Source organism: Anomalospiza imberbis, chromosome 2 (genome assembly GCF_031753505.1).
Source record: "Anomalospiza imberbis isolate Cuckoo-Finch-1a 21T00152 chromosome 2, ASM3175350v1, whole genome shotgun sequence".
Taxonomy (NCBI): Eukaryota; Metazoa; Chordata; class Aves; order Passeriformes; family Viduidae; genus Anomalospiza; species Anomalospiza imberbis.
Window position 1 is genome coordinate 87592268 of NC_089682.1, and position 288358 is coordinate 87880625.

General features: G+C 41.0%; 7 protein-coding genes across 23 annotated transcripts; 3 read left to right on the forward strand and 4 right to left on the reverse strand.

Annotated features, from left to right (window-relative positions):
• Positions 1-6454: 6454 nt before the first annotated feature.
• On the reverse strand, positions 6455-69698 carry NAA16 (N-alpha-acetyltransferase 16, NatA auxiliary subunit). 3 transcript variants are annotated; one of them, XM_068182250.1, is made up of 20 exons: positions 69502-69698; positions 57340-57424; positions 54986-55090; positions 54252-54409; positions 53030-53164; positions 46897-47050; positions 45236-45355; positions 43001-43096; positions 39409-39515; positions 18719-18791; positions 18308-18477; positions 17789-17941; positions 15827-15955; positions 15134-15347; positions 13177-13370; positions 12334-12442; positions 11739-11837; positions 11022-11165; positions 8495-8592; positions 6455-8236 (listed from the first exon to the last, which is right to left on the reverse strand). In XM_068182250.1, the coding sequence occupies exons 1-20, from the start codon at positions 69553-69555 to the stop codon at positions 8036-8038; spliced, it is 2598 nt and encodes an 865-aa protein (XP_068038351.1). In that variant the 5' UTR covers positions 69556-69698; the 3' UTR covers positions 6455-8035. The 3 variants fall into 3 exon arrangements, 2 of the variants coding, with proteins under 2 accessions (XP_068038351.1, XP_068038349.1); XM_068182248.1 differs by having other exon boundaries at positions 15827-15951; positions 17785-17941; XR_010996559.1 differs by lacking the exons at positions 6455-8236; positions 8495-8592; positions 11022-11165; ... (5 more) ...; positions 17789-17941; positions 18308-18477 and adding an exon at positions 29228-29399.
• MTRF1 (mitochondrial translation release factor 1) lies at positions 69382-91198 on the forward strand. Of its 5 annotated transcripts, none has more exons than XM_068182259.1 (10): positions 69382-69519; positions 76598-77056; positions 79567-79658; positions 80490-80571; positions 80781-80888; positions 80977-81149; positions 82300-82417; positions 83544-83680; positions 85398-85496; positions 87110-91198. In XM_068182259.1, exons 2-10 carry the CDS (start codon positions 76621-76623, stop codon positions 87227-87229), a joined length of 1365 nt encoding a protein of 454 aa, XP_068038360.1. In that variant the 5' UTR covers positions 69382-69519; positions 76598-76620; the 3' UTR covers positions 87230-91198. The 5 variants fall into 5 exon arrangements, with proteins under 5 accessions (XP_068038360.1, XP_068038361.1, XP_068038358.1 ...); XM_068182260.1 differs by having other exon boundaries at positions 69445-69577; XM_068182257.1 differs by lacking the exon at positions 69382-69519 and adding an exon at positions 69925-70251.
• Positions 90556-113734, reverse strand: WBP4 (WW domain binding protein 4). Of its 6 annotated transcripts, none has more exons than XM_068182263.1 (10): positions 113600-113734; positions 107174-107246; positions 105703-105765; positions 105480-105603; positions 104461-104673; positions 103625-103680; positions 100672-100738; positions 98523-98662; positions 97260-97492; positions 90556-95500 (listed from the first exon to the last, which is right to left on the reverse strand). In XM_068182263.1, coding segments are annotated over exons 1-10 (1179 nt in total). In that variant the 5' UTR covers positions 113602-113734; the 3' UTR covers positions 90556-95292. The 6 variants fall into 6 exon arrangements, with proteins under 6 accessions (XP_068038364.1, XP_068038363.1, XP_068038366.1 ...); XM_068182262.1 differs by lacking the exon at positions 113600-113734 and adding an exon at positions 112925-112944; XM_068182265.1 differs by lacking the exon at positions 105703-105765.
• On the forward strand, positions 113717-201736 carry ELF1 (E74 like ETS transcription factor 1). Of its 5 annotated transcripts, none has more exons than XM_068182252.1 (9): positions 113717-113851; positions 163143-163452; positions 172034-172208; positions 180641-180748; positions 181329-181493; positions 186324-186407; positions 189426-189618; positions 190695-191162; positions 200054-201736. In XM_068182252.1, exons 2-9 carry the CDS (start codon positions 163381-163383, stop codon positions 200667-200669), a joined length of 1881 nt encoding a protein of 626 aa, XP_068038353.1. In that variant the 5' UTR covers positions 113717-113851; positions 163143-163380; the 3' UTR covers positions 200670-201736. The 5 variants fall into 5 exon arrangements, with proteins under 5 accessions (XP_068038353.1, XP_068038355.1, XP_068038352.1 ...); XM_068182254.1 differs by lacking the exon at positions 113717-113851 and adding an exon at positions 135004-135118; XM_068182251.1 differs by lacking the exon at positions 113717-113851 and adding an exon at positions 135105-135230.
• Positions 201737-204633: 2897 nt separating this feature from the next.
• On the forward strand, positions 204634-230283 carry SUGT1 (SGT1 homolog, MIS12 kinetochore complex assembly cochaperone). The gene is made up of 13 exons (XM_068182274.1): positions 204634-204765; positions 204842-204887; positions 208300-208390; positions 209071-209140; positions 209455-209525; positions 213638-213691; positions 215395-215411; positions 216371-216405; positions 216823-216919; positions 217898-218005; positions 227537-227627; positions 228974-229155; positions 229754-230283. The coding sequence occupies exons 1-13, from the start codon at positions 204722-204724 to the stop codon at positions 229853-229855; spliced, it is 1008 nt and encodes a 335-aa protein (XP_068038375.1). The 5' UTR covers positions 204634-204721; the 3' UTR covers positions 229856-230283.
• A 5125-nt stretch (positions 230284-235408) lies between these two features.
• CNMD (chondromodulin) lies at positions 235409-249410 on the reverse strand. Of its 2 annotated transcripts, none has more exons than XM_068182273.1 (7): positions 249264-249410; positions 248876-249010; positions 246390-246530; positions 243271-243384; positions 240499-240652; positions 239119-239321; positions 235409-236769 (listed from the first exon to the last, which is right to left on the reverse strand). In XM_068182273.1, exons 1-7 carry the CDS (start codon positions 249333-249335, stop codon positions 236557-236559), a joined length of 1032 nt encoding a protein of 343 aa, XP_068038374.1. In that variant the 5' UTR covers positions 249336-249410; the 3' UTR covers positions 235409-236556. The 2 variants fall into 2 exon arrangements, with proteins under 2 accessions (XP_068038374.1, XP_068038373.1); XM_068182272.1 differs by having other exon boundaries at positions 235409-236772.
• A 21075-nt stretch (positions 249411-270485) lies between these two features.
• PCDH8 (protocadherin 8) lies at positions 270486-274780 on the reverse strand. The gene is made up of 3 exons (XM_068182269.1): positions 272322-274780; positions 271973-272183; positions 270486-271513 (listed from the first exon to the last, which is right to left on the reverse strand). Exons 1-3 carry the CDS (start codon positions 274731-274733, stop codon positions 271140-271142), a joined length of 2997 nt encoding a protein of 998 aa, XP_068038370.1. The 5' UTR covers positions 274734-274780; the 3' UTR covers positions 270486-271139.
• Between the last annotated feature and the right edge of the window lie 13578 nt (positions 274781-288358).

Here is a 288358-nt window from a genome sequence, read left to right on the forward strand (position 1 = left end):
TGAAAAATACCTGACACACAAACCATATTGGAAGCAAATTTAAAGCCTTGTGAAGCAAAGCATATAAGGGAAGTCTTATGTATTAAAACAATAAGATATCTCTCCTAATTTGTCACCTCCATTAGTAAAATAAAAGGTAGCAAATTTTTCTGGTAGATATACTTCACATCAGTGCTATTTGCTGTGACTAAAAATTACACATTTTATGATTTTTCTGTTGTATTTCACACAGTCATACACACAGAGCCTGCTTGGCTCAGTCATCTGTTACTTCCTATCCAACAATGTTTGTGGACTCTGTGTTTCTAGAGCCTTAAATCTTGCCAGGAAATAGAGATTCTAAATAGATGCAATTAATAACTACCACGATAATAAAAATTACTTGTGGCCAAAACACCTAGCCAAAAAGATACTGATTGCATCTAAAGGTATAAAAACACTTCTTGCCAAACAATTAAAATTAGATTTTCCTGGAAACGTTGAATACCCTCTGGGTTTTGTGGTGTTTTTCTGGTTTGTTTTTAAAAATGTACATGGGTTTCCATTTTGTTGTTTCGACTTGTCCTTGTATTATTAAACCAATATTTTGAGTTTTCCATGGTGTATTGCACCAATCTCAAGGAAACTTATATAGCCACAAGAACAGGGGAAGTTAGGAATGGCAGAGGGTGCTGGGTGTTGTTCCTATCCATCCCACTGAAGCAAGCTACCAAAACAAGCTGAAAAAATCTAGACTTACACTCCCTCCCATGCTCTGTTGGCTGGAAGGCAGTAGGAGGCAAAGGGAGAAGCCAAGACTGCTTGTTTGCTGAAGGCATGTGGCTGCAGAGGTTAGAACAGGAGAGGAGCTCTTTAATTATTTGTTTTGCAGTAGTGGCAGTCATAGACCAGGACCCCATTGAGTCAGTCACCATACAAAAGTGGAATAAAGCAGTAATCCTTGAGCTTTGGCTAGCCAGTAATTCACGCCCCTTTACGGGACGGGGATTTGCATGTTTATGGTTGGGAAATAACAATGTTTGAGTCCATTGGAGCCTCTCCTGTTACCAGTGCACAGGGGATTGTGTAGATGGGAAGAAAAGAATCAGTGTTACAGCCAGTGACCATGTATTGCATCCAGCCCTTTCCTCTGAGTGAGGCAACTGCACTTCATTTTAGGAATAATTATTGAGCCGTGGGTATTTTCCCCATTTTTCTCAGTTTCAAATCATTTTTGTGACAAGCCATAGCAGAATCCTGTTCTCTTCAGAAATGGAAGTTAAGTAAACCATGCTCTAATTCTCCTAGCCAGAGGGAGGATCTGCGACAGCAACTTCTTCCATATGCCCATATTCTGTTTTCAACTCTTATTTCATAAATAACAGGCTTTCAGAATTGCTCACTCCTTACTGCCCAGCTCTACTAGTTGCACGTCTACATCAGAGGACTTGCATCCAAAACTAGAGCTCAGAGCATTTACACAAGAGGGAGGCAGTTTAAAAAAATACAAGAACATGAAACACCACTGAAAAGCAGAGGCTTTGCCACTGTAGACACTTAAAAACCACAGCTCTGCACATCCAGATTTATCCTGCCATGGCACTGAGAAACATTTGTATTGTGCCATTGTATCCAGGGTTGCTTGGGCTGTAGGTCTTCCTGAAAGCAAATTCAAGGAGCACACACCTACTCAACGCTTACACAGCAGGGTGCCACACTTGGCACTTGACACAGATGTGAGTTTCTCCTTTATTAGAGCAAGATTACAAGCCTTCAGTGAGTAGCAGGAGACAATAGAGGAAAAGAGGTGGTGACCAGAGACAGAAATAGCTTATGTTTTTTGGAGGATCTCTGCAGCCAATTTATATCATGGTAGGCCATGTACCTGGCCAAACCAGCACGGCCACTGCCCACTGTGGCCCTCGCTCCTCAGGGCTTCTGTCAACATGGTCGATGCTCACGAGAGGGTGTCTAATAATAAAGCGCCAAATGCAGCGACAACTTTCTTCTGATCAGTTATTTGCTGCTGCCAGTTCCACAATGCCCCTGCCCCCCAAGCCTAGCTCCTCTGAGATGGCTAGGATTGTGAGAGGTTACCTGTGAAACATGGTAGGGAGAGCCAGGCATGGTCATAAGAAACCCAGAAGGATCACAATTTCTTCGAGAAAAAATATACGTCCTAAGATGGAAGGTGATTGAGAGCAATTTGTACCTTTCTTGAATGGAAGGTCATGTACAAAATAGCCTGACACACACCTATGTGTGGACTGCTCATCAAATGCCTGATTAGCCATTGCTGTCTTTTCACTGTCGATCCATCTGTAATTGGTAGACAGCCAACCCACATTTGCCAGGTAAGGTTTGTGCTAAGCTGTTGACTTGAATCTGTTCACAGAAGCAAACAGCAAGTGCCAGAGCCTGAAGTGGAGAGAGAGAGACTGAAGAAATACAGTGGGGAGAACATAAAAAGCTTTTAGCAACATATTGTCAGATAAGCTCAGGAAATCTCATCGATATGTCTTTCAGCACAATTGGTTATAGTCTAGGTGGCACTTCAGTAGCAAAAAGAAAATCAGCCTTGCAGATCTCAGTACCGCAATAACTATTTTTAGATATCAGCATCCTGAGGTGCCGATAGCTTTGCACTGGATGTAGGTATGCCCCTATATACAACAGAGCTCTCCAGCCTTCTGATTTTTTATTAATCCATTGCCTATTAAACCAGAAAGACTTCAGTGAAGGTGTAAGCTCCCAAAGAGAAGACGGACTACACCTATTGATATCACTACAGGGCTGTGGGTTTTCATTTCCTGTCCCCTGGAGAATCACCTTATGGGTCCCTCAGCATTCACAAATAACACAGCTGAGGGTCATGGTCCTGAGCCGTGCAGGAACAGCAAGGGACTGCTGACATTCCTATACCACTTTGGGGATGGATTCTCTGCAATGCCTGAGCTAATCATCAGTGCACAGCTCACCACCTGGAGTAGTCCTCCAACCCCTGAGCAAACAAATCATGCTCTCTCTTACAGATCCCAAAAAAATTTATTCATGGCAAATCTAATGGCTTCATCCCAGTGGTCTGAATTTCCCTGGACGGGTATTTAGGCAGGCAGGGAATGTGTTACTAACAGAAAAGTTCCTCCGCCTTCAGGAACTCTCAGAGATCACTTTAAATACAATCAAATCCATGGATTAGCTAACATTTGATTAAATGTCTCCAGTGACAATTAACAGACTCCTTTGGTGCTTGATGCCTTTTGTGGATTCCTGGATGTCTCTTGCACTACTGTTTACAGAGCCTGGCCTCAGGCAGGTATAGTTTGCTTGCATTTACAGATAGGCTTTATGACAGTTTACTACCTGTGGAATAAACCCTTGTCTCAAACTAGGAGTTCTCTGTGCTAGGCATTGTATGGGGAAGAGGAAGACAGTTCCTGCTGTGGTCTTTGCTTGCTCCCTTCCGTGTTGCTTTAAATATGAGCATTTATCATATGAAATCAGTCCTAAAACTACCATTATTAGTTCTTCCATCTTACTTCATACCTGAAATATATCTAGAAACCTCTCAAACCCTGAGCCTCCTCCTAAGTGCTAACAGCACGTTCTCAAATACTTTGTCTAGACTTGAAGTATGTTCAAGGAGCAAGGTCCAAGTGGGGAACAGACAACATGCTTAGTTCACAAAAAATTAACTGGAATGAAGGCTAATCTTCAAGGCTGACACGTTCTGCCTCTCTTCAACAGCCTGAAGGCAGGAATGGAGTAGAGTGAAACTTTTGCACAGGACATGGGATTTTCCAAAAAAGCCAATCTGATCATCTGTGGGCTCAAACATATTTTCCCAGAGTATCTGTTCTCTAATGCTTTGAAATAAGTCCAACCAACTGCACTCTTGAGATCCCCACATCAATGCCTACAGGGTTATACAAACACGAGTCTAATTCAGATTTTTAGGCACACATAGAACAACAACCTATCTCCAATGCCTGAAAGGAGGAAAAAATATAAGCATTTTCCTACACTCTTACTACAAACATCTGCAAGACTCCAGCGTTTTATTACTACGAAAATATTCTGGATGCAAGGCTGCCCTCTAGTGGAAAATCCACGGACTTTTCATTAGGAGCTCCAGTTGAGGCAGTGAAACACAAATGCCATAAGTACAGATAATGTTGCTGTTGAAACAGCAAGTGGCAAGTGCATTCACACATGCCAACGCCATTATGCTTCAGCCTTCTGTGTCACACTTAGCGCTTGACCTCTTCCTAGACGCTACAGCTGCAGAGATGCGAGAAACTGCCCTTTTCCCCTTAACTGCCAAGGCAGGACTAAACGTTTGCTATCTATATACGTATCATGTCAGGATTTTCCATTAGGGCCTGGGTTTTGGAACAAGCTTATTTTCTATGATGAGAAGTTTGTCCGCCGTGGGGTACGTCTGCCTGCCTGTGGGAACAGGAGAAGGAAAGAGGGCATATTGTGTGAGATGGCAGGACCCTATGTGAGATTAGATGCCGAGTCAATGAGATCTCTTGACATTTATGCCGTCAACAAAATTATTTGGCTGGTGCAGGGATCAGGAAAAAAGGATTTTAGAAAAGCCACTACAAAACAAAAGGTATTCAAAGATCCAGAAAACAAGACAGGTAAGTAAATAAGTGTACTGTAATTAATAGCAATCATAATCAAGGCATCTATAGCTTAACATCCAGACCGTGAAGGAAATCTGAAGGTGTTGCTAAGAGTGGTAAAGAGCAAATGAAGCCTAATTAACCTTTATAGCAAGAGACCACAGAATACTTCACACAGTCATAGGGTTGCAGAACATCTGCTGGGAGTGGGCAGCAAACCTAAGGTCAAGTCAGAATTGTGCCCAAGCCTTGTTGCACGCATATCCCAGTGGTGTTAGTCCTGCATCATCATTATGTATTCAGGAAGTACTGCTGCTACTCCGGTTGTTCTCAGCTCCTCCTTACATGGTTTCACAGACGCTGTGGAAGGGCACAGCCACATCCAATCCAGACTGAAATGCCAAGCCAGACAGGCAGCTTCCTGCACCAGAGGTGCAACATTTTTGACACCCTGCTAGTCAGTGTGGATAAATCCCAAGCCATGATAGCTCACAGTCTTGGCACAGTGTCCCAAGCAGCAGCAGCCCCCGCACTGCAAAAGAAGAGGAGCTGCCCTGCTTCAGACCACTGATACCACACTTACCCTGCATTGGGTTCTGGCCATTGCCTGATGAACTCATTAATCATCAGAAATCAGAGCAGTCAAAACATAAAACATCTCTATCAGTTCAGCAAGCTCAATTTAGCTTGTGTCTCTGAACGATCTAATGCTGCCAGGCTTGTTTAGATAAACGAGGTCCTGCATTCTGCCAACAGCCTTGTGCTACATTTGCTTATTTTCCTTCTTTCTGCCTGGACACCTTAAGGTAGCAGCAGGTAGTCAGGGTACACACCATGCCCTGCCCATCTGCAACAAAGATGAAGTTTGCAAGAGATCAGATTGCCAAGCATTTGTTATCCCAAGAAGTTCACACCTGCAATGACAGCCCTGAGGAAAACTCAGCAGGCTGCAATGCCTCCAGCAGTTCTAAGAGAAAACCAAACCACTGCATGACAGAAGATTCAATTTCCAGAATTCTTGTAAGTTCCTACAACTCTTAGCCTAGATATCAAAACTATTAATCTACATTATCAAGGAATCCACTGCTGAAGGGGTACCCTGGGTGTTTTTGCTCAAGTCTGACTTCAAGTGTCAAGCTAAACAGCACAGGACTGGATAAGCAGTCCTATCTAGAGCCTTCTTTTGAAGGCATGAATTAAATCTCTAGCAAGAGAAGTGTTATCACTAAAAAAAAAGAAGACACTGTATCACTTCCTGTCTTCACCATATGCTGCTAATACTGCAGTGGTTCTCAGGTGCACTGAGCCAAAACAATCCCATTATGTTCCACCTTTCCCTGCCTGAGACATCTTTGAGCAAGTTGTTCCACAGCAAATGGCACATGGTGAATTCTTAAGACAAAACCACATCACCACTTCTCAGGGTAGTGCGTTACTATCACAGAATCACAGAATGGTCTGGGTTGGAAGGGGCCTGAAACACTGTCTGGTTCCAATCCCCCTATCAAGGGCAGGGACACCTTCTCTTAGACCAGGTTGCTCAGAACTCCATCCAACCTGGCCTGGAACACTGCCAGGGATGGGGCATCCACAGCTTCTCCGAACAACCTGTGCAAGTGTCTCAGCGCCCTCACAGGAAAGAATTTCTCCCTGTTATCTGATCTAAACCTACCTGACTGCAGTCTGAAGCCATTACTATTTATAGATACACATCTCAATCTGCTAAATAGTAATTTTTTTCTTAACTACTTACAGAGTTAATGTTAAACCAGCAAATGTTGCAACTCAATAGAAAAAAAAATATGTCCATAAATATGCAAAAATTCCAAACCAAAGGCAAATGTGTACAAAATAATTTATTACAGCATAACATTTGTTGGCAATATTTTACAGTGAACTTTTCATTCAACAATTTTTAAATCTAAACAGATGACACACAAAGGAGAATTTTAATTAGAACAGTTTATTTGTCTTAATAAAATCCCCTCTTTATGAACTGGTATTTGCCTTGAGGGGCTAGTTAATATTACTGAAATTATTTACATTGCAGTGAAATAAAAACAAACCGAGATTGAATAATTCCATTACAGTTTCCAGAAATTTTCTGTACAAGCCACAGTATAATTATGTTTTGATAGCAGTTCATATAGAATGTAAAGCTGTCATGTGATACGTAGCCATTTTGTCTAGCAATGCTATGCTTTAAATAGGTATATTAGATTTAAACTTCCATTTTGATGTGTTGTATATTTAATAGTTAATGCACCAGAATATAAAGTAAGAAAAAGGTTCATTATGATTTGTAGTCACCCTCTTTGTGCTCCCTTAAACAGTTTTAAAATGTAAAACATATTTCTCTGATTTTGCCTTGCAGCACCTACAGCAACAGCATTTAGGCAGGAGAAATTCTGGAGTATTGGCCATAATACTTAAGTAGACAACTAAGACTTTTAATGGAGGCAATACAGCACACCCACCAGTGATTTTTTTATGATGCAGAGAAAAACTGTATTCTCCATTACTGTACCTTCTGCACTTGCACAAAATTGGAGCAGCTTTTTTTCATCATAAGCGTCAATAGGTGAACAGATGGGGAGAAACCAAAGGAAGAAGAGGAAAAGGGGAGATGGAACAAAGGACAAACAACAGTATTCACTGTTTTCTCAGGGAATTGCTTCAGGATATTAAAACTTTAAAATGTTAAACTGACTATAAAATTAAGGAAACAACAGCTATGGAACACAAGGTAGAGGGAATAGTTTTCAAAAAGCCTTAGATATTTGTTGGTTTAGGTTTTTCTACACAAACCTAATCTTCGTATCTGTCAACACCGGTTCCATATAAGACACACACCTGACAAAAACATGCAACCCCCCCAATGCTTTCATTGTTGCTGTGCTTCAAAAGAAACCAAACTGACCAAAGATTAAAAAAGAAATCCAACCAAAATAACCCAGAGAAAAAACCCTAAAGAACAGTAAAGACAAAGAGGGCAATTCAAGCAGCACTTCAGTCTTAATCTGCTAAAAATTCTCAAATGATAATTTATTAACAAGATATGTTCACATATATCTGCATATGTAACAACACTTAAGTGAAAGCAGTCTTTAATATCCATATTATTGTGAGGGAGGGCTGATGAATTATTAAAAGACTTAAACCTGTACAAGTATAAACATGAAAAATGCTGATTGAAGATGTTTACATAAATATTGGCAGTTTTCATTGGGAGGGAAAAAAATCCTAATAGCATACTCCATTTAACTATGCAAATATTTTGTTTTAGATACCTGTTAAAGATACTAAAATACAACCTGGAAAAGTAACCCTGATCTGTATCCAGCCAGCATGTAATGAGAGTCAGTTTCATATACATGTGTGTATGTAGGTATACACACACACAGGAGCTTGCACACACCACTTCAGATTTCATTGGACAGCAAATCATGGTTAATGGCCGTGTGGTTCACAGATGCAATGCTGCTGTTGTCTTCATTTGTGGCAGGCATGAAGGCAGATGTAAAAGGAAACAGTTTATGACATGCTGCTTGATATTCTTCACATTGAGCATGGCAGCTTCCAAAACTGCCATCAAGCAACGCCTCAAAAACCTTTGTTAATGTCTAAAGAAACAAAAGCATCAGTTAATAAATGCAATTAACAACTGTTTTGTTTTTAAGGGCACACTGTTAAACAATACTAGTCTCAGCAAACAGGTTTCTCTGTTGGTATTTACGCATCTTTTACTCACAGGAAAAATTTGAAACCTTGTTCTTACAAGTAATCATTTATCATGGTAAATGAAGCATGCACATTATCCTGCATTAAATTATACACTATTCAAGATCCCACATGGTGGCTTTATATACTGTATCTTTTACCTTCACATTTTTGTCTCTCATGTTTTTATCCAATCTAGTTGCAACAGCAATTGCTTTTTCTTGTCTTGATTTGTCCAGGAAATACATCATCTTTGCACCTTATCACAAGACAAAACCCACAATGTTTAGTTTTCCTAAATGCCATACCACATATACAGACACAGAACCTGAAAACTTACACATGAATGTGAATTAGACTTCTTACAAGTTTTAATAAACTGTATCTTCCTCCCTGATTTGTAACTAGAAACTAATGAAACTAAATCCATTTTGAAATTTATTAGAAGCATAAGGATTGAACAATACAGGAGACCCATTCCTGCAAAAGTGACATGCCTCACCTGACTGACAGGTCTTCAGTAGAGAAAAATATCACAAAGTACATTGATGACAAGCCCTTCAAATCAGCAGGCTAAATGAAATCCATCCAACAAATGCAGGAGCAAGTAATTTTCAAGAGACACACTGAATTCTCTTTAGAAGTACTGGAGCTAAGTGAACAACAGTTACTAAACAACTGTGGAACATGGCCCAGTAAAAGTTCAGGCAGAACACATGGCAGAACACAAGGCCATGGCTGCTCACCTGGAGCTAAGGACACAGCTCAGGTACAAGGAAAGTGCAGCACAAGTTTGGTGCTTTGCCTGGACCAGACTACACTGGTGGAAAGGAAAACACTGCGTCATGGAACTACACAGCTTCTCAGACCACAAACAGCTTACCAAAACCAGTCTGGGCATCTCTGCAAAATTCTGCTCCTTGTAGCTACCTTAATCTAACATATCATCTTAATGAATGTCCTGGCAATTCACGCACTTTCCTTTACCCAAGTATGAAGTCCAAGACCATCCCACTATGTAGTCTACTGCAAAACCCAAAAAGCTTAATCATTTTACTGGAAAAGTTAAAACTCCACATTCTGGACATTTTGACTGTCTTTTGGTTTTGCTCAACTCATTTCCCCAATTATTAGTTTTCCCAATTAAATAAAGTTTCCTAGTTTTTACTGTTTTTTATAGGTTTAAGAAAATAAATTGCTAGACTCAATGCAGAGCCATTATTGCTCAAAACACTTATGTTAGCCTAGTCACTCTTGCTTAAAGTTAGGGAGGCTATGGTATAGAAATTGGAAAGAGGGAAGAAATCTGCTTACACTTTTTAATAGTAATTTTAAGCTGAGAAAGCACTTGTTTGTGCTCTCAGACTTAGGGTTTAGGTCTTTCAGATCTTCACATCTCCAAACTTTAATTAAAGATAACTGTTCAAGAAACTTAAAAATTATACAGTAGGTAAGTCAATTGCCTCAAACCTGTTCCAGCATAAACAGAAGACTGACTCACAGCTGAAGTCCTAAAGCTACCAAAAACCTACCCAGTGACTGTAGTGTTTTCCATAACACTGGAGGATGAGAAACTAAGACCTGTAAGCAGCCAGTGAGATGCTCAACAGTTACAAGAGGGGAAGAACACATCTCTAAGAATTAGGAGCAATTGACTGCTGAGATATTTGTACTTGACTTCCCAAATCTTGAGCCTGCTCGCTAAAAAGGGGTGTAAGTATTTCTCTAAAAATGCTATCCTGAAACACAGATCTTATAAAAGCCAATGGAATTTTGTGGTATTCTACCTAACCTTCCTTTAAGAGCAATGCTCTGAAGCTACCTTCTTCCAGTTATTCTGGACAGACCCTGGGTAACTTTAAAAGACTGGGTGAAGTTAGCACTAAGTACTTGAAGTGCCTGATAAAACTACACTTACTTTTGTTTCTTAACTGCTGGAAATGCATTGTTTTCTCTACCAGCTTATCAAGTCACATCAATATTCCAAAACTTTCTGTAATTATTCAGTTTCAATTTCCTTTGACTTAGCTCCAGCAACTACTTGTAGCTCTTCTATACAAACAGTGTCTGAGTGTCATATTTCAACATTTTCACTGCTGACCATGAAGCAGAAAAGCAAAGGCTGCATAACAAGTTCATCATGGTACTTTTATTGATGCTGTTGCTACATGATAAAGTTATGAGTAGGAACAGAGACATTCCAGCTGAAAAGAAAACAGGGAAAAGCACTTGCTAATGGATATGGGATTTTGTTTTATATTTTCTAATAATTAAAAAAAAAGCTAACAGGAAGGATGACAGTGCTTCAAAACTTGAGTATCTACAGTGGTTTGACTGCACTTTTTGAAGCTAAGGAGCAAATTTCTTATTCCTCTAATAAAAAAGTGAAATAGATTTTTTAAAATGGTACAAGCAGAGAGAAATGCCCCCCAACACCCTTCTCCCTACATAAACATGCAATTTTACATCTCATTAGAATTTATGTATGAATTAACAGAATGGTTTGGATTTGAAGGAATCTTAAAAATCATCTAGTTCCACATGACCTGCCATTCCCAGGGTCACATTACAGTGGACCAGGATGCCCTAAGCCCCATCCAACCTGGACTTGAAGACTGCAGATAAAGATTCTGGATTTACCTCACTTAAATCATCTCCTTTTCAAGAGCATGAAAAAGTAAGACAAACCTGACAGTTGGTGCTGAATGGAGGTAGCATTGTGTTTGAGAAATTCTTCATTAAAACTCTCCAAGTTTTTATTAACAAAGATTTTCTGCATTTCTTGAGTTAGGACCTTGCTCACAATTTCTGGGAGGTTACTATGGTCAGACACTAGAAGAAGGAAGGTAGGGGGAGAGAAACAAAAAAAGCCATTTAAACAACTGTAGAAAACACTGAAACCACACGCATCACTGCTAAAAGTCCCAGTTTTAAAATTCGTGCACAGAAACACAAATCTCAGATCAAAATGTGTCAACACAAACATTGCTGGTGCATTTACAGAGGAAACATTCATAAAGGGTGCTCTGTCATGTAAACTTTCTATTACAAGTTCACCATGCAAATTGTTTCAGTCAGAAACATTCTCCTGAATCTGCCACTTATTTTCTGAAATCTTAAGGTTTTCCAGGTTCCTCAGAACACTCACTTTTCTGGGAAATCTAGCCAAAATGAGTTTTTTGGTCCACCTGGTGGATTAATGGAGGAAGGTATAATACATGCACAGTACACTGGGGAGCACAGCCTATGTTTTCTTTGGTATTGCCACGAAAAAAACCTATTTGTTTTTATTTTTCTTTTTATCAGTTTGTGCTTCAAGAGTATACATTACAAAAATATGTAATTATGTCCTTGCAAAATTTAACTTTTTGTATCTTTATAATTTCATATTTCCTACACACATACCAGCTTTAGAGAATTTAATCAAGCACTCATGTAGCCATGGGTTATTCCTGTTGATAGCAAAAGCTCTTTTGACAGACTGTAACATTAACAGAAACTTTCCTGTAGGAAGGAGAAAAAAAATATTAGGAAATCAAGATTAAGAATATAGAACATTTTCTCTTCATTATTAATTACTGCTTTCTTTAGTAAATCTAATACAAATACTAGAAACATCAGTTTCTATACAGAATTAGAAACAAAGCTTATTTTCCCATTCAAATTGCTTAATAAAACAGTGCTGCTCCAACTCTGGCTACACTGCACACATGTTACCACCTATTTAGCTTTGGTCTCCTCTAGATAATTAAAGATCACACCACAAATACCATTCCACAGTATTTAAGAGTATATACCACAACGTAATCTGCTCTTAGGGCTTTTTTTTTGTTTAAGGACGACTAAACAAAAACGCTATTTACTCTATTATTATTGGATATGATTCACACCTCAGCTCCATTCAGTTAAGTATTCCAGATCATTTTCCACTACACTTGGATAACACAGGCTGAAGGACTAAAATTTTGTAGAGCAAAAATAAAATTAAGCAGTACTTTACCTTTTCTAAAGTATATTTCAAATGCTAGTAAGTGTGTTTCTATATCATCTCCAATAAGATTCTTAAGTGGTATAAGGAACTTAATGGCTTCTTCTAATGGATTTTCGACCTGTTTTAATAAAAGAACAGTGAAAATTATGGCTTAAAATAAATGACAAAATCCACCAACAGTTTCTGTTATTCAAACCATTTAAATAATCAAAGGTCAAAGGTGAACTGAAGCTAGCTTTCTGAATTAAACTGCACCATAACATTTTTATTTAAATAGCAAGATTTTTAAAAGTGTTTATTCATCATTTCATGTTGACAAGGACAGCATCATTGCTAACTCTGGCACTGCTTGTGCACTCAGTGCTGTGTAATTCAGCATTTAGAAAACTATTAAATGCAACCACCTTAGACAACAAGCTTTAGGTTTACTGTGATAATGGAGGTAGTTCATTGTGCATAGCAAAATATTGGCTCATGCCTTCAAACTTTGCAAATTGCAATAACTTCTGTTACTTTTCCGTCTATTCACTGTATGAAAAGCAGATTTCTTCAGGCAAAACACATATTTTTGTTCAGTATCTATTTTGATGAAGTATGACCTACTGTTTGGGAAAAAAACTGAAATCTAAAGAAAGTAACAATATTAATGTAGAACTCAGATTTATTGAGGAAAAATACTTCTCTTTAGTATAAAAAGAGATGGACTACAAAAAAGTACCTCTGAAAGCAAAAATGATTTTATAAAAACACCTTGATTCTTGATTTTATAAAAACACCTATATATGATAGCAAACCCGTATTATAGTTTTTTTATGATAATCATTAGAGTTTAACAAGAAAGACCATGCTAACCCTTTCCAGTTTTTCAGGAACCAGCTCTTCCCTGGGTCCACTAGTTTCCTCCTCCTCTTCATCTCTCTTTTTCTTTTGATTTTTTTGCTGTCGTTCTCTTTCTGCATGCTTTCTTTCTTCTTCAAGTTTTGCTTTCTTCTGTGCTCTTCTTTGCTTACTGAGCATTTTCTTCAATTCTTTGGCAGAGAGATTTTCTACAGGTTAAAATAACAGACAGCATAAAGAATTTAATTCAAAATCTTGTTTCTCTCCAACAACTCAAGTCATTATGCTTCTCTCCTTCTCAATATGGCAAACTTGTAAGTGATTTCCATAACTACCAACAGTCACCAGAGTATCACCACTCCACAGGTCAACACTGCTGCTGGATTACTATTCACAGCCTAACAACACTTGATCTTGCATATTTTCTCTTACATGGCTGTTGCAGAAACCTCAGTGATTTCAAAGGTTACCTACATAAAGTTGTTACATCAGTCATAGGTTTAACCTTAGAAAATGAGCAATGGTAATACTAAGCGCTCATGTTGACTGTAGCTCAGCTTGCTTCTAATGCCATCTAGAAATCCAGATGGATTTACACTCCATCTGAAAACATGATAAACTTCCTATTTTTCATTAAAGTGTCTGACGAATATACAGCCATGATAACTGCACTGATTTCATGCAAATGCCATGGGATAACTAAATGGAAATTATCAGTTTAGCCAGAATAACACTGCAGCTTCCAGTCTTGTTTACTGTGGTGTTTCACTGAGACAGGATTTTTGCTAAATGTGGCAAGGCACAGAAAAATGGGCTCCCAAGGGACTAACACATCTTTTTTGTGGCTATGGCAGCATGACCTCCCCGCTTGGGTCATCCCTATTCTGACGCAGGGATACAAGTGTTCTTTTTACCCCATCCACACAGTGCTGCCTTCTCCCACATATAAACCTACTGCATCCCAATGAGCAGCAGGCAAATGAAGTAACATGACTTCTTAGACACCACCCACCTTTATGATACATTGCTATTCTCTGTGACAGATCCTCTGCCACAAACTAAACTTACATTATATACAGAAACAAATTAAAATTGGAGAGAAAAAAGGTGCAAGTTCAAGTATTCACACATGCCTCTTCATTCTTTATAAGCAGGTATAGAAAAACTTATTCCCTTCACAATAAAGGTAAGATTTTATTTGCAATATTAAGTGGCATTTTTAGCTTAGCTTCCTTTTTCCCCCACGTCAAATATTTTTCCCTTTGCAAAAAGCCAGAAATTAATTTCACTGCTTTAGTCAACAGCCACTGCAACGCTGACAGTAACTGCAATTCCACAAAGGATAAGCAACTATTTATCCTAAAATAAAAAAAAAAAATTAATAATCTGCCATTGAATCCTCAGATTTCCAAACTACACCCCACTGGCTTCCTAAGAACGTCTGTTGTCCATTTAATACTAGTTTTAAATAATATTCTAAATGTATTAATATTGCTAACACATATACCCATTTATTCTTTGGTCCTTTTTGGTCTTTTGGTCTTTTACGTTGTGTGAAAAGTGGTAAAACTTAATGCAGTAGTAACTAGTATTGCAATGTAATGAATTAAATACATGAGATCAAAATCAAATTCTTGTAATTCAGACTGCTTTTCCACAAAATCTATTAATTGCTCCATAATTCATTACTTAATATTTATCTAATGGCTGAACTGAATCTGATTTTAATGTTCTAAAATGTCACTCCTCCCCAAGTACTCCAAAACTATAGCTAGATTTATTCATGTTCTAGTTCTACAAAGTAATGGGATATGAACAGAGCAAACTGTAGTCTGTTACCTAGGATCTCTTTTCAGTTACTGCAACAGAAAAGAGGAAAAACTTCTGTTCTATTTACTCTGTAACACATAACTTACTTAGCTTAAGCTTTTACATGCGTCAGACATATGAGCCTTCATTAAAGTGTAGATACCTGAATTCACTTCTTGCTCTTTGCTTTCATTGGTAAGAGGATTATCATGGAGCTTCAAGTAAATTTCAATTGCTGATCGAGCAGCCTTGAAGTAGAAGGCATGTTTCCTGAGCACATCTTCTAATCTCAGAAGGTCTACATAGGCACGGAGAGTCATCTTTCTCATGCAGTACGTGTGGAAGTCAAATTGATCATCTGTTATCTCAAAAAAATGCTTAAAAAAAAAACCACACTCATTTACTCATCCTTTACTTTCTCTACTTTTTATTAGATATAGGTGAATAAAGTTACAATTGATATTATTTACAGACAATGTTTAACAGGTATAGACATATCCTTACAATACTGACTGTTCAAGAGAAGCTATTGGTTGGGAAAAATCTCAGTTAACAAAGGTTATAATGTGATTATTCAAAGACTAAAGTCAGCATAAGTTAATGTAGGAATAGATGCATAGAAGATATGGTATTTTATACTGAAACCTTTTCACTTCAGTAATAGTCTTTCATATAATAGCTAGAGAAGACATCTGTTACAAAAAATCATCAAGTATTAACCTGCTGTTAAAAGTCATTATACTAGAAGTTTTATATGCTTCTAGCATACAAAACTGTGCTAATTACATCAGCAAATATCTTCATTTGCATATGAGAAATACCAGGGAAGCAGTGGGTGGTGTTTGCACCTACTTACCCTTTCTACTTCATGACATTTTTTCAAGGCATCACCGTACTTCCCTAGCCTTTGATAAGCCGCGGCACATTCCGTCTGGAACCACATACACTGCATCTCGTTAAGGTTCTCCATAGCAGAAGTTCCTTCCTGAAATAAGAGTCATCATCAGGTTTTGCTATTGTAATTTACCAGCTGCGTCTTTCAACTGTGGCTGCTTTCAGGCTGTTAGGAGCAAACAATCAATCCTTCAACGTACTTGGAATACAACAGGAAATGAACACCCAGTGACTCGTGATACGCCATGCTCCTCCAGATAGAAAGTAATGGATTGAAATTATTAAAAAAACCCAATTATTCGAAGATTAATGTCTCAACAGGTTTTAAGATTAACTCATGCTTGTACACACAGTCTCACTTCTACAATTTGGGGACACAAAACATTATTTAAAAATATTCCTTGAGTTCAGCAAACAATTTTAGCTGTTTTTTCCTCATCAAGTAAGTGGCATCCACCAATATATTCACTGCTTTATCATGCAGTATGAGCAATTACACATTTCTTAGAACTTGTTTGCCTAAATAATTGAAGTTAGATTTATACATGATATTCTGACAAGAAAAAAAAAATCCTAGGGTTGAGACTTTATAATAGTTGTAATGCTCTAGACTAAGCGAACTGGAAAACATCCCATATATCATTAATATTAGCCATTAGGTTTTCAAAAGAGTCTTTATAGCAGAAAAAAGACCCAGTTATATTCAACATTTACTGTTACTGAGGATGATATCCTGTCTTTCCAGATGTCTATGATAAAATTCTTTCTTACTTTAACATTTCTAACATGCAAACATGACGAGTTTTAGTAATCAAATTTTCAATCATTCCTAGAAATACCTAGCAAGCTTGAATCCAATTTCAAGTGTTACCACATCTAGAATTTAAAAGAATGAAGGAGCCTAATTTATGTGTTCCAGGATATCCCACAAAGTAGTCATCATGTTTAGTTCCATAAATTATATGAAAATCTGATATTTATGAATCCAAATTTTGTCCAATGTCAAAAAAATAGAATTTAAAGTGCTTATCCCATCTTTTAGGGATAGACTCTGTTTTAACACAATTTTTGTGCGTAATACTAGCTTAAAGGAATGAAATGTTCAAGTGTAAATTAATTTATGTTAATACTAAATCATAATGAGTATAGTACACATTCCTGTGCAACTAGATCAGATGGTACCAAAGGGGAAACAACAAGGTATCCATCAGATGCATTTCAAAAGTTGTATTTTGAAGTATGGCAATAAAAAATACTCCTGGACAACTACCCTTGAGCAATCATTTTTTCCAGTATTTAGTGGGTCTAGACACCTGAATTACTGCTTCTATCTCTGGGGCCCCCAGCACAAGAGGGGCATGGGTCAGTCAGAACAGATTCCGAGAAAGGCCATGAGAAATCAAAAGACAGAGAGTTGAGGTTCAGCCTGGAGAAGAAGACCTTACAGCAGCCTGCCAGTATATGAAGGAAGTTCAGAAGACAGAAAGGAAGAGACTTTCCACCAGGATCAGCAGCAACATCAACAGGAGCAAAAGATTTGAACTAAAAGAGGGCAGCTTTAAACTGGATACAAGGAAAAAAATCTTTACTGTGAGGAGCATGTGGCAATATGCTGGATTGTAGTTGCCCAGGAAAGCTGTGGATGCCCTCTCCCTGCAAGTGTTCAAGACTGGGATGGATGCAGCTTTGAGCAACCTGAGATAGCCAAAGATGTCCATATCCATGGCAGTGGCACTGGATTATTCCATCTTTAAAAGGCCCTTTCCAATACAAACTGTTCTATGATTCTGTGTAGTTCCTTACCATCAGGCATAGGAACATTATAATAAAACTAGATATCAATAAAAGATATTTGATCAAAAGTTAGGAGTGAAAAACTACCAGAGGCAAGCAAAACACCTCTTAATCAAAGCAATATACTTGCCCTTGTGAATTTAGAGCACATCTCCTCTGCATCCTTCACCATATTTGCTCGCAGCATGTATTTAGCACATTTAGAATTGATAAATCTGTCTGCTGTATCCAAAGACTGTGCTTCATCCATCCATTTGGCAGCTTCCTTGATGTTACCTACATGCTGTTAGGGAGAAATGAAATAGTTAACTTTCAGTAGAGGCCTGCTATAGACCATCTCCTGAAATCTGTATTTGTTACTGGTATTTCTCCATCAGAACCAAAAGCCAGTGTTATTCTCACTCCTCCCACTCCCAGATTTTTTTCACAATTACAATTCGCTGTAATTTGTGACTGGCTTTGCAAAACCCAAACAAAAGGGTTTTCATTTCCTTCCTAACAAAACAGTGCCCAAAAAGAAACCCGCATGAAAACTGATGCCCATAACAGCTGTTAACTGAAATACTACCCACACATTCACACCAGAGTGATGGGTCGATATTTTTTTTTAATACACTAGGTACTTCACGTGTCCAAATTCCCCTTTTACCTTGTAAATTTTTGCTTTTAAATAGAATAGCTCTATTAATGTTGGAGTGCTTGCAATTGCAGCATTAATGTAATCCAAGGCCAAAGAACACTGGCCAAGTTTGTCAAAGTGCTGTGCCAGGAAATACCGAACCCAAAGCAGTGTTGTTGGGGGCTCTTTCTCTCCATTTTCTGCAACAAAATGGGAAAGGTTACAATAACCAGTAAAGCTGAAGACTGCATTTGAAAAATGAACACAAAAACAAAGCTTGGCAAATTCAGCAAATATTTATCGTAATGAATTTTTTTTACTGGAAAATATAGTAACTATTTTTTTGTAAAAAGTATCAGTTCTTTGCAAAAAGTTCTTGATAACTTCCATGAACAGTATTAGTAGTTACAGGGTAATTAATGTAAGACCATAGAAACTTACCACATGTACTAAAAAGGTCACAAGTTTTCAAAGAAGCTTCATAACCAGTAACAAGTTCCTGTATTGTAGAAACCTAGATATAAAAAACAGTATGTGCTTAAGTTTTGCTTTACTCTCATTTTAACAGAAACAAATACACTGAAAAGAATACTTGAGCAAATTAGAGAAACTATACAAAAACAACTACTTAATTTGGGGAAAAAAATGGATGTATCTTCACATAGTTTACTTCACCTTTTGTAGGTATTTTAATCACCCATTTTAACTAGTGATGCGGCAGGGAAACGGATTGATCTCAGGCAGCAGAAAGTATTCAAGTGCATATGATTAGTATCTTATGTAAAAATTCCAAAGTCTAACTTAATCTATGCTATTCATTTTTAAGCATTGAAACTGAGCAAATTAAAAGAAAGGTGTTTTGAAAAAGACCAAGCATGAACTTCCCATAACAATGACAAAACAGACACTTCTGTGGCTTTTTGGCAGGTTGATCCGTACTATTAATGATTTTGGTTTTGTTTGAAAGGTATTGTTGCCTAGAATGCAGGTTCCATCTTTTGACAAAAATCTATACACTGACTGACTGAAGGACAATACTTCCTGAAATCAGACCTTGTCAACAATATTGGGTTTTCATTCCTAGGTTTAAGACTCAAAACTCATCCAAGCAGTTTTTAACTCGCACTATACAGGTCAGACATTCACAGTAAGTACAAATGTTAGGATCTGTGCATTTCATGACAACTATTCCAATTCCAGGTCCATGGCTCAAAAACACCACTTAGTATTTCTGAACATTTTATGAAGTGCTCAACCTGTTTTGTATCTTCATTAGAAATATGTCTGCCGTATCCAGCAAATAACCAATGAGCCTCTTTAGGGAGCAAGAACAATATTACAGTAAAAATATGATCTATGTATATATGCCCAAAACACAGAAGGGACTTAAAAACAAGACCTGACAGTAAGCACAGCAGGATAATGGCTATATTCACCATCAGGTGAAATCTCAGAATAGTAAAAACCTAAAACTTCAATGGTTAAAAGAAAGATGATCCTATATTTAAAAAGCTGATTGACAGAGTAAAATAGAATTGTAGGGAGACAGCAAAATTTAAAAAAGCACAAATTGACAATGCATGCATTCACTTCAAGATACACTTTGGGAGAGAAGGGAGAAGAGAATAAACCTTGTTCCAGAAGAGCAAAATATACAGTTTGAAGGATATCGCTTTATTTAACCTAATTCAGCACAATAGGCAAAAATGGTTTCAAAGAGAGCAGAGAAAGTGACATGCCCAAGTCACACACACAGCCACTGTAAATATCTCAAAAGTGTAATAAAATGTATAAACACATACATTCTGGAAAGCTCTGGGCAAATCTCATAAGAAATGAGTTTCAGTAGCAAAATCTCATAAAATATAATAAAATGTTACTGGACTTCAAAATAACTACAAAGAGATAAGGAATGTGAAGAAGTCACAAGTAAGTGGATGAAGGCAAACAAATACATTTAGTTGCTCTCTGGCCTGCCTCAGACATCTGTTCACTGGAAGAAATCAACACCCTCAGAAAATATCTGAAGATTCTTTTCTCTAAAAAAAAGGTTAAAAGCAGAAACATCTGCTTCAGGTAGCAGGGTTGCAGTATGTATACGTAACTGTGTGTTATTTCCTTGCTGATTTTCACCACAATTTCCAAGTATTCCCAAAGTTATCCTCATCTGGCTGCCACTAACCTCATTATCAATGAATGGTGCGTAAAGGGAGAAAGACTGCTTCATTTCTTGAATAAGTACACCCCACCACCAAATTCTCCATATAAATGTTTAAATTACTGCACACTTGGGAGTACAGCTTCACATCTGGACAAAGATCAAGCCACCACCAAAAAGAATGGCATCACCGTCCCTGATCCACACGTGCTTTGGCTGAGTGCTAGTGACTGTATCCAGGGTTACAAGTGATTTCCTCCCTGTTCCACCTCAGTGCAACAATGCCCAATTGCTCATTCCATCAGCAGGCAATGGCAGTGGGCAGACCTGGGACATCCTTGTATGAGGGTCTTCAATCAGCTGACATTAACAGTGAAATAAAATACTCTGAATCTTGAGGAGATGCAGAATACCAAGATGTGATCTGTTGTAAAATATACCAAGTTCTTCCAAATTCAGAAGTCTGCAGTGGTTTTGGCTTTTGCAGCTCAAGAAAATACACTGTAATTGTCATTCTGGAAGCTACTATGAACAATACATTTGGAAACAAGTATTCAGTGAAAGCAACAGCTAAGAAAATGCAAACGGAGTAGCTGGATTATTGCAGACATGCTCAATGAAAATGGCAGTATCTTTCTCCCTTACTTTTTACGCTTATGCTTCAGTCTCTTGCTAGTAATTTAGGAAAATAATTCCAGGTAGGTGTGGCACTTCAGGGAGCAAATGATCTGGAAATATGAACCATAAGTTCTGTATCCATATTAATTGCAAATTAAATTGCAAAATCTTTCTCTTGAATTTGTATTATCTGTATTCTAGAGTTATCACTGCCATCTTAAAGGCAATAATATTTCACTATTTGTAAAAGCCACAGCATTCATCATAATTTTATAATTTCCAAAAATTGAGCAGAGGTATCTGGAAACACCATGATACTGATCACAAGCTAATTTCAAATAGAATTATTCTAGGAAACCAATGTGTTTGTTCTCTTGCCCTTGAGCTAAGAAAGTTTAAGGTATCACAAAAGTATAGCTGAAGTCATCAACAAATCTCTCATTTCATTACAAAAAGACTGAATTGATTCCTGGAGTCACCAGTTTCAGAAGCCTCTTAATCAAAATTCAAGCTTTAAACCTTTTCACAGGTCACTATCTACACCTTCCATTCATTATGGAGAACAATGAGCTGAGCAGAGGAATCTTAGAAGGAGGAAATGGGCTTTGGCCTTCTCATTTGCACAAACAAATGAAGTGCTCATTTTTCCTCCTATACCCTAAAGATTGAAATTGTACATGCTCGCAAACCATTATATATTCTTGCCAACTGTAGTAATCCTGAAAGTTAAAAAAAATCTTCCACACTTGGTGGAAGATCAACCAAAGACTCCACAAAGGTGGCAATGCTTCCATTCCTGTGCAGTTTATTTCCATTGGAAAGGACAATTTTGTAAGTAAACTTTGAGTAAACATCTTAAAATGAATGGTTTGAGAAATGCAAACAGACTGCAATAAATATAATGCACATACACCTTAATTTCTTGTAAAATTATAAGTAACAAGAATCCAATTGACTTAAATCCCAACTCTGAAATACCCTTTTCTGTGAGCACTAGTTTGTAATTACCTGATTACACCAAGATATGTTTTGTGTTCTCTTTTGTAAGGGACAGCCTAAGGGACTGTTTTCCAGGTAAACAGGTGATGACCAGAATTCTTGTACCATCTTTTATAGCTATCACAGTGGCACCTATAGGCCAGTCATGAAATCAAAATCTGTGCTAAATGTGATGCCATATACAAAATAACTCCTGCTACAGAAATTTTTCTTTAGACAAAAAGAGGCCTATCAAAGGTAAAAACAAAAGACAGGAACTACAGTAGCTTAAATTTTAGCTTGATTTTTTTTTCTATATTCCATGTTATTACATGGAATTAAGTTGAATGAAATGACAAATGTGAGGTGAAATACATAATGGAAGACAAACTCAACAGTCCACTACCACAAAGCAAGGATGCAAATTTTTCAAGTAAAAGGCTTAAATTCTCTGGCTTATTTATGGAAACAAAATAACTAGATTCCTTATCCTATTAAAACTATAATAGACTTCTATTTCAATGACAACCTTCCAAATACCAATACAGCATTTCCTTCAATGAAACAATTGCAAAAAGAGGAATTGAATTATTGTAATGTACTATGAAGTGGTTAGACTTAAGCTGTGTCAATAGTAATTTTTTTAAAGAATTCAGTTTGTTAATTTATCAGTTACAAACACTTCATTTAAGTATTTTTGTTTTCAGTTGCTCCTTTTAGAATTCCCTAAGAAGTTACTAGCACTTCCAGCACAAACACAAGTCAAAAGCTACCATATAAAGGCAGTTTGGGAAGCAATCCACGTGTTGACATTTGGCACAGGTTTGAGTCCCCATCTTTTTATTTCCTGAGGATACATTTCGTATGATCTGCTCTGTTCTCAAAGGCAAATGACCAAAAAGGAAACTTTGAATACTGGTACTGAGATGTACACACAATAACCCCCTGCAACGTTTTAGGCTGGGGATGGTGTGGCTGGACAGTGCCCAGGCAGAAAGGGACCTGGGGATGCTGGTCAACAACCAGCTGAACATGAGCCAGCAGTGTGCCCTGGTGGCCAAGGCCAACAGCATCCTTGCCTGTATCAGGAATAGTGTGGCCAGCAGGAGCAGGGAGGTCATTCTTCTGCTGTACTCTGCGCTGGTGAGGCTGCACGTTGAGTGCTGTGTCCAGTTCTGGGCCCCTCAGTTTAGGAAGGACATGGAGACACTGGAGTGTGTCCAGAGGAGAGCAATGAGGCTGGTGAGGGGCTTGGAACACAAGCCCTATGAGGAATGACTGAGGGAGCTGGGGGTGTTTAGCCTCTAGAAAAGGAAACTCAGAGGTGACCTTATCACTCTCTTCCTGAAAGGTGGCTGAAGTCAGGTGGGTCTTTCTTCAGGCAGCAACTGACAGAACAAGAAGACCGCCTTAAGCTGCGCCAAGGGAAATATAGGTCGGCTATTAGGAAAAGTCTTTTACAGAACGGGTGATAAAGTGCTGGAATGGTCTGCCTGGGGAGGTGGTAAAATCTCCATCCCTGGATGTGTTTAAAAAAAGACTGGATATGGCACTCCGTGCCATGGTTTAATTGAGGTGTTGGGGCATGAGTTGGACTTGATGATCTTGAAGGTCTCTTCCAACCTAGTGTGTGTTCTGTGTGTTAAGGAAAGTCACTTTATTCTCTTTCAAGCACAGTCCACTGCAGCCTACTCCTATAAACAGCAAACAGTCTCTCTAAGAAGACGATGCTGCTGTCTCAGAAAACAGTTTCACCTTAGTGTCAAGTCTACAAGCTTCCTAAATGTCAGTATCCAATATTGTAGTGTAATATTGTACCTTGATCTTCTAGCAGAATTCAATGCATTCCATAAGTTTGCAACCCCCTTAAACTGGAGACTCTTCCATGTCAGAAAACTTTGGCTAATCCTTCTCATAACCTCCTAAAAAGGGCTAGAGGAGAAAAACTAGACAAGTTTTTCAGCAGGTGACCTACCAATGCTTCTCTTAAGCAACTTCTGGGTACTTATTTGGTAGTAATTAGAGCAGATAAGTACTGGAAAAATAAAAATGTCACCTACTCGGGTTCACCTGTCTCACAAAGCTCCTGATCAAAAATATAAGAGAAAGATGATACAGAAGAATCATTCTACATTCAAAAGCCATCTAGTATCAGACTGGAAAAAACAGTGAAAGTCTGGGTGCTTCTTATTCCCTACCTATGCAACAGAACTCAATCCTGAAGTACATCAACCTTCAGTTGCAGGAAAAAGACCTGTCACTTTCAGGAATCAAAACTGCCTTGGTATTACTGAGCAGGTATCTTCCAAATAGTTAGCAGCCTGAAAGTTGAAACACTATATTTTGGTACAAGGATCAGATGTATTCTCTATTGAGCAGGCCCTTCATTTCACAGACCATTTACATGGAGCATTACTTTCTGAATTTCAATACACAGCCAATTTTAAAGACAACTGTAGCACTTTCCTGAGAAGGGCAATGGTTTGCTGCCAAACTTTTTTTCCTCCTTCAAAAGAAGGGAGTAATTTCACAAGAATATAATCTTATATTGATAAAGCACTTCTACTGTTCTAGCAAAAGGACATCTAATGCAGAAAAGCCCGGAAAAGAGAGGGAAAACAACTGGGAGGAACTTGCTTATCCTCCACAGGAGGAAGGTATTCTGTGCTGTAAAATAAGCAGGACGATTCCTAAAACAGATGTTCTCTAATCTGGAATCTGACAATCTCACTCAGATGGCAGGCAGCTTCTTATGATTCAAAGTGTTGATATGGGTGGTCTTCACCACTGAGAAGATGGATTTTTCAGGTGGTTCTGAAGCTCTGGAGCAGGAGAAGGAATGCAGAAACCAACCTGCAAAGGCAGTATTTCATCATGTTGCATTTTCACTTAAGGCAAAACAATGCACACAAGGGAAAAAAAGAGCATGTGTTCTTGCCCTTCAAGGAAAGGTTATGTCATCTGTCCTTGAAAGTTGAGATTGAATGACATTTCCGCTTAAGTAGAGAATTCTCCACAGAAGCATCTTTCCTTAAGAAAACTTGTTTCTTGCCAATAATGCATGGTGCTGACAACATTGGTCCTGCCAGGCACAGAAACTGATCCCAAAGCAGCGCTTGCTTTATCATCAGCAAACATCTCTGAATCAATTTAGTAGTTATTTTTGAAAAACCAACTCCTCAGATGCAAAAACTCCACTTGAACAGCAGAAAAATAAGTCTCAAAGCTGAATCAATCGATCCCTAGATTTACATCTCAAAGTAAAAATGAATTTTTCCAGTATCTCCCTACACTGGCTTTGCTAGTAGTAGCGCTGAAAGTGAAAGCTTTCTGGTTCCACAAGAATAGTGTTCTTTATTGAGGAATATGGAGTTTTGTTGAGTCTGTGACACTGCTTTTCCAGCCCAGCAGAATCCATTAAATTAATGCCTATTTGAGAAATTGAAAAATAGCTGCACTTACCAAAATATCTAAACCACCTGTATCTAGGTATCTCCATATTGACAGATTGAGATATTTAGAAACCATTTGCAAATGGCTTTGCTACAGAGTATCCAAAGGAAACTGCTGTTGTACAACTTCAAAATTGTCAGTCCTCATCATCTAGGAAAAATGAGATACCTAGAGACTGAATGATAAACAGCCTTTTAACAGCAGTTCAGTGTTATCCTTGCGCCAGAAAACCATGTTGACATTAACAGAAAGTCCTTGTGACCAAATTAGGAATATCTTTCACAATACAAAGAAATATCTAGTGTATGCCCTGAGGCAATACTCTAAATGCCTCTTGGGAAATGGAGAAGCAACAATAAAAACAGTCCACAAGGGTCCTATGTCAATACTTGAAGTCTTTGCTACAACAAGATTTTATCTAAGAGAGTAATAAGAAGGTGTATGAAGAGGTATCAGTACCACATCATGCAGAAGTGGTATCAATACACCCTGAGTAACACTAATGTGCTTAGTACCAAATAAATTAAAACTGAAAAAACATAATGCAGTTGCTAGCTCAGTGTTCTGGAGAAGGTTTTTGATGATAACATTTTGAACCAGGTTTGCAGCTGGTCTATGGCACACAGTTAACACCAAACCAAGCCCTTGAGCTTTCTCCAGTATCAGTCCATTTCTGAGACAGTGCTAATAATTCACACACACACACAAAGCCAGCCAACACAATAGAGCTGAAAGCTAAACCCACAAAAAAATGAAGATTCCCACTATAATAAACTGGTTCCTTGTTCTTTTTTGATTCTATGGTTTCCACACCATTCTAAACTGAACCTCCCCCAGAAACAGCTTAGCACTAGAAAAAGCTCTGACACAATGACAGCACAAACAAGAATGTCTCCTGCTGCTCACAGAGACACTTTCATAGTCTCCCTGGAAAAGGTTACTTGATTGCTTGTGATGGATGAGCCCAGCATACAGCCTGGCAGGGAACTTGTACTCCCTTTTTGAGAAGGGTCTCTGGAAACACTGTGATGGAGGATCCCAGGTTCAGACTCAGTTAAGCTCTGCCCATATGGCAAATCTGCAATCTGAAGTTCCCATCCTTACAAATGCTGATGCTCAGATGTGAATTTTCAGGCCTGTAGAAATACTTCAGAATGGTAGCAGAGGCACACTTCTGATAATCTCTATCTAGCATGGCCCCATCACATTATTAATGGTATTTCAGTCCAAGGCACTTTGACCATACCTTTCTGGATGGAAAAGGGAAGTTCCAAATAAAGAAGCTGCCAATAGACTCAAAAAGAAAAAAAACTCATAAATTCCTTAACTACATGGGGGTGAAAGGGGCAGGAGGAAAGGGCAGCTACACTTTTCCTAAAGTGTTTAACTACAGCCTAATGAAGACAAGAACATCTTCATCTATAGCCAAGAGGCAACTGGCATAAATTGAGATCTACTTTTTATCCAGACAAAGAATAAAACATGCCAAACACACAAGCCAGTGTGCTCTGCACAAAAGGTCTGACTTCACGCTTTCCCAATGTGATCTACACAGGAAGGTGTTCACAGATAGCCACCTAAAACGTTGCATTTCCTATGACTTACAAGTCTATATAAATTAATATCTAAGGTCACAGCATCTATAAGCTTAGACAGTTTAGAGAAGAACCAAAAAATTCTTCAACAAGGCTCAGACTGGTTGATTTTGATTTTTTTCTGTAAGCAACATTTCTCCATTATTTAAAAAATGTCCCATCTACCTGCTTTCAAACATAAAATATTAACATTCAGATTTATCAGTGTAAAAAGTAAAAGGTGTAGGGTATGCAAATGACTGAATATTTCAAATTTCAGTCACGGCAGCTATACACTAACTTACTTGCAACTGCTTCCTTTGTCTCACTTGAAAAGTTTCTGCTCCACAACTTTTTATATAGCAGACACAGATTTCCCTCATCCAATGTGCTATGAACAAGCCCCAGAAAATATTCAAATTAATTATTCCAATTGTGAAAGCCTAGTCAGGCTCATACAGACAACTTCCATTGCTTGTACATTAGGCTAACATCTGAATGCAATTAAAAAAAGTCACAATCAAAAAATATTCTACAACCTTCACACCATGAAAATCAAACCAGAAACACAGGACAAGCAGCCTTTTACTTAACACAAGTCACCTTAAATTTCTTGTTTATCTTTGACATATACAGTATCAAGGATGCAGCTTTACTGTTTTGTGTAACACCCAATGAAATAGTTGCTTTAAAACTAACAGCAATTCACATGTAGGTACATCCCTATTTTTAAATTTATTCAACTGAGCCATCAATACTCCCTTCTGCTTCCCTAAGAAAACCATTTTTAAATGTGTGCATATGCTTATGTAACACAGGGAAAGACAAAAATACATAAACTGCAGTAGAACACACATCTTCTGGTATCCTGGTGAGTCACCAACTTCAGCATTTCTCAGAGTGCGGTGGTTAAGCAGACATTTACTCTCGGCAATTTTGCCACAGGGCTACCAGCTTGTAAGGACTGACTAACCATAAAGCAGTAATTTTGCACTACCATATTTAAAATCATTGGTGCCCATTGCTGCTAGCACTGCTAACAGCTAATCTTGAAATAAAACAAGTGATACTTTTTCCAGTGTCAATAGCACAAATGAACACACAGGCTGTCTGAAACACCGAACTCCAGAAGAAAAAAAAATCCTCCATTTATCTAAGAGAGTCCAGTTTGCATTTGTCATTCAAAATTAACTTGTAACAGCTATTCTGTATGCTTGCTCTGGTGAAGCAACGTGCCCTTAAAAATAATGCTAGGTACAAGCATAATCAATTGGAAAATTTATAGCAGCTGTAGTACAATACAAATACAAACTCAGAGCACATCAATACTCTAGCCAGGATGACACTGGCTAAATGACATCACACAACTCATTTAATGAGAATCTGGTTTTCTGAAAACTTTTGGACAGGTCTGGGGACTGCACTAAAGAAAGAAAATAATTTCACATGAGCAAAACATCAGTCGGAGAAATCATGAGCTGAGATACCTAGAGCATTTCTTGTTAGCCTCCAAACAGTTTAATCCCAATATAGATCAAACTAAAAAAGCTCTCCTGATAAAATAGTTCATAAATCAACTGCTACACCTGTCAGCTCCTAGCTCACGTTACCTCACAGACCTAACTGTCAGCCATCAGCATGTTTTACACTCCCCATTCTCACTGCAGAGTGGAAGCATTGTATCCTTGCTGTACCTACAATGACATTTCCAAGCCTGCTCCTTCCTCTACTTATTTTAAAATATTTCCTTACTCCTCCTTATGATCCAGCAGCACAATACAAATGTGGTCTTTCACTATGAATGTACCAGTTGCCAGCCAGATCCCGGGTAAGTCCACTTACCAGATCACCCCTTCTGGAATTTTAACTCAAAGACACTACTTCCTGAACACTTGAAATGATGGAGCCAGTATGAACAAAGGGCTGTCCTTGGTTAATCTTTCAGAATGATTTCTTCTTAAAATGCAGAGTTTCCTAACAGAACTAATGGTTTTTCCTTAAGTAATCCACCAATAATCTGCAGAGAACACACCTAACTAAAAAATAAATGAATAAAAATCAACCAACAGTGGCAACTTGATTTATATTGCTTTAGCTTTCCACATTAAGGAAGAAATATGCCTTCTTTCCAGAAAGGTTAAAGAAAGATCTTCACTGAAGACAGCCTACCTTCCTGTGTAGACAGTCTTACACCTTTTTTTGAGACTGTTGTTTCTGATGTTTCTTCCAGCCAGACATTTTCTCTCATCCAGTACTTCCTCACAGTCTCCATGATTTTAGATACTCAGAAAAAGGGCACATGTGCACTAATGTCGAGCTTCAATGGAATCAACCAATGCACCTGCAACACAATCGACGTAAACCTTGATGTTGACTAATTGAAGATCTTCACTCTTTGGATTTTTTATCTCATGGATACAGAGACCAGCATGTATGGGGAACCAAAGAGGACTTCTGAGCATTGATCAAGTACAAAGAGAATTTTCTGGGGAAGAGGTGAGGGTAGCACTTCAAGATCCATTTCTTGTGAGGAAGAGTAACAAATGAGGCTCTTTACAGATATTTCTAATACAGCTGGACTGTAGCTTATAGAATGTGAAAATTACTTTATTTCATGAAATTGCTTACACTTCAGGTTACTAGCTTCCAGCAGAAACATTTGGCCAAGAGCCACAGTTATATTCACCCTGGGCAGTAACTTCGCATAAACAACAAAACTCATAATAATAAAGTGGCACTCCTAAATCCTAGTTTTTGCTTCTCAAACATACAAAGCCTACAGCTTAATCCTGACATAAGAATTATACCAACTACGCAAATTTTGTTCAAGCAGAAAGCTATCAGTAGGATAAATGTCATTTAGTCCAGTACTCTTGCTAATTAGAAGCTAAAAAAAAACTGATAAAAAGATTTTAAAATCCTCCATGTTATACAGTAGGCTTTTTAAATTTAAAGTTTCACATAAATCAAGAAAACTCAGGAAAAATGGCTATACTTTGCTGATATCAATATTTTTATAATAACAAACTTCAGATACTACAGCACAAAGCAAAGTATAAAAGCTAGGAAACCACTTGTAGCATAAAAGAAAAGCCCAGCAGCTAGATAGTAAATCTCTTTGCCTGCACAAGAGACTAAGACACCCATAGCACAGTACTTAAATTTACACACAGACTATATTGTGTTGAGACATCTTCCTTGTAAACGTTCCATGTTTCTCAGCATATAAAAACCCCCATATATACAGTCACGTTTCAAAACCTTTCATTCACACAGTAGTAGTTTAGGTGATTATTCCAAAAAGTCTCAACAAATGATGAAAATTAAATTCTTCATACCATTACAGAAATATCAACTATAAGTAAAAATCCTCTGCTTTCCTCTACAACTTTGTAATGTTACTTAAAACACAGCTTTTAAAAATATAAATATAGTAGTTATCTTGTTAATAAAACCCCCAAAACACAACCACGTGCGTTTCTTTATGTTGGATGAAGTTTTTTTATTATAGCCTCCCTGCTATCCTCCCATGTATCTCTCCTGCATAGAATTAGTTCACTGTAATTAGCCACCTACTATTCTTACTACATAGTCTTTGGTTAAAAGTCACAAAGACCAGAAATTCACTTTAAAATACATGTTACCTCCAAGTATGTTTATGAATTGATGATGCAAAAAACTTAGTATTTTATGGCAAGATCAAGAATATCAAGTGAATAAATCTCTAATGGCAATATGAGAACTACATGTCTTAAATGTTCTTAAGAAACTACTTTTTTTCAGAATTAACTACAATTCTTCAAAACACACTATCATAATTGGCCCCACTACGCACAAGCACCTCCCAGATTTTTTTTTTAAGTCATGTCTGTGGACCTTGCAAATTAGGACAGCTAGTATTCTTTTCTTTTTTTCACATCTTTAATCCATGCATCTTTTCAAATTTGGCTTTGCAGAAACACTTTGCTGAGCAACTCCACTTTTAGCTTATTAGCACAACATACAAAGAAAAAGACTGAGTACAAATTTAAAGCTGTACAGACTTAGACACTGGCACCCAAGCACTTGCACTGTTCTTTCAGCAAATATGGCAGGGTGGAACACACAATTGGGAATGTGAACTACTCAGTCTGCAAGTCAGGGCTCTTAGAGAATCCACTCTGAATTGCCATGAGACTCATAAATCAGCTCCCTAAGAGCATAATCTGCTGGAGTCCTATAAATTATGTGTCTTTTATTCCCCCCTTCAAAAAACACTGTATAGAAAGAGCAAGAACTTTTCTGGAGCAGAATTTCTATATATTAAAACTCCAAGATGAGGATGACAGCTCATGGGACTTGTGTTATCACTCCCATAAAATAAGCTATTTTTTGAGCTAAAGGCCATTTTCTCTTTAAACATATGGCATTGTAGTTGCCACTGTAGATCACAGTAAGGCACCAGGTACTGGGAATAGCAAATATAGGTGACTGAATCAGTTATTAAAAAGTGAAGTCCTGATCTCTAAAGCACAGCACCTCATTTATAACCTCCATACAACATCTGTCAAGCCTCAGACAACCGCACCACTGAGCATCTCCCAACAGCTGTGCACTTACACAGTACATCAAGGGTAGGGGCAACAGCAACCTGCTCCCACCAGTGCCACACCAACAGTCCCTGCTGCATAATGTTACAACACCAGCAGGTTTGCCAGAAGAAACTGACTCCATCAGCAGAAACCTACTCAAAGTGAATATGAGCTATCTGACCTGAGAAATTAATCTGGATGCAATTATTTATTAGACTTTTATTAGTATTTTGTCCTCCACTTTTCTTTCATCATCTAGATGGGGGCAAACTCATCTTTAGTGAGCATCTACATCAACAGCCTGGCCAAATGATTGCTGATTTCTAAGCTAGAAGTATTTTTTACACAGCTCTTTTTCTTTAATTGAGACTACAAGCAGATGATGAATGACAAAATACCAAATGTACAACACTTTCTATTAGAATTTGCACTGTGAAATTTTGCAGAAATAAAGACAGATAGCATATGTGCCACTTTGAGAGCTCCAAAATCAAGGCTGATGAAGGACCAAATGGAAACAATCATATGTGATCTGCAGATCACGTCCTCAGCCTAACCCCACTGCACTCTTTATTAAACAACCTGTTCTTTGGCCTACCTTGAAGCATCGGTTTCATCACATGCTTCATGTGACCTGTGGTGAACCATGCATTTACTCACATTTAACACAAACCTAATGTGGGTCTGCAGTTACTCAGCTGTGTTTTGAAGTTAATCCATTTCTAAAAGGCAGATTCTGTGACAAGTTTTTTTCCCTTTGTGAATAACCTGAAGCAAGAAACTCTAGGAAGTGATTAGGGCTCTGCTGGCAAATGGATATACAAATCACAACTGGAGATTCCAAATTACAGTATATGGATTAGGGATTTCAGTGCTTCTGTATACAGCCATTCATGCATATCAGCATGTCAGTCTTGACTGTGCCTCTGCACTGTTTACTGTAGTGTCTCAGTGCTGTCATTTACTTACATAAAATGCACTTGCCCTGGCACTGCAGTAGCAGTTCAGACAAGCTTGCCTGTTGGCAAGTAAACAGCAACAAGCTGGTCCTGGACTTGTGAAACACAGTAAGAATATTAAGAATCCTGAAGGTTTGAAGAGACCTCTACAGACTGCCTAGTCTAACTGCTTGTTACAGAACAGGGAAAGCTGAAGCAGACTATTCCAGGCCCTGATCAGTCACATTTTGACCACCTCCAAGAAGGCAACTTCACTTTCTCTCAACAACCTGTCCCTATGTTTGACAACCTCTATGACAATTTTGTCTTTTCTTTTGCTCAAATATTCTCCTGTATTTTAATTCATGTATATAATACCTTGTCTCTGAGCACCAATGAGAAGCATCTGCCTTGTCTTTTTTCATTCCTGCCTTCAGTCAGTTACATACACAACATTCCATCTAAGCCTTCTCTTTTGCCAGGCTGAACTAAGTCACTACACAAGCATGTTCCCCACTACTGGCCCCAGTGTTACCTACTTGGGGACACCAGCTGGAGTTCATGCAGCAGATGACAACACTAAGCCTGGCAGTTCAGTTTTCACTACAAATTACTGTCTACTAAGATGTACTTCAACATGTTGTCTGTGTTATCACAGATGGTGCCAAAAGCCTTGCTAATACACAGGATCAGCTGCTGTCCCCTTGTATGCTGAGATAGTAATTTTGTTACAGAAGGCTATTAAGTTAATCAGGCATGAATTCCCCATCACAAATCCATCCTACCTACTGTCCTTTGGTAATGGTTTCCAGGATTATTTGCCTTATCAGCTTCACAAAGATTGAGATCAACCTCACTGGCTTATAACTCCTCAGATCCTCCTTTTTGTACTTGAAAACAGGAGACATTCACTCTCCTCCAGACCTTAGCAAATTCCACCCATCATGATGATCTCTCAAAGACTGAGTAGAAGTACAATTACATTGTCTAACTCTGCTAAGAGTTGAAGATGCATCCCAATCAAGTTTCATGTGCATATCCAGTATGTTTAGACATTCTGTCCTCCAGTACCAAGATGCATGTATTTAAGAAAGCAATTAAAGTGACACCCACATACCCTTAAAAATCACAAAAGTGATGTACGTTCTCTGCTGCCTTGATATACCAAATCTGATACTTCATCAGCAACTCTTAGAAGACTACTGGAAGATTTACCAGAAGTGTTGAGCTTGAAATGAGAATCTTGTTAGAAAAGATGACAAAAAACAATATCATGGAAGGTACTGTGAATTTTACTAGATTCTGTCTCATGAAGAAGTGTGAAGTTGTATTTTTATTTGTTTGCTATATTTTTAGCATAACAGCAAAGTTGTCAATTTAGTCACCGACAATTGCTATCTTCTGCTTCTCCTTGATACGTAACAGGAATTGACTCTTGTACATGTAAAAGAATAAACACAGCTATCATCAAGACAGCATTACATGCACCAGCTAGGCATCAGCTGAGCAATGCACTGCTGTTGTGTTGTATGCAATTACAGAATGTATGCAGGTGCCTTGAGTCTCCTAATTTAAAAAGTGTCCTATCAGAGGAGCAAAAGTGTCCAAGAAGATGAAAAGATAAATATCACCATATCCAGTGTTTGTCTTGGTGCTAGCAGATATGAAGATGCCAGTTGAGAAGGTAAAAGAAACTTAAGTACCTGCTTGGGACAGGTATTCCTCCCAGGAAGATGAGGCATGTGCTGTATCTACCAATTAAAGTCATAGATGCAATACATGAAGAGTAAAGTTTAAACTGCAGATTTAGTATCAACACCACCATGATGTTGTTTATCACAGAGTGTTTTGCCTTTACAGGTAACTCTTACCCCAGAATTTTTCCATTTTATGACAGAAATTATCCAAATGAAGTTAATATGGGGTGAAAAGGTCTGAGAAACAAACAAACATGGAATGAACTTTGAGAGTTTTGTAGAGCAGTAAGACATTCACAGTGTTCTCTCAGGAAGTCTTAAACAATAGCCAGAACCAAGAATGTGTTTCAAGGGGAACTGTACAAACAGGCAAAGGCTGGTATTTGAGAAGTTGACCCAACCCAAGATTAGGTGAGAAAAATTAATATCAAGCTCAGAATGCAAGTTCTTTAACACTAGTAACCTGTAGAGGAAGTTTTCAGCTCATGTTCAGATCAGCCATTTCCTTTCTCATAGGTGAATAGAATCTGGTGCACTGCTTTTTACATTTGTGAATTTTGCCTTTATGTAGCCAGACTAATTTACATTACTTCATTATAACCAAGGGTTTTCACATTTAGAAAGCCTCAGGTTGCCATATAATGAATAGAAGGAAAGCATAGCTAATTTCTTCACAGCATACAGTGGCTACTTCAAGAATCATCTGAAACAAACTGGTAGTGATGAACATTATACTTCAAGTATTTTTTTAAACACAAAGGCATCAAGACAGTGTTCCATCAAATGATTTCTCTAATATTTTGCAGATAAAAAGTGATCTATGACTGAGTATCAGCAATGATGTGCCACCGAACACAGTCTATATTGTATAAACTTCCTTTGAATGAGACACTGGAAAACAGTGTAAGACTGAGTCCCGCAGTCTCTATCATCCTCCAATTGACCTTGCCTTCAGTTGGAAAGACATGGAATCTGGCAGTGTACCAGTGTAGCAAGTCAGGAAGTGATTAGTGTGTGCCTTTGGTATCTACAGACAGGGAGCAAAGTAACAATTATCACTTGAGAAATAACTTGAACTCTTTACATCTTAACTCCTTTTACTCCTTTCTCATGCACATAACATGTACAAAATCAATTGCCAATATTACAAAAAAAATAAGCTGACATTGACTCAAATGGCCTTTATCGTACTGTTCATCCTGCAATTCAATGCCCCTCTCCTTATTCCAATATTAGAGTAATTTTATGCTACAGCGTGGTATAGAACTAGACTCAGAATACTGAACAGCTGGCAAAATTTTTTAAAGTATTTTTATATTTTTTGTATTTTATATTATTTGAAGTATTTTTATAATCAAAAGTTCTATCCACAGCACAAGACATTGATCAAGTTAAAATGACAGTACAGTTTCTAGGCAAAATACAACTGATAGCTTCTTTTCTTATGGCTTCTCACCCTTCAGCCTGAACTACTTATGTCTCCTCCAGTCCAGGTGGTTTGACAAAGAAGAAGAAACAGTGAAAAAGCAAACCAGTTCACGTGCTACTTTATTGCAGTAGCATAGCAGCACAAAACCTGAAGAAATCACAACCTCATCTGACGAGCTTTGAAGGATGAAACCATGTCTTGTATAACTCCCTTCTAAAACTATGGAGCAAAACTTAAGTCAGATCACTGACTTGCAGCCAGTAATGGACCACAAAGTCTGAAACTGGCCCTTGCTGCAAAAGCATGTACATTGCTTTACAGCAAAGCCAGCTTAATGCCTTCTACGCATAAGGTTCTGTAGTTCTTTTAAAGTCTGCTTTAACACAATCACCAGTGGGTTAGCAACTCCCTCCTAAGAGGTAACAGTACTGCTGGGGGTGATGAAATCCAGCACCACTTGTCCCAAGTTTCACCTCACCATCTCTGTTACTTTCTCAAGCATCCAAGTTTCACAGTTACCAAATCTTGAAGTTTTCTTTTCAACCCAATTGTGCAGTCAAATATAAGCTTCTGCACATCACAAAATGAACACAAGGCCAACACACATGTAATTTTTTTCTGCTCCAGAATTACATGAAAAGGCATAGATTGCATAATGCAATATGAAGCATATTTTAAGTCATTAGAAATTTATATATTAAGGAATTATTTACCTCAAAACAAGTCATTGAGTATACACAGAGCTTTGTTGCTTTTTGCCAGTCTTTCTTTAGTGAACATATTTCAGATTCTCATGTATTTGTTTGCTGAAAGTTTCTTCCAGCAATAACCTTAAGATTATTTTTTAATGAAACAAACAGCTTTACATTTCTCCTCCTTACAGCACCCTTCTGAGATTTCACCCAAAAGATCTTAAACAGTTCTACTTGCACTGTGAAGGAAGATTAAAACCACCTTTCCTACTTAATCAAAGTAAGGCTCATTCTTTTATGAAATGATGAAGAGCAAGCTGTAATACACACCCTTCATTACACTAATATTTGCACACATACATAAACAAATTCCAATTCAGTAGCTGAAAAATAACAAGCCATGCACCCGGTTGGCATTGCAGTGATTTCAGTTTTATTTTTGAGGGGGCATTCATTCCAGAAGCAGCTGAATTCTTTCCAGAAGCAGCTGGGAAAGCTTCCTCAATGTTAGTTTCATAGACACAAAGTGCTCATGTAATAGATACCTTGGGAAGAAGCCTACCTAGCACAGCCAAAAAGCTGAGTACCATCTTACAGCAATTAGATAATAAATAACATTATCCTGAACACATCCGACAAATGTTTGTCTTCTATACAACCACCCTTTTCTCCTTGCTATTCATTAAAGGTCACAGACCCACCTGGAGCTCCAGAAAGAAAGAACTTTCTAGGCTTAAATACCAACTCTTTCATCGAGTCTTTGTATCTATGCCACTTCAAAATCCAACCACAGCTGACTGCACCAAACTGCATTTGTTTCCAAAGAAACCCTTTCTGCCCAACTGGTGGAGAAATCAGAATTTTGCTAGGTATTTTCTAGAAGGCATAACAATACTGACTACAATCCTCTTTCAGTCAAACCATACAAGTAATTTATGTGAGAAGCTAGTATTAAGCCCCAACTTAGACACATTAGATACCAAAACTGAATATTTTCCTGAAAGATACAGCACACATTAGTTTATCACAATTTTCTGCCCTCAACCACTAAATTTTAGTAATTCTAAAATTAACTGTCAGGGACTAAAAGTTTCTCTTAGTTTCAAAGATTCTTCTGTCACACTAGCTATAGGTAAACCCAAACCAAGTGAAATGTAGAAGACAGCCTGCTTTGGTAAGGAAATTTAAAATATGACAAAAATGCTTTTGCAGAAGTCAGCAGCACAAAGAAATCCCAAGCACATTTGGAAAAGGTGAAGCTCTTGATTTTAATTAATTTTTAAGATTAAGCTGGCAGTTTTGAGCAGCACTGATTTGGTATAATGAAGATGACTACCATAAAGGAACCTTTCTGTTTATTAAGTTTATTAATAAGTGCTAGAAATCTTTTCAGATGCCAAATGAGTTTATATGTATATTTCAACATCCAAATTCTTCACATTTCAAATAGCTGAGGTTAGACTTCCCTAACATTGACTGTGCTTCTATCTAGATACCCTGTGTGCCACAATGTAAAAAATTTCAATTCCATTTTGTTTACATTGATAAGTGTGCATTAGCAATAGGCACTGTAGAAAAGCCAGTACTACACAAGTATCTTGTTTTCAGCTGGGATAGAATTAATTTGCTTCTTAGTAGCCAGTACAGTGCTGTGTTTGGAACTTATAGCATGAGTACAATGCTGGTAAGACACTGATGTTTCAGTTGTTTCTGAGGTGTGCTGACACTGAGGTGAGGACTGTTCAGGTTCCTATGGTCTGTGAGGCAGCAGGGGCACAAGAAGCCAAGAAGGAGCAGGGCCAGGACAGATGACCTGAAGTAGCCAAAAGGATATTCCATACCATACAGTATCATGGCCAGTATATATATGAGAAGAGTTGGCTGTGAGCATTCAATCACTACTCAGGGATGGGCAGGGCACTGGTCAGCGAATGGAGAGAAACTGTTCCGTGCATCATTTGTTTCTCTTGAATTTTATTCTTCCCTCTCCCCTTTTCATTACAATTATTAGTATTATTATAGTTTATTTGGATTCAACATTAAAGTGTCCTTATCTCAACCCACAAGGTTTAGGTGTTTCTGATTCTACTCCCCCATCAGGCAGGGTGGAGTGAGCAAGCAGCTGCATGGTACGTAAGTTGCCAGTTGATGTTAACTTACAACACGATACCAGAATTTACTAAAATTATGTCAACCATGGAAAAAGTAGAGATTACAGAAGTGTACTGAAAATTTCTTTTTAGAACACTAGCAAAGAAACTCTTCGAAAGAAGAAAAATTTTAGTCCAAAGAAAGGAGTAGTCACTTCTGGTTGAAAAGCTGCATCGTGTATTTAGGGTTTCTTCAGATACAAACCCCTCTTTTTACCTAGTCATGAATGGATTAGAATACCTATAACGTTTGTAGCAAAGATCTGAAGAGATGTATCTGAAGAGACTGATCTTAATTATTCTGTTTCCTACACACTTTAGTAACATGCTTTTGTTCAAAAAATTTTTTTTTGGTATACCTTGCTGTCAAGTTTGGAAGGATGAATTACATTTGAAACAACAGTTCTTTTGTGACACAATTACACCAAAACAGAGTTTAGAAGTACAAAAATTATACACTGAAGTTTCAGCAAAAGACTGAAAAAGGAAACAAACTTTTGTGGTAAATACTAATGTATTCATGCAATTCAGAATTGTACATAGAACAATAGCCACCTGTTATTTTAAAAGCCCTACTTCTGGTGACATCATAAACCATAAGTTGAAAGAATTCTGTAACACTTGCACTCAAAGCACAGAAAGTTAATGATAATCTTTGATTTTTCAAGAACCTCAGTGCACTCTGCACCAATCTGACTTCAAGAATTTTGACATCAAGTGATCATTCACATATGACAAAATAGCACATTAGGGAAAAAATGTTCAACAACTCTAATTGGTAGTTTACAGGGAAAGCTACAAGAACTCTTAGATAGTCTATTAGCAATTCAATACAGAAGACTTCATTAAAACCAAATAAATACTAAATTTTACCTTTTCTGGATTGTAATATAAAGATTTCAAAGTGGTAAACAAGGGTGGGCAGCCTTTACTGAAGTTAACCCTCAGGAACTTATCCGTTAGTTCTCTAAATTTTTCACCTAGGAACAAAAGTGTGTTTGGTTATATGTCAGTGATTTCAAGTGTTATATAAATATACGCACTAACTGCTGTGCAACTCTGGATAACAGAGGAACTGAAAAACTGCAATTGAGGGCTTTAGTCTTTTCTGTTATTAATAAGACACAAATATGCTCCAGATCTAAAAAAAAAAAATCAGAGTAAAATGCTTAAGTTGATAGTGTTTAGGAGTCTGCTGGCAGACATGGTAATAGTCCTGAAACATGTAGTCTAATAGAAAGAGAAAATATTAAGTGCTGACTACAGAGGATGTAGCAAAAGCTGTTTAAACACTGAAAACACCCTATAATATTAAGAATAGCAATGGAGATTTTGCAAAATCATTGGAGGTTTTTATGAGTAAGTCATACAAATATGTCTCAGGAGTAGTGCAGTTATAAAGTATCCTGATTTGAGGAAGAAGGATGGATGAAATTAATCCTCTGCTACTCTTCTAGTCCTATTTTTATTAGTAGGACATGACTTGTGATATGATTGTTTCTGGAATTAGAAACAAGAATTATTGTTTCAGAAACAAGCTCCATATCAGAATCACCTGTATCAAAATATACTTTAGGAAGCTAAAAATCTGATCCAATTATATTTTCACTTAAAAATTACAATACTTGCAGTAGGTGCTACCTTTCTGAGAAATGCTGTTTAAAAAAAAAAAAAAAAAAAAAAAAAAAAAAAGCAGTACTTCGAACAGAAGACAACCAGCCAGGAAAAGAGCTGGTTTTCATTGCTTTTTCCTATGATGAAAGTGATTGTTTACAGCTGGGGTGAAGGGGGAGGCAGTCCTGGAGGGAGTGATTGTTGTTGTTTGGTTGGGTTTTTTCTATTATTTTTATTGACTTTGTTTGCTTTGCATAAGGATGAACTTTTCCCACACTTCAGTGCCTCCTCTGTTGTGGACTTCTCTAACATTCTCAACAAGGAAGTACCACACTTCATGTAATACTAAGATTCACCCATAAAACTGACCAAACTGTTGAAATAAACTTAACTTCAATAAGAACACATTAAAATTTTATTAACAGCATTTTTTTAGATATTCAGAAAATGCAGACACTACTGCTTTGTATACAACATTTTCATTTACTTCTATCAATTCTCAATTGTCCTAGACTTACTGTTATCAGCAGTGTTGCTAATAAATACTGAGACTAATGAAAGTCACTTTGCTGTACTAAATCAAACTGCTGTATATAGAAACTCTTACTACCTGTGGATGGGGATCCATAACTGGACTGTAAGCACATGCTTTATTACAGATGGATTAATTAAAATGTGTTGTCTCACAGTACAGAAACTCCCTTATATAAAGAAAAAAATCCATCTCAGTTTCTCCTGTTGAATTCTTCTAATTTATTATCTTGCTGGAAGAATCACAATTTAGAATTTATGAAAGCAAGATTCAAGTGTCCACTAAATACCTATTTGCTTGCAGCAAACAACAGTTTTAAAACAAAGTCAAAAAGAAAGGCACACAGCTGGGCACCCACCTATGAGAAGAAGCAGAGTTGCAATTTAGTCTGAGGCACACACCTTACCACAAGAGCATAAACAAATATAAAAATGCATGCACGCACACTTGATCAGTAAAATTGATGGTGGCAGCCTCCCAGCATAAAGGTGCTTTCCAGCTTGATCAAGGAGCTGATTTGTTTCAAATACAAGGTTAGGATTCAATGAACAGCAAGGTATTGACAAGAACTTGCCCTTTTAGCATAAGCCTGGATTTTAGAGTATTTTAATTTTTAAGAGCAATTTAATTCTGAATCAAACAGTGACAGCTGTAACTGGTCAGTGACCACACTGGAACAGTAACTGCATTTAACCAGAAATTCTATCCTCTTGAAACTTGCCAACATTTTTCTGCAAAGATGTTCCTTTCTACACCTTCACATTCTCACTATCAAATTTCAACCAAAAGAAATTCTTGTCTCCTGTACTTGTAAACACAGAAAATCATTTAGTAAATAGATTAAGCTATACGGGATCAAAAACAGTTTTACACATTCATGCCTGATAGGCTAAATAATAAGTTAGCAGAAAAAAATTTTAATTTTGGAAAATTCTTATTTGTTATAAAATGCTACAGAAAGTAGCCAAGAGATTTTTCTTGTCCAATCTAATAATGGATTTTGCTTTCATTTACCCTATTGTTACAGCATGAGCAACTAATTCTTGTTACTATACATATTTCTACTTAAGCAAACATAAGCTGTGAAACTACACTGTCAGGTGTAAGGCCACCTAGAGCAAAACACACAGTGAAATGAAGTCAACAGCAAAACACACTATTAATAAAGATATAGGAAAGTGTTTTGCAGGTTATTTTGTTTGCTGTGTTACCATAACAATTTTATTACATTAAAAAAACCCATTACTCATCACACAACTTTTCAAAACTAGCTGAAATGCCTTAAAATTTGCCCCTGTATCTTCAAACAAACTGAAGGATATAGGATGATAAAAGGCACAAGTGGCAACTTGTTATGAAGCAGTTATAATCTTTTAATTTTACGCAGGAAATGTGTATGCACATTCAGGCACATGGGAAACCACTAGGGGAGTGGACTAGATGCTCTGGAACATTTATAGGTACCAACAATGTGGTGCGCAGCAAATGAGCTAAACTAAAAACTAACCTGAAAAGTTTAAAAGCATGAGGAGGTTATGTTGGGAATTTACAATTGATCTCAAGCTTATGTACTTGATATCTAGCTTATGTATTTCCAAAAGTCTTCTACTGGAATTTCAGCAGCTAGACACTAACTATATATTTTTATGGCATTTACCATTTCATTTAGTCTCCTTCCTTCCATTTTAGAAGAGCTCAGCTTTGTATTTCAACAAGTATGTACACATTTTCTTTCCAAAACTGAGCGTATTTGTGCACTGTATTTCAAAACAAATTTTGAAACAGCAAAGTCACAAAGAACTTTGCTATAAAATGAAATAATTTGGGCTACATTACACTGCAGATATTTTTGTTCCTTTTCTTATCAAATTAGCAACACAAAGGTAGTTTTTGTTGTCAAATTAAGTTCTAATGGCTCTACAAGAAAGTAGGTGTACATTTTTATAGCAAAAGTATGCATATAACGCATTGAATTAAAGTATACTATACCCTACATTTTAACTCATGATTCTTAACTTGCAGAAAAATTATGTATAGAAATTCCTGCAATCTACATATCATTCTATACTGTAGTTTTATCAACACAAATATTACATAGCTCATATAATCATACCTGAATGTATGAAGCTTTTCTATCAACTCCTAAAACATAAAAGAATTATGTCTAATCCAAGAGAAATGCATACATTTGATTTGTCTACCTGTTCAAGTAGGTAGTAAATGCACAAGTAGGTATTAAATAGACATTAAACAGCCTGATGAAAACTGCAGAAAAAAATAGGAAAAAAACTATTACAGAACAGATATGCAACTTGTTACCTGAAACAAAGTTTAAAGGTAATCTTCTAGGTGAAACTGCTCTGGGATGTCTTTTACTAACTTCTTCATATATCTGAAGCCTCTCTTCTAAAGTGCCTATTATCAGCAAATACAATAGATATAAGTAACAGACATAAAAACCTATTCTTTTACATGTCTTTAAATGTTGAGAATTAATTGAGCTAGACTTCTTATGTGGATTTGGAACAATTTAAACATTTCATGTTATTTTTTCCAGTTAATCGTAAACAAAAACTGTACTGAGAACACATTGTATATACAATAGACAACTACCAGCATTAATCACTCTAAGGATAAACTGTAAACAGGACTATTACCTTGCACATTCAATCACACAGAGCTGGAGTTTGGTTTCTTTCAGTTACATGTCCTTCAGACCCATTCACACATTGTATTACATTCATAGCTTCAATTAACCCTTTTTTCACTAGGCATTCATTTCAGACACACTTAAAGCATTCAGAGAAACGTTGCATTTCTAAACCACAGGTACACAGATAGCGCACTATACAAGTACACCTCTATTATAGGTCCTCTGGTGACAGCAAAACCAGGGTACAATACTGCCAGTAAGTACTGAGCACCAAAACTCTTTATACCTTAATGTTTAGCAAAAATAAAGCTACTTGAAGATTTTCTGCCCACTCCTCCCCTTTCCCCCATAATATGCTTTGGAGCTCCAATGTGGTTAGAACTTAAATAACACTAATCTTTTGCTTTAAAATGCCATTTTTAATGTAAATAAAATCGATTTTGCTTAAATATTTAATTCAAACAATTTAAAACTGAATGTACAGATCGAGGCTACAATTCATATGTATTAAATATATCTGTTTTCCTTTCATAAGAAAAACAGGTTATCTTGTCACTGAGCTCAGATGTTGGGGAAGGGGGGGGAATCTATTACCCAGTGTCTCCAACAGATGTAGAGTTATAAAAGTAATACTAAAATATTGTTTGGACTGGAACTAAAGCATATAAAAGCCCTAATTGAAGTCACAAGTTGGAGCTCCAGAACTTACCATGGGGGAGGAAATAGTCCTAAGACCACCTAAAAAATAAAGTAGCATTATTAGTTTTATAGAATTAGTACAGTTTTAGTCTACATAGGATTTTAATATGTCAAAAACTACAGGACTGGTTCTTTGTTAAAAGCTACATGCTTCTGTCACCATATTTGTTGTATCAGAGAGAATAACTGAGTTCCTGGGTAGCTTGATTTCTGAGACAATAACCATGCGATTCAACTCTATGGATACACCAGGAAAACCACTGAAAGGGCAACACTACACTCTGAATATATGTAACAAATTAAATAATTTTCATTACCCAATTACTAGCTGTATTCTCAGAGCTCATGAGACCTAATGGTAAAATCTCCTAGGAGAAAGTTGGTTGAGAAGTGTAATGCGGCTACAACATCTACAAATAATATAATTGTGAGCTTATGATTTATGATGTCATCAGAGTAATTCCAATAAGCCTTCATTAATTAGTGAAAAATTAAGTGCAAAGAAACCATTCCTGTGTAAATGTAAACACTCTGGAAAGTTATCACTGCAAAAGACTTAACATAGCATAAATAGTTGCAATATTGTACTTTTGAAAAATAAGCTATTTTTTCTGGAAAAACACGATAGCAGAAATGTGAGCTGGATGTTACTCCAATGAGTAACAAAGGTTTTAACACATTTATCACCTTTACCTTCTAAAGGGCCAGCTTAAAAACAAACAGAAAAAAAAAGGTTTTTTTTTTTTTCAGATGGTCTGTCTTAAAAGGCCATCCTAAATAGATACTTGATTATTTCCTACATGCCCCTAGAAAGAGATACCATCTAAACAAGTTTCAAAATTACAATTTTATGTTGTGGCATATGATAGCAGTCTGATAATCCACTACTAGACAGGAATTAATAGCCATTTGGTTTGTAAGTTCATATGTGGCAAAGCAATGCTCTTCATATAAGCATCTTAGTAAATGCCACCCTTAATTCCAAGAAGATAAATATTTGGTGTTGGTATTTTCAAGTATACAAGTTTTTCAGTGAACATTTTAAAAATGAAAGAACATACTACATAACATTCAAAATCAGGAGGTACATAATTTTCTGCCAAGTAGAACTTTCTAATCTAAAGCAGTACCATATCAAACAGGAGTTCTAAGTGTATCTTATATCATACATATTTTCACTGTATCTGTGTAGCTTAACTTACTGGGTTGTAGGGCCTTTTCCAAGCCTTCATAATAATACCAGTTTTCTGCATTACGCTCAATTAACTCTTTGTATACTTCACCAGCTTCTTTCAGCCTTCCTAACTTGAGTAACATCTCTCCTAGAAACAACACAGGACACAACTATGAATTACATCAGAAAACACTTGTGAGTAAAGTTTACAATACTAGATATATAAAACTGTTCTTAAGCATACACAGATTTTTAAAAAGAGACCTTATTTTCCCAAAGGCATTTGCAGTTTGTTACAAATGCCAGTTGAAGCTACCACATATAGGGCTCAGAACATTCATCACTTGTGAAAACAAAGACTCCCTGAATGTCTGTATCTGAGTATTTAAAATAGCTATTGGGAATATCAAATAAACAAGCAACTCCTCCTTCCAGGACTTCATCACACAACTAGATCAGATTTATCAAGCTGTTTACTCAAGCATATTTTTTGTATCAACTAATCAGTTTTAAACTCATTAAATCACACTGGTTTGCTACTAAGTAAATTGCTATACCAGGTCTAGCTTGAAGGGAATTAATTTTCTTCACAGCAGCTCATGCTGGGCTGTATTTTGGGATTTGTGACTAAATGTTGGACTAAATGTTGATAAATACACCAACATTTCCACCACTGCTAAGTAGTACTTGTAGACCATCACGGCTTTGTCTTTTTACTTTTTGGCAGAGTCCCTGCTCTGCCACCCAGCAAGTAGACCAGGATGAATAATAAGGCAGGAGTGGACACAACCTGGACAGCTGATCCAAACTGGCCAAAGAGGTATTTTATGCTGTTCAGTTTCATACTAAGCAATAAAAAATAAGGAGGAGTGTTGGGGCAGGTAGCCATTGCCTGGAGACTAGCTGAGCATCAGTCTGTGGGAAGTATACAAGGACTGCAGAAGTCAAGGAACTGGGTTTGATTTTCCTTCCTTCCTTTTTCCATCACTCAAGCTATTTTCATCTTAATGCACAAGTTCTTTTCCTTTTGTTCTTCCTATTCTCTCCTGATTTGACAAGAGAGGCTGGGTGAAGTGCGTGGGCAGCTGTGTGAGGCTTACCCCACTGGTCTGGGTCAGCCCACCACAAGTGTGCAAGGAATAGCTGAAGAACGCGTGCCATTAGTCACACATATTCAGAATTCAGTATTAGCACTTCAAATCCACAAAACTTAGAGTTTTTAACCAAAAAAGTCAACTTCAGTATTCATTTCAGTACATAAGTGCATTAGGAAGCTTGAAAAGGAAACAAGAACTTGATACTTCAGTCAAAAAAAAAGAAAAATTTGTGTTTCTTCTTCAAACAGTATTCTTTATGAAGTTCTTTTTCGCAAGATTAAAACTGGGTTATAATCGTTCTGATTTATGGAAAGCTACTCTAGTGTACCAACATAATCTCTGAGATTTCCTCTATTCCTGCGTCAACCCAAGACAGATTACCTGCATCCACTACCAACTTTGGTAGGAAAAGTTATTTACTTGTGTACAAAATTGTAAATCTGTTAGTGCCAGTTTTCCTATAGTAATTGTTACAAATAAATTAAAGACTTTACATGCTGTATTTTCTTCCTTTCACTGCTTTATCGTGTCTGAAAGCTATTATCAAAAATTTCTAACAATACTGGGTAAGGGAAGAATAAAAGTTACTTACCTTTGATTTCTTCTACTATTAATTTATCACATATTTGCTTTTCATATGTCTCTATATGTTCTAAAGACTCCTGAAAAAGATCTGCCTCTCTCATCACTTGATTCTGATATAAAATCAGCTCACTATATTCATAATCTATTTTATTAGGAGGAACCTGGGGGGGAAAGAAAACAGTTTATCAGTTAACATTTACCTGTACCTCAAATGTATGCAGTATTACAGAATAAAAGATTTAAGCTATGGAACATAACCAGGTCTGTTTATATACCCCATCTAAACATTCAAAATGTAAAACTACCATTACTCACAATCAAATCAAATTAATTTAAGGATATCCATTGTAGTTAACATTTTAGAAGAAATCCTTTATTTCTTTTTTCTATCACTGTGGCAAACTAATTAAAAACTGAATTATATGAGACAAAGCAAAGATCTACATATATTTTCTTTCTGAAGCACTTATGCACTCCACAACTATTATGACATAAGTTCTACAGCACATGGCTGGGGTGTAACAGCATGATTTCCAGTATACCAGACTTCTGGATCAAACTATTTCCAAGACAAATGACTCATCTATGGCTTGACAACTGGATTTTTTCAGATAGGAAACTTACACTATTTCTCTCTAACCAAGTGTTCTCTGTACTAAACTTCAATCCCCCAGAAAATACAGTGCACAAGCATACAGAGCTTTTCAAGCAACAGAATTATTTTTAGGTCTGCCTGCAGTTGCAAACCTAAGACTTTCTAGAGGCTACAGTACAACTAGTGACTCATCCACCTTGCAGTGCTACAACAGCCAAGGAAGCAGGGTGACATTGAAAATTATTCCTTTCAGAGATAACTCCCTAAGGCGGATTTAGGCAATGAAAAGTCTTGCCAGAATTATAGTAGTTCTTTTCACACTAAATGCTCTTCACTAATATATAAAACACTACTCCAATTGCAAGAATGTTAGAGAGCAAATGCAATCTCCAGAAAATGCCCAGGAGATCAATAAAACTATATGAAATGTACTGTCCCAACAGAAATCGTGAGAGAGACTTATACTCTAACATGATTTTTTACATAATAAAAGATGAGAAGCAGTTGAGTTTCACCAATGTTAATGATATTTTTTCCTGTGACACTACATACTTTGTTTCCTCCTGAGCAACCAACACTTCAAAGTCACATCGGTCACTAAACAGTTTACTATTATTTTCTGTTCCCTAAAAAAGCTTTTCCTTGGTCTTTAAAGAGACAAATTACTTAATAAGAAAAAACAACGCAAACAACCAAAACATTACACTGGCTGAAAGGAACTTTCTTATTAAGAATACTGTCCTAAACCACTACTTCCAGCCCTTCCTGAAGCACAAACTGATTCCATAGAATTTAACATACGTGATTACATCCTCTTCAGATTTTGAGAGCCAACTTTTACGGTATTGCTTGACACTTTTAGAAATATTTACTTTTATATATAAGTGGTCTGAAAGATAGTATAACTAAATAAAATACTGTAAAGATGTGTGTATCTGATAATGAACATCACTATGAAAATAATATCATTCAAGTACATTTTAAGCAGCTAATACAGTATAGCAAATGATCACTAATGGAACAATGGATCACAATGGAACCTTACACAAACTAGTCAGCAAGTAGCATGAAATTCTATACACTTCTCAAAGTAGCTCACTTATCTACAGCTCCACTTCCATTTCCACCTTTGCTCAATTTTTAGTCTGTATCACCCACTAGAAATCACTAATAAAAAACATTGTTACCACGGAAGCATTTCTCACAGGATGGACTCATGGAACAGGGGTTGAGCATTGTTTATCCTTCCTGCAATACCATGGAACCAAACTGTAGAGCACCAATATAGTTCTTTCTCCTTCACCTCCTCCTAAAAATATCTTTTCCTCCAACACAATACACATATCTAAGTTCAACTTCCACAAGTAGCACAGCTTTTTTGGCACATCATTAATCGATTTTAGGCCTTTGAAACACAGACTACCCAAAAACCCATAAAAATATATACACAATACACAAACAGATATCAATTGACCTCCTCGTGGCTGTTTTGGCTCAGCAGGATAACAAAACAAAACAAAAAAAAAACCACAAAAAAACCCACCAAGAAAACCCACAACAATTACAAAAAACCCCAAAAATCCAACAAAAAAAATTATTCTTACACAGAGTAAATCCACCAGAAAGATCCGGCACTTACTATCACTCCATTTGAAAAGTACTTTTAAAAGTAATTTAAAATTACTTTTTAAAGTAATTTTTAAAAAGCCTGTTTTCAAAGATACTTTGGCAACTCATCAATTTCATGAATCTGCAATTCATCAGAAGGCAAGCAGTTAACAACCCCAGTAGTTAATCTGAATAATCAGACTGTTTTATAAAGAATAAGATACTCTATAAAGACAATGTCCACACCAATGTTATTGCTGCTCAATACATCTTTACTCCTCCCTCCCCCTAGAAGAGTTATGATTCTTCCACAGGAGATGTCCAACTTTCTCCTGAACTCAATTCTGCTGTTTCAGAATAAATTTTTTCCTCTCCTCCTGGACCAAAGAAGGATCAGCTTCTCACCACAGGTCCCCTAACAACTGTCACTGAAAGAATGTGACAAGATGCAGCCAAAACATACCTAAGAGCAGACCCCCAAAACTCCAGAGGTTTTCTGTCCATATCTGTATTTGTGGGCCTGATGTGAAAATTAGGAATAAAATAAAAAATTAAGAATAAAAAATTGTTCTGGAAAAGAAGGAAAAATGGGACATACAACAGTAAAACAAATTGCATAGTTGTTTTACACCTTGGTTCCCAAAATTTTAATTCTAAACCGACTCTTCGATAATTTTGACTTAATTTGGGACAGCACAAGCTGTTACATTTCCTGCAGTGTTGTCTACCTTTAACCTCACAACCTGTTTTTGACAGAAATATTGTGCATCTGGCTAATTTACAGCTTTCAGATGACAGGCAACATTGATCTTAATACACCAAGAGAAAATTCACCATTTCCAGTGATAACTTAGCCACTAGAATAAAACTGTCAAGGACAGAAAGCAATTTATCACTTTAATTTGTTGATCAACTTCCTGACAATCCTCAACTTCCTATTCCTTCCTTTATTTTCCCTTCTAAGCCAGCTTCCTAGCTATTACTCTTCCCAAAATCAGCATACAGTTTCTATTAAAATCACCTAGGCTTTTTTTCTGTTTACATTAAACAAAAACTCTCTGCCCTTCAGACAGCTTTGTCTGTAGTCATCTCATCTTGCCATACTATTCTTTTCGTTTTCTTTTTTTGACAACAGGCTCATAAGTAAGTCTTGATCTCTCAGTAAGGAGTACTTTATGGATAAAATCCCTGCTTGTCTGAACTAAGAGGGTATTTTACTTTTCACCCATAAGCTTGCCCTGAGGGACAGTTTTACAGTAAACTAAGTCAGACTAACTGCAGCCGGCATCAACAAAGGAAGCTCACTTCCCTCCATTATTCCCCTTCCTCTCTCCCCTCTCACCTTAATTATTCAGTTCAGCCAATCAATCCTTCCAAAGAGTGATTATCTTTCCAGCACTCAGGCTTCCTGAACCAACCCTCCACAAGTCAGCCAGTGCTGCACAAGGCAGTGGTGTGAGCACACAGGAAAAACTCAGGTTGCTGGTTTTGGCAACAACTTGTAGCTAGATTAGCTGCATTATTTCGTAATACTGCATCTTCAGACATTCATCTACAATCACTAAAATGATGGGGTTTTTTTGTTTGTTTGTTTGGTTTTTTTTTTTAAGTTTTACTGCTTGGTCTTGGTTACTTGCATTCATATCTGAAAGGACAGAGCTGCCTGAGTAATTCAAGTAAATCCTACACTACTATTATTTCTCAATTATTATGACAGCAGTGTTTTATGCAACACGTTACATTTCTTTCTCAATTCATTAACATGAATGGTAGACAGTATCAGGCCTAATACAGATTGCCATAAAACTCCTCAAGAACATCCATTTGTTGAAGAGTCCAGCTCATGAGTCATTTGGAAACCCTTCAGTCTTTTAATCCTCCTTTTAAACTCTTCTAAAACCACTCTTCTATTGCAGTCATATGCAATAGTCTGTAAAGTCCATCACAGAAATTCATCTATCAAGTTGAGTGTATACAAACTACAGGCCAAGAGGGGAGATTTGGGAAGGAAAATAAGCAAGATGCGTATCTCCTTAAAGATCCATGCAATATCCTGAACTTAATTATTTTAACTGCAGGACTAAAAAATCCAGACACCACAAAACCAGTACATTTAGGGAATATTGTGGAAGAACCAACACATCGCAAAATTGAGCTGTTGAGTTTGCCTGGGCTCTCCTGACTGTTCAGGACCCAACACACTGATTCTCTCTTCCAGTGTCTGGGGTTCCACCTGGGCCTGCACTCATCAGGGAGCTAGCACAACAAAGCACAAGACTATTTTCAAAAGACATGCAACTAATGTGTTCATACATATTTTTAGTGTTTTGGAGGAGAAAAGATGATATATCTGCTTAAGTATCTCTAACAATCCCAAAAAAAAAAAAAAGAGGACAGGCTTGATGGGACTAATTTCCTATAAAACTATGCTGTCCAACATTTGTAACATATTTCTGTCCTTCAATGCTTAAGCAGCTTTTCCACCACTTGCTTCTGACTGACATGATGCTAATCAACAGTTAAACCAGCTCATTGTACAAGTACAAGCCATCTTCCTATTTATGCAAATTTCCCAAATAGCTCCAGCTTTATGAAAATGGCATCAGTGCTTGCGCTCATCTTAGGATTGTCTTTGTTTTAGGGTGAGATTTGAGGTGGTGGTAACTTGCACAGCAGACTCAACCAATACAATGCATTCATCTACAGTATTTAAATCTGGCTTAGTCACTAGACTGCACAGTGAATCATGACAGCCCTCAAACAACCGTATTTACACACAACCTTTTAGAAAAGACAACAACACTAACAGCATCGCATCCATTCTCTCCAAGGGGCCAACACCACTACTAAGCTCTCTTAGTCCTTGAAGAACCTCAGTTTCTTATGCAATATTTGCTGGTTTTCCACCTAATATATATTCTTTCTTTCTAACTCGAACAGTCATTTTGACACCAAATTCAGACTGGGCGCTGCTGACTCATTTGAGAATGACAACTTTTTGGTTGTCAAACAATCCCATAAGATGACCCAATTTTGATTAAAACTTGTTATTTTCAGTTTTTACTTAATGCTGAAGTTACAGTTCTTTTGAAATATCAAGAAAGAAAACACCCAGCTTACAACATCCTTTTTTTGACCATGATATGTGATCAAGACAAACACTGGTCTCTCCTAGCCATGTATTTCCTTTCTTACACTTAATCCCATATATAACAACTCGGAAAGGATATGAGATTTTTGTTTTTAAAACACAGTCTACAGTCAGGTAATATCTTAATATTTTTACACAGTACTTCCAAGATGCCTTCTCAGTTGAATGTTCCTTTTTCTTTCCACACTGCAGAATAATCAACATATCCACTCTGTTCTGTTAATTTAGACTTTATAGCTTTGCATTACCACTAACAGAACAAGAGAATAGTCTCTCTCAAAAAAAGGTTCTACTCAGTGATTTTAGGATTGTACCCTTTGATTTACTCAGGTCTCACCAACACCAAGTCTGATCAAAGAATTTTCAGCAACACGTTCATGTTAGTCTGTAACCAAGCATTGATTTTAAGTGTACTATATACAGATGCATACAAACCATTGACAATATTTCATTCTTTGTAGAGATGTAATGGCATCCAGACTATGGCAGGAGAAAGGGCAAATGAGCACATCCAAAATATTAAAGTATTTTCTGTAGTTTCACCTACTGTAAAGGGGCAGGATCATCACAGGTTTTCTCTAGCTACAAGTCTCACAAACATTAAGTTACTCCACATGAGACTACTCTTATACCTTCAACCCTAATAGCTTATTTCTCAAAGCAGAAAGCTCCACAAGTAACAAATTTATTCTTAATTCATAATTGATTTATATTTCCAAAGAATTAGTTCCTCAGATCCTATCCCTTATACACAAAGGGCTCTCTTTCCAGACCAGGAAATCTTACCTGCTGGGTTTTCCTAAACTCTTCAAGTAATTTTAAGGCCATATCATAATCTTTTAGTAAGTGGTATGCAATGGCATATCCAATCCAGGAAGCACGTTGTGTAGGGCGCAGTTGAAGCAGCTGGTATCTTGTCTCCTTCAGTAAAAGAAATGCAATTTTAAAAGAAGAATTTTTAACCAGAGTTAAAAATGTATACACATGTATCATGAATTAACACCAAGACAGCTAATATGTTAAAAGAACTTTTAAAAGCCCTAGGCAACCTTTGAAATTCTAACAGCTTAGTGAAAACCAGCACATTTCTGTTTGATAAATTTGGAGGTTACTTTCTAAACACACAAGTCATGGAACAAAGCATAAGATCTCTTTGTGGAGACACAGAAGGTGTCATTTCCAAGAGCACCTCCTAAGGCCCTAAATTATTTCCAAAGATAGAGTTCTGAAATCTCAGAAAGCCCTTTCCACCAGGAAACAGGAGCTCACTGCTCCTGAAAAGAGTGGCATTCACTCTCATAGGCACAAGGTCCTCACACACCACTGCAACACTTCTCAGAACTTCTCCCCGAGTCAAATCATATCCTTTGGTCAATGATTCTATTTTCCCTTTGCATTAGCAAATTCAAGGGAATTAACATCCTTAGTAAGGAGACCAACTAATGCGAAGCCCACAGTCCAGTGCTCTATTTCATATGAAACAGATTAATCAGTTCAGCAATTTTCAAACTACTCACTGTTTTTGGACAAATTTTAAGGTTTCATTTATAATAATAACCATCACTGGGATTCCAGAATCAGTAATCAGTCATAATGGGGCAAGTTACCCACATACTAACAAGAAATGTGATAGTGTATTTCTTACTAAAAACACCTTCAGCATTTGCACCCAAAACACAGTTTGCAGGGCTCACAATTGCTTGGTAAGTACTTGCTAATTTAAGTACTGTCCCTTTTCCTTACCATTTCAGTAAAAAATGAGTTAAGAACTATTTTTACAAAGTGACTAGTGAATCCAATTGCACAGAACAAATATTTCTAGTTCTGCTCTCAACCTTATATAGAGCTTTACCGCAGTATCTTTTCCTGCTTTCCTAAACAATAGCTGAAATTATTTTTGAAACAGATAAAGAGTAGCAATAGAAATACTACCAATAAAAGGCTTCGCAGTGGAATAGAACAAGAGAAGTCTAGCAGCAATGAGTAGAAATTCAAAGAGAATACTTACTCTATATCCTTCTAAATCCCTCATCTGAATCTGTAAGAGAGAGAGATCTCTCAAAATCTGTAGGTTGTCTTTATCTAGTTTGAGTGCATTCCGGTAACACTTGATGGCTTCATCATATTTCTTATCTGAACGCTGCAGAAGACCATAGACATGCCAACCTAATGCAAGTTAAGGAAGATACATTTACAGTTTTCACAAAGTAACTGCAGTGCACTTGTATTACAGGCCAAACAACTTGACATCTTCCTTGAAGATCAGTACCTTTACAAATGAAGATGGATTGCTGCAGCCAGACTTTACTAACACATTGTAAAATATTAAATTCTTCCAAATTTTTTTAAATGACATGCTACTGCTTAAGTTACATTCAGAAACCCCTGAACACTGTTACACAAATTAAATTATCCAAACTCCACCAGACTGTAAGAGTTAGTCACAGATTGATTGCTTAAAATATGCTAAAACAATTACAGTAGGAATACTTACTCATAGAAGTGTTTCATTCTAACAATGGAATTCATGTACGATTTCTAGTTTTCCTCACTTGCCTATCCATAACCTCAATTAGACTCCAGCTTTTACAGCATGGAAAAAAAAAGAACTCCACTTGATTCACTGATGAAAGGGAAACACCATTTTGTGCATCAGAAGTCTTTGTCACAATCTCAGCATTCTAGATTTCCATCAACAGCGTGCCATAGCAAAATGATCAGGTTTTGTACTACAAAGGATACACACGTGACTCTTCACATCATTACGAAGTCCTTTACGAACAAATTCATACGCTTCCTCCTTCTTCCCTAAGCAGTTCAAGGTCAGTCCTTTCATCGCAAGTGTCTCTGTAAGAAGTATCAGATACTTATGTTTCTGACTTCCCATATGTCAGCTTCACAGTGCAGATATCTTTTGAAGTTGTTACACAGTGAAGTCCCCCATTAAAAAATAAGTTTACATCACGATAGCAGCCTAGCACAGCTGAAGACTATTACATGGATCATTTCCTTTCTTGAAACTGGTCTTAAAAAGATCACTTGTAGAGCACCATGCAGATATAATGAAAACTGACAACACAAACTTTTATTAATTAAAAAATACACTTAGCTGGCTCTGAGGGAGTTAACAATAAGCTAAAGCAAATTTAGAGAGCTCCTCAACCTGTATTAAAGTTCTTGATGCAAAGACCAAGGGGGAAAAAAGGCTGTGTTCACCACAAGAAACAAATCTCTGTCCCAGTCCATTCCCCTGTTACAGACTTCTTACAAAGCATTAGTTAAGGGAAGCATATTTACTGCTACCATATTAGGAGACCTCAATGCAGTAACATTTTAATCAACATTCTGAGAGGCAGAGGATTTCACACAGTATGTTGGTATGACTACTGCTCTCCCTCTTCCCCCATTATTCAACGCATACAGTAGACAAGCAAGTTGCATGTAATGCATCCACTATGCTTGAAAACTGTTCCAGATTCATATTTCCGTGCTTTTGTTAAATAAGAGGCCACTTGTTTTGGTCCCTGCCAGAAGATCAGTCACCATTTTCATCATAATGCTCTGGTTTTCCTGCAACTACAACCTCTTCCCCAGTATTAACAGCAACAGATTGTGCTCTCAAGTTCAGCTGTAACAGCAGTTTGAAGTTTTATTGATAGACCCATTTAACACTTTTTCTGTAGAGTACACCTATAAGTGAATGATGACCCAAAATTAGTCAAAGTCTTTTTTTCTTGGTTATTTTTTAGCTGTCCTACATCCACACTGTAACAACAGAGAAAGGCAGAATGATACCTTTCAAATAATATAAGACATTTTAAGAAGAATATCCATACTGTGGGAAAGGGAGTAAACTAATCCTGCCTTCCCACACCAGGGAGATAACTTCCCAGCCACATCGATCCATTTGTTTTGCCACCTTCTCACTAAACTTTTGAAATTCCTTTTCTCTTAGGCTAAGTGTGACAAGTGCAGCTTTCCATCAGATCATCTCACTGGCTACATTCTGCCTCAGCTGTCCATTCCAGGCTTTACTCCCAAGCTTCAAAGCCATTAATGGCTCAAAGCCATATAGTATGTGTATTGCCAAGGCAGCTAGCTATCCTGGAAAAGTTTAAGATGCAGCAAGAGCAGAAAAGACAGATCTGTACACAGAGACATTATAAAAACAGAAGTGCTAGTAGAGACAAATGCATTAGGTCAGAGCTGAACAAACGACTCTAGCTTTGAAGCAACAAAAAAACTACTTTTATCTCTAGGGAAGTAATGAAGACAAAGAAACAGCAGACATGAATGGAAACACAAAAAGGATTAGTCAAACATTTTGACAAGATTTGACAACATCAAGTAGGAAAATAATTTTGCTGACAGAGTACATGCACACTCAGTGTTAGGTTGCTTCAACAGTAAAAACAAGCAAAAAAACCACTGTATCAGAAGGAAAGTGTCTGAATAATGTAAGAGAAACCTGTAATACAGTAAGACTAGAGTATCCTATTGAGGATGTAAATAGAATTTAACAGATGTAAATAGAAGCAATATTCTGCTGCCCTGTTTTCTACAATATTTATCAGAGCAGGATTACCAGATTCTGTCTTCAGCTTCAAGTATTAACAGCAACAGTATTACATTTAACTCTGCTCCCTTTAAGCAGCAACTTGGTATGCTGTATAGAAAATTTAAGACTATGAACTTGACAAAAAACCCTCCAGATTTTAAATTTATTGGCAGAACATGTTCATATAATATTCAAAAAAAGGCTGGGCTTGCTTTAAATAGGAATGTAAGAAAAACCCACACTAGCATTCTGACCCAGAAACCTAGAAAGGCAAGTTGGAAACTTCACGGAAGTGTTGCTTCCACCATGTATTTTCATCTTCAACATTTCAGTGCACAGGAGTGTTTGACTGAGGCAAAGTGGAAACCTGATCTGAATGCACAAAGACTGAAAATCCAGAGTAATTATTCAGTCACAACAACAGAATCACATTCCACAACAAGCTCGTTTCTTTCTCAATAGTATGATATAGACTAATAAAACATTTAAGCTCTTGACAGGAGACAAAAAAAAAAAAAAATCTTGAATCTGCAGTTACCTCCATGTTCAGCAAATTTTGGGTTAGAAAGGATCATCTTGCAGAACTTGAGTCCATTTTTGTACTGTTTTTGTTCGTAACATTTCTGTAAAAGACATGAAATATAATCATTGAAATGCATTTAAAACCACAGAACCTTAACATACTATTACAAATGTAGTCACTCATCCAGCAAGGTGTGGTGATCAGATCACTAACAAACTCTAGGCAAATATACCTATTCATATTAAATTGCTTCTTCTCAGCATTCAGAACATGTAACAAATACTCTACCTTATGGTCTACTTTTTTATTAAAAAATTAATTCCTTTTCAACAGAAATAGGAAAGGGAAGTAACAATATCTACCTCAATTCAGACCTTCTTAAAATAGAAATCAGAGTTAGAAATCTTGACTCAACAGAACTTTTGAGGAGAATTAATCTCAGAGTCTAGACACTCCTTTCAAAATCCCATTTCCCTGGCCTAGTGACTTGCCAGAACAAGACATCTCAAGACAGAAGACTTTCCTAGTTGCCAATACAGACTTTTGGAAAGAAGTAGGATAGACTTATTATAACCTCAGAAATTGATAAAGAGGTATCAGAGAGGTATTGGGGTGGGAGAATTTACCTGGGTATTAAAAGAATAAAACATCTAATTTCTACCTGTAATAGTACAGCTAAGGGCTACTTATAGATTTAGTTAAAATACAATTCACTTAATTACTAGGTAAACTGGCAAACTATATAGTTCAACTGTGGGAACATATGGAAGAAACAAAATGTGAACATGGGTCCCTTTTCTTCTTTAGGAAGATAGTACCTAAATCACTAAGGTTTTGGTAATTTAAATCAACTACTGATCACTACAGTGGATCACTAAAACAAATCTGTTTAAACCAGTTAAAGGCATGCTTGTGTCAGTAAGCATGAAAGTGATTTAAGGTCATTTAAGCTTTTTAACGATAGGAAAACCACCAAACCAGGCTTAACTCAGCTCCAGTTTTAGTTAATAAGGAGTATTGTCCTGTTGTAATTTAGACAGTTATTCTCAGGAGAAGATATGTCATTTCAGTTATGCGCTTGAGTGCTTTAGCAGTCTCTCATGGATCATTCCCACTCCATCAATCTTCCAGGACAAAGGCAAAATCTGTGTTAAATTAATATGGAGATAGTAATTCCTTGGCTATCAGAACAGATTATCCCATTACTTCACAGGGTGAAAACAATATAGAAACATACCTATGCTCACTTTGGGGCAATTGGCTAAGGCAGCAAAACAAGGGTCCGCCCCCAGTCTGTGAGGAAGGGCTTAACTGCAGATAGTTTTTCGATTCTTGCTGCCTGAAACTCAAGACACTTGCAGCTAACCAAGACTAAGTGCAGATTAAATCATAGAATAATTTAGGTCAGCAGGAACCCTTGGAGGTCACCAAAACCAACTCTCAAAACAAAAGAGTTAACCTTGATACTAGATCAGGTTGAACTGCCTGACTGACTTCTGCCAGGATGGCCAGAGAAGCCAACAGTTGGGAATTCACATTTAAACAACAGCAACAGAAAAGTTCTGAATGTTTGTTTGGCTTTTTTTTTTTTTTTTTTAACTGAGAACTAGTTTCATCATCTTTTACCAGAAACAACCTAGGCTGTGGCAAAACTTGGAATCCCCTCTAGGGGAAGGTGAAATTCTCCTATTCATCAACTTTCTTTGTAAACTTACGAGGCTTTGTACCTTTTTTAAGGAATCCTAGGAAAATACGAACAATGTGCTATGTATGCTTTCTAAACTTATTCAAGTATGCCTAAAAAAGTAGCAATAGCAAACATTCATTCACAGTTCTACAACTCTTGCAATGTTGAGTGAAACCCCAAGTATACAGCAGTGCTTAACCAGAAGCTATTTGAGACAAGTGTGCACTTAAAATAGATTAACTACTGGACAAAATCTGATCCATTACCCTTGTTCTGACATTTTTATTCTATAGAGTTCAATTTCAGGCCTAGAATGAGAACTGAAGATTATTAGAGATAAATGTGATTTTTGGAGGACAGACAAGATCACATTTTCTAAAGTCCAACAGATGAATGGGAGAGAAATATTAATGCACTCCATATTGAGAGGAAATATAAGTTCAATATTCAGTTTTTTGGCTTGCTGACAAGATAACCAGCATCCTTAGTTTAGGTTGAGAGAAGACCTAAGATGTCCAAGTACAAACTTTAATCCAGTACTGCTAAGTCCACCAGTAAACCATGTCCCTAAGTGTCACATCTACACATCTTTTAAATATCTCTAGGGTTGGTGATCCAACCCCTTCCCTCGGCAGCCTCTTCCAACGCTGGACAACCCTTCCAAGTGAAGAAATTTTTCCTCATATCAAATTTAAACCTCCCCTGGTACAACTTGAGGCCATTTCCTCCTAATCTGAAGCTTCTAGGAGAAAAGACCAACTCCTGTGTTACTACAGCCTCATTTCAGGTAGTTGTAGCACAGATGGACATTTCATAGTTGGGAAGCCTGATGTCTCAATACGTGTTCTTTTTTACTTTACTAGAACCTGTCCCACTGCATTAAGTCTTTGGTTCACTAAAAGCACAAGTTAAAAAAAAAAATAAAACCACAACAACTCAGTAAATTAACTGTCTTATCTGTAGTGCTTATTGTGATGCTCCCCATCACCCCTTTATGGCAATCATTGCCTGCTAAAGCTAAAATCAAATCATGAATGTTTACACACTTAAACCTCAAAGGGAAATTGTGACAAGACTAAAACGTTATTCAGAACTTCTGCTATTCAGAGCAAGATGTTCCTGGAAGGATGCTACCTCGTCTAGCAAAAGTCTCACTTATTCCCTTGTTTAACACTTATAATCTGCTTGTAGACTACCATACCAATCTAGATACCATTTTGTGTACATTCGCGTAACGCGTAAGTATCAAGTGCCTCTACACAGATGTCAAATTGGCACTGAATCTGAGAAGTAATTGTAAAGGTAAAAAAACCTACTAACAAGGATGTAACAATGAAAAACAAGAAAAGACTTGATTCCAGTATTACAATTCTTTGCTGCATCTACTTAGCAAAATGCCATTCATAAATTCTATTATTTTTGTATGATGCCATTTTTTTAAAAGAACTAAAACCCCTTACACTACTAAATATAAACAGAATCAAAGATTTGAATCACTAGTATTACTTGTAAAACAGAAGGATTTCATATATCGTTACTCAATCATGTGTGTCATTTATATCTTACTTATGTTTAACTATTTACAACATCAGGTTAGAGAAGGGATGATTTTACAAACTGCATCTCCCTAGACATAGCATCTGCTGCTTTGAAAAAGGCCCTACATTGAGAGAACAGCTACATTTTTCACATACATAGTTTAATACACAGGCAATGTTATGGGTGAAGAACATCCCATTATCTCAGACATTAACACTCACTTCCAAGAAATCATCTTAACAAAAAGATAAACTCAACTGGTGACTCCAAGAGACTGCAGCTGCAGCAACCAATGCCCTTCCTCACTCCATGGCCCCAGTGCCTCTGAAGGTATTCAAGTGATGTATTTCACAGAGCATTTTTATGTGAAGACTAGATGAAGAGTAGTATCACATTCAAAGACTGAGGACAGCTATTGCATCAAACCAAATAGTGTCAAATACAGCAATCAGACTTCCCTGATCAGCTTGACAGTCTGTGACTGTAACAAAGCTGCACTAAAGTTCAATCCAAATTGTACACTGACCCGTCTGATGGTGAGCTTGTGTAAAGAAGGCTTGTAAGAAAGGTGGGCACAACTTTTTAGTAGGGCCTATTGCGATAGGCTAAGGGGTGATGTTTCTATCCTAAAAGATCAATTCAGACTAGACATAAGGAAGACATTTTTTATGTTTATAGTGGTGAAACACTGGAATATGTTGCCTACAGAGGTGATAGATGACCCCTTCCTGGAAACAGTCAAGGAGTTCTGAGCCACCAGATCTAGCCGAAAATGTCACTCTTAATGGCAGGGGGTTGGACTACATGGCCTTTAAAAGTCCCTCCCAACCCAAACTGCTCTGTAATTCTATGTGCATTTTTTTAACAACACTGCAATTTAAAAACTGATTCTGCTGTCTCTTGGTAAGAATTTATTAAACACAAAATCAAAACCATTACCAACATTTTAACATTATTCTCCAATCCTACTTGTACAGCACACATTCTGTTGAGACAGGTCTGCAAATCAATAGGCTGCCTTGCCAGAAGCATGATGGAGCATAAGAACCACCAAAAAGAAAAATAAGCACTTCAAACCAATTAAACAATTTTAACATAACTGCATAAATACAGCTTCAAGTTTTATTAGGAGAACAAAGGAGAGAAACATTAGGCTGGAAAAGACCTCTATAATTGCCAAGTCCAGCTGTCATGTTCTCATTGAACCATGTTCCCAAGTGCCATATTTACATGCCTTTGTAAATACTCCCAGGGTTGGTGACTCAATCACTTCCTTGGGCAGCATGTTCCAGTACTTAACCACCCTTTCAGCATGGAAATTTTTCCTCATATCCAATCTAAACCTCCCCTGATGCAACCTGAGGCCATTTCTTCTTGTCCTGTGGCTTGTTACCTGGGAGAAAATACTGACTCCCACATCACTATCACCTCCTTTCAGGCAGTTGTAGCAAGTGGTAAGGTCTCCCTTGAGCCTCCTTTTCTCCAGGCTAAACAACCACAGCTCCCTCGGCCACTCCTCAATAAGACTTCTTTAAGACATCATTTGTTTTAGTCTTCCCTGCTACTATACTTCCATATAATCCTGCCTGCAGACCTCTCAGCACTCAACAGTTTCAACATTCTTCTTGCCAGGTAGTGTCTTGGCTCTTGCTGCCAGGATTTTGGTGTAGAACTCAGGGAGGATTTTGGCAACACCTAGGATTCATTAAAAGAAAAATTACTCATGTTTTCAATGCTCTCTAACAATGATGGCAGTGCTGCTTAAAGAAGGAAACCAAGGACTAAATGTAGAACATCAGAGCCTAGGGAAAAAGGACAAGGCTTACACATCAAGCCTCATGGAAATATTGGAAGTCAGCTATGCTGGAAATCTCTCCCAGTCACAATGGTGATCAAGTTCAGTAGTAAAAAACCCTCAGAGTTATCAATGACACAGATTCTGATCAGCACCTTTTCCTAGGAGCTATCTGAAAGTACTTTGGGGCTGATCAAATTACTGATACACATTTCTGACCAAAACTAGGCACAACCAATACAGGAACATTAGCACGCTGTCAGTATTCTTAATTGGCATTTAATACTTGGACCTTTTAAAAAGCCTTGTTTTACTGCACATCTATAAAACAATGTCATCAGCATAAAACAGGCAATCTATTTCCTACAGCAGCTGACAAAATTAGTTGTCTAAATATCTTATATTTAGGCAACACTCAGTAGTTACTGCTTCTAAGCTAATAAATGATTATTAAATTATTCACCAGTTTGATAGCAAGGTCTGTCCATCTTGTTTGAAGGAGTTCAGCATCTGTGTTGGAAATGCTCCTCATTACAAACTATATGGATATTTGCAATACTGATACATGAAAAGAAAGCATCATGATACCACTGAAATTCAGAGACAGACTAGAAACCTCTCCATGAGGTTTTCCAAACAGCATCCCTCTCTCCACACTGACTTCAATTCACCAATGTTTTAGAGAATGAAAAAAAAAGTATCAGCTGGAAGGAGCTTCGGGTCATGAAGGCCAAGAAAGCCCTGTCTCAAACATCTTAAACTTCTAGTCCCAGGGCAACCATTCCAGAGTATCAACATATTTTTCTACCCATTCTCCATACCCTACCAGGATTTTTTATATGCATGGACACCCCATGTCTGCTATCACTCTGCTGGTAAGAGCAGTTAACCTCATCGTCTGGAATAAAAAGAGGAAGACAACCTAGATACATTCTCACTTGCTTTGACTGTCAAAATGGACAGGCCACATCATTCTTCCCCAGACCTGGGGACTTAGCAATGCAGAACAGTGCTGAGTCAGAACACAGACAATGGTGTACAACAGAACAAGCAGCCAGCACTACATGGTGGCAACATTTTGATCAATGTATTAATGCCACAGTAATATCTAAGCTTTCACTATCATGATACTCTGTACACAACAGCATTTTTGTCCCTTAATCAGATTTTCACAATTATTCAAGTTCAAATCATCAGAAGACACAAATCTTGGTACATAATGCAGCTGGTAGTAACAGTTGTAATCACTGCTGTTTGTATTCTTTATTACTGGCAGAATAAAATTTATATTGTATTTATTATGGGAATGAATATGTAGGATAAAAGAATGTTTTTCCACCATTTATTGTCATAGACCTCTTTAAAAGCCCTATAAACTACACCTCTTTTTAAAGGGGAAGCTATTATCAATAAGCTTGCCTTGAATTAAGACCTAGCGTAATTTCATGCTGTGCACACACACTCAATACAATTTGAATTCCTAGAACATCCTTTGCTGAAAAAGGGCAGAAATTATAAAACAGAGTAGAAAGAGCTCTTGCTGACAAGTACTTTGCATTTGTAACTTCCACACTGCTTGACTTAATACAGTTCTCTCCTATTTATGAACACGTGTGTGCTCCTGCAAAGCAAAAACCGTAACAGCAACACTAGAAATGAGACAGACATTTTCCAGTAATTTTCAATCTGCACTTTGTGCAGAAGTACTGAAGAGCCCAATCTGCCCCATCTCCTGGGATGAATTGCAATTTGCTTAGCAAGAACTCAGACTAAGCAGGTGGCTCCACAACCTAGTGGAACTGCATCTGAGAGCAGTTACGTAAATAAACCATGAACACCAGCACTGTTTTGTGGGATCTGATACCATACACAGTAAAATAAACATCAGGCTTTAAAAGTTCCAAATTTTTTTAGGCATCTTCAAGCAAGTTTAAGACAATTACTAACACAAGGTTTCAACATTAATTTAATCTCGACATTCCATACTTAACAACACAGTGATTCGGCCAAAAATCACATGAATCACAGCAGATCAGACAGAGCGAAGATCAGACACACCTGGTACAGGCCACTGGAGGCAAGATACAAGGGCTGGATGCAGAGAGAGGCTAATGAGTAAGACAAGTTCTACTGCAGTTCTCACCAGAATGTTCTCAGCCTCCAGTTATTTGTGCCTCACCAACACTACAAGCAAAAGGGTTTATCTTCACTCACAAAAAGAGTAAGAAGGGTCTCCACCACACACACCTCAAAGTGTCCAAACCCTTTTATATGGTGAATACATCATGCAGCAAAGGCTTCCACAGTAAAACCACCTTTTTGTTAACAACTTTTTGTTTGGAACCTGCTACTTTGCAGCCATCGTTTCTACCAAAATCTAAATTAATCATAATAGCTTGAAGATCGGCAAGTACCTACTTAACTTCTGAATCTTCTGTTAAGTTCTTTCTCCCTCTAGAAGGTAATTTCATACTCCTCCTTCTGAGGAGGCCTGGGGGAGGAACCAAGAGAAAGAGCAAAGAACACTGCACATGTAAACTTGCACTGTACTTGGGCAGTGGCATAACAGCCTATTTCTTTTCCCAGGATTCACCAGTTTTTAGTGTATAGGGGAAATTGTCTCAATAAAACTTCAAATACCACTAAAAATCTGAAATCTTGGGGCAATCCATCCCATAGCCCATATGAGGTCTGTATTAAATTAGGATTTCCAAGTCTTACATTCATCTACAACCAATTTTACTTGTTATGACTCAACTTGCTCCAAAAACATGGACGAATTTGCTCCAAAAACATGGAAGCTTTCAGGTGGCCTTCACTTTTTGTGCCATAAATAGTTCAGAACTGCAATTTTCTTGCTATTCAGTGCTTGTTCTGTTCCATATAAACAGCCAAATAAGAAAAAGTTCCAGCATAAAATACAATGGGACTTAACTCTGAAAAATTAACATTTTTTAAAAGAAAAGTATAAATAAAAGTCCAGAATCAAGAAACAACACACAGCATTCCATAGAAGCCTGCTTTCAGAGTCTTGCATGATGACCTTCACAAACTCAGTTTGAAAAACTAAACCAAGAATATCTATTTGGGATAAAGTCTTCTCCAAATGAGACTCTCTCAAATCGCTGACAAATGTGAAGTGCGACTATCCCTTATGAAAGTCTTACTGACTATTACCATTAGCCTGGCATCTATCCTCCACAATTCCGTTATTTCAGTAGTTTGCAGCTGGCCAGGCACCCTCACCACCTTGTTTGAAAGTCCGTATGGAAGGTATCGCTTACACTCTTCCTAGGCTGCCTGTCCTCAGCAGCACAAGCAAAAACCACACCAAGAATCAGTCTTAAGTTACATCAGAAGATTTTAAGTGACTGTTCCAAACTCCTGTCTTTAAAAGGAAGGGATGTTTAATGTCAGAGACTTCAAACTTCCACTGCTCCAGTGGTGGATTAATAATGGCTACCTCAGCTACAGACCATCTCATTTGGGAGGCTCTCATTAGCATAACAACTTCCCAATTATTGACTTTAATAGTTCATTACTCCCCCACATCATTCCCAGGAGACTGACTAGTTGCATGCTTATAAACCATTATTATTTCATTAAATATTTTTTAAAAAGCTTTCAGAGTTCTATGGATAAGAATTAATTAAATTCTACAAGCACCTGTATATATATATTTTATCAAAGACTAAATCTCTTAAGGTTATTGAAGAAGTTGGAGAACATAAAGAACATTACAGAGAAGTTGAACAAGTCCTCAGAAAGGGCATTTTAAGTAATTCCTAACATTTCATTACCCTGAAAAATGGAAAATGCATGCCTGAATGAACTGAGCAGCAACAACCCACTGCTGTAAGGCTATATACTTCCAGACTTTTTGTGTCTTATTAGTTGAAGTCAGCTGCAATTATTAAAGCAGCAAACCTTATTTTAGGCGACAGCAATATGAGGAATTTGCTAAGAAACCAAAGGATTAGTCAGTTACAGGCATGATCCTATCCATAGTTCTATTAAACATGAAACAAACATCAGACAATACCTTACACTGCATGAGCCTGGGCTCACACCAATACATACTAGAAGACAGTAAGTATTTACTGAAAACAAAAACAACTTGGCAAGTGAGCCATGAAAGCATGACAAGAAGCCCAAGGCTTTCCTCTAAAACCTACTAGACTACTTACAAAGATTACTGCCACGCCCTGTCCAGACAGAGCTGATTTGATTCCATAAAGCCAATGTTTAAGACTAACTCTGAGACAGTTTGTAGTATGGATTCTTGGGTGAAGGGAAAAAAAAAAATCAAAGCTGCTTAAACTGAAGCATACTCTGAAGGCAAGTTTACAGCTCAATTGTAAATACACAAATAGAAGATCAGGCTAAGCTTACTAGAAGTAAACACCAAATAGATGATACCAAACTTCAACCTTAACAAAAAGCCTAAGTTACCATAAGTATGCTTATTTTAGATAGCATCTGCCTCATTTACTTAAAAAGTCACCTAAGCTGAAGACTAACTTTAATTGGCAAGAAACACACAAGCACTCCTATATTAATTCTTATTTATGATGCTTTCCTCCTTCCATATTCAAATACTTCATCCATGCCTTCTGTGAGGCTGTGAAGTGAAGAGCTTGAAGCTGCTCAGTCCCTTACTCCCAAACAATATCACACCTGTAAGCACCAACAGGTCTTCCAGGGGAAGAGCCTCTAGACTGAGAAAGTGTCTGCAGAACAGTGACAGTATGGCCTAAGAAACAAAACAGAACTGGAAGACAGAATAGAGCAAGAAAGGAGCTTTAGCACTACCTTACAGTAGTCCTGATCAACTAGGACTACTACCTATGCTACAATTGCTATTCCTTCCCTAATCACCTGCTAGCTTTAAGTCAGCTTGCTCAAGCACTGCCAAGCATGCAATCACACAAATTGATGTGGTTTAAAGACCATTTACTCAGCTTCTCAGCTTACACTGATCTCCAAGAGGCCACACTAGCCAGGGCAGCTCTGACAGCTTTGCTGTTACTTGGCCATGTTGCTCAGAACATTGATAACCTGTCTCATATGTTACATCCACACACCAAGTCCCTGTGAAGGATGTCTCATGATCTCCAAATGAGTTTTCGCTTTCTCAACTGCTAATTCTATGCAGTGTGTTCATAAAAATACTAAAGTCTTAATATACGAGTATAATTTCCTTGCATCTGTTCCAAGTAATTAAATCACTACATGCTTGTAGGGTCTTATTATGCAGCCTCCCACTTAATCCCTGTCCCCAGTTTTGGAAATTATTGGGAATGCTATGAGCATTTAAAAAATTCTAGCAGTGCCTAAGTAAGCAAAAGCTGGTTTGATTAAAAAGCCTTTAGCACCACAAGCTACACTATTAAACAAAAATACTCTGAGACATATCAAGCAACCAAAGGGTTCCATTTGTAGTATGCCGACATTAGTATTCCAGAAAGAAGTGCACCATGAAAGAATCAGAGCCAGTCAGAAAACAAAATTTAAGAAATAAGTTTCAAGAAGTGACACTATATGAAGAGACAAGCCAGTAATTTTGTGATCAACACTTTAGGAACTGCAACAGGCAGCTACAACTGGCAGCAACTGCAACTACACAGCACCAGTTAAAGGCTTCTGAAAGTTTTAGAACGCAAGTAAATTTCTGCATGAACTTCACTGAAGTTTTATGTATCTCACCTCCTTGCCTAAGCATGATTTCCAACAGTTTTATCCACTGTTTAATATTAAAAAAACACTGTCTAAAATATGATCTCTAGTAAAGCCATTCTATAATCCAATCAAAAAAACTTTAGAAATGGCTGCTACTGTCAACTTGTCTGCTGCTAGTAAGAATAATCACTTAACTGTTCTAATATTAGTCACTTATTTTTAGCCGAGAGAAAGAGGAGTGCTAGAATGACTTACTAAGATGCATACCATAAGCATGCAGTAAGCAACAAATCACCATTAAGAACCAGTAATTTTTTTTAAAACCTGTATACTACACAAAGCAGCCAAAAGAAAACAGCTCTGAAGAACCTGCTGAAACAAACCAGCTCCATACAGAGCACAGGAGCTTAGTGACACTGTTTGAGCTCAGCTTCCTGAAGCCCAAATGTCTACTTCTGAACCACTACTGTGGTTCTGAAGCACTGAAACTACCTAAGCAATTCAAAGAGAACTAAAGAAATTTGCGCCTGCCAGCAGGATTACTTAGCGTGCTGCACAGACGTCCTCTGCCTGCCGAGCGGTAAACTGAAACAAAACACCTCAATTTTGTTGAGGCTGGAACTCCATTACGATCACACTGACAAGCTCATGAAAAGGGGAGTGTGGTGTTTTCTTGTCTCGGGGGGGGGGGCGGAGTGGGGTTTTTTATTTCTATGAAGTGTTAGCATGATAAAGTATAGTGATTGAGTTAAAAACTCACAGCTAAAGTGAGCTCCTTCTTCAAAGTTATCTCGCAAACACTAAACGTCCTTTGCACCGCTAAGTCTCAAAGAGCGGAATTTGCCCAGCACAAAGAAGTTGAGACAAGTCCTCCAAAGTAGGCATAGAAGCGGGATACTTCATTCCACCACACGTCTTCAACTACACTCAAAACTGCTGAGCGAGCGAACTACTTTTAACCCGGTCCCTACACCAAAACTGACGCTCTCGCTGGAAATGAAGTGCAGATAGGAATCAACCGAGCAACAGCAAATCCTGCTACACTCGCACGGTGCTTCGAGGTCTTCTCCTTCCGCGCTGCGCGGGGAGGGGAGCGGCGGCGCAGCCCCGGCTCGCCCCGCAGTCCCCGCGGCGGGCGGGAGGAAGGCGCTCGGCGGCCCGGGGGGGCTGCCTGGCTCCCTCCCTCCTTCCCGCCCTCCCCCGGCCGCCAACACGAGCAGGGGTGGCTCGCCCGGCCTGCTCGGTGGGCCCCAGACAAAGGAAGGAAGGAAGCGAGGACGAACCGGGGCGAGGAGGCGACGGCAGCCCGGCTCCCCCCGGCGAGCGCGGCCGCCGCATCCGTGTGCGCTCAGCCGGGGCCAACTCCGGCGGCGGCTGAAGTGACCCGGAGGGCACAGAGCGAGGCCGGCGAGCCAGAGGGAAGAAGAGGGAGAAGCGGCGGCGGGAGGAGGAGAGAGGAGCGGGGCCGGTGGCTCACCAGGATCCGCTTGAAGAGGTTGCTCTCCTTGGGCGGCAGCGGCACGGACGGCATGGCGCGGGCGGCCCTGGGACAGGCACGGCTGGCGGGGGTGGGGGCGGCCCGGGAGGGGCGGCTGTCGGTACGAGGGACGGGAGGAGGGGGGAACGCCGGGGAGGAAAAGCCCGAACTCGGCGGGGCGGCGGCGGCGGCACTTTAACTCATAGCCCTGCGCCGCCCGCCCTCCCCGCCGGCTCCCCCGGGCCCCTCTGCGCAGCTGCCGGGGCGCCTCGCCGCCCGCCTGACGCTGCAAAATGGCCGCCGGGGGCCCCTTGGCGCAGGCGCAGCGCCGCTCCCCCTCACAGACGCCCCTTCCGCCCGCCCGGCCCCGGGGCAGGGAGTGAGGATTCCCTCCGTGATTCCCTGTGCGATTCCCGGAGTGGCAGCTGAAGTGCTCCGCTCCCGGCGCTCAAACGGCCGCTTCGGAGAGCCAGGCTGCCGGCAAGCCTGCGAGGGAGGCGGCCTTGGGAAGGAGCGCGGCCTCTGTCGGCGGCGGGGCTCGGAGAGGCTCTGCGGGCTTGCAGTGCCCTGGCTGGTATTTAAGGAAACAACAGCAAACTTGGCAGCCAAGCTTCGAGCAAGCAGGGACGGCCCCCGTCGCATTAAGGCATTTTCAGCACTTGGTTATGTAAAACTTCCCGACACCATGGTGCGTCCATAGAACCGCGGCGTTTTTTCATCGCTTGGCTCCTTCACCGAAGGAGGTCTAAGGTCTTTTATTTTTTTTCTTGTTTTTACCAAAAATCATTCTTAAAAACAAAACCTAACCAAAACCACCAAAAACCAGAAACGCTAAAACTACATGGCCTAGGGCATTACTTAGAAGGAAAATTGGTTAAACTGTCAGGGTTACAACCAATTAAAAAAGACGTCCTATAGGGAAAATAAACTAGAAAATAAAATTGACTGCAATTCAGATGTCTGTTTACATAATTAACCTTTAAAAATATTAATTATATTCTGGCATTTATTTCGAAGTATCTTAGTTCTGTAATGATATGGTTACCCTCCTACAGTCGCAGATGATGAACATGATAGATATCGCCAGGTAAAGCAAGTGTGTGTGAAACAGTAACTCACAAGAGCCAACTACAAAGTCTGTGTACCTAATATATGTTGTTTGGTACTCGGTAAGCAGATGGCTGTGAGACTAAAGATCCCCAGCAGCGTGTCCTTGACTTGACACGAGCTTTGCTGAAGCTGATGACATGATAGCTGCTTTCCTTTCTGGCTAACAGAGGGAACAAGAGAGTAGACAATTTCTTGGAAGAGAGTAACCTGCATGTCAGCCTAATAACTTGAAAAAAAGGGGGTATGTTTAGGAAGCTTCCTGAGATGAAAATAGCAAAGATGAGAACATAAAGTATATGCCTTATAGTTCTTTATAGCTCAGCCATCAGCTTATGGATGCTTTTAGTGAATGGTTCTTGGTTTCTGTAATGTTTTGTTAATCTGTCTAGATGTATGGTCTGTCATAAGGAATATCTCTATTGTGTTTATTTCTCACTTTTTTGTTCTGGCATGCTTTTAATGATGTCAGTCAGCAGGGTCACTGATCACAGTATGTGTGTTTTACACACGCAGTACCCAATTCACTGTTCTTTCTGCTATATGCTGCAGTAGTGCTGCATTGGGTATCCGATTGTTACAAAGCAGGAGTATTACTGTGAGGGATGGCAGCCTTGGCTTTGCCCTGCAGCATCATTTTCAGAGCCTGTTTGTACCATGGAATATCTTCAGCACTTCTAACAACTAGCTGAAGCCTCGACTCTATGAACCCTAGTTTCTGTCTTGGCAAAAGACATTATTATGCCTCTGGTTGGGTTGAATGAAAAACCGATGCATCATGGAGAATGGTCAGACAAATACTGTGCTAGGTGGACCTTTGATCTAAAGCAATAAGGCTGTTTTTGATAGCTAAAGGTCTCTGTTTCCCCGATAGTCCAAACAATGGAAAGAATGCTGTCTGAAAGTAGGCAAATTGCAAATAAAAGGCAGGGGTTCAGTTTGCATCTAGATGTGTCCATATTAAAAGTCTGTTAAAAGCAGCAAGAAAAGGAAAGCAGGGAGGCAATAAAAGAAACATTTGTAGGCTAGCTGGGAGAGAATAAACAAAGAAATGAGCTTTGTGGGAAGGCAGAGCTCCAACTGAAAGTGAGGTTTGGGAGCGTAGTCAAGAAAACTTCTTGTCATTTAATCCCACTGTGCTGGGCAAAACAAAGCTCTCTCTACAGGCTTTGTTATTAAACAGGACTGTAGTCAAGATGCGTGTGATTCTGTCACCATTTTTTCCTTCAAAAAGAAAGATTTCAGAAGCCTGAGCTGTTTGGGCTGAAAGGGGGGAACAATATTGAAGTGTTACATACATACATACATACATTGTAACAAGTTTGTTATTTTTGCGGTGTGTGTCACTTTGCTCCTGTGGAAGTTGCGGGGAGACGTTCACACACCACTAAACCCAGTTAGGGCCCCCTGGGTGAAGAAGGGCCCCTGTGTGGGCATGGACCTGCCTTCAAGCCAAGCATGTTGCAAGACCTGGAGCCTGTTCTGTCTGATGAACCATCCCTTTACCTCCAGTTTCTAAATTGGCAGGTTAATAGTGCCAGGTTTTAAAGTACAGGACCACCATATCTATCCCGAAGCCCCAGAGCCCAGCTGTCTTCCTGCTGTCACTCTTGCCTTCTGCACCCAATGTCACTGTGGACTGCTGAGGAAGGTGGTGGCACCCTGCCCCAAATAGCCCATGCCCCATAACCCCTTATGCTCACCAGCTCCATCAGCAGCTGCTGCTTCAGCCATACAGGTTTTAAAGCATCTAAATAAACTGTGAGAGGGTTAGAAGCAGATTTCACATTCATACTCAGTTCCCATACTGCAGTCTAAAAGCACAGGGTAGACTCAGGGAAAGAGTGTATCTTACATGTTTTGAGTATGAGATGCATGGACAGGTCCTGCGGTGGATGGTCCCTGGCAGCCCTGCTAGCTGCACAGAGTCCAGCCCTTGTCTTGGCTGTGTTGCCCTGCGTGCTTTGCTGCCTGGTAGGGAGGGAGAAGGACTTTGTTACAGTCTCTATTTCCACACTTAAGTTAAAACATTCACCCACAAGGCATAATAAAGACTGAATATGATCATGTTTAATCAGAGGATTTAATGCAAGAACTATTACTGGCTGGAGTAGAAGCTGGTTTGATTTTCCTTGGCCTACCTTCTTCTTTTAAAACCAATTTTGGAGCATGAGGTCTACTAGCAGTTTCAGGTTATTAGGTTCTTAGTTGTCCTTCCAGAGAAGACCTTCCCAATACTTTTAAGTATCAAATTGCATATTCAGAGTACCAATGCAAGTACAATTTTATTATTTCAATGAGCCCCAGAAGTCATAGTGGAAGCAGGGTGAGGTACAACGGGAATGGTGTGTGGCTGATGGCATCTCTAATGGCACCTCAGTGTGGGCTCAGGCCTGGGGAAGATTTCACGGAGCTTTTTCCTGTGGCCCTTCCTGTGGACCAGCTCCGGGGTGGGTCCTGTTCTCTGGAAGTGGTTTTCCATCTGTCTGCCTTGCCTCCAGTACCCACAGGTAGAGCAGAGCCAGAACCTGTCGTCAGGCCTGAACAAGCGGTTAGTTGTCATTCAGATGCTGAGCTTTGATCCAAATCCTACCCATTGATTGGTTCCATATTCAGTCTTTTGGAATATTTACCACACCAAATCCCAGTGGTGTTTTACATGCCAAATACAAAAGTTTTACCTTTTTCCTTTCCTTTTTTTTTTTTTTTTTAATTTTGTAGAATGACAGTAGCTGGGAAGAAAGGTATTTTAGTGTTACAGGTCTAAAAAAACCATTACTGAAGTATTTTTAAAATTTTAATTAGGGAGGTAATGGTAGAATGTTTAATAATAGTTTTTAAAATATCCACATACATAGTATGTTTTAAAACATACTTTTTGAGGAAGCTGCAGCTAACTAGCAGAGTCATAAGCAGAATGGTAATTTTTATTAATATTTTGTTTGCCTTTAGTACAATAGTAATAATTCATTTTAAATAGAATTGAATAGTGAGCTCTGACACAAAGTGGAGCTTTCTGTTATTTTATTCGGATGTCTCTGAAATTAATCTTTTACTACGCGGATTCGAAAGGCGGACGCTGTCTTTGCCGCCGGCGTGGCTCAGGCGCTGCCGCGCGGTGCCGATGCCGGTGCCGGTGCCGGCGGGGGCACGGGAAGCGCGTTGTCCCGCAGGCATGCTGGGATGGGAGTGCGCCCGCTGCACTTCCCGTGTGCCGTGGGCCCGCGGGCCGCGCCGGGATCCGCGCGGCGTCCGGGCGTGCGCACGGTGAGTGCCGGGGCCCCGCCGGGTACCGGGGCCCCGCCGGGTGCCGGGCAGCGCCGGGTGCCGGAGCCCCGCCGGGTACCGGGGCCCCGCCGGGTGCCGGGCAGCGCCGGGTGCCGGGGCCCCGCCGGGTACCGGGGCCCCGCCGGGTGCCGGAGCCCCGCCGGGTACCGGGACCCCGCCGGGTGCCGGGGCCCCGCCGGGTGCCGGGCAGCGCCGGGTGCCGGGCAGCGCCGGGTGCCGGGGCCCCGCCGGGTGCCGGGCAGCGCCGCCCCCGCCCCGCCGGTGCTCCTGCCTCTTCTGCCCGCTCCTGCCTATCCCTGCCCCGTGAGCCCCGCAGCGGGGCCGGGCTGCCGGGCTCCTGCTGTCGGGGGCTTTGCCCGTGGTGGGAGGCAGAGGTGTATGGGAGGTGCTCCGGGGGCTCGAGCTGTTCCTGATCCAGTCGGCGAGCATTGCAATGCCTCCTCCTGCCGTGCACCTGCGAATTCGTATGTACCCGAGTGCTGCTGCATGGCGCCGGTCGCACCTTTGGTTGTTAGAAATGCATTTTGTAACCTCTGAAAGAGTTCGCAACATCGAGAACTCTTTCCTGTCTTGAAATTATTTTTAATTTTATTATTTTAATTGGACAATTACAGTTGCCACTTTCGCTTACTGGTTTTTGATTTGTGGTGTGCACGAGGTAGTTCTAATCACATTTAAAAGTTATTAAAATCCAGTTTGGAGATCATTTATTAGGTCATCTAATGCTTATAGCTCTGTAAAACTTATATGTCTGTTTATTATTATGCAAATAAGGTGTGACAGCCCCACTCTGAGAAGGAGATACTTTTCTTATTTAACATAGCAAAAATATTTTGAAACTTCTCACTTCCTTGAAGGTCTGTGTCATTTCATTACGTTTTTTTGTTTGTGTTTTTTGTTGTTGTTGTTGTTGTTTTTCTGTTTGTTTTAAACCCAAGAATTTTATTTCTGAGAGCTCAGGCAAAGCAACACAGCAAATTTGTTATTATTTGAGTACATTGCTTCTTAACTACACCAGTAAAAGTTAGCTAGATGGTTATAATTAATGTGTTTAATGAATTGATTAAAATAAAATATAACATTAATCTTTTGAAATTAAGTTAATGATGGTTAGCACTTAGCCAAACAACAATGGGCCATGCCGATCTGGAGCAAGTCCATATTCATCAGCAGAATTAAGTCTTTTGAAATTGAGTCCACTCATGCCTAAATCCAGGATCATAGATGATGAGCCTGATTTGTGCCTATTGCTGTGTTCCTGGTGAAGGGAACAGGATCCCTCTGCTGCAGCTGGTTTTAGTCACTATAGCAATCCAGGAGGACTATAATTTGCTTTCTGTATATTGAAGCAGTCTTGAAGCTGCTGCTGTGGATTCAATAGCACCTGCTGGCTGGGGAATCTGGGGAGGGTACAGAAGTAGAATAAAGGTCCTTGCCTCCTTCTGTAGGTAGTAAAACAAGCACTCAGACAAGATGCAGTACTTCTGGTTCTTCTGCATATTGCTCTTTCTTCATTGTGGACAAATGGATGAAAGTAAATAGGTGAGAATAATGGGTGAGATGAACAGTTAGAGTGTCACAGTAATTTGTTAGTAAAATGCATGAAGATGCACAGAAGGTCTTGTCACTGAAGAGTAAAAAGCAATTGTGTCAGGAAACTGAAACGTGTTCCCAGGTGATCTTGTTGCAAAAAGGTTCATGCTCTTATTTCCTCAGAATCCACTTTTTTGTAAAAATCAGTGGGATTGGCAGGGTTACTAGGAATGCTTCTTTGTATGTTAAACCTTTTCTGTGTGAGGAGCCCTAGAATAAGTGTGATCTCAGTGTACTCTTCTGGTAGAGCCTTGCGCTCCAATATAAAATTTTAGAGCACGGTAGTAATTCATAATGTAGTTTGCAATGTTGATGATATAAAATGAAGAGGAAATGATCTTTCATAGAGCAGCAGTAATGCTAAGGGGAGCCTGGGTAATAAAACTGTAGGCGAAACTCCTCAGAAAAATACAGGAGTTGTATTTCAGAGTACCTGCTTCTTACTCACTTTTTGGATGAAAAATATTATGTTGGTTAAATGTAAATATATCACAGTAAGGAGTATACAGGGGATATAAAGCGCGTAAAGCAGTTCTCCTGTCTTCTTCATATATGAGTGAGTGATTTTTTTTTTAAGTGCATTGTAGTCCTGTTGACCGATCTGTTGTGTGGTCATCTACTAATGTCCTTCTTTTACGGTAGTGGATATAATTTGTCACATAATTCTGGACATTTCTTACATTCTCTGTATAGAATTCTTTACCTCTAGTATTGATTTGTCTTCTCAGCAACATTTTTCTTTCATCAATAAGGCATTAAATGGTTGGATCTTTGCGATGACACATATGGCAAAATGAAGCATTTGTCTGTAAAGCCTCATCCACAGGAGCTTTTCAGTAGTATAAATAAACTGTTTGAGGAGGGGAGAGAAAAGACTTTTTCCAACCCTCAGTCAGTACAGTGGTAGTGATAAGAGCTTCTGGTTTAAACTGGGACTAAAACAGGAATAGTTTTGTCCATGACAGTTGCATTTGTGTTGGTGTAATCAAACCAGGTTATGGGCTTGATACCATCCTTGTGTTCATTTGTTGTGTTTTTTTTTTTAATATAATGTTTTCTTTTTCTAGATAACAACACTGGCCAATGTACTGTGAACTTTTAATTTCAGGTGGTGGAAAAATAAGAAACAAAATGAAACCTTTCCAAAAGGTCTGTCTTTTCAAGAGCTTGCTTGCCAATTGCTGCTGTCACAGCCAACTTGACAGCTGTCTTCTCCTTCCTGTTGCAAAGAAGATAGGCTGCCTGGTGGGACTGCACAGCCATGGATTCTGGAGGCCAAAGCCTTTATTGGACACAGCTAGATTCACCCTGTCTTTTAACAGTTGGCACAGGAAAAACCATCAGGATTCTCAAGCTTTGTGGAAGCATGAGGCTGTGCAGAAGTATCTGGAGTCTCTCAGCAAGGAATACCAGCAGGTTAGTCATCAGTTAAGTGCACACTCATTAAATGACGTTGAGCAAAGAACCCTGAGGAGAAGATGTGCCGATCTGTCCCCCATTGCAGCTGCGTTTCAAGAAATCAAAGAGGCTGAAAGAGAAGTTCAGGAGTTAGAAGCGATGTGCACAGGTAAAGGAAAACACATCTACTTGCTTGCTTCAGAACAGCAGCTGTGCTTGTGATAAATTTCACTGTCCAGCCTTTGAGGAAAGCTTGTTAGTAAGTTCAGCCAGCCCTGGAACACTCCCTGGTCGTCCCTTCTCCCGGGGGCTTGTGTGCTGCAAGGGCTTTCTGCATCCAGCCACATCCTTCTGTTTTTCATCTCAACTCACTTGAATTTGAGGTCTTAATATGGTAATTTTGGGAGAGTAGGGATTGTTTGGAACCTCAGAGATATCCATCTAACGGAAATAGTTGGGAAGTGTTCATTTTGAGGTTATTTTTTGGTTGAACTGAGAGCAGTTTGAAAGGAAAAAAAAAATTAGTGAGGCTAAAACCTTTGATAGATGCAGACCTCAGCCGTGTTATTTAAAATGGCATTCCACCTGACCAGTTCAGTGATATTTATTGAGCAAATGACATGAACTTTCATTAGGCTCTGAGTTGTCAGCTTCCAATTTAAATGGCAAAAGCTAATATTTTTTTGAAAATATTTGGGGAGTCCTTTAAGGAATAAAAAATGATGGTTGTTTAAGAAGCTGCTGTTTTTCAGTAGTCTGGTACAGTAGAAGCTGTGGTAAAAAAGAATTAAAACTCATAACTGGTTTTTGTACCATTTAGGAATAAGAAAGTACAGAGGGAATAAATAAAAGAATTTACAAAATAAGTAATGGTGCAACATTTGGCGAAAAGCCCCAGCATTGTTACAAGTGTGAGGAGGTGCACACAGTAGGAAGGCAAAAAATGGCATCCATTCTGCTACCATGGTAAGTATTAAGCCAAGAGAGGGAAACACTGACCTGAAGAGAAGGGGGTTTGCATTAAAGCAGTGAAGGAGGAGAAAATTAAAGGACAGGAGAAATCAGTGCCCAGCAGTGTAAATGGAGGAGGACAAAAGTTGATGGTGCTTTTCAGAGAGAGAGAGACAAGGGGTGTGGACAAAACAGTAAGAGACATACTGAAATAAAGATGTAAATGTAACTTATTTAGACTGGTAGAAAGCATTTGTATATTTTAGTTTTAGAAATGCATAGATGTTTGTGCTTTTGGCAAAAAAAGGTTATTTAAACTATTTTAATCCTCAACCCTCTCTAATTCTTTCAGTGGAGAAAAGAGGAGTACAAGTGAAGGTGACAAGATACAAAAATTTAATGCTGAAAAATAAATGCTCTTGAAATAATTAAAAAGTATTAAGAAAACTCTGGAAAATTAATATTTCAACTTAGAAAGGCTGTTTTTGGATCAAAGTAATATAATGAAGAATTTTCCTAATTCCATAAATTATGATGTGGAGGGATGGCATGAATTCTAGCTGAAAGAAGAAAAAAGAATGGTAAAAAATTACAACCAATAAATGAATTAAATAGAGCCAAATTATTCTGTCTGTACCATTTATTATGTGGCCAAGATGTCCCCTTCATTTGGCTGTTCACTGTTTTCCACTTAGCTCTCTAACTGACCCTCTTCTCTCTAGTACCTGAATTCCTGATAATTGATGTAGGATTTTATATTTGCAACACTCAGTGAAGCAGAAAGATATTTCCCAGTTTCCCTCTGGTGCTGAGAGTCGCGAGATAGGTTAAGTGAATTCTGTTTGGAAGGGAGGTAGCAATGGGATACCAATCCTTTGAACCTTAAGCTCATTGGTCACCACCAGATCATCTCTCAGTGCTGTTGACAGTAATTAATTTGATACTGTTTATCTAACTGATCAATAAACATACTTTTTGGACCAGCTAGAAGCGATTGAGAGTCCAGTTTTATGCTGCATCTGAGACAAACCTATGGTTTCCATGCTGGCTACAAGGCAGAAGATTTTCACCTCTTTGTTGCTTTGTTCCCTCATTCTTATTCCCAGCTGCTCAAAGCTGGCTTCAGCCATTCCCTCCTCATTTGTGTTGGTAATTGTCCCGTTGTAATTTAAATCTAGTTCAACTTGGCATGGTGAAAATGTGCACTTACTCAACCAGACTTGCTTTTTCATTTCAGTGAGTTGAATTGTTCACTTTCTGGTGAGTAGAAAAGTGGAAAGAAAGATGAAAAGGAGAGGGGGTTCCCTGTTTCAGCAGTGACAGGTTTTCCATTTGACTCCAACTGTCTTCCAAGTTTTTACTTAGTGTATAATCTATTGCTAAGTGATCAGCATTTTTTGTTCATGTAAGCTGGAGCCTCCATAGCAGAAGAGGCTTGGAGCTTCTGTGAGCTTTACTTGAGAATGTGTTGTAGTTTGTTAGTAAGCTCTAAAATGGGGGAAGGAGCAGTCTAATCACAGGTAAAATATCTGCTGCTCCTTCTAGCACACGTGGAAATATGATCATTGAGTTAGCAAAGTGCATCCTAGCTTGGGCTGCTCTTATTTGAGTATCTCATGCTGGCAAAACATTACTAGCTTTTCTGTGCTGCAGTGCATGTCTTTGGACAGCTGTGTTATAATTTGCTCTAGGTGAGATTGGCTAACATCTGCTCCTGTTTGAATTTAGAACTAGACAGCAGAGATGAGAAACAACTTCTAGAGCTTGCCTTAGAAGAGAAGGAAAGCCTGGATAAAAAAATGAACATGTTTTGCAGAAAGGTGAGCCTGAGGTAAAATTTTACAGCTTTGTAAATAAAGATGTCAGAAAACCCTTCCTCTGTGATCTTACCAATAGATTCTGACACTTGAGTTTAATGAAACAGAAGTCCAGCTTCTGTATTCTCCCTGAAAAGAAGTGGCAACATTAATTACTAATAAGCTTCTTAGTGACAATTGTGTCTTAGTACATGGTTGAGTGATTTCTCTTGCTTGCTTGTCTGTCTGCAAATGCTGAAGGGGATTAAAAAAGTGGTGAGTCTGTGCTACTAAGGTTTGACATAACATCCTAGTAACTGTTTGTGGCAGTGGAGCATGCACTCTTGAAGGATTTCTGATTGGAACTTTCAGTCCTTCATTTTCTCTTCAGTTGACAGCATCCCATGAGTGGGGAAAATAAAAGCAAAGAAGTTGAAACAATTCAGTGGAGACCACAGTGTTTGGGCTCATTTCTATACTTGGACTGAAATAATATGAAATGTGACTTTCTGAAAAATAAGATTAATGTAAAAACTGGCTAGGTTATCTAATAACTTTGTCTTCATAGGTAGCTGGGAGTGGTGTGGTTGACCTGTGGTGTGCACCTGACTTGGCAGGACCAGATTTTCAGCTAGCTTTCATGTGGATGCACTAGCATCTTGCATTTCCATACTGACTGCGCTGAGTTGCAATGGTCATTGGACAGTTTTTAGTCCTATTTAACTAGCTTGCCAAAGGAAGTCAGTGGTTGTGTGTGCTCAGGCTGTGGCAATTCTGAAGTCTGGCTGTAAATTTGATTAACAGAAGATCCAGGGTCATGACGGAGATAATGGCATTCTTTGGTTTTTTTTTCAGCTTTTCCAGCTTCTAGTGCCAAAGGAAAAATATGATAGAAGTCCTGTCATATTAGAAGTGACAGCTGGCAGAACAACTGGAGGTCAGCAAAGCCCCTACAGTGAAGATTACTTCCAACCTCCATCCAACTCCATTAAACCTCTTATGGGTTATTCTTAATGCTTTTTTATACTTTACTGGCATAAAGTAATACTTTCTAAAGATAAGTATTAACCTGCCTAATGACTGGAGTTAGAGTTGCAGATAAATCTAAAAACTGCTGTTTATGTGTTAATGCTTTTTAATTTTTAGGGGACATCTGCCAACAGTTCACTAAAGAAATGTTTGACATGTACCAGAGCTATGCCGACTACAAACATTGGACCTTTGACATCGTGAACTATACGCCAGCTGAGATAGGTACAGCAGTTCTTCAGAGGTTCCAAGACAATGGAATTGAAAGCAGTGTTTCTCTGCTGTATTTGTCACACGCTATTTGTCTCTCCAGGAGGCTTGCATCATGCTGCTGCTCATATTTCAGGAGAGAATGTCTACAGGCATCTGAAATATGAAGGAGGGACTCACCGAGTCCAGCGAATCCCTGAGACAGGCTTGTCATCAAGAATGCAGCGTATTCACACTGGGACAATGTCAGTCATTGTCCTCCCTCAGCCAGAGGAGGTAAGCTGTTCATTGGTTTGGTAAGGTGGTGCTGAACCCCTGCTCACCCATTTTGGCTTTGGAGTAGGTGTTATTTAAAACCATGTTACTGTTTTGGGGATTTCACTGATAACCAAGTGCTTTGTGCAAGTCCCAGCAAATGAACCACAAGTGCTCTGACTCTGGGAGGTGATAGTCCTTGGCTCTGTACCTTACAAGGATAAATGGATCATCAGAAGCAACTTTGCAGAGATTTGCAGTTGCCTGAAATGGCATGTGAGTGAGTGATCATTTAATTAAGTGTTCCAGGCCCAACACTGACGAGGCTCACTGCTATGAGTAGGCCAATTTTAAATTACATCAGGTACTAAGACACAGAATATATCCAAGAAAATACTCAGTGTTGCATAGTAATGTGATTCTGTACATGCTTTTGATTTTTTTTTGTTTAATGTAAATCAAGGACAGTCTCCTTTGAATGTGAATGAGTGTGTTGGCTAGTCTGTCTGAGATGTCACTGATACCGACAGTTCTCACTTAGACCACCAATTTACACAAAAAATAAACAAAACCAGATTCTGTAGGCTTTTCCTGCACCTTCTCCTACTTCTTCGTAATACTTTCCTTGCAACATTGATGAGATCTGAATGTTCTTTTCCCATCCACTGAGCTCAAACTATGGTCCAGCTCATCATGGACTCCTATTTCCAGTGTGGCAATCCTTACTTGAATGGATCTGGATATACCTATTTTCTCCTCAGATGATTCTAAGTACTGTTGCAATAATCATTCAGGCTTGACTCATAAACAAGATCCTTGCACTGCTATTTAGAAGTGGTTTTTAAATATTTGCTTATTTCTTAGCCTCTCTGCCAAAGCTAGTGGTTTTGCAAAGCAGTGATTGTGTTTTGTTTGATGAACACACACATACCTTGTTTTGTGAAGGACCTGGAGTAAGAGTTTGAAAAACTAAGTGAAATCTTTAAGACATCATTTGCTTTTCAGAGATATTTGACACTGGATTTTTAAAATTATACTGCTTATAACTGTTACTTAGGAACAGTTGTAAAGGAGCAATTTTTTGAGAAGTGATTTCTTATTAATGCTGAGTGTCACTGATGTCCAAATATTTTTAGAATGAGCAGGAAGCAGTAATTTTCTTTGATTCTAGGTTGATGTTAAAGTGGATCCCAAAGATTTGCGTATAGATACATTCAGAGCCAAAGGAGCAGGAGGGCAACACGTTAACAAAACTGATAGTGCTGTGAGGATTGTGCACCTTCCTACAGGTAAATCTGGCTGTACTTTGCACTTCTAATTACACTGAATCTGTATCTTGAAAAGGAAGCTTGTGATCCTGCAGGTTGTCTCTTTCAGGGCTGGGCCTTATACCAAGAAAGGAGAAGTAGCCCCTTCTGGTTCTGTCCCTCTTGTAGCCAGGCAGTGTGAGAAAGGGGCTGTGTACCAGGGGCACAATGATTATGCCAGTTCTGTCTTCAGAGGGAGTGTTTCATGAATACACTGTCTTTCAAGGATGAAAGAACAAATGGAGGGTGACAGGGATGGGGTAGAAAATGTAAATAATTTGCACTGTGTGCTCTGTACCTTCAGCAGTAGCAAGGGCATGCTTAGCCTAGCTTGAATCTGTATAGTTACATGACTGATTAAAAAGAAGGCTTGAAGATCTTCATTCAATACTAGATAATGCTATCATATGTTGGATAGAAAGGAAAATGTATATTGATGGGAAGGTACTGTGTACACTGGACCATTCTGTCTTTTTTGGGATTTGTTTTATTGAGCTTCTCTCTGTAAGATACAGAATCACTTTAGACATGGGAAATTGACCTGAAAACAGCTATTCCCTATATGCCTTTTTCATTCAGAAATCAAATGAGAAGTTACGCATTTCTTTTCAAGACCTAAAGGTCTTATCTCGTTTTTCATAATTTAGTTCAAGACTCTCCAGTGTTGATTAGGCACCCCTTTCTCCTAGAATAATGAATTTTCCAGTCTCCAAGACCTTAACTGGGCTAAGATTTTAAAAACTTGTGTTACACTCTTTTAAACATCCTCTTGTGGACTGTGGACTCAAATTACGTTTTTAACATATGACAGTAATTGGAGTGAACCCAGTTACTAGAGGCAATATCAGAAACTTGTTTGCTTCATGAAATTTTAAAATATCCCTGACTTTTCTACTTTTCTGTAGCACAGAACAAAGCCCCCCTGGTGCAGCTGTGACAAGTTAAAATGCACTAATGGTTCTGGCCTTTGTGTTAAAATGACTTTTTATCCTACAGCTGAAAGGCCCTACAAACCAGCACTCCAGTAGGTTTCATTTGACTAATGTGTTAGAATTAATTCAGCTTGTTTGTTCTTTGTTCTAATGGGCTCTTGGATGCCTCTGTGAAGGACTGGCAGTTGAGTGCCAGCAGGAGCGGTCACAGCAGCTGAACAAGGAGATAGCTCTGCGGATGCTGAGAGCTAAGCTGTACCAGCAGGTCCTTGAAAAGCAGCTCAGTCAAGAGCAGAGCGCCAGGAAGCTGCAGGTGAGGCAAGCGGTGCCTCAGATCTGGAGAGGGTGTTGTGTTGTGTTGTGTTGTGTTGTGTTGTGTTGTGTTGTGTTGTAGGTTTGTTTCTGATCTCTCTGGGTGGTGGTGACAGAGCAAGTGAGAGTGTGTCACTAAACTAGGGGTGCTTACAAGGGAGGAAAATCTTGTACTTCAAAATGGTAAGTCTGCCTTTACTTACCCCAGTGTAATGTTATTGTAGACGTCTCAGGCAATGAAAAGAGACATCAACTGTGGCTGGAAAGAAGGGTCAACAGACTGGCTGAAATTTTTCAAAAGGGAAAATTCAACATGTGTACTGAATGCCCCCGTTAAGGCCAGAGTTACACAGATGAAGCATCAGTAGAAAGTTACATTCAAAGAAAACTACAGAGTGGAGTAGTTTTCCAGTAGCTCTGCAGTTCTCAGAAGTTTCTAAAGGAGAGTATTTTAAGGCCATACAGAGGTTTTGAGAGAAACAAGTAAATGACAACTGCCACTATGCAATTAAGTAGCAGTTTATTTGATACAGTTTAGGTAACCTTTTGAGGAAGAAACAGCTTCTGGAAGAGTTAGGTCAAGTTGGGCTGCAAAGTGTGCTTTCCTCTCGAAATGTCCTGTCATTGTTTTCCCATTCTTTGAGTATATTCCCATTTGTGGTTCAAACTTCAGCAGTGGTCTATTTGAATAAAAATGCTTCAGAATGAGAGAATTTCTCAGTACTCCAGATTTTCCAGCCCAGCTATTTAGTCACTTATTTCAGGTTGCATTTAAGTGTATTGTCCCTGCAGATTATTAACTCCAACAGTGTAAGCAGTGAGTGTCCCAGACTGAAAACAGTGAGCCATTTATCTTTTGATATCAATTTCAGTTTGAGAGCCTTCAAAGATGCATAAAGGATTAATATTTATATTTATATTTATATTTATATTTATATTTATATTTATATTTATATTTATTTATATACATTTATATGACTAGTGTGGAAAATCAGGCAAAAGTGAATTAACTTTCCTAGTGTTTCAGAATTTATTCAAGAAATTCCATGTTCTAAAATACACATGTTGAGTGCAGATGAAATTTTCACCAAAGGCCACTGAAACAGACACCTTTTTACTTCTCTGAGCATTTTTTAGCATTTAAGTCTCCATTTTAGTGGAGACCACAGTATTTAGTGAAGTGTTTAATCCCAACAGTGCTACATTTGGGTTTCTGCTTAAAGTTAAAATTGCTGTTTGCACTCTCACACTTCACCACTAGAGGGTAACTTAACTTCTTACTCTTAATCTACGTCTCTTTTGGTGCTAATTTCCAACAGCCACACATTGACTGTGCTGCTTCCATTATTAATGGAGCCTAATTTCATTATTTTGTGTGGAAGATACAAACCCCCCTCCCCCCCAGTAAACCCCACTTGTGTCTTTTATGAAGTAAGGACTTCCGTACCTTACACGACCTTTGAGAGTTATGTGGTTCTTTCAGCTAGAGAGCTAGAACAGAAATGTGCTGGAGGATATAAAAACTTGGTCTGTGATACAGAATCACAGTTCAGTAATGCCACAATATTTTTAAAAATCCCATGTGCCAAGCCAGTGACCATTAGGTTGGTAGTTGGAACAGGCTGATACATTACAGTTTATTTTAAGCATCCTGTTCTAGAGAAGTATTTGGTTTTTTTAAAACACAACAGATTTTGTTTTTTCCTGCTTTGCTGCAGTTGGGAACAAGAGCCCAGTCAGAGAGAATTCGTACTTACAACTTCACCCAGGACAGAGTGACTGACCACAGGATCTCATATGATGCACGCAATATTAAGGTAAAGGCTCCTTATGAGGGTATTTAGATACTCACATTTACCATTTAAAAGAAGAAATTACCTTAGTGAGTACAACTTAAGATATAGATATCTATGTGTAAAGAAAGTAACCAGTTGTGCTCTGACAGAACACTGGATTTAGAAAGTTTAAACTTTCTTTCCTGCCTTCTTGTAGTCTTAGAGATTACTGGCACAGGCTGTAGCTCACTGGCCTACTTCTCTGTATGTTTTTGTCCTACTATGTGAGTGGAAGGTGACCCAGCATGTAGTCCTCAATGAGATCCATGAGTCCTTTGGCCAAACTGGGCAACTGACATTTGAGATTCTTGAAGCATAGTACATCCAAACCACAAACCTGACAGGAAGGACTTTTTATTTTTGTTAGGCCATTTTTTCCTCTTCCTAATGCTGGAGTAAAGAATGGGAAAAACTTTTATGTTGCATCACAGGCCACAGTTAAAAGAAACTGAAATAGAATGTGTTCATTTTAAGATTATCTGAGATCTTGTTTCTGAGTAAATGTCTGCATATGGCTTGAATCTTACTGATTGTTCAACCTGGAAAAGAGAAAGCTTTGGGGTGACCTAATTGCAGCCTTCCAGTAGTCAAAGGGGGCCTACAAGAAAGAGGGAGATTTTTACAAGAGCATGTAGTGGCAGGACAAGGGGGAATGGCTTCAAACTAAACTAGGGTATATTTAGATTAGATATTAAGAAAAATTTCTTTACTGTGAGGGTGGAGAGACTAGAGCAGGTTGCCCAGTGAAGTTGTGGATGCCTCATCTCTGGAAATGTTCAAGGCCAATTTGGAGGGACTTTGAGCAGCCTGGTCTAGTGAAAGGTGTCCCTGTCCATGGCAGGAGGGGCTGGAACTGGATGATCTTTACTGTACCTTCCAAGCCAATCTATGATTCTGTTCATTGGGTTTTTTTACAATTGGAAAAAAACCCTAATAATGTTTTTTTTTCTATTAAATTTATGAAAAACAAAGTTTAGGGTGATCCCTCTATATTTTGGCTTAGGTATCCAGTTTGCTGTAAGTGCTGTTGCATAAGGAGGAGCATTTATCAAACTGTACCCACAGGTGTCCCGGGTAACTCCAGAGAATGCAGGGCATACTGAATTTGGAATGGTTCACAGTTAATGGAGTGCAGAATACCATGGCAGAGAAAATAGTTCCATGATTGCATAAAAGTGGCTTTTGTTAGCCAGTTACTTAGTGTTTGCATCTTTCTTGAGTGAAACTGGAACCATAAACTGCCTGATAAAAGTTAGTTGAGCTTTGCTTGCAAAACAGACTCTTGCCATGGACAACAGTATTTGAATGAGGTTCTTAAACCCTTGATTGTTCTTGCAGGGAATTTTCATGTAGGTGCATGGGTTACATGAAAGTAGGGCATTAGCTGCTTTTGTTGCCAGAATCCATGTGCCTAGCAGGAAGGCAGCTGATGTCCTGCTGCTGTCCACCACTGCTGCTTTCTCATGGGAGGGACTTGCAAGGATGAGCAAGTGGAGGGACTGCAGGCAAAATGCATTTCAGGGGTTTGAGTACTTGGTGTTTCAGAATAATGTTGAAGCACGGTCAGTAATGCTTTTGTCTGCTTTTTTTCATAGGAAATTCTAAGTGGGAAAGAAGCACTGGATAAGCTCATCAACAGACTATTGGAGTTTGCAGAGATAGAGGCTGTCACCCGGTATCTAGAAAATTTGCAGTCTTTAGAAGGAGGAGGCTGAAGACTTCAAGTAAAATTAAAACTGAATTGTTGTGTTTGGTAGCTGAATAAAATAGGTGTGTTTCTTAGATGATTAAAACCTATTTCTCTGTTTTTCAATGTGTGATATTATTCTTTTTGTATCTTGGTGCAAGTGGGTTGAGTTTATTTGCAGCAGCCCTGGCAGAAAAGCATCAGCTTGGAGTTCTGTGTGCACTTCCTCCTGTCTTGGCAGCTGGTCTTTGGTAAGCTGATCCTTCCTCTCGACAGTATTGAAGCTGGAAAGGCACAGAATTGTGGTGGTGGAGCAGAATAAATACCGCATAGTGCACTTTTTGTTTGGTGGTGGGAGATGTTTCTCTCCAGGTGAAAGAAACTGAGCTCCCCTAACATAGTATAGAACCTGGCCTCATGAATACTATTTATTTTTTATCACTTACTGTGTGAGCTTCCTAAATTAAATCCCTTAGAATTAACTTTGTAATATGATGCTTTATTTTTTTAGAGTAAATATACAAAAGCAAAGGGAGTGAAAGGGTCAGAATGTTAAAAGAGAAGCCTGTTAAATTTCTTCCAGGCACTCTTGGGTCAGCTGGTGGTGGGACTGGCCCATGTGCTGCAGTGGTGTGTAGAAGTACCTGCTCTAGTTTTCAATTAAGTTTATGAGGTATCAGGCAGCTCTCTGCCTCCTGGCAGAGAAAACGAGTTCATACTGCAGATGCATTTCAACAAACCAGGTAGCTCTGGAATTCAGCTCCTGTCTTTGGGAATGCCTGCCTTTGCCTGTCCTTGAGGGGATCCAGATGTCTGCAGGGCACACTCGGCTTTGACAGGACTCGTGCTGATGTTTTGCCCTGCATGTGTGCGGTGCTGCAGGCACTCCTTGTATGCCTGACTCAGGAATGCTTCGTGCTCAGGGTGACACAAAGATTGATGCTCTGCTCAGCTGCTGCTCAGCTGGGTTCACTTGCCAGATCATAGCATTTTCTTTTCATCCTGCTCGTCCCAGGTTCTGCTGGAAAGCTGCTCTGCACTGTCTTTTGCACGAGAAGAACCGGTTCATTGTTGCAATTTAAATTATGCATTGTGGTTGATTTTTATTTGCATATTTGTTTTGTAATCAGGAATGATGCAGTGTGAGGAAATGTTCTTCTAAAGGGTGTAGTTTTTGTTACGGTACATAGAGCAACAATTATAACATTATTCATCTATATTAAGAAAAATAGAATTTGTAACAAAGAAAGCAGGAAAATTATACTCAGTTCCTTCATTCTGCAATTATTTTCCCATTCTTTTGTGTGTTCTTATCAGCAAGCTTTGACAATTTCTCTCTTGATTCCAGCACTTTAATTACAAAAGCTTTGGGGCTTTGGTTGGGTTGGTTGGTTGTTCTTTTTTTTTAATTGGTAGCTCTGCAAGTCAATAAGAAAACTTTTTACTGTGCAATTCAGGATTTATTTGGACTTTGACTTCTTTCAGTAAGCAGTCCAGAAAAAGAACCCCCCAGAAAGACCTGCAACTGAGCGTATACTTCTTGGAGTGCCAACAGACTGGCAATAACTAATATGATCAGCTGTAATAGGAGAATATCCAGCTAACATGGTTATCCAGTTACCATGCTCACTTTCATTATGCAGTTAAATGCACCAATTAATTTTATTAATTATATCTCTCAAACATTTCTAAGTTTCTCTTAAAAACTTATTTTAAAAAAATTAAACAGTAAGATTCCACTTCCAAGATTAGTTAGTGTCTATGAAGTTCTTTACTATGAAAAATTATTGAAACACTTAAAAATATGAGCCTCATTTATTTTACTGGAAGAAAGAGAGTGATATTTCTGCAGGACCTTATGGATATTTGTGATTGATTAATTTTCTGTAGCCCTTTTTTGTTGATGGTTTTGTGCAGAGTGATGAAAAGAGGGAAAGCAGACAGCAGCTCCCCTCTTTACTAAGTTTTAGATGTCCTAAATATTGAAATTTAGAAGCTGAGCTCCTTCTGCCAGCCTGGCCCAGGAGATGCTGAAGGGTCTTTGTCCTAAGATTTTCCTGCAAATGCATATACATGTGTATGTCAGCAAAATACAGCTATGACATTTGGGATAGAGTAGAAACACTTCTGCTGGAGGCCACTGCCTGCAATGCTCTGCTTTACTAAAACCAGATATATTTGCTTCTCCTCATTGAGAACATGTTATTTGAAATAGTCTTCTCCAAACTTAGAATAAAATATGGCTTCAAGTAAGCTCTTCCACCCCAGCCTTTCTGTGGGATGTAAGAGCTAAGAGCTGAGAGATTGTATTTGACCATGGCCTGGCACTTATCCTCAAGAAAGGTGTGTGCAAAATAACACTGCTATTTCTGAGGTGTTTTCAGGATGAAATATTTCAGCTTGGGCTTTTTGGTTCCTACAATCAATTGGGACTTTCAGCAGCAAAATCAATAGCAGGAAAAATTACAGTAGCAAAGCACAGGGAGGAAAAGGGAAAACAGTTTCTTGGGAAGAAACAAACAGCACAACAGAGCAAGAGGACGTTCCTCTGCTCAAAACTGCCTCCTCCTGCAGGTTTCCTTGTCAAATAGTGTTACAGCAAGCATAAACTACTTGTGTTCCCTTCAGCACTGCCTGGGGACCTTACCTACAGACATCACATCACGTCACAGCTCATGCAAGGCACCAGCTTCACCACTCTGCAGATCCTGCTGATTGATAGGGAATGCAGTTCCTGGATCTCTTTCATTTCTCTGCTGAGGTCTCACGCAGCAGTGTCTCACTCAGCCAGCAGAGAAGCCAGACAAAAGCTGTGTGTGCCTGGAAGCAGCAGCCCTTCCATGGCAGCGCAGAGATGGATGTTCACCCTCTGCAAAAGGAGGGCAGCCTGGGTACCTCGCCTCGATTGCTTTCATTGAGTCACTGAGTGTGTATCTGACCCTCAGGGCACTGCCCATGGTTCCTAAGGCCAGAAAATATATGTAATATTGAATCACGGTTATAATCAAAAAAGCTCATATATTCAGCTTTATTTTGAGTGTTCCTAACAGTAACTGCAACAAATCTTAACCTGAACTCAGTTAAACATTTTTAAATATAAAATTTAAAACCACAGTTTTTGTTACTCGATGCACAGAATAAACCAATTTCCAGTTACTGTTTAAGGTGCTACAGGAAGGTACACGAGTATTCTGTTGGTAGCCACAAAATAAAAATATTTATTTTTAAGAAGCATTTCCATATTTACAGATCTATTTTAGTTTATATTTACCCCAGGCTCCATTTTGAACAGAATCTGCACCCCTAAATCTCCCATGTTGCACTAAACCCCCTGAACAGATGCATGACGGTACAGATTGTTCAAATGAAAGCTTTATTCAGTATTTTAATATAAATTCCACTTCAAGAGCTTGCAATATTTTGTAATTGCATCTGAGAAGAGAAACCAGCTGTTTAACTTTGTAGACATTACTTATAAACTAAAAAAACCACTTTTCAATCACCCCGAGCAAGCCATTAAAATACATTGTCTCCAGTCCATGGTCTGTAAAACACTGTCTGCTGGTTTTTAACAGGCTGTTTACGGTTTTACAGGTAAAATCAAATCTGCTTTTGGGAATCCTGGGAATTCTCCAAATTCTCCAGGAACCTCTGAAATCTGGCTCTCTGGGAATCCTCTTGGGCAAAACTAGCCTTTTTGAGATGATAATTTGCAACACTTCTTGCTTTGTATGGAAACTTCTATTCAAGTTCTATCCTGAAACATTTCACAAACTAAACCTGTTAATCACACAAATGGTTAGCACAAATTCTAAGTTAAATAATTTAGCAGTTAGAAGGTAGGGGCACTTAAGAGGTAGATAGAAGAGAGACTGAAGAGGTCTGGGTGAAAAAACAGCCAAGGGTTGCCACAGCTGATAGAAGGAGGTATAAAGACAGCTTTTGTACCAACAAGCAAAAGGATCTAAGGCCTGCAAACCCTGTACGAGGAATGGAATCTGTCTTGGGAAAAGGAATTATCAAGGAAATCAAAAGAGCACATATAAAGTCTTGAAATAGCTTGTGTGTTGCTGGAAAACAGACAGGGTTCTTCAGGGCACAGTGCAAACAGGCAGCAGAATCGCTCCTGGGAGCTGGGACCTGGACACACAGTGGATACAGAAGAACATGAAACTTTCTGGAAATCTCAGCAGAGCAGGGGAAAAGGTGAAGGGGACAACAGAAACACAGCACAGTGGTGACAGAGATTTGCATATCTGGGAATACTGGAGGAGGACAATTTGAGGAAGACAGCAATAATAAGGAAAGTACTAAAAAATGGCAGAAACAACAAAACAAATCAAAGAAACAAAGCAGTGTGAAATAGTTTTTTACTCCCTTTCTGAGATGACAAAATTTGCACTGAAATAAAATTTCTTCTAGGGAAGAAAGAAGAAAAAGGAGAAATATTTATACATGCACAAGTTAGTGAATTTAACTCAGATCCATGTCATGATCTCCCCAGCCCTCACACTTCTAAAACTGAATATTGGAACTGGATGATGCTGCAGGCACAGGTTTTATCTATGAGGGGCAAACAAAACTTTACCCTACTAGGAAAGTGTGAATTTCAATCTACAAATCCCCAGGTGAATGATTAAAATGTATTTTAGCCTAAATTTTAGCCTAAACAAGGATTATTCTATAACATGCATAAAACTGAGCAGTCTCCACACAGCTCCTGGCATACCAAATGCCCAACAAAATAATTTTTCTTTTTTCTGTATATGCAATATATTTGCTTCTAAAAGGATCACAAACTTCAGGCAGGCCCTGCTGTAAAGACACACACAAGTCTTATGCTCTGAAGCTGCCTTTCTAAGCAGACAAGGTGGATGAAAACATGAGGCAAGGTAAGAAAAATACAGAGCAGTGAATTGACTGACTCAAAACCACACAGAAGAAATCATCATCAGAAATTGCAATGACTCCCCCCTGCTCTCTGGCTCTCCTCATATTGCTCATGATGTCTATGACATCATATAAAACCAATGGTGTAGTCAAGGTGCTTGCAATAAAAACAGGCAAGCAGATAAAAACACTCTATCTGATAAAAAATAGATCAGCCAGAAAAGACAGCACTTGGCTGAAACAGTAAAAGGAACATTCCTTCATCCAAAGCCAGTGCAGCCCAAAGAAGGGTTAGCAGATGAGGGATGTAACTGTGGCAATACCTAGAGGACTCCTATAGCAAATTCCAAAAGCAGAAGAGTTTGCAGGGAGGTAGGACAGAAGGGAGGGAGATCTGTGCAAAACAGATGTCATGGAAAAGCAATGTCTGCCTTAAATCTCACACAAGACAGTATTTTTGTGTAGAGCAGAAAATATTTGGTTTAGATACACAGTAAGGAAATTGAATGACAGCATGGTGCAAAATTAAACAATAGTTTAGGATATATCAAAACTCAACTGGCCCTTTTTATAACTTACACTTAAGAACAAAGAATTAACTGGTCTAACTGTCAGAGGTAGTGGAGAGCAAAGTGCTGTATTTCCTTGTGAAATGCAGGCTTTAAAGGTCACATCAGCTAAAACCACACGTATGGTATTTAAACTAACTTTACTAGCTGCAAGCAAAGAAAACTTTTAATCTCTTTTCCTAATGTTCTGTTTTGTCTATTTAATACATTACAAAGACCTTTGGCTCATATTACTAACAGCAGCTCCACAAGGAAACAAGTTTTGAACACTCATTTTCAGATGTCTTTAAACATCTGCTCAAGAGATTTAGTTACAGGTATCTTAAATTGCTGCCTGTAACCACTTCAAAGTGACAAAGTATTTTAAGAAAAGATGCTAATATTTTGGGAACCTCACTAAAAGAGGAAAGCTATCCTCAGAGGATACTGAAAGTGGAGCCTACAAGAAAACCCTATACTATTTGATAAAACTGCACTAATAAACAAAAACAACTTTTCAGATATAATAATGAAATGCATATACTTTAGGCTTGGAGTAACAGAAGGAGGATGAGTACAGCAGTACAAAAAATGTCTAAGAAAATAAAGAATTGTTCTTGAAAGGAAAGCATGACCAGCTGGTAACTCAGCAGCTGGCAAAAGCAAAGGAGCAGAAAGAATGAGATGTAGTGGTAAGTCACTGGTAAAGGTGCATGGCAGACAGCACGTGAGGTCATGTGAAAAGCAAATGAGGTTTAGGGAAGTATCAAGAGTTACTTTCAGTATGCTAAGTATTGGTGACACCATGCATAGCCTTAATCGAGGTGAACCAGCCCAGGGAAATCCATCTAGGCAAGTGTATTCCAGGCAGACACAGGCTGCAATAGGTGAAGAGAAGCACTGGTGGGACACTGAAGATCCTGTCACACAAGGATGCTGTTTGTGATTTCAAAGAGAGAAGATGAGATGGATTCAAGGTGAAGGAAAGCTACTTAGCTCAAGGGCAGGACTTGTGTAAATTGGAAGAGTAAACTGGCCACAAAGACAGGAAAACTTCAAGTTAGAGCAGTCTCCCAGAGTAATGCGCAAGTGAGAACAAACCCTAAAAAATCTGATTAAGAAACCCTCTCCTGGGAGTACATGTTGTACATTCCTGCATCTCAGACTTTGAAGCATCCTGCACGTGACCTGCATCTCTAAAAAATAATCCAGGGTCAGATATTACAGTAAACTTTCAAATTTATCAGAACAAACATCAGCCAAAATACACCAACCCTGAGGAAGCCAAGAAAACACATGGGATTAAATACAATAATTAATTCTCTTCTAAATAGAGCAAAAGTCACAGAATAGAAAAAAAGAACTTCCACTGTAATACAGAATAAACCAGATTCCCTGTCCTGCACTCCTTTCTCAATTGAGCCAACAGATTAATAGCTGTTTTCTCAAAGAAATTCAAGCTCAGCACTTACCAACTCTATTTTGCTGGACTCCTGACAACTGCCTTAGCTGCATTCCTTTTTTTTTGACTGAGACTCTCCTGAACAAAACACTGTGAGCTTTAAGAATAGAGACATAGTTTTTAACAGATTCATTATTTAGACCTTTCTGGTTCACTGTTTGATGGCTAGAGAAGCAATGAGTGCAGCTTTATTCTGACACAGACAATGAATCCTGGTGATGCTAAATGCAGACTAATCCGGCCAAGTGGGACAATCCTTAAGAAAACATCCAAGTCATCTTGGACTCTACAGCCATCAGCTCTGCTGATCTTTTGCAGGGCTGAGTCCCTAAAGTATTTTTTCATTAAAATATCAGGCAAGTGGTTTTTTGCTAGGAAATAGACAAAAAGAAAACAAGACTAAAAAAGAAAACTTGGTAAGTTAAAGGAAGGAAAAATTCAAGTAGACAACAATAAAGCAGGAGACAGGAAGACATCACAGAAACGTCTACTGCAACACGGGTGGCTCTGGTGCTGTTAGTACAAATTAGGATTCATCAGGGTTAAATCTGCAGAGGTTTAATACATTTACCATGCACATACAAAATAATTTTTCAGAACATCATTTGGAATGGGTGGCACTGATGTGACTAACTCTTCTAAAAACAGCTTCTAAATGATCAGTTTCAAATGCTGGCAGTCTCACCACCCACTCTTTTGCAAGTGATCAGACGAAGGTTAGTAAGCACAATATTTTACTTGTTAGTGGAGAAACTACGCCACATAAACAATCTTGGGGGATGATTTTACTCTCTAGTATATACTATTGATCCAGTTCCTCTATGAAAATAAAAGGTCTGCTTCATTTTTGTCAGATTAAGGATTACTGCATTCTCACATACTTAGAAAAGGAGTAAAAAACCTTATGAAATGTATTTAAAACAGCATACACAGAGCAAATAGAACTCGGATGGCATGGTTACAATAAAGAATAGGTGTATTTACAATATTGCTGCATAAGTAATTTAACACAAACTTCCATTTCAAAACCAATCACATCAAAATAAAATAAAAAAATATTAAACTCATGTATGTTTTATTACCTATAAATCCTTAACTTCTATCCAACACTTTCTTTATAAAAGCCTGTTTAAAATATTAAACTTTTGATTCACTCTATCTTAAACAGAATCTAAAATGATTTTTAAAGTATTACTGATCACTTAGTCTTTGTCTTAAGTTTCTAGATTTTCCATTTTCAAATTTCCTTTTCTTAAATGTTGGCACCCCTTCTGTCAGGTCTCCAAGGGAGGTGACTGTCTTCTCTTTAAATATGACTGTTTCCTCTTCTGGATCCTCTAGCACTGGGGGTGCTACATTGTCACTCTCTGTACTTGGAAGCTCCAGGTCCACTTTTTCACTGGGAGAAGAAAGGAAAATGTAAAAGGGTTAATCTACATGGAGAAAGCAACATGGTGTACTGCAGACAGCAACAGCTATTTTTATTTGACAAAAGAGCTTTGAGCTAGAGCTTTGAGCAGTCTTCTAGTTATCATCATGACAGGCCTCAAGAAAAAACACCCATGTTCTTTGTTTCTTCTGCGTAGGCTGCCATAAAAAGTAACAAACGAATACCTCATTCTGTACAGAACTTATAGCATGGCCCAAGCACTCATTGTGTCAAAAGTCCTGCAAGAGATAACAGGGCTGTATGTCTGTAAATTTAAGAATATTGGAAGACAGTAGACAGTGAGTAGTAGCAGTAGTTCACTGCCAGAACACCATTGAGTTTTTTGCCTCAAGTGTCCATCCAGAAGGACTGCATGGCAGTACAGAGATCCAGCTTGCCAAATCAGACAGTGACCCTAAGCTGGGAGAGGTGGCTTCAGAGGGCAGGATATCAGCCAATACTGATCCAAGCAAATCAAAGACAACAACTGAAAATGACCTATTAGTTTTAAAGGGTCAGCAGCAAAATACTGTGTTTCACAAGGATAACCCATGGCACAAACATATGACAAAGAAGAAGAACCCAAGAGCTGGCAGAAAGTTACCTAAATCACAGGTGTTGCACCAGCACAACACTGCTGCAGAGATATTGGCCAATCCACACAAGAATACTTTTGCTACTAGCCTGATGTCACCTTGTGTACTACACCCAGTCTGACGTTCCATGCTTCTAGGAAGACACGGATCTGGCTCAAGCATCCAAACAAGAGCCACAAATGTGGCAAGTCAAGAAAATGCAATTGTTGCAGCATCCCAAAAGTGTAAATTTTCTGGAAGTGGTTGGCACTGTGCCTAGATTGAATTTAAAGTAAATAATGAACAACTGCATTTGTCTCATTGACACGTGTGCTCATCTCCAGCCTGTCTGTTAAAGTATAGACTGATCTATCAGGTTCAGTGGCTGAATGCACTTTTTACTACACAGTGCTTTCCCAAACTCCAAAAGAATTTTTCAGCTCAGCAGTCAAGGAGAAGTTTAGCTGGTGCAATTCAGGAGATGTTATCTGAACGTTATCATCTCCAAGAAGTGCATCAGTGCTAAATTTAGTATGAGCACTGTAGGAGGTCTATCTGCTCAATAATGTTGGAGAATGGAGAAAGTATAAGGCAAAAGACTCTTCATTCTCCAAAACCTATTTTTGCCAGACTCCTTGAGGGACCCACAAGAAGAAGCTAACAATAAAAGAGCATACTTCACAAGGAAGAAACAAAAGATTCACCACCGACATTATGCAGAAAAACAACCCTTCTGATCAGACGCGCTTCATGAACACATCTGCAGTTTACTGGTCTGACATGGGGGGAAGAGAGAGAGAGAGATCATAGGAACTCCTGGGGCAACTGAATCAGATTGTTGAAGGAGATGATGTAAGGAACGTAAGCTTAGAGTAACATAGCTTTGAAACCCAGCCTCTGAAAAAACAGTGCATGACTATGATTCTTAAATCACTTCAATTTACTCTGTACTTAGGGTGAACTTCTTCACAAAACCCAAAACACCACCTCTGTCTGCGATGAGAGTTATTACTTAAAATAATCATTGTGAAAAGAATTGTATTTAGGCAACATTTCCAATCACAGTTGTGCTAATTCTGCCACAATTCAGAGGAAAAAAAGCTTCAGTTCCTGCAAACAACATTATGAAAAAAGGATGGTAAAAAGATACTCACCCTGCTTCTTCTTGTTCTTCTTCTTCCCCTACTTCCTTAAGTGCTTTCCATTTTCCATAAGGGTTGGTCTTGTTAGATCCATCACTAGAGGTTTCTTGGGAAGCTGATGTACTCTCCTCTTTATCCATAGTTTCTTCTGACTTAACTTCTCGCCATTTCCCATAAGGGCTTAACTTTTTAGCTTTGGGAGATTTTTTCCCTTCCTCTGATTCTCCACCATTATCTCCTTTCCTCTAAAGAGGAAAAAACCCATCTTAAGCAAAAAAGCCTAAATAAAAACATAATGTAGCTTTATTTTACATGTTTTATTTGCTACTATTATTATCAACTTATTATCTACTATTCATGCTTTTCAGCCAAGAGTAACTTGAAGCAATAAATTCACATTGCGATATAAATCTACAAATTTTTCTTCTTGAGCTTTATAGATGAAAACAAACCTTAAATGTTACAATAAATTAAAGCAGGAAAAGCCCATCTACCAATGCTGAAGTTAACAAACTTACAAATTCACTTGAAAACAAAGCTTAGCATACCTTAAAATAAAGAGGAAAAATTTCATATGCAACTTTCTCTACATGCAGATGCACACACTTATTGCTAACAGCTGGTAGCAGTTTCTAATGATGCACAGTGATACAAAAGTATGTGTTTTACAATTAACACCTGTCTAGGAATACATTTTATATTTAAACTGTCTCTGTATGTTCTGAATTACCAGCTCCAGGGAAACCACCTAACCCGACCAGAGACATTATCACACGTTTTATCTCAAGCTTTAAATTTATGTTTGAAATATATAATTTATGCAGATTTTGTACTATGTGCTATGTTTTTTCTCAATTTAGTAAGAAAACTACAACCATGCCATTTTCAGTCCAAAGCATTCCCTGAAGGTCTATTGGCAGTAACATTTACCAATGAAAGGTTGAAATCATCCTCATACTGAAATCCAAACCATTTTGTGGATTATTTCAGAGAGATGACAGTAACCTTTCTCAGAGAACATCACATGTCTTGTAGAATTCAAGGTACTTCTGGTGTGTTGAAGGAAAGATCATGCTTTTTATTCTGGAAGAGTGCCACTAACGAGCCAAATAATTGAATAAAGATTCATTTTATTAAGAAGTGCAAAATTTTACTTTCAGTCACATGTTTTAATCTCATTTCAGTAAGTACAACCTAACAAAAAATCATAAAAGATTCAGTTATAATTTTCTAGTATAAGATCATGTATACAAAATAAATCTGAAGAAAACTTACCTTGAAGTTTGTTTCTGAACTCTCTGCTTCATTCTCACTGTCTTCTGAGTCTGATTCAGATGTTGTTTCTGCAGGCTTGTCACATTGACCCTTCTCATTTGAAGATGAAACAAAACCATCCGGTTTCTCCCATGTGGATACTGTCCAAGACATTCGAACAACTACATTATTTATGCTTCTTGTTTTGATCGGTTATTGCTTCGACAACATAACCTTTCAGAAGCAGTGCTGCCTTATGCAAAAATACAGCAAATAATGTAGCAAAAAGCTTTTGCCTTTGTTTGGTACATTTGTTTTAATAACCATAATCAGAAAGATAACATTTCTTCCCAGCAGAGACACAGTCAGGACAGCTGAGTTCACTGTTGATAAAGCTTGTTTTAATTAGCTCTTACAAAAACCATCACACACAGCAAACTGTGACCCACAAGACTGTGGTCCCTCTCATCCTTACACAGGACAGAGAAATAAATGAATTGCCCTGTACATGTGCCTATTTGATTTGAGCTGTTCACTGATTACAAGGACAGGATAAAGTAAAGAATGATAACTGCAAGCTTCAGGTCTCCAGGCAGCTAAACTCTTTTCTAGTGCTACTTTTCTTAGTAATATTAGGTCTCTAATTAAAAGAGCTCTCAAGCAAACAAGGAAATACAAACATCAATCTGAAAAACATGGAAGTACATACACAATATGTACATGCACATATATCCACATTTTCAATTTAGAAGTAGTATTCCAGTAAATATACTGAGAAGAATTACTCAAATAAAAGTTGACTCAATGCTCTTAAAACTGGTTTTAGTAAAAATACGGCAGAAGTACGCCAACTTTTAGTCTACAATTTTATATAAGCGTTCAGATATTAAAAAACCATACTCTTTCTCCTAACTGCAAACAACACAGCATGTAAGTGCCTAGATGTATCTTGAAGAAGTAAAGATGTAAGAAACTGGCAATGACTAACTTTGCATGAACACCACAGTCTATTAAGGGTACTGTTGTCACCTGGCTTCAGATTAGTAACTGAGCAAGTCCACTTTCCCAGGTACCACATAAAGAGTGGAGGAGGTGCAACCTCCCAGACTCATAGCACCAAGCCTGGAGCCATCAGGCCCCTAAGTTACATGTCTGACATGAGACACTTATATCTATTTATATCAGTTAAAATTTTGTCTTGTTGTCAGAGGATGGGATTACTGTTAAGGGAACAGAGAAGTAATTTTCAAGTACTCCCAAGACACCCACTTAAAGCTATATAAAAACAAGGGATCAATTTGAAATCTCAAAAGCCAAAATTCTGCCAAATGTGATGATTAGAAACATATTCTTCACAAGTGTCATATGTCCATGAAGTACTTAAAATACAGCAAACATAGGCAAAAATGCATCTGAACTTGAAAGGCAATGTTTAAAAATAACCAACACCTCCTTTCCCTTTCAAAAGAAATTGCAAATCCTTTGGGCATGGGAGTGGCCCAGTGAAAAACTGAAAGGTTTTGGATTGGTTTTATTGGTTGGGTATTTTGTTTTTATTTTGGGTTTTTTTTCCTATTCTTGGCATCATTAGCAATGCCACTTCATACCCAACTGCAGAAGGAAAACTCATAGTCAGCAAAAAAGCCACTTGCTCTCCAGAGAGGCATCATTGAACTTAAAATGATTCAAATAGATTTCGAAAACAGATGCTATTCTGAGGGAGTTACCACAAAATTCCCCATGTAGGGAGAAAAAAGTGGAAAATAAGTAGGAGGTAAGATTCTGGACTTTCTCATCAATGCTATGTCTGCAAGAGGAAAAGCTGAGGAGATTCTTAGTCAGTTCTACGTGCCCATCAACACGAAATCCTACCTCCTTCTAATTTCCAAATTGTAATTTCAATATATATGTAGTAAAGATTAATGCCTAGTTTAGAATTACAAGCTGAATGTCCAAAAAAACCTCTGAAGCAAAAATGTAGGCACACTGATAATGCAGCCAGAAAGCCAGTGCTGACTTAAGTAACTATTTTATTTCAACTAAGCCAGCAGCTTAAAAAATACAAAACTTAGTAAAAAATGCAGCTAATTTGCAAAAAAAAAAAAAAAAAGAGGTTTTTCTGAAAACCCTCTCTCCCGATGCAGAGTGTAACTGGAAAGAAAATACTTACCTCCAGTTTGTGTGTTATAGTAATAGGTATGACCATCTTCCGTGATGCCTTCCACCCACTCTGCTCCCTAGGAAAAAGATACAGGAGCTCATGAAAAGAGGTTTTCAGGATCAGCCAATGCATCACTTATGAGTATATTCAACCCCTGAATAATTTTTGTCTGTGATCATCTTACTGGTTTTAAAGCTTGAATCCCTAACGTTGTTAGAAAGTATTCCCTTTGACTCCAATGAGATGGAATTCTGTAACTTAAAATACTGCAAATGCACCTACACAATTATTTCTCAAACAGTGGATAATTAGTACGAGGCTGCATAATAAGTGTTGCCACACTGTTTACATTTTCATATAGGCCATTATTTTACATGTTTGGGTTTTCTCAATGTATTCACCCCTGAGGCTGTTAATTTCTTATTTGTGTCATTGTCTTTAGTGGAGGTTTCTGAAAAAATTATCTGGGAGACTTAGGTCTTTGTGAGGGCTACAGAAAACTAGTACAAATAAATTTTATCACAAATTAAATATACACAAACAAATAAAAATTTATCCCAAAATAGAACATTAGAACAAAAGAGAACATTACAACAAATAATTACAGAATCAAACTTTGTATGCCAACAATTTTACTTCTTTACTAAAGCACCAATTTCAACAATCTTTGCACTTTTCCACTTTTTCCCCTATTGGTTAATAGGGGCATTCTTTTCCCCTATTGATTAATAAATAAATATGAAATGTGGCTGAACTTGCTGGTATATCTTTGTGGATATGTAATTTTTTTCTTCAGAATCAGCTACAGCTATATAATCAGTCATTACACATACCCTAACATCTTCCTTAAGAAACCAGTTTTCATCCCCTCTTACACACACAACTACTTCCCTGCTTCTTAAGTACCAATACTGCCAGCTCTGTGTTGGGCAACTTCACCATACGTTATTTTGGTATTAATAAATGCGTGTGTGTATACAGAGATACACAGACAGGCTTTTGCACACCTCTACATTTGCTTAATACTCTTGTTAAAACTTTGGGGTTTTTTTAATAAAAGCACAATACAGTCACAAGCTAAAGTTCTTGCACCCACTCTTTAAACACAAAAAAATTGTACTGATAGGTCCAGAGCACGCAAAGGCATGAAAACCTTCAGAATCACGCTTTCTCGAGGTTTTGCCCTCAGAAGTTTTAGTGTGTTGGTTTTGACAAAAGGAACAAAAGGAAAGTTTATTTTAAGGATAAAGAGGCTAAAAAACATACAACCCATTTCTTTTTTTTAAGAAGTAGATCCTGAGCATTTGTAGACCTGTTGGTTAGAGGTTTTCAGCCAGTATCTGACACTAGCCACACTGAGTGTGACATAAATGCCAAGAAGCACACTGTCAGTCTAACTGGTTATAGACAGCCTTTAACATTCCCCTTCATGTCCTCCCCACCTCTTACCAAGTCGGAGCAAAACCTAACATGTTGGAAAACCAGGAGGGCTCCTGGCACGATGTATTGCAAGCATGCCCTTTAATTTCTGGGCAGTGAGTCCTTGCTAGAGATCTGGAATGTTCCCAATATCCTTAGCTCAGACTAAATAAGGGAGCAATCAAATGCTTGTTTTTAGCGATAGCGAAAATAACTCAAGACAGGACGAAGTCACTGAGCAGGGTGAGGGAGGAATGGCAAAATACAGCTGTGTGGTGTTAGAGATACTGGGGGCTGAAGGTGTGTGCTTCTGATATGGCTAGGATGAACTAACTTCAAATTGATGCCAAGAAGGGAGTGCCTTCTTGCCCCCAATCTGCTTTGCCCACATTGGCATTTTTTCTGATTATTCAGAATCAGAAATTGCTGATAGCAATGAAATAAGTCTCCAAAGCACTAACCTAAACTCTGATGCCTTCACTGCCTGAACTAGGTCACTGTCAGGGTAAATATGTACCAAGGACCATACAAGATTAGTTTCAGGACCACATCTTTCGGTGGAAGGCTACAGTAAGACTGACTTTACATATTGCAATGCTATGCATTGACTGGAAAGATAAAGTGGAGTGCTGATTATCAAGCTGTGCAAAACCACAGGACAGGGAATCAGAAAGCCAGAGTAGCATGCAATGTAATGATACAGAGCTACAGAATGTCAAGCACTCTGAAAACACCAGGTTCTTTTTGAACGCTAGTGTAAAATCCAATATCGGCAAACCCAACAAAACTGACATCAAACTAAAGGGTATTATATGACACCTATCTTGAAAACAGGGAAACGTAACATCACAGGAGTGTTGGAAAAATCCTGGTTTTAATGCTGTGAAGCACAAAAATCCTGGAGTGGGAAGTGTCATGGGAAAGCCTATTAATAATAATAAGAAATTTTTCTGCCTTTGGACTATTCTGCAAGTTTTTCTGTGCCTCAAATAAGGAAAATTAAGTAATGTACTAAATTACTCATTCCGATGAATAATTGTTTGCATATAGGTTCCATGATTGAAAGAAACCTAGTAAGAACACAATTTATTATGTAACTGTATCATAAAACAAACATAAAAAAATGGGCATTCTTTTTTTTCAACTACTACAATGCAGTCTCAGTGTTGCCTTAGATAAAGGAAGCTTAACTACTTCAACTGTGTAATATTTAATTTTTATAATTACATTTCATTCAAAAAAGGTTTAACAGAATTTATTCAGAATTTCCCAAAAGCTTTCCATTTTATGGGTTGAAGCATAAAGTAAGTATATTCTGCAGGAATCCAACCATCACTAATTACTTCTCTTCCCTTGACAGAGAAATTAGCCAAATAGTATTTCTATAGTAAAACTGCGGTTTATCATAAAAGATTCTACATATTCAAATTATATTTTCCTAACTTTAAAGGGCAAAAAAATCACCTTCCTCAGACAACTTGCAAATTGTTTAGATTATTTAAGTGTTCACAAGGACAAAGAAAACTATTAATAATTTGATTACCGTTTGTGAATTTTGAGAGTTGCCTTGGAATCCTTTAGGTTTCTCCCACTGTGATTCTTAAAAAATAAAAGCATATTTCACATCATTCAATTTCATTTATATTTAATAATCTTTACTAAAAACAGATCTAAAGGATATGACACTGCTGCATGCACACATATAAACAAATTATATAAATACATATACACCACTCTGGAATTTAAATAATCCTTGACCAAACTACGGTATGAACAATAAACCACAGTATCATAATTACAGCTGGCTTTACTGGAGCTAACAACCCTCCAGACTCTATTACTATACCTGATGCAGAAATACAGGATTTTTGGTTAAAAAAAAAAAAAGAAATGATGAAAGAATACAGTAAATACTAATGTCAATCCTTCAATTTATAAGAAACAGTTTGTAACGTTCTCATTAATCATAAAAGAGGGTTGCTTTTATATTCTAAAGTAAATCACAACATGCAGCTCCTCAAGAGAAGTCAGTTAGATAAATCCTGTAAATGTGGAAAGACACAATGAGTTTATTTCACATTCCTGATCACAAAGCTTCTTCAGGAGGAACACGGCTATCTTTGTGTACTTAACCCCTGGCAGGCTAAACATTTCCAGAAACTGTGGAATTACTTTATTCTTCCATTAGTAATCAACAGTAAAAAGAGTCTGAAATTCTGGATACCCAAGTCTCAAATGTTAAATACCAAAAGTCCATCTAATTGTTCACATTTTAATTAACAGCATACTACTGAAAGAGAAGTAAAAAAAAAATGCAGATAGTATTTTCTCAGTTATATTCAGTAATTATATCTGCACTTGCTCCTCAGTAGCTTTTACCTCCAGTTTTTGTGTTGTAGTAGTACGTATAGCCTTCGGGAGATAATCCTTGCACCCACTCCTTCGTTTCAATTTTTGGTGGCATCGAGGCATCCTGAGGTGTCTTTTTTTTCTTTTCTTTCTTTTCCTTCTTCTCTTTCTTTTCTTTCTTTCCTTTAGTTTCCACTGTGATACTCTGCATTTTACTCTGTGTTGAACTGGACCCTACATCATCTTAGAGAAAAAAAAATCCTTTAAAAAAAGACTACTATTCTGAACTTAAATATTAGTCACTCTTGCACAACAGAAAATAGGAAACATTGTTCTTATGAGTATTTTCACTAATGAGTGAAAATCCTTAGTATTATACTCCTAGCAGGTGCACTTAAAAGACTATATTAAAAGAATCTTGCTTTGTATCACTATTATAGCATCATAAAAACGTCCAAATTTAAACTGATGGGTAACAAAGAGAAACATCTTAAGGACCAATGAGCTCTAACTAAACAACTAAAGAGAAACTAAAAGAGTTATGAAAAAGACAGCTGCTGTAAGAGCCTGAAACTACAAACTTGTTTTTAAAGGATAATATGTCTTCAATGTCCAGAACAAAGATACTTGCTGTGCTGCAAGCTGACTAGGAGATTCTCATCTCCACTGTTTCACACCAGTGGGAACCTAGCCTTTCCTACTCATGGGAACTTTTGCCTCCAACTGGCAAAAGTGAAACATAAAATTAATCAAAGGAAGCTGCACTGCTGATTCAAAGCACCTATTACAGCCTAACTTTCTGTTAACACATTGTTTCATTTTTCTACTCTAAATTTGATTGTTCCATGGATCAGGGGATACCATAGCTATGAATAGTCTGTACTGCAACTTCTACTACTGGCAATTTGCAAACTCCTTTTTTTTTTTTTTACGTGAGCAACAGTCCTGGAGGCCTTCTCTCTCACTCCTAAACCAAATTTAAGACAAAACTTTCCTAGTCAATATTCTTTCAATTCTGTCTTTAATCTTCTGGCAGCTATATGAACTACCTGGCTTAATTCCAAGCCTTTTCATATCCTCTTGATATGCTTTCATTGCAGCCTCCTCCATTGCTGCAAATTCTTTTGACATGTTTTCTTCTTCTTTTGCCTTTTCCAAGCTCTTCTTCTTAATCTAAAACAAAACAAAAAACCCCCATAGAATAAATTAAACCAATCTGATAATGAAAAAGAGTAAAAATAAACATTTGTGCAATTAAGATATTTGAGTTACCTCACTAATTCTCTTTGCCACATTTTCTTTATGATTCTTTCCTCTTTCATGAAACTCAATGCTCTTCAAAGTAAGAAAAAAAACCAAGAAAAGTAATATGTATTATACAATTTTAAAACAGTTAATTTTAGTTACTTTAAATTTAGTTGGACTAATTTAAGTTGAACAAGGCTGAATGTAACCTGTTCTCAGAAGACTTACAGCAAACACTACAGCTCTAAAATGGCTATAGGAATACAGAACACTGAGAAATATTCAACAGAGAAATTATAAAATCTTGTAGCATATTTAGAAGATTCTTTTTTTTTCCAAATAATACTGCTCAGCACACGTTAGAGGCAATTAACAGGGAATCTGGGTTCCCTCTTCATGCTATCCTTCCACATATCATCACAATTATTTTTGTCCCTGTTCTCATGCAAACTTTCAAAAACCATATGGGTTATTTAGTGTTCCAAGTATGAGCTACTGCCCTTAATTACATTATGCTGCACTTCAGAAATATCTCATTAATTTAAACCAGACTGCAGGTTCAAAAATCTGAAAAAAGAGAGAGAGAATGAGGAGAAGTGGGAGAGTTGGATAACTAAGGAAAACAGAACAGTCTGCAAGCCAAAAAGCTGCCAGAAAGACTGACATCAGTAGGAGCCAGAAGGAGTTCAGAAGCTCAGGTACAACAGTGGTAGTCCTCATGTGGTTCTCACATAAAAACATCTGTGCTCATTTGGGTGTTCAGATGTTAGATGCCTAAGCCTGACCTTTGCACAAACTGGTGTGCAGAGGATGCACATCCCGGAATGACTCATCCAGTTTAGAGACAGACTTTATAAATTGCTCAAATCCCTCCCTTGACACGTATTTCTCTTCACTTACTCCAGGAAGATACCTGCAGTTGACGTGAGCTAATTAGGTATCTTACTGTAAGCCAGAGGAAGCTCAGCTCTAGGAGTACCTCTAGAATCCAGTCAGGAATGCAAAACCTACTGCTAAGGAAGACACCAATGTGTCTAGTAGTCTGCAAAAGGCATCTGCAAGTCTGAAACACCTTTCTGTAACCCAGTAATCCTTCTGTGGGCTGTGTGAAATGAAAGAAACCAGCTTTAAGAGCTCAGAGCACTGGCTGTACTGTGCCTACCACATACAAACAGTACAGATGCCAGGTTTTGCTTTCTACTTGCACATGAAAGCAAAGGACAGGTGCAGACAGTTTCAAGACAGACCAAATGTTAAGTTAAAGAACTTGAAGAATAAGCAGGGTCAGATATTTAGTCCCTATCTGTACTGCCAAGGAGAACAGCAGACACCATCTTGTATGTGGGTATCTGGTTCTGACGTAATATATTTTAAACACCACAGGTATTACAAAGGCATTTTTATAGAACAAATTTCATGCATCAACAGACTAGTATCAAAAAGTGATGTTTAAAGCCTGTAATTTAAATAATGGACATAATATGGTAGACCATCGTACAGGTCTGTTGTCTGCTATCCAGCACTTGCAGTAATCGCAGAATTTTTTAGGCTGAGATTTCCAGTAATCGGCCCTGGGGAAAGAAAAAAAAAGATGTATAATCTGAAGCAATAACCAAAGCCACAGGTTTTCATACATATGTATATATCTCTTCAGAAACTAAATTTAATCTTCATTGGGTGATTAAATACTAAGAGTTTGGTTTTCTTTTTTTTTTTTAAACCAAGTCTACCAAGAATAGTTGTATTAACAACTGTGTCTCACAAGGCACAGTTCAGTATTGGGATTTTGACCATCTGACCTTCAAAACCTGCAGAATTTTTACAATTGAGCCAGTGCTGTAAGAACCAGAAATACGAGACAAAGCAAGCCAGAGATAAACAAGCAGCTCTAGATACCCCATTTAAACATGGAAAGGTCAGAAAAATGCAACTTGCGCTGTTTTTCATAAAAATGCTGGATACTGTACACAGTGAACTCAGCAACACAAAGGTGCAGTTCTGGACAACACTGAGCTACTGTGGGGAGTGAATCCCAGACCAGATTCTGACCTGTGGGGCCACATACACAGCAGTAAATTGTTTGGTTGTTTCAGTGTAAAAAAGTGGGAATTTCTGACCCATGTGATTAGATAAGTGAGGAAAATTGGGGAAAACTCGTCAGAGCTGAAAAGTTAGTATATCAAAGTATTTAACAATAAAACCAACAACCTCCAATGGCTGTTTCTTCATCAAAAACCGCTTTCTAATGCCAGATGAGACTTGTGTAGAAGCAATTCTATTTCTCATTGGCTTGCAGCAACAGACACAATGCTTTGGTTCACCAGAACACATTTGAACAACAGACTTCTATATTAAGTTAAAATGACAAAGAATGAGGGACAAAATTAAAAAAAAAATCACAATTACACTGATAACATCAGAAAAATTGAATCTTGGCCTTTTGCCTGAAGACCACTGTACAAAGTTCAAGGACAATACGTCCTGATATTCTTATTCAATAAAACCAAAACTTCTTCCATGCACAACAATAGCACCCTCAATCCTTATGATACATGTGAGCAGATCTTTAAGTACAGAAACAGATCAGTTCATCTCAACTCCTAGAATTGAAGCAGGTATCAAAATACACTCTCCTATCAGTGCTTCACACAAAAATACAATTGCCAAGAGGCTATGATAATTTGAAAGTCTAAGTACAAAGGATGTACTCTGCAAAAATACATCAACCTATAAGGAATAGCATGGTTAGCAATGCACAACTTTTCAAGCAATTTCCTGGAAATCTAGAAAGAAGCAACTGGGCTTTCCCTGATTTAAACAGAAATCCACTCATCCCTAAATGGTGTACTTTAGAATTGTGTGATTACTCAGTCACACATTTAATTAAAAGGGGTTTTTTTGAGACTTATACCCAAATATACTGGGGCAAAGCCGGAGAAATCTAATGCTCTGGCTGGAAAACCAGCTGAGTGGGAGGGAGAAATTCAAAACTCAGAAATACCTCAAGATCCTTTTTCCTGCTTGAGCTATAAATTGTCTCTAAACCCTTTGACATAATCTACAATAAATTTCCAGCTAAATGCATGCCATTCCTATGGCAATGGACCAATTTTGACAGAAAACATAAACTGTAAAAAAAGCCTCACTGCATATTTTGGATGTGCAAGAACCTCTGCCTTCTTCCAAGTTTAACCTAAGACAGGAGGATCTTTCTCTTCAACAGAATCAAATGTAAGTGCTAAAATTAAGACTGTACAGCTGCACCCACCACAAGTCAAGACCTGAGAATTTGACAAGCCATATTTTCACAGCTCTATTTTACACCGATTTCTTTCCTAAATGCTGCTGGCCACCACATATGTTGCAAACCATTGTACCAATACAAAGAGTACTCCCTCTCAAGAAGCTGAGGGCACACCTGTGGCTTCAGTACAAATTCACATCTTGATAAAAGTCTTGTTTCCTCTGCTATTGGTTTTCATAAAAACACTCTCTCTACTGTTACCTATAAAATAAATGTAAATGGTAGTGTGCACAACTATCCTAAGAACCTTAAATCCTGAATTTCATGATTAATGAAATGAATTGTGTAACTTATGATCTCAATTCTGTGGCTTATGAGCATAAATCTTATGTACTAAATAATTCTCTTAAAGATTTTCTACTTGAGTTTATACCACTGGTAAAAAAAGAGCAAGCTCAGCTGAAACCTCCATTGAATAAGACCTGCCACTGTAACAACATCAGAACCTGCAAAGTTACAGTGGTGCTGCAATGAGAGCAAACCTAAGAGGAACATTGCTGGAAAGGAGGAAATGAAATCCCACTTTACTGAGATGCTACAAGTTCTTCATGGCCTCCAGTCACAATTCAGATCCATGACAATTTTTTAAGTCTGTGATTGTTTTATCAATCTGACAAATGCAGGCTTGAGAGTAAAGTAGTACAAAGGTTTTTATTTTTGAATAATTGTGTACAAATAATGAGAAACAGCTATTTTATAAAACATTGCAGTCAAAATAGCTTTTAAGAGTCCTTGTCTTCTATCAGAAGTTGAGGTTGATTCTTGTTTTCAGCTCTACAGCTGGGCCAGCCTCCTAAGGATTAGGAAGTTGGCCAGCACTAGTACAACTCCCTTTTAGTAAAAGGAGGAGAGTCTGGAGTACAGGAGACAGTCTAGAGTACATCACGTCTGCCTTGTCCAGGTTTGCAGGGTTGAGGTTTAGCACCGCACACATTTCGCCAGGCGTGGCTCCCAAAAGGGAGCTTGGTGACACCGACCCAGAGAGGGGTGCCAGTTTTACTGTGAAGCCTGACTTTCCCGAGCCGGCTGAGCAAGCTGACTTTGTAGCCTGTTACCAGGGAACAGGGCAGCCCCAACAGAGATGGGCACTGAACAAGCTCTGGGCAAACTGCTGTAGACCCATTCAGACTTGGAAATCCCACACTAACTCACAACTAATTTGTGTCTCCCTGAGAACAGTGATCATCTTTCAACTTTTACTGGTCATACTACTCAGAAGAAGGATGTACAACATTTTAGGGGGATAAAGGAAAAGGAAGGAAAAGGAGGAAATGAACATCAAGCTGGTTTTTTTGAAACGCATGAGATGACAAAGTCTTGGCTGCAAACAGCAGAGTGCAAAATGATCAATGTTAAAAACATTTACAGATTTCTGAAACTAATGGAAAACATCAGAGTGAACAAGAAGACAAGAAAGAACAAGTAGCAACTCTGTATTAACAATGCCTGTTATTTGCCATTCCAAAAGATATGAAAATGATGAAACTCAGAGAGAAAGCATTGAAACTCAAGTATTCATACTCTGTACAACGCATTTCTTGAGCCAGGAGAATCACACAGCCTACGATTCAGTGACCGGTTATGCATCCCAGCATAGGAACCACGTGTTTGGGAGTATGCAAAATGGTCAGATTCAGAAGTAACTTGCAGAGTAACTCAAGTACTAGAGTCCAGGGCTCCAAACCCTCAGCCTGCAGGCTGCTTCTCCTCACAAGTTACTGTATCATTAAAGTTTCAACAGGTGGTGCAAACAGATTTCCTTATACAGGGAATCTTAAAAACCCTCATAAAGTAGCTACCTTGAGCTGAGACAGCTTTGTCAAACTTTATGTGGAGATTGGGCTGGAGGATTTTGCTCCTACCATGTAATGAAATCAAGGGGGGAAGAGAAACAACTGGTTTAGGTGGTTCTGAACACAATGAAAAAGAATTTTACTGTATAAACAAAATCTGGAAGCATTTGCTTTGAATAGCTCTGTTCTAAAATATCTGACTGGAAATCTGGCAGGGATGCAGGGGGATGTATCTGTCCAAATCAGAAGCCCTCAGGGGTAAAAAACAGAATACACGGGCTCAGCAGTCTTCTTTGGTTTGAGTATCTACAACCTCCAAACACTTTAGAAGAATATAACATCTTACAGCTTTCTGCAAGTTTGAGCACTAAGGAGCAACTATGTGCATCATCGCCTTGAATACACATTTGTGAGTAAGATTCAAGTTCTTGAGTACACAAGCAAATTAATTCAGGGAAGATATTGTGGCTGTTCTATAACAGCCACTCAAAAGGACAGAATCTGTTATTTCTGAACACTATTTGAAATACTGAGTACTTCTGAACAAAAGTAACACTTCTGTAATGGAAAGAAGTAGAAAAAAACCAGAAGAAAAAAGAAGAATTCCATGTATTTCACAACAGATCCTCCTCCACATGGGAAGCTGTTCCAGAACACCTAATTCTCATTCAAATATCCCAGTATTGGTGAGACCTAAAATTGCAATGCTAAGATTGGCAGAGAAGAAGATCAAAAATGTTTTCTTGTACTGTGAAGTAGGTCCCAGTGCCATGGCCCCTAATTACTCACACTCCCCAATAATTCACGGCAACTCTGTTCAATCATAGTGTACTAATTGTACCCTAAAAATTCTTCTTAGTTAAATACCCTTAACTTTATTTTTTAAAGGCATTTAAAAATAAGGCAAGGAAAAGACTATCCCTGGCACTGCAAGTACATGGGACTGTCCTGCCTAACCCCAGTTTAGGGGTTAGAATTAGAAATTAGAAAACCTATTGGCTTTCTAATAGGTCACACAACATATGTTTACCCATGGGCTCCTCCAGAGCAGGACTGGATGAGAGTTTCATCCACATGAAACATGGCAGTTCTCTGAAGGGCTTTGCTCTTCTGACCCTCAAGTCACATACACTTTTTGCAACCTCTTGGTAAATTCTAATTCAAGACCCAAATGTCTGCTTCTTTTTATCATTATATTAGACCCCTGTGAACTACATACAAATTACAATATCCAATGGAAAATAGAGTCTGCAGAAGCTGCTCAGCCTGACCTGTATTCACATGAATCTGCTTTGCTAGACCTCTTTTCAAAACTGTAAATTACAGAATCACAGACTCATTTAGGTTGGAAAAATCCTTTAAGATCATTGAGTCCAACCCTTCGCCCAGCACTGCGAAATCCACCACTAAACCGTGTCCCTAAGTGACACATCTATGCGTCTTTGAACTACCTCCAGGGATGGTGACTCAACCACTTCCAATGCCACAAATACTTTAAACATACAAGAATGCACAAAGATATCAGAGAAAGCAGCCTTCTGCATGTATGGAGCTGCAGTTCTCTAGGTCAGCTCCTCTAACTTCAGTTGTCTAAATAGTGAGGTAGAGTTGTCTCAGCTCTCCCTGTCAAGAGATGGAAACTGTCATCTCAAAACCAGCACTCTTTGCATCCAAAAGAGACACCTGAGAAGCATACTGAACTCCTTAGGTGCGTGTTTCATCTTTATACAGGGAACCTAAAGTGAACTGTCTGAGTCAGCTTTCCAAAGTTAAATATCTGAAGTCAGGACTATCTCCTGAAAGCAGAGGTCTGCTGCTGTAGATGCAGAAGAAGGATATGGGCTGTCAGGAAGAATGTGATAAGAATTATAAGAGAGGAAAAAAACAGCAACATAAATTGGGTCAGGAATCTGTTCAGGTATAATTTTAGCAATAACTAAAATTAAGAACACTGCTGTACCTAGTACCAGTCTGCAAGGCAGGCTCACACAGCTCACCATCAAGTACTGCCCCACAGACAGACCTCGAGAGAAATTTCTCTAGAGAAATTTTTGACCAGGTCAAGATTCTTTTTTTCAGCAGGGAAATTAGGATATTTTGAAAAGTAACAGAAACAAGCAGATAGATATACCATTCTATATGCTACTCCCACCTCATAAAGACAGCAGCTTGGATTTTTACACATCCCCCTCCTCAAAATGTGGTCAGGTATTAACACAAACTTCCTAACTAAAGGCTTCAAGCGGGTAGTGATGGCCAGATAAAACCAAGGCACAGACTATTTTACTCCTCACGCCTTGCCCAGAACCAAAGGCGGCCGCAAGGTGGGGGGACCTGGAAGAGGGGGGGAAGGAGGGAGGCCAGGGAGGACGGAGAGAGGGGCAGGAGGGAGTGCAGGGAAGAGGGAGGGAGAGAGAGAGCGAGGGTGAGAAAGGGTACAGAGAGGGGGTGCAGGGTGAGAATCCACGGGCCCCGTCCCTCGCAGCCCTCCCCGCCCCGCCGCCGAGTGCCCCGCCGGCGGGAGGCGAAGCTGCCCGGCCTGTGTTGGGGCGATAAGAGCAAGACAGCGCAGCAGAAGCAAACAACCTGAAAGAGAGCGGCAGTTCGGACGGGCGCAGAGGAACCGGAGCGACAGTGAAACACCTCCCTCAGCGGGGCGGGGGTCGCCGGCCACAGCCGGGGCACGGCCGCAGCCCCACTGGCCCCGACCTCCCCACGGCCTGCAGGGGCCCGGCCCGGCCCCCGCACCACACGCCAGCAGCCCTGCCCGACCCCGGCTCGCAGGGCGGGCGGCTGCGCCCGCTCCCTCCCGGCCCCCGGCACTCACATCGCCGCTCCCTCAGCAGCTCGCCGCGCCGCTGCCCTGCGCTCCCCTCCGCTCGCCGCGCCGCTGGGGTGGGATGGGGCGGCGCCGGGAGAGGGAGGGAGCGCGACGACGGGAGCCGGGAGGGCTCAAGCCGCGCTCTCCTCCCCGCCCTTCTCCACCTCCTGCCCTCTCCCGCTCCTCCTCCCTCGCCCCCGAGGAGGCGAGCGCTCAGCGGGAGCCGCCCGGACAGGGAGAAGGAGCCGCGACCGCTCGGTGAGTGCCGCCCGCCACCCGCGTCCCGCGCTCGGGGGCACCGGGAGGCTCAGCCGCCTCCCCTACGGTGGGGAGAGACACCGCGGGCCACGGGTTCGAGCCCCACCGCCGGCAGCGCCCCGTGCCGTGCAGTCCCTGCCCCGCGGCACCCACGGGAGATGAAAGGTGTGGGTAGAAGGGCGGTGACAGGGTACGAAGGGGCTGGGGAGGCGGCGGGCCCTGGCCGGGCGGCGGAGCGCGCCCTGGGGCGGCGGCCAGCGGAGCCCCGTCCCGCCGGACGCCGCTGCCAACTTTCTGGGAGTTCGGCGGCGCGTGTGTCGGGAGGGCTCCTGCTGCGTACCGACTTCATCTCCTCCCTCTCCCCACTGCCCCCGGCGCCGCCGCCCTGCCCTCCCTCTGTCCCTGCCTGCCTCCCTCCCGGCCGCCCGCCTCTCCTGCCGTCGTGGGGCAGCCGCGGGAGAAGGGGGGGCCAGGGCCGGCGCCGTCCCGGGGCGGGGTGGGGACAGGGACGATACGGTCACACTCGGGCGTCCCCGGCACATTGGCCCCGGATCGCCTCCTCCGCTGCTTCCCCCACAAGTAAAACTCACCCCGGGCTGGTGTTCCACGGCACACGCTCGCCCCCCACCCCCACCTTCGCCCAGGCCTGTGTGACTGATCTCCCCACGGTTCTGCGAAAAAAGTCGTGTTAATTCACCGGCTGCGGCTGGCAGCCTGTTTGCTACAGTCACGCACAGGGGTGGAGGAGAAGCCTGCGGAGTGAGTCATGGCTGTAAGAGGCCCTCCGGTTGTTTATGGCAAAAACAAGGAGGTGGCTCATTCAACATGTGGGAAATACGGGGAGTAAGAGTTGCTTCGATCCATCCTACAAGGACAGGGCAGTGGCACCTGTATCTAGTACCCCCCGCCCCAGCTCGCTGTCGAGCTGGCTGAGAAAGGAGGTGGGGAGGTTGCCTTTTCCTCTCACAAGGAGGACTTGTGGTCAGACTGTCATAGGAGTTTTGCATTTGTCAGCATTTCCATTATAAGTGTACGTATAATGTACATTTCCATTATAAGTGTACTTTGTCTGCAGGAGTTTTGCATTTGTCAGCATTTCCATTATAAGTGTACTTTTTATGTAGTTCGCAACATGGCTATAAGTATATGCCCTGGGTTGAAATTTGGTTGATGGCTTCTTCTCCATCTAAGCAACTTTTGAAATTATTCTGCTTAGACGCTAAGTGGAAATCCATGGAAAATACTGGCTTTTTATATTTCTTTCAACTTTAAAGTTCAGCTGCTTACAAGCAAGGACTCATTTACAGCTGTTAGTCCAAAAAAATTCCTTCCCCCTTGAGTTTGTTAAATTGGGGGAGGGTTTAAAGGCTTTACCTCAGTAGGCATTGGTCATTAACTGGTGCAGCAGAGACTCCGAAGACTCTTACAGGGTCCCTGTTACCTCGAGTGAGGGCACCCACATAGAGAAGGGACATGGGACACTGTGTGTCCGCACAGCTCTAATCCCCGAGTGCCAGGGCAGTTCCAGTGCCTCAGCCCCGTGGATAAGAAGCTGCTGTTAAAATCAAGGCAGAATACGTTAACTTCCCTCTGTGGGGTTTAATTTTTTAAAATTTTTTCTTCACCGTGTCAGTTCAATTGCTGCTTCTGAGACAGGGAACAAGCGCAGTATTTAGGAGCTTTCGTTTTGTGTACCTCTGTACACGCACTGGGTCCCGTGAAACATGCCTGCCACCCAGTGGATGTCGCTGATCTCTATGTATTCTATACATTTACATTTACATTCTAAACATAAAGGTTTTTGCCCGTGGTCTGTTGGGTTTTCTGGGAGCCTGGCCTGGGATCTGCTTTGCACTTATGCTAAACTTAACCATCTGGAACATAAATGAGTGTCTGTTTGGTCTCTGTGTACAGAAGATGTTTTGCAGGTCTAAGCACGTTAGAAATACAAGCCTTGAGTGTCAGAATTGCTGATTCAGTGTCCATAGTTTTTTGCTTTAATATATCTTAGTTTCCTGTATTAAAAATATGTGGATAACAGTATCCTTTATCTTACAGATTACTGTAGTGATGAGAAGCATATAGGAACCTGAGAGAAAAGAAATAATTTCCTCTGTGATTTGGAAGTATTTGATGATGCTCTAGAGAGCAAGGGCAAAAGGAGGAGTTTGTGTGTTAATTATAGCAAAGCTTCAGTGGGAAAAAATGTGACCAAGTCGGTTGCAAACACAGATTTATCTAATAGAGATTGATGCATATGAGCACTAGGAGACATTTTTAGTTAACGTAGACCATTTACTTCTAATAATTTCTAAATTCTGCTTTGCTTATCATACTTTTAATACTGCATTTTGTAAGTAATTTCCAATATTTTCTTTCCCTTAGGAAAAGTGCCAAAAAGCAGATAGGCAGCCTAGGGTAGCATATTTGTGTTACTGTTCTTCATCAACTGGATTTGTAAGGTAACTGCTGTCAGAGCCCCCTGCTGAGGGTAACCAGTGGTGGTAGATCATGCCTGTGGTCTGTGTTGCTGTACTTGCTTATAATTACTTGTGTTGTCTGATCACCATGAGGAGCTGAGAAGAAGATGGATGTGGCCTAGCAAGCACCTACTGAAAATGCACACAATGCAGTTTGGTTTTGGACATTTGACCAAATGCAGGTGGACTTTTCATGGGGTCAGCAAAAGGGGGACCTCCAAAAGGGCTCCACCCCTCATTCAGATCTGTCATCAGAAGATGGAAGAGCATTAAAGCCTTTCAGGTTTCCAGATGCGTATTGCCATTGGGAGACAGCATTTTCCCTCATTTTCTTCTGAAAACAGCCCAAGTATTTTGGCTGAGTTCTTCTAATCCCAGTCTGCCTCTTTCTGCACCCATCACTCAGAGGTAGCTTCTACAGCACATGGAACAGAATTTAGCCTGAGGCAGACATTCAGCTTGGAAAATTTCAACCCAAGGAGTCAAAGTCTGGCCAAGTTACAAGCAGCTGGAAGCAGCATCTTGCATTGGAAGTGTTCAGCAGCTGCCTAATAGGCAATGCTACGAGCTTCACCAATCCCGTGTATACATTTATTTACATGGAAATATGCTGCTGAGTTACAATGTTATTTGATTGGTTACCTGGTCTACTAATTGTCCTTTTGGGGTTTTTTTGGGTTTTTTTTTCCTTACTAGAGAAAGGAACCTAAACATCTTTGGTTAATGCTATGAATGATTTTCCTTACTCACATTATTCATTGTTTTCCTGCCTGAAAAATTGAAAACTTTAAAATGGAGCCTCTGAAGTAAATGACAAGCCAGGCCTTACTTGTTCTGAATATTTCAAAATGACTTAATGATTGCTAAAGACCACTTTACAGAAGAACTAAAGCAAATTGCTTCCCAGCATTTTGAATTGTAAAAAACCCACATCTCCCAAATTCCTAAGCTATTCATCAACTGCTCTATTGTAGCAGACTCACCCTATATTGTGCCCCAGATATATCTATTAAGTTTGCAGTGAAGTGTGAGTTTAAAACAATTGTGCCATGGAGTCACTGTGGAATAAATACCACAAACATTGGCAAAGTTGCTTCATAAATCTTTCTTAGTTTGGAGAGGAACTTAGGCGTGCCTTTCTTCTATGAGAGTGCAGCTGTTTCTTGTAAGGTTCCCTGGGGGCTGGATCTTGGTGTAAGGCTGGTTAATATCAATATATTCACAGCTTTTGTGATGATATCGCATCATTACCAGCATATTATGTGCAGGTTTGTGCACGTGGGGAACAAGTTACTAGTACACCATATTCCAAATAATTTTTTTTTAATTGTCAGCATCCATCAGAAGGCATTTTTCATGCAGCCACATACAAAGGAACCAGGATTGTGGTTACACCAGCACGACAGGGGACTGTCCTCAAACTGGTAATTTATTGAAAGAAGGCTCAAGAATTTGTGCGGAGAATCGTCTCAACAGGAGTTTTCATTGCAATGCTGCAACTGAAGTGTGGTCCTTGGCTATGCAGCAATATAAATATTGCACAGAAATAGGAAAGTACATGGCATTAGTAAGATCACAGGAATTCCATGTCTGGTTTTGCTGCTCACATGTGAGGAAGGATGTGAAATATTAATAAGAGCACAGGGACCAAAATGATCCAGGGTTTGGAGACCAGGTGTCACAATTGCAGGTTGTACATCTGAGGAAGGATATGGTGCCTGTATACATACATGTGTGTAAGGAAAATACATGATATTTCCTGGACCATCCAGTGTCTGAGAGATGAAGTTAGGCATGTTGTACTTTGAACTAATAAGTAGCAACGAGGGCAGTAAAGGATTGTAGTGGATTTGCAGTTGCTGAGAGTGTTTAAAGTCGTGGGGGTTTTCTTCTTAAAGGTGTGCTTTCACTTGCTTTGGTGGAGGATGTTTCCAGTGTGTGTAGAATGGGGAAGGACTGTACTCCAATCACCTGCATTTTTCCCTAGACTGAAAAAACAGGATTACTTGCAGTGCTTTCTGTGTATAGTAGCACATATGGCTACCTTGACAAGATTACAATAAAATGCCATACTTTAGAATTCGGCTGGTTTTCTCTTGGATCAGGAGGACAATTTTTTTCTCAGTGCCTAATTTGACTTCTGGGAGTGTTAAATAATTATTGTGTACTTCCCTCTAGAGTAACACCACATCTGGTGGCAGCTGGTGACAGGATATCAGATCCTCGCTTTACACAGTCCCCTCCTATTCCCAGGTTGGTGTATCATCATTCTTTGTTCAGGATACTGTCAGTTATATTCAGGGATGAAATTTTTTTTTTCTGCCTTTAGATAGGCAAGGAGATTGCTCAGTGTTTGGAAGTCAGCTGCTTACTGCTCTCCCCTTAACCATCTCTCTGTCCTTCGGGCATTCCTCTCCTGCAGCCACATCTGCTGCAAGCAGACAGAGGCAGGCAATGTGCACATGGCCTGGCAGCAGAACACACCTGGCAGTCACTAAAACAACAGAGGGTATGTCAGTGAAATCGTTTTGTAACCTGAAAAATGACTGACTGCCCGAATCAAGTTAAAGCATTACCTGCAACGCTTCTTTTCAAGCAGCTTCACAATAAACCTGAAGGTTTAATTTAGCCTGGGAATTGAACTTGAGCATAGATAGCTAAGAGATATAATTCCATAGTCCATTCTTTTTGATATAACAAACAGTTATATTTTTTCCTCTGGCAGCTGAACTAGGACAAATAGACACTAAAGCACTGGATTATTTCTTTCTGTTAAAAATGTATTTTATTGTATGTACTCTAGTGTATATGGTATCAAAAATCTGATGTTCAGTCTTTTACAGTGGTTTTGGTTTGGCTTTTTCATTCACACTTTAATATATCCTATGAAAGTTTTAAGGTAATAAAACATTTTCTATATAGGATGAGTTTACTGGAAGTTTTCTTGTTGAGAGCAACTCAAACTTGAAGAGACAAAGTTCTTGTAAGTTGCTATCTTTAGACTTGAAAGCATGTATATATGAATGTTTCCACTGACTTGGAAATATTCAAGCACTCCTCTCAAACATGATTTTCAAATACACTTTCCTCATCTGCCCTGTTGAGGTGTTCGTGTTTGAGAAGATATTGACAGCACAGCCTTCAAGGGTTTGGCCCTGTTGCTATGTTCATTGGAGTTAATAATAATGTACTATTGATTTCTAGGACATGCAGGAGCCAACTTAATAACAAAAGTACAAATCAGATTGGATACTTTCAATTTTAAAGAGCTCCTGTTAGGCTATTTAATAAATTTCTTCTCAGAAAATCGCAGAATCGGGGAACAATACATTTGGCATTCTATTTTGGTGTTTCAGTACTTGAGTGAAACTTGTGTTAGTATAAGATGATAATGAGTGTTGCCACATTGTGTCTGTTTTGAAAGTGCAGTCTTGGGTTGTAGTTTTCCACTTTGTGACATCTTACTGTGTTTGTAATATTTAGTGAGTTTCATTCCCTTCCTGTTTGTGAGGTGAAACAATGTTTGAGGCTGAGATTAAAATTGTCAGAATTGTTAAGTGTCCATCTCAGAGGCATATCAAATTTGAACATAATGCTGTTAAATAATTGAGCTATAAAGCTGACTGTATGCTTAACAGCACACACTTACACGTGTAGGATAATTTTGCATCCTGAATTAACTAATACTAGAAATAGTAGTAGGACTGTGTAATCTGTCAGGTTTGATTTTCCACCTCACCACAGCCAAGTGTCACTATAATCAGAATAGTCAAGAGTTAGGTGTTTTTATGGAAAGCATTACTCTGTACCTGTTGTGCAAACTTCCCATTTGGTCCCTAATCCAGCAGACCTGTGGCCAGTGAAGATGTAATTTTGCCCACTCTCCAGAATTTAACTTCTTTCTTTTATTTGTATATGTGTACAGAAATCTTTTTTTGTTGTTTAAAACCTAGTACTAACACCCACGTGTCTACTCTAGGCAGTGGATATCCTGGGGTTTTTTTCCTCCATGAATACAATAGTGACATTAAGCAGATACATTGTCTGGAGTTCCTAGCGATACAGGCGTCAACAAAATTTAATGAGGTCTTTCAGCTTGCTTGACCTTGTTCTGTGACTCATTTGTGTGTCATAGATTCAGGTAGAAAGCCAAGCACTCTCCAAGTCCTGGCAGAAGGTTGCTCACACGGTATCTGCTGCTGCAGCTTCTGTTTCAGCATCTGTTGCTGCCCAGAGGCTCTGCCACTGTGCCATTTCCAGCAGCTTGCATGTCAGCCTGTGTTGGAAGATTCTGGGGTGTGTTTGGGCTCTTCAGAGAGGGGGCATGAGCTGGTGGTGGAGCAGTGGAAAAGCTGTAGGATTCTGCAACTTGCTGCAGACCTTCAAAGACCTTTTCCAGGCAAGGGGGTATTGAACAGCATTCTGGTATCTGTTCTCTGTTCTTTCATTCTGTTAAAAGGGAAAGTTCTGGGAGAAATTGAAAGGTCTGTTGTTTTTAAGGTCCACTGTTGATCAAGAGAATTACAGCAAATATGTTTGTTTTAAGGGAAACTGAGGGTGGACTTTGTCACCAGTTTACTGAAGAGGTGAAAAGGTTATGCCATCCTGTGTCATGGGATTTGGTATTTTTTTAAGATAAATGACAAGGGAAGTGGTATTGTGGGTAGGAGGACAGCAACACTGGTCAGAAAAAGGGGGTGACAGTACTTAATGTTCACGTACTGCCATAGGAACACTGACTGATCCAACTTTGTCGTTGTTGAATCCAACATCCAGTTATGTTTTGATAATAATGTGTTGTCTAAGGAACAATGAAACTCTAGAGCATAGTCCATAGCTGTGATGTCTGCTTGTCTTTTGCATCAGTCATCCCCCCCACCCCTGGCAGCTGGTCCCTCATCTTCTGCATGCATTTACTGTCCCTGATCTGCCAGCTGAAAATAGGAACCCTTCTGTTTCTGCCAAAATTATTTTGCTTAACTTACCTGGTTAAAACAGTAGATTTATTTCCCTCAAAATGTACTGGGGAGCCTAGGTGGCAAAGCTGAGGCAGGTTCTGCTAACTATGCTGAGAAACTGATGGGAGAAGAGTTAAGGAAATCAGTGGTGTTTTAGTGGAGATATTGGAAATGAGATGTATCCACAGAATCTAGAACTGTAAGCCTTTCTTCAACCTTGTGCTGGCAGACCTGTGCCAGCATTTTACTTTATTGTTTTCCTCTGGTAGAGGGGAATTATGCCTGCATGTAGTTTTGGGCAGAGAATAGGTCCCCCAGCACCTGCTTACTTCTACTGAGCTGAGCTCTTTTCTTGTGTGTTTGGATTTTCATGTGCTCTGTGCCACTGTCTTCAACTGGATGCTTTTTCAAGTGAAACCTTCATCTTAAGCCATCCAAAACAAACCTCTAGGGTTTTTTTTCAGGTTTTCTTAGTTGACCTAATTTTGTGGGTTAATAGATTTGGTCTGAAAGATTTTATAAAAAGTTTACTAAGAATTTTTCAAATTCAGTTTTCAAATGCTAATATTATCATGTAGCAAAACTTGGCAACCATTACAGGTATAATATTTTAATTAATGAACAAACTTGTTTCTGATCATAAGTATACTACAGCCATGATTGTGAGAGACAGAAATACACTTTTATATTCTTTGCAAATGACCATTCCTGAATTTTTTCCAGGACACATCTATTATGTTAAATTGTTCTCATGTCCTTAAGATTAAGTATAGCAATATACTTCTATCGTTATTGTACTCTTTTGGGAGGGGAGGGGGTGATTGTATCCCTGTGTACCTCATTTGAGGTGAATTATTGCAAATGGATTACCTAAAGTCTGATGTAGCTGCTTGCTTTGCCTCTGGATGTACATTTTAGGGCAGTCTAAAGCAGAGGTCTGATATAACAGATTTTCAGGACAGCATGTTTTCAGGATGTTGTTGGCATAAAAGGTCTTCATGTGTTTTCTGCAAGAAAACTATTATGTTAACCTTTGTAGATGTTGTGTTTTGTCCCTCTGAAATAAAAACTGAATCAGAAATGGGAGTTTATAGTCTCTGTTTTATTGTTGTGTGTGACTAGCAGCTGAAAGGTCAAGTCATACATGAGACTGTTACTGTACAAGTCTTTCATTGTGTTTACCAGGTAGATGGGGTTTTATCTTCTTTTCTCAAATCTGTACACATTAGTCAAAGAAAACTACTAATTTCATGTTTTCCTGAAGGGAAAAAAAAGGTATTTTTAGAGAGAATGCCTTTCCTGTGGAGAATTACTGCAAAATACTGTGTACTTCTTCACATACTTTGAGATTCAGACTAGGTTTCAGATCTCATGTCTTTGTCTCAACACCTATCAAGAATATTACTTTTAAAAAAAATCTTTAATCCCCTATGTCTCCTGGATTCACACTTTCCTTGTTTCAGATTGACATCGAAATGTAGCAACATTAAATACAGTTAGACCCTGTAGTTTGTTGGAGTTTCTGGTTTGTGATGTGGTAGATAACCATATCAACTCTCCCAGTCTTTTATTTGGAGTTGGAACATGTATGTTCAGATACAGGTTTCTATTCAGTGGATGTTATTAGCAGAGTGAGCAGTAATCTTGCTATACACGTTTCAATGGGCAAAGTACTTGTGCAGGTGTCATTTAAGGGAGAACATGCTTAATTGTGGTTCTTTTGCCTAGCACTGTGATCACGTTTGCAGGATGACTGCTTTTTTGCAGAGCAACCTATCCTAAATGGGAAGTATTAGGGAAACCACAGAATTTGGATACTGTGTTAAAGAAACTGGAGGACAGATGAGAGAAGGTGGACTTATGAATGCTGTCACTGGTTCTTTGTTGTTTGTGTGCTCCCACTTTCTTACCTAGTTACATTTTCAAATCATGGCTTTCAGTTTGTTACTGAACTGGAGACAAGTAAAAATAAAAATTCTGAAAGTTTTTGTTTTGGTTTTTTTTCACCATTCTGAGGAGGAATCCCTTTTTTGGGATTACTTGTTTCATCTGCCAGAAAAGTATTACTTACCATCTCCAGATAAGCAGGGAGGAAATGACAATTATATGTGGATTCTGACTGGAACATGATCAGAGCTTGGATGGCTTAAAAGAAGATGTCTCCATACTTTTGCTCTGGAGTGCCACCACAATCAAATTTTCCTATCTTTATTACAAAATGTATTTGAATGTTCATTTATATGCCTGAAGAATAGGGAATAGAGCTGGGAAATAAAGAAAATAAGGTAAAACAAATTGGAAAGGGAAGGAAGCAGAAAAAGGCTATCCAAACTAGTTTTCTCTTTCTAACTGTAAGAACATGAGCCAGGGAAATGAGACACAGAAGAAATTTAATAATCCCAATGGTAAAGTTGTGATAATTCCTATTGAATAACTGGGAGCTAGATCAGTGCTTGCAGAAGAATGTTGAGTTTAATTGATTACCTGTACTGAGAAATTTACATCCCTCTCATCTAGCTTAGTGTGTGGATATTTGTTTACTGAAGGATTTTTTGTGTCCTTTTTAAGAACAAAGTGTTACTTTTTGCTAAATGTGAGAAAAATGGACTGTCTGAATGCTGCTACCAAATAACATTGAAGACCGGTTACCTATAATTACAGCTTAAATTTCTTTCCCCTTGACTCCTGAACATAGTAGTTCATAGAACATGGATGTAGTTTTGAGGAGATTAAGAGCATGAAGCGTGGACAAGCAGTTTTTTTGCCTAATTAATGATCAGATTTTCTAAGTGAATGGTAGCCATCAGTGAAGCACCAGAGCTTTCCCAGTTGGATATGACCAAGTGTTCAAACTCAGGATCTTCCAATTCCTTTTAGACAGTCTGGACTTACTTTGCTGTGCTTTACAAATGAGGACGAAGGTACAGAAAGCCTCAGGCAGTTCTGTGGGGAATCAGGTGTGGTTGTTAGCCTGGAATTGGTGCCAGTGATCAGATCTGAGGGGAAAGTAATGGGGAAAGTGAGGCAAAAAAGGCCCGATCAGGAATGTGGAGAAAAAGAGTATGTGAATTAGCAGCCTGCCACCAGCTTTGTACTATCACAGTAGTGATATTTGTTCTTTTTTTCCCCAGAGGATTTAAACTCTGCACTGTTGGTGTTTAATAAAGGTGAAAATAAATGGATGGCAAGGAGATATCTTTTGCGGGCTTTGCTTGCATGGCTAGTAGAAGTGTATTTCTGCTCTGCTTGGAGTCAGAGGGATAGTGTGGATGAGCAGGTGTTCAAAGTCAGGCTGGGTGGGGCTTTGAGCAACCTGATCTAGTGCAAGTCCCTATCCATGGTGAATAGGGTGGACTAGATGATCTTTGAAGGTCCCTTGCAATTCAAATTACTCTATGATTCTGTGATGTTGATGGCAGAGAGGAGCTTTTTAGTAAAACAAAATGTCAGTGGCCCTGTGGAGAAGGACTTGGGCGTTCTTGTGGATGAAAAGCTGGACACGAGCCAACTAGTGCGTGCTTGCAGCCCAGAAGGCTGATCACATCCTGGGCTGCAGCAAAATCAGCGTGGCCAGCGGGGTGAGGAGCGATTCTTCACCCCTGGGAGATCCCAGCTGGATTGCTGCATCCAGATCTGGCATCCTCAGCAAAAAAAAAGACAATGACCTGTTGGAGCAGCTCCTGAGGAGGGCCATGAAGATGATCAGGTGGCTGGGGCACCTCTCCTACAAAGTCAGGCTGGGAGATCCTGGGAAAGAGAAGGCTCCAAGGAGATTTTATCATGACTTACAGAAAGGAGGGATAGGGACTTTGTATGTCAGATAGTGACAAGAGGCAGTGATTTTAAACTAAAAGTAGGCCAACACAACTACTAAATATTGTTATACACTGTTTTCCCCGTTCCTCTGTTTTGCTTTGTCTGTGTAGATAAACAGCTTTTTGCTGCATTAACTCTGACCTGCAGATCCTCAGGTCAGGTCTTCAACCTACTCCTTTCTGCCTACAAGCATGAACTGTTTCCTGGGCATTGTACCTGTTGATTTGTACCCAAAGGAGGGTACTCTCTCCTCTGTTTTCTCTCTATATGCTCTCCAGCTGCCATTTCACCACAAAAACGCAAATCTGCATTTTCTGATGATGCAGGTAGCATTTTTCCTGTGTGGTGAATTTTCCAATGTGTTGTATAATTTTGTTTCATAAATCCTGTACCTCTAAATCTGACTTTTGCTGGATTGGTGCACAAATAATATACTTGGGTACCTTTGAAAACATTCACTGGATAATGTCATATACTTGAGTAGAAAAGGGAAATTTAGTATGTTTTAGTATATTTAGGAAAATTTGTATATTTTCAGAAAATTAAGTAGAAATAATGCACCTATCACTGTTACAATCACCTGGAACCACAACCCTGAGACAGATTGTCTAGGATCTTCTGGGGAAGCAGCAGCCGTCTACATGCAAGTAAGGATTAGCAATAAAATAATTAAAGGGTGCTTGTTTAGGGTAGAGGAGTTCATTTTCTCATGAAACAGAGTAGCAGGAAGTAAGCTGCTGCTAGCTTATGCAAAGCAGCAAAGGATCATATCATAAAACCAACAGGCCTCAGGATGAGAGCAATTAATGGAAAAAAAACCCAAAAAAGTAATTTTCTTTACTCTTTCTCCTTCATCAGTGAGATAATTGACTACTGTCTTAAAAAAGGTTGTTTTAATTATTTTTATTCTGAATATTAAAATTAAAATTAGTTTGCTATTACTCTTCAGTTACACAGGAAGACTTCTGTGCTCTCAGTCACAAATGGTATATTCTTGTCTGTTATGCAAAGCTGGAAAGCATTTCTAATGAGTCTTGCCAAAAATGGGGAACATTAAAAGGAAAAGTTCAAGAAATAAAATTAGTTACAGAGAAGCAGTAGATGAAACACTCTGAATTTAGGCTACTGTGCTAGAATGTGAGCACACTTGTTCCTTGATGGTGGAGTTAGTTGAAATCACTCAATTCTATTGGGGTGTTTTTCAGAGCACACATATCTTTAAAGCTGATGGACCTTCAATAAATGCAGGACAAAATGGATTCTAAGTTTAAACATATATATTGAAATGCTAATGAGACAAAATTAGACTGAAATAATAAATATAAATTATATATAGTACTTTGAATGTAGCATTGAGACTACTAAACCTTTATGACAGGTTATTTGGGGAGAATATTGAGCTGCTTCCATTAATAACAGAATGACCTCTGTTAGTAGAAAGCAGGAGGAAAATCACATGTGGGAAACTGTGCCTGCCATAATGTCTCCTTGTTCTCTTAGCCTCTGCTTCCCAGTTTTGGTTTCAGGGCTCCCTAGACCACAGAATCAAGAAAAATGATTCCTGGGAGGCTTTTGGAAAACACATCATAGTAGCAGTAATTCTCTCTGGAGCTGAACCTCCGTGCCTGTTTAGGATATGTCTGACTGCTGTACCTTGTTTTTATGGGCAAGTGATAATAGCAGAGATGATGGTTTGGTTTCTTGGACTGATCCACAGGATCTCAGTCCTCCAGGATTTGCTGGTAGGACTGCTTGCCTGGCTGAGGATGAGCATAGAGATGGAAACTGTTGTTTTTGTGACTTGAAGTGTAGCTGAGAGATAAAAATGTTGGCCTTCTAGCAGCCAGTTCCCCTTCCCAGCAGCGCTGAGCTCCTCAATACCCCTCCTTTTTGTGTCCTGCAGTCTTTATTTTTTACCCTCTCTTCTCCATGATTTGTGTATTCACCAATTGGTTAATGTAGCATGTATTTGGATAGTTAAGCCTGCTACTAAAAATATTATTTCCTGAACAAGCAAGTAACCAGGTTGCATTTCTAGCTAACTGTTCTTTAATAGCCAGGTCTCAGCCTGACTGAGTTGCAATGGAAAATTGATTCATTCACATGAGCTTACTTTTTTCATAATTTATTTTCTGTCTCCTGCCTCTCCAAGTTACCACTTTTATCTTTCTCCATTAATTAGAGCAACTGGAAGAGCAGTAATAAACACACTTTCCTTTCCTTTGTGTTCACATCCTGAGCAGTGCAGAAATGCCCTGCTGAATTCTTGTAAGCATCTAAAATATTTGTGGAACTCTATCTCAACATTTTTCTAAAAATGATGTTTATCTGGATTTCCTTTAATTCCATGAATTTGGTCTGCATCCACACAGGGAGTCAGTACAAGTGTGTGTGAGGTAGCCAGTGTGGCCTGCATAAGGCGATGGGATTGAAAGGATAAAAGAAATTGGAATAGAAGTAAACATTTTTCATCTGACGGGAGCAGTAGAAAAACTTACAGCAACCACCCTGACGCGTGCATCTGTCGGGTGCTCTTTTTGTTATCGTCTAAAATACAAATGTGGATAAATAATTCCCTGGTACTTCTTTAAGACATCAAGAGTAATTTCCTGTAGTGCAGATGGTGTTCTGGGACTGTGCAGCCTCTGAAACCTAACTCTCTGGTCTTTAAAAGAAAATTAATTAAAAAAAAAAAAAAAACAAAAACACGCACACACACACAAAAAAAAAAAAAAAAAAAAAAACTAGGCAGCTGCAGAAATGCAGCCTTGGGTCCAGAACTGTCTAACTAAGGGCGGTGCCTAGCTGTTCTTCCTCAGGAGAGGGTTTGATGGAGAACATGGTGATTCCTCCCCCTCTGCTCCCGCCTTGTAAAGAGGCCAAACAATAACAGCAATACTGACACCACTGTGCTGTAACTTTGGCATGTGTGTGTGCACTAGTGTCTGGGTGTACCAAATACTTTGTCTGTGATTAATAGCATTCCTTGCATAGAGACTTCTGAAAATCTCAGCTTCATTCTTGATTTTTATACTGATAAATACAGACATTAAAAAAATCCACTGTGAACCCTGTTTTGGTTTTTTTTTTCTTCTTCCCAGTATGTGTTTATTATTCATGAATGTGTTGCAACACCCAGAATGTAATGAGTGACTCACAGAATGAGCGGAGGAAAAAAATACAGTTACAACTTTTTTATGAGATTTTTTTTAGCCAACTACAAAGTGTCCACACTTGAGAAACCACTGTTGGACTATATAAAATTTGCCCAGTCCTAGGTTTTATGTTCCTTCTGGATGTATTTGCAACATAGTGTCACTTAGTATATATTTCTGTTCATTCACATCCCTGATTTTTTTCTTTCTTGTATCAGGGATTACAACATTCGGACATCAAAAAGAAAAATTACAGAACAACATGTTTACAAATAGTTCTGGATTTTGTGTTTGTGTGTGTAAGAAAGGAAAAGAGCAAAGGCCAAGTTTACCACTACTGGTATAGTAACATCTCTAATGGTTTCAGGATAAGCTAGTATTCTTCAAAAACTATCCTTGCAAGGATTCCGGGGCAAATACAACCATCCTGTTAATGCAGCATAGCTCTGAAAGAGTATAACAGTGGCGGATCTGAAGCTTGTGGGATGACGTTGGGTGAGCTGTTCTACTTCAAGAATCAAAACTGACTTTCTTTCTGGAAAGATTGGTTCTTATCCTTGGAAAGTCTAGACTTTTCTTTCATTGATATGTTTTTGAATTTTATCAGTATTTATAAATTTTTCTTTGTGTCTTGTACCTCCTTAGCTTTGTATCTTTCTTGCACAATAGTGGGAAATCCATATTTGCTTAAAACCTTTGAGTGCAAATCTGTAGAGATAGATAGGCACCCTAATACTTGTCTTTCAAACCAGCTGTACCAGTAAGTGATCATTTCATCTGTAAAGTTAAGGATCTAGCATAATCTTACTGTGGGTCAGGATTGTACAGATTTGTATTTTATTAAAGTATATTTTAAAGGAATTTTCAGGGCTGATACACATACTGTGTAAGAATTTGGAATAAAGCCATGATATTGCTATGCCCTTGTTGATTCTCTTCAGATATTCAGTAATTCAGTAACAAAAATGAGTTCATTTTGGCTTTGTTTTTTGCAAGTATGTTGTATTGAGGTGTTCTGTATATAAAATAGTGTTACCTTTACAATGCAAAACTATACTTGGGCCTTAATTAGAATTATACTATTTTCTGCCTTGCTTCAGAAACAGGTTGTGCCTTTTCAAACAGTAAGCTCTTCTAGACTTAAAAAAAAAGTAAAACCAGATAGAGTTAGCTCTTTGTTGGTGTAAAATGCATTCCTCTGTCCATTTCCTTCTGATTAGTTGCCTTGTTTCTTGTAGGGTGTGTGCTGGAACAGATTCTGCAGATGGCATTCAGAGATGTAAGGAAAGCTGGCCTTTTTGTGGATCAGTTTAGTGACTCTGAATGAAGAACTGGAAATTAGCAAGTTATAAGTGAGTTGGATTTTAGGATGCCAAAGCTTTAACTGTCTGAGTGTGCTTACCAACAACATTAGGTGATGCACGGCGATTTCTCATTTTTCTCCTGGGAAAACTCAGTAGTAGTGCATTGTATTTTGAAAATATTTGTAGATCATGGTTTAATTCTTTTTGTTTCATGATTTTTGTGGGGTCTAAAGGTCGCTGAGAGAAATAGTATGGGGTATAAAATTGTCCTGTCTCTATTTTCGTTTCTTTGCGTGACTTGCCTTTGAGCTGTGGGTTTACAAGCGTGACTTCTGTCACACCTACTGGCAGGGGTATTTATAGGATATTAAATAACTTCCAGTGCACTTTCTGAAACAAATGAACAAGGAGTGTACAGAGGGAGGACAGAACAAGAACTAGCTCAAGTCAGAAAGCTATGGGTTAAGTAGTACCTCTGTCCCACCCCTCTGCCTGTAGCATTCACAAGTAATGGGGTTTTTTTGGTGGGTTTTTTTTTGTTTTTGTTTTTGGTTTTTTGATGGTTTTTTTGGTGACTGTTGCGCAATCATAGGGTGAAAAATTTAGCTGAGTGCAGGCCCAGTTATTACTACTAGTCGTTACTACCACAGAAGGAGGTCTGATGTCTTTGGCTGGCAGTGTTCATCACAGTCTGATCTAGTTCAAGAACAGCCAGCGTTCCCCATCCTCCCCAGTCAGCTTTCTGCCACAGTAAGGCATTTAATAGGATCAGTGGAGGGCTTAACAGGTACCACATGGATCAGAACCAGTTCAAGGAGAGGATGGGAAGGGAAAAGTGTAGTCGGGGTAAGTGTGCTTCTTGGTAAAGAAGTGCCCGGGAGAAGTTGGAGCCTGTAGTTTCTGGCTGAGAGTGAATCAGAGATTGTCCTGTGTCAGAGCTGTATCTACTACCTGGATTTTTGCAATTCTTTTCCTCCACAGCTTGCTTGAAAGGAGAAAGGAGAACATACCCAGATTTTAAACCATTCTCAGAAATATTGAGAATACTTCTCAGCAAAGGCAAATCTATAACAAAAGGAGGAAGGAAGGAACTTGAAAGACTGAGGAAAAGTAAGTTTCCCTAGAGGCTTGCCATTGCTAGGATGTGACCTGGGAATACCTTAGAGATGATCCAAGAAGAGTTTGTGCAAGGCTATACAAGGTCAGGGGTTTGTAGCTGTGTGGGATGTTGGTGTACTGCTGGCAAAGGCAGCATCTTTGCCAAATCTGCCTTCAGTAGGAAACGCTGGAGGTGCAGCTGGAAGGACAAAATGGATGAGGTTAAAGCTGCCTGGTGCTTGATTGTGAACCCATTTAATTTCAGACACCTCTCTAGCCCTTCTGCTACCAAGGAATCATTTCTGGAAACTTCTGCTACCATAGACTTGAGAAACATTCCCTTGTGTATTTTGAAAGATGACATTTACTCTCTGAAGGATTCCAATTAAACACAGAAGACCAGGATACCTTCCTTCTCAACTTCTGAAAAAAATAGTGGCCTTTTTATATGCACTTTGTTTACTATCACCTTTCCTTTCCAACAATTCAACTAGAATTCAGAAGATGAGCATGGTGTAAAAGTAGACTGTATTTTCTCAAATCCATTGTGCTCTACTTTCACAGCGTGCACTAAATATCACTGAACCGTATCTTTAAATTGGAAATTAAGAACTGATAGCTGCATGGGCTGCTCTCCAGGTGTCATCCACATTTCTTCTCTGAGTTTCTTTTTTACTAAAATCTCTGAAAATGCAAGTTTGTAGATGGCAAACAGTTATCTTAAAAATATCAGAAGTGTATTGCCTGAATTTATGATAAAGTTTTTAAATAACACAATGGTAGGAATTTTTCTGTGCCTGAAGTTCTAGCAGAGGCTTCCTTTGGGCATAGGAGTAAGCTACTTTATAATCTCCTGATGCAATTTCTTCATGTGTAAATATTTAGGTCATTATGCATCTGGCAGCATTAGAAACCCACAACAGTGTCAGCCTGTGTTGTATGTGGCATCTACCCCTACGGAAGGTGCCAGCCCACAAACCCAAAGTACCGGGACAGTAACACTGTGATAGATGCATATCATATTTATTGGATTAAAATGTGATAGCACCACTACTAGTGTTTCTTGGTGTTGTACTCAAGGAGAAAAGAAGGTGCAGGAGTTTAGGTTTTAAGACTTGGGTGGAAGCTGATTCAAGTGTTGTCCTTCCATACACAGTGTCATGTTGGGTATATCCATTGCTCAGGTGTTCTTTGGGGCTGTGCTTGTGAATGGGATTGTTGGAATTTTGCCTTCCCTTCCAGAGGCACTTCAAATGAACTATTTTGCAAAGCTTGAGATGCTGGGATCCTACAAAAACAAATGCAAACCAGAAGCTTCTTAAATAAGATTTTTATCCAGTCTTGAGACAGTTTGATGAAGCCTTAAGTCTGTATGAGGTGAGCCTGAGCTGGAAGCAGGGTGGTGGGATTTCCTCTTGCAAGAGTGGAAAGGAGTTACAGCATCTTGAGCTGCTTCAGGAATTGTACCACAGGGTGTCACATAAACTGGGGCTTGCTAGAGCTTCTCATGTTCTGAACTTGTGTATAATGTAGCAGAAAAATTAAAAAACGAAGAGCTTTTGGATCTTTTCTGTTCCCTTTCCTTCATCAAAACAGTGTTTTCTCCTCCCCAGCCCCCATACAAAACCGGAGGCTGAACACAGTCACAAACCTTTCTTTTGGCTTGTTTTTATGAGACTTAATGGTATGTCTTTCAGGTGGGGCAGGATACCTCCAGATACATCATTCTGGTGTGTCCTCACATGGTTTCAGAGTTTCAGGCTGCCCCTTGTGCAGGAGAGCTGCTTTGTTCTGCTCCTGTGCCTCCTGGCAGCCCATCTCATCCTGTCCTTGCAGACCTGTAGCTTTCAAAGCCGGTTGAGAAGGCGGGAGGCGATTACTGAAGCAGGGTGTGAAAAGAGAAGCAGCTTGCTTGGGTTCTCACTTGAGGCCAGCAGAAGTGAGAGTCACATCCAGGTCTCTGCCAGTCCAAGCCTGTTGGGCTACACTGCTCCCCGTGGAGCACATGATTGGGCATGTGTTTCTCTGGGAGTTGGGGCCAACAGCAATGTGAAAATTGTATTGTGCATTATTTATTTATTTGTGCAGCCTTAACTTTTGTGCTGGTGGGCTCCACCCTCTGCCACGCTGTGTGACTGCACAAATATTTGCTCTGGGAAACAGTGGGGGGAGTAGCTCAGTGTGAGGAATATGAGGCTGGGATGGAGTGGAGGGCTAAAGCTGTTTAAGTTGGCTTAAGCTGTGCTGTTGGTCAGTGTCTGGCTATGTCTTTTGGGCAAACGGTGATCTAAGTTTCGTGGAAATACTCATCTCAGCAATGGGCAAGGTCACTTCTTCTTCAAGCCAAAATTATAATTAGCAAGAAACCTGATACAGTTCCAGGGATGAACATCCACCTGCATTTTCTCTTGCTAAATAAGTTTAGATTTTACATGTGCTTTTTAAAAAAATACTGCTTCTAGATTTAGCTTAGAAACGACAAAATGTTTGCATAGCTTGCGCTAATACATCACTACAAAATGATTTTTCAATTTAGTTGACTGCTTGGATAAGAATGTGTTGTTTCTTTCCTCTCTAAAACATAACTATTAGACTTTTTTTAATTATTAAAATGGTGCTCTCCCTGTGCCAATGTTACAGTTCCTTGTAACCGCTGTGCACCTGGGTCAGATTTCTTCCCTCCGTGCCCCATGATTTACAAAGGGTTTTGCAGCACAAGAAACAAATGCTTTTAGATGTAAGATTGGATTAGTCTTAAGTTGTTGGAGAGAAGGAATATACATCTGTTGTGAGAGGTGGAAAATATATAGTAAGTAAAACAATTCCACAGTGTTTTCTCCTCATGGACTTTTTTCAGCTGAGAAATACAAATGAAGTCATATTTTGATTAAGAGCTGTAATAGTGATATTTTAGTACTGACTTAATTGATACTTATAATCACTAAGTCATAAAAAGTGTGCTGCTGCTTCTTTTTTCAGATCTTTCACTAAAGCAGGCTGCAAAAATAGGATGATAAACTACATCTAACAAAGTCATACATGGGTAACTGCCCTTTAAACAATAAACTGGGACCCAATTTTACTTTTAAGTGACATGCAGGTGTCATAAGGACTCAATTACTTGGAAGTAACCCCTAAATTTTTTTTCTCGGTAATTAAACGTGACCACTAGTTGGAGATATTAATGAAAATAAAACTATGAGTTTTATGCAGTGCAAAACTTGTGGGTCTACTGGTTAATTATTACTGGGAGCGTTAATGACAGCTGTCCTGAAATATGTTTGAATTTATCTCAATGTGTTTGCTAGAAGTCGCTTCAGGTTTTTCTTACTCTCATCTTCCCTGCTCATTGCAAGGTCGCTCCTGCTGCTTCCTCTCTTCCCAGCTCCTTGCCTTGCTGTTACACCCTCTCTGGTGGCTTGGGTCCCTGTGCCACGCCTTCTCTTATGGCCAGTGCACTGCTTTGGACTCTGCCTTTCTGGGAATTAGTGGAAAACCAGTGCACATGCCAGCCCGCAAACAGAGCGTGAGCTTACCCTTCCTATAGAAACAAGGTGGGAGTAACTCTGTCCTCACCGTCTGCACCATGTTTTTAAAATTACACTTCTGTCAGGCCTTTCAGCATGCCTTATGCAATCATAGAGCCCATCCCAAGCACCTATACTGCTGAGGGCTAGGTGGCTTCAGTGTGTTCTTTATTATGCACGAGGCTTTGTTTAAAGAACATGACGAGCGTATTAGAAATTTACAGGGAATCCCAGGAACCCCGGCTCTGGCATTGGCTGTCAGTCTTTGTTCCATTGGATACAGAGCTTTAACTAAATTTCCCCAAGCGCTTTTGCCCTCCAAAGTTTCACTCCTTTTCAGGAGTTAGCCAGTTTGGTGTGAGCAAGATGATATTGGTTGAAAAGATGAGATGTTCCACAGAAACATGTTTGTTCATTTAATTTAGGATGAGAGAACACAGTCTTAAACCATGCCAAGGGAGGTTTAGGTTGGACATTAGGAAGAATTTCATCACAGAAAGGGTGGTTAGATGTTGGAATGGGCTGCCTAAGGAGGTGACGGAGTCACCGTCCGTGGAGGTGGCACTTGGTGCCATGGTCTAGTTGACAGGCGGGTTTTCGGTCATGGGTCAGACACGATGATCTCAGAGGTTTTTTCCAAACTAATTGACTCTGTGAATTATTACTCATGGAGGGGAGCGGGGTGGGGTGTTTCGTAAGGATCGGAGGCAGCGGCGGGGAGCCGGGCGGGAGCGGGACGGCGCGGCGCGGGTCGGGCGCTCTCCGCGCTCGAAGGAGCCGGGCCGAGCGGAGCCCGGGCGGGTCACGAGGCCGCCGCTGGCCCGTCCCCCCCCGCGCCCCGCCGCCACCTGCGGGCCGGGCCCGGCGGAGCGCCGGCCGCCGCCCCGGGGCGTGTCGTGTCGTTCCGAGCCGAGCCGCCCGGCCCCGCGGTGAGTCACCGTCCGGGGCCCGGGCACCACTTCCCCCTCTCGACAGGAGCCATTTTAGCTGCACGACGCTGCGGGGAGGCCGGGGCGGCGCCGCGGGCCCCGCGGCCGGGCGGTACGTGCTGCCCGGGGAGCGAGAGCCGGGCGGGCGGGCGGGCGGGCCGGGGGGACGCGGCGTCCCGCGCTGCGGGCGGCGCCTGCCGCTGCCTCGACGTGCGGCCGCGCCCGGGGCAGCGCTCCGCAGCCGTCGGGAGAAACTGCGGGGAAGAGGGAACTTGTGGAAAAGCGCAGCACCAGGGAAAAGCGAAATATAAATTGGGCTGTGAGTAAACGGACGTCTCGGGCAGCAGCGCCGTGAGCTGCCTGAAGCTGTGCCTGTTGCTGCGGGCGAAGGGCACCGCGGCTGTGCTTCTCTGAGCAGCGCGCTGCACAAGTGTGACAGCTGGCTTGTAATTCTGCTGCGTTTTGTACTTTTGTCTCCTTTAAAGCGTGCGCGGGTGCCAGCCTAGCTGCCGGCCGGAGCCCTCCAGCCGCCGCTCAGCGGACTGTAAAACACACGTATTTTATTTATTCTGAAGCTGCGTGTGCCTGGACTCGGCTAGCGTGGAGCAGAGCACGGTCCAGAGCGATTCGGGCAAAGTGTTGGCTATCAGCGCTGCGGCTTTGAATACGTTCGCTCCACTGCTGTTCGCCCGGTGTGGTCCGTGGTGACTTTAAAATGGCAGATTTAAAATATAATTTCGGAGACAGATCATTCTCTGCGCCCTTAAATTGAAGTTCTCTTTCTGCCGAAACAGAGCCATTACCGGCAGCCGCCACGGTATCGTTTCAAAATAGAAGGAATTAAGTTATTATGCGGGCAGGTACAAAACCTTTTCCTGAAAATGATTTAAAAATGGAAGTTATGGTGATGCTGTACAAGGCAGACCAATTAGAAAATAGGCTTAGCGGTAGTTGTAATGGGAAAAGAAAATATTGGAGGTAATTGAGGTGCGTCAAATTGCTTCTTAAACTTTCAGTGTATGAAAACCAGTTCTCCCAATTATGTACTTCTGAACTTTAGCAAAGTTTTTGAAGAAGAATCTCTTTTTCCACCTTTGTTGAACGAAAATATTCTTCAAAAGTTTTGTCTGAGTCTATAACTTTGGACCCTACATTTCCATCTGTTACTTGAGAAATCAAATTTGATATCTTCTTACTGAAAATTAAATGACAGGGCATTTGAGCTGTTGTGCACAGGGGAATACTTTCCAGGTTCATTTACTGTCTAGAGCCTGTATCTGAGAAGTATAATGGAGTCTTGCTTAGTACTGTGATCGGTTGCAGGGGAGGGAGAGAGAGGGAGGCAACCATTAAGTAAATGGTCATGTTTTGGGTGAGGCTGTCTCTTGTCTTAAGCCTTCCGAGTGTTCAGCCATATCTTCCTCCTGGATCTTACACTACAATGTGTTTTCACTATCTTTTAATTTTACATTTTGCTTTTTTTTTCTTTCTAAAAGCATCAAGTTTTGCAAGTGTTTGGGGGATTTATTTGGTGCATTGTTACATGTTGAAAAATCACAGATAAAACTACGGAGGAACTACTTGAAAAAAAAAGTGTTTGTAATAGAAGTTTTTTTTCTGAAAAATTCTTAAATATATTTGCATCTTTCTTTTTATCATCAAGACTTTTATTTTCAGATCCTAGGGCTCTCTGCTTGCAACTGGTACAACATAACACTCCCTTTCCTTATCTGTTTTCTCCCCTTCTTTCTTTTACACCAGACCCTGGTGAGACATCCAACCCTAAAAACTTGAGGTTTTAAGTTTGTTTTTTTTTAAGTCATCTCCCAAGCTGCAGCTGCTTATCTTGGGAAGAAGGCTTTTTGTGTTCTAAAGGGTAAGTGGCTGCTGCTACTTTCTCTTGATCAGGGCTTCACAGAGGAGTAGTTCTTCTTTGAAGGCAAAAGCTGTCATGTTCATTCTCTCTTGCTGCTATACAACAACTTTGCCAGGCCTACGGATGCATCTGTGGTACAGTGGTGAAGCTAGGAAAAAGTCATTTGAAAGTCCTCCCAAGACCCAAGACTTACAGATGACAGCTTGGACAGATCTAGAAGGCAGAGAAGTGGATTAGAAGATACAGAGAAATGGTGTTAGTTTTTGTGTACCTGAAGCCCGTGTTTGTCTCAAAAAAAGAAAAAAAAAAAATTCCCACCTTTCTCCCCCCACACCCCCAAAGCAGGGATCTTTTGGTTTGGATTGTTTGTGATTGTTGAGAGAGCCGTGGGAGTGGTGGCATCAGACACCAGTTAGCTTGAATATTATTTCCAGATCCCTGTCTTTACAAGAGTGTTGGTTTTCTAATGTGCTCTTTTCACATCCATTGAATATTAGAATTGTCAAGTCCATGGTCTTGGTCCTCAAATGAGAAGGAAAAGAGGTAGACATCCAGATTTGAAGAATGTTGTCGGCCTGGTGTTTAAGGATTGATGAAAACTCATACTGCAGTTGTGTGTGTTACTTTTTAGACACTTGATGTATGAAAAAAGCCGAGTACATGAGGTGTATTTCAGCACAGCTGTAATTAAGGGAGGGAACTGTGGCAGGTTGGTGCTCAGTGAGCTGATAGAAAAGAAAGAAAAATGGAGGATTTCCCTCTGTGTCAGAGGAGAAGCTGTGATCTCCAAAACAGCTTTCTCTTCTTGCAGGTGTTAGGAAAAATTTCTCAACTCTTGCTTGCAGATTTTCTTGTTTTCACTGACAGTTTTGTTAACTCACTGGAGTTTTGTTGGGTATGCGAGAAGGAGCAAGGACTTTCCCCCACCACAGTGATTCAGCACAGGAGTGGCAGGAGGTGGAGTTCACCTTTCCAGCCTTGGTTGCAGTCTGCACCATAAACTCTGAAACTTTGCTACTATAGGCCAGTGATTTATGGTGCTTATAATTTTAATGCCACTGACGTGTTTTAGAGATTATTTGCATTCTTAAATCTTGCTTTTTTAAATTTTACCTAAGTGTTTCTTCACAGATAAAGTAGTTGACAGAGACTATGCATACTGGAATTTTTAAGTCTTGCTTATCAAACGTCTGCAGCAGCCATATGAAAGGCTCTGGACATTTTCACTTTCCTGACCAGACCTGGCCATATGTAGAGGTAAAAGCAATTTATTCTTCAGTATAAGCCTGTCCTTTGGTAAAGCTCCCCACTGTGTGGGAAGTGCTGAGAGGATCCCATTGGCTAGGGACCAAAGTTTATGCATTCTTACTTTGCTGTGCTTTAGGCCTTACCTGTCAGCCATCTTCAGTGTTGATTCAGAGGGCTGGAGCTCAGGTCATTTATTTCTCCTCAAAGAGATCACTCCCCTTGTGTCGTGTGTGAGTTTGTACTACGTTCAAACAGGCTTCAATGTGAAACTGATAGTAGTTTTGTTAGCCTGGAAAGAACTTCCAGTTCCTAAATTTGCATGTAAAAATTATTTCTCTCTGTACGGGGGGAAAAGATATTATGGTTAGGGTAATTTGCTAGGAATAGGAATGCTAAGTGCATAGGTTGGAAACTGTGGGAAAGAGTTGCTTTGGGATGGATTTAATGTTACTGTCTTCATTTATAATTAGACATTTTAATCTATTTCTAGAACACCCTATATTTAACCCATCGTCAACATTTCTATGTGAATTTACCAAATACGTTTTTTGTTTTGAGGGGAATGTTCAGCGATTCTTGAATGTTGCCGTTAGCGTACTAACGGTTTCATCGCTTCACTTGTGAGCTCCTTCCTCATTTCCTTCACCTTCTTGCATGGTAGTGGTTTGACTTCTGAAGTGGGCTCAGTATAAATGTCATGCTGCACAGCTCTTGAGTTTCTGTGATAGAAGGAAGGGGTGAGCTTGGGTGATTCAAATTTTTGTCTGCTCTTGAGAGAAAGAAACAATTTTACTTATTGTGGCTGCATATACTATTTTGTCATGCTGTATGTTCCTCTAGAGTTACTAGTGTTCTTCATGAGATCCTTTGACAGAGTGAATAAAGCTGACAGATTAGAAGAAAACTACCTTGTTCTTCTGAGCTTTGTATCAAGTCACTTCTGCTGTTCTCCAGTTTACAGTTATCTTGGTGCTTATTCAGTTTTAAGTTGCAGCTAGGGAAAGAAGCAGCAAAATATGATTGTGAAACTACAGTTACAATTCGTGATACTGAGTGCTGACCACTGTCAGAAAATTAATGTTTAACTTGCCCTTCCAACCAGACTCAATTTCAAGTTAAAAGCAAGTTGACAAGGATACTGTCAGTTTCCTCCTCTTTGTGCCTGCTACATGTGCTGCTGTCCTACATAATTTTGGAACTAACAAGAATAGTTTCCCAAGGATGTGATGACATGGTTTGTTTTTAGTGGAGGCTGTCTTTCCAACCAGAAGATGACCCTCTTAGGAAGAGCTTTCGTGAAGACTGTGTCTTGAAGGCAGCAGGACTTGCACATTGTCTGCTGATGACAGAATTTGCCTGGCATTGTCCTCGGACTTGGTGGTTACATTATCCACTCTTGTCGTCTTGATGCATTTTCTGTTTTGTGCTTTCACTCTCCAGAGCCTCTGTAAACTATTTACTCTCTGTAGCTATTCAAGCTTTGTCACAATGCCTGTAAATTAAGCATGCAAACAAGAGTGCTAGCTATCAAGAAAATAATTGTGAAGCTTATGGGCCATGGAGGGCAAAGGGTCGCAAACTGCACGCATTGCAAGAATTCACTTCCCTGTCTCACAGTGCCTCCAAACCAGCTTGTTGAGAGCTCTGTGAGCTCCAGGTACTCTTGGTGGTGAGCTATTAAGAGGCCATCCTGTTGGTTCGTTTTGTTTTTTTTTTTTTTTTAAAGACCACTAATGTTTATTACAAAAAGAGAAAAGAAGGAACTGTAGAGAGGAAGTGTCTATTTGGGGACCTTTTTTCTTTACAGAAAAAAGATGGTTTAGTCATATGAATGAAAATGAAACTTTCTGTGTTGAAAAACAGTCTGAAGTTTGCTGAGGATGGCTTGCAGCATTTTCAAAAGTGCTGGTCCTCTTCGGTGAAAAAAAAGTGTATTTCTTTTAGTATCAGTTCAAAGTAACAATGAAATAAGTTGCTTTTGAAACAACTAAGTGAAACACAGTTTTAATTTGTCTGAACGGGCTGAAATCTGAGCAACCTGATTTGGTTGAGGATATCCCTGCTCACAATATGGGGGTGGACTAGATGACCTTTAAAGGTCCCTTTTCGCAACAACTGTTCTATGATTCTTACACAGAAACCATTAATTTAGACCATTTAAGTATGGACTATGTAGGAATTTCCAGAAGAAAAAAGCAGCAAGAAAGTTACTTTTGGCACAATGTTTTCCTACCTGGGCACTTCTGATATACATATACCTGATTATGAATGCTTGATATAATGCAACATTCTACCATTTGTTTTTATAAAGACCTAATTGTCTTTTAATATGGTTCTTCAAATGATATGTATTAAATCTTGTTTCAGTGGTACTGGACTAGAAATAATTCTCAACAGTAACAAATATTGAAAAACTTTTTCCAAACTACAAGATAAGAGCTTGGACTTGCAAATGTGGTGTGTCTTGTGTGTCTTGGTGGTTTTTGTTTGTTTGTTTGTTTGTTTGTTTGGTTTTTTTTTTATTATAACGGGTATTTGCAGAAAAGGTTTAATACTTTTGAAGCAATGTAGCTGGAAGGGTATATTTTGTGTCTAGATTCTGATGTTTGTAATGTTTAAAGTGTCTCTTATGGGTGCCATGGTTCAGGTGGCTTCAGAAGCATTTTGTTAATTTGTATTTTTAGACTTCATAAACAGAAAAGCTGTGATGGCATTTATTGATATATGATGACGTGAAATCTGTGCATTTGAAGGGGGAGACAGTAGCAGTTATTACTTGCAAAGAGCTAGCTGGGTAAAATCCCATTGCCTTGAGAGAGGAAACCCAGGACTACTGATGCATGCATGCTGCACAGATGCAACATGTCAGTAAAAAAAGGAAATAGAAGAAAATCAGTGTGAAGTTTGGTGGGTTCATTTTTGCTGCCTTAAATGCGGATCTCTAGGTGGGGTGAAACCTCCACTGTGAGAAGAAAGTAGTTTCTTTCTGACAGAGACTGCCTTCAGAGAACCTGTTACACAGTCTGTCATGAACAAGCCTGGTACTTATTAACTAGGTGGGAGAATAATGCTAGTGCCTTGATGCTGGCTCCGGGATTTTCACACACCATGTGCTTACCGAGCTTAGGTGCACACTGAAGGTTCTTCAGCCGCACACAGCTGCTTTTTCACTCATAAGTGAAGGCAGCGTGTATAACTTCCCTGCTGGCTTGGTGGCACATCCCATTAAAGCCGTGCAGCAGCGGTTTGCGTGGATGTGCCCTGGAGCACAGGAGGGAGATTTGGGCTAAGCAAGTTTTACTTGGATAGTGAATTCTCCTGGAGGTGATGGGTTGTAAATCCTTAAACAGCTCATTTAGCATCTGCCCAGGCCCTTAGCTTGCCCTTAGGTAAGACTCAACAGTAAAGCTGTATTAGTTGAGGTAAAGTTGCAGTTTCAACTAGACCGACGTTTTTGTAAGCATGCAAACCTGCACCAGTCTAATTTAATTTAAAACGTGCCTTTAGCAAAACAGTCAGAGGTGGACATGGTCATTCCTGGATGTTTCCTTGGCAGGAGTACTCATCCAGCTGCTTGAGGACTGCCATCCTCATTTTTTCTCGCTGACAGCATAGATTGTTCCCTAGTGCTTTATTGCCTTCCCCTCCTATCCTCAGTCCAGGCTGTTTGCAAGAGCAACCTTTTCCTTATCTGGTTCAGCCAAGATGAGCCAAGTTGGCAAGTCTGATGTTGATGCCGTGGAAGTTGTTGGGCTGGTTGATTGAACCAGGTTAGGGATTGATTTCAGAGTGGTGGAGCTGTGGAGTTTGTAAGAGCTGGGATTGAGCAACAACGGGAAGGACGAAGTAGCACAGTTGTCCTTGGAAAAGGACCATATTTCATGGCTAATGCTTCAGCAAAGTATGCTTAAAATTATTGACTTAACTCTCTTCTACACGTCACATCAAAACTTGTTTTCCAATGCATTATCTGAACACCACAGCTGGATGCTTCTGATTGAGAAGAAGAATGTGTTAACTAATAAATAAAGTATTGCCCGAAGTTATATAAAGGCATAAGTCTCAATAATGTAAAATGGGAGGAAAAGGTGTTTGCTTGTTAATTTGGGATCATGTGCAAATAAAAGCTTTTGGTGAAGGCAGAAGCTTGGGCTTTTTTGTTCTTTTTACTTCTGTGAGAAGAAGGGGAAGGAAATGCAGGGATGAGAACTGCATTGCTGCAGTTTTGAAAGAATGTTAACTTGTTGCTTTGTTTAAAAATATTTTAGTAATTCCTGTCTGCTCAATCAGGTTATTGAAATGAAATGATGACCTTTGCTCTGAGCCTGAAACAATCCAGAGGGAAAGCAGGTGTTCGAGAAGATTAAACCTCTTACCACGGCTAGGAAGTGTTCTGGTTGGGTTGAGGTTCTAAGGGTGCCATATTCTTGCTGAGACTAAAAATGTAAGAATGAGGAAGAATTTTAGAAGTTGATTATGGTCAGTTGCCAAGAGCAATGCCATGATAAATTATTAACTCATTGCACTGTACTGCCTTGTAGTGCAAACAGAATAGCTGGTTATTGTGCTCTGCTCGGTAAGTCAACACTGTAAAAAATTCCTCAGTTATCTGGAAAATGTCTTCTTTGGGGTGTTTATTAAAGGGATACGGTAGATTTAAAAATCATGTTTCCCCTCTGCTGAAGCTGGTTAAAACCAGTAGAAATCCATGGAGACAGTTTCTTTCTGTCTGGGGAGCGTGGTCAGCAGTTGTCAGTCAGCTCAGTTTCGCTTTTGCTCCTCTCCTCTCACAGTGCTTTGGTGACGTGAGGTCCCTCCTACCTTCCCAAAAAACACCAGAGCCATGCAGTTGGGCTGTTAGGTGCAGAGACATGAGGCAAGTTGACTCAGAGCTGCTCTGCTGGAAAAGCCATTCTGTGGAGACCACTCCTCTTGTGTTCGCTGTAACTGTCAGAAGAACAAATGCAGGAGCATGTGGGTGCCTTATGATGCTGTGCAGCATCATAGGGGAAAATTTTCAATCTTTTAAGAATTAAATCATCCTGATTTTTGTTTTGCTTTTATAAATGTAAATACCTCAACATTTACCTTTGTGTTTTTGCTTCAACTATACAGAGCTTGGAAACTTAGATTATTTTAAGGTGCCTCAAAATAATTTATAAATGAACGTTCCCCTCCCCCTCTTATATTAGCCCTATGCTTCTTACATTAAATTTCTAAGTTAATAATCTATAATTCATATAATAGATATGAATTTGCATGTAAATACTACTTTTTATGTTTGTTATGCTTGGAGCTACTACTGTAGTAATATATAATAATGTAAATATGTATGAGAATTTTGAAATGTTTGCTGTGATAAACTCTGTTGTTCTGTAGCAGGACACAGATGAACTTTCAGAGTTAAAAAGAATATCCAGCTTGAGAGCAAACCATTTCTGGACCAGTGTCAGCATCTGCCACCCCAGTTTTCTTAGGAAAACATTGAATCCTGCCAGTACATGTTGCAAGATATGACCAACGTGACTTATGAACTAAGAAGCAAATCTGCAAAATGCTGTTGGCTACATAGTATTGTTGGAATCTGAGATGGAAAATACTTTTTTTTTTTTTTTCAGTTCTCCTTTTGCCAATCCAGCAAAATTTAGTAAGGTTCAGTTCATGCTGCAAGGCTTTTTTTGTTCAGAAAGGCTTTTGAGCAACCATTGCTTTTTGTATCTTTCTTTTTTTTTAAATTTGTTGGCTGCTTGGGATTACTTGAGTACTTGTTAAGGGTGGGACATGTGGCTTAAGTGGATGTCAGAAATGCTGCCAAAGCAAATGTTCTCTTAGTGTCTGATGGGTTTAGGGCTGTTTAGGGCTTTCATTCTGATTTCCAGGGCAGAAAGTGGTCAAGCATTCAGTGACATGGAGTGATGTAGTCTTGTCTTTTGAGGCAGGGGACATGTGTGTTTCTGTGCAATAACCTAGGTGGTCACAGAACTCACCTGGGAGCGCATGAAAGCCAGGGACAAAATATGCTGTATCAGAGGAACCTAATTGAGGAATATGTTTCCAAGTTAGAAATTAGGAGAATTTGGACCCTGTTCTTTTTCAGGTTTTCAAACCTCTGACTTTGAGGTGGCTGTTCTACTAAGAGTGCCAGTCACCAAATGACGGCATTTTCATTCTGAACTGTTTTGGGGTGGGGACAGAGACCATGTTAGGATGGAGCACCTTGGTTCCGTGAAGGGTAAAATGTGTCAGATACTCCTTGAAATCCAGTGAAGATGTGTACTGCTTTTAGGTTTATGCAGAAAATTCCCCTAGACTACAGCAATACGTGATAGTGTTAAATCAATTAAATATCTACTGGTTGATATATTTCCCAACTTAATTACATGACTGACATGTCTTCTGTTGCTTTAATTGGCAACCGTGCAGATAACAGCACAAAATTGGTTTTCCTCCATTTTATACCACCAGTTGGTCATTGATGGAGAACGGATATGAGGCCATCTTAATAATTTCTCATCCTGCCTGAAAATACAGTTTTTAGACTTACTAAGGAAATGATGTTTTCTGACAGATGATATTATGGGGAAATCTAAGACTGAACAGAGGACAACTTACAGAGGAGCTGATTATAGCATATTGCTTCACCTACAGATACTATGGAAGTTATAGCTGTGCTGGAGTTTCTGCTTCTCACTGAAGTTGTGCTTTGTCTAGCAGTTGGTTTTTGTGCTTACCACGTGGGTACCAAATTCTTCTTCAGGATTTCAATTTTGCAGTAGATGAATAGGTGTGTTACTCTAGATATTAGTGTTGAAAAAGCCTTGTAGATCATTAACTCGTCCTCATTTCTAGGACAGGTTGGTCGTAGAAAAGGCTGGTAGTGCGTTTGGCAATGGGTTTTTTCCCACTGATTGTAGTTCACATCTGAAGATTTCAGAAAGAATCTTAAAAAATTTCATCTACCAAGTAAAATAACTTGGTTTCCTGGTGGTATACAAGCCTGGTTGAGGACGGCCAGACTCAAAACCTCCACAGCTGGACTTCCTGTTGTCCTGGGCCCTGTTAGATGAGAATGTGCCACCAGTGTTTTGTACACTGCTTCAGTGGCCTTCTGGGGCCACGTTTCAATATGCTTGACCCGTTCGCGTCTTTTTCATCCATCTGGCTGGCTTTCTGCATGTGGGCCTAATTTACTCGTTTTTCTGTTTCTTCAGAAGGTGTCCCAGAGCCTCTGCTCCTGACGGGCGGCCACGGCCCGCGCAGGGGGACAGACCTGGCTGTGCGGGCAGGAAGCGCTCGCGGCTGGGCCCGGGTTTCTTGGGCTGCGCTTCCTGTCGGTTAAACCACGGGCAGGGGAGCAGATGCGCCAGGGGTGGCAACGCCGCCGCCCGCGCCAGGCAGCCATTGTGTAACCAACTGTCTCCTCGGCGCCATGCTCTGCGCCCGTGCGCCTGGGGCCTTGTTGTCCCTCCCAGCCCCTTCTTTAGGCACCTGAGAGTAAAGATCGGGGTTTGTTTAGTTCAACAGAAAGCAGGACTTGAACTCCTGAAGCATGAATTGTAAGAGCGTAGCCATGGGAGTTATCCTGACACAGCGAGAGCTGAGGTCCAGTGTTTTGTTTTGCACAGCTACCAGTGTGGGAGTTTTTAAATGCGTCTGAGAAACGGGCAGGTTGGGCCTCAAGTTGTGCAATTTCATGAATATATTTTCTGGGCAGGTGTTTGCCATGTTACCTGACCAGTTTTTATTGTAAAATCTATGATCTTCTGAGTGGTCTTTTTTTCTTTTTAATTATTAATTTTTTCATCTCAATGCACTTGTGGTTTTGAGACAGCTCTGGCTTTCAGTTAAACAGCTTTTTAGAAGTGCACAGAAAAAGCACATAAAACCTTCTATTAGAAATGATGTAATTTTTTAATGTAGGTTGCATGATTTCTATTGATATATATCTTATTGGAACATAATAAATTTACTGAAACTAGAACTCTAGTAGTATCTACCCCAGCATCAGATTTTAGAGAACCGAGAGTACTCTGCACATCAGAATTATTTTAGAACTGAAACTGTGCATACAATTCAGCCTTTTTGTCTCATTTGGTGATCTTTTCTTCCTCATATGACAGCATAACTCCCAGAATATTTTTTTTTCCTTAAACTGTATATTTGTTGAGTAGCCAGCATTGAGTAGGGATATCTTTGCCATGATAAAATGATTCTGCATTATATGCTCTTTAAAATAGGGGACCTCAACCTGAGGGTCACATTCCTCAGAGTGAGGAAGAGTTGAGATGTTGTAGGGGCAGTGAGATTGGATGGGTAAGGAGTTTGGGGGTTTTTTGTTGCTGTTGGTTTAGGTTTTTTTCTCCTGCCTTGTACTGGGCTATGGGGCATCCTGCATGGCAGCCCGCAAGAGAGGTTTTGCATACACAGAAGAGCTGCACTCACAGGCAGGCGCCGCTCTGAGCTCCTGGTCCCCTGGGTGTCTGCAGGGCCAGGAGCCAGCACCACAAGGGCAAAACTAGGCATTTTGCCTCTGTGAAAGGCACCAGCTCTCACATTGCTAGCATAGCTGCACTGGAAGCCTTTCAGAGGAACAGGATGATTCTGCTGGCCTTTTTCCCTTTCAGGTTTTGAGCACTGTTCTCAGTACTGTCATGTTTGGGAAAGGAAAGATACAAACAGGGCACAACCCCTGAAGGGAACACATAGTAAAACCTCCACAAAACTGCTTGAAGTGTAGGGCATCTGGAAAAAAGTCATAGATTTGGGGGGTTTTACCCACCCCCACACAATTCTGATATTATTTCATTGTATCTATGGTCACAGTAAACAACTGAGACTTCACAGAAACAGATAATTGTTAGACAACAGAAATTAAAAAACGAAAGGAGGGTGGAGGATAAATTAAAGGATGGATTAGAAACTATGTAAAGCAGCCTGTCTCTGCATTACCTTGTTTATTGTACTACTGTACCACTCAGCTTTCCCTCGTGTTTTCTTATTTTGCTTTTTTTAGGGGGCTTTTTTTGTTTGTTTGGGTTTTTTTTTTTTAGTTCTTTATTGTGGGGTGTTTTGTATAGTTTTTTGTTTGTTTCATTGGGTTTTTTTGTTTTTGCTTTTTTTATTTGGGTTTTGTTTGTTTTGTGGTGTATAGTGGGTTCTTGTTTTTTATCTTTTTTTCTTTTTCTTCTTTTTTTTCATTATTTTTTCCCTCCTAACTCTGTATGGGTTGAATGTTGTACTGGGAGAGGAAAGGGTAGGTTAGAAGTGATACACAAAAAACGTTCTGCCTCTGGTTCCTATGATAATTTGTGGGTTTTCATAACAGAGATGATGTCTGCTGAGGAGCTTCTTGCAAGAAAAGCTGGAATGTTTGTTTTCCCAGAGACCTAAATGAAAATTGTCAGAGGGCTGGAACAGCTATCCTGTGAAGAAAGTCTAAGAGAGTTACTCACCCCAGAAAAGAGAAGACTCCAGGGAGATCTTGTTGCAGTCTTTCAGTGTATAGATGGGACTTATAAGAAGGATAGAGACTTTTTACCAGGTCTTGTAGTGCCAGGAAAAGGGAAAATGGTTTTTGACTGAAAGAACATAGATTTAGATTGGACATAAGGAAGACATTTTTGACAATGAGGATGGAGAGGCACTGGTACAGGTTGCTCAGAGACATTGTGGATGCCCTATCCCTGGAAGTGTACAAGCTTAGGTTGGATGGCACCGTGAGCAATGTGATCTAGTGACAGATGTCCCTGCTTCTGGCACTGGGGTTGGACTTCAATGATCTTCAAAGGTCCTTTCCAATCCAAACCATTTTCTGGTTCTCTGCATTGGGGCCTGCATCAACTCCTGAAAATTTAGAGAACTCAGATGTCACCTAAAGAAGGACCTTTCGTCTTCAGGAGATTCAACCTACCTTTGCTCCCATTCATTATATGGAAAACGTAGAGCAATCTCAGTCCTTTCTTATGGAAGCATTAGAGGTTCTTAGAATGAAGGAAAAGTAGGAACAATCTTATCCTTATGGGTTAAAGTGGGGAAAAGCTGCTGTAGGAGAAATATGTCTCCTCAATTCCCCTTCTGTCTATGACACTGTAAGGGTTTCTCTTTTGGGAAGCATGAGTGGACTTGTGCAATCACCCCATTCAGACAATGTCTGAGAGAGGGGGGCAAGTGCATGCTGAAATATCTGTATTACTCACTGTGCAGAGCCGAGAGGAGGTAGGAAGAGGTCTCCAGGTTTGTGAGCCACTGGCTGCGGTGAGATTGTGCTGCTTCCTTTTGCAGAATGGGACCAAATTGGGCACACAACTCAGCACAAGGTGATGGGGTGATTTTGCATTTTCCCTAGGGGATTTGGTCCCCCCCCCCAGCCCTGCCTGCTGCCTTGCTTTCCCCCTCAGCTGGGGAATCAGGCTGGCTCACAGAGCCCAGTGGTGGGGGCTGCAGCTGGATGGCACAGGCACATGGGCAGCAGCCACCTCTGATGCCTTATTTAGTTCTGCAAAAGACATGGGAACTTGAATGATGAAATGAGGAAGAAGTGAGGCTTGAATTTCTCTACACCTGGTTGGTGGGAGCTCTGAACGTTTCCAGAATACACTGATTCTGTAGGTGTTTTCATGCAACACTCATAAATTCCGTGTCAAGTTCATTCCATTAGCAGTGGATTTCTGTGTCTCCCAGGAGCAGGTGTGTGCTCATATAAGAGTGACTTAGGCTTCAGTGTACACTTCCCCAGACATTACGAAATGAGAAATACTGGCTTGTCCAGACACTGCCTTCCCTGGAGGGACCTTTGCAGACCCTGTTCCTTTTCCATAACACTCTTAAAAAAATCTTTTCGCTTTTTTAATCTTGTTGGTCTTTACGTTGTGCTTTGTCACTGTTTGAAACCCCATGGTGGGAATTGTTAGTCTAACAACAAATCAGAAGATAATTTATATTCTCTTAATAGCCAAGTTCAATAGTTTGAAATTCCCCAGACAAATAGTCTCTCTTCTTAATCCCACCCCATGCAAATACTTTAGAACATGAATTTAGGCTATACTGATCTGTAAAAAGAAAAATGTACAAATGGCATGGGAATATTAGGTTCTGTCTTATTCTGCATAGCTGCAAGTTAATGTATTTATTATTGTAATTATGCTAAACATCATGAAGCATATGCATTTTTAGAAGAATCTGAATGAATATATTGCATTTCAGAGTGCATTACAATTGGGAGCTTAAAGGCCCAAAAAGCTAACTTTTAATTATGTCATGAGTGAATGTTCTTCTCCACTACAACTGTGTAAGCAGTCTCTCACCTTCAGGAGGTTTTAAAGGCATGATTTTATTAGATATTCCCTGCTTGGTTATTTAACTATGATTTTTTTTTTTTCTGCAGACATTTAAATTACTTGGGTCTGTAACATGTTATGTCCTGGATAGATGTTCAGTACAGTAGAAACATCTGTACTTTTCATAGTGTTAATGCTGCTTCTCCAATTCAGGCAGCCTTCAGAACCTCATTGATTTAACCCAGCAGCAACTTTTGGGGAAGGGCAACATTGAACAAATAGGTGAAGGGCATTGTTTTTAAAAAGGCTGGACCCTTACTGTGCAGGATTAAGAAGCAAAGAGACCATCATACTCCAAGTGCAAGGACTGGTGGATGAAAAGCTGGACATGACCCAACAACGTGTGCTTGCAGCCCCAAAAGCCAATTGTATCCTGGGCTGCATCAAAAGCAGTGTGGCCAGCAGGGTGAAGGATATGATTCTGCCCCTCTGCTCTGCTTTCCTGGGAGCCCACAGTTCTATGATTCTGTGAAAACAGCACAGTTCAGTGAATTTCTGACTTGGAACCTGAAAGGTAATGATTACCTATTGAAAAGCTGGCTGAAATGAGACAAACATATGCAAGAGGGAAATAAGAACAGTGTAGACGCATTTGCCTCTCAAAATGTTATTCTTAAAGCATATCAAGTGAGTAATGCTGAAGATGCTAATAGAGAGAAAAAAGGAAAGATGATGACCAAGATAGGAGATAAAAGCTCAAACCTGCAGCTTCTCTGCAGGCATGAAGGAGTCATCTCTGGAAGGTCTAGAGACAAATGAATTGTGTTGCTTTTTTCTGCGTACAGTGGGGAGATACTCAGTGTGTCTTCATGGAGATTATTGGTATAACCTGCAAATAGAACTCTTTGTGCTATGTGCTCCACACCCATAAGTAGTTGGCTGTCTAGTAACAAGGTGGTTTGTGTACTAAACAAGTTACAGCAAGAGCCTAAGGTCTGGGTTTTGTTGGTTTGGTTTTTTATTTTCCTTTGTTTTGTTTTTTGAAGTCCCTCTGGCTATGTAATACTCACATTTTCTAACCAAGACCGCGTCCCTCCCTCCATGTCTCAGTGCTGTGTGTGTGTTGGTACTTTTTTAAAGTTGGAGCCAATCTCAAGTTCAATTTTAAACTAATGTTTTGAAAGTATTCCTTGAATTCAGAGCAAACTGGTCAGCAGGTGACTTTGCTCCCTTTCCTGTATGGTACAGGTCTTACCTATTGTTTTTTACTTGAGAATATCTGAAGTATTTTGTTCCTTCTTGTCTTTCTCTTTGGTGATCTATGACGCTGTTACAAATTTTCCATGCAGAAAGCACATCCCAGCTCAGAACTGTGACTCATGCTGAGGAAAAATATAGAGTTACAGCCTTCCAACCCAAGTTAGCCTTTACCCTTCTACCTGCAAATTTGAAAGCTTATGTCCTTCAGTCTATAATTTTCAATAAATTTCAAAATTTTTTTGTTAGGCTTTAGATGACATGTGAGTTGCAGCTACAGTGATCTTTAAAGTACAGTACACTGGAAATCAGACAGAAGATTTCACCTCAGAAAGGTGTAACAAACGTCTTGCCTTGGGAGACTCTTAAAGATGTGGTTTGGTTTGGTGTTTAAGAGACGAGGTCTACCCTGGCCTACGTAAATGCTGTCTGAGCTACCATAAAAATCCTGTTTAAGCCAAAAATTAAGTTGAATGTTCTTGTGCTAAAAAACTCCAGACAATTCTATTAGAAAAGACAAACAGTGAAAAAGACTACCCGGGACTCGTCAGACTTGGAGGTTAGTGGGAGGGAGTTCAGCAGTCTGACAGCTCTGACTTCCCTGTGTGCAGCTGTTCCTTATCAGTCTGCCTGATTGTAGGTATGGTTTGGTACTTTGCACCTCTTCCTAAATTTCCTTTCGTTGCCATTTCTACAGACTTTTGAATTAAATAATTCTGTTTGTGAGATGTTAGGAGATGTTGTCACCTTTTCTTGAGTTGGGCATCTTTTTTGTTGTTTTTTTGGGTTTTTTTGAATCTATATGAAGGCTCAGTGCAAGTATCAGCTTTGTGATTTTGACAGCAGGAGATGTGCCTTAATTCTTCCAAGACATTTGCTGGTGGAGATTTGTCTCTCCCGTCCCAACCTCATGAGTAAATCCCTGCCTGTGTTAGGAACAGTGTTGTACTCTTCAAGCCCTTAAAACCAAAAAATTTACAATGCTACTTGCCTTAGTACACTCATCAAACTATTTCAGAAAAACTTCTGAAAAGAAGTAATCTCAATTGTTGTGACCGAATGGGTGACAAAATGGACCTTTGGGGATGTTTAGGGAAGTTGTATGTTGGGGCACTGTATATGTGCTCTGACTGGTTGCAGATTGTAGAAAACAGGCGACTTCTTGCCTGTTGCAAAAGTTCTCCCTGATTAATTCCTGTGGTATAACCATTGGAAATGCGTGACTGAGTACGTAATTTCTTATATTTATGGGTAAAGGTAAATGAGGATCTTTGTGGCAAATAGATTTAAAAGCGTCAGGCATGGTTTGCAAAAACATGTTTTAACTGATAAGCTTTAGAAATAAGACTGAAATACGTATCTGTATTTTACTCAGGTGCAATTGTTAAGCACAGTGCTAACTTAGATATAAATAAAAGTGTTCTTGTAAATGAGTAGGATCTCTCGAAGACCAAAATGCTTGTCTAGTTCTGAGTTAGAGCAGCTTACAGATAAGTGTTAGTTGCAGTGCTTTGTGGTATGGGCTGTACTGTTTCTCATTACAAGCCCTCTTAGCCATTTTTTTTTTTTTTTTGCTTTGCCTTGACTGGGTCTGTGATTCTTATCTAAAGGAGTAAAAGTTGCTTAAGTAAAGATTTAAGTTAAAGCAGCATGTAATTAAAGTTCTTCTGGTGTGTTTCTTCTCTGCTCTGTGTTAACTTGCTTGTAAGAGTGCAATGGTCTATTGCCCAATATTCTCAGCTTTAGCAAAATGCACCACTGGTCCCAAGAAGGAGGATGCCTGAACATCCCTGGATGAGTTGTAAGAATATACATATTCATTTGTTAAACTTCTGTTTAAGTCCAAGATGCATGATGAGCATGTAGGAAAGCTAAGGTACCTGTCATACAAGAACACATAAAACACCTTGTGTAGTCCTCTGAAGCACTACCACTGCAGCTGGTGGCCATGCACCTTGTATAAAGAGGGAAGTCACTGCTCCTTTTGTTTCAGCATTGCAGGGTTCGACTTGCTACTGTCTAAATTGTAGGCCCTAGTGTCTGGGAATAGGGTTAGCAGGACACCTTTCAGAAAGGGAAGCTGGGCTAAAAGCCATCAGGGATATTGTGGAACAGCCAAGCCCAGGGCAGCACCACATCCTGGCTGGGCAGAAGGTAGCCAGTGTTGCTGGGAGAGCCATAGGCTGGAAACACCTTCTCCTTGTGCCATTCCAGTTACGTGCTGAGAACACGCCTGCCTGCCTCCTGCTCTAGCAGCAGGGTCTGAGGGGAGGCAAGCAATCAGTCTAATTACATGATCTTGAACCCAGAATGGGGACTGGGGTTTCTCAGACCTGCTGAGATAAGCGGCAAGTGCTTCCAGACCGGGGCTCTTGTTGGAGGTAGGGTCTGCAGATGCAGGTTTGTTCTTGGGGGCATCTTGGAGCCTCTGTTCTTGGTGTAGCCTGCCTGTGTTCTGCAGTTCCTAAAATGAAATCTCACTCCATCGTGTAGCTGTGAGGTAAGAAGGGAAAACGACACCTCTGCTGCAAATGTTTTGTAATTGATACAGTCTAACTCAGAATAAACTTTTCTCCTGTTGGTAGAAAGGGTTAAGCATTGAGGGCAGCAGGTATAGGCAGACTTAGGTATGTGATATATTCGACTGTTTTGCAAGGTGCTATAAATGCTGGCTCCCTGTAATCTGACACCAGGGTAGGACAGGCTAACCTAATGGAGGAAAATAGACAGCAATGTAAAAGAACTGGAAATTCAAGTCTAGCTGACTAATACCAGCCTGCTCCAGAGGCTTTTGACTGTTCATTATGCTGACAGCTGACAGCAAATGAGAGGCAAACAACAGAAACATGGCCTAATCTGCTCTCTATTCTTACAGGTTTTTAAAGACACTGCAAAGGTAAGACCCATTATATTTTTCAAACTGGCACTTGCCGAATGCAACCTTGAACATAAACATCGCTGACAGGAACAAAGTACCAAACTGAGGCTTGAAGTCCAAGTCTCTGTGTTTGGGAAAGGGGAGGCCTCAGCAGGTTCTGTGTGGATTAGTTTGTGCCCCTTTCTAGCTGGTGCACATCCATTAAATTCAGATTTCTGAAACTGCTCAAGTACTCAGACATAGAAATGCAAATCCCTCAGCACTTCTGTGGCTATGTCAGAGAGTAATTTTGAACTTATTGAAATATTTTGTTTGTTGCACTTGACAGTCCAGTTAGAAGAGTTTTTTTAAAAATTAGTTGCAAAACGAAATCCACAAAATGCTAAAACTCCGTGTTGCAGAAGTTGAAATGGGGTTTTTAGTGAGCAGGGTCCTGTAGCAACTTTTGCAGAATACTGAAAAAATCCTGTAGGAATTTATCTCCCTGATCTAGAATTACTGATGCTTCGCTGGAAGAGGTTGCCTGGTGTAAGAAACTTTTAACTTGAACTTGATCCCTGCTGGCCTCTTTTTTTTGTATTCCTCTTTATATATCTCTTTATGTAGTGCTCATTTACAGTGCAGCTAAAAAAAGTAATTGTTTTTGCCATCAGTTTTTCTTTGGTAAACATAACTTTTACCTGCAAGTGATTTAAAAATAATGACTGTGTTACTAATTTATGGGCAAAATGGTTTTTAGAGAACAATTGACAGTTTTATGTCAGTATTGGGTACAGACTAGCAACTGGTAATTTGTGAAGTTTGGCACCCTTCCAAAGCAATTATATTTCATTTCTCTGATCTTTCTTCCTCCCACTGCCACTACTTCATTCTCCTGTTTGTATGTGTTCATCAAAAGAGCAAGATCTTCCAGGGTCAAACAGTTCTTCCCCCCTCCACCCCTCTTTTACAGGTTTCTTCATATCCTGTTTTAGCTGCCTTGGAGCTCAGCCCTTCAGCTCTGTCTGAAAGATCCAAGGGATCTTTCCTTTGGAAATCAGTGAAATTTGACTTATCTGCACCTCTATTGTTACAGATGCTTATAGGCTGGTGGTATTTATGCTCCATAAAAGGTGCTATTAAACGCAAGAAACCACTTAAAGGTGCCTTTTAAAACATTTATTTTGTGTCACTGGAATAATACATTTGGTGTAAAAAATTTTCTGAACTCAGTTTGGGATTTCATCAATTTACTGTTTTCTTGGTATCTTTTTTTTAAAACAGCTTTTTGAGATTTTGTGCAGTGTAAAAAATAGGAAGATATATTTGATACTAATGTTACTTACTAATGCTGGTAATTTGGTTATCTTATTACAAGACATAAAACCAGTGTGCTCCCTGCAAATTTACTATTGGATAAAATAGCATATACTAATTGTTATAGGAGAGGAAGCAATGAGAGATCTTTTGTTTTCTTTTCTCTCCATAATTAGTACCTTTTACCACTTGGTGAGCTAGACTAAGTGGACATTTGCAGTGTCACATGCAACTTGTAGTCCATCTATTTTGGTTTTGCAATGTTTAATATATTACTATTTTTCTGATGGAGAATATGTAAATCCAAAAGCGCACAGTTAACATTAATAAAATGACAGCAAAATCCTGCATTTAGAGACGTGATTGCAATCTATATTACTGAAGGTTTGTTGTGTGTTAAGACAGCCTTTTCCATTCTTTAAAAATAAATCCTTATGTAATGGGGCTGGTTTGGTCTAATTACATTGAGCTGTTTTAAAAACTGACTTCTTTTGTGTCTGTAGCAAGGAGTTTGAGCAAGTACATCTAGGCTGATGCATTTTTAATTGGTTTTCTTTCAGCCTTTCAAAACTAGTTGCTTGTTGACTTGAGTGTCTCCCTGTGAAATATGATCACCTGATATTTTCCTTTCTTTACCAGTAGTGATGAATTAACTACAAAAGGCAGAATCAAGGGGCAGACCAAGTTAGTGATTGCCAAGAGTTTTGGACCAGCAAACCACACTTCCCAGCCTCTGCATTTACTGGACATTAGCGTGTTCATCTACCATTATGCAGTAGCAAGAGGAGAAGCAGGTCTTGGTTATGAATGTTATCTTTTCAGCTCGTCCTTGGATCCATATTACATTGCTGCACAAGGCCATGCTTTCAGAAACATTCCCCATAACAAAACCTGATGGTTTTGTTAGGATAAGAGAGCTTCAGATAGCCCTACAGAGAATTCTTAGAAATATGGGCAGTCATACTGTCAGTTGCCAGGGAGCTCAGTGTGATGGTGTGATTGTGGCCAGCATTTTTCAGGTGCTGAAGGCCTGACTTATCCCCCCGTTTCCTTTTTGACAATGCCTTTGCACAGATGTTAGCTTTCCAAGACCAAGACGTTCATACTGCCCTGAGATGTTGGTGCTGCTCCATTCCCTGGCTGGGAGACAGACTGTGGAATTCTTGCAGGTTTGGCAAACTGTGTTCTGTTCCCATGCACTGCCTGGGGGACACTGTCCTTTTAGGTGTCCTTTTGGAGTGGGGTGGAGGAGTAGTTCATCTTGTTTGTTTGGCTTTCAGTGGGTGAGGGGAAGATCAAGCTATATGTTTTCCCAGTGGCATTGGGGTGTTGATGAGCAGCAGTGGGAGGAGGTGACTGAACAGGAAGCAGAGGAGGACTTCTGTGTATCCCCTGCTTGCATAGAGATGTGGGAGATTGTGGGGTTTTTTTTAATCTTTGGTAGGAAAACAGCTGCACCAGAAGTTAAAAGTCAAGGCAGTAGAAAGGCACACATTTTGTACATATGCTTTGGTGCATATGTGATGCATGTACACATGTAAAGCATGTTCATGCAACTGCACCTGATGTGTGTGTGCCTGGGTCCCTGTGTCCTGCAGGCAGGTAGAGTAGGGGCTGTGCAGTGAAGCAACGTTACATGGCTTTTATCTAACTGAAGTTGAAATAAATGATTTATCTATGACCTTCAGTAACTCAAATTCAATCTGAAAAGTTTCAAAGCTGTGTGAGTAGCCAGGTGATGGCTTAGCCACTTCTAAAAATTTACCCTGCTCTTCTCTTTTTGGTGTCTAACGTGCTGAAAGTTGGGCAGCTGCAAAATGGTGTTTGAATCCACTGAGCAGTTTTGATTGTGATGGAAGGAGAGCTGGGGGCTGGCAGGCAAGGAGGAAAAGAAGTCCAATCCCTCACATGATTTGGGGAAGAGAGGTGGAATGGAGCTGTCCCCACGTGGCACATGGGTCATGTCCCATCTCCTTAACCTCTTCTTATGTTATTCAGTCAGTCTATGAAAATGCAAAATTCAGTTATTTTCATGTTGGGGGAATGAGGAAGCAGGAGAGTGGATTTGGACCCTCTATTCCCCCTGGAGTGTCCTTGCTCCCTTGCTTTAGGCCAGCTAACTTTTCCTGTTGAGTTGGCTCGACTTTGCTAGAGCAAACATTGCAGAGAGGTAACTAAAACCCAGCCTGGCCTTCCCTTGCCTGATCCAATTAGGGAGGCTTGCTCTTAACAGATGCCAAATACTTTTTTTTGGAGCTCAGGAGCTTCAGTAGAAAAGCCTGTCTCACCTCAGTATCTTTTGGATTGCTCTTTAGGCCTGACCTGTTGGTGGTAGGCTGATCTTTTGTTGCTGCAGCATAAATCAATTACTTAGAGTGCTCTACATCTGCACACCTACACTGATTTGAGGCTGCCTTGACACATTGAGCGTGCTGGCGGGAGAGGATACAGAGGAAAAAAAGCCTTAACCATGCTTTAATTTTTTTCAGCTTTCACAGCAATGATCTGCCAGGTTGCTGGGTTTGTGTAGAACAGCTGTGTTACATAAATGTGCTGAGCAAAAGAGACTTTAAAAAATCTGAGGGAGCATGGGAGATCAGAAGAAAAGGGTTTTCAGGGGTAGGGGAGTCTGTAAACAGTGGTGGAGTCATTAGTGTTAGTAGTCTGGAAAGGAATCTGGCCTCAAATTAAAATATTCAGGCTAAAAGAGATAGTAACAAAAAAAAGAGATTATTTTTTTTTTTTTTTTTGTGATGACAAAGAGCTTGTTGCTTGCGTTTGTGTTCTTTTCTCTCTTTGGAGTAAGCATCTGTTTTTATGTCAAGTGAGTTCATTTAATTTCTTTGATATTGACTGGGTTTTGTGTCAGTTTTAGGGTTTTATGCTTGTTTATATTTAACCGATAAACCTTCTTACTTTCTCTCCTCCTTGCTATATGTGCACTGAGAGCCTGTGGTTTCCAGATGGGCTGCAAAACAGGGATTTATTGATACTGATGATTCTTTGTCCTTAATGAAAGCTAAGCAAAGGTCACTCTGTTGGCTTTTATTATGTCAGCTGGCCTTTGCACAGTTTGCCCTAGGCAGCATGGATGCTCTCAGAAGATTTGAGTCTGTTCCTTATGTTGTTTCTTTCCTTCCTCAGGTCTACCCTCTTAACCATGTTGTTTTTCTATCTCCTTTAATTTGTGTGAGCAGTAGAAAGACTGAGCCTTCAGAAACTTTTTGTACCAAGTGGCATATATTAATTTGTTCTTCTTGTCATTTCATCAGTGCAGATGCCCTGGGTCTAAGACATGGTTCAAATCCCTTGTCCTGTGCAAATTTGTGATATTACTGGACAGTAAAAATTAGTCCATGAAGAATGACACAGAATACTAAACTGGTAACATTTATGCTTGGTGTGGACTATATATAAAGGTCATTGTTGGTCTGGGGTTTCTGGATTAAGAGAACTGCAATATTATTCAGCTTTATTATTCCCTCCTTTTTAAGGAAACCTGCCTCTATGATGATACTTGTTGACTCTTCAGAAGATGAACTGACTCTGGGTTGAGCTATCCTTAACCTCCGCTGGTAGAATGGAGTTAGAAATTTGAGTGAAATGGTGTGGTTACCATCCATGTGCTTGACTTCACCTGAGATGGTTCTCAGTCCTTCTGTTCAGATTTCTTTAATCTTCCCTTTCCTCTCATTCAGTCTCCTCTTTCCTGTGTATCCAAGATGGTGTAGAGAAGCAGGGGGTTCAGCTTTGCATTTCTGTTAAGTCACAACTTTGACATTTCTAGGCTAGTGCTAATGCTGCAGACTGTCTTAGGAAATCAATGGGAAATTCCAATCTCAAGTGATTTGTCCACTTGTTGAATGAGTGGAACTGTTTCATCAGTAACTCAAAATTCAGATCTTCACTTTAATCTTAAAGCACTAAGCTGGTGCTTAGTAATGTAAGCAATGTACATTTAAAAGCTGGTGCTTTTAAATGTATGAATGATCTTATTAATTTCATGAGAAAGGCAGTGCAGGATGATTACAGTCATCTTTAGTAACCCTAAATGGGACTGGATCCAGTAGCTTGCTGGAGGCATCTTTCAGCTCATCTGGGATGCTCTCAGTAGCAAGGCTTGAGTCTTCGAAGCTTATAGCTGACCTTTAGCAATTTTTTGTGTTTCTGCCTGATCGTTTGATGCTATGCCTGCTCCAGTGTGGTGCCATTGTCTTATTTTGGTGTTCTGCATTACAGTACTTGAATGATAAGGTAGAGTGGCCTATACTGGCTCATATTATCAGGATTTGAAGGAGAATTTGTGGATTCTAACATGGAGCCTAGTTGCAATATTGCAGTTTCACCATTGGGACCAAAACTGTTGGTTCTGGAGGTATTTCTTAGAAGCTTTGTTGAACTGGCTCAGTTAGTCCTCAATGGGCTAGGACTAACTGGAGGGTATAAATGGTAAAGAGTGGTGGGGAAAAAGTTATGATGTCTAGCTGATGTCTAGGACAGAATCCTACATTGCATCTTCTGGTATATCAGAGTAGCATGTACTAAAGCTTAGATTGACTGAATGTGCTTTTTGACAGACTGATTGAGGAGCTTGTTTCTAGATATTGAAATCAGTGGATGAGGGAGTTTCCAGGGGGATTGGAATAATTTGAGTTCTGCTTCAAGGATTAACCAAAATCAAGATGTTTGTTTATATTGTTGTGTCTTAATGCTGCTTTTTATAATATATTTGTACAACAATTAGTAAAAATGAAAGCAAAAACTTCCTCTGTAGTTCTGAAAATTTGATGTAAATTTTATGATAATATATATTGGGTTCCCTTTCTCCTAGGATTATTTGTATGTGGTCAAGCTTACTGTGCATGTGAATAGAATTTACACATTTTATGCTGTTTGCAAATAACTTATTTTCTACTCCCAGATGTATGTAAAATCAGGCAGGGGATAAGTGGCAAAAACAATAGTCGTGTTTGTCTTAACCTATAGACAGCAGGACCCTGTGATAGTTGGAATAATGAAAGCACAGTTTATAAAAATAGATGTGAAGGAAAATATAGCTGGTTTAGAATTCTGCTGGCTTCTGTGAAATGCTGCTGTTGTTTTCTGTATGGCAGAGAAAGTAATATGGATTAAAGGAAAGCCCTTTTGCATTATTCTGCTGTGCTGTTGTAGCTCAGTAGATCATTCACTATTATTATAAACTGCAACAGAAGTAATGAAAAATATCCTGCAAACGGTAATCGTCTGAGTCCCTAACCTTTATAAGGTTAGATGTAAAAGCTCACCAAAGCCTGTTCACTCACTTGTCTTTGGATTTGGTACTAATGTTGTGGTTAGATGTTTCTTCTGTAAAAAAAGAATGTACTTGACTTTATCTATACAGCCCTTGGTGGTTTGAGGGTCAGGGTGTAGGGGAGAAGGAACAGTCTCACATCACTGCATCACCACAGTGCAGAATTCATAAAACAGGTTTTGACTGACCATTCCTACCGTGGTATCAGGTGATTAGGAGTTTCGTGTTAGCATAAAGTGTGACTGTTTTAAGCAGTGTTTGTGTGGATCAAATGCATTAAGCTGCTGCAGTCTCTTAAATGATATTAAATCAGGATAATAAGTTTTGCATTAAGAGTTTTGTTGTTTCTTTCTTAAAATAAAAAATAAGGAAATATTTCTTTATGGCTTTTAGTAAGTTTACTGCCACAGCTTTTGTATCTTATGCATTTAGTGTACATTTTGGTATTATAGTATCTACTGTAAAATGTTAATGTTTTACAGAATGATGAATAACCTGGCACTAATGGAAGAAAATGTCAGCTCCCAGTGCATGTGGGGAACTTTTAAAAATTTTAGGGTAGCTTGACCTCCAGTTTTCCTTATGTTTAAGAGCTTACTGGGTAGCCTGTGTCTCCAACATGTTCTTTATCCCGATTTTACATTGACTCTATTAATTGTTATTGACTGTAGAAAGTTACTGGGTCTTAATAACTTGTAGCCTTTGTTCATACATGAGGCTTCAGTCAGTGTAATGGTGTGATTATAAGCCCTTACAGTATTCTGGCTCTGAACAATTAGCTTAACTGCCATTTAAACAGAAGTCTCCCTCTGGACAGCTGAGGAGGTTCTTTATTTCCCTGTTTGCCTTGTGATCCTTTACAGTGAAGTTGCTCTTCAGTGATTAGAGGGTGTGACTTAAAATATGATTTAATCTTGTTGGACAGATACAATTTATTCCTAAGCAGGAACCAAATAGAAGTTGTAGTTCTATTACATTATGTAAAGTTTACGCTGTGTAAATTGTCTTCTCTTCTGAAAAAGTTGGTATATCCCTGTTGGCGTAGATTCACCCACTTGAATCACTGTCTGTAGGCAATATTAAACTATATATTATATAGTTATATACTTTACTTTCAGGCTTGTATACAGAATGATAGGAGTCCAGGATGGGCCAAGTTGTGTTTACTCCCACTATGGAGTAATGGCATCCACATCCTCTAAAAGGCAAAGCCAAATAATCAGATTTAGGGAAGTCACCCAGGATTATATGGTTCCATGTAATGCTTTCAGTGCCATAACTCTGCCAAAGTATGGAGAAAGCCTTGTTAGCTATTCAAGTCAACCACTAAAAATGGCAAGCGCTGAGGTTGAAATGGTTCCTACAGTACTTCCTTCTCTGTTAATGCATGTAACTCTCATTAAAGCAAATATTCTGTTGTTAAGGTTGTGGCTACTCTTACAAACCTTTTAACAGCTAATTAGAGCATGCTTTGGAAGTTGGGAAGGTTCTCCTGTTTGCATAATCTTGGGTTTCCTGATTTCTTAGAAGGGTAGGATCTAATGACTTAAATGCCTAAATGCTCTGCAGTCACTACTTAGGAATTTGGGAATACCACAACCTATATAGGAAAAGCAGCTGTTACATTTCCTAGAGTGAGGGAGTATGAGTCTCTGACATGATCCTCCCTAATTAAATTGCTTGGCACTGGGGAGAGGAAGATGATTTTCATTTTTTTGAGTTTCAGCGGACTGCAAAAACAAGGCAAAGTTAAACCTCCTGTACAAAGGCAGATTCTAATAATCACCAATGGCAATTGATGTTGATTCTCATGTGGGTCTCACTCTGGATGGGTACATCTTAGACCTCTGCCCCTTATTCTTTTGTCACAGCAGCTCTTAATCAAAAGCAAAGAATTTTGCTCAAAACACTAGGAACCACACATTTTTCTTCTTTTAAAATATATTGATTTAAATTCCCAGGTGCCAACACACTCTTTAGGTTCCTAATTTTAGACACCTGCACCCATTATTATTTTGAAATGGTAGATTTTAAAATTAATATCTGGGTCACCTGAGTTGTATACGAAGAGGTTTTTTTGCGCTTGCCTCTTTCCGCAGAGGTGGTGCAGCAGCTCACCCTAACCAAGTTTACCTTTGGCACTGATGAGTAAGTAACAACATGGGAGGTGTGGGCAGGCATCCTTTCACTGAAGCTGTTTACGTTCAGTAGTTGGGGATTTTTTTTTCTTTGTACTGTGCAGTTTTTTTGACAGTTCTAATTTGCCGTGACGTGGTCAGTGCTGCTTCCTTCCGGCTGCTTGCGAGCCTCTGGTAGAGATAAGGGTACATTTACAGTGCATTTTTAACATGAAACTGAAGATCATCTTCATGTAGGAACATGGGCACTCTCTGGAATGTACAAAGAATTTATTGGTTTCATCATGTTGAAATGGGGATTCAAGATCCAGAACATTTTACTTGCAAAAAAAAAAAAACTGTTAAATTTGAACTGTGTGTAAAGAAGGAATGACGTATACTTGGGATATCCTACAGCTAAGTAGGATAAACTACTAAACTGTGAAGATGAGAGGTACTAATGAATATAAGAACTGCATATCTGAATCAAATGAAAATACAGATTTTCTCTTTGTTAACTTTTGTATCATTTCCTTAGTCTCATGCTTTTAATATGAAACACTTTGATGTCTTATTTCCTGAAATAGTTCTGTTTCAGGTAATGAAAGTTCTCATTTATTAATCAGTAAAAGTACTACCTTTGGAGACACAAAAGTGTCTGACTTCCTTGCATGTAGATAGGACAGTTTTAATGCGTAGAAAGCTTTATTGCCACTGCTACAATTTCACATTGCCAAAGTAACAATTTTTTAATGATAATTTTTTTTATTTTTCCCTCCACAGTGGTAAAAGTTATCGAGGCGGGAAGAACAACTCAGGAAAGGATTTGCCTTGGTTTGTTTTGCTTTGAGAAGAAAAGAACCCAGGAACACTGGTGATCTAAGAAACACAAACATTGATACTCAATTCATTTTGTGAACCTGACTTTCTGTCCAGCTGGACCTCAGTGAAGCTCTCTGTTCTTTCACATTCAAGACCGTTTTTCTTTGTATGTGGAGCTGAGACCTGGGAATGCGTCATTATGGCAGCAGTTGTACAGCAGAATGAGCTTGTGTTTGAATTTGCCAGCAACGTCATGGAGGATGAGCAGCAGGTATGGGATGGTGTAAGAAACCATATTTGTACAAGTTGGTGTTAGGAGTATTGTGAAACATGAGGAAAAAATGTGGTGTAAAACACAAAAAGGAAACATTGAGGTCATTATTGTTGCAGCAGATCTTTGTGCTGTTTCAAAAGCTTCCTGTTGCTTCCTGTAACTTGCATGCATGGAACAGAAATTGGTTGAAATGTTATAACCTCTTCAGTATTGCAGAGACATCCTCCTCCAAAAATATTTTTCCTGTTTTGCTGATTTGTGCCAGTAGAATCCATGCAGGTTTGATGTAGAATTCTCAAAATGACGGTATTTTATAGTAGTTGCAACTTCTCTAGTGTGCTAGGATAAAATTCTGAGTACAAGTAGTGGTCACCCTGCAGATGACTGGAAGGGGCAGTATGTACCTGCGCGGTGTTATTTACAGATTGGTTTCTAAATTGTGTTACTGCATGCTGGTTATTCAGAAATGAGCTTGAAAGTAATTTACATTGGTTTCTTTTACACTGCAGGGAAAATATGTCTGTTTCTACCTATGCAGACTCTCAGTTAGGTGTTGATTATGTAAATCACATCCTGTGAGTCCTGAAGCTCCAGTGTAGGATTCCTATTGTAAAAATCAGGTGGCTTCTCTATAGCTGGTAGTTACTATTAGAGCTTGCATTTATTAACAAGAAATGAGGTATCTAAGCCTTTTTAAAAGGCTAAGTGCCATGACAAACTGTCCCTTTTTTGTAAATGTAAAATGCATTTATTCTTCTCTCTTAAAAAAATACCCTGCTTTTCGCTTTATAATCTTGTGTCTGGTTTTCTGTATGGCCTAATATCTGGCTGGGTCACTGGCCTGTTTCTGCTGTCAGAGTCATGTGATCATTTCAATGAAATGAGTGTTGTCTGTCTAAAGTGCTAACTCAGTTTTGGGTGGAATTAGTAATGTAACTTCCTTCCCTGTATTTTTCCAGAGCTTGTTGTAGCCTGGGGATTTAGATACGGGAATTGCACAAGTGTAGTCAAAAATGTAGTCACGTACTTATTACCTCTGCTGGTTGTTCATTGCTGGCTTTACTTTACAAGCCAATAGGAGATGGGAGAATTGAGGTAGGGAGGGCTACTTCAGTGTGGTTCCTGGGAGGGGCAGCGTGAGCAGATAGGGTTTTGTTTCGTTTAGCCGTGCATTCTGCTTCTTGTAATTTCTTCAGATGCTCACCTGAGAAACTTTAAAAATACTAAAGAGCACTCAACAGGACAGTAAAACCTTTCTAAACAGAGCTTTCTCCAACTTCAGAACAAACTCAGCCTTGATGTTTATCTCATAACCCCACTAAATTCTGCTCTGGATGAAGCCTAAGAAAAGATGTTCTGTAGCATACCCTAAAGGTGGTGAAATCAAAGATGTGAAAGGCTGGAGATAGAGGGTGCATAGCAGGAAGTCCATTGCTCCAGTCAGATGCAAGATCCTTTTAAGTCACTGGGTTCACTTAGTTCAGATATCAAAAATGCAGGCATCCAGCTAGCTGGCTGCCTGAAGGTAAATCTTAAATGCCCAGTTGTAGAAGAGAAGTTCTGCACAGGTGAAGACCTGGGAAGCTGGAACAAGGTTTAGTTTGCCTAAGGGCTCGTAGTTCTTTAGCCCAAAAAGACTGCTTCTTGCTTATGCTTGATTGACCTGCTTCTTACTACACAGGAGATATTGCTACTCCTAAAGTTTTTAAGTTCTTAGATTAGTTGCATTTAGGGATGGACAACACAATTTGTGCTCCTTACAAAAATGTTAGCTCTGTAAGTGCTCTTTGTTGGGCAAAAGCATTTTTTTGGATCTTCATTGTATACAAAAGGTGTCATTTAACTCATCTTTGGAAAATTATTTTTGCAATGCCCCCACAAGCTGGCATTTTAAGAACTTTGGTACTTTTCTTCTTGTCAAAGCTTTGCCTGGAGCTCTCTTGTGCCAAGAGCTCTTGGGACATGGAACAGCTGTGGAGAGAGGTTCAGGGTCTAAGTGGCAACTATGCTCAGTACTTCAGCAAAGTCATAATTCATGGCTATTTTGCTTTTTTTTTTTTTTAAGTCTCGGTTAAACAACCATAAATTATGAACAGTCCATTTGCAAATGTAAGCATTCAGTGGCAGATGCCAATGGGAGGGGCTCAATCACATGGACCCGTGTGAACAGGAAAGGCTCACTCTTATCAGCTTTATTCTTTGCCGTTTAGAAAAGAATGATTTTTAAATGTTTCGTTATTCTTGGAGGGTTCATTTATCACATAGTAGATCTGTGGTGAGGGGAAATGAAGTGAAAAGATCCTTATAATTTCAGAAGGGAACAAAGTGGCTTGGGCTAAGGCTACTGATAATCTGTCTGGTTTCTGCTACATGTCAGGGATCTGGTTAAAATAGAGAATTTGCTTTCCCCCCCCCCCTCTTTTCTGTGTTTTTGTTTTGTTTGTTTGGGTTCTTTAGTTCTTGTTGTTGTTGTGAGACAGAGGGAGACAGCACACACAAAACTGGGTAGGAGTTCCTGCAGGCTGTGGCTGAGTCAACGCTGCTGCCTAAACCTGCTTCTCTTCCTATCTTTAGCTTCTTCTCTCAATGCCTTTTCATTTAGTCCTTTGTGGACATTTTGATCAGGACATTCTTAATTTAAAAAGCTGAATAAAAGCAGCCATAGTGGCTAGATCCATAGTAGGAAGCTTTAAATAGTGCCAGGGAGAAGTTGAATCATTACAATCATTAAATTGCTAACACAGTTCCCAACATGACTGCTCTGTGTTGGGCTTTGCTCTATCAAGTGGCTCTGATGTTTGTAGTAACCTGTGCCTGAAGACCCCTTCTGTACCTCTGGCATTTGTTTCTTGTGGGAGGATGGATTGTAGGAGAATAGAGGTAGTGCTGAAGGCAATCTCATCCCTGAGGAGATGCAGCTGGACTAATTACCAAAGAGTAGGAACAGCCTTGCCTTTAACAGGTCACAGCTGTGTCCAGTAAGGATGGGTGTTTTAAAAGAGTGGGTTAGCTGGTTGGGAGGAGAGTTGGAGTTAGTTGGCTGTGCTGTGAGGAGTCAGGGGTAGGTGGTTGTGCCAGGGACAGAAAGGGTCAGGTGTTCATGTTAGGGACAGCAAGGGTTAGTATGTGCTGTGAGGGACAGGAAGGAGTCAGCTGGCCGTGCGGAAGAAAGAGAAAAGGAGTCAATGCTGCGAGGAGCTGCCCATGGGAACTCACAGAGAAAAGGTATGAAAGTCTTACAGTAAGATAATAAACTAATAGTGATAGTTCCCATCCACCATTGATTGGTGTTAAGCACCAATGCTGACAGTTTCTCTCTTCCTTTCTTCTGATAAAGAGGGGTCTGAGACTTTAGGATGAGTCATGACTTCTGCACCATCAACTCATGCCTACCTTTGCTCTTCCATGTTTCCTGATATCTCCATGGACCTTCAGAAAGATTAAGCCACCTGGTCAAGGTGAAGGTCTACATTTTTTTGGCTATTTCTAGCTCATGCAGAAGGTTCCTTCCTTTTATCCACTTGCAGTTTTATGAAGACTTCAGGGGAAATATGAAATCTCTAATAAGGTTGTCTTCCCAGAAAAGTGAGCATCATGCCTACAGCATCCTTCTGTGCAATTTGGTCTGTTCTCACATGCTGGCAGTGGGGAACACCTTTAAAGTTGAGAAGCTGCCTCTGCACAGGGACTGTCAGCAAGGGAAAACTTCAAAAGCTGTTTTCTAGTCACTAAGATCGCTTCCCCTAGTTTTGTTTAGTTTTTTTGGGGTGCTTTATTTGTTCTTTTGGGGGGAGGGGTTTGTTTGTTTTTCTAATATAAATGGCCATCTGTATTGCAAGTCTGAATGTTGTTGTTTGGTTAAAAGGACAGTTGGTTTTTCCCTGAGGTTAGTTCCTCTTTTTTTTTCCCCCATGTAGATTTTCCCTTCTACTATCTATTGCATGTGTTTCTTCCCACCCATCACTCCCTTGCACAAAATTTATTCCATACCAGTTAAGCTAGTCACCTTATTCCTGGGACAAGTTGTCATCCTTAAAAACTTTAGTATGAGAAGGCAGTACCTCCAAAGCAGAGGAAATCCCCTTCCTTATTTTCCATTTCTGTGGCCTGGATGGTGTTTTGATCTTCTGTTACTTGGTGACAGTTCATGAGACAATTTTCAGAGAAAAAGAGAAACATCTTGTCAGCCTGTCAAACACACTAAAAGAGTTGGAGAGCAGAAAGGAAGATTGCTGCCTTTAGCCCTTGGAGGAGGACAGGGTTCAGTTTTCAGGGGATTGTGGAATATAACCAATGCTTTCAGGGTCCTGCTCATGGGACTTTCTATGAACTTCATCTGTATGAAGTTTGCATTCCTCTGAGTTGGTAAAGGTCCATCTATGGGGATTTGGTGTCGAAGATTTTAGCAGTAGCTCAATTGCTTTATGTGTCCAGCAGACATGGGAGATGGGTTGAAGCCAAGTCAAAGCTTTGCTGGAGCTAGGGTGTCATATTTTACTTATATTTTGTATGAGAAACATGAAGCAGCAGAAGTAGGAGAAATTAAAAATTCACAAATTGTTCTTCTATGGATCTCTGTATCTATTTCCTGAAAGTCATTGCTGACACTTTAATTTGGGACTTATTTTAAAACTTTACACTCTTCCTTTTTGCTAGGGCATATAGAAGCATGTTTGTATTAGAAATAAATTATTTTGCAACCTTGCTATTAGAGAGGTAATTTAATTTGTGTTAATTGAATCACTACCTTGTAGCTCTTAATTTAATGTTTTCCCTGTGTGTAATTCTCATTACAGACTAGATTCAAAGGAAGCCGTAGTAAAAAAGGGCTCTTTTGCAGTTCCAAATGTGTACAGTTATTTTTGTGTCTTACAAAACAACAGAGCTAGAGGAAGGTTTAGCTTGGCTCTCACCTGGGATTCAGATGCCTTCAGTGAAATCAAGAACATTACCTCACAACAGTCACGCATACATCTGTGTACATTAGTATTGGCTTTTAAAACTGAGTGAAAGGCTTGTTAATGAAGTCAGAACCTATTGCAAATAATGTATGAAAAAGCAATGGCCACTTCCACAAAAATGCATTTCAAATTAAATTGGTTTGCGGTTGAGTGAATGCTTTTCTCAATAGAAGCATACTGGAATTTGTTCTTTCCTTTTCACAACCATGGCAGGAAGGAAAGTCTATACATTGTACCACTGTAGGGACTGAATTGGAAGCAGTTATAACAATAGTTTTAAAATAAAAGGCCGCAAGAAGTGACATTTACTGAGTCTTCCAGTTCAAAACTGTGATTAAGTTAAAGAAAAGCACATATAAAGTGTCTTACTGTGAGTGAATGCTTTTCTGTTCATCTCCAGCCGTTTGGAAGTACGGTGTGTCAGCAGCTTCCTTGGGCTCAGGTGAAGAGGTATTGCCCTGTCATGGGGGTTTCTCTGCCTGCAGACAGACACAGCAACCATATCAGAGTGTTGTGTGATGATGATTGTTTCTAGATATGGTCAAAACACAGTTTAATCTGGCAGAGCAGTTCAGATCTGATCAAACCAAGTACTTTGGAACTGCGTGAAGCAGCACAGTTCAGTACCACAGGAAGCGTTCTGGTCAGTAGTGAAGCGTATTTTAGAAACATGGATGTTTGGGCTTTTATAACTAGGTTTCATAGCAAAGTGAGTAGGGTGTAATATAAATAGGGCTTTGAGAAACTAATTTGAAAACATGTGACAATAAGTTGATTTTATCTGTTTTGTTTACTATTCTGAAACATTTTCCTACAACTCATCCTCTCAGAGGCCAAGCCAGTGGTGTGAGCATCAGTCATTAGAGAAAGACAGAGCTGAGCCAAAGTAATTTTCTTCTCCAGAAGAAGCTAATGTAAGGCTTATCTTGAGCACAGGCAACTTGGTCTGTGGCTGCAGACGCTGCAGCTGTTGAGCCGGTGCAAGGGCGGAAGCGGGGCGAGGAGCGCGCCTTGCTGTGCAGATGTGGCAGGGAAGAGGAAGCCGGCCGCTTGCTGATGAGCGTGCGGGACACAGCTGCCTACACCAGAAATGAGCACCCCAACGCCTCCACTATTTCATAGTCAATGCATAGCAATAGGTGTTTTTAGGGCATGACATCCTATTGGAGCACAGGACCCTAAAACTGGGCAGGGAAACTGTGCCCTAGAAATGTCGTTTCTGTCTGTTGGCTGGGAAGGAAACTTGGGGTTCCTAGCTCATGTCCAAGTGCCTACACCACAGCTGTCCATAACTTAAATCCCAAAAGTAATGTATTGTGCCATATTACTGAAACTGAGGTATTTGTAGAACATAATTGTATCTCAGGAATGAGGCTGTAATGGACCATCTACCTTGTAGCTTATGGAATGTATTGTTGAAAATAAAACTTTTTTTTGATGCATGTAGTTTTTTTATTTTTCTTCTCTCTTAACAGTGCTTTATCCTTTTTTTATTGATGTGGCTTTTACTTAATCAAATCTACTTGTTTATTCTTGCCTGGAAGCAAATAGGATGCAAAATGTGAACATGACCTTTTCTGAGGAACAGTAGGGACCTCTTGGCCATCAATGATTTCTAGTTTCTCAGCTCCAGCACGATGCAGCATTGGTTAGAGGTGCCCACAAAGGTGTGGGGTAGCAGCTGTCCCATTGCATGACTTGATATACACCTGTCATCTGGTGATGATTGCACAAGAGGGCTTTAACTGGTCTGCACTTTGTTCATTTTTATTGATCTTCTACCATATTGCTCTCTTTTGAAACATGTTTCATAGAATAGGTCATTGTTTGTTGGGTCTTTTTAAAAATTTTGGTTTTGTTGACTTTTTTTTTTTGTTTAGGAGACTGTCCATGATAGAAGCCCATTATAATACTATTTTTAGTTTTTAGTTCTTCTTTTTTTCCTGGTTGCCCTTTACCACAGTTTTTGCTGAGACATGTTTTACAAAACACAGAGCAATTTAAAGTGGTAATTATTGCCTTTTAAATCCTGTAATTGCACTTTCTATGTTCAGTACCTATGGTCCAGACTCTTCCCTAGGGAAGGCTTACTCCCATAGCTGTTGTCTGGGTTGAGCAGATAGTTCTGATACCATTTTCTGTCGGGGACGATGTGTGCAGTGGCAAGAGTGAGAGATGAGTAATTCTTAAACAATGGCATAATCATACAATTGTTTTTTTCCCTTGAGTTTAGAAAAACTACTTGATCTTCCTTCCAATACCTGAAGGGACCCTACAGGAAGGATTGAGACTATTTACAAGAGCATATAGTGGCAGTACAGGTGGGAATGACTTCAAACTTAAAAGACGGTAGGTTTAGATTAGATATTGGGAAAATATTCTTTACTGTGAGGGTAGAAGGGTATTGGAACAGGTTGCCCAGAAAAGTTACGGATTCCCATCTCTGGAAGTGTTTAAGGCTAGACTGGGTAAAACTTTGAGCAACCTGATGTAGTGGAAGGTGTCCCTGTCCATGGCAGGGGGATTGGAACTAGATGATTTTAAAGTTTCTTCCAGCCCAGGCCATTCTATGATCTATAGATACCTGTGCTCTTTTGTGGAGAATGGAACCAAATGTGCATATACTGGTTTTCTCAGAAATACATTTTAGAAACTTTTTAGGTTTTTTCTTGATTTTACGCTTGACACATTCATAATGTGTTTTATTTTTGTAGTCAGGAAACCTTAGAGTTACACTAGGCTTTCTTTGAGCCTGTTCTGCTATCAACCTGCTATGACTTTCTTCCTGCAAATGACATTTTAAAATACTCACTTTGAAAAATACAGTGTCTGTGATAGATGTTATTTGCTGAAAACCTCTTCCTGTTGAGTGGTTGCCTTTCCAGAGAGTGTGCTACTTGTTATTATTGCTAGTCAGTTTGATTTCTGTTTCCCAGCTGCATCTTTTCTTCTGTATCTGATGTAAAATGACTATCAAGACCAAAGGATGATGGCTAAATGCAGACTTTGGAAGGCAAGTGGTGAGGGGAGTGTGGTGTGAGCAATATCAAATGACTAAAGCCGTAAGAATTCAAGCGGGAACGTGTTACAGTACTTACATCAACCTGTTACACCCATTCCTTCTGTAGCAAGTGTCCCCTAAAATACTGATTTTCAAGTAATGTCTCATAGGGAATTTGTTGCATCTGAGTCCTTTGTCCAGTCCTCACAGCCACAGAACTCCTTCACTCTCAGCTTGATGGGAAGAGCAAAAGGTGAAGGTGTTTGCAGCAAGTTGCTCACCCAGTATTATTGCCAGCAAAATTTAGCACTTACTGTGCTGTGCCACTCCTCTGTATTGTCAGCTTTAATGCTGAAAAACTATGTCATGCAAGTCTGGTGTTATGTACTGAAGTGCAGTCAGTACAGTAGATACTACAGCAATATTCAGCCTCTGGCTCCTGGTGGGACACTGCTGCTGTTTGTTTTCAGGTGCTAAAAATCATCTTTAGTACTCCCTCCTGACAGTTTAATATCCAGGTGGTTTAGTACAGGTCTGTTGAAATATTAGTCATTAAGTGGCTAGATTGGAGTTAGTCTAACTAATGCTTTGTTGTTTTTTTTTCTCCACCCCCCAGCTTGGTGATCCATCTATTTTTCCTGCTGTCATCGTGGAGCATGTTCCTAGTGCAGAACTCCTCCATAACTACTCTGGCTTGACCTGCGTGGATGAACCTAGTGACATGATCACTGAGAACTCTCTGGATGTTGCAGAAGAGCAGATCATAGAAGATGATGATATCACCCTTACAGGTTGGCAATAAAACCATCTCTGTGCCACTTTGCACTCTCTTGGTGCAAAGACACCTCTGTGTCTTTGCACCAAGATAGCTGTGACTAATGGAGAAAGAAAGTTAAATGACAAAAAGCAACAGGGAGCAAAATGAATATTGGTATTGAATACTGTTGATGCTGTACAAGACAGAGAAAATGGCCTTAATGTTGTTAGCAGGTGGCTTGCAATCCCAGTTGCACAGCTGGTAATGGTGAAGAGTTTCATCCATCAACAGTGATTAAGGCAGAGTCCTGCTCAGAGAACCAACAAGGTTTTTCTTTGCTTCTCATAGGTTTTATTCGTTTTTACTTAATAGGTGGTAGTTCTTAAGTAAAAATATATACCAACAAGCAGGACTATGCAGCTTGAGTAGATGCTGCTTTTAACTTTCTTAGGGTATACAGTTACAAATTAAAATATGCATGCTAGCATGGCTTACTGGTGTAAGTATACTCAGCATAGTATTAATTTTGGATCTCTACTAATGATTCACACCTAAAATACAGATTTTTTTTTTTTTTTGTAAATTCTGTTAGAAAAGGTAGCCCTATAGAACAATCAATTCTCAAGAGGAAAGCTCAAAAATCTGTCACATATTTTAAAAACAACACTGCAGTAAATGAAGTGAGCACTATTTGAAGTGCTTTTGCAGAAAAATCTAAAAGGTGAGGTTGATACTTTACAGTGAGAAGTTTTCTTTCAGCCACTAGCTCCACACCTGGACTGTCTCCAGGGATGGAGACAGCTTGCTGGTTTCACTCATATTTTTGACATTATTTCCAAAGACATGCTCTGATACACTATTTTACTACCAAAAGCAAAACAAGAACTCAACATTAACTTGACATGAGGAACAGTTTGCAGAGTAAATTGACATGAGCTGTTCTCAGTATTTTTTCATAGTATTGAATTATCTGTGAACAGACTGTGACCATACAAATAAGTTAGGTTATTATTCAAGAAGGTTTTCGAAACTCAAACAATATTTCATGTTGAGACCTCTTGCCAACTTGCTGTTCATATTAATTATTCACACTACAACTGGCATTTCCCCAGTGTGTTACTTAAGCCACTTAATGCATCCGTGTGAATTTCATAGCAGATTATTTTTGTGACTCCATATTCACCGTAATATATTGTGTGTGAATTTTTACACGCATGAGTAATTGTGAAACTCCACTTTTGTAAATGCCCTTGTTAACCTTTTTTTTTTTTTGGTTGCTGGTCACTTGAGAAGGGTTTGCAAATTGCTGCCAGAAACTGAAAATATTTAATCCTTGTAACCAATGGTGTCCAAGGGTTTCTGGGATACTTTGGAGTCAGACAAGTACAGTATTGTTTCCATCATCCATTATATTTCAAGAAATCTGGTTTTCTTTAAAGGCAAAGTCCTTAGAAATTGAGAGCTGCCACTTTCCAGAGATGATTGCTGTGAAGGAAATGATAACTAATTATCTGTTTCACAGTCTCCATCATGTGGATTTCCTTAGAAGGGAAAGGGGATCAGTGCAGGCCAAGCCAGGACCAGCACTGTGGCTGGAAAGCTCCTGCTCAGGACAAGGCAGACACCACTGGTCTCTGGCAGGAAGCTATCCAGCCTGACTCTAGTGGGGCAGAATTTGGGGCTCAGGGGTGTGAAGGGACCCCACAAGAGATGAGAGGACCCTGGGGAGGGAGGTCCCTGTTCCCTCCCTGCCCTCTGCGGACAAGCACTGGCTGTGGCCACAGCTGCCCAGTTGAACTGCAAGACTGCTGTGTGGAAGAGACCCTAGTTCAAGTATAGCTCGCTGTAGTCTGCCTCTGAAATGTGGCTGATCATAGCTCTGTTTTCCCACCTACTCTATTTTTCAGCTGCTTTTTTTCTTTTCTCACTTCTTTGAAGTTTCCTTCTTGATTTTCTTTGCTCTCAACAGTGAAATGTGTTGTTTTGCTCTTTGAAGTTAGTACCAGTCTTTTCAGTCACTTCCATGTTATGCCTTTGAGAGAGGATCAGACATCATAAAGACCGTACTAATTCCACATTAAAATATTTATAAGACTGAAGTTCACAGCAAAACAAATCTGAAGCCACCGTAATTTATGACTAAACATTACTGAGCAATGACTGCTTAATATGAAGGATTTGGGTTTTCTAAAGTTATTCGTTTTTCAGTACTATTTTGTGACTGTCATCCACTGGGCTTCTCTTTTCTCGTAGATTAGCAGAAATTAGCAGTAGGTCTCATGAAACTGAAGCAATCAGTTTTTAGGGATCTTTCTGCAGAATAGTGGATGCTGATAGATTTTTTAATCTGTAGGATGTAGCTTCGGCCCTTCAAAAACACAGATATCACATGTTGGTAATTGATCTGTCATATAAATTATAACCTGAGGAAAACAATAAGAACAGTATCTGTTGCACATGAAACCCTACTGTGACATAGCCAGCAATCAGCTTTTTAGCTATATTAATGCTCATGCTGTAATTTATTTTTTTTTAATGAAAAGGCAGATGTGCCTTATCACCCTCATCTTTAAAAGCATTTTCCCTGGAAGAACTGTGATGGCAGTTTTATGGTCAGTTTGTTGCCAGTCTTATGGGATTTTAAATTATTAACTATCATGTAATAAAGGGTGATTAACAAAATTAATTGGAACATTTGGCTTTGAATGAAGTTTTATCTCCAAAGGGAATATTGAAATATTTTTTCCCTGAAAAATACAGGGGATAATATTTTGTACAGAAGAACTCTAGTCCAAGTTGTCAGAATGTACAATTGCTACACTTTGTATATCTTATTCATGTGTCTAGTTATGGATATAAGGTACACAGGAAGGAGGAACTAATCAGATTATGTAATTCCTGAAAACATTTATATATATTTTTTAAACTTTGTCATGTTTGGTGAGGGTTTTTTTATTGAAAACCACAGTTAATCAAAGTCTGCCATTTTGTGGTTCACCTGTTCTGGCATTGTCTTCATGGGATCAGGGAACTGGCTGCATAGGGACAGTTTTGGGGAGGAGGGGATGAGAGAGCAGGGACAGAATTTGCATTTAGATGTCCTGTGCTGTGGCCTAAATAGGGAGCGTGGAAGTGTGTGCATTTTCATAGATCAATAATGGTACTTAATAACCAGCTCATTTTGAAGTCTGGTACCATTTGCCTAGTACATTTTGTGAAGCTCTGGCAGTTCTGCACAAACACAGCTTCTTTGGTGGTCATTTCTGACGTTACAAAGAAATCCAGAGGAGTATTTAGGTGGAAACTGAACTTCATAGTGTTAATCCGTGAGGATTGTGAGTTGATGAGATACCAGTTGCAAAAAATCAGGTTTTGGTTTCAGTTACTTTGTAAAGAAATTATTCATAGCAGCCTGTAGCTCTGGTAAAACCAGAGGGTTTTTTTTTAAATACCTCCTCAATGAGATAATTTTCTTTACAAAGTGTAAGGCCTTATTTAAAAAAGAAAATGGTGATTTGCAGGTCTCCTGAAATACCTGTGTTTTTAAACTCAGTTTTCCAGTGTCAGATAACAATCAGCTAAGAGTGGATACTAAAAAGTACTTACATTTAACAGCCAGCTATTCTGCAAAAGGGGGGTCTGTCCATGTCTAATGGCTCTTTTTCTTCTTTTAGCAACTTTAGGATTCTTCTGACGTTATTTTGAGGTTCTGCAGACCCTGTTTTTGTCTCTAGTAAAACCAGCAGTGAATTTAAACACCGCCGTGACTAGCACAACCTTTATCTCAGCCTGGGCAAGGACTTGTGTTGCCCACCCTCCAGGGCTTCCAGCCACCAAGGAAGCAATGAGAGTGGGATAGAATTGCCCAAAGTGGTGTAAAAATTTCAAAAAAGACACTAGACAGGAGTAGGGAAAGTAGGGCTTTGAACTGAGGTGGGGAACTTCCAACATGAGGCATAATTTCAGAGCAGAGCACTGTTTGGGCAAGCCTTGTGCTAATGCTGATTCATAGGGAGCCTGGATTCGCAGTAACTGGGCAGAAATTGGCATGCATACACAGAGGCTTATGTTTGTGGCTTGCTCAGATAAACAAAGACTTGAGTTTTTGTAGTAGAGTACCCTGGGAAAAAACTGAAGATATTTTTAGGTGTGGTTTTTTCCCCTCCCTTCTCCCTTTTTCTCCTTTCTCCCTTTTTCTCCCCCCTCCTCTTTTTTCCTTTTTCATTTTTGTCTTCTAATATTTTTTCCCTGTCCCCCTTTTTCCTTTTTTAAAAAAAGCTTCTGCCTATTTCAGACAACCTTTGAAACCTGATACTTTGCAGAAATTATACTACCCGCTGCCCCATTTTTTCAGCTCTAACTTTGGCAAAGAGGAAGAAATAAGCCATTTAATTCCAGTTTTTCTTAAAACTGGCGTAACAGTCAGTGATTGGAATATCATTCTGCAGCATTATAGAAAAGCTAAAGTAAGATACTTCAGTTTGGTAGCTGAGCTGGTTATCTCTGAGCACTGTCTCATATTGAAGGATGCAAATGAGCACCTTGCTGTTAAAAGGACAAAGAGATGATGCTCCGCTTTTTCTGTGAGGTGCCCCACACCTTGTTTCTATTGGCTCTTGAGTTCTTGTAATTCAACTTGCTAGCCCAGCAATACCCCCAAAATCTTTTCAGACATTTTATAAATCTCAGCTGTCTCACTATGTGATCAAAAAAGCATGAAGCCTGTCATGTGTCAAGTGGTAGCAGTTTGGATCATGAACCAGAGGGCAAAGATGGGAGGAAAACCCACAACCCTTGTTTTTTTTCAACGACAGAGAAATATTAACTTAAACCAAGGTCTTAAACCATTTTGTGAAGTCATCTTCTTGGAAGATACTTGAAGGGTGTTGGCAAGACCAGTGGAGTAGTTAAGAAACTTAATTTTGCCATCCTGTGTTTGTGGATAGAAAGATAGTGCTGTTGCTTGTAGAGGAATACATCTGGTCCAGGTAGCTCTGCTGGCAAGGTTCAGAGTGAGATGCAGATTGAGCTCAGGGTGGGAGCCAGACAGACACAAGAAGCTGTGATCTGCCAGCCTTTGGGATAAAAAAGGGCACCAGGGCCAGGCAGGCAATGAACAGTGAGAGAGACTGTAGAAGCTGGGAAATGCTGGTCTTTTGGATTAGAAAAGAGAAGAAGACAGGTGACAGCAGCAGCAGTGGGGTGAATGGACACAGAGGGTAAGAGGGAGACCTCTCTGCAGATGGACGTGAGGCTGTAAAAGTCCAGGGGTTCCTTTGTTGGGGTCCTCCTTGGGGGCACCAGCTTGGGCTGTTCCTGTGTTACTGAGCTGTGAATAAATGGCTTTATGGAATGAGACATCTGAGACTGCTGTGGGAAACCCAGGGCTGAACTGGCAAGGAAAGCTGGTCTGACTGTGGATGGGTGTGTGGGGAGCCAAGGGGGACACGTCGGTCACGGGAGCCGCGTGCTGCGAAGGGGCTTTGACCCAGCAGTGGCATTCTCTGGCCTTGGGATGTGACTGCCAGGGAGTCTTGTGAATGGTCAGACTGGGAAGTTTCCTTAATGTGCTTAAAGTTTTTGTGAGCAGCAAATCGTATCAATTTCTATGTTTACATCATTTATATGGCTATTATAAGTTCCTTTCTTTAGTCTTGGATAGGGATGGTTAACTTCTAGCTGTATGGTGTAACAGCAATGTAAAGCTGTTAGACTCTTCCTCACCTGCTATTATTCAGAGTGAAGAATTTTCTCCACTCCATCACCTTAGTACCTGAAAGCAAGCAAGTGGGTTTGGTCCTCCTGCAGCTCTCTCTGGGGAAAGAGCAGACAGCAGCAGCTCTCTCCTCCCTGCCTGCAGAACTGAGGACCTGGGGGTATGTACCACTGCTGGCTTTAAAACTGTATGTGGTAAGCCAGCCATGCTCCATGACTTTGGCTGAACTGGATTGTGGCAGGCTAACCTTCCTGTCCATTCAAACAATGTCAGAACTGAGAACAGCTGCTTTGACAGTGCTGTGTGCATTTATTTATATTTGTATGATGTGACATCCTTTTTGAGGTCTTGGTAAGGCTGGTAGATAATATGGGAAGCTCTCATCCAGATAAAACTTAGAACCAGAAACATCAAGTCACCAGCACCAGTCCAAGAGTGTACATGGGCACACACTGAATAGGATGTGCGTGTTCTGTCTCCTCCTGGTGGGCAGACATTCCCTAGGGATGCTGTGTGGTTCTTGGGGCTGAGATGCCCTGGGTCTGAGCTCCTGAGCCTGTCAGCTGCCTGACACCCCAGAGTTCTGAGAAAATTACCTGATGTAGTTGCCAAGCCACTCTCCATGGTATTTGAAAAGTTTTGGCAGTCAGGAAAAGGTGCAGGTAACCAGAAAAGGGGAGACATAATTTTTAAAAGGGTAGAAAGGATAACCTTGGACACTACCAAAGTATCAGCCTCACCTCAATGCCTGGGAAGACCATGGGTAGATCCTTCTAGAAGCTGTGTCACATAGAGGCCATGGAGGTGATTCAGGACAGCGATTTGCTACCCTCTCTTGCTTCCAAGGTCAGGACCTTAGTCCATACTCGCTTTCTCTTCATGCTATCCTCCTTCCCAGTTCTGTTTTTCTCATTTCTTAAGACTGTTTGGAGGTGTCAGCCAGAAGGTGCTGATCCTTAACTGTCTGAATGTCTTTGCCATTTATGGGGTGGAGATGGTCTTATAGAAAACAGGGCGAGTTGCTGTGTGGTTCAGGGATTCCCAACACCTGTCTACTTTATTCTGCATTAGTCTGAGCCTCTTACACTAGGGCCTCAAGAAAAAATCCAGAAGGTAAAGAGGCTTCTGTAAATCACAGTTGATGGAAGAGGTAGGGCTGGTGCGTGGATGCCAGCATTCATCTTTGCCCTCTCATAATGATACAGTTGCTGAAGCTGTAAACATTTGTGATGAAACCAGAGGGCTTTGGTTGGTTGTTTTTTTAATTATGTAATTGCTTAGTGCTAGTTGAGCTGGTTGCTTTGTTGTTACTGTGATATTTTTAAGGTTACAATATAGAAATTCTGGGATAAACTTCTTGCTTTTGTGCACAGAACTATTCCAAGGTCATTACATTGTGTTTCAACATGTATGTTTGCTTGCTTTGTCAGTCAGTGTGTTTTTTTTGGTTTTGTTTTGCTTTTTAATGTGACTGCCCCACCCAAAATTTCTCAAAGCTTAACAGGGAGAGGGGTGTAAAGCCTATGAAAGTAACTGAGGTTTCTTGGTGTCCTAGACAGGGGAATACTAATGCAGCCCTTTTTATCGTTTTGATAGATGCAAATGAATTCCCTAAAGTTGCATCAAATTCACATCAAAGGATAAGGAAGCCCAGCCCAATCATTTCCATTTAACAAACAGTAATTTCTAAAAGGATTTGTTAAACAGATTTAAATGTTTATGGTACCAGGAACTTCCATCTGTGTTATTTTTCGTGCTACGGTTATTTTGAAAAAATCATCTGGTAAAGTACTCTTCCAGTTAAACTAGCTGTTATTTTGCAAAATGATATTTTATTGGATTTTTTTGTTGTGTACCCCCACAAAACCTTAACACGACCTTAACATGTACCTTAAGCATTATAATTAATGCTCAGGAGCTTTGGGCTTATCTAATGGCTGCCCTCATGAGATTGATGAGGAATTGTCTAGAAGTCAAAATTTTTGAAAAGCTTGCCAACCTTTTATGTTGTGTTTCATGTTTGCTTTCCAACGTGTTCTTGGAGCCTGCACTGTTAGCCCTAAATGTAATTCCCTTCAATTTGAATGGTTTAGGGTTTAGCTACACCTTTACATCACATGGTCTCTAATAGAACTCGTGGAATCGTTTTTCTCTCCTCCAGGATAAATGACTGGAGAGTTTTGATGGGCATCTCTTATTTATGGAATTAGCTTCTGTTCACAGAGCCACAGAATTGTTAGGGTTGGAAAAGACCTCTCAGATCATCAAGTCCTACTGTCAACCCAGAACCACCCCCATATTCACCATTAAATCATGTCTTCAAGTGTCATATCCACATGTTTTTCTGTGGATAAGACATTGGAGCACCATAAGAAGTTAGCGATATTGTGGTTTTAAATAATGATATCTGGAATATTGCTTGTGGTAGTGATATTTCTTAGTTTCATGGGTGTTGTGTTTTACTGCATAAGCTTGATCAGCAAAGAGAGAGGTTAGAAAGATGGGGCAGAAACAAAAGGTTTGTTTGGGGTTTTTTTATACATGCAATCTGAAAAATGTACTGTACTAAATAATGAAGTTATTGCAGTGTGCATTTTCTCCCCAGCTAATCTGTTGCTGCACATCTAGTAGAAAACTATCTCTATCTCTTTTTTGTTTATTTTTTTGCTGGTAATGAAATACGAATAAATATCATGCTAAGCTTTAAGTCTAGTTTGTAGCTTCTTAAATTTTTTTCTCTCTTGTTTTAGTTGAAGCATCTTGTCATAATGGAGGTGAAACAATGGAAACAATTGAGGCTGCTGAAGCACTTCTTAATATGGACTCCCCTGATCCTATGTTGGATGAAAAAAGAATGAGTAAGTTTTTTTTATGAAAAGCCAATCTGTATTCGCCAGGTTTATTTGTGAAAGGAGGAGCAATTCACTGCAGCATGGTTGCATGGAATTGGTAAGATTTTTTTGTAATTTCCAGATACCCAAACAATGTACGTACAGGCTATCAGAAATCCAGTGTTGTAGGCAGTGAAGGATTTCATTGTCATGGCAGAGTTGAACCGGAAAGGAGAGAGTCAAAAATTACAGAGGGAAGGTGTGAATGAAGTTGGATGGTTTAGATTGCAGTGTTTTGTTTGGTTGATGTTTATTTTATCAGGATAAAAGAATATACACGTACAGATTGCCTTAAATATGTGTGATCAGCAGATAAATGTGTTTTTGTGGGGTACATTCTGTCCCCAGATTGTTCTAGTTTAGTAGTGGTTCTGCTTCTGTGTTAAATGTTGGCACATACATTGAATTATACACTACTCTTCTCTCACTTGAAAAACTGAAGTGTCAGAGTTTGATTTTATTCTGTGTTTGAGTTTTTGGTCTAAAGCCAGCTTTTTAAAGTCCACATGCCTGTTTGAAAATACTCCTTTTGTCCCTTTCCCTTAAGCAACTATGTTTGGTGCAACTGAAGAGGAAGAAATGGTGCCTCCCATCACACACGTGTCAGTCACGCTCGATGGGATCCCTGAAGTGGTGGAAGTTCACCAAGCCCCAGACCCTTATGCTGAGTCACCAGAGACTCCAGAATTTGAACAACCAAAGAAGAAAAAAGGTAAGATGCTACCAGAGAACAGCAGTGTGGAGCAGGAGAGTAGGGGGGGGGGGTGGCATGGCTGCTTTCTTGTGGATGTCTGGAACTACTCTGGGTGTCAGGCCAAAATAACTGAGTGAGTTCATCCAGAAATGCAGGGAAAGCATTTTCTTCTTGCATAGTGTGAGCACATGTACAGGTGCTTAGATTATTGATGTTGTAGAGGTAGCAATGATGGCTTATCCTACAAGAATCTCTGCTTGTTCCTATTTATGGTTTCTTCTTCAGGGCAGAATTTCAATACAAGCCATACAGCTTTGCTACTGAGAATCTGGAAGTACCTTCATTAGCTCTTACTTAGCTTCAACTGAAGATACCTGATCAGTTCAGAATATGGAATGAGAATGGGGAGGGATTTTTAGCTTTTCTTAAATATTACTGATTTTTTAATTAATAGCTGCATGCTATAGTAAGTGTTAGTCCCATTTGTAGTATATTACATTTACATAGTGTAGTGATGTTCCACTGCAGTCAGTGCTGTGCCAAAGAACCATGAAGCTGTGTTAACCAGACACTCTACTCCTGTTTTCCCACCCCACTTCGGCGTGGACCCCATTAGAGGCTCTGAAGCTGGTGTGTGCAGGAAAAAAGAGTCTTGCTGTACATATAGATATTAAATGCTCTTGCAACAAATTAATATAAAATGAAAAATAAAGGAAGAAGGTTATGTTTCTGGAACTCATTCTAGGGCTCATCCTAGAGCATGAGGACTTTAACAGGTTCCCCTGTGTAATAGCCTTCCACAATAAAGCTTCTACTACCCAGTCATACCCCTGTGGAATAGGAGTGCATTTTTTCTGCTACTTTTGGTGCTAATTCCCAATGTTGGGAATTGTTAGGTGTGAGAGAGACCATATTGGCCTGTGAAGATCTTGGGGAAGCCTCCTGAGCCCCATGTGTGTCACAAGGTCTCATAGGGATGGGTGTGGGTCAGGAAGTCTCAGATTCCCCTGAGAAAGCTGAACTGAAACTGCTGTGGAGGAGATCTTTACCAGCAGCTGCCCTGAAAGTGCTGCTGGGGAAGCTACTGTGGCTGTGCACACTACTGTGAGATAACCAAATGTAAGAGGATTTTAAATGGGGGGATTTTTGTTTGTTCTTTTCTTCCCTTCTTTTTTAATGTTGACTGCTGTGTGGGTCAAAACAAGGAGCTGCTGTCTGCCAGACATGTAACCTCTTTGGTTTGATGCTTTCATACTCTTTCATGTTGTGCTTCTGCTTACTCCCACTCCTTCCTCCTCCCTAACCTAACTGGTTAGAAAAACAGTTTCTTCACAGAAAGTGTATTTGTTTTAGAAAAAAAAATGCTAGAAAAGATGCATCAGCTTAGTGTTTCATTAAGTACTGATTTTCAGTGAACTCAAGGCTTCGTAAAGTAGATGGTGTAGTCTGAGTGATGTAAAAGTGTTACTTCAAAATGTCTGGGGATTTGTAAGGCATTGTTTTACAAGAATTGCTGCAAAATGGTATTAAGTTTGTAGTGCGCTTTAGGATAATGTGCAGTGTGTGGGTGGGATTCTTTTGGAGTTTTATTTGTTTGTAGGTTATTATTTTTTTTTAAGTACACTGTTTCCCTTCTTTTGGTCAGTTCTGAGGTGTGGCAAAGGATGGTGGTCATTTTGCCCTGTCTATATCACTCATGATTTTATAGGGTTTTTATAGATTCTATAGACTTTTTATAGACTTCTAGGATACATATATTATATATAAGCTGTTAGGTAAAATTGGAGCAATTCACAGTGCAGAGCATTGCCAGCTAACTGGGCCAGAATGGCATTGCCAAGTAGAGTTCCTCCAAGAGAATGTTCACCAGAAGCAATGTGGTGGTTTCCCTTCTTTTCCTTTTGGCCTTATTGCTGCAGCAGGAGAGCTGTATCCACCCATCTGCTCAACTCCAAACCCGTGTTCAGCATGATGTTTGTACTTACAAATGTCTGAGCACTGAGCTGCTCAGCTACGGATCAGAAAGACAGGAAAAACAAAAGGATATCAGACAAAGAAACTTAGACATTCCCTATATTAATACCTTCAGTTCTGTTTTTGCTGTGGAGGATATCTGGCAGCAGGTGGTCACATAAGTTATATGCATCGTATTTTAGATATGTCATTTATTTTGTTTGTACATGCATTTTTTAAAAACAAAACTCGCTGAAAATAGTGCAAGAAAATGGATTTTACATTTTCTGGTGTGGTATAAGATATTTAATCGGGATGAACATTTCACTGCCTAATGTCACCTTAATTTGTAGCATGAATTTCTAACATGAAGTTTTTTACAGCCATGCAAATAGGGAAGTGAAAATACCAATTGTAAATCCAGTTAGTTGTCCAAAATTATGGTAGGCCCACATAAGGCTTAGGTCTTGCACACTTTTTATCCTTCCTCTTGGTAAAATTCTCTCCTAAAGAGGAACTTAGTGATGTACTGTGAAAAACAACAAATTCCTGCTCTATTGAAGCAAAGGAGGAAGGATGCTAGTGCTTAATGGGCTTCTAAAAAATATCTTCTTTTAAACAAAGGAAACATATCTGATGTGTCTGTTAACTGTTTTTTTTGATGGTATCAGTCAGTGTCTGGAGATTGTAGCTCACAGTGTAGTCTAAAACTATCCAAATAAATTATCTCTAGCCCAGATATACAGCAGTAACAGCAATACATTTCTGTAAAGCAGTTTCACATCCTTCACTGGTTTCTAATTTTGGATGACTTCTTACAGAGCCCTGAAGTAGTCTAGGCTGAAGAAAGAGAGCCTAGAATGACTCTTGCAGTCGTATTAGTATGTAGTAGCCTAGGTTATCTCTAATCAGAAGCACATAAATTATATGGGATCACTACTTAAGTTTCCTGAAGGTGACTAGGAGTAGTTCAGTCCTGACCTAATTGAGCTCTCATCCACTTAATTTCCTTTTAAGAACTGAACTCATTTAGACATAATGTCTAAATTAGTGATATCAAAATAACACTCCCTACTCCTTAATGGCTACATTGACACCTGTTCAAGAGGGGAAATGAGACAACAGAGCCTTCCCACAGCTCTAAGGGGGAAGCACTTAGCCAAAGTTACCCTGAAGGGCTTCTTGTGTGTTAGAAGCTCATCCACGCGAGTGATTTCATCTAGGACATTTTAGGTAAAACAGACATTTCTGCAACCTGCAGTGGTGAGTGGAGAAAAGCTGCTAAAAATGTACTCCAGTAGTTCTTTATTCTTTCATATCACAATATATTAAGAAAACAACGTTGTAGGTTTTCCTCCCTCCTACCTTCTTTCAAATCAAGGACATTACTGGCCAAAACACTGGGTGTCATTTGTGTCCTGTTCTCAGTCATGAATCCTGTCTGAAAGAAAGCAAGAAAATTAGAGGTTTTGTTTACTTACTAAAGCTCTCTCAACTAGCTATCCCATGCCTCTTCTCCCCCATGCACTGTCAAAAAAAAAAAGGTATAGAGATGGACTTAGCAAGATTGCTAATGTCAAAAAGTGAGTGCTTAAGCCAGTTTCTTATGATTTCTCTGTAGATACTGGAAGTTTAAGATGAAGGAGATAGTGCAGGCTAGCACTGAGCTGTTGTTTTTTGGGTTTTTTTGGTTTTTTTTCAGAGCTAGTGAAAAATGCTCTCTCACTCTGCAGCAGAGCTGTTTCCTTACTAAAACAGCCCCTCAAAACAAAAACTGGAAAGTTGAAGTGTATGGGATTGCACAGACCTTTTGGTCTTGCCTCTTTAGAACATCAACTCTTTTGAAGTGCAATAAATAGAGGAAAAAATTCCTTCAGATTTTTAACTATGGCAGTGTTCTATCTGAACTAGAAATATGTTTCTCTGAGTCTTGTATATGCTTAGTCTAGTCTACCTCTCAAAAGATTATAGGTAATAATATAAGTAACATCAATGTACTAATGGGCCACTGCAAAACCTGGTAAGATAAATTTCATAAGAAATTTCTGAAGGCTTCTGATTAATTACATCACCTGTAAAAGCTGCCATTGCAGGGAATGAGAACTAATAAAAGAATAGGTTCAAGGTTTTATGTTGAAAAATATTTCAGCATGACTTAGCTTTTTTGTTCCCTTTTGTGTCAGTAGTTGATTTCTCAACACTTTCAAATGAGTGCTCTTCATTTTTGTAATCAGTTTTAAGTAACTTCTTCCTTTTAGTCTTCCTCACCAGAGAGTCACGGTACTTATGACTCTAAAAACTGGTATTTTTTCAGAGCCTGTTACTGTTTCTTCTGATTTTCATAAACAAATGACTTCCCTTTACCTGCAGACACTGTAAAAAAGGTGTAAAAGACAATAGGACTGAAAAAAGTTTGTTTCAGATGACAGAGTAGTTTGCTGCTGTCAGTGTCCTTGCAATTGATTAAACAAGGAGACAAGCTTGTTTTGTCCCTACCTTCCATTTTGGCAATGAGTGAACATGATAGTGCTCTGTGTTTTATCTAGCTTTTCCTGTTTAAGCCCTTACACATAGTTAATAGCTTATTTTTCTCATCTTGTCTGTTTCAAGTGCTCTTAAGAGTACATAAATAGCCACAGAAATTTCCAATGTACATGGACTTCAGGAAAGTGCATAGTGTAGCCTTTTTTTAGAAGTAGAGTAAGAGCATAGGAGGTCCATCCTGCCATAGAAGAAGTTCAGCACAAATTTGAGTTCCCAACTTACTAGAAATTAAATATTTTTTGAATTGGAGAAGCAAATCTCTTCCCTTTAGGTCCTTTTTTTTCCTTTTTTTTTTTTTTTTTTTTTTTAATTTTCTTAAGCTGCAGTTGACTTACTGGTGATTTATTTCAGGGAAGAAACCAAAACCATCTCGTTCTGAGTCCCCTACTACAACTCCAAACATATCTGTGAAAAAGAAAAACAAAGATGGAAAGGGTAAGTCAAAATAGTTGTCACCAAAATGTTTAGGAGGACATAGTTTCTGAGTGATTTGGAAAAAGAAAAAATTCAGCAGTTCACTTGTGATGCAAACATAGGTCTTATGTTCAGGGGTGGTAACATCTCAAGGCAAGGAAAAGATGAGTTCATGAGTTTTCTTGGTGAAATACACAGTTCCTTGGGAGAATAATGTATTTGTCACTTTAGTTGCAAGGGCTCTTGGAAACTCTTCAACATCCCTGCAGAGTTTGCTGTATTTTGAGTGAAGTCTTGGGGAGTGCTTTGCATTATATTAATGCTTCTTAGGCTGTGGTTATTTTGACAGATGATCTTTGAAAATGTATTCCATCTGTATGTGTCTAATTCTGCATGAGTCTTACCAAGGCTGCCAGTTGGCAGCAGGAAATACCAAGTCCTGAATTTTGAAAACAGTTATAGCACAGCTTGAACACTTGTGCAGAAAACTTGGGGGTTTGATACTTTCATTCCTTCTGTGTTTAAAAGGTAGAAATAAAAATAAACGCCACATAACAGATAAAATAAATCATTTGCTCAGCCTGAACTGTTCAGTAGTGCCTGTGAGTTTTGTCAACAACTTTGACAAAAGGGTTGCTTTGCTGTGGGGTCCCACGCTGCACCAGTGCCCAGGCTGGTGTTTGAAGGGCAGGCTGATTCCCAGCCCCAGCGAGCGGTGCTGCCGTCAGTGGGAGCTGGAAATGAGCCTCCCCTGTGTCACTAGTGCCTGCTGGTACACCTGGGGACAGATGTGCTTGCATGCATGCACTACTTGCCTAGCCAGTCCTGGACACTGATGGCAAAAGAATGCCATACTCTTCAGGTCAGAAAAATGTCTACTCTGACAAATGAGTATGCCAGGGTTTTTTTTCTTGAAGAGGCATTTTCTGCAATAACAGGAAGAAAAACCTGTTGGCAATCAATAAATATTTTACATGTTAATGCCATCAATTTTAAATATGCATTGTTGTATTTTTTTTTTAATAAAAATCTGATTTTTCTGTAAAAATGAAAGGAGTATCAGAGGAACATCCAAGTGGTGCTCAAATGAAATTATAAAAAATATGGAAGCTAGCCACAAAATTAAAAGGCGGAAAAGTTTAATAGCTCTGTCGATGATAGCAAGGATACTCCATAATACACATTGTCCATCATTACAAAGTTGCTAATTCTGAAGGGAATAACATGGAGCATGTTCCCTCAAAACACAGCTTGTTATGAAACCCATTTGTTTTACATTTTTTGGAACACAGAATTGAAGTAAAAAACATAGTAATATGGCCATCCGTGGCAGGGAAGCGGCTAGAAAATCACAAGAGCTGCCTATTACCTAGCTAGAACTTGTATGCTAAAATTACAAACTCTCCATACAATTACACGATACGATGCATAGAGAAAAGTGAATTTTCCACATATTACTTTTTCTGCTGTGACTCAGAGGAGGTTAAATATTCTGCCTGTAAGTAAAGCAAACCTGTTTTTTGAAGCCAGTCTTCTTCACAGTGATTTTTAGTGGCTAAGCAGTGACAAATTTTCAGGCTGCCTTGATGCAGTTGAGCATTTTTAGTCTAGACTACAACAAAAACACCCTGGATTAGGTGGTAAATGGCTGGGAATGCTCTCACTCCTGCTTGACATTGTGTCTTGCCTAAGCAGTCTGGTTTTGCCTTTGGGGTATCTGAGGGCTGGGAGGCTGGCTTATGTAAGCTGGGAGACATTTGTTGCAAAGGCAGTGTTTTTTCTCTAGGAATGCTCATTTTTCAAGCTTCCACCTGCTGAAGGAGCTGCTAACATTTTTGTTTTGGCAATGCTGATGACTTTGAATATTTGCTAAATATAGTTTATAATATAGTACTATAGGAATTTCAATTTTTAAGAGATCTCTTATTGGAAAAAGGTTCAGACTGATGGTCATTAAAGTTGAAAAAAAATCTACTGGGCTAAATTGAAGCTATGAAAAGAGATCCTGTCACCTTCTGATCGGCTGGGCATCATTTTTCGTGGAACTTCAGCACATGCTATCCTTGCTGTTCTTGCACAGCTACTTGTGGGAGGTGATACAAGAAGTTTTTTCTTGCTTTCTCAGACTAAGGAGCTTATGTGCAGCTTCAGATTCCCAAAAGGACATCAAACACCAAAAGCCTTAAAAGAAAGGCAGGAAAAAAGGTCTCATTAGTTGCATGAGTTTAGACTCGTTAAATGTGGTTTTGGAAAAAAAAAATGCTAATTTTGTGTTGGTTTTAAGTATTCACCATCTGTGATTTTATTACTCTTTCTTTACATATGGTAAACACTGAACAGATGTGACAGATTTTCATATAGAAGTGTTTGTCCCCACTTGTTTGTAAAATGAAATTTGGATGTTGTCTACCAGCAAGCACATGCACTCAGTGGATTTAAAAAAAAAATTACCTTTTTCTGTACGTTTTTGTTGAAGGTTTGCCTGCCTCAGCAGATATCACTGATTGCTCCACATAAATCTCATTGTTAAAGGCAGGGATTTTGTTTAGCTTTTTAAAGGATTATAACACTCACCTCGATTCAGCAAAGCATCTAAGCAACAGCTTAGTTTGCAGCTTTTTGAAGGGGAAGAACTGAACATGTTCCTTTTCAAGGAAAAGCAATAGTGACTGCTGCTGTAACAGGATTAGGCAGGAGGGAAATGGGCACATGGATGTTTAATGCTGTCTAATGTTGGTGGTTCAACATTGGCTGTAGCTTACAGAGCAGCTGGGGTATTTGGACACCTAGATTATGATAACTCACAAGATTATAATAACTTCCCTTCCCATGCTCTTCCACCACGATTTTCTAGTCTTGATGATATATTATAATGTATTTTGTAAAGATACCAGCCTCTTAATTTTAAGATTATTTGCACCATTAATAAAATATGGCCAAATAACTTCTTTTCTTTCTTCCTTTTTTTCTTTGTTTTGTTTTTGGTGGTTTTTTTTTTTTTTTTTTGGTTGTTTTGTTTCTGAAATTCTTTTATTCTAGGAAATACAATTTATCTTTGGGAGTTCTTACTAGCACTGCTCCAGGACAAAGCTACATGTCCTAAATATATCAAATGGACTCAAAGAGAGAAGGGCATTTTCAAACTGGTAGATTCCAAAGCTGTGTCGAGATTGTGGGGAAAACACAAAAACAAACCTGACATGAATTATGAAACAATGGGTAGAGCTCTCAGGTATGTGCATTTTTAATAGTAGATTATTTTTGTTGCTTTAGTGTTTGTATGCATTAAATGCCTCATCTAATTTGAATAACACAAAAATCTAGTATTCTATTAGTTTGGGAAATGAAAATGTTATTTCAGCAAAATAAATTAGCTAATTAAAATTAACCCTCACTAACCTCAATTCCAAGTCAGTCACCTTCAGTTTCAGCATAGACGTACTGTACGTTTAGCAGTACTGCTGCTAAACTGCATCTTCAGAGTCGTACACAGATAAGTAAGAGACTGAAGATTACAAGTGAGGCAAACCTTTTACATAAAATTTCAATCTATTTTCCAAAAAACCTTGCCAACATTCATGTGTATTCGTTATTTCTACTTGTTGCACATGATTCCATCGCCAATGGAAAATACAGTTTTAGAATTCGATTCTGGTTTCACGTCTCTGAACTTGTGTGTACAGACACTTCTAAAACATAGAATTGTGTGGCACTGCCTGTCAGGCCGGGAGTTTCCTCATACATAAAAAACTGCAAAGTAAGTAGACAACCATGGAGCTTCAGTCTTATCAGCTGATTGACAGTTGTCCAACTGGGCCATATGCACTTCTGTTCATTTCCCCTCACCTTGGTGTACATAATTTCAAGTTGTCCTACTAATTTGTAAATATAACAGAAATAGTGCTCTCCTGTCCTGTTCCCTTTGCTTTGTTGTAGCTAAAATGTCTGCCTGTGCTTACTGGTGAATAAACACAAATTCAGATTACTGAAAGAACTGTAGGAGTCAAAAGGAGAATTGAAAGTTTCATGCAACTTTTTACAAAGTATGAGTTGATAGCAGATCTGCCAAGTCATGGAGTTCATTTTGTTCTCCTCAGAGATATCTAAGTTTGAAGTTAAAAGGTGGCATGAAATACCAATAAAAAAAAAAAGTACATTATTAAATTGGCCACTTTTTATAATGAAGAAACTAGAGGCTTACAAGTTTTTTTACTTGCTGGCGCTGTGTTTATTTTCTGGGAGTTTTGTTGCTTTATTTTGTTTTTGGCAAAAAACCTGTGTAACTTGATGTGTGTGCACTTTAAACAGATACTACTACCAAAGGGGAATCCTTGCTAAAGTAGAAGGTCAGCGCCTGGTGTATCAATTTAAAGACATGCCAAAAGATCTCATCTATATTGATGATGAAGATGCCAGCCCTAGCACTGAATCATCAGATTCAACTCTGCTGTCACCTGCTGTGGCCAACAGAAACCAATCAAGCAGAACTAGAGCGTCTTCGAACGCAGGAACAAAGGGAGGATCAACCTCAGTGGTAAAAACAGGAAACTCGAAGCCTGCTAAGCTGAAGGAGCAAGTAGAAGTTGTACAGCAGCAGACACCTGGCTTGACTTCAGAAGTTTTGAGGACAATGCAATCTCCACAGCCAGTACAACCCACTCAGCTTTTTCGGACAGTTCATGTAATGCAGCCATTGCAGCCCCTCACAGAAGGACAAGCAGCTGTAACCAGTAATGTTCCGGATGAATCATTAAATTCCTCAGTTCAGAATATAAGGTAAGAAAATGTACAGAAAATAAATATTTGAATAATAATAAATTCACTGGATGATAGCTAGATAGACTTGATTCTTTGTTTTGCTTCCAAGAAATGCAAGTCTTCCAGTTTGGTTGAAGTGAAATGATGTCTTTGTGGTTCATCCTAGGAATTTAGAGTTACTATAGCATAATATGACAGGTACACGCATAACTGTACTGCCTATGGTGGAGGGAAGCTCATCTTTTCCATGGTGTTAGGCCTGATGCATATAATTTAGAAAGGAAAAAGATACAACTTCTCTTTAAAATTGACATTTTCAGCTCTGTCTCAAAGCAGAAGCTGTGTTTTCATGTCTGCTTTTGCGTTGGTGTCCTTGCTTTTGAATTATACATGGTGGGTCTGCATGATACCTTCAAAATTATTTTCCTTCTTGCTTCTTAATTTTTCTTCATAAGAATTTTTTTCATCTTTTGCATCTTTTGTATTGTATTCAGTTACAAGGAAAAGCTCCCTATTACGTGCTTTAGCATTTTGCTGCTGTTACAAGAGCAAGTTCTTCTGATTGTAGGAAACAATTAATAGACTAATCCTTTGGTAGCTGTGCATCTGCAGACATTTGGGAGCCAGTCATGCTTCCATACTTCATTTGTGAGTCAGCTGGCTAACACTACACAGCACTTAAGCATCATGAATCTTTTGCACTTACCCCTTAGTAGCAGGATTTGCTTGTAAAAATGGACAAGGGCAACATAGTAAAAGGAAAGCAGTACAGACATAATTGGGGCTATACTGAACCATATAAGTCAGCAGAACAATAATACTAAACATGAACAGGGGGAAAGTTCAGCAATTAGCAGAGTTAAATAGCTCTAGGCTAGACCTACACTAGATTAGGGATCACAAACAATATCAGTAGTATTAATGTTATATGGAATGGTAACAACAAAGAGAAGTATCAGTAAGACTTAAGGCAGGCAAGAAGTCCAGCCAAATGTTTGGAAAGCTATTCAGTGACATTATGACATCCAATTACTGCATTACAGTATTTCCCAGCCAGACCTTGGGTAATAAGCTAAGGGAAAAAATAGTAGAGATGATGCATTTGTGAAGCTGAGATGAAACAGAAGCCTTAAGTCCTTAGAATTCTGTATTACATTGGTTCACATCCATTGTTTTTAACCAGAACATTATTCCATGAAGTCTCTAACTGTATTTAGCCAAAATGACAAAGTGAAGGCGTTCAAAAAGAAGCATCAAACCTTTTCAGAATGGTATAGAAGTACTGCTGATTAAGAGAGTTTATACTAAAGGGTCTGAGCAGTTAAGAGTGAAAATAAAAACTACAATCCAGATTTTTTTGGTGTGCTTTTAACGAGGTTGGGACAAACTGCAAAATAGGTGCTGATGAGTCCTGTGCAACAGACACTGCCCATTTCAGGCTCTCAAAATACAATTTATGACAGATATATTTCTGCTCAGCTTCAAAAGTCAAGCTTCAAATAGTTGAGGTAGAATGATATACTGAACATTTTTCAGAGCATATGTTTTAGGTCTTGTTTTATAATAAGGCTGAAACAAAAGTTTGTTCAGACAGCTGTAAATCTTAGGCAGATGAATGTACACGTTCTGAATTGCTGCAGCAGGGCTTCCATAAGGGTTGAAATGAATGGTCTGCATGGTTTGAAAATGTACAGCAGATATGACTGCCATTGTAGACTAAGAATTGACAAACCTTCTGATGTATGCACACACTGTGTAGGGTTGTGGTTGGAGCCTCTTTTTATTGTGAGAAGCATGAGGACAAATAGCAGCTTTGGTTGCCATTTGCTGTTCAGTGACTGGGGCAGGTAATTAGTCAAGATCATTTGTGCAAAACAGCAATCAGGATCTGGTAATGATTCTCAAAAGGTTTTCTTATGCATGCCAGTTAATGGTTGTGCTCTGCCTTGAAGCATGAACATCTTGAACCCATATAATTTGTCTTATGCAATTTAGTTTGTAAAGTTTTATTAATTTTTTTCATTTTATTCATTCATACATTTACCCATGTAAATGTTCACCCCTCTTCTTCATGGAAATAAATGTTTATCCCTCTGCAGCAATTTGCTTGTGTTCTGTTGTGAGAAGAAAAAGAAATAGAGAAAATATTGAGCATCTTTGAGTTCAAAACAATTGGTTTCTTAACACTTAACTGTAGCCTTCAGAGAAAGTTTGAACATGCATCTTCTCTGCAAAGGTTCTTGGTAAAATAATCATATTTGAAGATTGTTGTGAAGTGCTTGTGTCATCATCCCTGACCTGCACTAGGCAGCAATGCCTGGTACAGACCACTCCCAAAGCATCACTGGGAGAGTGTTGCAGTCCAAGGCCCAAGTTCCCCAAGACGTCTTGGCAATTCTCAAAGGAATGGGCATGTAAATCTGTGGTTGGCTCTTCACGAGAGAGACAGTGACTTCATTTATAGCTGCACAAAGCTTATATCTTACTCTGAAGTGGAAAGGTCTTGGCTTTTGGATGGCTTTGATGTGCTTTTTGGAGACGTTTTGGTGCTGCTTTATGAAAGGGAGACAAGGAGAAGTGTTACTTACAAAGAATAAAAGTCCCTTCTTCAGCCCCAGTGCTTAAACCGAAAGGCTGTGATGTGCTAACTGAGGCTTGGGAAACAGGGCAGGAGCAGGGTCAGGTCAAGCAAACTGGGTTTTGGTGATTGAGGAAAACATTTAGTATCCCCAGTGGGAATATTCAGAATTGTAAACACACTGCTGTTCTGCAGGTCTAACTGTTCTGGGTTGGTGTATGTAGGCACAGTAACTGCAGACTCCAGTCATGCAACTGGGAGCTGAGTTTGGCACTGTATGTTTCCAGTTAGAAGACAAAACCAAAAATTCCCCTCTGGATGAGCATTTTATTGCTTACTTTTTCAACGAGCCAGCTTTTATGAGGAAGAAAATGTTTCTTTAAATTTTGTGCTTGTAAAATTATTCTTTTTAAACCAGAATAACAGACACAGGTTAACCAGAATACCTGGATTATTGGAGTAATTGTGTTTTGCCTTGGAATTAGGAGGCACTGGCCTGGGATTCAGCTCTGTATACATTGGCTCATTCTAAGCATTAAAGAGCATCCTTTCTGTTGCTGCAGAAAGTGCACCTCTCCTGTTGGGCTAGCAACTTACCTTGCCTAGCGCATCCTACAGGGCTGAAAGGTGCCTGTGTTTGGACAAGTAAATTTCTCCCTTAAACTGGGGACTGCAAATGAAAAAACATGCATTTTCATTTACTTTTAATCTAGAGTAGTAGTGATTTAAGATGGAGTGAAAAGCGATTCTTATGCTACTTACAGTTCAGAGAATATCATGTAGGGAGTAATTTTAACTTATATGTCTGTCCCTGTTATTGGCTGTATGGGACATGGCTGAACCTTCTAGCTGGCAGCTCTATAGGCCAAGAAACTTGTAATTAGCTGACTTCTGACAGACCCTGTGCAATGTTTTACCACACTTCAGGTTTTAATTTGTTTCTGTCAGAATTCAGCTTGCTGTTTCCTTTCTGTACTTGCAAGTTGTCATTGTGCGAGCTTGGACAGAGCACATTAGAAGACCAGAATTCTGACTCAGTTCTGTAGCTGGGGGAAAGCTAATACAGGCCACAGAGGATCAATAGGATATGCTGTCTGTGTTCCCTTCTGAATGGGAGAACCTTGACATGATGAATCAGCCACAGTTTTCATCTTGATCTTTTTGCAACCTTCAAGATAGAAAATTACTTCTGAAGGTGACACAAGCGTGGATTGCAGTGGCAGGATCCTGATTCAAGAGGAGGAGGAAGTAGCTGAACGTGAATCATGTTTTTTCAGGGCATGAGCATTCTGAGTAAGAACAGCGATGAAGCCAAGAATTCACCAACAGCAACACTGTGTATTGGTCCCAGTAAGCAATCACTTGTCTTTGAAAGACATGTGTACCCAAGCAAACACATGCTTTCTGCTGTTGTTCCATTATCTGTTTCTGTGTCCAGGCTGTGATGCTTTGGTCTGACTGCAGCAATGCTGATGCTGGGGAAAAAAAATTGTCTATCAGGAATTTATCAACTCTGAAAATGTGATTACAGCTGCTATTTCAAATTAAGTGTCTTCATCTCCTATCTTATATAGACATTGTCTTGTGTAAGTTGCACAGTGAACATCAGCATTATTTTCTGTAATCATCCTTCACACCCTATCTCTATTGGCTTTGCTTAAGCTCACATAACTCCACAGACACAGGGAACCAGTCTGGCACTGTCCTACTGGGACTTGGCATTGACCATCTGCTTTCAGACCGTTTTCTTGAATAAAAGCAAGAGTCCCATCTGCATGATGTCAGCTAGGGTTGTAGCCCATCACTCCTGTGCCATTTCTATAGGTCTCCTGAATAAAAACCGTCACAGGTGTAAGTCTTGCTAAAGGGCTCCCTAGATCTCCCTGGGACTTGATGGGGAACATGGGCAAAAGAGGATGATGCCAGCTGAGGACTTGCAGATAATCAGAAACAACTTCTGAAGACCTTCCTTTGATCGGCCACCATCAGTTACTTTGCTTCTGTTTGTAGTTAGGCAGCAGTCTTCTGTCATTGCTCTAAAGGCAAGCCAGTAGTTTTAAAAGCTCTCCAGCACACTGACTAGTAGGTATTGTTGGATCTGGCTCACTGCTGCCATAGCCTTCCCCAAAGGAAGGGAAACAGGACTGTTACAAAGAGCTCATCTCTGTAATCTCTTAAGTGAAGGCTTGACTGCAATCCAGGTCTCAGGTTGGTGAGAAAAATGTCCTTCTTGAGGGAGATGCTGCTCAGAAATAAGCTGATGTGGTCTCTATGGGCTTCTACAAGAAACTGTGATTTAGCTTACAACAGGGTGTGTTTCTCAGAACACATCTCCAATATAGACAACTTCTATCACAGCAAAGACTTTGCTCATAACCAACCATTTTGATTTTTCTGCAGCTGAAGAAGACCTTTTCTTAAGCCCACTTCTAATTTAATTTCTGAGATATGCAAGAAGGTGGCTGCTTATTGACAGAAAGGACTATAGTGTAATCTAATCGGATGAATTTTGTTTCTGCACAATAAGAAGATATCCATAGGAGCTCTCTTTCCATGTCTTTGGCACTGCTGAAAAGAGGTGGAGGTTCCACAGCTCTGTTTTAATTCAGGTGACTGTGCAGTTTTGAAAAATTCTGGAAAGAAGACTGTTGGACTCTGTGGTTCAGTAAAAAGGACACGTTGAGAGCTGAGTCCTCTGCTTCTGTCCTCTCTTACGTCTCTCTGTTTATGTCTTAATATTGCTTTGTTTCATTTTATTAGTGTGCTGTGAAATACTTGGTTTACCTTGGCTTGCAGCTTCAATATTTTTGGTATCTTCTCCATCTCATAAATTTCACATAAATTACCATAAATAAACTTATTTTTCTTGCCTGTCACTATTTATATCTTGATGAACTATTAAGATATTGCACAATTCTAGGCCATTAACAGTAAAAAATGGCCCAAGAAATAGATGATAATTTTCTGCCAAGCCAATATTACTTCAGAATTTTTGTCATTCTTTTCTCAGTTGTAATCAGATTGTTTAATGGCAGAATTTCCTTTCCATTGCTGTTACTCAATGTTCTTGTTCTTTTTGAAACCTCAGCAGCATCTTTTAAAATAATCATGCAAAAGATTTGTATCTTAGAGAAGAAAGGCTGTTAGCAAAATGCCAGTGAAATTCAGAAACATAGCAAGATATAGACTTAAAAGCACCTAAAATACTGTAGCCAATGTTAATAAATCACCTTAATTATTGTGTACTTTTTTTTGTAAGACAGACAAAATGAATAACCAAGCTGTATCTTTTTCAATTATATATAAGGCAAATTATTTAGGCAGATAGATTTTTAGTTAATAACTAAACTGAGTTTAACAGCTAAGGCAAATGTCTTGCTTGGCTATCATTAGCATAAATAAATATTTATGGTGTGCTTGTACAGCTACCTGCTGCATGCTTCCCTTGTAGCAAGTTCAGACTGTGTGTGTATGCATGCATGTGTATATACAGGTTGATATGTGTATAATATATTTGTATCTTGGCTGATGGAGAACACAGCGCATCTGGAGTAATCCTCAGGCATAGGACTGCCCTTCAAGAGAAATAAAATGGCTTCAGATTAGCATGCAGATACTAATTAGAGTGTGCTGAGACAAATGGTCTGGTTTCGTCTCTTAGCCTAGTGCTTTGCAGATATCTGCCTTGATTAGATGCAGTTCACACATTTTGAGCTTGTGCTTCAAAGCCACTTGGCAGCTACCAGCTTTTATTTTTACAAAACAACTACAGAACAAGGAAGAAGCTTCAAGGTAATACTTGGAGGGCATACCAGCACAGGCTAGCAGCTTTAGCCCCTGCTTTCAAAATTGCAGCTATTGCATTGTTCTTAATCCTTCAAACTCAGGTAAGTTTATTCATTGATTAAAGAACTGGCTCAGAATAGATATTTTTGATGCTTTTATGATGGCAAGTGTCAGTTATCTCTCCTTCATAGCTGTTCTAATTGCATGGCTGGTGTCTGTAGACTTTCCTGGGTTGAGGTGTACCTATCTGACATTTTGATTTTATTACAAGTCTCTTTAACTGTAGGTAGTTTACTTTTTTTATTTTTTTAAGAACCTAGTGGATGCCTCATCCTGTTGCTACTTCTGACAGGGATATGAGTGACTTTTCTGTCAAGGTCCCAGGGGAATTGCTGGGGGAAAAAAAATAGTTAGTACTGATAACCCTTGAAGACTTGGTATGAGCCTTGGTACTGTCATTCTGAGCCTTGTGTGTAGGCTTGGTTGTTGGTATTTGCTGTGCCAGCACCAAGTTCTCCAGAAATTTGAAAGAAAGAAGTAATCACTCTAGCTGGTGCTTCACCTTCAACAAGCCCCATTTCCATTAACTTCTTCCTTGGGATTTCTTCCATTGTGTGAAAAAGGAGCTCAAGATTGACTCTGGTGTCAGTCACGCCAAATTTTGTGTCATGGTTATGATGGCTGCTGTGATGAAACCTGCCTGTGTGCCTTGTTAACAAGGATATGAATTTGGTTTGCTGAGTGCTGCAACTGTCTTTCTTGGGAAGAAGAGAAAGTTACAGATGGAAATTTTGTTTCTTGTATTATCTAGCCCTATGTGATCTGGGGAAAAGATTGCTTGCAGGGGGGGACTGGCAGCTGGAGGATGCTCAGGGAAGCACTCATGTGCTCTGAGCCTGCTACCAGCAGGGTTACTGGGCCTGCTCTTCCTGGAGCAGTCTTTGGAACTCAGCTAGAGGCCTTTCCCAGAGGACTGCACTGAGTGGGACATGAGCAATCCTCTACATGTATTCTTGTACTTGTCTCTGCTGCTGCACTAAGAAAGGGGGAATAATGCAGCTCCCTGTGCAGTTGGGCTATGACCAGCAGCAGCATCTGCATCCACATTGTCCCATAGCTTCAGCACCACCTAAGTCCTACTTTGGTAAGCTTTTTGTTGCAACTGTGGTAACCAGAGTATGGTTTTAAATGGAAATTTTGACTATGCTGAATTAGATTGGACTGGTCAGTGGCTAAATGTTGATATGTAGACTTTCACAGAGCCGTGAAAAATAAATTCTATATGGTTAGAAGGAGTGTAGAATGGAGGACATTCCATAGTTGATGTATGCAACCCTTACAGCATATTAGAGGTCCAGTCTTCAGAAAGAAGAGCAGGCAGTATCATGCATGGACGTGAAAGTACAAACATTGACAGTAAATTGCTTTCCATCTAAAGTGATTTTGGAAGGGGTAGAAATAAGCTAGGAGATGGAGATAGGTGTGGGGTTTTTTTGGTTTTTTTTTTTTTTTTGAGAAAACACAAGGGAGAGCTTAAGACTGCAAAAGGGGGAGGAGGGCAGGCAGGACCAAACATTGAAGAGAAGCAGGAAGATTGGAGAGAACCCTGCATGACAAATAGAAGGAAAGAAAGATTGCCAGAGACAGTGTGGCACAATGGCATGGAACAAGCTGTGGCAGGGTCTTAAAGCAGTCACCCGTCCCTTACCTTCCCTTCCTCTCTCCCTCCCCGTAACCATTTATGTTTTCTGGGGTTTTTGTTTTGTTTTAATTTGTGTAACTGGAGCATGTTGCCATGTGTAAGTTACCACTGTGCACTGCAGTAGCTGTGTACTCCAGCAATACAGCTCTTAATCCCCTAATGTTGTCCCCACAGCTCTACATCTATTGACAGTCACGTGGTACCCAAGTCTCTTAGCCTGCAACTGATGGAATCACTCCTAACTTAAAATGATGTTTTGGAAGCCGGTTCTGATCAGTTGTTTTACCAGAAGGTGTGTGTGAGCCTGGCAAACAGAGAACTCTGTGTCCTGGGAGTGTGGCAAGGTTGTGCCCAGACACTGCTACCATGTGGATACTTTTGAATACAGTTAAATGTATATGTGGATGTCAAGACAATCAAGGCCTGACTTACAAATTATTTAGGCTTGTGATTTATTAATTACTTGGTGTAATTTTTGAAACTGATGGCAGATCTTTAGGAGGATGTGCTTTTAATGTTGGTCAATGCTTGAGGTAGAGGTCTTGGATGTGATTCCAGGTGTCCTGATGAACCACTGAATGTCTCAACGGCAGGCTGTTCAGCTTGGTGATGGCAGTATTGTTGATGTTGAGGTACCTTTACTTTGGGAATCATCTTGCTAAATTCAGGGGTCAGGTCCAGTTCTTGTTTTATTAGGAGAGATTCTACTACCTGTTTTGTAAATGTTGGGTAAATGAAATGTTTATGATGCCAAATGTTTTTTTTTTTTGTAGTAAATCTATAATTATTTTTTCAAAATTCAGCATGGAAGTGTTCTGACACAATAATCTTCTCTAATCTTAGCAGGACTTTGCAGACTCCAACCCAGGTTCCAGTGGTTGTTTCTCCTGGAAATCAGCAGCTGCATGCTGTAACACTCCAGACAGTGCCTCTTACTACAGTGATAGCCAGCACAGATCCAGCCTCAGTAACAACAGCACAGAAATTCATTTTACAAGCCATTCCTACTTCCCAGCCCATGACGGTTCTTAAAGAAAACATCATGCTACAGTCTCAGAAGCCAGTCTCACCTCCTTCCTCGATTGTGCTGAGCCCAGCACAAGTTCAGCAGGTGCTCACCAGCAGCGTGCAGACAATTTGCAATGGAACAGCCAACATGGCTTCGTCTCCATCCTTCAGTGCCACCACTCCCGTGGTGACATTCTCGCCCAGCAGCTCACAGGTGGTGTCTCAGCCATCCGGCACAGTGATCACTTCGGTCATTAAAGCACCGGACACGAAGCAGGTTGACCTACAAGAAGAGGAAAAGGAGGAGAGTGACAAAGTAGAAGATACTGAGCAGTCAGAGCAGAGATTCCAGCAGCAACCATTTGTGATGGTAGTGTCCAGTTCGAATAATTTCCCATCTAACATGCAAGTGAAACAAGAAAATGAGCCATTGGAACCCAATTTGTATTGATAATTAAATAATTAAAAAAAACCCCTGTGGATGATTATTTTCATAAATGTGATGGGACCTTTTCAGTTATGTATATATTATTTGATTCTGAAGCATGATGTTGCAAAGCTACTAAATTTCTGCAGTTAATTCTTACAATTCATGCTTTAGGATGGATTTTGATTTTCTGTTAATTGCTAAATATTATCATATAAATAAAATTATATATTACTCATTTTTCAAAGTACAGGCATGAAGGAACATGCTTTTTATTCTATGAAGACTTTCTCCTGAGGTTGTTGGCCAAAGTTTCAAACTTCTCTTATTTTGTTGTCAGTCTGTTGCTGATTTACATTGCAGTAATGTTATTGTAACCTTTTCTGTTTAATCTGTATGCGTATCACCTTTGGAAGCAGCAGTTAATTTTAGTAAGACAGTTTCATTCCATGTGTCTGAATTTTTATGATCGAGTACCTGTTTCATATCCGTGAATGACATCAGTTTTAGAGTTTGATAACCAGGTATCCTCTTGCATTTTTTGCAGCACAAGCTCTTGTGTGTGCAAAATTGAATATACACTCCTATTGAGAGTATCCAAAACACATATTCCAGAAATGGACAATGCCATGTCTATATTTTATATGAAAACATCAGATATATTTAATTACAGAAGCTAACGGCATCACTACAGGTGCAAATGTTTCATGCCATTTTGCGACTATGAAGCTTAACAATCTTGCTTTCTACTTCAGATTATTTTGTAAGGGGGGAGGGAAATTAAATATATACAATTTATGCAGGTTTTTGGAGATTAATACTGCTAAGAGTTCTTGTTTTTGATTGTAAATACTGTATATTCAATGTTGCAGGGAAGTTTTTTCAGCTAATTTTTTTCCATACAAACTTTTGATAGATGCAAATAAGATCAATAAGATCATTATGTTTAGAGGTCTAATGTTATATGTATTCATATTACTGAGTGACTTTGTATTTAAAGACAAATTTTTAAATGATGGAGCCCATTGAACCTTGGGTCCTTCTTTTGTATTTTTAATTGGTTTATTATGAAAATAAATCAAATGGAAAAATATTTTTCTGTATTTACTCTGAAATGTTTTTTATTATTATAATATTTTGACAATCATAAAATACAGTGAGAAACAGGACAGGGTGATTAGTATGTGTCTGTTGTGGAACATGAGCAATTCACAAATCACTTCTGAAGAGACTTTATTGCAGTCAGTGTGCTGTCGGTGTCCTTTGAAACAGCAGTAATGTATATTTTTGTAACTGAAACTGAAGGTTGAGATAAATCCAGGAACTGGACTTAAACTTCTCCTTTTCCATTACTTTCCCAGTATGTTACAAACAAAAAACACAAAATTCTGAGCGTAATTCACAAAAGTTGTTGTAGCTTATATGATACAACTGACAGCCCAAACTATTAGGGCTTCAAAAACTTGCATGTTGCAGTGTTTAAGCAGAGGGTAAGTTAATAATAAATATTGTGCCTGGTATTATGATTCTGTCAGTATAAAATGAAAGGGAATATGACTTTCTATGATTGAATTGATGTTGGAGTTTTATTGATTGGTTGGTAAGGTTAAATATAACTTAAAGCACCAATACTAGAAAAACTAATAGGAGCAGAAGAGTGGCAGAGTATGGTCTTGCTGCTTGACAGAAGGAGCTCTGCAAACCATTGAACAAGCAATTCTCTGCTGCAGCTGCCGTGTTAGTTCAGTGTTTCTTCCCTCTGACTCTTTGCAGTCATGCTTCTGCCTGCAAACAAACCCAGCACCTCACCCCATTCACAGGAAGGCTGTCATACCCACACCGGTGGTTGTTTATCTGGCAGCGCTCCCTGCAGCTGGGGAGTGCTGGCAATATTTTCAGGAATGTGGATAAGCTTTGTGGAAGCATATCTGGTAACTGTCCTCACCCCAAGGGCTGTGTTAGATTGACAGAAGCACTGGAGAGGGAGGCTAGTTTTTTAAATCAATCTATAACATAGGGATGTTTTTCTATACTACAAGTATTTCATAATTCTAGAAAATCTGAAGTGATAATGCTTGATTACATAAGTGTTTTTAGATACAGGGATGTTGCTTTGGTGTTTTCTGGAAATGTGGGGGGGAAAAAATTTGCACCATAAGATTACAGCTTCACCAACAAAACTTCATGCAATAGATGTAGCTATTACACATGGAAAATGATTTGTCAGTTTAGTTTGTCAGCTGGAGAAGTGGCAGAAATCTCCAGCAGCAATAATGTGTCTCCAGCAGCAGACTGTTGTGTAACACACAGTAAATGGAAATCACTCCCTCCCCATATCCCTTGGGCTCTGGTGTGCCAGCCGGGTGGATCTGTACTTTGAACTCTCTTTGATATGGCAAAGGAAGGGAGAAGCTGGAGTAAATCATAAAATGAGAGCTCACATTGGGAATTTGAGCAACCCCTCCCATCAGAGCTGCCTTTGTGCCTGTGGCAGCAGCCAAACAAAACATGACAGCTAAAGTCCCAGCCATTTCTGAGTCAGAAAATAAAAATTGAGGCCTCGGTTCTTTTCCACACATGTGTGAAGCCACAGAGGATAAAAAGGCACTTGTTTATTTTTGAGGTATTTCACAGAAGGAAATGCCATCCGGAGGAGGTGGAGGAGGGATGGAGGCCTCAGGCTGCCTTTGGGAAGTCCTGTCCACCACGCTGTTGTCCTGAATGTGGGCTGGGTGCTTGGTGCACAGCACCAGCTGACACACTGGGAGGTATTTCTGGTTTTTATTCTGATTTGCACAAAATAGGGAGCTAGGTGATAACCCACAAAAGGCTGGTTCTCTGGCTGGTTCACATTGGTTATAAATTTTAATAAACAAAGGCCTTCACTGGTTACAGATTATATAACTTTTTTTGTTAATTAATACTCTAACCCCTATTGCTAGTGGTATCATAAACTGCACCACGGGACGTTTAGGTTGGACATTAGGAAGAACAAAGGCAAGTAGATATTGGAATGGGCTGCCAAGGGAGATGGTGGAGTCACCGTCCCTGGAGGTGTTTAAGGAAATACTGGACTTGGCCTGGTTGTCATGGTGGCGTTCAGTTAGCGGCTGGATTCGAAGATCATTTCCAACCAAATGACTCTGCGATCTCTTGCTTCTCACGCCTGCGGTCGCAGTTCTTCCCCGCCTCTGAGCCTGGGGTCCGCTTCGAGGAGGTGGTCAGGGGTCAGTGGTCCCGATGTGCCACTGCCGCAATGACCTTTCCCCCAGTCACTGCCCAGTCCTGCTGCCTTCACTCCTGGCGGCTCCCGTCCAGACAGCCAATTCCTCTGGTGACTGTCTTCCCTTTTCCTTTAAAACGAAAGATCAGCCACGCGTACGATGCTCACAACGCAACTGCGCAACTACTTAATCATCACTGGTCCAGCTACAGCTACCGGTTAACAACTGAAAAAAAAAAAATTGCAGACTTCCATACAAATCCTTAGCAGCTCACAGCCCGAGGGGCCGAGCTTCCCCGCGGCAGGCGGGGCGCGGCGGGGCGGGCTCTGCGGGGCAGGAAGAGGCGGTGGGAAGGGCGGGAAGGGCAGGAAGGGCGGGCAGGGCCGGCAGGGCCGCCGCTCCGCCGGGGCCTCCGCTCGGGGCGGGGCGGGCTCTGCGGGGCAGGAAGAGGCGGTGGGAAGGGCGGGAAGGGCAGGAAGGGCGGGCAGGGCCGCCGCTCCGCCGGGGCCTCCGCTCGGGGCGGGGCGGGCTCTGCGGGGCAGGAAGAGGCGGTGGGAAGGGCGGGAAGGGCAGGAAGGGCGGGCAGGGCCGCCGCTCCGCCGGGGCCTCCGCTCGGGGCGGGGCGGGCTCTGCGGGGCAGGAAGAGGCGGTGGGAAGGGCGGGAAGGGCAGGAAGGGCGGGCAGGGCCGCCGCTCCGCCGGGGCCTCCGCTCGGGGCGGGGCGGGGCGGGGCGGGGCCTGCGCGGCCGCTCCCGCGCGCCTCCCGGCAGCCCTCGCGCGGCGCGGCCTTGCGCGGGGCGTGCGGCGCGGGCGCCTCGGCGGCTCCAGAAGTTTCCTGGGGGCGACGGGCGGCATGGAGGAGCAGGCGGGAGCGGCATCGGGAGCGGCCCCGCCGCGGTGAGCGCCCTCCCCAGCCCTGCCTCCCCCGCGGCCCCGCCGCCCGCCCGCTGACGGCGTTGTGTTTCCTTGGCAGGTTCTCGGACGCGGACGTCGACCGGGACCCGGGGGCGGCGGCGCAGGTGAGGGCCGGGCCGGGCCGGGCCGGGGGCGGGCGGGGGTCCCCGGGGGTCGCCCGGGAGCCTGGCTCAGGTGAGGTCGGGCTGCAGGGTGTCCCTCGCGCTGCCTGTGTGGCAACGAAGGGGTTGGGGGGGGAAAGCAAAACAAACCAACTTTCTCTTCCGTGTAGGTAGAAGATAGTTCACACAGCTAAATCCGTTAAGATTTGGGGGTATAAAACCCCCAGGCTTATTGAAGAGAAGTATTTCATCTTAGTTTTTATTCTGCCCTGGTCTGGTTTTTTCCACTCCCTATGTTTTGTGGGCACCACGACTGATCTTCCTTTCATCTCCATAGAAAATAATTTTTATGTCGTGAGAACGATCACTCACTGAAACACCCTCTCCACGGACGTAGTACAGTCCCCATCACTGGAGGTTTTCAAGACTCGAATGGGCAGGTTGCTAGATACTCTCATCTAGGCAGGCTTTCCCATGAAAGGTTAGATGAGATGATCCTTTGAAGTCCCTTCCAACCTGGCCTGTCCTATGTCTTCATCACTTAATATGTTTTAATGTGTTTTCTAAGGTAATTTTAAAGTAAAACAGATGGTTGATGAGAAGACAGAACTGGAGGGTGGTGAAGTATTTCTTTTTAACTGCTTGGGAGGGGAGAGGATGTAAATGGTTAGTACTGCTTGAAGAGAGTGGGTGGTAGAACCATTAAATGATACTAAATTATCTTTCCACAAAGAAAATGATGAAGCTAAATTTTTCAGTTCTTCGGGGTTTAGGCTGTAACTTGTAGAAGTTTTTCAAAAGATAAATTACATTTAAAAACCAGTTTGGAATAGCCAAATCTATATGGCATAACAAAACTAATACAAGATCTAAAAAAAAAATGTAAGTTTCACATTTTGTAGTTAAAAAAAAACCACCAGGAACCAAACCAAAAATGCCTGACACCAGAAGGTCTTCAGAAGTATTAAGGAATACTGTCGGAATGTGTTTTTGTATTTTTTCCTGGATTAACATAGTTGTTTTGCTTTTCTAGCTTATATTTCAGTTCTTTGTGCATTCAGTGCTTCAGAACATTATGTAACACATTCTATAGGCATTATTTAATACCTGACACAGTAGTACTGGGGTCTCTTGTTAGGCCTTGTTTTCGAATCCCTGGATTGAGTAGGCAAATCTTGCTTGGCCTCTGAACTGGTAAGTGCCACAGCTCAGAGTAGCATTTTCCTGACTTAGGTCTCCAGGTGCTTGCTACACTGTGCTTTCATGGTCTTATGTGTGATCTCTGTGTTCATGTGCTTAATATTTTTAATCTGGGGATGATTCTGTACAAATGGTGCTGTGTAATGCTTTCATACCTGGCTGGGCTTCTGACCAGTTGGCCTGGCATTTCTGCACTGTGTCCTGGGGATTCTTGATTGCTTTAATTCCTGGAGATCGTGCTTTGGCTTTCTGCACTTGGATCTGATGCAGTTGAAATACCATCATCTATCTTCTAATACTGTCTGAATGACAAAGCTGTGAACTCCTGAATGATTTCCCATTTTAAGTTGATAATATAAGCTACTATGTGGAGACAGAAAGTACCTTTAATTCATGCAAACTCTTTACCGAATTTTCCAGTGTATTTGGAAACAGAGCTGCAATTTGGTCACGTGGTAAGGGCCTTTAGAGTCAAAATATGCAGAAAGCACATACTTGAGTGTGAGGACAAAGTCTAAGCTTGTTCTAAGTAACTGTTGCTGATGTCCGTAGTCTGGAGTTCCCAGTGCTAGTCCAGCATTACTTGGCTTCTCAAATAGCTTACAGGAGTTACTTGCTCTGTGTGTGCCTAGATGAGATGTGGTAACTTACTGATAAAAAGCACACAAAGAGAGAATTTTTACACTGTTGAAAATGCTTGGCTTCTCTTTGCTTTGCTTTCCTGGGGTGAGGATTATTTTTGTAGGAGAATCCATTTATGTGTTGCTGACTCTAATCAGTGCATCCATCATCAGCATCAGTCACAGGAAATAATGTTTGGGGGGAGAGGTGATCTGTCAAAGCAGTGTTTCTGCACCTGAATGTGCCTGTGATGTTCATTGTCAGAGTCAGACCCTGCTTGGTTTTGGATGTCAGAAGTGCTTCACATCTCTGCATAATATGAACCTATTTTAATATGTGCATTGCCTCACATCCCTGCCATGTGGGATACCTGTAGCCATGAGTGTTTCCATAATGACAGCTGCTTTTGAATGACTTTAAATCTCAGGAAGGCATTGGTACAAGTGGATCAAGTTACTGCTGCCTACTGCCTACCCCTTTTTTCAGAGACCCCCAAGGATTTAGATTTATGTGCTGTACCTCTACAGCAGTGTGTGTATCTTACATAGTTACAACTCGTGCCACTGCTAGAAGAAGCTGTTCTGGCCACATAAGTCCTAGGTGGCATAAACACTTTATGTGACATCTGTTAGAAAAAGACACTGGTCCGAATTAGAGCTAAGGCAAGTCCTCCTTCTCTTCTTTTTTCTCTGTCTTGGTTGGATAGAGTTTTGGCAACTGTGCTGTACAAATATTTCTGCATGTTTAAAGCTTGTATCTTAGCTATGTTCATGCTTGCTGGATTCCAGGTGGAAGTCTGAGTAGAAGTCAGCTTAGCAAACAGAATTACTGTACTGTGGCAATGTACTGTAGTTGCTTTTGGAAGACTGGCTTCTAGCAAAGGGAAGAACTTCTCTCACCAGTAAGGAGAGAACTGGAGATTCTCTTTCCAGCTGTGTGCTTCAAGTTGCTGTCATTTTATTCTGTGGGCAAACCCATGGATTTTCTCAGAGAGAGCAATGTGTTATTATTTCAATCCATATATCCTGTGATCCCCTTAACAAAGGACTACTTTATGCTTATTTCCATTGTTCAATAATACCTTCTCTGAACCCTGTGCTCCATAAATCTTTCGTTCTGCTTTTGTGCTCAGCATAAATTGAAACAATCTCTTATGCACTATAATATATGTTATGTGGTATTTCATAGCATCTTATCTCCACACTACTGTTCTGACACACTATGCATTGACTTCCAAATTCCTAATACTGCACTTCTCTCTCAAATCCAGCAGACCTGTGTACAAGTATGCTGAGAGTTGTAGGAAGGTTTTTGGAGCAGAGAGGATCATCTGTGTTAGACTTCATGTTTAGAGCATTTGAAATCCCATTTCCTTCACAGTAAGAAACAGTCTCTTGAATTTGGTATAATTGGCAGGTTCCTTGTTCTTCAGGCTCTGATGTTTAGCTTTGTGCTAGAGAGCTAAGCAACAGGTAAACAGGAATGCCAGTTAGGGTTTTATCTTCTGAAATGTCTCTTAGTTGACAGAGTTTGATACTGTGTTTTTATGAGGATTTCTGAAGTACTATTTCATTTTTTTAATGTGTGTTTACAGGAACTGACAACAGCTTTGGAAAAGAATCCGGATGATGCCGAATGTTATTGTCAACGAGCTTATGCTCATATTCTTCTACAGAAATATGCTGGTAACATCTTCAGTCTGAGAATCCTTTTACAAGTGTATCATAACACATGTTTTACAGGAGATGTCTTCAATCTGAAGCCAAATACAGTAACAAGAGAGTGTGTTATCTGTAACTTAATATGCTGGTTTTGGTGTTTGTACATAATCTTGTCATTTTCTTAAATTGTTTTGTTACAGCAAAACTTTCAGTGAAATGGGTTTTCTAGAGGCCCAGCTTTCTATTTGATTCTAGTCTAGTATTATCTTGGCAGGTTTTATAAGTAGACTTCTTAGGCAGATTTTGAGATTTTTGCATCATGTCTTCCATCATTGTGTTCTTGGTAGAGACTGAATCCTGTTGTGATAGGGATGTGATAAGTGAATAATGCCTGGGAAAAAGATTGACTGAATAAGATCTGGTGTATTTTTTCTTTCCAGTAAAAACCAAACAAACAGAATCACACTTCAGATCTAAGCAGAGTATTTTGCTAAATGAAAGTCATGCTACATCTTACATAAGAGCTCTGCAGCTCTGTGAGGGATGTAGCACTTATGGATAGACTTAATTCAGACAGTGGGATTTGTGTGCAAGCTAAGAAAGATAACATAGTTCATCCCAGAAAAATTTCACTACTTAAAGACTTGACAGTTCACTGCTTTTTATAACATTATGTTTCTCAACTTTAAACTGACTTTCAACAGATGCAGTTGCAGATGCAAAAAAGTCTCTAGAACTCAACCCAAATAATGCTGTAGCGCTCCTTAGAAAAGGGTATGTATTTTTTATGGTACTTTGGAAATATTGTGCTAATCTCTAGGTCAATACTAGAGTTTGGATTATGGTTCTGTGCAAACTTTTTACAACATTGAGAATGAATAAATTTAAAGCCATGCTGCTTGCAACCCATTTTTAATAAAGCCATTTAGTTTGGGGTGATTATCATAATGCCCTTGCCATTTCAAAAGCACACTTTTTGGTTAATTTAAATTCTTACACGTCATTTTAACCAATACAGCATGTTATCTATGGAATGTGGACTACACTGAAAAGTAATCACTGTTTTCTTGTATTTTTCTTTGTGTCAGGTTAGGTGAATATCATATCAAAAACTATGCATCTGCTTTAGAGTCTTTCAGAGAGGGACAGAGGCTGGACAGTAAGTATTAAAGTTTCTTGTGTGTATTCCTTATGTTAAAATAATGAGTAATGTGTTAGATTAAAATGGAGACCAAAGTTTTGTTTTTTTTTTTTTAAAGGCTAATCTGTTGGGTCCCTAACATCAGCTGTCTGACTTTGAGAACCTTTCAGCAGTCACTGCATGAAAGTGTTAAACTGTTTGAAATGTGTATCAAAGTTCTTAGCAATTAGTAGCTGATTCATTTTTTCTTTATAAATGTTTTCCTGCTTCCTGGGGGCCTTGAAGATAAACAGTAGCAACGTTGTAGTGTTAAGTGTCATATAAAAAAGTTTTAATAAGCAGACTCTTTACATGTAGCTGGAATTTCTTCTTAAACGGTTTGATCAGTGTTTAGAAAGAATGTGCAACTTGGTGGGTATTCAAACTGACAAAGTTACCTTACATTACATACCTTACAGTTTACCTGTTTACTTGTAAAGTTTACCTTACCTTACATACCACTTAATTACAGAAGCATATTCATTATATCTGTCTTTTCATCTTACAGTGTATTGTAAGCATATTGCTTTCTGGATGGACTTGGGTACTTTATAGTTTGGGAACACTTAGAACTTTTTTAAAACCTGACTTTATTCAATAAGCAGGAAAGGAGTAGTTTAAAACAGAAAGCTTTGGTAGAACACATGGAGAAGCACAAAACAAAGCCATTGCAAGATGATTGTGACCCCTTTCTCTTCTCTCCTATCCCCCTTTAAATAAAACTTCATCATCTCTTCCAAACAGCAAGAAAAGATGGTAAAAAAAAGCACCTTGAAAGGTTATGCAGAGCAAAGTGTGCTAATCTGATAAGAATTGTCATGGTCTCAGATCTGTTCAGTTTGTTGTCTTATTTCTAATAGTAGTGGCTGGGACATGTAGGCTTAGCAAAAGTATAATTACTTTGCATCTCCCAAATAAATGATGTAATCCTCTGATTTAAAAGTGGAGTTCCATGCAAGTGTAAGCTTATGCTTAATTCTAAGTGATCATGCTCCTTATTACTTTTGTGCTTGTTTAGCCTCTTCTTTCAGTGCATTAAGTCTGCAGAAAGCTAGTATTTTTAAAGTCTTTCTTCCTGGATGAATGTGTTGAAATGGCCCAACAAAGAGTCTGAGTGCTGAAGCCATCAAAAGTGAAGTGGCAGAGCAGTGTTGGGCCAGTGGTAGAAGGGAGACGTGGTGAAATTGCAGCAACTCACAGCTGTCAGTTTAGGCTGCCCTGGAACAGGAGTTGAAAATAAGAAGTTTCATGAAGCTCTTTCTATATTGGTAGTTTGGATAACTAGGTGGTCTCCATTAATTTTACAGTGGAGAGACAGGTTTGTCTTTGCATTCTAGTCAAGTTTTCTGTTTTGTAACTTTCCATGAAAGGAAGAGATTCCTTCCACTGACCTGTGTTGCTTTCCTGACTTGGTAGGTAACTTTTTGTGCATCTCCAAGCTCATCACTGCTGAATTTAATTGAATGTCTAATCTTTATTTTTCATACTCTTGCCCCACCCCAGGCAGCCAGTATCAATCTGAGGTTTTTCATGTGCATGGATAACCCCACATTCTATTGATGTTGTACAGTACAACACAGAGCTGCAGATACCATTTTAGATAAGTCAGTGAATACCAGGGTCCTCTTTGCTAATTCAGAATCCCTGAAATACAGCACATTTTCCTGTGTTGAATTGCTTCATTTCTACCTGTTTGAATTTAATTTGCTGTTTTGCTGCTTACTCAGCTGAAGAGTTTCTGAAGCTTCCTAGCACTTCCTGATTACTCTCTTATCTGGAGATACTTTCTGCTGTGCTTCCTCTATCTCATTACAAAATTCTGTGGCCTGCTGTGAGATGAGGAGTCTCCTGGAGGCTTTTTTAAAATTACAGACTTAGTTGATTCTCTTTCATATATTACCTGATTTGCTAGCAAGTTTGTGTCAGTAACATAGTTTACCTTTATGGAATGTTTCCTGGATGCCAGGTGAAAACAATTATGAGCATAGGCATTTTTTGCAACACAATTAACTTCCAGTTAAATGCAGCTAATGCAAAATGAACAAAGCACAGAGAGAAAATTTGTGACATACGTGAAGCAGGTGATGAAGAGAGACTTCAGCTGTTGCTGCCTTCAGAAGAACTGCTGTGGTGGGGAATTCTTTGCTGGCAAAGCTGGTTTCTTTGCCACACGAGTGGGCAGAAGTACATGAATACACGTTTCTGTTCTTTGCTAATATAAGGGCTGTTTTAAATCTCAATCTGGAATGCTGACACGGATGAGCTTCCTACTTGTTCTCATCACTGGTAGGACTGAAAGGCCCAGGGTACCACAGCAACCTTCCCATTACCCACCTACAAGGATATCAAAGTAGGACTTATTGAGATGAGCTGTGGAATGTACAATGTTTCTTTATTTTATGAAATTAAATTAGAAAGCAATACTCCTTTCATTCAGCCATGCGATGCATGCAGATATTTGCAGTTCCTATTGCCTTAGCTGAAGAACGAATGTAATCTGGTACTCTTCAGTATGCTATGTGGATTTAGGACAATGATTCTCAAATTTTTGGGGGTTTTTTGCTGTGACCACTGAATTAATTTAGTAAAGCTGGAATGTGCAAGTTTTTAAAGAAACTTCTTACTTTTATTGTATTCTAAGAGTTAGTAGATTTTAGTCAGTGAAGACCCAGGCAGGTTTTCTGAACTACAGTTTTTAGTAGAAATAAGTTATTTGGGAGGATAATACAGTTTTTAGAGGACAAAATTAATTTGCCTCAAGTTATAAAATGTACCAGGATGCAGGGAAAGAGTGTGATCTTCTATAAAAATAGGGAAGTTAACTCTGGACTCTTCTTTTTAGGTTTGTATTGCATAGCAATCTAGTCATAGGCCATGGTAAAAAAAGAATTCCTCATCTGCTGATGAGGGAGTCTGGATCAGTGGAGATATTGCTTAGACTGCAAAGCTTGGAAGTCTTTTTAGGTTGCAGTGTGAAGTTTTGAAAATATTGATTAATTTAGGTTTCAGAGCAGCTCTGGAATTCATATAATTCTGTGCTCTGACCAAAAGTAAATATTAATTTTGAACTTGCATGCGTTTGCTTGGGACTTTTTACTATTGTTTTCCAAGTATCTCCAAGACTGAAGATTCCACTGTCTCTTTGGGCAACCTGCTTCAGGGATTGCCCATTCTTTTGGTAAAAAATTTAGATAACTCTTAAGATGTCTGGTCAGGTGGCAGAAGAAAAGTGGAGATGAAATGGCTTGGGGAGTGGGGTAGCAATTTTATGACTGAAGGTGCGCCTCAGAATTGATGTACATTTTATATTTGGAGGGTTGGGGTACGTTGTATAGCTGCAGTGGAGTCAGACTTGGTGTTACTTGTGTGTCTGCTGGGAACTTTTGTTGATCTTCTTCACGTCCTTTGCCTCATAGTTAACAATGTGAATTCACTTGTAAAATGAGAAAAGGTTCAGCTATTTGTAATAGTTGGTCACTATTGTTGCTACTTTTTTACTTTCTTCACAGTAAAAGAATTTTTAGGAATACTGTTGAAATAAGGTGGTTGCACTGTTGTTACACTATCATCTTTTTAGCTATTTTCCAGTGGATTAATTTCTATCTGGGAGGCTTGCTTCCGGGAGAGAATACTTGATGTTTGTCAAAAGCTGCACAACTTTGGGTTGTCCACACAACAAACCATCTCTCCTGACATTTTTCTGGAGAGGAAGCGTGTGGCGTTTGAAAAAGTAATTTAAGGAAAAATGGAAAAATGTATAAAACTGTACTTCTTGATTTCTAAACAGCTACATAGGAGTTGAACAGACTTTGGAAAGCAATAGCATATTTCTGTCAGACAAAATCTAGTCTTCTACAGACTAATTAAAATTTAATGACTTATAGCACATAGTGGAGTTGTACAAAAATACTTAAAGCCTAAGTGAGATGGCAGAGCTTACAAGAAGGTTATAGGAAATAACACCTTTTTTAGTAAATTGATACAAGTTTAGGATGGATTTGTTCCAGTTGGCAACTGTGAGGGCTTTTTCTTCATGCAATACATGTAATGCTTGAAAGAGTTTTAATATTACTGTGTTTGATCTCTTCTAGATGTAGATGATACCTTTACTATTTGGATTAAAAGATGTGAAGAAACACTAAATGGTAAGAAAAGACATGTTTACTTTGTGAGGGATTTGATATGCTCTGTGCTTGGAAGCTGTATTATGGTTTTCAAAGATTCACTGCTTTCCTCTTATTTAGAACAAAATGATTTGTTCTAAAAGAAAAATCTTTTTTGGAAGTCATATTTTTCTATCTCTTGTTTCTCTTGCAGTAAATACCCTTACCACTTGTATGCTTCATTCAGATTTATAGGAAGATTTATATTGGGATTTTAGTGTAATAATTAGCTGTGCCAGGAGAGTACCTATTTAAAGATCAAACAATTATAATTAATTTAAACTTTTTTTTGTGCACAACTGTGAACTAATTTTAACTGCAGAAGTGTGTGTCAGCTTGCTATCTAAAGCCCACATCAAAATAAGTTTTCAAGTCTTGCAGAAGATAAAGTTGGAAAGAGGTAGAAATTTGGAGATTTTGCTCCTTGATTCCATGTGGGAAGTACCACAGGTGCTAATGGCTGTTCTGGTGACCTACCCATGGTAGTCACTGAGTGTAAGCATAGTTTCCTTTCATACCTTCCTGAAGACAGACAGCCCTGACAATTAACTCAATCACAGAGCTTAGGCTGCCTGGGAATTTTGATGAAGGAGAGCAGGGCAGAATAAGTTGTGTAGTTTTTTTCCTCTGTCTGTTGTGACTTTCCCTCCTCTCTGTGCTGCACACAGGAGAATGGGACAGTAGAACAAGTTTGTGTCAATGTGTTGACTAAAAACCATATAGAGGTTGTATGTGTTTTTTGTGTTGTATAGCGATGAACAGATTTCTACTTTTTGAGACATTTTTTTCTCAGTTTAATTTTAATTGGAGGAATTAGGTAAGTGATTGACATGCATGGTCTTTTTTGCAAAGAGTTACTTTGGGCAACAATTTCTTCTGAAAGAGGTTATAATACACTTTTTTCTTTAATGTCATATTTATATTTTGCAGTGTTTTGTTTTATCTTGTATATTCATTGTCTTGACATTCTTGAACCATTTTCTTAATTTTCCGATACACCCACAAAACACAGCAAGCAAACCAATAAACAACAAGAAAACAATAACTCTGATTTCTTCATTGCAGCTTAATATTTTTTTATTTTTGTCAGTGTGCATTATAAAGAAGCAAAGGGAAAGTTTGTTTCTTTTTAAACATATTTAATCTGAAATACTTGAGAAAAAAAACACTTAGAGGGGATACTAAGCTATAGTTTAGATGCAAGTGCTACAGTATATTTAGGGTCATGTGAGTGAATTTCTCTGCCAAATTTCCATCTCATTCCCCAGTGGGGTTTCTCTAGCATGAGATAAAAATGTGATGAGAGCTTTGTGCTATTCCTGGGGATGGGTGGATAACAAACCTAGTGCAGACTCTCAGAAAGTGATTTTTTTAAACTTTTGTTTCCTGTGATGTTGGTTTCATTAAAAAAGGTCTGTATCCATTTCAGGTAGGCAAGGGAATGTAATGGAAAGATTGTTGATTCAGTAAATCAGAACATGCTTTATATTAGAGTTGTGGGTTTGCACAAGTTGCTGGTTGAAGTCTGATTAAAAAGTAGGGTGTTGTGATAGCAGAATACTAGAGGTAGAACTGATGTGTTTCTACCTCCTCTGCTGTTGAGACTGGAGTGAATGCGGGATGTCTTGTGCCTTGTAAGTTCAATGTGTCTTTTTTCTGAAAATGCAATTTTTTTTTTTCCCCAGCATCACAGACTGATTTGGTAAGATGTTTTACTTAATGTGTTTACTATTTTGACTTTTTTGGTATGCTATAGTATAGTTTCTGCTTCAGTGGCTTCACTTCCAAGCTTTAAAAAGAATCTTTCATATTGCGTGCAATTCTGAAGTATTTAACTTTTGTTCTGAACATGAGTGTTTTTGAGATGAAGGCTGCAAAATTTGAGCCCTGAAAACTTTTAGGAATGGTTAACAAATCTTGCAATTATTGTGCATTCATTGAGGTAAAATTTAACTTTCTGGCTCGTGGTCTGCAGCCTTATTTACAAATTACCAGTTGTGGTTAATTGTGTTGTCACTACTAACTTGATTGGAACTGTTAGGAAGTAACTTTTTTTTTTTTTTCAGAAGCTTGCAAGTGGTTTGTATAGACATTTTTTCTGCTCAACTTTGTTTCCTTTTATTTTTTTTTTAATTGAAAGTCTTCATAAGAAATCTTGAAATTGACCTCTCCTTCTGTTTTTTTTTCCTTCTTGGGACAAAAGAAAAAAAGGCGGGGGTGGGCTTTGCATTGGATATTCTGCTCCCTCTTTTATTTTTAAAAGTTGAATCTTGAGTTCTTGGACCTATTTCAGGTTTCCTTCATGGTTTAGAGATCAGGAACATAGTCACTAGATGTTTTCCAGGTATACATCTTATCCAGGAAGAAATGAGTTTAAGTTGAACTTAATTTCTATTTATAAAATATATTCAAGTTACAGACAGACACATTTAATGTAAATTGAAACATTTTAATTTGTAATATGACTAATAATAAATGACTAAACAGTGAAGAGCTTCACCTGTAAGTTAATGTTCACACATAAATCAGGGAAGGGGAGCAGCTGGAATCAAGAAAAGGGGAGCAATTGGTGAAGATGATTTGTGCCTTGAAAAGTACTTCATGGTATATTTTCACTTACATTGATGTAACTTTCTTTCCAATTGAATGTGCTTCAACTAGAATACTCAGCAGCAGCCTCTGCCACCAAAGATCAAGTAAGTTGACTTTAGCTTTACTGTGAAATTTAAAGTGATTGGCATATCTGCACTTTGGCTTGGGAATTGGAGAAGCAGGATAATGACTGTAAGAGGTTTTTTTGGGGTAACTTCTGAAATGTGGCAGTCCAAGTGAAGTGTTTCTCAGTGCCATCATTTTTGTCCAGACTGAATGGTACTTTCAGGAGGCTAAACCTAACCGGGAGAGAGTGGACTAGCATCAGCATTCCAGCTTCTATTTTCTCATTCTTGTGCTGAGCTTAATTCAAAGCTTGTTCCATTGTGCTTGGTATAGGTAATGTTTTTGAGATATATTAAAGATTCTGAACTAAGTGAATGGTTTAGGGAAGTGATCTAATTTTATATGCAATGTGATCTGAAAAAATAAATTGTTCCTTGTTTTTTTCCTTTTTAAAGATATGACTGGTATCAAACAGAATCTCAAGTAATAGTGACCATAATGATCAAGAATGCACAGAAGGATGATGTCAGTGTGCAGTTTTTGGAGAGAAAGGTGATTTGCATTGGTTATTGATACTCATCCCTAAATTCCCTGAAATGCAGTACTCAAGCCAGTGGACAAAAAGAACGGGCTGGGAGCTGTTCTGCCTGAGCTTCTCTTCTGTACAGTTGTGCTGCATATGCGTGTCTGCCCAGTCAAGTGATTTGGGATTGGTTGCCACAGCAGTGTCCACAGGAGTTAAACACAAGCAGTATGAGGTGTGCATGCTGCAAGGGAACATCTGTGTTTCAGCTGCCTGTGTGGAGGGATGGGGGAAGAACTGATATGGATTTAAACATTAGACTATACATGCATCTGCAGCAGGACTGGGCAGAAACAAGGTATTCTCAAAATAGGTATGAATTAGTAATATTTTGCTCTAGGACAGTTATAGAAATAGACTGAATATTGGTGGGTGGGTTTTTCTTCTTTTTGGCACCACTAAAATCATGGCAGCAAAATATATTTTGTAAGGAAATACAGTAATCCCTTTAATGAGGTACCAAATGTTGTACCAGTTAATTTCATGTTTAATGTAGCTGACAGTGTTGAAGAGTTGGGTTCTTATTCTCAACTAACTTGAAACTTCATGAAATACCAGAAGTAGTTGGTTATTATTATCTGCTTTAGGTTGTTAAAATAGTCTGAGCACTTGCTCTTTAGTTTGCTTGTGTTAGAAGAGAAGCTGTAGATTGTTTTCATGTTCCATTATTAATATGTTGATACTCCATTTGTTGTATAATTCCTTCCCTAAAGACTTAAGATCCAGCTGACAGGATAGTAGGGTTTTTGAGTGCATGTAGCAAGAACTGCAATCTTCTGTTCATTTCCTAGTGTATCTTAGAAACATCTTGTCCAATAATGCAGTAGTGTAATGCCATGGTCTGAAATTATATTAATTACTTAATCTCTGTGTGGAATGACTGTCCTTTACTTGAAAATGGAGCTGCTGTTAAAGATGACCAGAGATGTGTTTTCAACTTCTAATAGATGAATGCTTCAGTGAGACTTCCATCAGGTGAAGACTTCAACTTAAAGCTTGATCTTCTTCATTCTATAGTGCCTGAGCAAAGTACATTTAAAGTGCTTTCAACAAAGGTAAGCTTTTTAAAATGTAAAGTTTCTTTCACAGTTGCAATCCTGAAGATGTTTCTGTTCTATTGTCTTGTCTCTCTGCAACAGTCATAATATCTTGCTTTTCCTGTAGAAATGCTTTTTCTTTCTTCAAGGTGTCTTTCAGCTGGTGGGAGACTTTCTAAACTTGTGCAAATATCAGAAATAGTAATGTGATGGTGCTTATTGAAGTTCAAATGAAAGAGTTATGTTGACGATTCTTTCACTTGTTGCTAGAGAAAGAAGACTGTGATTTTCACTGTTAAAATTCAGGTATTAGGAAAGCATGATCACCCGTTTACAAAAGTTTCAGGAGCCAGTCTTGCGTGGTGAAGCATTGTTATCTTTGTGTGCCCAAGAAATAAAAGTCAGTCTTGGAAGATTTCATTGAAACAGTTCTCCATCCTTTCATAGCTTCTTGCTGGTAAAGGTTAACCATGGTGAAGGTTAACTGTCTGTGGCTTTTCAAGAGAATGTATTCCAGGCTTTCCTGGAAATAGTACATGCCTAGAGACACTTGAAAATGGCAATGTGTGAGAGAAGGCTTTCGTCTCAGCATTTTGCTTCTTTTATATTACAAATGTAGAGAAAAATAAGAAACAGTGGTCTGGCATAGCATTTCTTGTTGGCATAATGGATAGTCAGACATATGCTTTGTCTACAGAGCCAAGCCTGAATCCCCAATGCGGAATATGATGTTGATGCTTCTCTTGTATTTCAGCAGTGGTTCTGCAGAGCTTATGGAAATTCTCTTGTACACTCATGTTTCATTTTACCTGTTCTGTTCTCAGAAAGTTACCTATAATAATTCTTGCATCATTTCATGGAAGAGGGACTTCAGGATGGCATGAGAGGATTGCCACAGAAAGTTTATCTTGTTTTTCCACTCCTTGTACAAAAAAAACTGGGCAGGTTGTGTGATTGAGCACTTTGCTTATCCCCTCCACAGTGTAGGAACTTAAATGGCTCAAAGTATGTAGAAATTCTGGTAGTCCATTAGTACTTGTATAGATTTGAGTGGAATGAGGACAGGCCTTGTCAGGAAGAGTAGCTGTGAGGTCCTGTTTTGTTTATGTTCTTACCTAGCTTGTGTTACACTTCTAATTTTGTTTTGAAGTTTACCATTACTTTCTTAGGAAACATCTACATGAACTGACTACTGTGAAATTCACTTGACTTTGTCTTTTCCACACTGCCATCTCTAGCCTGGGTTTATCTCTGAAATAGTCTCTAGTAGTCTGCTGCCTAGTTTTCTTTGAGGTTCCAAAACTGGGGTGGAAGGCTGAGTTACGTTCAGGCAGTGTCTGATCTGTATATATTTTGCATTTATTTTCAAATGTTATTGTTCCTAAATACTTGTGAAAGACTATTTTTGAAACAAAAGGGGTAACACAGAAGGTGTTCTAACCACGTAAGTCAGAGCTTCAGCCGTATTTTTGCAGAAACGAGTAGTATAAAGCTGCCTGTGAGGGCATAGTGAAGGAATGCAGTTTAAGCCATACCCCAGCTGATTCTTGTTCTGACCACCAGATGGAGTCTGGAAGAAAAAAAAAAATTAAAAGCAGTTGGATGTTAAGTATGCAAAGACTTCTTTACAGGTTTAGAATATTTTTCTTAGAAAAATGTGAAACCCTTTCAGGGAATGATGCAGCCTTAGTGTTTGATTACCAGAAATCCAGTTTTCTTTTCTTAGCTTTGTGTATACACTTGGCTTTTATGATCACCATGGCAAATAGGCAGGTAGTACTTTAGGTAAATCAATCTCACTGATTAAAACTTCTCAAACCATTTGCATATTATTTTGTACTATTTACATTAAGTCCTTTTGTAAGGACTTGGAGAGAAAGACATAATCTCATTATTAAGTACAATTGATGAACTTGTTACTATGAAATCCTAAAGAAATTGAGTTTTCATGGGATATAAACAGATCTATTCCTCTGGATTATTAATTTTAGGTGAGAATAACTTGGTTTGTTTATACTGCTTTATTTTGTGCTGCTCCTTTGAATGTGTGAGCCCTGTTGCCACTAGTGTCATAGTCATCACTGGGCAGCAAAGACTCTGGCCTTTCTTTTTCACTTATATGAGCAAATATATGAGGAAACAATGGAACATATGAGCAGGCTGTGTGGTGAATAGTTTGGGTCCGTGAACTTTGTACGACTAAAAAATTTAAGGGCTAGAGAATGAAACAGCAGAACTGGCAGAGAGTAGAACAAGCCTGTGTATTTTGGGGCTAAGAGGGAGCTGTAGAGGGTTTTCTCAATACTACTTGAAATTCAGCATCACTTCATACATGCAAAGGCATGAAGGTAAAGATGTAAATTCAGGAGGAGAAAACAGCCTTAACTGTATTTGCAGAACTACAAATTCTAAAGTGACTGCAAAGAGCAGACAGAACTCACAGACTCCTGAACTGGTTCTTTCAGCAAGTGTTGACAGTGGTGAAAAATACAATTGCTAACATAAGGTTTGTTTCTTTCTCAACAGGGAAATTAAAATTATACCTTTGTATCAATCCATGCTGTGTCATGCTCTGAGATACAAAGTCTGTTTGGAAAAAAACAGGACTAGCAAGTGTTACAAAGTTAGCATAGATAGATGTTTTGAGCTGTTTCAATAGTTTCTGTGTGAGCAAAAATAAATTAGTGTTTGTCATCTGCAAACTGTGACTTCAAGCTGTGAACTAGAAGATGTTAAATATTAGATGCCAACTCAAGAACAGCATAATGTGTGGATGAAGTCCAGTTTTGAGATAAAAATTGTAAATTTGTCTTCATGCATCCTCTAGTATTTTATATTCCCCAATTGTCAACTGTTTTACAGATTATACAGGCTGCCTTTAATAGTGACTGTATCTGTTATTGCCATACTTGAAACCTTTATTTTTTTTAGCCTAATTAGAAAATTTAGTTGCTGTTCAATAGATAACGCTGCTGGGAAATTGAACTTTTGAGTTGATTATGGTTCCTGCTCACATTTAGTGGCAAGTTACTTAGAGTTGCCTCTTGTTGTTCAGCATTTAATTCTGATGGCCTAAGGTCTCAGGTTAATGTTTGTGTTAGAAAATGGTGAATACCACTGAATTGAGCCCTTCTCTTGCAGGTACTGCTGTATCTGCATAGCATTTTGTACATTAACAGCACAGTTGATAGAACATAACTAGATTAATTGATGTTATTGATTGTACTCCTCATCTGCCAGAGGTTTCTGACTGTAGCAATCTGATCAAGCAAGAAGTAACAGCTGCTCCTAAAAGCAGTGTAGAAATTTGAGATTTGTGTCTTACAAATGGAAGCTGAAAACGGTGTTGCATTCAGCGTTTCACAGGAGGAAGGCACCTTTAGTAGTGCTGCTTGGTTTTTTACTTATTTCCAGAAGAGGGAGCCAAAATGTAAAGGCTGGACCAGGTTTGCTCTTTGCAAGTTGCCTGGGTGCAGTTATTCTGTGGCTCAGTGTGCATACTGTCATCATGCTCCCTTCATAGAAGGAAAAAGGCATAAAAATTTTAAATGAGTGACTAAATATGTTTAAGAAAAAACTAGTCAATCTGTATCTGTCCAGAAAGTATGTCAGGAAAGTAGAAATTTATAAATAGTGTAAGGATTTCTAGTGTTATATAAACATGCAAAGTCAGCCTCACTTTCTTTTCCCTCTTCTGCTCAGTCTATCAGTCAGTGTATTTGGGATTCCAGGGGAATATTCTGCAATGTTCTGAAAACCTGTGTAACATGAACAGTTTCTGTAGGTCTTCTGATGAGTTCTAGGTGGTGCTTGGGATTTTCTTCTCCTCAGATTTAGAAAAGGATCGTGAAGATGACTATGTGCTTTTACTGCTTGTGTTTATGACCTTGAAGGAAACTTGAGGTAGTGCTTTCTGGTTTTCCCCCATCTACAGACAGACTGAGAACAATTACTGTGAGTTTTCAGTTTGTAGTGCTTTGGGCTTTTTGCAAGCAGTCACTTGCAACACTGTAGAGCCATTTGAAAAAGTGGTAAAATGTGGTTTCTTTACCCCAGAACTGTCCTTTAATTAGAGATCAAAGTTGTGCTGCAGACTGGGGAGGTGTTAGAAAGCTTCAGCCTCTTCTACAGTTGATGTTTGTTGCTTAACAGAGAAGTCTGAGGGAGAAGCACACTCTCAGCAGCTTCATGCCAAAAATATGGTTGTGTGCATCAGTGGAATGCTGTTTTTTTTTCCTTGAACCAATATTTTGATTGCAAACGCTGAAATAGCCTGTGAAGCTAACTGGAGCTGATGCCTGCTGCTGAGTGTAAGGCAAAAGGCAAAGAGTGGAACTGTTTCACACACTCTTGGACTGTCAGAGTCTCTATTCAGAGGCAAATGTACACAAATAGATAAACAGAGGAACGTATCTATTTTAACTGAAGTTGGGTCTTACCATTGCAGTCCAGTCCTTAAAAGATACTTTTCTGTTTAGGGTACTTAAATTAAATTGCTTGTAGGGACTTGACTGCAGACTTGGCTGCTCTTGAGTACTTGTTTTCACTGTAAGAGTTTCATGCAGATTTATATCTTCCATGTATATTCTTGAGCATTTTCTATAAATTATAAACTAATATTTAAGATGAATGGATAATTTTCTGAAATTTCTTGCATCTTTTAGGCAGGGCTAGTTGGAGCAGTTTTTTGGATAGACCACGTAGAAACCTTCACTATGATTGGCGTGCTATTTACTTATTTAACAATAAGTTTGATTTTATTCTTTTCCTTCTGTATGAATAAAGATGGATTTGAGACAGATTTAAACTTGGTAATACTCTAAGAACTATTATTTTACACATGCATATAAGTCAGTGCCCATGCTTTATATAAATGCATAAAAGAAAACGATGCATAAGAGGGTTTCTCTGTCTTGAGAACTATTGGAATAATGATGGTTTACATGCAGAATAAAGTGACAAATAGCTTTAGAATACCAAAATTATCTCTGTTGCTAGCTTCTCCTCCAAAATTCAAAGTTTTTGTGTTGGCTGTGTAATATCAGTCAGAGGTAACTTGAACCTTTTTCCCCCAGTTCCCGGTAGTACGTAGCTGGCAAAGAAACCAAATAAATCCCTTCTCTGTTGCAGTATACTCCCTATAGAATAAATTTCTTAATTATCATTTGTAGGTGATAACACTGTTAAAGTTATGGATCAAAAATCTTGGAATTTAGACTACAAGCAATATATAAAAGGTCTTTGAATAATTAGGACACCAAAACTGTAGGCATATGTGCTTTTAGAGGCACATTTGAATAGTTCTTATATTTTTAGAAGACTGTTCTATTTAATCCTATGAAATTCATGAGATGATCACAGAAGGACAACTCTAAACACTTAGAATTTATGACTCAGAGAAGGCAGTCAGTAGTTCGGTAAATAACAAAGTAGTTGATTAGAAACAATGAATTCCTGTTTTCAGATGTTTGATACAGCAGAACACCAGAACTGAAAAGGGTATTTTTGTTATGTCTTAAAATTAACAGCTGGAATGTTGTTTAAGCTTTGCCAGTTCTGACCAGAGCTTGACAGGAACCCCTTGGAGTTTGTCAGTGTACACCAGGATCTCCTTTTAGGGTGGAAGATAAAAATTCTTCCCCTTTTAATGTATCTCAGTTAGGCTGACACTGCCTGTCCCAGAATGTAAAGTATTGGAGGTTTCAACTTTTTAACAATAAATATCTACCTAGAAAATAAATCTTGGGGAACTAGTGATGATCCTTACCAAAAGGGAGGAATTATTTCTTAAAACTGGATTAAATGCTCTTTTATGCCAGTCATTCTAAAATAAGGTGTTGGTGTTTTATTTTTATGCTATCAATGAAATGGTTCAGAATAGGTTTTGAGAGTAACTGGTGTCTTTTCTGATAGCTAGCATTTGGATTAAACCCCAAACAAACATGTCCAAATCTCTGGTAGGCTTTAAAAAATTGATTGTTTTATTAATAGAAAACTGAGTAGAAATTTACCTGTGTCCTTTCACTGTGGGTGGTGCTTCTTCTAGACAATAAATCCCTCATTTGACCCTGTTCTCAGAGGGGTAGGTTTCTCTCAAGATGGTATTTCAAACAAGTAGTGCATGAATTACTCTCAAAATTCCATTTGTCTTTTCATTTTTGCTTTGCTCTCTTTGAATCCAAAACACAAGGGACTTTAAAGAGAAAGTGTATTATATCTGCCTTGGAATTTTTTATAGATCTGGAGTACCATGTGCCATTGTAGGCTTACCAGTGCAAGAAAGGCACTGATGTAGTGAAGCAAGGCCTAGCAGAGGGCTGACAAGATGGTCAGATGGCTGCATGGCTTGAGCTGCAAGGAGAAGCTGAGGAATTAGGCTTGTCCTTAGGTGGCATGCAGAGCATTTAATTTGCAGTTAAATTTTCTTGTCTTATATACTGAAGTTGGCATGAGGCACACAGGCATGCGTTTTATGAAATATAAATGTAGAATCAAAGTAGCTGGCAAAGCGTTGATGTATTTCTCTTGCCCAAGTGAATTTTTTTCAAAGGAGAGGAAAAAGCTAACAGTACTTTTTTGCTAGATATGACACAAATGTCTGTGCTGATGCGTTACTTTTCTGTGTGATAGCTATCAGTATCTGTATTAAAACCTTCATTAAAATGCATTTATTGCCATTTGTGCGTGTAATTGGGACTCACAAAGTTGTTCTTTCTTAGATCAAATAGAGCTCTCAAGTTGAAGAAACATGCGCCTTCACAAGCAGAACTTTATAGCTTTATATTTTTGGAAAATGTGGTTATATAATGGTATGAAGTTAATGATTTCCCTAGCTTTGCTCCTGCCTGCCACTTCGCCTAATGAGTAACTTCAATTGAAGTGGATGTAGTAGACAGAGTAGAAGTTCAATCATGTCAGAAATACATTCTGTCTCAGTTCTTCAGCTGTGTGCACTTCCAGCTTGGTAGAGTTGAAATGATTTAGAGTTAAGAAATCTGCATTTTACACTGGGAATTAGTCTGTGTCATTGTCTTCTCCTTAGGGATGTTTATTGTGCAGTACTGGTTTAGGGACAGTTTTAGAGAGGAAAATGTAAGGGCTAGCAGATTAGAAAAGAAGAAGGGGGATTACTGGAGCAGCAAAACTAAAGTTCTTCCTTATTTTCTTCTTTATATGCGTGGGCAGAGTACTATGATGAATAGCCAAAGGACTATTACCCAATAGTATTTATAAGGACTTGTTGAGGATTGTATTCTGAGAAGAAAAAAGTCCATGTTTAGTAGCTCACATCAAGCATTATATTGCATTAAAAGTCATTTCTGGTGTGGATGAAATAATCTGTATTTGAGATACTGGAAGGTATTGGTGGAAAGCCTGAAGTATAAGGACAAGAGGAGTTAGCGAAAGAAAAAATAGAGAAATTGAAGAGATACAGGGGAGAGCAGTTTCAGTATCAAGCATCTGCTTCCCCCCCGCCCCTGCCTTAAAACATGTTGGGAGATGCATTAATAAGTAGACTATAAAATCTTAAGATTAGAGCCTGAACTGAAATCCACAACTCAGTAGTCTCCTATAATAGTCTCCTCAGGTTGAGAAGAGTTTATATAAGAAACAGAGGAGAGTGGTTTTAAATTAATATTCATGTTTCACTTGTAACTAATTAGTTCCTTTGTAAGTAGCTAATTAACTTAAATGTTTGGCTCAGGAGATCCAAATCCACTGGGGAAACAAAACCTGCTAGTTCTGCCACTTGTGGAACTACTTGATTGTCTTATATGTAGATATTAAAATATTTTTTGCTTCCTTAAGCTAGTAACAGAGCATTAGATTTATGAGTGTAGGTGCTAAGAAATGAACTTTAAGGTTGCAATTTTCAAAATGTTTCTGAAAAAGTCCAGTGGAGGTAGCTTTACTGGCTCCTTTTGGTGTACTGAAGAGTAATTCTTCTGCACAGTTCAACAGAAATCTCTGCATCCGTACCGATTGTGTTATTAAACTGGAATACAGGCCTTTTTTAGGGATGGTAGGTTGGTCATCCAGACTAACAGCATTTTGATTTTATTTGCTTATTTTTGGTTCTGTGATGTTACTTTAAAAATGATACTCTGATGCCTAATTTGTGACTTGTAAAGTGGCTGAAAATACTGAAAAATCCAACAGATGCAGGAAGTGGGAAATCAAATACCTGTTGATATTGGACTTATAAGATTACTGAAGCTCTCACCTACCTTGAAGGACGTTTCATGCCTCTTACCTTAAACTTTTTGTTGTTCTCCATACATGTTAGTGGTGGAAAATAAGTACTTAAACTTATCTTGTGAATTTGTAGCTTCCTGAGGGATAAAAAATAAAAAGAAACATTCATATCTGAACATTGTGATTGCAAACATGGAAGCATTGGAACTTCAGTGAGCTATTTTTTTGTATTTTGCTAAGATACCTCAGTCTGTTGCTTACCAGTGATTGATTTGAAGAATGGATTAAGTAAAGTTCAAATTTTAGATCAACATAATGCTGTGCAATGAGCTTACTGTTTGAATCTAAGGTTAGCTTTTACAGTGGTGCCTTTGTTCTTGGGTCTGCAGGGATCCCCAGGTTGTAGTGGCTTTAGGTGGAACTAAGAACTTGCTTCTGCTGAGCTGTTCGCAAAAAAAGAAGCACTGAAGTTTAGCAAGCACTGATTTCAGTTAATTAATAGCATCATATGAACTTTGTGACATCTCCTTAAGTGAATAGGAGTGACATTAGACAGTCCTTGTTTTGCAGCTTTGTAACCCTGTAACCAAAGGAGAAGGTTAATTATGAAAAAAAAAACATTTCAGTGTGGTTGTCTAAGGGGATTATGTGAAGTTGTGAATAGGGCATGACATACTTCACTTAATTTTGTTTTTCCTGTGGTACTTACAACCACATCCATTTTTAATTGCCAGTTTTGTCAATGAATACTTGACAATTTTCTCCATAGTAGTGTTTGTTCATTGAACCAAATGAATACAGCTTCTGAATTTCTCCAGTGGGAAGATCTGCATAGTCCCAGGGTGTTTCTCTGGTTTGTGTAGTACACATCAAACATGTAATTTTTTGGTAAATGAAATGTAAACTTAGATAAAGTTGGATTTTCTAGTCTTTCAAAACTGCTACTTATTAGAGCTAACTGTCAAGAAAGGGATGCTTGAAAGGCAATACCTTGGAGCCTGGCAGTGTATAGACATTGGGACTGATCATTACCTTTGGGATGCCATAATTTACAAAAATAATCAAGTGAATAGTAAGCAAAAGAAAGTTAAGTGGTCCTAAACAAAAGGGTAGAAGTCTGATACAAAAGCTGCACAGGCACATGGGAGCTTATTTGATGTGTGACTTGAACTCCAGTAGCTTTGTCTTGTAAGGTAGGTAAATTTGGCTCTGATACAGGTTTCATATTAGAGGCTGTGTTTCTAAAACCAAATGTATGTATTTTCTTTTGGCTACAGGATCCAACTACTTTGGAGCTGCTTGGCAGAATTGTTTGCGTCTGGATTAATTTGTTTTTTGTCTTGTGTTTTGTAGGTTGAGATAAAAATGAAGAAGCCAGAGGCTGTAAGATGGGAGAAGCTGGAGGGCCAGGGAGATTCTCCCAAGTTAAAACAATTTGCACCAGGTTTGTTCTCTGAACTATTTAGTGTTAAATGGTTTATTTGTATTGAGTGAGTTACAGTTATTAATAATAGTTTTGTGTTAAATATTGTTTATAAAATCACAGCTTCATATTAGCAATGAAAAGTCTAATAGTCTTGGTTTCACCTTCGAGATTTGATAGTCTGCAAGCCATTAGTGAAACATAGGTATGAAATTTAGTCATTGCTTCTGTTAATCTGATGAATTGTTATGGGTATATATATGCTTGTCATTAATTCTGCATATCTGCTTGGTTCCCCGTTTGGCAGTTCTCTATGTTAAGTGTGTGTGTTTTGGTTTAGGAATTTAGAAACCTCCCAATTCAGTGCCCCACTGGGACTCTCCCAAAGGACACCGTCGAGGTCTCGCTCTCCTTTCCCCTCCCCCTCCTTTCCCCTCCCCTTTCTCACTGCAGTGTGATGGAGTTGAGAATTGGCAGCACAACAGGTGAAGGGTTGAGATAAAAACAGTTTACTTGAAACAGCAATTAAATTAGAAAACAAACAGTAACAGCAACAACATTAATAACAAACGGCTACAAAAGAGAGAGTGATTTACATGCAAAATGCACCAGTGGACCCCTGGTAACAATGACCTGAGGATGGACGGCTTCTCCCTGCCCACACCTTTTTCTTGACTGGAAGCCCTGCTCTTCTTCTGGGATTCCAGAGTCCCTTACTCCCACCCCAGCAATGATCTGCCCTGGTGTAGAGTATCTTCCAGGCCATGCCCACAGAGCTGCAGGCCCCTCCCCTCACCGCTACTGCAAAAAATTAACTCTGTCCTGGCCACACCCAGGACAGCAGTTATGTTACGTGATCTGTTGCTTAAATAATTATTGTTTTCCTAAGTATTGGATTTTGCTTGGAGACTAATACATTGGAGTTTTTCAATACAGATAAACATTCTGTTTTTTGACAGAATTTGAATTTCCTGATGTATTGATTTCAGATTTTTTTTCAATTTAGCTCAACTTATTCTATGGCTCTAGGCTGCTGTTTTGTGGTTTGTTTTTTTTTTCCTTTGTTTTTTTTTTTTCTGTCAGCCAGCATCTCTTTTTGATATCAGTTATCTGTGTTGCTGTTGGCCAGCTTTTTTTGTGTGTGTTGGATAACAAAGTTACATAACTCTGTTTACCTAAAAATAAACTTCTGCATTTCTTAGTTTTCTTTATTTTTGTTTCTGCAATGCTTATATCAGTTCAGAGAAGTCCATTTGCATTTTCATGTCCCATTATCATCTCTGATTCATCAGGTACATGTGTCTGTGTTCTCTGATGCTTTCAAAGTCCTGAGGAAATGCTTAGTTAACTAACACTCCTGGTTTCAGATACCCAGCACTTATACCCATCATCGTCTCACTATACAAGGAACTGGGACAAACTGGTAGTTGAAATCAAAGAAGAGGAGAAAAATGAGAAGTTAGAAGGAGATGCTGCTTTAAATAAACTCTTCCAGCAAATCTATTCAGATGGTACAGATGAAGTAAAACGTGCCATGAACAAATCATTCGTAAGTCTTCATTCTTTTCTTTGAAGAAACTTTTGCACACTGATATGATTTACTAAACTTTGCATATGTTGGGAGAAGCCTCTGTTACCAAAATTTTGCATCTGTAAATGAATAAATTTTGGCCATGGTTCTGTTGGAGATACTGGTACAACTACACTCACTTAAAGCTACAGGGCTGTACTCTGATGAATGTGACTCTGTAAGTCCAAGGTTGTGCTTTGTCACTGGTCTCTTCATTTCAATCGGTGTTATCAAAAGGAGTAGAAGTTTGGCTCATGTAGAGCTTGAAGACTTGCCAGGGGGTAAAAGAATCAATTCCTCTTGACTGCTTGAATCTATTTTAATTTGTAGCCATCACAGACAAGTACATTACTGACCCTTTAAAAGCTTCTTGTTAATGAAGCAGCATCTCACTGTATCCAGTAGTGATAAATGTACTGCTGGGCTGGAGATGATGGAATGATGGCTCTGTTGAACTTTATTTCATAGGTACACAATTTCTGTGTAATCACTCCTCTTTGAAATTTGCTGTAGGAACTGTGGCTTTTATATTTCTAGAATTCTCAGCAAACTAAACAAGCTCTCTCTCATATTGCAGATGGAGTCTGGTGGCACAGTTCTGAGCACCAACTGGTCTGATGTTGGTAAAAGGAAGGTAGAAGTAAATCCTCCTGATGATGTGGAATGGAAAAAATTCTAATCCTCTTTCTGATCTTTACCATCTATGTGTTGCCATAGTCATGTACTGACCACTATGTATGGACATAGCATTCTTGGATTCAAAGCACTGAATGTTCCCTTGAAACAGGAATTGTCTGTACATTTTGCGTGCTTTAGAAATTCCTTCATCTGCAGATCTTAAAGATATACTCGAGAGTGGAACCCTATCTTTATCATCTGTCTTAATTTCTGGGAATTGAGTCCATCAGTCCAAATTTTCTACCACCTTTATCAGCTCTCCTCTTTGGGATAGGGTGATCTCTAATGGCTGGTCAGGATTATTGCCTTACACCTGGTATTTCTGTTCAATAACTTATTAGATCTTGGCAATTTTGGGTAAAAACACTTTTCACAACAGTGTTAAAATTGTTTGCTCTATAACTCTGCTAAATAAAACTGTAAATACAACTTTTTCTATAAGGAAGCTGTTTTATTTTATTTTTAGTATTGTTTTTTGATAGGGGAATCACTTAAAGCATATAAGTAAGGATGTGAACGTACTGCTTCAAAAGAAAAGCTGGCATGTATAGGAGCAAAACATGCATTCAGTGAAGAGGGTGAGATTACTATTCTTGAGGCAGACACAAAACACCCACTTTGGAGTCCTTTCACCTCTGTGATAAGTTGAACTGTAGTCACAGTCATGGAAGACAGCAAATTTGTTGTGACTGGAAATTTTTACAGAAAAGTAGGTCCTCTGTCTACCTTCTAAATTCAAAATAAATTTTCCTGGAATCAAAGCCAGCAAGCAGTTGCTTTAAATTATGTACTTTCTGAATAATAGAAATTGTTTAAAGAACAACTTGTAGGTCCTTAATTGTTTTCATTAGTGCAGCTTTATTGTCATGATCGAATTGTAAATAACAATAGAGAAAAATAATTGAGAATCTATGTAGTGTCTGTGCTTATACTTCCTGAATACAAGTTTGCAGGGACCTAGAGATGCTCAAAAGCCATCTGGATATGCTCCTGGGCACCTGGCTCGAGATGCCCCTTCTTGAGCGAGGGGGTTGGACACGGGCACTTCCAGGGGTGCCTTCCAACCTCAGCGTTTCTATTTCAGATTCCATGAGAGATGAGCTCAGAAGGTTGTGCTAAATGTGCCTTGTCCGTGTGCCACTGTCTCTTGGGAATTCAGAGATAGCCAAGTGCTCTCTCATCATAGAAACACCATGAATTGCAAATATTGATAGCACCATGAAAGCCATTCATTCCTTGCTAACCATTGGATGCTGTTTTAAGTTAGCTACTTTTCCGTGCTTTCCTAATTGTGTAGGGTTTTCCAGACCATTTGTTATTCTGCCTGTTGTCTTTGTATTGGGCGTATTATTTTCCTAGAGTGTCAGTTGGATGAGCTTGGTAAAATAGAAAGGCTGTTAGAACAGGTGTTTTTAATAGGACGAGTGAAGTCTGCAGCTGTTAGGTATTAAATGATGATTGAAAATTAAAGAAGAGGAAGGAAGGATATATTCTGTTCCTCCTGAGGAATAGGAACCTAGATTTTTGCAGTGATGCTGGGAACGTGCAGTGTTTTTTTTTTTCCCCACTACTGTTACTATGCATGTACAGTGGAGAGACACAAAGGCTTTAAAATCTCACAAATGTTAAAAAGAGAGGAGGTTTTTGCATGTAGACTATGACTACAAGTCATGACATAATTGCAGTTTCTTGATGTACTGAGATCATGATTATCCAGTGCAGGCTGGGCAGTGGTTTCTTTTGCGTCACTTCTGGCTTCAGAATTGATACATGTTTTCCAAAGTTCAAATTTGATAACCTTCAGAACTGAATGTTACCCTGCTCTTTGAATGCAATGAACCAAGGTGGATTGGATTTAGGAAGGGTTTTGTGTGCCTTACCTCTTGACGTTTACTGAATAGTGTCTGCTTCTTGGAAGTTTCTCAAAGCATATACCTGGGACTTGTTTCAGAGAAGAATTTTTAGCTTTGGTGGGAGGCTTTTCTTGACCTTCAGAGAATTCTGAGTATCTGGTTGCTTGATATGTAGAGCATTTGCCCATCCATATGGGATGCTAACATTGGAATTGATTTGATTTGGAATAGGTACTCAAGCTCCATTCTCCCAGATAAGTGCTTTGCCGCTTTTTATTTATGTGCAAAAGCATTTCTTTCTTTTTAATGTAGAAGGAAGACAAATGTCTGAGTGCTTCACTTTGTCGCAAAATTGGGTTCTTGTCTCTTGGCCAGCCTTGCTTTATAAATGTCATTCAGCATACTTAACAGAGCTTAGCAAAGGCTTGCTGTGGGAAAAAGTCTAGGTAAAAATCTCTTAAATAGAAATTAAAAAATAATTTGAAGATGTTTTCTGCCAATCATTTTGCTCTTACTTACTGAAGAGAACATAGCAGAGGTTCCTCTGTCTTTCACTTACTGAAAGACCATGGGAGCATTATGTCAGAGAAACACAATGTATTCTTGTATTAAGTGGGTACTGTTTCACTGCTTTGGGATTCAATTCACTTAGCTTAAGGCAAAAAGTTAAATAAAATGCATTGCTACTTACATACTCTTGAGGCAAATGTAATGCAAATATAATGCTTTAGCTTCAGGCTAAAACTTGTAGCAATCAAGTGGTAGAGCACCCTGTCCATCTCAATCCTGTAAACCAAGTTTGCAGGTCTAGACATAATTCCAGCATGTTTCTTAGCACAGGCAGATAATCTGTGTGTATTCCTCCTTCAAGTTTAGGTTAATCAATAATGGCCTGTGTTGTTGCCTTACTGGTAGAGTGGAATGTGTGTGTGGGGGAGAGGTGTTGGGTTTTTTGTTTGGAGGGGATTGGATTAAATCAGTAGGCAAAATTTTCTTAGAAAGCTGGGGGGGAAGGTGCTTCATGAACTTGGTGAACAGTGTATTTTGTTCTTGTCAAAACACACACGCACAAAATGGTACCAGAAGCTGTAGATCAAGAGAATGCTAGCAGTAGCTTGGGCGTTGAATAGAGGTTCTGAAAAAACCAGGGACAGAGGGAATTTCCATTGGGACTGGAGAGGGTAAGTGGAATATGTAGCAGCACTGATAATGAATTGGCTGGAGGAAGAGAACTACCTGTAAGGACAGAGTGGATGGTATTTTAATTGTGTTCCAACTGCTTGAGGGTTTTTCCCAAGCCTTTTGTTCATCTGTACATAGTACTGTCTGGAGGACCAAGGCAGTGTCACCTCAGTGCTCTGATGTGGTGACCTCAGTGATCTGAGTACTGATGCAAATCCTGGAAGAGGACAGCAAGATGTAACAGTTCCCATTTAATACCATAGCTGGGATTGCTCTATGCTTCTGCTCCTGGGGAAGATCCCTGCTGCAGGTGAAGGCTGCCTCTCTCATCTTTGATATATGTGCTTGTGAAAGACCAGCTGAGCCTCTCAGAAGCAGAAGATGGTGCTCCTGGTTCAGTCTCCCTTTGGCCCTTTCTGAGCAGAGATTCTGTCCACCCAGACATGTCAATCAGCAATCAGTTCATTGCTGACTGTAGTTTTATGCTTCACTACTTTTTTTTTTTTTTTCCCTGCACTGCATGGAACAAGTGATCAGTCTGTTCTTCACTGAAACTTTCTTGGAATTTTTTTGTGCTGCAGTAGGGGTGAAGTGTTAGATGGGAGGTAGAAGCCAGATCGCCCCCCTTCTATGGCTCCCAGCTGTTTTTTGCTTTTGCAATGTAAGCACAAGTGGAGGGTGATTCCTGTATGAAAAGGACAAAGGGTTCATTTGTTTTAAGTGGGGAGAAAGGGAATCGTAGATTTAGAAAAAAATATTCCTCTTGCCTTCTCATCACTGGCTTTCAATTTGTTTCACCATATGGGATTGCTCCTTGTTTTCCATCTCTTTTTCAGCAGCCTGAATTTATCCCCTTTTTCTGCTCTAATCTGCTCTGCCATTCTAATCCCCCTAGTGAAATCACATGGGTAATTAAGTTTTAAGGATAGTGGAACTGCAGTGCTGTGACAAATGTACACCCACCTGTGGTGGGAGACACTGTTGATGACAAACATATTCCTCTTCTTCTTCCCTAAACTTTGGCCAAAGGAAGGCTTTCAGTTGTTTTCTGATGGCCCAGGGTCAGATTCAAGGAACACCCTGCTGCATATTTCCCCAAATGTTGTAACTTCTTTAATATACCAAGGTATTAGATTTGTGATGGCAGTGAGAAACTTACTACTTTACTGGTAGTAAATACTGTACAGTACTGAAAGGGTCACTGTGGATGGTTAGAGCTGGAGTCTAAGCCACAGCTGCAGGGAATATCACAATATATTTTCATACTGTTGGCTTTTTGGTTTTACTGCCATCCCTGTGTTGCCTCAGAACTTTTCTTTCAAAATCAGATTTTGAAGGAAAGGTTAGTTTTTTCCAACTTTGCTGCAGCACGAGATCTTTACTTTTCTCTCTTTGAATCCAACATGAAGGTAAATAGTAATTTGCTTGCTTGAAGCTTGAGTTGGAGAAGGCATTTTGTTGCCTACCTTTTGGAAATAAATAAACATTATGGTCACTGTGGCTTTTGTGGCATGGTGTGTACAGACATGTTCTCAAGACTTACGTGCCATATGTGACAGCTCTATATCTGTGAGCAGGATGGGTTTTTTTTTACTTCTTACATGCTTTGTGACTGCCTGTAGAAAGCAAATGATTACAAGCTTTTGTTAAAAATTAATTTTGTTAAGTATGTGTAGACATGGAAATCACCCACGAGGAAGTTGTTTTTGTGTCTTCAGAAGGAGGCTGTTTGTTTTATTGGGGGACACAGAAGCAGATGACAGGTTGCCTCAAGATGCAAAACAGAGCAACAGTCCTGTTCAGACATACAGACAGTCGCATTTCTCTTTCTTTGCCTCCCATGTTTCACTTGCTGATGCCCTTCTTTTCCTCTTCAGACAGTTCTTGAACAAGTAGGTGAAAGAATTGTTACACTTTCTACATTGAAAAAAGCACAGAAAGCAACTGTTTTTTTTTTAATGGGTTTGTTTATTCTGCAATAAAAAAAAGGAAAACTGACTTTTCTAAGCATATGATAGATGTACTTCTAAAACAACATAATGATCAAGGTCATTTTCAGTTTAAAAAGCAGAAACTCAAATTTAACAGGCCTTGAAATCCCCCTTTAAGAAGTTTATAATTTAAATATTTCAAAGCAAGTCTGTCCTTCAGATTAAGGGAAGGTGAAGTTTGTACTAAAAAGCTACAATAGAACAAACTACTGAATTCTACTCTCATTCTTATTTAACACTTTGCTTTTTAGATATGCAGTTTAGCATTCCACATGAGGTTGTCTTTATTTTCTTTAAGCCACGATTATGTCAAATTCTTCTTTTTTGTGTGTCACGCAGTGTTAATAACATTACTGGACTTGCAACATCTCAAGAGCTGTTCAGTCACAAAAATGAATGCTCCAGGAAGCAGACTTTAAGAAAAGCTGAGCCATTTTGTTAATAAAGATTATGTAGATGGCTCCATACACTTGGAGGTAGGGTTCAAGATACATAGTATGGATAAAGGCAGTGTAATAGCACTGTTACTGCTTTTCAAGGGTAGAAATACTGAGTTGTTCCACCTTTGAGTGTTTCAGCATAGTACCTTCCTTAGAGATTTAATGTGTAATGGGATCAATCCCAGTAATTGCAGAGTTTGCCTTAGCAAAAAGGGTGAGGTGAGAAAGCAAAGGAAAAAAAAGCTTTTTTTTTTTTTTTCCCCCTCCTTTCCACTAAACAGTTTCTCTTGTGGGGAAAGGATGTGAGCTTCAGCAAAGCTAAAGGAACTGGTGTGAATGGCTGCTATCCATGTGAAATAAAGAGGGGTTGTAATCTTGTGTCAAAAGTGTCTAGTTCAAGTATTTATAAATAACAGTGGCTGTTGTAGATTCTGAAGGGTCTTGAGACTCCTTGGTCTGCAACTGCATGTAAATACCTTTGCTGTAGTAGCTGGATAGCAGATACTTGTTAGACACCACAGTGGTATCATGGATACAGGATTCTTGATGCTGGGGCTTCTTTGATGTTGGGATGTGTGAAGGGTTTTGATTCTGCGGCCACTCACAATCCCTTCCACAGCTACTTTCCCTGCTGTTTGTTTCCGATTTAGCACAATGTTCTCTTTCCCGTGTCCTCTGGAGCAGCTTTGTGGGAAAGGTATGCTGTAATTGGTTTATAACCATTTATAATGACCTGGCAACTCTGAATAGCAACAGGGAGCAACTTAAGTTGTGATTTATTTAAGTAAGCTACATGGATTAAAGGCACTCCCAAGTGTACAAGTTGAGCTAGTTGCTTGATTAGGTGTAAATTTTCACATATAGCTTGGAAAGAGAGAGGTTTGTTTTGAAAGGCTTTATTTAGATGTATGGGCAAGCGTCTGGACAGCTAAACCAATTGTAAGCAAAGTGTAATATTGTCTTTTTTTGGGATGTCTCAGTTTTTTAATTCAGCAAGTGCTAATATACCCTTGCTTCTTGTAAAGCTAATAGAATATTAACTTGAGATTTTAATTTGCAGTTGGAATATCTGACCTTGCTTTTGGTGCAGAAAAACAAGCTGTGATTTTGTAAGGCAGGATCGGTACCGCTGCTTTGATTTTAGTCTTTTACCAGTTCATTGTATTCCTGCTTATTTTGTCAAGGCTCCAGTTTAGGTTGTTTTTTTTTTTTTTTTGTTTTGGTCAAGGGGTTTTCTCACACAATGCCCATGATACGAGCAACCCACCAGCTGCAGGGCATGATGATCCGGCAGGCGGTGCGGCAGCCCTGGTAGTTGTAAGGCCACGGGTGGTAGCCCATGAGGGGCTCGCAGATCCGCTGGCACTGGGTGTAACTTCGCCGGCACTCAATGCAGCACACGCCCAGGTGATCCAGCATGGGGTCAAAAGCCATCCCTTCACCTTCCAGCTGCTGGAATGAAAAATATTTAATCTCATCCCAGTGCTCTCATTCTCATGGAATAGCAGAATACATCCATGCTCCCGTTAACCCCACAAAGGTAAAAGCTGCAGCCTTGAGCTGTGGAAATTGACAAAACTCCCACTAAGTGTCCCATGCATCTTGCTTTATTATTTTTTCTTTTGACTTTCTTTTGACTTGCTCTCTTTGGCAGAAGTATAGAATGGGTGCAATCACCGTTGTAAAATGAAAAGAATAACAGGCAGCTCTAACTTCATTATTTTTATTCTACAGTCCTTGCAAAAGCTCCAGTAACAGTAAGCTCCTCCCAAACTTTAAATAGTAGTGATGGAAAAGATTTCAAGGTAGTTACCTGAATCTTTCATGTAGGTGAGATTTCCTGAAATATATTATGTGGTTTTTATTATTAGTTTTAGATTCTGTAATTTAATGCTTTTTTTACAGCACTTTTAGGAAACTATTCCTCTGGTCCCCTGCAGTTTTCTGAAGATTTGGCTCTTGTCTCTGAGTCTGGTTCCTTCCCTCCCACCCTGCCACACTAAGGTGCATTGTGGACAGTGAGAATTGTGCCTGTTCTGTAGCTGACAGTAAGGAGATAAATGGAGCAAAGCATGCACAAAAGCCTTTACCCTTCAAAATTTCTTTCCTCATTTCTGGGGAAAAAAAGGTAACCGGATATTCTGCTTTTGGAAACTTAGATTGTTCTTTGCCCATTGGTGTTACTTCAAGAAAAGCAGCAGTAATGCACAAATGCTGAAGTACCAGTCAGCTTTTTACCTGAGCATTTGTCATTTATTTTCAAAAAGTAGCAGCACAACAAAAAAAAGTGACACAGAAAGGTGCCACCCCTTGTCTGGGCTTGTACAGGACCCTAGTGACAGCTGGGTGTTTTTAGGGACCCCAGCAACTCCTTCCCAGTCCTGAGAGCAGGGAGGATGTTTTCTCGGTCAGGATTCATCATCGTTGAATTCAGATAGCTGCACCATGAACATCACCTGAGCTCATCGTCCAGGCTCCACTTACAGTGAGTAAATAGCTCTAGGGGAGGATTCATTTCATCCTTCAGGAAAGGCCCGGAGCATAATTAATGGTGCTTGTCAGTCCAGTGACTCGGTCTCTAAGAAAGCCTGGTGATAGGCATCATGCAGTAGCTGTTGGTGAAGGTGAACCCCGCCCTGCAGGCTGAGGGAGGTCTGATGGCTGCATCTGTCTGGCCGTTCTCCATTTGGCCTGGCTGCACCCTGGCTGGTAGAGCAGACCTCTGGCAGTTGTGCCTCCAGAGGCAGGGCAGCTCAGACCTCATGGAGATGGTCACGTTAGTGGCTGTGAGGAGAAGCTACATTCCAGTGCCACTGCTGTTTTACTGACCTCGTGAGAGAGTCGATTTAGATCCACTTTATTTGGAGTGATTAATTTAAGTTTAATAAGGGATGTCAACTTGGCAGAATGCTGTCACAGTATAATGATCTCCTGCTGTTGCATAAATGTCAAGTCAAAGCTGGGACTTATTTCCAAAGCAGGAGGCATTTATCTTGTGACAGTGTTGTATTAAAATGACTTACTCCTGCTGCACCAAATGGTGGGTGTAAATTGTCTGGCGCTGGTGCAGCAGACTGGAAGGTGCCTCCTGCACAGCCAGCGTTCCTGCAGCATGGCAGAGGTGTTGGGACACAGCAGGGTGGCTCCTCTGCTCTTTCTGGGGGCTGCTGCTTCTTGAAGGGTGAGAACAAGTTTTACGACAGTCATCCTCCACCCACTGCTGCTGTTTCATAACAGATTCTTCTCTGTCAGGTTATTGCTAGTCTAGGATTGCTTACCCTCATAGAGAAGAAGCTGAGAAAGAAATTTATTTGGCTGAACCTTTATCTCTTTGCACCCAGACACTTCTGCTGTGTTCCCCTGTAGCAGTCATGTCTGATACTATTTGAGAGCAAAGCATGTTTCTAGCTACTGGACTCTCTTCACATAGTAAATGACGGGTCTCAGCTGTCTGATCAACACCAGCTTTGGTTTGTTTCTAGAAGGTGCTACCCTTGTCAGATCTTCAGTGCTGTTTCCATATGGATGTGGAAACCTCAAAAAGCAACTTGGCATCAACTTGCCTTAATCTTGTGACCTCAAGCACTTGTGCTTGTTTCAGACTGAAATCTAAAACTGGAAGAGGAGGGAGGGAAGACATTTTTGACCTTCTTAGGTGTTTTACCAGTCTCTTAGTTCTTAGAAAAGCTGAACAAGCAAAGACTGTGCAGATTAAAAAAAAACAAGCTCCACATTACCAGTGTTACCTGTCCAACACAGTCCCAGGCTCTGAAGGAAGATTACAGTGCAAACACTTACGTTGTATGGGTTGTCTGGATTAAATGTTTGATCAGTTTCTTGTCCCATTGGCCTGGTTTCATTAGCCTGGTGGCCAAGCTCTTGAGTCAGCTGCACGGTGCGTGACCTGGGGTTTACTTCTTCAGAAGCAGTTTCCAAGTCTTCCTCATCAAAGTTTGGTTCTGATTGGCGCTTGTTTCTCTTCATTTCTCTCCTCTGGTTATCTGAAGAAATTACCACCGAGTGACAATCTTACCTTGGATGTGTCATTGTAGTTACCTAATATTTCAGCCATTTCTTTAAATATTAAAAAAATAGAGGATGGGGGGCAGAGAGAAAGCCAAAACTGTGCCTTGGCAAACTTGATTTGCATTGCCATGGGAGCTGCTTGCCTTCCTATGTTGTGTCTGTAGCAATGCCAGTCCAAAGCAGTATGATTGCTTTTCCCCTCTCCCTCCTCTCTCCTTGAGGCAAAATGTGTGTGAGATTTGTTGGGGGTTTTTTGACCCAGCCTGTAGTCACTGATACTAACCCAGCAGCAGTTTACAGCACTAGCAAGACCAGCTGTACACATCTCACTTATTTTTAAAAATGCTTTTATGACGGGATGGTGCCCTGCTCTCAAGGATATCTGGTTCTGGACAGCTTTGATACTTCTCTTTTGTTGCCCAGTGGGATATGCACGATCATGAAGGGAAGTGGAAAATAACTGGTAGCTTGGTTCCACAGGTGCTCTAAAATGTGGTAATTTTTTTTTCACACGTGTTGTCCCATCCAAGTGTTCTGATACTAACTGTACCAAGGAGGAATAAATATTTTTGAGCCTTCTCTTCTCCTAAGCCTGGAAGTTACCTGGAGGAGTTGCCATCTTCCTGGTGACTCCTGAACACCTTTGCTAAGCTTGCCTATGGGCCCCCAGTTCAGAGCTGGGACTGCCCCAGGGTCTCATAAACCATCCACCAGCTGGCTGGCTTAAAGCATCTTCCTTCCACTCCACTGAATTCCTCTGGGGAAGCAGGGTAGAAAACAGGACAGGCTATGGTCCCAAATTCCTGGCCAGTATTCCTGCTACCTGGTGTCAGCTGCCTACACATTAAGGGGGCTAGTGTAAGCTGTTGTCTTGTCCTTCTCTAGAAGGAGGCTGACCTCTCTGAAAATGTTTCATCTCCTAGCAAGTAACCCACTTGGGCTATGCAAATTGTCTGAGTAAATACACAGATGGAAAATATCTAGGGGAGAAACTCCAAACCCACAATCTTGGCACAAGCCCAGGAAGGCATGGACAAGGGAGGAAAGGAGTCTGGTTTCCCAGATGTGCTAGTTTCAGTAGCAAACCTGATGAAGGGAAGGCATTTAGATGAAGGGAGGGATAACATACTTTTCAAATAAAATAAATGTTACCTTTGGGATATGTTGGTCGCAGCCAGAAAATTGGAAGATCGCTGCAAAGCTCTAAAATTTTGGGGCTTAGGAAGCTGTTATGCTTGATAGGCTCATCTGCAGCCACCCAGATAAGGGAGTTTTTGTCAAATCTCACAGGCATGATTTCATCTTCCTGCAAACAGAAGAGCATAAATCCTTTGCTGCTCAGTGAGCAGTCATGTGCCTGTTCGCTGTTAATTCTTGAGCACCAAACTGTATAATTATCCGCTGCAACTAATACCGCGCATCCTTCTATGTCATGAAAGTGAAGGAATCGTGCTGAGCCAAAGCCTGGGGAAAGGCTGCCTCCACTGAAATGAAGGGCAAAGCCACTGTCAGCTTTATGGGGCTGTGATTTCACCCATCTCACTCCTGGAAGGCTTCTGGCCCATGCATGAGGGCTGGGTGTCAGAGGTCTTTGAGCCCAAAGTACCAGAATTTCAGTAGAAAGCAAAGTTCTACCACCTTCAGCAAAGCAGCAATGAAATACCAGCAAAACCCAAGTCCCTCATCTTTTCTTATGCCCTTTTCTCATTTGACATACTCCCAATATGTAATTCTATTTACAATGTGTGTATGGGGGGGTGAGGGGTGGAATCTTGTTCAAAAGTTTTAGAGAGGATTATAGCTTAAGAACTGCTCCAGCTTCCAGTTTCAAGTCAATGTGATCGGTCTGATTAAAGGTCTTGTTTGGTAAAAGCAATTCAATTGACCAAAAGCTTGAAGTGCTAGTTAAAGGAGCCTGCCTTTTTGAAGTGTACCCTGCAGGTTTTTGGTTCATATCTTCAAAGTAATGTAGGAAAATGCCGGTGATTGATTCTTTAAAGTTGTTAGTTCAAAGTATTATTTTACATAAAATGTGTAAGTATTTTATAGCAACGGTGAAATATTAAAAGAAAACTAACTTTTGAATCATGAAAACCAGCATGATTTCAAAGTTAAAATTCTAAAATGCTTTCATAAGAGTTATCAAGACTTGTTATATAACTGACTAGATCAATTTATTCCCTTGATTGTTGTTTCTTTAGTGTTTATTGATTTATTTTGTAGGTCTCAAGTTATTTAAGTTTGCTATCCAATCTGTCTACTGCTCTTTATTTATATTCTCCCACTTGAGCTTTTATCAACATCAGAAATATCTGACTCTAATTTTCAGAAATAAAAATATCCTTTATTTCTGTTTTAAATGATTCTGACTTGTCAGCAGCCAGAACTTGGGTATCTATAAAACTCATTTTCTGGAACAATTTTTGTAGGTAGTGTTGCTATGATGCCCATTGTAGGAAAAGAGCACATGCATACTTTCTCCTAAATACTACCATATCAGAGAGATGACTTGGCCTAGAAAAATAAATACTACTTTGCCATTCCTGTAGTACATCTGGCCTGGGAAATCGAGTGACAGGGAAAAGTTACTGTCTTAGTGGTAGCACTATGCTGCTTGGTGCATGTGATTCATTGCAACAGTCACATAGGTGATGCATCTTTGGAGAAGATGCACAAAAAACAGGACAAGGAAATTGTTTTACTGTCACCAGGTAGAATTAGAAAGAACTTTTTGATTATTTACGATAATGTCTTCAGGTCTGTGCTGTGACTTTGTTTTTACAAAAATACAAACTTTGAAAAATTCAAACTTTGACTTCAAGCAACAGTGCTAATTAAGTCAAGGCCAGCTGCCTTTAAAATAAGGCAAGGCAGGAAAGATGGAGCTCTCTCTCTGGAATTTGTGCGAGTTCTGTTTCCTATCATGGGGAAAATCCTACCAGCTTCAGGAGGCTTTGTAACATTTGTCAGCCTTTCTGACTCTATTAGGTGAGATCTTTTTCCCCTTCATTTTAAAGATGTTCAGCAGTCACGGCACCAATGCAGGGAGGTGCAGCTTTAACAGTGCCTCTCTTCCCCACTAATTGTATCTTGACTTTATTCTCCCAGGAGCAGAGCAAGCCCAGGGAAAGGGGCTGTGGATCTCCTGTGCTGTCCTGCCAGTGACCGAGCCCCCAGCAGCATCCAGGCTCAGCTGGACTCAAGTCACTGGAGCCACTCCTGTGTGAGCAATAAGTTTGTGGGGGCTGAGCTCTGGGAAACTCAGGCTTTGAGCACATAAAGCAATCAGCTTTTTGGGCAAATGTGAGGTTTAGTGGTATCTGGGTGAGAACTGCAGCTTCTGTGCTGGCTGTGATGCAAATTCTAGTTAACATGTAAAATTAAGTTTTATGCTAAGAAGGCAAAGTCATATTTTTAAAATAAATTATTTCTTCTGAGTTATTTTAATTTTTGCCTTGTTTTCCACAATTCCCTTTTACTGACTAGAGTGATGAAGTTCATGCTTCTGCTCAAGAACATTGATAGAAATCTCCTGGGATCTACCACAGTCCTCCTTTGCATTGACTAAAGCAGCTGCTTCTTCCACACTCTCCCTTCCAGCCTTGTGCACAGCCTAGTGCTCTTGTCACAGAGGTCTCCTGTGGATCTGGCAGAAATTAGTCTGTGGCTTCCCCACTCACTAATCTGCAGCCTCTTACAATGTCCCTGGACACAGTGATGTGTCTGACACCAATCTTGTTTTTCTTACCTTTCAGGGACTCCTTGCAACCAGTCAATAAATCCTTAGCTATCCTACCCTGTGTTCAACAACCCTACCATGAGCCAGAGTGGCTTTCAAGTGCCATTTTTATTTGTATTTAAGAACCTCCTTTAGGCTCTCTCTATACAAAGATTAGTTTAAAAAACCAACAAACTACCCCTTACCAGCTCAGATGAGAGGCTTGCTTTAGCCATAGGGTCAACTTCAGGGATGTGAGCTTTTGGCTGAGCTTTGATGTAACACTTCTCTCCTTCAGCAAAACGGATCCCAGTTATGCCCTGCAAAAGCAGAAGGCAGGGGGTTGTGCACAGCCCTCCTGCTCCTCACCACCCCCAAGAAAGTGCCTCAGCTCTGCTAAAATTGCCACTGAAGGTTAATCTTATTTAAAACCAGAAGCAATAAAACACTCTTCCCTTCATCATTTTAGCTTCACAATTTTGGTCAAATTGGTCTGGAAGTTTTTGCTTGATTTCTGAAAGTGGGGGGGGGGGGGGGGTGTTTTATGTAAGTGCTTCCATGCAGGCTGTAGGCTACTTGGAGTAGCTCTGTTAAGGAATTAGTTGACATGATTTGAACTGTAACTTAGCACCTAACGTAGGCAGTCTTGAAATTGTGCTAGCTGGTGGTATGGTACCTTTGTGACACAGTTTTACAAAAATGTGGGGGCAGTTTGGTTTAGTTTGTACAAATAAGTGACTGTGACAGCAAAGGGAAGTTTGTGACGGGCAGTTTGGTGCAGAAATCTGTGTGTGGGACTTCATCTGGCCTACTAGGGTGAAATGCAGTTGCATAAACCATAGATGTCTAGTTTTAAGCAAGAGAAGGAGCAAGTCTCCTGTAAGTCTGGGATGTACCTTCCAGCCCTGTGCCAGAACTTTGGGCATCAAGATTTTGCCATTGTCTGTAGTTTCTATGTGTCTTCTGTAGGGTTTGGGTATCCATGGTATCCATAAAAGAGCTCTCTTCTACATTATACATTTAGATACCTCATTGTAAATGGCAAAAATTTTGTGTTTTTCATGTGGTTGCACAAGCTCCAGTCAACCACCTAAATATAATTACCTAGTGCCCTTTAAGTTGTGCTGGTTTTCTGCCTGCCCTCTAGCTGCCAGGAGAAAAGGGGGTGTGGGTGTCAGCATGACCCCTCTCATCTGCCTTGAAGGGGTATCATGGATGCCTTCATGTGCAGTTTTGGGTGCCACAATGAAAGACATTAAACTGTTAGGGACTGTCCAAAGGGCACAGGACATGGTGAGGGGCCTTGAGGGGAAGCCGTATGAGGAGCAGCTGAGGTCACTTGGTCTGTTCAGCCTGGAGGAGACTGAGGGGAGACCTTGTTGCAGTTAGAGCTTCCTTGTGAGGGGAAGAGGAGGGGCAGGCACTGATCTCTTCTCTGTGGTGACAGTGACAGGACCCAAGGGAACGGACTGAGGTTGTATCAGGGGAGGTTTAGGTTGGATATCAGGAAAAGGTTCTTCAGCCAGAGAGTGGTTGAACACTGGAATGGCTCCCCAGGGAGACGGTCACAGCACCAATCCTGACAGAGATCAAGAAGCATTTGGACAATGCTCTCAGGCACATGGTGTGACACTTGGGGATGGTGCTGTGCCAAGAGTTGGACTCAATGATCTTTGTGGGTCCCTTCCAACTCAGCACATTGTGATCTAGTGCAGCATGAGATGGATGGTACAGGGGCACCTGAGCCATGTCCTGTGTGTCTGTAGGTCTGGTGTAGCTGGATACACCCCCTTCACAACGAAATGACTACAAAAGCAGTGAGAGAGGAGATGGCTAAAGCAAGGATGGGTGCATTAGAATGTAAGGCTTTGTGGTGTATCAGGTGTTCTAGGAATACCCTAATATTGCCAAATCCAAGCCTTCTCTGACCATGCAGTCATTCCAGCAGTGCCAGTCAATCCAAAACTGCTAATGTAAATACCAGTCTGTTGGAATCACATCTCATCAGCTGCTTTCTCCTTTGTGTGCATTCTTGGCTGAAAACCCAAGTGGCATCATCCCTTTTCTGAGGTTGTCCCTGGCCCTCTGTAATTACAAGCAGGCACTGTCCCTGGGAGGTCCCTTTAGCTGGTTGGTGTTAGGAGCTGATTCATAACCTGATGGTGACAGGCAGTACCTCACCAGCAACACACATGGAGGAAACATGAAGTCAGCATCTCTCCAGTGGACTGCTGCTTTTGTATAGATGTGAAATGTCAAAGGCAAATGAGAAGAGCTTGCTATGGATGCCCTTACTCAGCTGCTAATGATGTTGCTATGGTGATGCTAATGAGAGTTGCATAAAGGCAGAATCACAGCTGTTGGGAAAGTTGGGGTCCAGCGTCTCCTGGCACGGATTCGTATGTTCTTGCTGAAAAGCCAAGGAGCTGGATTTCCTTGCCTTTCTAGATCCAGCAAGGGAAACACAGCTGCTCCAGAAGCAGAGATGCTTCCTAGCAGCAGCATCTTTGTTTTAGGTGCTGCTTTGACTTACAGAGGGCTTAACTCTGAAGTTGAGTGTTTTGCACCTGAGAACATTTAACTGCAGGCCCTGTAGATGGGTTTCTGCAGCATCACACAGATGTGCCTTAGTAGCTCAGAGACCTACTCTATCCAAGCTGATGAGCTCTGCTGAGGTTTGGCATCTGTTAGTCCAGGCTCTGTGCTGAGCAGCCACAGAGCTGGAGTGCCCAAGTGTGTTTGCTGTCAGCTCAGGTGGCCCAGCACCTGGCATTTGGTGCATGTATACATAAACTGTGCTAAATGCCTCCATCCTCTGCCATGGGGATGAACCCAGGCCAAACCATGGAGAGCAGCTCCCATCCTTGACCTCAGGGCAGAGGAAGCTCCCCAAGTCAAGCATTGTAGAGTGGTCTCTCCTTGGCTTACTGTATTGAGCCTATGCTCCTCAAACAGGGATGTTTGGGAGAGGTGTTTCTGCCAGGTCAAACCACTTGAAATCATGTGAGGGTTGTGTCACAGCCTGACAGAATATTTTTCTATTAAGACCCCAAGGTCACATGTCACAGTTCTGCTCAGTGGTTTGAAAATGCTAAGTATTTACATGGAGTCAAACCTGATGTAGCCTAATCCACACCACTTCCTGGAGTGGTGCCTGGCACAGCTGATCTCCAAAAAGCACTTAGATTTTTGTTTTGGAGGAAACCGCTTGTGTCCTTGTGAAAGCAAGCCAGGAAAGCAAAAATGTTTGTGTGGATGGTTGGAGGCTGGAACCTGAGACACTGCTGGAGTGTGTAACATGAAGGACAAGAGTGGCACTACTTACGATCTGAAAATCATGAACTTCAACAGCCTCTTCACTCCCACTTCCTGTTTTGAATGTCTCTAAGTTGTTTCCAGCATCTATTTCCATTGATCCATCTTGTACTTTTCCATTAATGCTCATAGTATAGTGAACGTTGTACACCTGGAATCAATAAAAGAGCGGTAGCACATGCCAGTAATTACTTATTGCCTTCCTCCTGCACCAGGCAATGGGTCAGTCTGACTCTCCTATCCCTGTTTAGCTCCTAAATTTTGCTGCTGCAGGCATTTGATAACCCTCCAACAACCAACACTGCACTGCTTCAGCATTGGGGCTGGCTGGCAGTGGGGCAGCCAGCCCTGAGAGGTTGTTTGATCTCCATCCTTGGAAGTTCTCACAGCCTGGCTGGATGAAGCCCTGAGCAACCTTCTCTGACCCCACAGCTGTCCCTGCTCTGAGCATCAGGCAGGACTAGAGACCTGAGATCCCCCTTCCAGGGGGTGCTTATAGTTCTACTTCAAAAACAATGTGGGGTGAGTGCACACCCATGTTCACTCTGACCTAAAAACCTTCTTCTAGGACATTTTAGGAAATACTTGTTATGCTGGCATGATTCCCAAAGGACAGCAGGCGTGAATGTCCTACTCTGAAGGAGGCCAACCCCTATTTATCTCTTAGGATGTTCTGCTGAGGCACAGGAAAACAGGTTCCTTTTGAATATGAACACACTTCCTAGCTTGTAATGGATGTGATCTTTGTTTAAATTGGATGTGAAGTTGTATAGGCTCGTATTTTCCTTGTCAGCGTATTTGCCCTTATCCTATTTTCAATGAGGACAGCTACAGTGTGGTTTGTATTTGCTGGAGGACCACAATCTGTGGAGGGGTTTTGTGATTCTCTGGAGCAGCTCTGCTGAAAGTGCTGCACAAGCAGTTTATTTTGCGTCTTAAAAAAGCCTTTACAGCATTTTAATGAAAAATTTACACTAGCAGCTAGAGACAAATTTCTTCTTCTCTCACCTTTGCTCAGGGAAGTCTAAGGTGCTAAAGATTTATGGTTCCTCAGTTATACACAGCCACTCCCACATTTCTGCTTTCTAGGACTCCTGTTGAATGTGTCAGCCATAAAACCTGACCAGTATATGTGGTCTCCCCCTGATAGGGGCTGAGCTAAATTTGAGACTTTGAGACCCCTGTCAGTTAGGGAAGAATTTAAGGATATGAAATAAACCCAAGAATTAAAAAATTGCATTAGTTTTTTTAATTGAATGACTCTGGATATAATTTTTGCAGTTGCTTCCTAAATATTTGCAATTCAAGTGCAGCTTTCTGAGTTTGAAGGCAACTTGGAAAAGTAACTCTCAGCTTTCCCAGTATCTTCACCTAGAGAGCAACTTTGAAGCTTAATGGAAACAATGAATGTGACATATTTCGTATGGCTGAATTTAGATGACAGGAGCATTAAAAAAAGGAAGAATTGTCCTGTACTCCACAAATTCACCTACCTGCTCAGACCTGAAAGCACTGTCCCCTGATTATGTCACCATGTGCATCCCTCTCCCTTTTCAAAAGCCTAGAGAAGCACATAGTTCTTGCAGCATGTCTTGGAGGTCAGCGATGTGTCCTATCTTTTTGCAGTAAAACCTTGTAATTTTCTTTCTGATTATCTGAATTATCCTTATGTGTAGGGGTGTATCTCACAGGGCCTTTGCTCTGGCTCCTGGAATTCACACAAGGCTCTCCTTGATGAGGGCTGGCGTGTGGCCAGAGGCAGTACAAAACTTCTTCCAAAGTAAATTCAAGGGTACTAATTTAATTTATGGAGAACGTTACATTCATGTGTGTACCATCATGTTTCAAATGTGTTTCTTTTTGTTTACACAAATTCTGTGTAAACAGAAAGAAAAGTTAATCTGTAAACATGTTCTAATGCTCTGAAGTTTGGGTCTTTAACTGATCACCAGCTTCTCAGTTTCATTCTTTGCATACACCTAAATGTATGCACAGTCATACAAAGCGCCACATCGAACGGTGCCTGTTAATGGGTTAATTATAGCATTACATACTTGAGGGTCAAGGTAGAATCTGGACTGAGAATGCAGATGCTATGAAAAAAGAATTTACACATTTCAATGTTTTTTTGTCCTGAGAGCTGGAGTTTGCCCAGGATGTAAAGCCCCGGGGACTTGTTGGGGTTTGAGTTTACTGAGGATTTGTGAGCAGAAATCAATGTAGAGTCTGTGCTCTCAAAGATGTGCTTCGTGTTCGCTAATAAATGTACTTCCAGGAAGCTCCATCCACACAGCCACCAAAAACAGCGATTATGGGTTTGGGTTTTTAGGTGTTTGGGATTTTTGAAAGGAAAAAAACCTACAGGTCTGCTTAAAGACCTCTTTATAGACCTCGCAAGAAGCACTTCCAGCCCGTGCCTCTCCGTACATGTGAGAGCTCCCCGCCCACCCGGCCGCGGGTGCGGACGTGCCCCGGGGCCCGGCCCGCCACGCTCACCTGCCGCTCCGTGGCTTTCCAGAAGTAGAAGGCACCGATGGCCCCGGCCAGCAGCAGGAGAGCCCCGGCGATCAGCACCGCGGCCCCGGCCTTCAGCAGCCGCCCCGGCCCGGGGGGCGCGGCCGCCGCGTACGCCTGCGGAGAGCGCGGGTGGGAGCGGGCAGGGATCCCCGCCCCGGGACCCCCGGCCGGAGCCGATCCCACCTGACTCGTTTTGTCCCGATCCGTCCCGTTACATCGCGCCCTGTCCCGACCCCACCCGTTCCCTACCGTCCCAAACCATCCCATCCCGTCCCGACTCGCTCGGTCCCGTTCCATCCCAACTCATGCCCACACGCTTTGTCCCGATCCCACCCTGTCCCTCCCGGTGCCTGCCGGCAGCACTCACGGGGGGCAGGCACAGCTCCACATCGTCGGGCCCCACTCGGGCGATCGGCACCTTCTCGGAGCCCTCTGCCATGGCTGCCGCGGGAGCGAGACCTGCCCGGGCTCGGCCGCGGCCCCGGCCCCGGCCCCGGCGGGGCTGCACCGCCCCGGCCCGCCCCACTCCCAGCCCCGGCCCTGGCCCCGGCCCCGGCCCGCGGGGAAGGGAGCACCGCCCAGCCCCGGGCACAATGAGCCCCTTGAACTGCCCAGCAGCCGGCGGGGCTCCCCGGGGCTGTGCCCGCCTGCCCCATCGCTTTCCCATCCAACCGACCCCTGGGTGTCGTCTCCAGCTTCCGAGCAGGGGTCGGGGGTCGAGGGGACACACACCCTCGCATGCCGTGGCAGAGAAGAGCGGTGCCCCGTCAGGCAGACGGCCGTCATAAAAAAAACCCAAAACCATCTTTTAAAATAGAACAACGTGTTAACTGATATTTTACACTTGCCATAGGAATTTAAAGGCGCTGGAGGTGACAAGCTGCTGGTCAGTGACTGCTCCGCAAAACACCTCGGTGACTGGCACAAGCCAACAGCCTCCGGCTGAGCCCCGTGTCCAGGCTGGGCATGGCCACTGTACATGGCAAGCTTTTAAGGGCTACATTGGTTATGTGTGTCCATCCATGTGTCTGTCTATGTTTGTGTTTCCTTCATGCCCCTTCTGGATGTCTTGCCTGTACATACATGCACATGCGTCTGTGTGTGCACGCTTTGATGCTGGAAAACAAATTGTGCTGGACCCCTTTGGGGCTGATGGTGTCAAACACAAAGCACAGCATCCTTCGTAAGGCTGAAACCGAGACTCAGCAGCTGGAGTAGAGTGTGATGTGGGGGTGGGTCTGAGTTGTGCCCTGTTGGCTCGGTGGCCCAGCTCCAGTTACCCAGACAGGCAGCAGTGCGGGTGGGGGGTTTCACCTGTGGAGACCCTGCCTGCCACGTGGGGCCTCATCTCACTCCAGAGCAGGGCCTACACCAACCAGCTCTGCTGCAGCAATTTTTTTTTTTCAAAGTATACGTCTCTATTTCTATTTCTCTTCTCCTTTCTTCTCCATTTTGCTCATCTGGCAGGTTGTTCAGTTGTTACACACTACTGACATGTCTCCCCCATCTTAGAATTTCTGGGATCTTGATAGTGGAAGCCAGCTGATGACCTTGTCCCACCATGGCTCACCATGTCCCACCATCCCACAAAAGGAAAATCTGGCCCCCACTGTTGATTGCCTGCACCTGACTCTCCTCTGTGCCCCACTCCATAACAGCAAAAATCTTTGTTTTTCCATGTCTGAATCCCCTTAACTGAGTTAACCAGTAGTTGAAAACCCATCATCAGGCACTGCAAAAGCAGAGAAAGCTCAGGCTCTCCTGACCACCTTGTATTTGCTTGCTTGGGGACTGAATCCCAGAGACATATAATTCCCATTTTCCTCCCCTTCAACCTAAATTCATCCTTTCTGTCGATTACTGTCGTTAACGATCAGACCTTCAACCAAAAATTTAACAGGCATAGTTGCTGCTGAAAATAAACACAATCACAGCTCATTAAATCAAAAGCAAAACCCACTGTGCCACTTCCTAAACTAGGACATATTCCAACCCGCTCTTGAATGACATACTGTGGTAGTTTGGGCTAATAATAAGATTATGATCCTCTTCATTAGCAAGTATTTTGTTACACCAAAAATCTCGTGAATGGATATGTCTATCTTGGCAAAATGTGAGAATCCCAGCCTTTGATCTCAAACCTTCATTTAGCATCACTGCTTTAAAAAGACAGATTTATTTTAAGGCCCCTGTGCTTCTCTCCCATGGGAAAATGTGCCAGGGAAGGAGTGCTTGCCCAGGAAGAGCTGCTGCTCACTGGGGTTCAGCTTGTTTGAGCTGCTTCCCTGGGACTAAGGAGAGGAAGCTGCTGTACCTCCCATCCTGGCATGAATTTGAGTGCCCAGTGGCTCCTTGGGAGGTGACTGAAAGGACAGAGGGAGGCTGAGCTGTTTTGTCGTGCAAAAGTGTGGCTGAGGCTGCCCTGACAAGGACTGTTAGCAAAGACACACCAGTCTTTGAATAGTCTTTGAATGAATAGGTGGAATTCTGTGCTGGATATTCACAAAGGGGCCTTCACTCCAGTGCTGTGTGGTGAAATGCAATATCCCCCCTGGAGCAGAAAGGATAGAGTGGGAAGGCTCACCTCCACCCTACGGATGGGGCACCAGTGGCCCTGGCAGGTTTTGGCATGGGCAGATTCGAGCAATTCCAAGCAGTGGTTCCAGCTGCAAGCCGACCTGCAGGGATTGGTGCCTGGCTGCTGGTCCTTGGCAGCCTACTGTGTGAGATGGGTCCTGCTCGCCTGGGGAGGTGTGGGTGGGAGAACCAGTCCTTTGGGAGGGAGCTGTTCTGCCTAAACCCTGGGAGAGAAGCTCTGCAGCATTTCCTCCTCAAGTCAAGGTGCAAATTCCCCGAGTAATCCCCCAAACATATTTTTCTCATGCATGGAACAATCCCAGATTATTTTTTTCCCAATTCAGAGCATCACTGCCTTTTCTTCTTTTGTTCCATAGACAGAGGAAGAGCAGCATGAAATCTCAAGCGGTGAAAAAAATTGCTCCTGTTACAGGGTTCACAGCTTACCACCTCTAGCTAACCCCTGTGCTCATGCTTTGCCTTTCGTGTGGGCACAGAGCTGTTTTCCTTGGAGGGTGCAGGGAGTGCATCTTTTGCTGTTTGATTGAATAGGTGACAGGAGAGAAAACAGGAGTTTTTAGACAGATGCAAATCTGTGCAAACAGCTCCACATTCAGCAGCTCCAGACTCTTGCTGCAGAGTGCAAAAATGATTGCAACAGCCACTGTTTGCAGGGCTTAGGACAAAAAAAACGTGACTTGCCTTTCACTGGCTGAACCCTTCATTTGCAATAAAGATGATGGTGATAGCAGTGTCTGAGCTCAGTCTCCTCTCTAAATAACATGTGTGTGCTCAGCTGGATTAAGCCAACTTCTGAGACTGGAAATCATAATAACAGTCTTTTACAGGACAGCCTTTCTGGTCGTCTAATACTATTATCCTCCGGGCTCAAAAGCATTCCAGAGCACTTGGAGTGCTACAATGAATGTGAAGCTGTTTAGCTGATAGGACTGGCTTGTCTCAAGGAAGCACATTTTGTCATTATTTTCAAGTTTAAAGAAAAAGTTTAGAAGAAGAAATAGAAATATTAAAAATGAGAAGGATTTGGTCATGCTGTGTGCCTTTCTGAAAGTCTCTTGTGGTGCCTTATGCATTTCATCTTCATTTTCTAAGTGATCCAAATAGTTGTTTGAGCTCCATTATGGCCTGAATGAAAATGTGTGAGGGTTACTGAGACTGGACACCTTATTCACTGCTCTGCTTTTCTATGGCTTTACACCACCATAACATGGTGCCAATTCAGGTTCCACATACTTGATGTCTCTTCAATAATAACCAAAGTCCTTGGAGGAAAAAGTCCTACAGAAAAATAAAATGTTAGCTTTGGTATTGTGGTGGGCTGACCCTGGCTGGATGCCAGATGCTGGCCAAAGCTCCATCACTCCTCTCCTTGGCTGGACAGGAGAGAGAAAATAAAAGGCTCATGGGTCAAGATAAGGACAGGGTGAGATTAGTTTCATTTAGTACCAATCAAATCAAAATAGGATGATGAAAAGTTAAACCAAATCCTGAAAACATTTTGCCCCCACCCCATCCTTCTTTCCAGGCTCAAACTTACTCCTGATTTTCTCTCCCTTCTCACCTGCAGTGGTACGGGGGGGCAGGTAATGGGGTCTGTGGTCAGTTCATCACATGTTGGCTCTGCTGCTCCTTCCTCCTCAGGGAAAGGACTCCTCAGACAGTGCCCCTGCTCCAATGTGGGGTCCCTCCCACAGGAGACAGTCCTCCATGAGCTTCTCCAGCATGAGTACTTCCCATGGTTGCAGTTCTGCACAAACTGCTCCAGCCTGGGTCTCTTTATGGGGTACAGTTCTTCAGGAACAGGCTGGGTCCCCCATGGGCTCACAAGTCCTGCCAGCAAGCCTGCTCCAGCTGGGCTTCTTTCTCCATGGGGCCACATGCTGCTGCCAGGAGCCTGCTCCAGCATGGGCTTCCCACATGGTCACAGCCTCCTTTTGGCACCATCTGCTCCTGGAGTACCCCCCCCACTCCTTCATCGACCTTGGTGTCTGCAAGGCTGTTTCTCCCACATATTCTCACTCCTGTCTCCATTGCCAGCTTTTCCTCCCCTTTCTTAACTCTGTTACCCCAAAGGTGCTACTGCTGTCCCTGATGGGCTCAGACAAGGCCAGCGGCACATCTGTCTTGGAGCTGACTGGCATCGGCTCTGCTGGACACTGGGGAAGCTTCTGGCAGCTTCTCACAGAAGCCACCCCCACAGCTCCTCCTCTCCTAAAACCAGTTATTTAACTTGTGACAGCCTAAGAATTTTGATAAACTCTAAAGATTCTTGCTGGCAGCGAGGCCAAAGGATGAAAACCCACGTATGTTTGTCATCATCACGGCTCTCATCTCTGTGGTGTCCCTGGACACTGCTCCTCCAGGGATGCTCGCTTTTCCTCCTCTCCTCCCCTGCTGACACAGTCCTCCCTTCTCTGACCAGCAACTCATGAAATTTTAAACACCAAAAACATTGCTTTTCCTGGTAGGCTGTGAAATTCTCACTGGAAAGCCCTGCAAGGTCCATGCTCTAATGCTACTCTCTGGAGAGGATGAGCATCCCTGTTTGCCCGCTTGGGATGCATCTCCAGCAGGACAACCCAGTGCAGCTGAGCTGGCCCCAGCTGGATGGCCTTAAGTGTGCTTGGTGCAGGATCCTGCTCATCCCAATCCTCCCTCTTCTCTTCTGTGGTCGGGTGAGGACATATGGCCCATCACGGTTTGCTGTTCCTCACCCCAGGACACTAAAGGCTGATTTGTTTTTCCTCAGGGCTGGCTCCCATCTATTCATATGTCTTCATCTTATTCTTCTTAATTTAGCTAGTGGCTGTGCCTTCTGTTTTCCTGGAATTAAAGAAATCAAATAAAATAACTAGCTGTCATTACTTGCTTTCATTCCTACCTTTAATGATGTGGTCTCTTTTGTAGCTGTTCTGTGCAAATTGCTCATAGGCTACTGTCTTTCTTAACCTCCAACCACAGCTTCATGCTTTGGAGGTAGTTATTATCTTAAACAACTTGGTAGCATCAATCTGTTTCTTTCCCAGAGGCTTCTTTACACTTTGATGAGAAATCTGCTAAGTCTCTTTTTGCTTTGTGGCAAAGGCAGAGCCTAGCTTTCTTTTTTTATTCCTCTCACCCAAAAGCACCAAGGAATCAACTATTTCTGTTTTTTGATCTATGGGCTGCTCTCTAAATAATTTCATGACCTGACTTTAGAGAATATTTCCAATGAGATTGTCCCACAGGTGTCTGCAGCAACAGAATGTTTTTTACAAATCCAATCTCTTGAACTGTGTATTTTACTCATCCTTCTGATAACACTTTAAACATTTTTTTGCTTTCATCACCTCTGTGAGACTTTTGAAGGAGTTCATTCCAGCAGATTTAATCCTTATTCACCTATTCTCTGTTCTATTACTTTGCCTCTTACACCAGGTTTTGGGGTTTTTTTTTAGCCAATCTATAATACTTCTTCCCCCAGATTAGATCTTTTTAGTTAATTTTTTTTTTTCCAAAATGCCTCCCTCACATCAGATTTCATAAACTAAGCCTAGGAGAGTGAAAGAACCATGAGAAATTTTAGTGCTGTGGGCCTTTTTGTCTTCACAACCCTTTTCTTGAGCCTACTGGCCCTCAGAAATGACCATGAGATTACAACACGTCCATCAAGGTGTACCATGACCTGTGTTCCCCACTGAAGGCTGTGAGAGCTGCATTGCCTCTAAGGACCTCTGTGCTTAGGTTGGAACATGGATGAGAAAAGGGATGAGTTCCTGCTGGAAAGTCCAGCAGACAGTGCTATGACTCCACTTTCCTTATGAAATGAAGCACTAGCAAGAACAACAATTTTGGCCAACGTGGGGCCAAATCTCCTATCTCAAAGATGTTGTTTGGTAAGCCTGGTGCAGCAAGGTTGTTGTGTGTGTCCAGTGTGGACTGCTGAGGGGAACAAATGCTTGAGAAATAGCATGAAAAAAAGCTGTGGACCTTTCATCTTGGACAGCTTGGAAGATTGAGGGATGGAGGGAGGAATGGCAGCCTGTGGCCCTGGAGGCCAGGTGAGTTTGGAGAAGGAATTATGAGCTGCTGGGAAGAGTTGGCTGCTCTGGGGCTCACAGCTGCAGCTGCCTCCAGGATGCCCAGCATATTATCAGGGCTTGCCCCACAGCACCACGAGCAGCCATTTCCATGGTGTTCCCAAACCCCAAAAGGGGAACTGTCAAATACTTTAAACTCCACGTGTTTATAGCCTGTCTGCTCTGGGCCTTGCATGGCATGGGGGAGAGTTGAGGTTGGCAAACACCACCACAGTAAACCTTTCTGATTGGAGAAGTGGCAGTGCCCTTTGTCCACCACTTTGTCCTCCATGGGGTCCTGTGAATGCAAGGGCAACGTCCAGCACACCTGGCTGGGGGAACACTGGTGAGGGCTGGGGATGGGCATGGACTTTCCCTGCTCCTCACCATCCAGGCTTTCTGTGGCTGACAGACCTCCTGGTTGCTGCCTCAAGCCGTTCACCTGTCCTTGCATAGTGTGTCAGGGACAGCAAGGACTTATCATCAGGGCAGTTTTGGGGCTGGTTTGGGGGATAAGAACAATTAGCTTACACAGAGCCAGATAAATACGTTCTGTAGCATCATTCTAGGTGGACAGAACTGCCTTGCAGCTGCTCTGCCTTCCTGTCTTTCCTGCAAATGTCTCTCCACCATCCATGGCCTTGGTGGCCCGGAGGAAATGTTCAAGGTAGCTGATTTCCTGGCCTCTGCCCATGGAAAGCCAAACTTGTGGTCCTTACCACGCATGACTCCCCTTTCCTGCAAGGAGGTGGTTGCAGCTGTCCCAGAGTATCTTGTGGCCACAAGGGAAACCTGCCTCCCATCTGGGATCAGCAAGTGGCTTTGTGGGAGAAACGTCCTCTGTGTAAACTTGGCCTGATGAAAAGAGCTTTGTTGCCTCACTGCCTCAGCTTGTTGGTGCTGAAGAAACCTGGCCTCCAGCTGTGGCGATGCAGTTTTAAAGGCGGAAGTGACTGGCACAGCATTTGCTCTGTGATTGAGATGCAGCTGGGTGGTCCCTTGTGTGATGAATTAGTTAATGAGTGAAGAGCTCTGAGGAGGGCGTAAAGCACTGAGCATTTCTAGTGCCTTCTGAGGATAATGCATTTTAAAGATCAACTTGGATTTGCCTGCAGTGTGGTTTGTTTAATTATTTAAAGCCTGTTAACATATTTTCCTCAAGGGATGGAAACTCCTCAGCAAAAGAATCCTTACACCAGAACACAGGTCACCATTGTACGCTGAAGGTTTGTGCTCGCACCCAGCCACCAGCACTGATCCCATCATGCTGTGCAAATACCACCTTCCCAGCTCCAGAGGATGCTTCATTCCAGCCTCTTCTTCACACCGGTCACTAAAGGGCACTTTGTGGGGCAGCTAGGATTATAAGGGGTAGGTACCTAATATGGAGAAGGCTTTGAAATACAGTTCTCAAACTCAGCCTTTTCCAAGCCTGTGCTTGGCTGGGGATGTCCGCATGGTTCAAGGTGGGATAATATTAAGACAGACAGAGAAGTACACCTGGGATTCTTGTTGATGCCCAAGGAAGAGCTTTTTGGTTCAGGAGTCTCATCTCCACATGGCTGCACAGTGCAGGACTGTATGAGAAGGTGCAGAGCAGGTTTGGGAGCAAATGGCCTTGCCACAGAACTAAATTAACTGGATCCCAGGTGCTCTTGCTCTGTCTGGAAACAGTTTCCTGCTCAGTTTTACTAAGCCCACTGTGATGAATGGCACATGCAAAGCTGAAATCCATACTGCTGAAATCCCAAGAGATGGTGCCTCTCTCTTCTTCATTGCTCCCCACCTTTAAATGACAGCTTGGAAGCTCTGGCTCCTCTATGCCACCTAGAAGTTTGCCCTGCAACCTCCCACTTAAGAGGGAAAAAGCTCTCAATTGCTCTCAATTTTGAGAGAAATCAACTGTTTTATGTGAGTAAATGTGTGTGTGCACTGGACTGGCTGAAGTGGTGAGAACGGGCTTCTCCTGAGCATCACCATCATACTTGGAAGGTGTTACACAGCAAACAAGCTGTGCCAGCACCTCCCTTCACCTCCTTCTGTTGCACTGAGCTCAGAGATTTAGAGCGTAAGTGGGACCTTGCTTCCGTCAGCTGGGACCGCACATGGGACCCAGTTTTCTCCACACTGCTTGGTGCGGCAGGCACTGATGTACCTGGATACTGGAGGTGGCACCATGTGGCCTTGTGTGTGCTGGAGGCTGCAGCACTGCTTTCCTTCACTGCAGCACAAATTGCAGGGATAGCTCTTAGATTTGCTCTGACATTGTAATGGGGTACCCCAGAGACTGAGCACTGTTTACACTGGCAAGGCCTGACGTCTTTGTGGCATTTGAGCTGGGTCACCACAGATTCAAATTGTTGTTGAGTTTTATTTTGTACTTACCCACAGAATCTGGACTCAAGGCTCAACTGAGGCACGGTGGATGGTTTCAGCGAGATCCATCCTTCAGCCAGTTTTACAGCTGAGTTGGCTGAGGTGCAAAGAGGTCAAGAGCCCTGAGTGAAACATACTGAACAGGAGGCTCATTAAGGGCTGAACTCCAGACCCATGTTCCCAGTCCTCTGCTCTAATCACCAGGCAAGACACGGGAGAGCCTCATGGGGCTGATGCTGATGAAAGAAGAGTCAACAGCTTTATTTTGCAGCTTTATTAGCAAAACGATGTAAAGCCAATGTGCCTGACTCTATTATTGAACCAGTAATCTCTGTGTGCTTACATCCAGAGCTTCCCAGCCATTTAACTAGGAGTCTGAACAATAAAATATGTTCGGTCTGGAATGGCTAGAGCAGAGGCAAAGCAGGAGGTAAGCTGTCTAATTGGAGAAGTTGAAGTGGGATTCTCACCCCAGGGGTCTGTCCCTTGGGATTAATGGTTTGCTGACATCTGGGTTGCGTGGCACTGCTGCCTTGCCCTGGGTCCCACCAGGGCTGATGGCAGGGAGCCAGAAAACAGAAAAATAACTCCCCAAACTCTTACAACAGTGAAGATGGAGATTTTTATGCTGTCAATGTGGAGGCTGTTGGGAGAAATAAACTGGCAGCTTCTACCCTGAGACATATGGGTGTGACTTCTATTGGCTTCCAAAGCCACCTAAGGAAAGAGAGGGAGCAGTGAAATACAGGCTCTTCTCCTGACACCAGAGACAACCCCACTGTCTTTTTCCCATCCAGTTTTAAAGGCCTGAAGGTCTTATGTCTTACAGTCTGCTGAGGGATCTGGACAGGCTGGATCGATAGGCCAAGACCAATTGTATGAAGGCCAAGTGCTGGGTCCTGCCCTTGGGTCACAACAGCCCCAGGCAGTGCTACAGGCTGGGGGCAGAGTGGCTGGAAAGCTGCCCAGCAGAAAAGGACCTGGGGGTGCTGGTGAACAGCAATTGAACATGAACCAGCTGTGCCCAGGGGGCCAAAAGGGCCAGTGGCATCCTGGCCTGGATCAGAAATAGTGTGGCCATCAGGAGCAGGGCAGGGATTGCCCCCGGTAGTCAGCACTGGTGAGGACACACCTCAAATCCTCTGTCCAGTTCTGGGCCCTTCGCTACTAAAAAGACATTGAGGGGCTGGAGTGAGTCCAGAGAAGGGCAAAGGAGCTGGAGTGGGGTCTGGAGCGCAAGACTTATGAGGAGCGTCTGAGGGCACTTGGGGTTGTTTAGCCTGGAGAAAAGGAGGCTCAGGGGAGACCTTACCACTTTCTACAGCTCCCTGAAAGGAAGATGCAGCGAGGTGGGGGATGATCTCCTTTCCAAAGTAACAAGAAATAGGACAAGGGGAAATGGCTTCAAGCTGTTCCATGAGAGGTTTAGACTGGATATTAGGAAAAATGTCTTCATGAAAAGGGTTGTCAAACATGGAAAAAGCTGCCCAGGGAAGTGGGCAGCCTGGAGGTATTTAAAGACATGTATATGGCACTCAGGGATACGGTTTAGTGATGCACTTGGCAGTGCTGGGTTGAGAGTTGGACTTGATGATCTTAAAGGTCTTTCCAACCTAAATGATTCTATGTCAGCTACTCAGGATGATGCCTTCATGGCAAATGCACAGGCACCTGTTGCACGTGGCATCCTCTCCTGGCATGGCAAAGTGGTCCCAAGTCCATCTCTATCCAGGCATGCACCTGTTTGTGGCATGCCAGGGTCTCAAGGCAGGACTTGGGCTTCTGTCTGCAGCTCTTCTCAGCTGCAGGCACTACTGAACCCTCAGCCACTACCAAGGACAGATCCCTTTCTTTAGATAGGGTGCCTGAACTAGTTAAGAGAAGGAGATAGCAGTTGGAGGAATCCCCATTTCGAGACACCCATTTCTTTCCCTCCTATGAATGAGACACTGCTGGGTACTGGCTCAGATGCAGACCTTTTGGGGCCAAAGAGACGTGTCCCACTACCAGCCAGTTGTCACTTGCCTCGCCCTCTGGGAGTCTTTCAGGATGAAACCAAGTCACTGCCCCAGCTCCCATTCTCCTGCTTCTCTCTCCCTGATGATCCCATTGGAATCATCTACTGATGCTGATGAAAAACTGAACATGGAGAAATAAAAAAAATTAAAAAGAGTATCCAGTTGTGCTGCAGCTCAGGGACTAAATCAGACACATAAGCTATGGACACCTCGGGAGCGCCATCATCCCAGGTCAGCTACTCCACACCACAATGCAGTGTCTCACACAGGCTCAGAGCTCACCGTAAATCCAACTAAAGTACTCAGCCTGTTTTGAAATCCACCCACACCCTTGCTTTTTACAACCTCGGGAAGAAAATGGCAAATTAATCCTTTTTTAAAAGGATGAGTCGGTTCCTTGTCATTCTCTGCGTGGCTCAGGATATGATAGTTTCTGCTGCATAAATACAGATTGTTTCTTTTCAGAACTTTCCTTTCATCCGACTGATAGGAAGGCCTGGAGGTTGTTAAAAATGTGAAAGAAACTTGCTTCCCAATTAAGGTCAATCTCTTTTATCAGAGTCGTTGCATATAAACCTCACTTTCATAAGGATTTCTGTAAACTCCATCCCCAGCTCTGACAAACTGGGAAATGCCCATATCTCTGAAGGAGCTGGAGAAGAGGCTGCCTTCTTTCCCGGCTCGCAGTGCAAAGCAGGGATCTGATCTGTCATGATGACTGAGAACATGTCACAACAATCTGTTTGCGTTCTTCAGGAAAGAAAAACATCTTTCTCTCCCCAAGCTGTAAGCTAATTTGGAGATTTTGCAAGCTGACATGCAACCTGATTAAAACGACCTCAGGCCAACAATTCTTCTTAGGCAGCTCCACAATTAAAGTCTAGACCTATCTGTAGCTGAGGGATTTTTTTTTCCTTCAAATCCCTTTGAGGGAGGAGAGTTCTGTGTTTTTATTTTTAAATCTACATATTTGGAATTTTTCTTTTACACTTTGCTTCTACTGTAGCAGAATGTGCTAAGGGGATCTATATTTTTCACATTTTGAGCAGATGAAACTTGTACGCAGAAGCCCCAGTTTCTTGCCTGCTGGAAAAATATACTGAATTTCGGAGGAAATAATACATGAATAAACTCGAGGACTCTAAGAAACACCCAAGGCACTTTGTGGCCTACATAAATCCACCCTCTGAGGTAAAAATGTTGTGCCCTCAATTTTCCAAAGTCAGTGGATATTTTTGTAATGACCATTGCACTCCTACTCGAATCAGTTTTTTGCTTTTTGCAATTAGTTAAGCAGTGGGATCAGCTTATTAATCTGCTGAATTTTTGTGAGCCCAGAGATCTGTCAGGCAGCAAGCAATGGAACATAAATGGGCGCCTTTTGGCCGGACATTTTTCAGACAATGAGTAACCCCTAAACTTAATTCAGTGGTCTGGGTAGATTTGGTGATTTGTCCATGAATGTTTTAATGCCCATTTCTTTAAAAAAGTCACTGGTCATTTGTCATTGGTCATTCATTGGAGGTAAATCCAGGAGAGATTTTTCTTCCCCTTTGCTGATTTGGCTCAGCCTGGATCATCATCTGGTTTCTAGCTTGTCAGCTGGCTAAAGTGATTGACAACTTGTGTTTTACTAATGCTCTTCACAGAGTAATAAGATACCCTAAAGGGTTTTATTTATGAATTCAAATTATATACTTTTGAATTACCAAGTAAACTGGAGTGACTTGCAGCCTAACTTTTTAGCATCCCTGAAATACCGTGTACAGCCATGGTTATTTGACAGTGGTTCCAGGCCCCCAAGCTGGGGTGGGAGTTTTCCTGGGTGCAAGGGTGGGATGGTGACAGGGGATGCCCGTGGCTTTACACTGGGGACCCACAGTGGTCATTGCGTGCCTATCCCCAGCCCAGACAGCTCCCTGCCTTGTGTTTCTCTGGCTCCTGGGGGGTTGAACACATGGGCTTTTCTCACCTGATTGCACCACCCCGCCTTGGCTTTAGCTCTTATACAAGACTTCTCTTCTTGGATTACTTCAAGAGGAATTTGCCTCCTGGCTCATTTCTTTCTGCAGACACTGCTCCAGCTCAGAGGTGGAAACTTCCCCTGAGGAGGTGATGTCTCCTGGGAGCACAAGCCCTAGGAAAGTCAGATGGAGGCTGTCCCACTGCTCCCAGTCAGGCTGGGCAACCTCCCCTGCTCCTTCCCATGCCCCAGGAGAGTCCCTGTTCTGCCCTGACATGTTCTGCTTTCCCCACTTCTCACAGGGCCTCACGTCCCAGTCCCAGTCCCAAGTAGGAGCTGACAGAGCCCAGACAGCTGGCATCTCTTTGGGGAATAATACTGCCTTTGGTGAAGTTACACCGAGGGGAAAAGGACACATACCCTGACCCAGCTTGCTCCCAGGACCATGGCCATGCAGGAGCTGGATCAGAAGCTTTTCAGAAATCACAGAACCATAAAACGGTTGGGGTCAGAAGGGACTTTTAATAACATCTGGTTCCAACTCCCCTGCCATGGGAAGGAATGCCTTCGTCTAGACCAGGTCGCTCAGAGCTCCGTCCAACCTGGCCTGCTTCATGGGATGGGGCATCTACGACCTCTATGGGCAACCTGTTCCAGTGCCCCATTACCCTCATCGCTTCCTAACATATAATCTGTACCCAGCCTCTTTCAGCTTAAAGCCGTTCCCACTCGTGCTGACTACATGTCCTTGTCAGAAGTCGCTCCCCAGCTCTTTTGTAGCCCCTTTAGAAGGGCTATAGGGGACTAAAAGAAGGTGCTACAAGGTCACCCCGGAGCTTTCTCTTGTCCAGGCTGAGGACGCCCGTCTCTCCCAGCCTGCCCTCACAGCAGAGGCGCTCCGGCGCTCCCCCTGCAGCCCAGCCCTGCAGCCGCGGGTGTAACGCAGCCGCCGAGCTCAGGGCTGAGCCTCCTGCCCCGCACCAGGCCGGGAACCCCGAGGAAATAAGGAGCTCGATCACCAGAGAGCTCCTCAGTCGCACCAGACACGGCGATTTTAGCACATCCCGCTGCCTCTCGGCTTTCCGGGCGGGGGACGCAGGCGTCTCCCGGCCCCGCCGCTCCCGCGCTTCCCCACGCGGCCCCGGCGGCGGGGCCGGGCCCGCACCGCCCCCTGGCGGGACCTGCCGGCAGCGCCCCGCGAGCGCCGCGGCTCCGTCTCGGCCTCAGGCGCCGCACCCACCCCTGATCCCGCCGGGACACGTCGGAGCGGGGCTTTAAAAGAGCGCAGGCCCTGACTGGAAGGTCCTGGTCAGAGGGACCGCCCGCCCTGGGTGCGCCGGCGGGGCGGTGAAGGGGGCGGATGGGGCAGACGCCCCGGAGTACCAAACGCGCTCTGGATCACGGCTGCGCTTGGGTGGGTCCGTGTGCGGGCTGCCGGCGGCAGCGCGGCTGCCCGGGCGCAGCTCCGCGCGGGGCTGGCACCCGCTGCGGGCTCCGCTGCGGCTGCGGCCGGGGCAGGTTCCCCCGCTATCGCATCCAGCATCATCCCTTCCAGCCCCGTTCCGTTCACGCCTCACACTTCTGATTGTCTTGGATTAAACATTACCAGAGGAAATAATACTAATAGCCTTTCACAGCGAAGAAATCAACTTCTAAGGCATTTGTTATGGAAAGGATTATAATAAATTAAATGCTTAAACTAGCACTGTGCAAACATTTTTGTCTTGGATCAAAATGTTTGCACTGGCTGTTTAAACATTTAATTTATTATAATGAGAAATATCATTGTAAAAATAAGCATGTTAATTAAACCTGAGTTTTGCAAATGTGAGTCATCCCATGTGGACACAGTATAATGAATATAGACAGGTAGAGTCTGCATGCCCTTTTTTTTCTCATTAAGAAAATTAACATTTACATCTTTAAACCCTGCAGCTATTAGTTATTTTTAATGAAATGTGTTGCCATTTCAAAGTTAAGCTCTTATATGATGCAATCAGATATTGCTAGGTCAGGGAAGAACTTTGCAAATTAAGTTGCAGAGAAGTTGTTTGCCACAGATAATTGATTAAAGTTGTTACATGGATAATCAATTTACACAGTTAAATAAATAAAAATAAATAACTGCTACGAAAACCCAGGTCATGCCAGGGTGGTAAAACAAAGCAGTACCCCGGCCATCCTGGGGCCCAAAGGAGCCATGAATTTGGAAGCGACAGACTGAACCTCTTTGTTATCATCTGACAGGGGACCGAGGGACCGTGGGGACTTCTACAAAGGCGATTTGGACAGTGATGGCTTGCTGCTGGTGTGGGTGAGAGAGGACAGAGGCAAGACTCTCTTTCTCTTTCAAGTGAAGTGACTGGAAGAAATTTTTTCTACCTTCTCATGCCACTGGTCTCTGGTGCATCCATCTGGTCTTGTCCTGGATTCATTGCATGTGTCAAGCTGTATGCTGATATGTAAACAAAACACACTTGGATTTACTCCCAGCTCTCTCACAGATATGTGGCATAGCCTTGAACATGTTCCTTTACCTCCTAGAGCTTCATAAAATGTTCTCATCTATGGCCTTGTCAAGGGTAGAGATAGTGTTACTCTGTTTTAATTAAGATGCTACCAAGCTGTGTGTTCAGAAGTATTTCGGATCTCTTGTAATTGTACATTACTCCAACAGACAAAGGTCACAGCAGGCTGCTGGCCCTGAAGTGATCCCATTTCTGAAGTGATCAAGCCCCCAAGGGAGGGAGGGAGGATGAAAGTCTGGCACAGAAGTGAAATGAAACTCTAGGGAGAGAGGAGACCTTGGTGAATTATTTTCTAGGAGCTGCAGCAGAGAGCTGGGGATGGAATGCTCTCACTTAGGGGTCACACCCGAAATACACTGTATACTGTTGTCCCACATGCAGAGATTCAGGTGGGAAATTTGTAGACAAAAGCAGTGTTAAGATTTTGATTTGCCGAGGTGCCTCTTCATGCTATTCTCTAGCTAGTAGTCCACTGAACCCACTCTTAGTGTCTGCTGCAGGACTTTTGGAAAGTCAAGGTTCTTGAATTTCTTCCAAGTCCAGTGGACATGTTTTGCATGGAAAAAGAGGATGAATTAAGCTGAGGATCCTCTGTACACAATGAAATTGCTTATTTAACTTGGGATCATCCTCTCAAACCTTTGTGTGTTTGCAGCCTCTAGACAGCTTAGTCTGCCATCATGTAGGTCCCTCTCTCCTGTCTTCCCAAACTCCCTGCTTTTTTTTTGTCTTCTCACTGTGAATGGGAGAAAAGTTTTCCAGGTGAAGGGAGGAAGTTGTTGCCCTTTCTTCTTCTTTTTGTCTCTCTGTCCCTCTGAGCTCTCTATCATCATGACTTCTGCTGACATGCCGCAAAACTACCCTTTTCTTGCAGGACCAAATTTAAGTTATCCCAAAGCTATGTTGCTTTAACCTCAAAGGAGTTTTTCTACACAGAGTATGAACCTGTGGAAAAAAAAGGAGAACTTGTCTGCAGGGACATTTGGGATGGTTGTTCTTCAGTAAGTTGCCCCATCCTAAGGGGATGGAGCACATGGCTGTGTACAGTGACCATCCACAGAGCGGCCAACCAGGACAGGGTCAGAACTCAACACCCTGGTAGAAGGCTGCAGCCAGCAGTCAGGGGGGTAAAAGGTCCTGGGAGCTGGGCTGCAAAGATGGGCTGCCTAGCAGACATCTGCAGGGACAAATGTAATTCCTGTCACCCAGCACTCGGCCATCCTCTTAGGAGAATGGATAGGAGGCAGCCTCCACTTCTGGCCTCCAGCACGTTCATCTGAAGTCGGTTAAGGCAAAGGTTCACAACTTAGGACAGTTTTCAGATTTGAAAGATGAAATTGCCGCAAAGGTTCACAACTTAGGACAGTTTTCAGATTTGAAAGATGAAATTGCCACAAATACCTCTGTATTTTTGACTAGTGCACCGCACAGGATTGCTTCCTTACCTCAGATGTGGGGCTGGTGGGTCCTTCTTACTCAAAAAGTACCCTCTAGGCACAGTAGCCAGCCATCCACTGCAGCAGGAGCTGACAGGCAAGTGGGGTTTGCCTGCTGCAGGCTGAGTGCTCGTGCCTGTGACCCTGAGGATTCTAATGCCCACTCAAAAATAATTAATAATTATCAACTGAATGAACCCACTGGCTTCTCACACCCAGGCTAAGTAATTGCATTTCTCAACTTGGTGGCCATCTACTTCCTTTCTATGGGCATCATGGGCATGAGTTTGAAATCAGCTTTGTATGTCCAGCAGGAGGGATCTGTATCACTGCTGAGGGGGAAACCGACTCCAGGGAGCTTCTCCTAGCCATCCATTTAAATAACAAACACTTGAAGACCTTGGTGTATATGGTGGGAAGTAACACTTCAGTTATTAGTCCATATTCTTCAAGTTAAATTTGGGCTTAGGTGACAGTTGAAGAGTCAGTGGGCATTACCACTAGTGATGCTAAGCCTTCAAATTATCCAAAAGGCAATGTTTTCTCCTTGACCAACCTTGAAATCGATTAGAAACCTCCAGAGGTTTTACATTACATATAAGCTGATCTACTTTGTTGGCTGCTGCTCAAAAACACAATCCTATCTTCCTTCCAGGCCCTCTTCTCTCTCTGCCCCCTTCCTAACATTTGCTTGACATCTAGATGAGCTAAATGTGCAGCAATCTACCTGATTTTGTTACTTTGGTACATTTGTCCATGAGTAGATGACTTTCCTGGGTGGTGGTGTCAAAGGAGTTGGGGGAAAATGAAGCTGGAGCTGGAGAGGATGGACTATCTCTTTAGGTGACAGTGCACTCACCTGAATTTCTATATCCACAAGGTCTGTGCCTGTGTTTAGGACAGGTGCCTAGTCTGCTGTTGTGTACAAAGGTGAGGTAGTCAACACAGTTATGGGAGACTAGAGAGCAATTGTGAAAAGAGAATGCAGGTGCCTACTGTGAGATGTCAGCCCCCCTAACTTGCCTTGACTAGCTCTCCTTGTCTGCCACAGGAGTGCAGATGCCTGTCATCCATGTAGACTTTACACATTGGCCACAGAAGTCACATCTGTCTGAATCGTCAGCTAAACCCCACTTGGTGTCTCTCTGCCTTCAGGGTGTGGTCTCGGCAGCATTTTTTGACACATTTTCAACACGTCTTGCATGTGTTGAGGACACAGGATTAAGTCCTCACCCCAGAGGTCACAGCCACGTCCACTTACAAGCATGGGTGCTGCCACCCTGTTTTAGGAGGAGTCCTGCTCCTACAGTATGCACTGCATGAACCAGAATCAGGCACCTCAGTGGTGTTTGAGTCCATCACACATCTCAATACATAAAGCATCCTTGAAGGCGTTCAAGTGGCATAGGACAGAAAAGCAGGTCAGTGGGAATTTCACTAACATTTTGGCTGAAGTACCAGAGAAGGCATCCCTGAGATCTTGTCTCCTTGGTGCATGTGGTGAGTAGACCTTGGTCAGCAGCCAGACCCCCTCCCCATTTCTCACTCACCCCATTCCCATTTCTCACTCAGCCCCTCCTCATTTCTCCTCAGCAGAACGAGGTGGAAAATCAGATGAAAAAAGCTCATGGGTCAAGACAGACAGAGAGATCACTTACCAATTACTGTCATGGGTGAAACAGACTTGACTTTGAGAAAATTAATTTAAATTATCAAGAATTAAAACAGATTTGGAGGCCTGCCTAAGGTCTTCAGGATGTCAGATGCAAGCCCACAGTCCTAGAATATCAGTGGGGCACTCAGGAGACATATTGCAGCTATGCCTTAATGGCTGTGAAGGTACACCTGGAAAAGAGCCTGTGGGAATTACCCACTTCTATGTTTCATGTCCTAAAAGTGCCTGTTTCTCTCCAATGACTGTGGAGGGTATTGAGGGTGCTTGGCTCCATTGTAGGTGACTACCAGAGATTTCAGCAGAAGCAGGCTCAAGCTCAGTGTCAATGCTTTTGTGATGTCCTGCTGCTGTAGTCAATTTGGGCCATGGAATTAATGCTGGCTCAGTGGAGGAGTGCTGTCTCCAGTCCTGTGTCTTGGCACCCCCTCCTCACCTCTGCCCTCTGAGCCAGGGAAAGGCAGACAGGAGAAGGTAGCTCTTTGTGAGCAAGAGGTTCTGTGGTCAAACAGTCTCACCATGTGACATAGGGCTGATGTCACACCATGCTTGGCAAATAAATGGAATTTAACTGATAGGAATGCTGCATTAATTTATGAAGTATGTTAGCAGAAATCTCAGGATAATCAAAAACTAAAAGAATAAAACTAGGACGTACACAGTGAAATAGCATCAATGGAGCAAATGTTTGACCCCAGGGACTTAGCCCAGGAGCTAAGCCTTGGGCTCCCCTCTGCACTGAGCTGCACTTTGGGTGGTGTGTGCTCTTATCTGATGGAGCTCGGAGACTTCCCTCATCTAATTTTAGGCATCTAAAAGTTATGTGCAGCTAGGAGTCTAGACTGCTGCCCCTTGCCCTTACAAGAAAAGGGGAGATCAGGAGCTTCAGTGATGTACCTGAACAGTCCCCATTGCCTGCCCAGGCCAAGATGAGAAGCTCTCAGAAGAAGTCTGTATCTTTCCACCAACCAGAGAGTCCCTGTGAAATGATGGGCTCAGATTTAAATACTAAGTGGTATTTAATACTAAAATCCCACATTTTACAGCATGTGGGATGCCAGAACAGATAGATCCCAAACCCCAGTGAGATTGGAGCTGCTTGCTGCTGAAAGCTGTTTCGGGAACAGGAACGAGTGACTTTAGTTTCCTGCCATTTCAAGGTTGCCTTGCACTGGGGTGGCCCAAACTCCTGATCAGGCAGTGAGGAGCATCAATCCACTTCCAGAAGGGCACGAGTTCTGTTGCAGGAAACAGCATGAATTTGGTGCGAAAACCCAGTGCGATGAACCGTCCTTTATTGGCCCTGCCAGGGGAGTCTAGGAACCTGCTGTGAAGGTGTTGGGGTATGTAATCCAGGCTTTTGAACTAGATGAGGAAGAACCAGCTTATCGGACAGCCCTGCTTTTTTTGACAGAGAGCCTTTCCCTCTCTGAGTTCAGTTATGACTAATTACTTCCCATGCAGGCATTGCTGCTCTGCATCACTGGTGATTAGCCAGAAGGGAGGCTACCAGCTTTTTTTCTCAGCATCCGTCCTTCAGCCACAACTTCAACTCTAAATTTAACCAAGATGACCGTCTAAGTTCATTAGATGCATCATGATTTTTACTACCAGACTCTAGAGGAATCACCAGAAATGTTCACCTGTTTTCCTGACCATAGGAGATATATCACAAATGTAGCTTCCCAACTGAGTCTTACATTAGCCTGATTTAAATTCCCTTCAAGTTCAATCTCTGAAACTCTTTGCCCACCACGAATCTTCACACCGTGGCTTTTATGAAGCTCCAGTTAAAACTCAGATCCTGTGTACATAAAAGCTTGACTGGGTTCTGCCACTCTTGCTACGTGAGCTTGAGAAAGCTGGAAGCTGGGGGAGAAAGGGGATTTTTGTTGGTTAAGGGACATACAAGTGAGATAATGTTTTCTGCTTACATTTTGAGACACAAAGCCAAATAGAGCTTTGTGTATATCTAAGAAAGTTTTATATTTCCTTGGTGAGTCATATTCTATAGATATGTACCATACCAATTCGATAAATAGTTAAAGAATTAATGATTAAACCCCAAAGCTTTGCCTTGCACAGATTTTTGGACTATTAATTTGTACAAAATGTGAAATTATACAGTCCACATAAGGAGCAGTTCTCCCTTTTGGAAAACTTCAATCAAATATTAAAACTCCAGTAGAAGTGTTACTTCTGGTGTAAGCATTTTTTTGAACACAGGAGGAAACCTTCATACTCCATTTTGTTTCATTAAATGCTATTCTATACCTGATTTCAGCAGAAGGATTTGAGATCTGCTTTTAGCTTGAAACCCTCATAGGAAGGAATTTCAAAGCTCTGATTTAAAAGCCATAATTTTTTTTCCAGGACAGTCATTTCAGTGAGAAGAGAAATATATACAATACAAAATGTCAATATAATCAACATTTTTGATTCCTGTTTTATGCACCTTTCCCTTGATGTATAAATATATCTACATAAACACAAGCTACTGTCGTTTAGGAAGGCTGCTTTAACAAGAGGTAAACATTTGAGCACACACCCAAAGAGCCTGACTCAATGTCTCAGACAGAACAGAAAGCAAAGCGCTCGGGTGGCTGCTGATGCAAAGACATCAGCACAGCACGAGCGTTTCCACTGATGAACAGAGCTTCACTTGCTTCACTAAAATTACACCAATCCCCACCCATGAAGGATCGAGCTGGAAGAGCTCAGACCAGGCAGTGACGAGCAAAGGCTGGCTCTGTCACCTCAGCCTCCCTCCCACCCAGCATTAAAAGCTTTAGAGCTAAACCTCCAGAGGTATTGCCAGAGACCAACGACGGGCAAGACTTAAAGTAGCTCCTTCCCACTGTATTTCCCAGCACAAAATACTTTTGTTGACGTGTGAAGACCTCTATGCCTTGAAGCATGAAATCCATGAACAGAACCCTCTGAACATCACAAAACCTTTATTAGTGTTTATCAGTGATACAGATTACAGGAACCAAAGGCAATTAAATAACATTTAAGCTGACCACAGACTCAAGAAATACAAGTCACATTTGGCAAGGCAAACTTCTCAGTACACTGGATTGCTTAGGTTATTATTACACCGTGAAAGAGGAATTTCCCTTACAAGATTCTACATATTCAGGATTATTATTATTATTAATTGTTATTACTGTGTCTTTCAGACAGCTCCTTTGGCAAGAATTCCCATTTTTAAGTATTATATAAAAATATAATGAATTTTCATTATGTACAAACATTACATTACACAATGTACAGGTTAAAAACACTACAAAAAATGGCAGGCCATGGGTAAACCAAAAGCAAAAGAAAAAAACCCAATGTAGAAAACACGAAAAGAAATTTAAATACTGCACATTTCATAAAAATTACATTAACTACAAACAAATTTTTTTGTTTGCAAATATCAAACAGTACTGATCTGATTGGAAATCTTTCCCAAACGACTTCATTTTTTAAGGCACATCTTGCATATTTACACATACGACACTGGATCTGGTCAATAACTTAAAGGCTCTCAGGAGTGACCTAGTTGTGTGCGCAGGGAGGGGTGCACTCGAGGGGGAGCACGCTGGGCTATGCCTTCTCAGTCGTCTCAGTCTGGGGGCCCAGATATCTAGTCGAGGGGGCTGGGAACAGGGGCACCCCGATCTCCTGGAGGTCAGGGAGCCGTGCAGGGCGCGGCGGAGAGAGGAGTGTGATCGTCCGGTCAAAGTCCCTGTGCAGCACCTTCTCATAGACACTCTGAAGCCCGACTGTTTTGGGCAGCTGGGCTTGATAAAAGTTGTCCCTGCGAAGGGGATCCCTCGGCAAGGACGTGCTCTTGCAGAAGGTGGAGAGGGGTGCTGAAGGATATGAAGAGGGGTGAGGGTTGGCTCGGCCACAGGAGGGGCTCCAGCAGCGGTCGGAGTGCCCCAGGATCTTGCATTCAGCTGTGCATGCCCACAGACCTAGAGAGAGGGGAGGAGAAACCTGTCATTACTGCAGGAATAAATCCACACCGTTCACAATCCTTACAGTTACCAGTCACAAGATGATTCATTGCACTGACAGTAGGAGTGGGGAGGTGATGCTTTACAGCACAACAAAAACCCAGGCTTGGTTAGGTAATGTTGCTTTGTTGGGGACACTCCTCGCAATTCTAGCTTTAAGGGAACCTTTTATTTTGGGAAAAAAATCCAATCCTACAGCACTTCTGGCAAATCCTAATTTGTGCTCAGTGCAGAGAGAAACCAACACCTAAGAGCCTGCTACAAGGAGATGGGCAGTTTGAGCCATGCAGTGTCTGGCTTCCCCTTCTGGCTGCCCTGCCTGATCACTGTGCCCCACGGATGGGTCCCTTCATCCACCTCCCCATCCACCCATCTTTCTGTCTGAGGTCCAGTGGGGAGCAGGAGCAGAGCCCTTACCGTTCTGCATGTGTGTGATGAGATCTTTCTTCAGGGCATCTCCGCTGATATCTGAGTCACTGTCATTAAAATCACTGTCGCCTTTGCCGCTGTCTTTGCCACTGAACTTCTCTGCCTCCCGGCCAGAGATGGTGTTGAAGGAGTGTCCCTTCCAAATGGCCACGGGGGGAGCAGGCTCCTTGTTGTAGCTCGGAGTGGCAGCAAAACCCTGCTGGTGGGGAGGAAAATCAAAGGAGACATGAGAGAGGGAAGCAGTGAAAGGTAAACCAACATTAACAGTGATCTGCAATTCACATCCTCCAAGACACCCCCCAACCCTTTGCCCCACTTCCCTGCGGTGGGATCTTACCTCCCCACTCTGTCCCCTCAGCCTCTTCTGACCCTCGTAGAGGCAAGTGCTGTCGCTGCCGCTCTCAGTGGTGGAGATCTCTTCAGCCGCTGGAGAGGGGTCAGGGCTGGTGAAAGAGGGTTTGCTGGGAAAGGTTCGTACCTCAAATATGTTCCCCCTCTGGCTGCCCTCCTCCTGATGGCCTTTCTCCAGGTGGGAGATGTCTATTTGGTCCTTCAGGGCAGTGTTGTTTTTGATGTTGTTCCCCTTCTTGCGCCTGTTGCAGGTGGTGGCAATGGTGATTATAGCCACCAGGAGGAGGGTGCAGCTGCCTGCCAGGACAATGATTACAATCAGAGGGATGTCCCACTGCAAAGCCTTTCCTTCCCAGGAGCTGGGCTTGGCTATGTCTTGGATACTGGATGGAGCAGTGGCGGTCACCAGGAAGTTGACTGTGGCAGTTGTGGCCAGGGGAGGTCTGCCATTGTCTGTCACAGTGAGGATGACCTTGAATAGCTGTCCCAGCTCTTCAGAGAGGTCACCCCTCAGCACAATGTCCCCAGTACTTGGGTTGATGGTGAAAAGGTCTTGCTGGGACTCTTCCAGGAAGGCAAAGGTGAGCTCAGCATTGGCCCCATCATCTGCATCTCGAGCTTTGATTTGGGCCACCAGGGAGTCACGGGAGGTCTTGCTGGACACACCAATTTCCACAGTCCCATTGGTGAGCACTGGGTGGATGATGACAGGAGGGTTGTCGTTCTGGTCCACCATTCTCACTTTGACAACAGTGCTGCTAGAGAGCTGTGGGGAGCCACCATCAGTGGCCTGGATCCTCAGGTCCAACTGCTTGAGGATCTCATAGTTGAATGTCCTGAGGGCATAGATGGCCCCAGTGGCGGGGTCCACCGAGACATAGGTGGAGATGGGGGCCCCCATGACCTGCGTCTCCAGGAGCCGGTAGGTGACCTTACCATTGTGGCCAAGATCAGGGTCACGAGCCACCACTGTGGTGATATAGGCGCCGGGGGGGTTGTTCTCTGGTACAGCCACCTCGTAGAGGGGCTTGGCGAAGAGCGGCGCGTTGTCATTCTCATCGCTCACCCGCACTGTGTACTGGCGGACAGTCTTGAAGGGCGGCGAGCCCAGGTCCTCAGCCACCACAGTGAGGTTGTACTCAGGGATGCGCTCACGGTCCAGCGCTGCCGTGGTGACGATCATGTAGCTGTCCTCATAGGCTCGCTGCAGGGCGAAGTGGTCGTGGCCACGGAGGCTGCAGCGCACCTGCCCGTTGGCACCCGAGTCACGGTCTGTGGCGCTGACGAGGGCCACGAAGCTCTCAGTTGCTGCCGCCTCGCTGACATAGGCCACGCCCGCAGCACTGGCAGCACCACGGAGGGCACTGATGCTGATGCGCGGAGCATTGTCGTTGACGTCAGTGAGGCGCACAACGACGGTGCAGGTGGCAGCACGGGGGCTGGCCCCACGGTCCTGGGCACGCACGTCCAGCTCATAGGTGCGGGTGCGCTCGTAGTCCACGGCAGCCTCCAATGTGAGATGGCCCGAGCGTGGGTCGAGGCGGAAGAGCCGCCGTGCCTCAGGGGGCACCTGGCTGCTGAAGGCATAGACCACCTCACCATTGGGGCCCTCATCAGGGTCAGCAGCATCCAGATCGAGCAGCAGGGAGCCGGGCGGTGCATCCTCAGGCAACTCCACTGTGACTGAGCTCTGTGCAAAGGTTGGACTGTTGTCATTGGCATCGAGAACACGGACATGCACGGTGGCTGTGCCTGAGCGTGCTGGACTGCCACCATCCTTGGCCACCAGCTCCAGGGTGTAGGAGGGCTGGCGCTCACGGTCCAGTTCCTGGAGCAGCACTAGGTCGGCACAGCGTGCCCCATCCGCCCGTGTCTGTGCCTCCACACCAAAGTGGCTGTTGAGGGAGACCTGGAAGCTCTGGATGGAGTTGGAGCCCACGTCCTCATCCACAGCCACCTCCAGTGGGAGGCGAGTGCCAGGTGCAGCACTCTCCGAAACCTCCAGCGCCATCTGGGCATGGGGGAAGCGCGGTGCATTGTCATTGATGTCACGCACCTCCAGCTCCACGTGCACCAGGCGGTAGCGCTCCCGCCAGCAGCTCACCACGTCGAAGGCCAGGACACACTGGGGGGCTTGGCCGCACAGCCGCTCCCGGTCTAGCCCCGCTTCACCGATGCTCAGCTGCCCGTCCTCCTCCCGCACCCGCACCAGCGAACTGTTGCTGAACTGCCTCATCAGGCGAAAGCTCATCTCCCCCGGCGCCTTCACCGGCATCTCGTCGGCCAGAGTACCGATCACCGTGCCCGGCGCGCCCTCCTCGTCGGTGCGGTACCTCACCGTCTTGCAGCGGGACAGGGCCAGCAGGCAGGCGGCGGCCAGCAGCCGCAGGGGGCTCATGGCAGCGGCGCGGGGCTCAGCCCGACGGCGCGGCACGGCGCGGCACGGCGCGGCACGGCGCGGCACGGCGCGGCACGGCGCGGCACGGCGCGGCACGGGATGAACGCGGGGCCGGACCGGCCGTGCCTGGACGCCGATGCCACCACCTCCGTCCCACCACCTCCGTCTGCGCTGCCCGCGCCGCCGCACCGCCTTTCATAGACGGCGCTATGCAAATGAGCAGACGGCGGAGCCAATGGGAGGCGGCGCAGCGCGGGCGGCGGGCGGCCCCCGGCGCTCCCCGGGCCGGGCCGGGAGCGGGGTCGCGGGGCGCTCGCCTTTGTTTTCTTTAACTCTGCGGGGTCTGGGGGTTTTCTTTTCTTTTTTCCTTTCCCCCCCTTCCCCCGCACCGTCGCTATTTCTTCTCCCCTATTTATTTATTTCTCATTCTCTCCCTCCTTTCCTCCCGCTCCCGTCTCTTCCCTCTCTCCGTAGGCGCGGCAGCAGAGGTGGCGCGGGGAACACGGAGTGCAGTGTGCGGTGGGGTTTGTTAATCCAGCCACCAAACCGGGACTGGTGCCGTGTCGTGGCATGCCGTGGCATGCCGTGCCGTAGCATGTCGCGCCGTGTCGCGCCGTGTCGCGCCGTGTCGCGGCGTGTCGCGGGGGCGCGGGGGCGCGGGGCGGGCGCGCATTAGCGGGGTGCGGGGGAGCGGCAGGGCGGCATTCAGCTGCGCCCGGAGTGGTGTGTCACTCGCGTGAGAGCCTGTGATCAGCGCCGTAAGTCGCCTTTCAGGAGGTGTCCCCGCATGCTTTAGTATGCATGTCACCGCCCGGGTTTCTTAAGCCTGGGGCACTAGCAGGCGAGGAGGAAAAAAAGGAGAAAAAAAAAAAGTTCCAAATAGGATTTAGCATAAGCTTGAGGAGATTTGGAAAGGTTTCAAAGATCAGGCAGTATCAAAGGCTTATGAAGCCCTCGTTAGCTGTAGAAATATAATAGCATGGCAGGCTATCCCATTCGAGGAACCAATGTCTGTATTATTTCACTATGACAGGCTAAAGGGAGAGAAAGTTGAACAGTTTCCACAGAGGAGTTGGACTAAGTTGAATATAATGAGCAAACGCCACATGTATCCATTATGTCCCTCTATTCATTCCCAATCACTGCCATAACTCTTTGACTAAACGATGATGAGCGCTGAATTACACACAATGCCCTGCTCATATTAAAATACATTTAAGACCTATCCCTCCTGGTGCCCTGTTACGCCTATTCACAGGATTTTCTTTTTGTCCTAATAGGGCCTCTCTGGGAAGCAACACCAGTCTCGTTCCAGAAGAACAAAATAACAGCATGAGGCTGAAACCTGGCACGAACCGGGGGGATCGAAACCATCTGCTCCGAAAGGCACCGAGGCCCTGCGCGGAGCCCGCTGCAGCCTCCCAGCCCCGCAGTGCCTCAGAAGCCGTGGGGAGGGCGGCTGCCGGCCTTGGCCCGCAGGGAGAAGACCTAACGGGGAAGAAGATGGGGGTCCTGAGGGGCAGCTGCTTCTCCGGGAAACCTCCTCTCCTCTCCTCTCCTCTCCTCTCCTCTCCTCTCCTCTCCTCTCCTCTCCTCTCCTCTCCTCTCCTCTCCTCTCCTCTCCTCTCCTCTCCTCTCCTCTCCTCTCCTCTCCTCTCCTCTCCTCTCCTCTCCTCTCCTCTCCTCTCCTCTCCTCTCCTCTCCTCTCCTCTCCTCCTCAGGGGACCCAAGAGATTAATTTTAAAGGAAGAGGGTGACAAACAGAATGCGGTCCGGTCCAACCCCGCGCCGGTTTCCTTTGAACACCTAGGGTAAAAGCGCTCGGCTCGGCACACGGAGCGCTGTCGCATCCCGGGGGCTCCATCCCGGGCTGCGTGCGGGGGTGCGCGGGGCGCTGCGCGGGGCGGCACGCGAGCGGGGGGCGGCGGGCTGCCCGCAGCGCCGGCTTATGGAAATGGGATTTAAATCGCGCCTCGGCCCCGGCTGCGGGGGCGCGGGGAGGGGGCCGCGCTCCGCCGCCAACAAAAGCTCCCCGAACGCGCGGTTTCCATACGAACAAACCTCCGCGGAGCTCTTTTCTCCTGCCCGCGGGAGCTCCGCAGGCGGCCGCCCGGCGGGACGGGGAGCTTTCGGCCCGGCCGCCCAGAGCCGGGCCGGGGTCCGCACCGGGCAGAGGTCCGAGGTGTAGAGACTGGACCCGGGCTGCCTGGGAACGGGGCCGCTGGTCGGGAGCGGGCAGTGGGCAGCGGGGCGGCCCCTCGTGTGTAACAGGATTATCTTTGCCATTTCAAGTTCCATACAGCATGTAATTTATTTTTAATTAGGATTAGATCGAGCAGGGAAGGAGACCAGACCTTTCCCCCCACCTCCCCCTCCCCGCAAAGGCATGGCTGTTCCACGAGGAGCTCTTATTCTTTACAAAAAAGGCAATCAATCGATAAACCAGGACCTGTGTTCACCTCCCACGCACTTTGCAGGAGAAAAGGGTGAAAAGGTCTGTATTTTCAATGTGTACTCAAGTATCTGAATCAGAAGGGGAGGCTTGGAAATCCTTCCCTTTCCCATCTATCCAGTCCTGCTTTCACATGCATTCTATCCAAACCCATTTTTAAGAGGGACACAGTGGGGTCTTGCTCATCATGCCTCTTTTTTTTTTTTTTTTTTTTTGTATGTGTGTGTGTATTTTGTTTTAGAGTTCAATTTAGAGTTAAAATGCACTTTCTGCCTGCTTGAGTTACTCTTTTTCTGCTTTGAAAACTGACTTTGATTTTAAAACGTGAAACTTTGAAATGTGACTTTGATTTTAAAAGCCCCCAATATATCAGTCTCTCTGCCTTCTCCCCAACAGAGCCCACCACAGAAATGTCCTGAAAGGCTAGTGAAGAACCCTGTTTTACAGCTCAAAATAAACATACGAATCAGCTGCATTAAAAGCACTTCTTTGAAATATTGTGGTTAAACAGCCCAGATTGGTTGATTGCTCCATGTGGGGACATATGTTCTTGCAAACTGTGCGTATTGTTACTAATGGGGATTCTCACACCACAGCCTTTCCTTTGAATCTGAGGCACTGGTGGTTTCTCTGGAGCTGTTGCAAGGTTGTTTTAATAATTTACCAGCTCTCTTGCACTTAGTGTTGTTGCGGAGACTCAGTGCGTGCAAAGAAGGAGGTGTTTTGTGGTGTCCAGAGGTCTGATCTCTGCCAAGCTGCTCTCTGTACCTCTTTAGACACAGAAATCAAAGCTGCTCTGAGAGATGGGTGCCAGGCAAAGGCAAAAGGAAGGCTTCCCCATGCACCTCTGTGAACCTGGGATCTTGGGTAATGTGTTGCTCCCAAGGAGGGGGAGCATTCCTAGACCACCAGCCTGTTGCCAATATCAGTCAAGTAAGTGATTGCTAGCAAATCACTTCAGGTTTCTCCTTTTCAGCTTTAAACTTCTTTTTTTTCCCCATTTCAGATCTTGGAAATAAAGTTTGTGGATGCTTTTCCTTCTCCCCAGGTAGTTATTGCCTTACAAGGGGTGTCAAAACCCTGGGATCTCATCCTATTCTTCACTCCTTCAGCTGAGCGATAACACTTTACTGCTTTTTCCCATCACTTACAGCACAGTAGGTTCACATATGTGTCAAGGTGTTAAGTGTCCAGGTGCAACAGGGTAAGACTTCCCTCTCTCCTCTCAACTGGTGTCTGGGATCCTGCCCAGGGATCTCTGTTCATGGAGATAAGCTTGAAGGTCCTATGTTTTAGAGGTGTGAGAGAAGGCAAGGTTCCCACTGAACTCCCATCTAGTATCTCAGGACCAAATGTACCTTGAGGGAGAGTGTGCAGCTTCATGCAAGCACGGGGCAGTGTGCTTCCCTGTTGCACAATAGATGTGCTTCCCTGTTCCCAGGAGATCTTAAGGGTATCAAGCCTTGGCTACTGAAAGTGCCCCTCTCTGGCCCTCTCAACAGAGGCTGTATGGTGAGTGCATGCCCTTGGGGTGGTGGGGTGGGACCCCCTCGTGGCACAAGCCCTAGGGTGGTATACCTGCCTCTCAGGAGAAGCCAGGCTACCTGGGATGGTCTCCAGCTGGTCCTGCTCACCCACATACCAGAGGATCTGTTTGACCCTCTCTCTAGACATGAGGTGCAACATGTCCCCCCACCCCTTGTCTCTTATCCTGCAGAGCAGTGGCATGGCCCTCCCTTGCTGGAAACTCATCTCCATGCTCAGGCCTGCCTCCTTCTTGGGCATCCCCACGACTTGGCTGCCTTGGAGTGGTCTACAAAAACAAAGGAACTCCTTCTGCTTCAGGGTCTAAACAATCCCCCCTGTTTAATCATTTCTGCTGAAACTAAGGAAGTGTGGGTTAACCTGTCAAGCTCCACAAGCCGGGGCTGACCAAACCCCCTGGAAAACAAAGGAGTGGAACGAAGCGGGGAAGGGTTTTGTTGCTCCCTAGCTGTTTGTGTTGGAGGGTAGCATGTGGCATTGTGCTTCTGTCTCCGGCCATGTGAGCTATAGAAGACGTGGCTGCAAACCTTCCCTTGAGCTGTGGATTGGTACCAGGGTTATAAATCATTCTGATCATTTGTTTATTTGCTTCAAATGCTACCCTGCCTGCATCTCCCCTCTGTGGAATGTGGGTTAGAAGAAGGAGTTTGTTTTGCAGAAGAAAGAAATTGCGTGTCTGTACCCCCCACCCGGCAAGCAGTTTTGATTCCACAGGGAATTTATTTTTTAATTGGATTAATTTCTAGCCTCTCCCAGAGTAGCAGCTGGGGTCTTTGATACAAGAGGTTAAAACAAAGGGGCATGAAACAAAAGATTAGTTTTCTGCATTCCCCACACAGTTCGGGCCTCTCGTGCAAGCTGCCTGGAGGTATCCTTGGGGCAGTGCATTCCTAAAGGTCTCCCCATGTTGTCTTTAGGCAGGGTCTACTGCAGGTTTTTAGGGGCGTTTCCTGGTCTGTCTTACCGGCAAGATATCTGAATATGAGGTTTTGCCTCCTAACCCAGTTTATGTTCCCACATAACCTTACTCCTTGGTGTCCCTTTCCTTTTCTGCTCTTCCACTCACCCTCCCACTGCCTGCCCCTTTTCCAGCTTTCTTTACCCTCTATGTTTTCTGTCCCAGAAGAGATAAATGAGGCTTTTAAGCTGTTAAACCAGGAGGCAGGTTCTCATGTTCAGTTCTCAACTATCTCATCTGGAGGGAGGCTCAGCCCCACCAAGGTCTGGGATATTTAGGTATTCAATTGTCATTGGATGCTGTGGAAGTTGGACATATTTTAGCTTGACTGAAGGCTTGAGGCTCTCTCAGGTTCAGCCCCTTATGTCTACAGATGTGGGTGCATTGAACAGGTGACATCCCAAGTCCTGCTCTTTGCCTACTACGAGGACTGTTAGGAGATCAGACATGCCCTTAGAAGTAACTACCTTTATTATGCACATCCCTTTGGTTATTTTGCCTTGGTGCCTTTGGTTTTAGGGAATGCAGGTAGCAGAGTAGTTATTCATGTCTGCCCCCAGTCTGGACCTTTAGGAGAAGTGCTTGCCTTCTATGTAGCTTGAGGTCTGATCAGATCACTGGGATATTAAAGAGGGGAGTTGCACAGCTTCTCTCCCTGGCTGTTGTGAATTCATGCTCCTGCTCCATGGCTACTGCTACATGCCTGGCTGGGATGTCTTTCATAGCACTTTGAAGGTGTCCGCACTGATATATTTGGCTTTCCTCCAGCAGTTCCTTGTTTCCTCCTGGGTCTCATTCACACTCTCCTCCTTGAAGGACTGTTTGGAATTTTAGACTCTTACAAATGATGAATGGGTGGAAGAAATGCACCTCTTAGCTCCCAGAAAGATGGACGGTCCTCTGCAAATACTTATGTGTGGTGGTTGTGATGGGCTTCACTGATTTCTCTGAGAAACAGCTCCCTGGCTATTTGGCGTGCAAAGTCCCTTTCTGCATGTCCTTCTGCTGCCCCTACCCAGCCAGTGTCACTCATCCAGTGCTACACTAAACAAGTATGGCCCGGTCACTCTTTGGTCTCTGCCACCTTCCTACAGTTTTGGAAGCCCTTCCCAGTAAGACCATATCCTTATACAAGCACAAGGATAGTTACGTACATGCCAATATATTTTTACTATGCCCATAAAAATAGCCTTCCCATTTCTCTGCTGTCTATATGTTTTCAGTATCACCCTGCACATGTGACTTCTCACCCCCTCCACTGATACATCTGTGGCACAGGAGAGGACATTGGGAAGCAATCCTCGTTAAGGTTCTGGAAACAGAGAAGTTGCATTAGCGTGATGCCATGCTGGAGCTAATTAGCCCAATATTGCAGCGGGGTTAATAGGCTTGGGCACAGTGCCACAGCTTCTGATTCCCAGGCTGAGGGGGCCTGCAGGTTCTAGCCCCGGTCTGCTCCTGGTTTCCCAGAGGATTACAGTGAGAGGCAGCATGGGGGGAGGACATGACACAGAATCAGGGACTCAGACATGTGCCAGGAGTCCCTTCCTCCATCTCGCCTCTCCTTCTCCCCCCTGCTTCCCCCCTTGTCCTCCATCTTAATCGTGCCTCAGCTTGCAAAGTCAGAGCCCCCAGCTGTGAAGGACTAAGTCTCTTCTTCTCCCAAGCTCCTGAGCAGCAGCAGGCTGTGAGCAAGAGTGTGCCTCGTGTCACTTCTGTTGAAGAGGCTGTGAGAGCAGGGCAAGAGCTCAGACGCAAGCGGCTGCCGCACTTGGCTGCCTGCCAGGGCAGGAGCACACTGCGAGCATCCTCCCTCAGCCGGCTGCTTCCAGGGCTGGGAGTCTGCCCAGCACCAGGTTTTATTTTGGCATGGTGAGAAGCACCCCACAGTTGAAGGATGTGGGGGGAGTGGTAGTGAGTTCCATCGGGCTGCTCTCCTTCATCCTGGTTTTGGGATCACCTCCCTTTCCAATGTGCAGGAGGGCTCAGTGTTAAATGTCCCTCTCTGCCCCCCCCCCCCCCTAATGTGTTGGGTGATGGATTTTATCTTCGATGTCTGCCAGGGTGTTGTTGCTGCCTGACATGCAGCCAGTTCCAGGCAGAGCAGGTCAGGAAAACAGCACAGAGCTGTACAGAGGAGGATGGAGAGCAAAAACATCCCATTACAAGAGAGATGGAAAGACTTTAGATATTCCTACTAAGTTGAAGAGAAGCAAACTTTTCAGAAGCTTGGCAAATCTGATTCTTAAATAATTTGGGTACTCTTGAGCATTTCATCCAGGATTTTTGCTTTAAGTTTTTCTGCTACTGCATTCTGCTGCATTTCATGAGTTTGGGATGTTGCTCGGGATTAGATCAGACTGCTATTCGAGGCCACCAGGTGACTTTTTTTTTTTTTTTTTTTTACCATATCTGCCATTCTTTGACCTCTGCAGCACCTCCAGACCTATGAAATGTTCCTGTACTCACTGTGTGTCTTTCATGCATGGCATTTGCTCATTCTCCGCATATGCTTTACTGAAGGAGTCTGGCTGAGGAGGCAGAATGTTGGCCTGGGGTGATGTGACCTGGGACTGGAGCTGGTGACAGAGTGGAGAGGACTAGAGCTGTTTCCGTGGCTGAAGGATGCATGTGTACCACAGCCCTGAAGGACATGTTTGCCCACCTTTAGGAGTCAGCCAGTCAGTCCCCAAATGTCACCCATCCCTCCTGCACCTGTGAATGTGCATCACAGCACGACAAGGAGGAAATTTGGAAACTGCTGCAGTATCTATGGCTACATCTACAACACTGAACGAAATGCTCCATACTCTGGCTCTGCTTAGTTTACTTCTGCAGACATATTCTATGAAGATATAGCCCTTTTACAATTTGTGGGGAATTACCTGTTTGCCTTTTTGAGTTTAGCCATTTGGTGCCTTCACTTATTTAACTCACTTTAAAAAGAGGTGCACGATGCTACCCTGTGTCTGTGGTTTTTGCATCTGGAAATACAGACACCACCACATATTCCACGCATGATCCCCAAGGAAAAAAATCATCTGCCCCCAAAGTCTGCAGAATTCTGTTCTGAAAATTTAAATAAATTGTTATCACTTCTTAAGTGCCATAATAAATGTATGGAATGATCTCACATAAAAGCTGGAGGCTTAGAGAGTAGGTGCTAAAGAAATGCATCAAATTAGACCAAAAAAGAGGCATAAAATCTATGTTATCCCAAAAGATAAGGGCTGGCGGCTTAAGAGACTTTTCTGTTTGCTGCTGTACTAAACACCACATTCGTTTTTCTGCCCAAAAGAATTTGCATCTCTGCAGTGAGCAGATCTGAAGGCTTTGTTTTTCCAGAGAGATACATGGTGGTGGGGGGAAAGTAGGAAATGATGCAATCAGGCACAGTTTGTAAGCAAAGGGTCACAGATGGGTGAAGTTAAAACTAACAAGCAAGCAGTTGGAGATGCTCTTGGAGCATCATGAACATTTAGAACTGAAGAGGTTTGAGTTTGCCTCAGCAACATTATGTATGTATATGCATGTGTTATATATTATAATGAATATGATAATTACAGGAGATAATTTATAATATATGTGTATTATATATGAGTGCCTCCTCAGTAAGCTAAAACAATGCCATGAGAGTGTAAAGAAATGTGAAATCTAATTACTGTAGCTGTGTAAGTGAAGTAATGAGGAGCTTGAGAGTGTGACTGATATGCAATTAGATACTAAACTAATGAGCAAGCTGTCTACAGTCCATCAAAAGAGTGAGGGAGGCTTGTGCAAGACACCCCTGGCATTGCAAAGAGAATGATATCCCACATCCAAATGCAGCTCACTAATGACTGGAGATTGTGTGCTCAGCTTGGGGATAAAGCCATTAACCAGTCAGAAAACCTGTGGCAGACCCACAGGAGATAAGGACAGTAAGAAGTACAAAATATATAGATCTGCAAGTATGTATAGGAAAGCTGTAGCTTGGATTGAGGTTCTGGATTAGTGACTCCCCAGAATTTGGTTTGCTGCGCTATCTTACCCCAGATAAAACAGTCAGGGTGAGCAATTGGTGTCCATGTGGGTGGCAATGTAAGTCTTGCCTTGGGAAGGGGCAGCAGAGAGTCAGGCAAAGGTAGCAGAGGCAGAGACAGCAGGCACTGTTGGGGAAAGGCACTCAGGACTCACTATATGTCCTGTAATAACAATACTTACAGTGAATAGATGTCTGTCTACAAGAGCTTATTCTTCAGCATGTATTAACTATTATAAGCTGAGATTTTCAATCCTAGATGTATACTTCAGGCTGTAAGTTCTTTCTAAGAGAAAGTTTCAGCTGAAGCAGGTTAGTTATCTCCAGAACAGAAACTAGGGTAAATTTATCCTAGGCTTTTTTATGGTTATTTTGCCTGTGGGATAAATATCCAGGCTCTCCCTTTTTTGTTTTCTTTTTAATTTTTTTCCCTAAATCATGATGTAGTTCTCATGGTTTAATTTGTGGATTTGACATTTTGCAAGAAGATGCATGCAGGTGCCTTGTGCCATTTTGGTAAGCATTCAACCAAACTGGACTACACATTTTAAATGGTGCTGCCTGTAGGAGCTGCATAGAGATTAAGCAGGTAACCATCCCCTCTTTTTTCCTGGTCTGCCACAAACTTGAATCAGTATTCTGGCTACTTGAGAGACAGAGCCAACTATTTGTCTGGTATCAGGAAAGAGCCATCAAAACCCTCTCGCAAAACATCCCTAATGCTCTTGATTTCTAGAATGGTTGGCCATAATAGCCCAATGCTGATCTTGGCTCCGTGCTTCCTCAAACAGGATATGGTCTGTATTATGGACCTAAGGTTTGCAACTCTGGGGACAACTGCAGGAGACCTGGTGGTGAAATTTCTCTTTTCCAGGATCTGTGCCTCAAAGTCCAAGGAGATGTGAATAAATCATCATGGATTTTGCAATGTCAGGTCCCACAGAGTGAAAGGAAAGCTAGCCTTGAGTGTTTCAGCTTAGGTGTGCAAAATTAGCAGATATTAATCTACTAACTTGCAGCTCTGTGTCTCAGCTCACCAGCTGTAATGCAGAGTTAATGATACACCTTCCTTCCACAGGTTCATTATGGAAATAAGATAATTAACATCTGTGAATCACTCTAATTTAAGAGCAGGGAAGGCCAAAGAAAAGTCTAGAGTAAATTATTGCTTCCATCCTGAGCAGGGCTTGAGTGATGTGAGGAAATTATGACCAAGGAGCAAGGACCCAGAATATGCCACTGAAGCTCTTGGGTCTGCAGAGCAGAGTAGGAGAATGGCAGAGAAGTGACATTTCTCAGGGCAAATAAGGATTGCATCACAGTGTGACTGGTGCTGCAAAGACCACCTTAGCCCCCATATTTCCTAGTTTAAGTGCCTGACTTTGCAGTCTTACCAATGTACTTCCTGAGCAGTTCTCTTGGGTGTCATAGCCATGGAAATATACAGATCTCTGGAGGGAAAACCCTGTCCTGTTTGCCCTGTAATGACACAAGCTGGCATGATGGAGGTTTAGATCAGTGATTGCTTATTAAGTTACAAACTTTGGCTGCCCAGGTGTGACATCTTTTGTTACTGTCCTCCAGGTATACAATGACCTTCTTGGTCTCCTTTTCCCTGCAGCTGTAAACCTTCTTTGCTCTTCCTGCCTTGAGGAAGAAACCTCTACAGGTGACTTTCTTGCTTTGCTGCTTTGGGAATGTGGCTTTAGAGAACAAATAACAGCAAAGCTTTATTTGGAGGCTGCAGCTTTTTCAGGAAGAAAAGAGGCTTCTAGGGTGAACAAAGGCTGAAGACCCAGGTGAGCCTTAAAGTAGAACTGTGCAGAACTCATTTTGGATGGCCAAAAATGATGCACAAGCACAGTTTGGTTAAGGTGTGCAGTGAGAGTTTGAAGGTTCAGATCTTGGGCTCTGTGTGTGTTCTTGGGCAAGACATCTCCTTGTGTTGCCATTAAAATAGCACTCCACAGAGGGCAGTGGGTTCAGCCTGTAGCTAGGTCCTTTTGAAATCCTGAAATTATTTTATTTTATTTTATTTTTCTAAAACCCTTCCAGACACCTACAATCCCAATGAAGTCTTTATGGATGGAAATTTCCTTCAGACTGACTCTTGGAGAAGAAGTGGGCAGGGAAAGGGAGCTGTGGGGTTTCATCTGGCAGGGTAAGCTGGAAGCTGGAGGTCTGCTCCCATTGGGATGTTGGGCCTGTCAGCAGCATGGCAGATACAAATGGCAGGGATGCAGACAGGTAGGGCTTTCTGTATAGAGAGGGAGATGAGGTGATGGGAATATTCAGACTGTGAGCAGAGGTGACAGAGGGAGAACCAGGTGGGGGGACTGGGTGGTAAAGGGACTTGGTGGGATTATTAGAAAGGATGGAAATATGGCTATACCCTGGAGGGATGAGAGTAAGCTGTGAGATGGCAAGTCTGTGGTGCAGAGCTGGGGAATATTGTGGAGTTTGGGGAAGCCTGGGGAGCTGAGGTCTTGGTGGGGAAAGTGATGGGAGAGATATGGTGAGAATGCTGGCTTTGGGGACAGCAGCTGGAGTAGGACAGGCTAGGTCTGAAAGTAGATGGGGAATTTGAGCTCTGAGATGTTTTAAGAGGTCGGGGACCACAAATGTTGGGTATAGGCACTTTGTGGGAAGCTGAGGAATCTGGACTGGGAAGGGCTGAGGAAAAGCCCCTGTCTTTGGGGGCAGCAAGGGCATGTGTAGGGCTGAGTTTCTGGAAGATGGGGGATTTTAAGATGGCCACCGATAGCCATCATCCTGTCCTGGGGTGCAGGCCTGATCTGATGCTTGGTCCCAGAAGGCTATCACATGTTTTCTTGCTATCATAAATATGGTTATCCTAAGCATGCTGGGAGCTTTATCCATGCATGCATCAGGCAACTGGACTCTCACGTTAGATATATCACCTGCACAAACCAACTGCCATTAGGAGGGGAACAGACTGGTCTGGATGTGTTCATCCCTTGAGCAAGTCACCAGGTGATCCTATTAATATAATAAATTCTCACCTTCTCCCTCTGCTCCCCCTTCTGTGGCTTGTCTTTCCACCTCCTGTTGAGACAGTGCAGTCTCTGTCTTTCCAGTCACTCCGCAGCATGTCTGGCTTGCTCTCAGAGAGTAACCCTGGAAAAAACAGTAGATATCTTTATAAATCCTTATAAATAGATGTGTATCGCCGCACAAAGTGTTTCACGGAGAGGGCTCCCATGCTGCAGAGTGTGTTGTTTAAGGGCATGGTGTCAGGGCATGGAGGATGGTTGTAGGGTGGCTCTCAAAATGCATTTAGAGCTGCACATGGGCAAGCTGAAACTGTGGCATGTTGGCTGCCATCCTGTGATGAAGACCATGTCCGACCTAAGGATGTGAGCTGTCCTCATCGCCTGTCTATTTCAATTTACAATATTTCACCTGAAATCCCTCTCTAATCATAAACAGATCAGAAATTACTTATTACAGAGTGCCATAGGTGTACATGGTGCTTTATGAACATATGAGGAGACAGATTGCTGCCCTGAAGAACTCACAATTGGATTTAGACAAATACAATAAGAAAGGAAAAAACTATCGGGGTTGAAACTTTAAGCAGACAAATAAATGCCTGTATGCAATTGCATCAGTTGCAGTCCATGGAAATATTCTCTTTTTTTTGATTCAAGTGTTCAGCTGTGTCACATCTACTGCTGAAGATGACAGACAGCTAGTTCCTTAGGTATAAAATGCTTATATTTTAATGCTCGTTATGTCATGATTTATTATATCAATTTAAATGTAAAAATCAACTGAAAGGATAAACTTATGTTTAAGGATGACCTGCAGCATCTAAAATGGAGACACTGACCAAACTAGTAGAAGCAAGGTCAGATTTTGTTTAGTTCAGATAATTTATGCCCAAGTTGTAATGCTGATGTAATTTATGTTGCATCTAGTGCTTTGTTTCCTATGAAATTTGACTGTGCAACAGTTTAATATGAGTAATATTTTAAGACAGTATTTTTATAGATGAGACTTGCATCTAATATGCACAGAGCTTTTACTGGTCTTTCTTGTGAAAGGAAGAAAAGGAGGAAGAAGGAAAAAAGGAAGTGAAAAGCACGAGGCAATAGCTGTGTAGGATTGCATCCTTTAAATCAGGGATAATATTTTACTAATTTTAATTTTTTGGTGTGTTTTCCTGAAAAAAAAAAAAAAGAGTTAAATAGATTTTGAAAATCATGGACTGACTAATGTATCTCTAATCTCCAGAGCAGCTGTGAGGTAGCCCTCCTGTCCTCTGCTCCATGCCTCTTTTTTCGGGCTTTTTGTTTATCCCTCAGTGAAGAAGTCCAGCCCCTGTGCTACAAATCAGCTGGAAAAGATCCTGCTCATGTGCTGTGAAAAAGCGCCACCAAAGTACACCCTCTACAGCAAAGGGAATGGTCCTGAAAGGCATGTAGATTTATAAAGTAGAAGGCATGCAGATTTATAAAGTATGACAGCAGAAACAAGAGGTGTTGGTTATTTTTTATGGACAGCCATTAAAAAAAAAAAAGCCCTTATTTATCAAATCTGAGATAACGGTCATATAACGAGTTTCTCGAATTCAAGGTGAATCAAAGGAAAATTGTGTCCAGGAGGACAGAGATGCTCAGCCAGTA

Excerpts from the sequence above, each read along its gene's own strand:
- NAA16 (XM_068182250.1), bottom strand. The coding sequence starts at position 69,555 with ATGCCGTCCGTGCCGCTGCCGCCCAAGGAGAGCAACCTCTTCAAGCGG. Across the intron at positions 18,792-39,408 it reads TATATTACAATCCAGAAAAG|GTTTCTACAATACAGGAACT; the intron begins GTAAAATTTAGT and ends TTTTATATCTAG. Across the intron at positions 8,237-8,494 it reads TGAGAGACAAAAATGTGAAG|ACATTAACAAAGGTTTTTGA; the intron begins GTAAAAGATACA and ends TTGTTTCTTTAG.
- MTRF1 (XM_068182256.1), top strand. The coding sequence starts at position 73,641 with ATGTCTCTGAAATTAATCTTTTACTACGCGGATTCGAAAGGCGGACGC. Across the intron at positions 79,659-80,489 it reads TGAACATGTTTTGCAGAAAG|CTTTTCCAGCTTCTAGTGCC; the intron begins GTGAGCCTGAGG and ends TTTTTTTTTCAG. Across the intron at positions 81,150-82,299 it reads TCCTCCCTCAGCCAGAGGAG|GTTGATGTTAAAGTGGATCC; the intron begins GTAAGCTGTTCA and ends CTTTGATTCTAG.
- WBP4 (XM_068182262.1), bottom strand. Across the intron at positions 105,766-107,173 it reads GGATAGCAGACAACAGACCT|AGCATTGAGTTTCATGAAAG; the intron begins GTACGATGGTCT and ends CTTACTTTGAAG. Across the intron at positions 103,681-104,460 it reads CTACAACACAAAAACTGGAG|AATCACAGTGGGAGAAACCT; the intron begins GTAAAAGCTACT and ends TTATTTTTTAAG.
- ELF1 (XM_068182252.1), top strand. The coding sequence starts at position 163,381 with ATGGCAGCAGTTGTACAGCAGAATGAGCTTGTGTTTGAATTTGCCAGC. Across the intron at positions 181,494-186,323 it reads ACAACCAAAGAAGAAAAAAG|GGAAGAAACCAAAACCATCT; the intron begins GTAAGATGCTAC and ends GATTTATTTCAG. Across the intron at positions 191,163-200,053 it reads TCCTCAGTTCAGAATATAAG|CAGGACTTTGCAGACTCCAA; the intron begins GTAAGAAAATGT and ends CTCTAATCTTAG.
- SUGT1 (XM_068182274.1), top strand. The coding sequence starts at position 204,722 with ATGGAGGAGCAGGCGGGAGCGGCATCGGGAGCGGCCCCGCCGCG. Across the intron at positions 216,920-217,897 it reads TGCAGTTTTTGGAGAGAAAG|ATGAATGCTTCAGTGAGACT; the intron begins GTGATTTGCATT and ends AACTTCTAATAG. Across the intron at positions 229,156-229,753 it reads GTGCCATGAACAAATCATTC|ATGGAGTCTGGTGGCACAGT; the intron begins GTAAGTCTTCAT and ends CTCATATTGCAG.
- CNMD (XM_068182272.1), bottom strand. The coding sequence starts at position 249,335 with ATGGCAGAGGGCTCCGAGAAGGTGCCGATCGCCCGAGTGGGGCCCGAC. Across the intron at positions 249,011-249,263 it reads TGGAGCTGTGCCTGCCCCCC|GCGTACGCGGCGGCCGCGCC; the intron begins GTGAGTGCTGCC and ends CGCTCTCCGCAG. Across the intron at positions 243,385-246,389 it reads AAGTTCATGATTTTCAGATC|GGCATAACTGGGATCCGTTT; the intron begins GTAAGTAGTGCC and ends CTGCTTTTGCAG.
- PCDH8 (XM_068182269.1), bottom strand. The coding sequence starts at position 274,733 with ATGAGCCCCCTGCGGCTGCTGGCCGCCGCCTGCCTGCTGGCCCTGTCC. Across the intron at positions 272,184-272,321 it reads TGAGGGGACAGAGTGGGGAG|CAGGGTTTTGCTGCCACTCC; the intron begins GTAAGATCCCAC and ends CCTCCCCACCAG. Across the intron at positions 271,514-271,972 it reads CATCACACACATGCAGAACG|GTCTGTGGGCATGCACAGCT; the intron begins GTAAGGGCTCTG and ends CCCTCTCTCTAG.